At 39.2% G+C, this 270,948-nt stretch overlaps 1 long non-coding RNA gene across 2 annotated transcripts; it reads left to right on the plus strand.

The window, feature by feature from the left end:
* Positions 1 to 2,021: 2,021 nt before the first annotated feature.
* On the plus strand, positions 2,022 to 166,446 carry LOC149122531 (uncharacterized). Of its 2 annotated transcripts, XR_016219618.1 has the most exons (4): positions 2,022 to 2,282; positions 64,637 to 64,737; positions 165,020 to 165,101; positions 165,509 to 166,446. It is a non-coding gene; the product is annotated as an uncharacterized LOC149122531 (long non-coding RNA). The 2 variants fall into 2 exon arrangements; XR_016219619.1 differs by lacking the exons at positions 165,020 to 165,101; positions 165,509 to 166,446 and adding an exon at positions 148,729 to 149,073.
* Positions 166,447 to 270,948: the final 104,502 nt, after the last annotated feature.

Below are 270,948 nucleotides of genomic sequence, written 5' to 3' on the forward strand. Positions count from 1 at the left end.
TGCGGGTGCAGGGCCCAAGCACTCGGGCCATCCTCCACTGCACTCCCTGGCCACAGCAGAGAGCTGGCCTGGAAGAGGGGCAACCAGGACAGAATCCGGCGCCCCAACCAGGACTAGAACCCGGTGTGCCGGCGCCGCAAGGTGGAGGATTAGCCTAGTGAGCCGCGGCGCAGGCCAGGAGTTCCATTTCTTAGGACTTCTCTGAGGTTTAAATGAACGAATTCCTGTGAAGTGCCTTGTGTAATTCTTGGAACTTTCCAAGGGCTCAATAGGCATTTACTAATCATGATACTAGTTCTACAACTAATGATGGTAAATAATAGAAAAATCGGAAGACAGAAGACTAGAAGTCTTGATGGGGCTGGATGGTGAAGGCTGCCAGCTGCTGGGCCTTGAGGTCAATGAGGACAAAGAGGCAAACAAAGTAGCCATCAAGCCTTTCCTGGCTTCCTGGGAGAACAAATGAGCAGGCAGTGTCCCCTGTGTTCTACATGGTCCTGTGAAATGGCACTGGGGGAGAGGCAGGGGATACAGCACAAATCGGGGGGGGGGGGGGGGAGGATTTTCTCTGTACTCAGAAGCCCAAACCCCGTGCCTTTTCATGGACCCTGGAGGCTGGGGCAGGAAGGGCCAGAAGTGGAAAGTTATGGAGTTGAGCAGAGAAAAGAGCCCAATAAGGCTCTTCGCAAATAGAGGCTCTTGAGCCTGGATCCTGACTGGAGTCCCCACAGGAAACGGTGACACAGGCTGCGCACCACCTATGTGTACAAAGGGCAGCTTCCCCATGCCTCCCCACTGGGTCCGGTCAGGCAGAGCCTTGCAATTTGCCTATGGCTGGGCGCCGAGGAAACCGGCCTGAGCCAGACTGCTCAGAGGACCCTGATGCTTTTCTGGGGCGTTTGGAGTAGGCTGTGGAGAGCTGTTTCACACCTGAAAGAAGGGAGTGAGAATAGACCTGCCTCTTTGGAACAGGGCCCCGGCAATGGTGTGCTGATGGGACACGGGGGGGATGTGGGGCGGGGCAACAGAGGAATCCTGCAGTACGCCCTGAGAGAGGGCTCTGGGCCTGAACAATGCCAGGGCCCCTGGGTGGGTCCTCATGCCTCCAACTAGGACTGGGAACGTGGCACTACAAGAGGAGGTTTGAGGAGAACACAGATGTTTTGATGGGAGCTGCTTGTGGGATCTCCAAGGTGAAAATTTTCAGGTGAATCCTGGGCAGGGATTTCAAGAGAGAAATGTGAGAATCAGTGGTATTAGATGTGCTTCACACTAATGACAAGTTGGAGTCAGCCTAGTCCACACTGTTAAATAAACAAGCCCATTCGACCGGGACTAGGAACTCATTTCTGGTCTCCCATGTGGGTAGCAGGTATTCAACCACTTGAGCCATCATCACCTGCTGCCGTCAAGGGTGTACAGTGCCCGGGAGCTGGGTTCAAGGGCAGAGCTGGGATTCTGACCTAGGTACTCAGATGTGGGATGTGGCTATCTTAACTGCTAGATTTTTGCTGCTAAATGGCAACCCCACTCCTAAATATTAACCCAGCCTTCAATGATATATGAACGCTATTTATATTTCATTCTAAGTAAAAACAAAAACAAAGCAAACCTCTCATGTGAATTAAATAAGAAAGCCTTAGCACATTTTCAGCCTAACTGCTAATCAGGCTTTATTGTAGGCTGGCACTGTTGTAATTACTCTGTACATTTTCTTTACAGTAAACAGTTTTCAGTAGCAAAACAGATTGTGTGTGTGTGTATGTATATATCCCTGTCTCCATTACTTACTTTGGTTCTGTTAAGTTTAACATATATTCGCAAGACATGATCTTTCCTTGAAAAAATAATAATGAATTCATGCATTAAATTAGAAAAACATAAATGAAAACACACTTAACAACTCGAGTGGACTCTGGCTGACTGAGCCAGATTGCTTTTGCTGGGCTGGGGCTCTGTAGAGAGACAGCTGCTCTGAGTGTTGGGTGCTAACACTTTGCAGCTGAGCCCCTCTTGGTGGATAATAAGCCCACTCGGGGAGGTTACCCGGTGGGCAACTCACAAGAGAATAAAAGGCAACTGCACCCGCAAGCCCTCGGTGGGCCCAGGCTGAGGCTAGGCCCCAGAAGACAGCACTTCCTTCCTTAACCTTGCTTTGTCCTCTCATTGTCCTCCCCCTGTTGCTCTTCACCCCCAAATATCACACACACCTGAACTCCTGCTCGCGTTCTATTCTGAAGACAACTAGAAGTTGTGTGTGGGAACAGAAGGTCGTATACAAGGTAAGAAATAAAACACTTAAAAAAAAACCACAGAGCTGATAACCCTGTGGCTCTTCATTTCTGGGTAGCCAAAGTGAAACGTGGAATATGTGTCCGTGACTTGGTTTGCCTTGGCCATGATGAGAAAGTACATGATGAGAAAGTACAAGGTTTTTCATGGCAGAGTTCTAAGAATGGGGGTTTTATACAGGGTTTCATAGAGGTAATGGGATGCTGTAGGGGAAAACCATCCACCATGTACCCACCAAGAAAATGTTATAGGAATTTCCATGACTGTTCCTATGTTCTACATATATGACGGTGGCAGAATATCAATTCCAGCTTTGTGAAAGTATATATTCTGCATGAGTCAGTGTGATTCAAATGCACATCTTTCTGGTATCAGCTCTTGTGAAGTTCTGAACGTCTTAGAGCATTCTTGTACAAAGTTCAAAGTTTCTCACCAGAAAGTTGGTTTAAAATGCAATTTTCAGAGTCTCATTATTAAAGAAGCACACTGCATTTGCAAATTGTTAAGATATCACTTTGAGAAGGAAATCTTGAAGATTAGGTAGAAATAGCTCCCCAAATTTTCACTTATATCAGCTGGTTTTTTAGTAATAGTTGGATAGCAGAAATTTCAGTGTTAATCTCTAGTTTTTGATCAAATTACAGATGTGCCATTATAAATTGAGTATGCAGATACAAGATAAGCCATTTCTCATAACCATTGAAGTAGGTCAAGCTAGGTATGGCTGACAGGGAGGCTGGTCATGAGTTACTCCTATGTGAATCATGATTAAAAACAAGAAATGAATGTGGAGGCAGCCCTCTAGCCACAGGTTCCACATCCATGGATTCAATCAGCTGAAGATTGAAAATATTGTAAAATAATCTGTTTATACTTAACATGATCAGATTTTTTTTCTTGTCATTATTCCCTAAGTAGTAGTGTGATGACTTTTACATAGAATTTGTATTGTATTAGGTATTACAAGTAATCTAGAAAGGACAAAGTATATGGAAGGATGTACGTACATTATACATAAATGCTACACTATTTTACTTAAAGGACTTTAGCATCAGTGGGTTTTGCTATCCGTGGAGTTCCTGGAACCAGTTCCCCACAGATACTGAGGGATGACTTTATTTATAATTCATGTAGATATTTATAGAATCTTCTTTCCTGAGAGTTTATAATTAAAAAAACTTTTCCTTCAAGTCAGTTCAAGCTTCCATGCTCACTTTTCTGCATTCTACTTGGGATTTTTTTCCTCCAATATCCTAAAAAGAATGAGAATAACACAGTGAAGCTTTGGATACAATACAATGAAATAGCTGTGGTGTTGGCTGGAGGGATGTAAAGTTTTTCCCTTAGCTTATACACTTCACAGAGGTTACAAAGTGAGGCTGGGTACGCCAATCACAAGATCACTAAGTTAGTAAAGTCTAACCACATATTAACTATGATTAGGTGATCACCAGCTAAGAACAACACACAACTTGATAAAATATAAATGGGATTCCAACTAAATCAGTCTTTGAATGTCTGCTATTGACCTATTGGACTGGATAATTCACTGTTAGGAGAGCTGTCCTGGAAATTGTGGGATGTTTGGCAGCATTAGTAGTGTCTACTTACTAGATGGTAATAGTATCCCCCCCCTCCACAATTTATATCAACAAAAATGTCTCCAGACATTGCTGAATGTCCCTGGGAAGCAAAATTACCCTCCCCCTTCCCCCCATTGAGAACTATTGGGCTGAACAATTGTAGATGTAGCAAATTTAGAATGTTATCCAATGGGAAATTATAGGGTCCAGGAAACAAAATGAGAGAAAACCTTATTAAACAACTATACAGACTAGGGACCCCTGCTAGGGAATTGGTTCAGACCCCAAATTTGTTCAAATTAAAGGAATGAAACTAACAAACAAAGTTAAGTTCCACGCAGTTCCTTCTCAATTGATTTGACTCAATTGAAGTGCTAAACAGAGCTCCAGTGTTCAGATTTAGATTGCAGTTTTGATATTGTAGTGCAGAATTCTTGCGTTGTCTCATCCATGGATGCCCATGATAACCTAGGAAAGTGGTCAGATAGTAACCAGATCCATCTGCTATTTGTTCCATGTCTTCATTTGCTAGATATGCATTTTGGAGGAAAGTAGGACAGGAATAAATCTTTTACCCCGAGAATCATGTGAATCCTTTTTTGGATTCTTTCCTCTACAAATTCTCTGAAGAAACCTACTGCAGTGGTGTAGTCTCCCTGAAAAGGTCTTAATCTCATGTAAATTCAAGTAGCAATTTCCTTCAGCAAAATGAGGCTCTTTGAGTTTCAGTAGAAGAAAAAAAAATACATTTCCTATTAATTTGTGAATGCTCTCCCCATGACAAGACTGAATTAGAAAGGCTTAACATTTGCAGCATGAAAATTTCTTACAATCAGCTTGGAACATGACCAACATAACAATGCAGGACTATACATTTTGTGAGTTATTATGGCAATGGCCCTTAGCAGACAACTATTTAATCAGATTCTGCTAATTTTAGGAGAATTAAGTGCAATAATTTCCTACATCAGGAAATGCACTGAACATCAAAGATTGGGAATGCATTTGTTTTTTTTTGCCTGCCTTAAGTTCTTTTGGGATTTTCCAAATTTCACTAAATTGACTGCTTTGAAATGATTACTTAGCTAGGTGGACTTGATCTCTTATTGATATGATTGAAGTATCAAAGCTCTGTCAGCCTTGCCCCAAAATATTTAATGAAACACTATCCTTAAAGATTCTTTGAGAGGAGGGGAAGGAATGATTATAGAACAAAATTGGAATACATTATAAAATATAGCTTAGACCATAAGGATTCAGAACACCAGTAAGTTAAACGTTTTAGAAGTCCTACAGTTAAGAATCTATATTAGTTAAATGTCCCAAAATGTAGCACTTAACATTTGTTATCTCACAAAGAACTAAGGATCCAGAATCAGAGTAATTCAGACGGCTGACTGGCCCAGGGTCTAATGTGAGGTTGCAGTCACCACGTTGGCCAGTACTGCAATCGTGGGAAGGCACGACTGGGGTGGGGGTGTCTGTTTCCAGGCTGGATCACTCGCATGGCTGTTGACAGAAGGCCTTGGAGCTTTACTGCACGCACTTCTCCCCAGCACTACCCGAGTGTCCTCAGGAAGCAGCAGCTGACTTCGCACAAAGTGAGTGACCTGAGAGCAAGCAGGAAGCCTCAATGCTGTTTATGATCTAGTTTTGGCAGTCACTCATGGTCTCTTCCACTTTATTCCACTCATTAGGAGTGAATCACCAAGTGAAGCTAATATTAAAAAAGAGGGGAGGTAGAAGGTATACGCATACAGATTGGTTAGATACTGATACTCTTAATAAAACTAAGCTTCATTCTGCATTTAGGAAAATTATATTTTATTTCAGATCAAGGTTTTTGATAACATGAACCAACAGAATGATTTTTTGGTAGATCATTACTTCCCAGATATTTCATAACTCATCTTGAATAATTAAAAAATATAATTCTTGCAAAATGGAAAGTGCTACTAGAGATAAAGGTTATATTTTTCTCCACAAATGAAATGCATCTTACTGATATGTAAGTATGCCTTTAACATGCCATACATACGCATTATCAGAATATATTTTTCATATTAATGCTACATTTAAATTTTTATGTGTTTTATTTGGGAGATAGACAATCCCTATTCACCAGTTCAATTCCCACATACCCACAACACCTGGTGTAAGGATGGGCCAAAGCCAAGAGTGGGAAACTCAGTCCAAGTCTCCCATATAGGGACGCAATCACCTGCTGCCTCCCAGGATCTGCACTGGGAGGAAGGAGGAATTGGAAACAGGGCCAGGACTTGAACCCAGTCACTCTGATATAGGATTCCAGCATCCCAACCACCTTTTTAACCACCAGGACAAGCACTTACCCCTGAATACTATTTTTTTAACAAGATCTATAGTATTTTTTTTTTTTTTGACAGGCAGAGTGGACAGTGAGAGAGAGAGACAGAGAGAAAGGTCTTCCTTTGCCGTTGGTTCACCCTCCAATGGCCGCCGCGGCCGGTGTGCTGCAGCCGGCGCACCGCGCTGATTCGAAGGCAGGAGCCAGGTGCTTCTCTTGGTCTCCCAAGGGGTGCAGGGCCCAAGCACTTGGGCCATCCTCCACTGCCTTCCCGGGCCACAGCAGAGAGCTGGCCTGGAAGAGGGGCAACCAGGACAGAATCCGGCGCCCCGACTGGGACTAGAACCCGGTGTGCTGGCGCTGCTAGGTGGAGGATTAGCCTATTGAGCCGTGGTGCCGGCAATCTATAGTATTTTTTTTATTACATGTGAATAACAGATGCTACTTTGATTGCCCCATGAGAGCTGAAATAGATTACTATGCTTCTTAAGTATAAACTTTGACTCTATTGTAGATCCAAACATTCTATTTAGCTCCTTTCCAGCTCCCAGGTAAATTTGTGACTCTTGGCAGAGAAGATCAAGAATGATTAGCTTGGTTTTTGTTTGGATGATTTTGTTCACTTGAACAAAGCATAGTGGTGATGAGCATGCCATGCCCATTTGCTAAAGAGTTGCCCTCTGTTCCATGTGCAAAGTCTAGCCATTTCAAATGTCTGCTTGAGATAATTAAGAAATGATGTGTGAAAATATGGAGATGGCAATAAAAACCACATGTTGAAATAAGTCATAACTGGATTGGGTTAGACAAAGAATTAATTTTGTAGGTTACACTTCAAGGAGGCTATAAATTCATCACCCCATATTCTAACGCTTTGAATGTACCACATTGTACCAGAGGTTTAAAGAGATTATTTCCCCTAAGTTCTGAGAACTTGTCACTATAGAATTGAAGATTCTTATTTATTTGAAAATGAAATAAAATTGCTTGTTGCTGGATGAGTGACACAATTTAAGCTCTAAGAAAAATACTTGAAGTCTTCAAGTTCACAAGTAAATACTACGAAAAACTATGCATGGCTTTCAATTTCTTTTGTACCAAAATAAACTTAGCTTCTTATTCCCATTTCCATAAACTTTTTGCAGTACCACGATATGTTAAATAATCAGATCAATCTACTCTAGAATCATCTTTATAATGCCAATTTTAACTGGAATTTTATTGATATACAAAAGATTAACATGGGATATCAATGGTGTATATCACCAAAGCTATGAAGAAATTACTGGATTTGAAGGCAGTCCTAGCTCATTCATCTGAAAATTTACAGAAGACTTTATGACAGAGCCTCCCCTTTTTTTCTCCCCCAACATCCAAAGACCATCATGTCAAGTTGAGACTTGTGCTAACTAGTGGCTAAGTGTCAAAGTTTGCATTCTCTGATAATCAGATACAAAAACAGAATTCTATATACAAAAGATTTATTTCAGAAAGTACTTCTTTTCATTTTCCAGGGCTCCCAGAACAAAGTGTTACAAATTCAGTGGCTTAAAACAATGGATATGTATTCTCACAATTATGCAGTCTAGTTGTCTGAAGTCAAGGTTCTGGCAGGGTTGTTCTTTCTCCAAGGAGTCTTGGTAAGAGATCTCATTTGTCCCTTCCAGCTTCTTGTAGCCCTGGATGTTCCTCTGCTTGTGGTGTCACTACTTTACTTCCTGCCTCTTCTCATAGGACCTTCATCCCTCAGTGTTTTCCAAATTTTCCTCCTCTTGTGAAGATAGAAATACTGTTGATTTAAGGACCCATCCTAATGATCACATCTTAACTTGATTACCTTTATGAAGACCAAATTTCTAAATGAGTTCACATACATATATACTGTTTAACACATCTTTTTGAGGAACACAATTCAACTTAGGAAAAATGACTTCTCTCGGGGAGGAGTGGCAAGATGACGGAATAGGAAGGGAGCACACTGATAGTCCGGGGAGAGACAGTTTAATAAAAGTGGAGATACTGCACGTTCAAGGAAGAGTAGGGGAAGAAACAGCAGAGGAAACTCTTCCAGAACTAGTGATTCACAGTGGACCTGCGTGGAGAGCATGGGAGCCCACAGTTCGGGACACCAGCGGCAGAATCAACACACCAGCGCTGGAACACGAGGTGAGCCGATCCTCAATAGCCTGAGACACCGGCAGGCAAGCAGAAAGAGGAGACTAGATGGAACGAGGCTTAACCCTGTGGGGAAATGTTCACCAGGCTAACTAGAAGAGAGGGAAAAAAAGTGACTGATACGGACACAAGTTTCTCTCTCTCCGCTCACCTCTCAAAGGCGAGCAAGACAAAGAGCAGGTGCCATTTTGGACATACGTCATAAGCAGGGTGACCTCAGGTCTGCACCGGCCCTCAGCCTAGCAGAAAAACCTGACTCGGTGTGTGTGTGTGTGTGTGTGCGGGGGTGAAATAACAGGAGATTAGGACCTAGTGAATGTGTGGTGCTAATGAACTGAGACTGTGAAAAAAGAAACGGTGGGGGAGAGAACTCATGGAATTCACATGAGTGCTCTCCAGAGATGCTACAATTCGGTAACCTTGGCAACCCAGTGGGAGACTGCAGGAGAATTTGAGCCCATGCTGAGGGCAGCACAGATTCCCTGTGTGGTACTTGGGAAAGAGCTTCTGATGATCTCTGGCTCCTGTGGGTATATCATTTGCCTGCTAACTACCTCCAATTCCATTCAGCTGTGTGGAATTACTTCCCTTTTGAATCAAAAAAAGATTTACCACGCCTAACCTGGGAGTGTCACCTTTGGCACACCCTTAACCCTGAGGAACCAAACAGAGCTCTCAGGCCACACCTATCTCAAGCCTCTAAGGCTCCATCAAAAGCAGACAGTCCACTTAATACACTCATAGTATAACAAGAAAAAACACCACAGCGAGGGAAGAAGAATCCAAAGATATCTCCACGATGCCAAGCAACAAATGCAAAAACCGAGGAAACAAGAACAAGGAAGACATTATGACACCCCCAAATGAACAAGACACCCCAATTCAAGATTATGAAAATGATGAGATGGAAGAAATGCAAGATATGGATTTCAGAAAATTTGTGATAAGAACAATTAGAAGTTTTCAAAAACAAATGTTTGAGGTACGGAATTCCTTACTGGACGGGATAGAAAATCACCTTCAAGAAAATGAAATCTTAAGGAGGAATCAAAATGAAACGCAGAAACTAGTAGAACAGGAAAGTGTGATAGTGAAGAGAAATCAAAATGAAATGAAGAACTCAATAGATCAAATGACAAACACATTAGAGAGCCTTACAAACAGAATGGGTGAAACAGAAGAGAAAATATCAGACATAGAAGACAGAGAACAGGAAAGGATACAGTCAAACCAAAGAAAAGAAGAGGAAATTAGAAATCTAAAAAATATTGTTGGGAATCTACAGGATACTATTTAAAAAACCAACATTCGGGTTCTAGGAGTTCCTGAAGGCATGGAGAGAGAGAAAGGATTAGAAGGTCTTTTTAGTGAGATACTTGCAGAGAACTTCCTGGGTTTGGAGAAGGACAGAGACATCGTAGTACAGGAAGCTCATAGAACCCCTAGTAAACATGACCAAAAGCGATCCTCACCATGACACGTTGTAATAAAACCACAGTGAAACATAAAGAAAAGATCCTCAAATGTGCAAGGGAGAAATGTCAGATTACTCTCAGAGGATCTCCAATTAGACTCACAGCAGACTTCTCCTCAGAAACCCTACAAGCTAGAAGGGAATGGCAAGACATAGCCCAGGTACTAAGAGAAAAACTGCCAGCCCAGAATATTATATCCTGCAAAGCTATCATTTGTGAATGAAGGTGAAATAAAGACCTTACACAGCAAACAGAAATTGAAAGAATTTGTCGCCACTCGTCCAGCCCTGCAAAAGATGCTTAAAGATGTGTTACACACAGAAACACAGAAGCACGGTCATCAATATGAAAGAAGGTAAAGGAAGGAAATCTCACAGCAAAAGATCACAGGGAATTCAAAGCATATATTAGAAAATATTTTTGGCAAATGACAGGCAAATTTACTACTTAACAATAGTCACATTGAACATTAATGGCATGAACTGTCCAGTTAAAAGACACAGATTGCCTGATTGGGTTAAGGAACAAAACCCATCTATTTGCTGCTTACAAGAAACACATCTTTCCAATAAAGATCCATACAGACTGAAAGTGAAAGGCTGGAAAAAGATATACCATGCCAACAGAAATGAAAAAAGAGCGGGCATAGCCATCTTAATATCAGACAACATAATCTTTAACACAAAAATTGTTAAGAGACAAAGAGGGGCACTGTATAATGATCAACGGATCAATTCAACAGGAAGATATAATGATTATCAATGTATATGCACCTAATTACAGGGCACCGGTTTATTTAAAAGATTTGTTAAGAGACTTAAAGGGAGACTTAGACCCCAATACAATAGTACTGGGGGACTTCAATACCCCACTCTCAGAAACAGACAGATCAACAGGACAGAAGATCAACAAGGAGACAGTAGCTTTAAATGACACTATAGCCCAAATGGATCTAACATATATATACAGAACTTTTCATCCTACACAGAATTTACAATCTTCTCAGCAGTACATGGAACCTTCTCTAGGATTGACCACATACTAGGCCATAAAGCAAGTCTCAGCAAATTCAAAAGAATTAGAATCATACCATGCAGCTTCTCAGACCATAAAGGAATGAAGTTGGAAATTAGCAACTCAGGAATCCCTAGAGCATATGCAAACACATGGAGATTGAACAACATGCTCCTGAATGAACACTGGGTCATAGAATAAATCAAAAGAGAAATCAAAAAATTTCTGGAAGTAAATGAGGATAACAGCACAACATACCAAAACTTATGGGACACAGCAAAAGCAGTGTTAAGGGGAAAGTTTATATCAATAGGTGCCTACATCAAGAAATTGGAAAGGCACCAAATAGATGAGTTTTCAATGCATTTCAAGGATCTAGAAAATCTACAGCAAATCAGACCCAAATCTAGTAGGAGAAGAGAAATAATTAAAATCAGAAGAAATCAACAGGATTGAATCCCCCCAAAAAAAATTTACAAAAAATCAGCCAAACGAGGAGCTGGTTTTTTGAAAAAAAAATAAACAAAATTGACACCCCATTGGCCCAAGTAACTAAAAAAAAGTGGAGAAAAGACCCAAATCAATAAAATCAGAGATGAAAAGGGAAATGTAACAACAGACACTACAGAAATAAGAAGAATTATCAGAAATTACTACAGGGACTTGTATGCCAGCAAACTAGGAAATCTATCAGAAATGGATAGATCCTTGGACACATGCAACCTACCTAAATTGAACCAGGAAGATGTAGAAAACCTAAATAGACCCATAACTGAGGCAGAAATTAATACAGTAAAAAAGGCCCTCCCAACAAAGAAAAGCCCAGGACCAGATGGATTCACTGTTGAATTCTACCAGACATTTAAAGAACTAACTCCAATTTTCTCAAACTATTCAGAACAATCAAAAAAGAGGGAATCCTCCCAAATTCTTTCTAGGAAGCCAGCATCACCTTAATTCCTAAGCCAGAAAAAGATGCAGCCTTGAAAGAGAATTACAGACCAATATCCCTGATGAACATAGATGCAAAAATCCTCAATAAAATTCTCGCCAATAGAATGTAACAACACATCAGAAAGATCATCCACCCAGACCAAGTGGGATTTATCCCTGGTATGCAGGGATGGTTCAATGATCGCAAAACAATCAACGTGGTACACCACGTTAACAGACTATAGAAGAAAAGTCATATGATTATCTCAATAGATGCAGAGAAAGCATTTCATAAAATACAACACCCTTTCATGATGAAAACTCTAAGCAAACTGGGTATGGAAGGAACATTCCTCAATACAATCAAAGCAATCTATGAAAAACCCACAGCCAGCATCCTATTGAATGGGGAAAAGTTGGAAGCATTTCCACTGAGATCTGGTACCAGACAGGGATGCCCACTCTCACCACTGCTATTCAATATAGTTCTGGAAGTTTTAGCCAGAGCTATTAGGCAAGAAAAAGAAATTAAAGGGATACAAATTGGGAAGGAAGAACTCAAACTATCCCTCTTTGCAGATGATATGATTCTTTATTTAGGGGATCCAAAGAACTCTACTAAGAGACTATTGGAACTCATAGAAGACTTTGGCAAAGTGGCAGGATATAAAATCAATGCACAAAGATCAATAGCCTTTGTATACACAGGCAATGCCATGGCTAAGGAAGAACTTCTAAGATCAATCCCATTCACAATAGCTACAAAAACAATCAAATACCTTGGAATAAACTTAACCAAGGATGTTCAAGATCTCTACGATGAAAATTACAAAACCTTAAAGAAAGAAATAGAAGAGGATACCAAAAAATGGAAAAATCTTCCATGCTCATGGATTGGAAGAATCAATATCATCAAAATGTCCATTCTCCCAAAAGCAATTTACAGATTCAATGTAATACCAATCAAAATACTGAAGATATTCTTCTCAGATCTGGAAAAAATGATGCTGAAATTCATTTGGAGACACAGGAGACCTCGAATAGCTAAAGCAATCTTGTACAACACAAACAAAGCCAGAGGCATCACAATACCAGATTTCAGGACATACTACAGGGCAGTTGTTAACAGCATGGTACTGGTACAGAAACAGATGGATAGACCAATGGAACACAATTGAAACACCAGAAATCAATCCGAACATCTACAGCCAACTTATATTTGATCAAGGATCTAAAACCAATTCCTGGAACAAAGACAGTCTATTCAATACATGGTGCTGGGAAAATCAGATTTCCACGTGCAGAATCATGAAGCAAGACCCCTACCTTACACCTTACACAAAAATTCACTCAACATGGATTAAAGACTTAAATCTATGACCTGAAACCATCAAATTATTAACATTGGAGAAACCCTGCATGATATAGGTACCAGCAAAGACTTCCTAGAAAAGACCCTGGAGGCGCAGGCAGTCAAACCAAAATTAACATTTGGGATTGCACCAAATTGAGAAGTTTCTGTACTGCAAAGGAAACAGGCAGGAAAGTGAAGAGGCAACTGACAGAATGAGAAAAAATATTTGCAAACTACACAGTAGATAAAGGGTTGATAACCAGAATCTACAAAGAAATCAAGAAACTCCACAAGATCAAAACAAACAACCCACTTAAGAGATGGGCCAAGGACCTCAATAGACATTTTTCAAAAGAGGAAATCAAATTGGCCAACAGGCACATGAAAAAATGTTCAAGATCACTAGCAATCAGGGAAATGCAAATCAAAACCACAATGAGGTTTCACCTCACCCCAGTTAGAATGGCTCACATACAGAAAACTACCAACAATAGATGCTGGAGAGGATGTGGGGAAAAAGGGACACTAACCCACTGTTGGTGGGAATGCAAACTGGTTAAGCCACTATGGAAGGCAGTCTGGAGATTCCTCAGAAACCTGGAGATAACCCTACCATATAACCCAGCCATACCAGTCCTTGGAATTTACCCAAAGGAAATTAAATTGGCAAACATAAAAGCTGTCTGCACCTCAATGTTTATTGCAGCTCAATTCACAATAGCTAATACCTGGAACCAACCCAAATGCCCATCAATGGTAGACTGGATAAAGAAATTATGGGACATGTACTCTATAGAATACAGCAGTCAAAAACAACGAAATCCGGTCATTTGCAACAAGATGGAGGAACCTGGAAAACATTATGCTCAGTGAATTAAGCCAGTCCCAGAGGGACAAATATCATATGTTCTCCCTGTTCAGCGACAACTAACTGAGCACCAAAGGGGAAACCTGTTGAAGTGAAATGGACACTATGAGAAACAGTGACTTGATCAGCTCTTGTCCTGACGGTTGACGTACAATGTAATACTTTATCCATTTCAGTATTTTCTCTTTGTTTTGTTCTAGTACTATTGGTTGAACTCTGTGATTAACACAGAATTATTCTTAGGTGTTTAAATTTTAACTGAAAAGTGATCCCTGTTAAATATAAGAGTGGGAATAAGAGAGGGAGGAGATGTACAATTTGGGACATGCTCAATCGGACTTGCCCCAAATGGTGGAGTTAGAAACATGCCAGGAAATTCCAATACAATCGCATCAAAGTGGCATGTACCAATGCCATCTCACTAGTCCAAGTGATCAATTTCTGTTCACAATTGATCACACTGATAGGTCTAAGAGTCAAAGGGATCACACAAACAAGACTAGTGTCTACTAATACTAACTGATAAAATCAAAAGGGAGAGAACAATCCATCATGGGAAGCAGGATACACAGCAGACTCATAGAATGGCAGATGTCCTAAATAGCACTCTGGCCTCAGAATCAGCCCTTAAGGCATTCAGATATGGCTGAAGAGCCCATGAGAGTATTTCAGGCATGGAAAGCCAAGGCACTCTGGCGAAAAAGAAGACCTAAATGAAAGATCTCTGAGAGTGAGATCCCAGTGGAAAGAACGGGGCCATCAAAGGAGGAGGTACCTTTCTCTAAAGGGAGGAGAGAACTTCCACTTTGACTATGACCCTGTTGGAATAAGATCGAAATCAGCGAACTCAAAAGGCTTCCATAGCCTTGGTAACTTGTGACTAGAGCCCAGGGAGATTACTGACACCATAAACAAGAGTGTCAAATTGTTAAGTCAACAACAGGAGTCACTGTGTACTTACTCCTCATGTGGAATCTGTCCTTAATGTGTTGTCCAATGTGAAGTAATGCTATAACAAAGTACTGAAACAGTATTTTACACTTTATGTTTCTGTGTGTGTGCAAACTGATGAACCCTTTACTTAATATATACTGAATCAATCTTCTGTATATAAAGATAATTGAAAATGAATCTTGATGTGAATGGAATGGGAAAGGGAGCGGGAGATGGGAGGGGTGCGAGTGGGAGGGAAATTATGGGGGGGGCAAAGCCAATGTAATCCATAAATTGTACTTTGGAAATTTATATTTACTAAATAAAAAAAAAGAAAAAAAATGACTTCTGTTGTATAAATGGGAAGGAGTAGTTGTATTCAAGAGATATCTTTCATGTGCAGTATAAATTTGATACTGTGAACCAAAAGAAGAAAGTACGGATTGAATAGGAAAAACCTAAGGCACAGTAAAATTCTGTGAACATTCGGGCTTGGCTGATCAGGAATTCCCATGAACACTTACCAGTAAAGGAATGCCTTATCAGGAATAAATGACCTACTTCTAGTACTAGTATGAGATATTAGCTTGGAACATCCTGGTGGAAGCATGATCTGACATGAATATTAGAAACCAAGATGTAGAAGCCAGAGGTTGTCAATCAGCTAGCTTCCCACAACAGTTCCTTTAAAATGAAAATCTAAGCAGGGCAATGTCATGGTCACTCCAGTACTGTTTTCCATACATGTTCCTGTCTTCTTCCACAGAAACTTAGAAAAGGTAGAATGGTTGTGGTCAACCTGCATTCTTCATTGCTGTGACTTGTCTTTGGTTGCCTTGGCATTCTCCATCTTTTAATACACTATTCATGTTCAATTCCCTGTAACCTCATGAGATCTTGGTTCCTTACCTGAAGGTGTGACCCAAACTTCTATTCCTAAAGACTTAGGTTTTGAAAATCATATCTACCTCAAACTAGGTTGTTGCTCATGTCTATTCAAAATCACAATTGGGTGAATGAAACACCAGAGATATGGAAGTGAATCACTTGGGATTCACACATATGCCTCTATGTCTCCATTGTAATGACAGCTTCCTTATATTCTTCTGCTGATCAGGTTCAGTGGTCTTTGCCAAAATGATACGTCTAGTTTTCACTGGCTGAACCACAGATACAAGTTCAAAGTGCCCTGGCACCAATAAGAGTTTGTAGTTTAATGGGACCCTTGTTGTATACTTTGCAAGGGTGTGCCCCCTAGGATGATGGAGCTATGCAATCCTATAGAGCTCAGATGTAGGAAGAAGAATTGCTCCATGAGTCATTGAGAATTGTAGAAAACGTGATCACATCTCCCATTCCTTGGTTTCCAGATTCACGTATCCCTCCTTGAATCAGTGGATATACTAAATCCTGAAGGATAGGATCTCATTCTTGAAACCTACTTTCCCCAAAGCTGGCATGTTAGCTGTGTTTCCAGTACATATGAGAACAGCCATTTCTGAATGGTACAATATGTTCTACAAAGGGACTTTGTCATGGGCACACTCCCAGTCTTCCTTCACTATGAAGTGAGCCCCTTAGTTAGCAAGATGTTGTATAGTATACCATACCCATGGATCTAGCGTTTTGTAAATCCCTGGGTGGTAGTGCTTGCTGAGGTTTTTGTGAGAATAAGCATCCCACAATCAGCATAGTTATCTTTTATCCCTTGAATACAGACTGTTGACCCTATAGGAATAGGCTGGGGCGGGGGGGGACTGGTCGTCTTGAGCAGTGCCACCATGGGGGCTTCAATGTTGGTCTCTATTGCTGGCAGGTAGATATTCAGAAGTAGCAGTGGTTAGGTTGGCTTTTGAAAGTTGGAGGTCCTGAACAAAACTCCGATTGGAGGAATCCTGCATTGGGCAAGAATAGTGTGGTTTCACTAGACCTACCATGCTCAGTTGTTGGCTTGGCACAGCCCTACAGGAGTGTGGCCAGCCAAGAACAATGTGGTAGATCAAATGTGCTGAAGCGGTCATTTAGCTACATGCCATGTAGCAGGTGTTCTTGAAGGGAAATTGAATGGGGCACCTCATGACTGCCACAGAAAATCTTCTCCAGATGGCCTATGGGGAAAGTAGATAAGTGGACAAGACATAAGATGGTTCCTTGCCACTTGGTTTTGCTGGTGGACACCAGTGCATACCTCAGTACTAACAACCTCTTCTTGCCCTGCTCTGATAAAGTACACAAGACAAGAAGTTGACCATTTCAACAGCCTCTGGTGGCCTAAACTTTCCAGAATTTAGTTTCCTAGATCATCACTGACTGATTGCACTCGATGTGGTTAGTGTGCTACACACGCTTCCACTCTTAGGCAAATCAAGGACTCTCTTTTCATTTTGACCTGACTTTAGTCCTAATTACATTTAGACTTGTGTCTTACCATCCATGACTAAAAATACATTTTTGACAAAGGTATGCCTTAAGGGGAAAACATGAGTGATAAAAATCTAAAGGTAGGGTTCAACTAGATAATGGATGCCCTGAGGCTGGGGTTCTTCGACTTTCATCCTATTTTCAAGTTGTCATGGACTATTAACCATATTTTTAGTGAAAAAGAATCATCCTACCACAGGCAAGAACTAGTCACTGCATTTCAATGTAGCAATGAAACTAGAAACAATTTCTCCTATTCTTTCATACAACATTAAGTAGGACAGAAAATATTCACCTTTTCATCTCTCTCTTTTTTTTTTAAGAGCATCTGGGTGAACATTTTTGTGCCTTTCTTTGTAGGGTTTGCTCCTGCTTCCAGAAACCATTTCTGCAGGTAAACATGTCCTACTTGATTTTGTTGCCCAATTTCAAGAAGGAAATTGTTTTCCTTTCAGATCCCAAGGAACTAAATTATTGAATAAGAAAAAACAAATTGAACACATCAGGGCTGACCCACAGATAAGGGAGATTCTGGAATAGCCTAGGGATGATGCTGAACAAAAACCAAATAGACCAGGGAATCTCTTGCTACCTTTTAAAAGAAAAAGTCTACCTGACTATGTCAAATGTCTTTGAAGCTCGATTAAATGCTATGTTGAAAAGACCAAGCGTCTGTTTCCTTGGCTTTCACACCTCAGCAATCCATATAGATTTCTGTGACCTTAGAAGGCATTGGAATTTCTCTCCATGAGGCATGCAGTCAGTTCCGTTGCAATAGGCTCCAATTGGGAGTTCTCCAAGTCAATTGGTTCTGACACTGTCTACTTGGAGAAAACTTCAGATTCCACAGATCAACGGCTGAGTCCCCAAGACTTGCCCCACCCCCAAACTTGAGATGCTAGTCTCAAGCCCAGGATGATACCTGCACTTCTGCCTGGCTGCAAATCAGCTTCCATGATCCACCCCTGTTTCAGCTTATTTCAATGGCTCACAGAACGCAGGGAGGCACTCTGTTTACTGGTTTATTATAAAGGATAGTTTAAGAACATCAAGCAGCATACTGATGCATAGATAAGCAGGGCGATGCCTGGAAGGGTCTGAGTGCATGAGCTGCCATCCCTACGGAGATACAGGTGCACCCTCTTCCTGGGCCTGTGGGTGAATGCCTGTTTTACTTTCATGCCAGCTGCATCATGGTTCAGCTGTCCAGAGAGTCTTCAGACCCTGTCCTTTTTCTTTATGGAGACTTTTGCATAGGCAGGATTGAGGGACCAATAACTACATCAAAATGTGATTGGACAAAAAAGGCCTGATCTAATAAAGGGATTCATGTGAATATGTGAAAACAGCCTGTCCAGATATCTTCTTGGGCTCTCTGCAATGTTCCTTCCTCCCTGGTGAGTGGCAAGACCCCTTCTGAAATGAGAGTCTTATGATTACACAAGGTAAGTTGGAGAAGTTCCTTATGGTCAGCTCCAAACAGAATGCCATGGAGAGATTAGAGAAATTCTTGTTTTTATGATTTGCCTTTTGGGAGGGAGTTATAAGCCAGGAACTGTGGGTTATGTATATATCATAATACCACGGATGCAATCACCTTAAAGAAATTGGTGTAATTGTAGCATATCTGATTACGCCTATTCAGAAGCCATAGTTCTTTGATCAATTAAAGTTAGTTAAGGGGAGGCATTCATTAGTGCCTGCTCTCTGAGAATGAAGGATACAAAGATTGATATAAGCTAGAATGCCAGTGTTTTCAGCAGTCTCATTTCTCCAAATGTTTTTCCTGCTATTCTTCTAAAGCAGCTGCCTCTTGAAAATGCTACTAGAAGTGAGATGCATTTTCAAGAGACATGGATACCACCCTCATTCTGGCATGTTATCTCAAAGAAATCATTTTAAAGAATACAGCAAAAAACAAACCTCAAGTGCAAAAATACTTGGAAGCGTTGGTTTTTGTAACCAGATTGTCCAAGCATCAATAGGTATTAGAAACTAGTGAGGTCACATAATCGGTAAGGATTTGAAGTTCTTGGGGTCTTTTTCTCACCCAAGGCGAATGATCTTGGCTGGGTATTTGTAGGAGTCTGCAGAGGTCTCCTGCATGTGGCCACAAACACATGTCCTAGCAGGCATCCCTCTGCACTCACCAGACCCTGCCATCCCTTGTCTCCCACCAGTGTCACTGCTTTTAGGAAATATACTGCCCCTGGGGTTGGTCACCCTTCTGTTGCTTCAATTATGACCTTGTTAGTGGCAAACTAATATTGACTATCACAAGGCAATTTTGCTTCTTGATCTTCATACTTAAGAAATTGAGTTAAAAGGAAATCATATTTGTTTTTATTAGTAGTTCTTTGTCTCCTAGATTTAGAAATGAGTCTATTTGGTTGGACTAGAGACGTATGGATGTGAAATGGCAGCCACCATGCTGGTCTGAATGTCAGTGTTCCTGTCTGGTCCTGGCCTACTGTTGTTCGTTAGCATCACCACGCTGTGCACCCTTTCCAGACAGGCCTCTGTTGGGCACAAAATTTCAGTTATGAAGATGTGCTTGCATCTGTCTAAATTTCAGGAGAGGCTTGAAGTTGGATCTCAGCTATATTATTTTCTTTTAAAAAATTATTTGAGAAGTAGAGAGAAAGTTCTTTCATCTGCTGGTTCACTCTCCGAATGGCCATAATGGCCAGACCTGATCTGATCTGAATCCAGGAGCCAGGAGCTTCTTCTGGGTCTTCACAAGAACTCGGGCCATCCTCTACAGCTTTCCCAGGCCATAGCAGAGAGCTGGATACCAAGAGGAGCAGCTGGGACATGAACCGGCACCCATATAGGATGCCAGTTCTACAGGCAGAGGCTTAGCCTGCTATGCCACAGTGCCAGCCCCTATATTTTTATTTTTGAAAGCCAGAAGAAAACTGAGTTCTCAATAAATGATAAGAGAAAATGAAATCAAATGTGATTTGAATATTTAAAATGTTAAACCTTAACACATTGCAAATATGAAAGGTACATTGAAGTATAGAGTCTAATGTTAAATATAAAAAATACAAGGCCCTGTATGTTTTCCTATGGCTAACGATTAGTGTACCATGTTAAACTGAAGGGTCGTAGCCTATTATATCTGTATGGTATTTATAAAATCATTGTTTAGCAATCCCCTCTCATATGCAGAGATTATAGTAAAACGCATATACAAAAAAATGTGGAATCATATACTTTTTTAAGATTATATGTTCCTCTCTGTTCCATAGTATATTGTAACCCACTGACACTAAACTCAGTAAGTTCTGTAATACCCCAAGGGAAAGTGAGAACAGAAACCATTTCAGAGACTGAGAATGAGCCAAGTCCAGAGAACAGGTGCTGGCTATGGTGGAGAACCACAATGGAACATGGCTGTGGGGCAGCAGGAGTCTTGATTTACAGGGGAGGTGATTTGAAAATGCAAGGAAGGTATCCAGCTGAGGGTGCATTAGCTCCTTTTTTATTTTGCTTGGGTCTGGCCTGGACTACACTGTTTATTTTCACCTACAGTGTTAAAGTGCAATGGCTAGGTATCTCATTCAGAAGCAAAAGCAAGCTTCTAAAATTACACTGAATTTTTCTCTTGGCTCTGAACTCATTAAACTGAGTTTCTCAATGCTTTGATTCTTCTCCCTTTAAATACCTGTGTGTTCACTACACCCATACAGCACGTGGTGATTATGTAATCATATTTAATAAACGGCCTAAGAGTAACCGCAAAAGTCTGTCTAAAGTCACAGTCTCCAATAAAGTGTTCCAATAAGAGAAGCAAATCCCCAGTAGTTCATGTGGTTAACTGCAACAACTCATCTCTGTTTGTTGAGTTTTAAAGTCGCAAGGCTGTCTTAAATGTTTCTGAAACTTGGGAGTGAAATTTAAGGTTAGTCCAAGACTATTGAATGGAGATGTTAGCAGCTCAAAATGAGTACAACAATTAAATGGTGGTGATTTAATATCAGGTGTGCCTAAAGAATGCTCTGAAGTAAGCATGAAGAGTTGAATACTGAGACATGAGCCCTCAAACCTCATCCAAAGGACAGAACAGGGTTTCCTGTGCCTAGGTTATTGGTCCCTGGCGGTAAGAGAGGTTTATCCTTGGGATTTACAGAGAGGAAAGGAAAATAACCTTAGAGAATATTGATCTATTGATCTATGTCTTTTTCATAGCCTGAGATGGGAACATCTTCTAATTTACTTACAGAAAACATATTTTTCTCTTATGAATTCTTATATAATTTATGTAATGGAGTTTTGAATTAAAATTCATTGAAGATAGGGTCTTTAAGTTTTTAAAATTCCTCATTCACGGTACCTTGAACTTTATAGATGTGGAGTATATGTTTGTGTGTATGTAGAATTGGGGTGGGAAAGAGGCACTTAGGGGAAAGAAGGGGTGGGGGTGATCCAGCAATGTGACTGAGGAAAGTTAAAACACAGTTCAGACTTCTTGTTAGATCTGTGATTTTTGGAAAGGATCTGCCCTCAGGTACTTTGTCATCAAATGCTCGATGGGTTAAATATTTTCTCAAAAAGTCCAGTTTACTTATGGACTTCCTCGATTTCAAATTCATTAGAAGGCAGAATCATTAGATCCATGGCTTTGTATAAAAATGAATGGGCTATTCTCTCAAAAGGCCACTGATACATGTAATATGTAATAGTTAAATGATCCAACTGTTTATTCCCTGCTGCATTTGCTTTACATTTTTATTTCTTTTATTTATTTGAGAGACACATACCCACACTCAGAGTGAGAGAGACAGAGATGAAGGCAAAGATGGAAACAGTCAACGACAGTTCCACTTTCAAGTTCACTCACCACGTGTCCACAACAGCTACGCCTGGGCCAAATTGAGGCCAGGAGCTAGGAACTCAATCCTGGTCTCCCATATGAATGGCAGGGACCCAACTACTTGAGCTGTGCCTTGCTGACTCCCAGAGGGTTCACATCAGTGGGAAGCTGGAATTGAGAGAAGAGTGGAGACTCAAAACTGCAATAACACACATAGGCATCCCAAGCAGCATCCTAACTGCCACACCAAACACCCACCTGTCTTTGTGATGTTTTTATTTCAACTGTTTACTTCATGTACAGGGCATATCCATGCTGGACCAGCAAGCTAACGTGTAATATTTTGACTGATGAATGTTTCTGCACACAAATGGATTAGAAGAGCCTTTTGACTTAAAGTATTTAGACTGTTTGAGAGAATCAAGCGTAACAACACTTTAACAAAAAAGTTTTAGGATACCAAATGAAAGTTATAACAAATCTAGGCAACAAATAAACTAACTCCCAGGCCTTTCATTAGGCAAGAGATAATGAGCTCTATTGGATAGACCTAGGTGAAAGGTTTAACAAGACACTTGATTCCTGAACCAGAATATAGATAGTCTACACAAAATACTGATGTTTCAACAATGTTCATTAAATTAAATTGAATCAAGGGACATTTGGAAAACTATCTTTTGGTCTAGGGAATTTGTCACATTGCATACTGGTATAGAAAAATGGGACTCAGATTGAACTTGACAGCTATTCATGTTGGGTAGGGGAATGCTCTAATCCTGGTTTTGGTGCTAATCCTGCCACTGGCTGTGATGACAGGTAAGGTGATCCTCCGTGTCTCCATCTTTCAAATAGGGGACTGGGACTGAATGATCTCTTTCAGGTCAAAATTTCTGATACTAGTGTTCCTTGAAGGTCAGGGCCCTCCCTTTATAATCTTCTTGTGCCATTTGAATTCACGCATCATGATGAAACATAGAAATGATGGAGAAGGACCAAGAGCAGGCTAGGGAAGCCATTCAGACTCACATGTCCAGTGTGGGTGGGTGCTCCGATTATCCTGACACCAGAGAAGAAAGCTGTGACTTCCATTTTCAGTCTCGTGTCATGCCAACAGTGTCCTTCCACTCAAGGCTGTGAAAGGAGAGCCTAGGACACTCTGGTCATTAATATTTGGGTCAAAAATGTCCTGCCATTTTTTCTATTTTGAGAGAACGTTCATTCGGTGGAGATTGTAAACATGTTTGTCATATCTTAATTGTTACTTTCCTACAGAGGATCTTGAGAAAGCAGGCTGGCATGCTGCCAAGTGGAATATTTGCTCCTTTAATTTCCCATACAGAAGCATTTATCCGTCTCCACGGCGATTCTAACTGTAATGTGTCAGGAGCAGATTAGAAGCACGGAGTGAGGAAAGACTGAAAGCCCTGTAGGGCCTAGTGATCAACTGGCTGTCAGGACATAAATGTGGGCAAGAACAAAACCGATGAGGCTATTTTAACATCCCATGGATTGAGGCAGAATGGCTAGTTAGTTCCTGATTATTAAAATATAATTCTTTTTCAGAGTACATTTATTATAACCAAATGTTATTTTATTTCTACAGTGAGGTATTTTCTTTGCTTTTAGTAGTCATTATGTGAAAGTGTGTTTGAATTTTTAAAACTTGCATTTTCAGCAGAGACCAGCCTATGCAATTACACTAAGGAAGGTTAACAACTTTGCAGGAATTCTTTTTTTAAAAAAAGATGTTTATTTATTCAAAAGACAGAGTGAGAGAAAGCCTGTCACTTTTCACCCATTGGTTCCTTCCCCAAGTGGCTACAACAGCTGTGGTTAGGCCATGGTGAAGCCGGGAGCCAGAAACTCTGTCCAGGTTTCCCATGTCGGTGGCAGAAACTCCAGTACTGGAGCCATCATCCAAGGCTTTCCAGGTACATTAGCAGGGAACTGGTTCAGAAGCAAAGTAGACTCAAACCAGCACCCAGATATGGGATGCAGGTGTCCGAAGCGGCAGCTTAACTTGCTGTGTCACAAATGCCTGCCTTCAAATGCTTTGATTATAATTTTCCTGGTGTTTTAATTTATAATACAAATTTAAATTATATCCCCCAAATCCCAAATGCTCACAGGAAGAAATACATGCAATGAAAAAATATGATTAATGCCAAGATTCAGATTCAGTTTTCTTAATTTTTTTAACTTTTATTTAATAAATATAAATTTCCAAAGTACAGCTTTTGGATTATAGCAGCTTTCCCCCCCATAATCTCCCTCCCACCCACAACCATCCCATCTCCCACTCCTTCTCCCATCCCATTCACATAAAGATTCATTTTCAATTATCTTTATATACAGAAGATCAATTTAGTATATACAAGTAAAGATTTCAACAGTTTGCACCCACACAGAAACACAAAGTATAAAGTACTGTTTGAGTACTTGTTATACCGTTAATTCGCATAGTACAACACATTAAGGACAGAGATCCTACATGGGGAGTAAGTGCACAGTGACTTCTCTTGTTGCTTTAACAATTGACACTCTTATTTATGGTGCCAGTAATCTCCCTAAGCTCTTGTTATGAGCTGCCAAGGCTATGGAAGCCTCTTGAATTCACCAACTCCAATCTTATTTAGACAAGGCCATAGTCAAAGTGGAAGTTCTCTCCTCCCTTCAGAGAAAGGTACCTCCTCCTTTGATAGCCCGTTCTTTCCACTGGGATCTCACTCGCAGAGATCTTTCATTTAGGTCATTTTTTTTTTCCCCACAGTGTCTTGGCTTTGCATGCCTGAAATACTGTCATGGGCTCTTCAGCCATATCCGAATGCCTTAAGGGCTGATTCTGAGGCCAGAGTGCTGCCATTCTATGAGTCTGCTGTGTATCCTGCTTTCCATGTTGGATTGTTCTCTCCCTTTTTGATTCTATCAGTTAGTATTAGCAGACACTAGTCTTGTTTATGTGATCCCTTTGACTCTTAAAACTATCATTATGATCCATTATGAACTGAAACTGATCACTTTGACTAGAGAGATGGCTTTGGCACGTGTCACCTTGATGGTGAATTGGAATCTCCCTGCACATTTCTAACTCTACCACTGGGGTAAGGGTAAGTCCAAGTGAGCATGTACTGAACTGTACATCTCCTCCCTCTCTAATTCCCACTCTTATATTTAACAGGGATCACTTTTCAGTTAAATTTGAACACCTAAGAATAATTGTGTTAATTAAAGAGTTCATGAAGTTTCAGACTTATGCACTCTTGCTGCTTTGACTAATTTAAAAAATTTGTGAAGTAAATTCCTGGGGTTATTAGTATGTGTTTGCTTCCCTCTGTATACAGACTGAGGCAGTAGATTTTATTGGGCATTTATATATTAGGTACCACCAGAAACTTCAGAAATATTGATACTTAAATATACAGGAATCCAAAAAGATAGATTTTATTACTCTCATTTACATACTCGCGATCTATGTCTCAGTTCAACAAATCATTTACATATGATGAGACACGTCATAAATGAAAGCACTGAGACTCTATCTCAACAATCTTGGACCAAAAACATCCATGTTCCTTTCACTACTGCCTGGGTTCCAAATCAAAGAAAAGCTTTGAGCACTGATTAAGAATAAACTTAATGCAGGCTGATTACATTAAGGCTAATAAGAATTTTATTTTCAAGTTTTTATTACTCATAATTCATGTGGATACATATTATACTTTATATTTAGATGGTCTAGAAGAAGGAGATGTAAGGTGAAGCACTAATGGGATGAGTTCCAGGTCTTTCTCAGATTCTGTTATGATAGCAATTTGCTGGGTTTCTGTCATCAATACATCACAGATTGTTCTCAAGTTCCCATTTTTTTTTTTTTTTTTGACAGGCAGAGTGGACAGTGAGAGAGAGAGACAGAGAGAAAGGTCTTCCTTTTGTCATTGGTTCACCCTCCAATGGCTGCCGTGGCCGGCGCGCTGCGGCCGGCGCACCGCACTGATCCGATGGCAGGAGCCAGGTGCTTCTCCTGGTCTCCCATGGGGTGCAGGGCCCAAGCACTTGGGCCATCCTCCACTGCACTCCCGGGCCACAGCAGAGAGCTGGCCTGGAAGAGGGGCAACCAGGACAGAATCCGGAGCCCTGACCGGGACAAGAACTCGGTGTGCCAGCGCCGCAGGCGGAGGATTAGCCTAGTGAGCCCCGGTGCCAGCCTCAATTTCCCTTTTTTACACTAATATGTGCTACTTCGAAGTCATCATTGAAGTCACCTCGGTGCCAGCCTGTTTTTAATAGCCAAGTATTTAAATTAAACCAGAGACTAACATATACTGAGAACCAACCTATGTGTGACTTTCTGGGAGACAAGTTGGCAGACACTTCTGAGTGATCCACATCCAGGTTTGCTGTGTACCATGATGGCCAGCCCATGGAGTTCCTTGAGGGATACCAGCCAATTTCTATAAAGGATTCTCATGATTTTTAACTATAAGGTAGATTCTTTATCTATGAGAGGATCATGACTTTTGTTTCCTGAGTTTGTACTTAATGACTGCTGCAGGTGGTAACTACAGACCTAAATACAAGTTTTAGGACAAGTTTGTAGTGTGTTTTCGGAAGGGGAATATGTACATATGACAGAAACTCCCTTGTCTCCTGAGTTTTTTTACTTTTTACAAAAAAGATATCCAGTAAAGGAAAAACACATTGGAAACTATTGGTAAGCAGAATTAAGGATAAATAGTAATTGTGGAGTTTTTCCACAAAAGGATAATTTCTGAAGAACTGGAAGACCTAGTTATAAGAGGGTTTCCCCATGAGGAGGACCCCAGTGTAGACTCCCTGGACAATGTTAGAAATTTAGGATTGTTATAACTATTGTTGCTTTCTTAAAATATCACTTCAGGAAGAAAGGAAATTAATTGTATATGCACCATATATTTGAATGTATGATTATCACTTAATCTAACATCATTCAAAGTTCCACATTAAACAGAGACTCAAAATGAACTATTATTCTTTTATAACAGTAATACATTTTTGTCTTAATTTAATGTATTCACAAATAATCGCTCATTTGCAGCATTTTGGAGGACCTCAGCAGTCTTATTGTTAGTATATGCTCAGACACTCTGATTTCCAGACAAACTCTAATTTCCTAACTATGTTTAGCCTGAGATCTAAGTCTGGAAATGAGTTAGATAAGGCCCCCTTCTTTCCTCTATAATTTGTCTATATTTATTCTCTCCAAAGGTATCTGCATCCCTAAGGACTGTCACTGCTAGTGGTTCTCTGCCCTGCCAGGTGTCCTGAAATGCATGTCCTCAATTATAAAGCAATTCAAAGCTTTAGCCTTTTGTAAAAGGCCAAAGGGAAGGAATTCATGCCATGTCATGCAGCAAAACTACATGCAATCTGCTCATCAACCTACTTCCTCAAAGGTCTCTATCATGATCTGACAGCTCCTCCCTCCCTAGTGCTTTTTCCTCTTCCGGCTCTCCACATTTCTACCAATGTGGTTCATTCTTTTCCCTCATCTATTTTATTTCCACAATAGTTCCCTGTTCTTCCTAGTAAAAAAACAAGTATAGGCTTCTGAGTGTTTTATAGTAAGAGACACAATAAGAATAGAGAATTTAATGTAAACTATTATATAGGAATGAAGTTGATGACCAGGAAGATGAAAAGATAAGAGAACTTCAGAATGTCAGAGATAACAACCATAAAAAAAGATATTGAAATGATTAAAACCTGGTAACTTAGAGGGGCCCCAGTGGCTAAAACTTGACCTCCAAGAATGAGATATAGCTTGCCAGTGGCTAGAGTCCCTGAAGGACAGAGTACTTAAGCTGGTTCTGCAGGTCTTGCAACAAAGTATGTACTGCGTTCCAGCTCTGTTCCAGGAAGGAACTCCTTCACTGGGATGAAGAAGTCTAGATGAGATGATTCTCTTAGGAATGGCCAACAACTAGTAGTCCACAGAAAGTAGACAAGAATGAGCAAATCCATTGCTTCTCTTCCTCCAATTTTACCATATACCTCTAGAGACTGCTCTAAACAGAGCCAGGTAGCAACACGGAAATGTGGGTCATGGAGACCCACACCCAGCATCACAAAGCTGATCATACAAGCCTATATTGGGAGTCGAGATCCAGCAACAAAGTAACTGGCACTGTCTACCCCTTTGACTACTTAACATTCACAGAATCCTCTACATGTATTGATGCTTTTATACAACAGCCACAGCTATAAAACATTCTGTTTCTGCCAAAGAGAATGCAGCTGCCCTTCTTACAAGTAGACATCATCCACCTCCAAGTGAAGAGTCACAGAAGTTCATAGCTGGTACATTCATTTGAGGGCTATGTATGTAACTCCTTAAATTTAGTCAATCCTATCCAACTATTCTATCTAAAAACTAAACAGGTTAACCCCAAGCAAAACTTGCATAAAATAATAATGAAGAGAGAATAAAATGTTTACTCTATATAAAAAAGTATTGACAGATATAGACACAAAGTTGCACACAAGAAAGTACTGAAGACAATGAATGCATCTTATTACCCCTGATTTCATAATCTAGGCAGAGGCCACAGCAGATATATAGGAACTTCATTCTGCCTACACCTGTTCCACATTTCCTTTCTTTTCAGCTCAGCTGGTCCATGATCTTTCCTTTGTAAGGAACATGAATTCTATCATTCTATCCGGAAGGGCCTGAATCCATTGTGAGTTTGTCTTTGGGTACAATTAATGGGTACACTTTCCCACTGACTTTAAAGTGGACATGTAAGAACTAAGATGTTGAAAATTGCCAAATCCACAGAGATAGTTCTTCATGCCTTCTTTGGGTAGCAGCCATCAAATCATTGGTTATCAATAACTTCAGTCAGAGTACCCCCCCTTTTGCCTGTTGGCTCAGTAGCACTGAGGTTAAACTGGTGACATGGCAGTCCCATTTTCCAATTCAAGGAGCTGTTTTTCTTCTAGTGGTAAGATATCTTGCTTAGGAGCCAAACATCCAAATCAGCAAGATTCAAAGTTGTTGGATAGAGTAAAAGTACGTAAGTGGGTTGCTAAAGTCAGGGTGACTTCCACCCCTTAGTTCCTGGACCTATGCTTTTTTTTTTTTTTTTTTTTTTTTGACAGGCAGAGTGGACAATGAGAGAGAGAGAGAGAGACAGAGAGAAAGATCTTCCTTTTGCACCCTCCAATGGCCGCCGCGGCCGGCGTGCTGTGGCCGGCGCACCGCGTTAATCCGAAGGCAGGAGCCAGGTGCTTCTCCTGGTCTCCCATGGGGTGCAGGGCTCACTGCACTCCCGGGCCACAGCAGAGAGCTGGCCTGGAAGAGGGGCAACCGGGACAGAATCTGGTTCCCCGACCGGGACTAGAACCTGGTGTGCCGACGCCGCTAAGCAGAGGATTAGCCTGTTGAGCCTCGGCGCCGGCCAGACCTATGCTTTCTGACTGTGGGAGAAAAGGCACCAGAAAATGCCTCTGATACTAATTGTGTACTATATCTTGCAAGATAGAACCCCATCCCTTTCAAGGAGGTGGTTTCCGATTGGTGCCATTGGTGAGTTTTCAGTATTTAATTCTGGCACATCAGAATAAGAGAATGTGGTAAAATCAATTAATCCCATGGGTGTGAATCCTCTGCTACTTTCTTTTACAGTGAAATTAGTTTCTGTTTATGAAGAACTGTTATGTGGAATAAAATGACAACTACACACAATCCTTCTGTAAACTACAAATGGTTCTGAGGGAAGCATGACATGCATCCAAGGACATGCATGTCTAGAATAGATGTCTCTTCCATTGAGGACAAATATGCAGCCCCTTTCAGTGGGGGAGGGGCAGTGTAATCAGTTGGCTACTTTGTGTGTAGAAAGTTCCACCAGATGGTGATGCTATAATGGTACTGAATATTGGTTTCTGCTGTAATAGGCATCTAGCCTTGGTGAGGGTAAGTCCATGTGGCCGAAGCCATGCGTTGCCTCCATCCCCACCGCCATTACCAGTTTGTGCATTGGCCCATTTAGCATTCACAGTGTTAGTGAAGAGGCTGATTGCCATCCATAGAATGTATCCTTATAGCCACATTTGCCATGAGTGTCTTTTGGTGAACAATTACATATAGCATGAATATTTTTTAATACTCTGCCTATTCTGAGAGTTCACCTACAGACCTCTTTGGCAGACCTCTCTGTCACCCATTTCCATATTCCGTAGAATGTCTACCCCACCCTGCCCCGCCCTGGCCACCGAAGCTATGCCCACCCAACTCAACCATTAACAACTGTCTGTACATGCTCATCTTTCTGATTTTGTATGTGTAAGCCCAGAGAAAGTGTACCACTTTACACATGAAGCAATAATGTGTATTTGTGTACCTTCAAAGGGGTCAACAAACTGTGCAGAATCATCAATACCCAAAATGGGAGTGTTTTCCTCAGTGCCCTGCCCATAAAATCATTGATTGTAGGGAAGGAGGAAAAGCCACAGAAGTTGGTATCAAAGAAGCCTGTGGGGCCTGCTCCTGCACATTCCTGCTTTGGGTGTATAAAGCTAATGGATGATCGCAGCAGAACTAGAAGCTGCCTCTGCTAGTTACTCAGTTTGTGGCCCTAAATCCAAACTCGCCTTTCTCAACTCTGCTTTGTAATGCTGGACTGAGCTCTGCAAACTTACGGCTTAGCTAGCTGCTTCCTGTTAGGCTCTTTTTTTTTTTTTTTTTTTTTTTTGACAGAGTGGGCAGTGAGAGAGAGAGAGAGAGAGAGAGAAAGGTCTTCTTTTTCCATTGGTTCATACCCCAGTGGCTGCTGCGCACCACACTGATCCAAAGCCAGGAGCCAGGTGCTTCTCTTGGTCTCCCATGGGGTGCAGGGCCCAAGCACTTGGGCCATCCTCCACTGCACTCCCAGGCCACAGCAGAGAGCTGGACTGGAAGAGGAGCAACCAGGACAGAATTCAGCACCCTGACCAGGACTAGAACCTGGGGTGCCAGTGCCGCAGGCAGAGGATTAGCCTAGTGAGCCGCGGCGCCAGCCCCCTGTTAGGCTCTTAAAACAAGGACTGCTGGAGGAAGAACTAGCAATATTCCTAAGCTATATTCTCCTGAGTACAGGAGCCATGAGTGACACTCCAAAATTGTTTCTTTCATCCTGCAAACCAGTTTGTTGGTTTGTTTGCCCAGAGTAGCAGTTGAAATCACATTGTAGCCTTTCCTACAGTGACAGATATACCAGCACCAGCTTTCATGGGTCCCCTCTCCAGAGACATGGGTTCAAAGTCCAAGGAAGCTTTCTCCAAGCTCAAAAACACCAAGCACCTCCTCCTCAATGACTGACTTTGTGCAACATATAGAGAGCCTCTAAGTTTTAATAATTCCAACCTCTTCCCTTTGAGTGGTTTTTAGCTTTTAGAGTCAACATCTTGCAAGCCTAAGAGTTCCTTGTGATTCTTTCTACTATCTATTTAAGAACTTTATAATTAGTTTACAATGCTTTGTATTAAACTTGCTTGGTTCAAATAGCTAGTCTTGCATCTGTCTCCTGAATGAGCTCTTACTGATGTGAAAATTGATTCCAGGGGTCGGTTTAGGAAACAAAGCCTCATTGTTATTTTGGGATTAGTTTTGTCATGTCCTTGAGCTTGAGCACAGCATTGAGCTCCTTGCCAATGGAAAAGGGGACACTAATAAACTCAAGGCATGTGGTCGGATTACAATGAATCACTTCACCACTTGTGATTGATTGGGATGAAATGTCTGCTGAAGCCAAAGCCTTGGGGACCCAAGTGACTACTTCATTTGGCTGTTATGGGAGTCAGAATGCCCTATAAGGACTGGTATGGGATGGATTTTCATTAGTGTTTGTTTATCCAGTCCTCACAACAATCTGAAGAGAAAGCGCTGTCACAGCCCAGAAAGGATCACAACCTGACTCTTCACAGCATCATTAGCTCCTTACTGCTGAGTGCACTGGAGAGCTTACAGCATGGAAATGACAAACACTGGTCTTTAAACTCTTAGTTCAAACCATAGTCAAAGATCCATGAATCTTTCATAGCAACCTTAAATGAATCTTTTTGGTTTTGTAGCCATAGATCAAAATTTCAAAAAGTCATCCTCAAAATATTGTGTTCAGTTTTGCAGATTTACAAAACATGTATTATTCACAGCCTCAGCAACTGTCATAAGAAAGTTAAGGCATTGATTAAGAAGAAATGGGACTCAGAAACTTGACATGATGCATTTTGACTTAGATGAAATGGAGAATCTTAGATGGAAGCCAATCTGAGCCAATCCAAGCCCCTCCTCTAAATAGAAGCTGATTGCCTACCTTTATCTTAGAAGACAAGCCTGCCTATATTTGAAAACTATGAGCATCTGATTCTGGCTGGGCTATTGCCTTGTGAATGGATGCCCATATTACTCAAGGTTAACCTGAAGCACCTTGTTGCCAATATAACACTTACAACTGGGGTTACATCTTGGTGTGCTCCATGAGTCAAGTACAAAATCTGACCCAGAGGAAAATAGTTCACACACCAAAATAATTTCAAGATTTAGCAAGCTATTGATAGAAACCCAGGGAATAGGTGTGGGGGGTCAATTCTAATGGAATTAGAGCAAGGATACTGAAATACAAAACTGCAGCAGGTCGAATTTATTGCAATAAATACAATTTTGAAGGCTTCTGGATTTGATGGGTTAGGAGAAGAGATGGCATTTCTAATTGTGATAAAAATTTTGAGACCCTGAAGTAAACAAATATAAGGGATAATGTTGAAGCATCAAGACAATATAGACATATTTACCATAAATATTAGACATGATATACTAATAGAATGTTTTCTTTAAAGTTTTTCAGCTTTGTTGAGCTATAAGGGACAAATAAAGAGTGTATTTTATGGTACACAATTCAAGGTTTTGAAATATGTTTGTTGTGAATTTATTACCACAATCAAGCTAATTAATATATCCAGTCAGCTTTGTGTATGCAATGAGAATACTTAAGATCTACTCTCTTAGCTAAGGCACGTTTTGCTAACATTAGTCACCATGCTGTTCATTGGATCTACAGAACTGACTCATCTTAGAACTGAAAGTTTCTATGCTTCACATTTCTTCATGCTTAGATCTCTGTAAACCATTCTTCCACCTCTGTTCTTATGATTTCAATTTTGTTAGATTTCACGAGTATGAGATCATGTTGTACTTATCTTTCTGTGTCTGGTTTATTTCTCTTAGCACAATGTTCATGATGAGGTGCTCTCTGACTCACTAAGACTGGGTGTGCACATGCACCTATTGGATAGAAATGATAACTGTGAGATTGATTGTTCTTGGGTAGGTCCAGAGCTAGAAATGGAAGAGACACCACCCTTCTTATCCAGTAGTTTATCCAAATGCATAACAAAACCTGTGTCTTCTTCTTAATCAACTCTTACTTATCTTCTCTCCTTCTTTCCATTGTGTCTTTTTATTTAGGCCCTCATCATTATGGATGAGCCTCCCAACTGACCTCCCAGACCCTGTCCTGGGCACTTCTAATCCATCTATCATATTACTTTGGTTCCTTTTACTTCTATCCAGTGATTTTCATCCTTTCTTGTGCTAGAATCATCAGAGAAACTTTTACGAAATGCAAATGCCTGAACTCTACACCAGAGATGACATTTTTTCTGGTCTATACAGGTGCTCCATATTTCATATTGGGAAACATTCTCCAGTTGATTCTATTATTTAGCTAAGGTGGGGAAGCCCCGTGAGAGTCTAATTATCTAGTGTTTTCTACAGGCTGTCTCATTTCTGTTTTGCTAACCACTTTGCCAGTGTCTTTCTCCTAATACACCATGTGTACTTGTCTAATGAACCACTCACTTTCTTATGTCAAATATCCTCCCCACTTCCTCTAAGCCTTATAAATTAGTAATCATCCTTTAAAATGTAACATATACACCAATCTTGGAAATGACTTTCCATCTCTGAGAGTTGTGTAATGAACAGCTAAGAAAATGGATTTTGGAGTCTGAAAGTTTTAATCCCAAATCTGCCAATTAAAATAGTTACACAAGTTTGGGCAAGTTCCTTGGCTTATGTAAGCTCTAAGGCCTCCTCGGTAAAAGGGAGTTAATACTTTCCTCAGAGGGTAAGTTCACTGAATAAGTAATACATGTGTATTGCTTAGCATATTGTCTGGAAGTAGATGTCATCTAATAATCATTGGCATCATAACCTCATATCTGTAAGCACAGAATCTGCAGAGCCCATATGTACAATTTTGCAAATAATATTAATAAAGCAGCTAACACATCATAGATACTAGATAAAGAAGCTATTGAATGATAAAGAGATGTGGTTTCTGGTCTAGACATTTCAGAGCCTGTTAAGATAGTCAGAAAATTAATCCTATCCTGTGAATTTTAGTTCATTCATGAATCTCAAGGGGTAGCTCATACAGATACTCCAAGTTTTTATTGCCTTTCAAGAAGTAAATGAAATAAAGTTTTTCCGTGGTCTGAAAATTAGAATTGCTCACTTATCTGAGCTCCCATGCGTACATACAATATCCACTTTTTCAATAACATTTACTGAGAAATGCTTGCAGCAGCCACCACTCTAAGCATGGTGGAGAGATTCTTCAATCTCTTTCCCACAGCCTGTTACATATTCAATAATTGTCATGTAAGATGATGGAGTGGAGAGAGGGTGAGAGGACATCCTCTAGCACCTCCACTTGTATGAATTTCTTCTTTATTCTTTTTTGAAAGAAAAGTCCACACAGTCTCTCAAGATCTATTTCAAATGTCATCCTTGGGGCCAGTGTTACAGTGTAGTGATGTAGGTTATGCTGATATCTGCAATCTAGGCATCCCATATGGGTGCCAGTTCATGTCCTGGCTGCTCCACTTCTAATCCAACTCCCTGCTAATGGCCTGGGAAAGACAGTGGAAGATGACCCAAGTGTTTGGGCTACTGCACCCATGTGGGAGACCCAGAAGAAGATCTTGGCTTCAGCCTGGCCCAGCCCTGGCTGTTGCAACCATTTGGGGAGTGAACCAGCAGATGGAAGATATGTCTGTCTCACTCTCTCCCTCCTTCTCTATCTATGACTTACAAATAAATAATATTTTATTTTAAAAAATGTCATCTTCCCATAAATGTTCCAGTGATCTCCCATTTAAAGTTAATCATTTCTCAGGGAAAGTGTGGCCATTTCCCTTTGTGACTGTTTCACACCTACTACTTCCACCACCTGCTGGAGACATTTGCTCTACCACTGGCTCTTCAGAAGACCATGCATTCTTTGAGAAAAAAGTGATGCCATGTATCCTCATATCCTTCCTAGTAGGTAGCAAAGGCCAATACCTATGATGGTTAGGCAACAACTGTTTTTTCCCTGTAATTCTATTCATGGATATTTTTGATTATTTTTCACTCTTGTTTTTACTCACTTAGTTGAGTGTGTGAACCACAGTCAACAAAATCATCCACATTGCCATCACTGTCACATGGATATAAACATTGTGATTACAGAGGCTGGAAAAAGAAAGTTGAGAAAGTAAGCTTCTTTCTTTAGACTTAATGAGAAAAAACACACTCACAAAGTCACTTATCTTTAAAACTTCTACATTGAAGGTAGAGAAATGCCATAAAAAACACAACATATTTCTGAAACCTCAATTTCCTGTGAGTCATCCTTAGGGAAATACAATATGAAAAGAATCATCACAGATTCCAGATGGGAAGTTTCCTTGAAATATCCTTGGAGTTGCATGAGGATCCTCTGAATTCAATTGTGATTTATTAATCTCTACTTAATCTGGATACAAAATATGTGATCCAGGCTGTTCTGTCTGCCTCTCTTCTTCTCTTTCTTTCTCTTTCAGTCTTTTTATCTCACGTTCACCCTAATGTTGCCTACATAAAGAATATTTTAGTAACAGATACTGGGAACCTTCTCTGAGTCACTTCATAAAGTCATTTTCTTGAACAGAAACAGGGGTCCCATCTTAGTTTTTTATTCAATGATTCAATTACATGGTAGTAACAAGAAACAATGCATCATGGAGGTTAACAGCAGGGGACAGGGAGTTAAATTTCCTCTTTTTAAATATTAAGTCCACTATTTACAATCTGTGTGACCATGAACTGATTACTTAACTTTTTCTGCCTCAGTTTCCCTATTTTTTTTTGACAGGCAGAGTGGACAGTGAGAGAGAGAGATAGAGAGAAAGGCCTTCCTTTTGCCATTGGTTCACCCTCCAATGGCTGCCGCGGCAGGCGCACTGCGCTGATCCGATGGCAGGAGCCAGGTGCTTCTCCTGGTCTCCCATGCGGTGCAGGGCCCAAGTACTTGGGCCATCCTCCACTGCCCTCCCTGGCCACAGCAGAGAGCTGGCCTGGAAGAGGGGCAACTGGGACAGAATCCGGTGCCCTGACCAGGGCGGACTAGAACCCTGTGTGCTGGCGCCACAAGGCAGAGGATTAGCCTAGTGAGCCGCTGTACCAGCCTATCTCTTAATATATATCTGCAACCTTACCTATCTCAATACATACCTGCACCATTAGAGTAACTAACATATATACCCATTTCTTAGACTAGTACATGAATGATCACTCAATAAGTCTTAGATATCATCAAAATTCTTATATTTGCAACCTTACCCCAAGCACACTCATCTCTTCCCCCCTTATCTCCCCCCTCCCTTATTAATCAACAAATACTATTGAGCAATTACTAGACATTAAGCAGTCCCCTGTGTGCTAGGGAAGAAGAGATATCAAAACAGAAAACTTTCCTTTCATGTATGGGAGCCTTTGTTCATGAAGGGGACTTTACAAGAAACAAATCAATCTACAATCCATGCCAGAAAGCCATGACTAATAAATGCTATGAAGGAAAACAGAGCAAAGTTAAAACAAAGATGCAATTGTTGCCAGTACAAAGAGCAAAAATCATACAGTATATGGAAACTTGAACTGGACCAAAGTAGATAATGATTTTTAGATTTCACATTATATAATGGGTGCTTGGTGTTTTAGATTTTTGCCAACAAAGTGCTCATCTAAACCTCTCTGCTTTCCTTTGTCAAGTTGGGTTTGTCCTGGGGTATTTGGAAGCCCTCATTGTCAAAGTAGAACTGGTAGATCTGGCTTGGAAGAAAGGAGTTTGGGAGCCTTGACACATGTTCTAGGATGTAGAGGGAATTCACAAAACCTGGAAAGCAGTGAGTGGTGGCTGTTCAGTCTCGCGTCAATATTAGAGAGATCTGGTTAAGTTGGCTAAGTAAGTAATCATGGCAGCATTTTATAAATTATGAAACTGAGATGTCAGAAAGGTAAGTGATTTATCTTTGCTTTATAATTTATAAAATGGGAATTGATGCCTGCTTTGTGGGTTTGTATTAGATGTTACAGTCAGTAGACAAAAGTGATGGGTGAGTGATTCAAACCCTTCAGGGTCAGACTCCAAATTTTGTAGTGTCTATACCAGATAGCCCTCCTCGGTAGAGCAAATACATGAACATTGGCATCAACGAAATCTCGCTGCAAGGGGCCAGTGCCTGGGCATGGGCAATGAATGCTGTTTGGAGATACAGGATCTGATAGGACAAGAATAGCTCCTCAAATTAGCCGACTTTGTGTCTGGCATTGAAGGTAGAAACTGAGGCAAGAGAGAAGTGATTATGGAACATAGCTTAGGAGAATAGCTTTTTAAGAAGATTGGGGCAGAAACCCAGTTATTAGAAATGATTAACAGGTTGATATGAGATTAACAGCGACTTTTGCTTACTGACTCACCAGAAAATCTACAGGCCTTCATGTTTCCCAGATGGTCCTTGAACTTTAGTTATAGTCAAGACACTTTGAGGTTGAAAGACAAACAATTCCTCTCTTATTCCCACTCTTATATTTAACAGCGATCACTTTTCAGTTAAGTTTCAACACTTGAGAATAACTGTGTATTGATTACAGTATTCAACCAAAAGTATTAAGTAGAACAAACAAAAAAATACTAAGAGGGATAACGTATTAAGTTGTTCATCAACAGTCAGGGTGAGGGCTGATCAAGTCACCGTTTCTCATAGTGTTCATTTCACTTTAACAAGTTTCCTTTTTCAAACGGTAGAGTTAGAAACATACCAGGGGATTCCAATTCAATCCCATCAAAGTGGCATGTACCAATGCCATCTCACTAGTCCCAGTGATCAATTTCTGTTCACAATTGATCATAATGATAGGACTAAGAACCAAAGGGAGCACATAAACTAGACTACTATCTGCTAACACTAGCTGATAGAATAAAAAAGGGAGAGAACGATCCAACATGGGAAGCGAGATACACAGCAGACCCATAGAATGTCAGATGTCCTAACCAGCACTCTGGCCTCAGAATCAGCCCTTAAGGCATGTGGATCTGGCTGAAAAGCCCATGAGAGTATTTCAGGCATGGAAAGCCAAGACACTCTGGGGGTGGGGGACCTAAATGAAAGATCTCAGTGAGTGAGATCCCAGTGAAAAGAACAGGTCATCAAAGAAGGAGGTACTTTTCTCTGAAGGGAGGAGAGAACTTCCACTTTGACCATGGCCTTGTCTAAATATGATCAGAGTCAGTGAACTCAGGGGGCTTCCATAGCCTTGGCAGCTCATGACAAGAGCCTAGGGTGATTACTGATGCCATAAACAAGAGTGTCAATTTGTTAAGTCAACAACAGGAGTCACTGAGCACTTACTCCTCATGTAGGATCTCTGTCCTTAGTGTGCTGCACATTGTGATTTAATGCTATAACTAGTACTCAAACAGTAGTTTTCACTTTATGTTTCTGTGTGGGAGCAAACTGTTGAAATCTTTACTTAATGTATGCTAAACTGATCTTCTGTATATAAAGATAATCGAAAATGAATCTTGATGTGAATGGAAGGGGAGAGGGAGTGGGAAAGGGGAGGGTGGCGGGTGGGAGGACGTTATGGGGGGGAACCATTGTAATCCATAAGCTGTACTTTGGAAATTTATATTCATTAAATAAAAGTTAAAAAGAAAAAAAAAGAAAGACAAACAGTTATGATGACAAAAAACATATAGGCCATAGATGGACCATTATTGTTTGAGTTCATATTAGTCATCCTTAATACTTGTGATTTCTGTTCCCTGATATTTAAATTGCAATAGATAATGTGTTAATCCATCTGAATAATTTTATTAGGAGCAAAAATATTCAGAGGTAGATCCTGTATATCAGAAAGCACAGCAGATTTTGAAATTTAAATCTGTTTTTACTTTAAAGTCATACTGATTGGGAATTAGACTTGCTATTTAGTTTTTTCCAATATCGACTTCATTCTTAAAATGTTTATAAAATTACTATTAACATAAGAATCAATACACTTGAAGAGCATGGAATAGTGACAAAAGGTTATGCTTCTGTATTACAGGTAAAGTTTACTAAATAAGTTGTATTTATGTTATATTATTTATACTAGGAGTTATTTGGATTATTTGTGGTGATTCTTTGGCTAAGTATTCAATTCATAAAAATGAATAGTTTCTCTAATTCATCTAAAAATCTAGTATTATCAGCCCAGGATATTAGAACAGTTAGCCCAACTACATGTAAGTAGAAGGCAGGCCACTTTTGTGAGAATGGTGATGAAAGCTGCTAGGTCAGAAATTCTGGAGAGAAACTGATGGCTGAGTGTTGAAGGCTCCTCAGACTCTTTGTCTGCTGGTAATCTGAACTGAGTAGACTTCAGAGGTGGTCCCAACTGCAGATGGAAGCTATCAAAGTCCACTGCAACAAACAGCAGAGGCAGCTGTATTATGCCGTTGACCATAGCTGACTGACTCAGGGGAGAAGAGGGAAAGATGAAAAACATGGTGGAAAGAATCTGACTTTTATATGGGTTCAGTTATGCAATATCATGAATGTGATGTACTTTCTGCAGTCTCTATACTTCACGAACATTCTGCAATACATCTTGTAATTACAAATAGGCTTATTTTTCCACTTAAAAAAAGGACCTGGATGAGATGTTTAGTTCCTTGATATCATTGTCCAGAGACATTGGATTTCAATGGGGCTCAGTAATATTGGGACAAGGAGAAGGATCAGAATAGATAGGTCAGGCCGGCGCCTTGGCTCACTAGGCTAATCCTCGGCCTGTGGCGCTGGCACCCCGGGTTCTAGTCCCGGTAGGGGCGCCGGATTCTGTCCTGGTTGCTCCTCTTCCAGTCCAGCTCTCTGCTGTGGCCTGGGAGTGCAGTGGAGGATGGCCCAGCTCCTTGGGCCCTGCACCTGCATGGGAGACCAGGAGGAAGCACCTGGCTCCTGGCTTCGGATCAGCACACTGGCCGCAACGCGCAGGCCATAGTGGCCACTTGGGGGTGTGAATCAACGGAAAAAGGAAGACCTTTCTCTCTGTCTGTCTCCCTCTCACTGTCTAACTCTGCCTGTCCAAAAAAAAAAAAAAAAAAAAAAAAAAAAAAATAGGTTAAACACTTGAAGCGGAGGCACGCAAGCAGCTTGACTGCTTTGATAATGACGGCTCCTCCATCATAAAAGTGAAAAAACTACCATCCTTTGAGGCAGGAGAAACTGCTCAATGTTTCTAATGGATGAGGTAGCATCATCCACTTGGCAGCACTCACCTAAATTTTAGTAAACATAAATATACAAAAAGAAAATTATTTCTACAACATGAATTTTGAAACCTCAAGCCTATATTGCAATAGTGAATGTTCCTGACTACTTTCTGATCTGTGGAAATAAACATTCCACAAGATAAAAACTTCAGATTTTCCTAAACTGCCTTTGAGGTGTTAATTTTATTTATCAGAATTTTCTCTGTTTGGCAGCCCATAAATTATTGTGTGTATCCACAGAAACATTAGAAATGCTCACAGTATGAATCTTCCTCTGATCAAAATTTTCCCCAAATTAAAAGCAGGGATGCAGTTTTCTTCCAACCAAAATTAACTTTGCAACTGTGTTGTCCAGATGTATAACATCTTTGACAGTTTGTTTATGGACTGTACACAAGTGCTGCTTTGGAGAATACAGAAACTGTTATTTTGGCCGTTGACCGGCAATGTACATGGGGTAGTTGTTTGTGGGACCTTTACTGGAACTCTGAAAATCTGACTGACTCAGAGGATGAAGTTGTTTGCTTCTCTGCCAGTTGGTATCCAACGAGGCCCTCAGAATCTTTGATCCCACTTAGCTTGCTGTCATATTCTATTCAGACACAACTGCAGTTCAGGGGAATACTGTGGCATGCAAATTATATACTCTAAGAATGGATTGGACAATTTAGTTAATTATGATTCTAGGCATTGTTCTGAATGTCAATAATTTTCTTGAAGAAAGGAAAAGGGATGTGTTTTCTCACTATCTTCTCGCTGTGATTGTGTTTATACACTGCACTGAAAGTTATCTAGAGCATTTTATTATTTAATAGGCTATATCTGCAGTGGTAATTGAACATAAATTAGCAATCTGGTCTGACTTTCCAGTAAAGGTATTTTTAAAGATGAAGTCTGTCATTTGCAGAAAAATCCTGAAAGTCTTTTTTATGGAGAAAGATGTTTGGTTGTATCTTAGATCAGAGTGCCAAAACAAAATTTCATAGATTTGGTGGCTTAAACAGCAGAAATTTATTTTCTCATAGTTCTGAAATATAGATGCCTGAGCTCCTGATGTCAGCAGTTGGACTGTGGTAAGGGCTTTCTTCCTGGCTTGTAGATGCTGTTGCATGGGGAGGATGGGGTTAGGACTGGGAATGGGGAAGGAGAAAAGGTGAGAGCTCACTTCCCTGGTGCCTCTTCCTGGAAGGGCACTAATCTCATCATAAAAACCCAACCTTAAATCTAATCATCTCTCAGAAGGGCTTCTCCAACTTCCCATCACAATGAGGATTACCACTTCAATACATGAATGAGGGGTGGGGCTCAATTCAACTCACAGCAACCTGTGTTGTCCACATGTATATAAATCACTACTCCCCCTCTGAATATGTAGACTATCTAGACTCTTTCAGAAGTTTTTCATTTAGTGGTATAAGATTCTCAGCTAAAATTGATTTCATATCACCTTAATGTAATATGAATATGTAGACCCTATCCTTGGTGGAACTTACTAATAAGGTAACTAAACACCTATAAAATAATAGAATTGTCAGTAGTATCAAAATAAGTAAGGAATAAAACAAAAATATGATATTTCTACTTCTTATAGTTTGGAATTATTAATATAAAGAAAGTTAAACCATTTGGATATTTAAGAACTAAACCATTCATCTGATGAGCTAATAAATGGTAGAGATTTTGACAGTGGGCTGGCAGATTTTTAGCTCAGCAGTGTGATTTACAGTTTATTAGGCTTATCCTCAGAATAGCATAGGAGTGGTGCAAACATTGCAGTGGGTCGATGGTGGAATTGCCACTCTGGAAGTAGAGTGCTTGTTTATAGTTTATAGGAAGAGTTCTAAGTTTCAGTCTTTAAAAATCATCCACTGGCCTCTTCAATGCCCTCTTGCAGCTGGGCAGTTCACGTGGACAGAGCATATTGCATCAGGCAGAAAATGGTTCATCTGTGTTGACCAGGCCTTGAATATTCCCTAAAGCAGGTTTGCCCGATCACAACTGTTGACAGTACCATTTGTACAATTCTTTGGCTTTCTTCCAAGAAATAGTCAAGGATTCAACATTACTGGATAGTTCCAAAAACACTCAGATGCATCATTGTTCATATTTCACAGGGTTCTTAAGCCTGATTGTACTTGTGAAAATAAATGCTCAAACTTTTGGTAACTCTTATATTTATCTAAGCATAAATAATAACTTAGGAATAAGCTTTTTCTTTTCATAATGTACTATTGATCCTGTTTCCCTGTGAAGATTTGAGTTCAAGTCAAGATTATACCACTTTTCTGTGGGTCACTTCTCTGAAAAGTCACTTAATTTTCTGATTATCATTTGTTCATTTAATCATTCACAGTTTATATTAATTACAGGTTAGAGATTTACAAGTTTCTGGACAAACTACATGAGAAAATTTATTCATTATTGAACATGTTATTTCACTTGAATCAACTAATTCATCCAACAGGTGTTTGACTTTCTATTATACCTTCCATAATTCCTCAATATACTTGGAGATTTTACAGCATGTGAAATGAAGTCTTAGAATATTCTATAGGCAAGAATCTGTCACTATTTCTGTGGACAGATTCACTAATAGTAAAGTCTTTGGTCTGTAAAGGTACATCTCTCCTTAGAATAGCAGTTCTTACAGCATTATCCATGAGCTAGTAATAGCAACATCATCATGGACTGTTTGAAATACAAAATCTCACCCCTCCCCCATCAGTTCTGTATCAGAAGCTTTGGGGGTTGAGTCATTATAATAATATGTATTTTAACAATCCTTGTTGGTTATTCTGATGAATATTAATGTTGGAAAACCACTGCACTGAAATATAAGCTTTATAAGTGCTAAGACAATAATCTCTTTTCCTTACCAATGAGTCTCCCAGCATCTAAAATAAATGTTTACATTTATTAGATACCCAATAATAGTCACTAAATAATAAATAAGTATATACATTTATTGGTATGGTGGAGAAAGAATTATGAAGACTCACAGTTGGCAAAGAACAAAGTAGGAGGGATAACAAATACAATGGATAATAGTACCAGAATCCCAGATGATGTTAAGCTATGGCTTGATAGATTCAGCAAGAATGAATAAATTTTCCATGGATGAACATTGATTCTTGTATTCAAAACAAAAGAGAAATGCTTCTGTACTAATATGAGGGGGTCTTTAAAAAGTGCATAGAGAAGCATCACTATGCTCCTAAATCTGTATATATGAAATACATGAAATTTGTTCACCTTATATAAAGTATATGCCAAAAAATTACATATGAATTTCAAAATATTTACACCAAAATAAATCTTTTAATTCCATTTCCAGGAGCTTTTTGATATCCCTTTGAGGATCCCCACGTTTGTGGCAGTCCCCAGGCTCTCAGGGCAGCCGCTAGACCCCATCCCCCCCACATGTTTGCTGCAAATGTAGGAGTGGACACAAAATTCAGGCCCTGGATTCCAATGCCTGTAAAAAGGCTTCTGCTAACCAAGGGTCTTTCCAGAGAATGCAGGACAGCCCATTTGGGTACCAGGCAGAAACATCAAGCCTGCAACTGACTGCCAACCAGAAGCAGCTGAACAAGACTGAGAGCCTGCCTTGTTAGCAGACACACCTGCCCTATCATCCTACCCTGAGAAACTGCCCACAGCCACATCTGCTACTGTTTTATACCCACCAGCTCTGGTCAGCCACTCAAACGGCCCACAGCCTGTGTGCGGTCATGCCATTCCTGATTACCATTGTTCCTCATTCCTACCCCTACCTAAACAAGCACTCCTGTAGTCTACTGTTTTGAGCGCTGGTTAGTCAATGACGGGTAAGATCCCCTGGGGCACAACCTAAGATAGGCACAGCCATGTACAGAGACCACATAGAAACAGGTTCAACAATGGTATGGCCAAGAATCATGCCTCCCGTAATTCAAAAATAAACGAAAAGGGGGAAATGTGGTGGAATGAGAAGGCCGTGCCAAGATGGCCGCTGGCAACAGAAACTGCCTGGCAACAGGCTGTGATTGGATGGCTTCGGAAACCACATGGCAACAGAGCCTCCCTGGCAACAGGGTGTGATTGGTTAGGGCATAGAGTGCCCCTTGACTGGACTGGCTACCTTGGCTATATAAGCTGCTGTAGCAACTGAAATAAATGAGTCTGCAGGCTGCTCGCCTCTGGCCTGCTTTCACCCGGCTCCCAGAGTCTGTGCCTCTTGCCCCCACCATGCTCCTCTCAGAATGAATCCACTGCAACATACTGGGAAAATTATTTATATATTATATCTGTAAAGAACTAGGTTTTAACTTGAAATTCATTTGAGTTGAGAAAGGGTTTAGTTGGAAAAAAGATGCTAATGTGTCCACAAGCGGCATTCTAGGGCTTGGTGATACTCTATGTTAAACAATAAAGACTCCAGTCCTTTCTATATGGTCAGATTTCACTCACTTGACCTATTGAATTTATTTCTAGGAGGGAAGGACACAGTTAAAACTTTAAAAAGGGAATCGCTGAAATGCATGCATTTATCTATTGGTTAATAAATAAAGTGCCAGTAACTGGGATAAGGCAAGGAAGAAAAAGGCATAGCTATTGCTTCTAAGGCGTTCACATGTGACAGAATGTGTAAGCATCTAAGAATACACACAGCACTGAAGCCAGCCCAAAGTGAGTCCTCATTAGAGAGTGGGAGCACAGGCAAGAAAACTTGGGCAATGAGCTTTGGGTCATGAAGCATTAGGTCTATAAAAAATGTTCTTTCAGACACTGTTTTAAAAATTGGAAATTTCCAGCTTAGAGAAAAGTAGGCAAAGTAATAGTAGTCATAAAGTATTTGAAGTGCAATTGAGCTTTTATCTCTAAAGGCCCAGAGTCCTAGACGGGGCCAATGGACATAACTCCGAGAAGATAGAAAGTTTAATGTAAGAAAACTTCCTAAAAGTGAAAAATGCCAGATGCTGGAAAAAATTTTTGGGATAAAGAGAACATGAGCTACAGACTCTACTAAAGAACATTTTGGCTTCTGAAGCAGCTTGGAATATATGAACTTTTTGGTTCCTTTTTTTTTTTTTTTTTTTTTTGAATTACTTATTTTGAAAGACAGAGGAGTTACAGAGAGAAGTAGAGCCAGAGAGGGAGAGGTCTTCCATTCTGCTGGTTCACTCCCCAAATGACTACAATGGCCAGAGCTGAGCTGATCTGAAGCCAGGAGCCAGAAGCTTCTTCCAGGTCTCCCATGTGGGTGCAGGGGCCCAAGGACTTGGGTCATCTTCCACTGCTTTCTCAGGCCATAACAGAGAGCTGAATCAGAAGAACAGCAGCCGGAACTAGAACTGGCACCCATATGGGATGCCAGCACTGCAGGCTGGAGCTTTAACCCACTGTGCCACAGTGCCAGCCCCTTTGGTTCCGTTTTAGTCTGAGATGCTATATACTTTACTATGATTCTGGTTAGAACAGAGAGCAAATAATTTGGTTTGGAATTTTTTCCCCACTTTCTCTTAAGGGAAAATGTTTTCTAAACGCCCTTGACAGTGTTCCCTATTAGCCAAATTCGGTAGATGGAAGACAAAGGGAGGTGTACACGTAGCTTTCTAGGTAACAGAGCAGACGGGGAAAGGTTGAACAACAGAACTGGAGTACAGAGCAAAACTTCATGGTAAAGAAAGAAAGCAATAGCCTTATGTGACCTGGAATAAATTTAGGAGAATGGGAACTCAAAAGCAAAGACATATAGCTTGACTTCAAATAACAGGAAACTATTGAAAACTCTTAAGTATAAAATGATGTGATAAAATTAGCATTTTAAGAAGTCTATGCTGTCAGTGATTATGAGGATTCAGATATAAATAGAATCCAAATGTAGGGTTTGAAATGAAAAGGTGGAACGAAGGTAATGCATGATACCTTGTCAAACGAGGCTCAAAAGGACTTTGTCACTAATCGCAACTGTAGTTCAAAGAAAGGATCCAAAATTTAGCACAATTTGAAGTCTGAAGGGCTCAAACTATGATAGTATTGATAGGAAAGGGGAGCTAGAAAGAGACTTTCCAGATTGAAACATCCTAGAAAAGGTAAAAAAAAAAAAAAATCCTAGGAAAAGGTAAAAAAAATAATTGGAGACTCTTCTCATGAGAGCAAATAATTTGGTTTGGAATTTTTTCCCCACTTTCTCTTAAGGGAAAAATGTTTTCTTAATGCCCTTGACAGTGTTCCCTATTAGCCAAACTCAGTAGATGGAAGACAAAGGGAGGTGTACAAGTAGTTTTCTAGGTAACAGAGCAGACGGTAACTCATGAGAAGAGCTTCCAATTTTTTTTTTTTTTTTTTACCTTTTCCTATTATAGAGTCTTACTAGGAGAGAAAATTAAGGGATGTACAGAATTATAGTCCCAGCGAACGAAAAATTTTTCTTCCATTTCAGTTCTGTTGTCAACTCAGGGTGAGCACATAGCATAGCAGTTAAGAATCCAGGCAAGAACACTGCATCCCATGTCAGAGTACCTTGGTTCGATTCCTGACTCCAGCTTCCTGCTAATGCAGACCCTAGAAGGCAACAGTGATGGCTCAAGCGATTGGGTTCCTACTGTCTGTGTAAGAAACCTGAGTTGAGTTCCCAGATCCTGTTGCCAGTGTTTGGGGAGTAATTGACGCTCTATCTGCCTCTTAACATAAACTACAAATTTTAAAAATAAATTTATATCAACTCAATATCATTTTCTTTTGTTAACTTTATTGTTTTTTTTTAAATAAAAGATTTATTTGTTCATTTGAAAGGCAGATTAGCAGGGAGCTGGATTGGAAGTGGAGCAGTTGGTACTTGAACCAGAGCTCATATGGGATATTTGTGCCTTTACCTGCTACACTACAGCACTGATCCCTCCACTGATTCTTTAAAAAAAAACCAAACAAACAAAAAAAACCCAAAAACAAACAAACAAAAACTTCTTTATTTAATTGAAAGGCAGAGAAGGAGAGGTAGAAAGAAATCTTCTGTCTGCTTGTTCACACCCCAATTGGCTGCAATAGCCTGGACTGGGCCAGGCTGAAGCCAGGACCCAGGAACTCTTATCTAGGTTGCCCAAATGGGTGCCATGGGCCTGAGTATTTGGGCCACCTCCTGATACCTTCCCAAGCACATAAGCAGAGACTGGATCAGAGGAAGAGCAGCTGATATTTGTACTGGTACTCTGATATGAGATGCCAGCACTGCAAGCAGCTGCTTAACTGCCTAAACAATAATGCAGACCCCTCTGTTGATTCTTTTACATTAAAAATAACAAAACTGTTTTTCCCTTTTAAAAATTCATCTTGAAGGCAGAGAGATGGGGGAGGGGAGAGAGAGAGAACGAGACAGAGACAGAGACAGACATGGGCAGAGAGATCTTCATCCACTGATTCAGTCCCCAAATACTTGGGATAGCTGGGCTAAACCCAGGAGCCTGGATGTCAATCTGGTTCTCCCATGTGGGTGGCAGGAACCCAAGCACTTGAGTGATTACCTGCTGCCTTGCGGAGTATACCTTAGCAGGAAATTAGTGTAGGAAGCAGAATCGGGACTCAAACCCAGGCCCCCCTTATGGGGTGTAGGAATCCAAGATGCTGTTAACTGCTGTGCTAATTATCCACTGCTGTTTAATTGTAGTTCAATTGCAGCAAGTCAAGCACTGGTTTTCAGAGGGATTAATTCTTTCTCCAAGGTCTTTAAAATTATGCTATAATATTGTATGGATAACTTTTTTATACGAACTTAGTGTATAGTTTAAAAATATTCTACCCTAAGAAGATCATGTAGTATGTTTTTTCTTACCTGACTAGTCATTTTTTTTATGAAATCTTTAATATGGAGAACTTTTTCATATATGAAAGTAGAGAGAATAGTATATACTTGTTAATTAACATACTGTGAATTATTTTTTTTAAAGATTGATTTATTTATTGAAAGAGTTACAGAGAGAGAGAAGGAGAAACAGGGAAAATGGTCTTCCATCCGCTGGTTCGCTCCCCGGATGGCCACAGAGGCTGTAACTGAGCCAATCGAAACCAGGAGCCAAGAGCTGCTTCTGAGCCCCCCATGTGAATGCAGGGGCCCAACCACATGAGTCATTCTCTACTGCTTTTCAAGGCCATCAGCAGAGAGCTGGATTGGAAGAGGAGCAGCCAGGACATGAGCTGGCATCCATAGGATGCGTACCCTACAGGTGGAGGCTTAGTCTACTGTGCTACAGCACTGGTCCCTATACTATTAATTATTAACTTTCTGCAAATCTTTTTTTTTTTTATCTTTTGATTGTCCACTTAGTCCTTACCTCAAGTTATTTTAAGGAAAATACTAGACATCCTATTATTTAATCTCTAAATATTTAATCAGGTATCTCTGAAAGATATGGAGTCTTTTAAAAAATCTAATAACAGTGTTTACCTAACAAAATTAAAATTTTTAAATATTGTCATATTTCCAGTTATCTTTCAATTTGTAGTTTTCTTTTTTGCTTTTGCTTGTGCTTAAGCTTGTTTATTTATTTGGAAGGCAGAGATGACAGAGAGGGGGAGAGAGAGACAGAGAGCTCTCATCGACTAGTTACTCTCCAAATGCCCACAATAGACAGGGCTGGGCATACCTACAGATGACCAATGCCAGGAGCCTGGAACCCCATCTGGGTCTCCCATGCAGGAGGTATGGTGACAGTGACCCAAGTATTTGAGCCAACCCCTGTTGCTTCCCCAGCACAATAGCAGGAAGCTGGGTCAGAAGCAGAGGTGAGATGGCATCCTAGGCCCTCCAATATACCAGTGTCCAAAGTGGCCTTTTATACTGCTATGCCTCAATGCCCCCTGTCCTATGCTTTTTTTGTTCAAAGAAGGTCCATACATTGCATTTGATTGGGCTAGTTCCTTAATTTTTTTTTTCTATCTCTGTTCCTCTGTGATCTCAATCTCTCTTCCTCTCTCCCCACTGCTGCATTTCAACTTTTTGGTGAAGAGATTTATTTCATTTCTGAGTCTGGATCTTACTGATTGCATCCCAATGAGTGTCATTTTATATGTGTCTCTTTCTTCTGCTTTTCATTTAAATTGTTACATAGCTGGAGTGGTTTAATCAGTGTCAGGTTCAAGTTTCTTTTAGGAAAAATTGCTTTATTGCTGGTGTTTTGCTCCATTAGGAAGGACATAATATCTGGTTGTTTCTCTTTTTGTGATGTTGACAGCCATTAATGTTCTTTGTCATAAGTGTAAATGCTTATGGATTATTCACAAAGAAAATCATTTAATTTTCCAGCATCTATATTATTCTCAGAGCTTTAACAAAACTACCAATAAGTTCAGTACTCCCTTATATATCTCTTAGAACATATTTAAATATTATTTAACAAGTAATTTTAGAAAAAGTAGATTTCATGTAATCTAAGAGTAGCAAATATCATTTAGTCATTTGAATGATTATATACCATAAATACAGTTTCACAGTTTATTTTTTAAAATATTTTTCTATTTTTAATCATCAATTATTTTAAAATTAAAATTTTGAATTCATTTAGTAATGGGTTTATTTGAAAGAGTAGAAGCAGAGACAGGCAGAGATCTTCCATCCACTGGTTCACTCCCTAAATGCACAGAACAGCTGGGGCTCGATCAGGTTCAAGTTATGAATCTGTAACTCAATCCAGGCCTCCCATGTGGGAGTCAGTGTCCATACTATTTGAGCCAGCACCTGCTCCCTCCCAGGGAATGAATTAGCCTGAAGCTGGAATAAGAAACAGATCTGGGACCCAAACCCAAGCACTTTGATATGGGATGCAGGCATCCCAAGCAGCTTCTTAACCACCAAGCCAAACACCTGCTCCCATCAATTATTCTCTTAAATAAACTTTTGGCATTTTTTTCTAGCTCATTTCACTTACATTAGAGAATAAGTTTCTTTTTTAATTTTTATCTTTTTACAGTGAGGAAGCTACCCTGCAGGGTTTTCCAGGTCATTGTTAGGCTTGGCCTTTATTTTGGAAACAATAAGCCCTTACTTATGTTCATTATTTTGTTTTCCTTAAAACTCAAAGTATAATTTTAATAACAAAATTAATTTATATATTCATAATAATATAAGAATGTGATCTAGCGTTTTTTTCTTTACTGTTCTTTGACTACCAATATACTTGTTATATATTTGGCTCACATTGAAGAAAAATGCCACTTCCGAATTTTTTTTTTTTTTTTTTTTTTTTGATAGTCAGAGTGGACAATGAGACTCCAATGGCCGCCGCGGTGCACCGTGCTGATCCGAAGGCAGGAGCCAGGTGCTTCTCCTGGTCGGTCTCCCATGGGGTGCAGGGCCCAAGCACTTGGGCCATCCTCCACTGCACTCCCTGGCCACAGCAGAGAGCTGGCCTGGAAGAGGAGCAACCGGGACAGAATCCGGCGCCCCAACCGGGACTAGAACCAGTGTGCCGGCGCTGCAGGCGGAGGATTAGCCTAGAGAGCCACAGCTCCGGCCCCGAATTTTTTTTTTTTTTTTTTTTACTTTCTGAATACTTTCTTGTTTCTGTGTTCATGACAGAGGTCTTAAGACAAACATTCATTTCTCTTTCTTTTTTTCCATGGTTACAACATTCTAGCTAAAAGTTCTGGTGAGAAAATAATGGATTAGCATGATAAGCGCTGGAAAAATAAAGCTGTTGTTTCTTAATCTTTGGAGAAGTAGCCAAGGTTTCCAAAATTAAAGGAAAAAATAAATCAAACAAATAAATCCCAGAAAATATTTATATCTAGAAACAATTTCTTTTTAAAATATTAATGTATAATTGCTCAGATTTCAATTTGATATTTCTGTCTATTCAGGCTACATTTAACACTAAAAAGGGAAAAAAGGGTAGCCAGGACATGCAGTGACCTTCAGATGATGTCTGTTCACCTCCTGTAACCTTTCTAACTTTTCAGTTTACTTTTTTTTTCCTTTTTGTTTCCATGAGGTGAGAAACAAGGAAAAATTTTCTCTGAAGAAATCAAGGAAATTAAAGATGATAAATTATTATGTCAGGGAGAGAGCTCAAATAAGAAACACCAGCATAGACTGGCCAGATGGTCTGGATAATGACACTGTATATGCCCGAAGAAAACCACAGCTGTTTATAAATGCATCTGTTGACAAATGTTCATTTTGAATGGAAACCTATTTCAATGAACCAATGAGACTATTTAATTGAAGTTTAATATGAAAGCAGAAGAAATTTAATAATAGAACAGAACTTTAAGGAACTATCAGCCTTCTGCTCAGCACGCACCCTGGTTCTTTGAATATATTTTTATTGTATACTAGTTGGGCTAATCACAACCAAATGTGTGACTGTGTAGTCCACGTACTTGGTCTCAACATCATGTTTGTGTCTCATGTGGTAAAGTTTTCCACTTGGAACTTTAATTGCTCCTATGCATGTGCGTGAGTGGACAGGATGTATATATATGTGTGTGGAAATTAATAGGGCTCTGAGTTACATCCTGATTCCTAAGGAATCACTTATACCCACAGGAAGCTCTCAACTTTTGCCTTCCATCTAAAATAATAAAATACCCTCATCTGCCATATAGATGTTGGACCACATGTTGTTTCTTAGAATTCACAGAATTCTTCAAGACATGGGACTGTAATGATTTAAAAAACAAGAGTTCTCTTGCCATGAAGCCAAGCTTTTTCCTGTACATAGACCAGACAGATCTGCCAATCTCCATTTTAATCAGGCAATTCTAGATCTGAAAGAACATCTGAAAGTCCTTTGGTTTAGTCCCCGTGTATCTAGCCAGTTCAATGCCAAATGATAAGTAACTGATATAGATATAAATGTAATTGACACAAAGGGCACACAAGATATTTTTTAGTTAGCTTTCCTATAAGAGAAACAAATATTCCATTCATTCAAATGACACCTTAATATCCCGCATGATTTCCCACATGATCAAACAGGATAAAGCACTTATATGGTAGAAAAAAAAGTGTAATGAGTTGCCACATATCTGCTTAAATAAATCCTAATTTGGGATGATTTTTGTTATTGTTGTTATTGCTACTCAACTATAACTGGGGCTCTTGTCTTGCTAATTGTCCACATAATGTATATCACTATTTCTTATCTTATTTTCTACTCAATAAAAATATTTTACCTATGAAGAGCAGCCAACTTGTGATTGATTTTTGCAGTGGAAACATTTTCCTATTTAAATTTTGAGTAATTACATGCAGTTCATGCAGCAGCATTTTAAAATCAAGAATTCTCCAAGTTGCAAATGGGTACAACTGATGCCCTTAACAGTGAGTGTATGTATATGTCACCATGATATTAAATTTGTAACAAAGAACTATGGTATGAGAGTATTCAAATTGGTCATGGCGAATTGAATTGAAAGATAAGTTTATTTTGTCAACACAAGGTTTTGAAATCCACACACATGAGAGGTCTTCAGCAAGTTCATGGAAAATGCATATGGTGGAAAAAAAAAACTATGAATTTCAAAGTTATTATACCAAAATAAACTTATCTTTTAAATTCCATCTTCTGCAAACTTCTTGAAGTACCCTTGAATGTTTCAGGGCTTCAGTAATAGACCTGGTAAACTTAAATTTTAAATAAATTTGTTTTGAATAGATTCAGACAAATTCTGCAAGCTACCTTCATCTGTTTTGTTTGTTCTTCCTTAACTTCTCAGTGATTCTTGGGCTAAACTTTCTTTTTATAATTCTTATGCCTCTGCCTATAACAGTGTAGTTGTTGTACATCTTCTTGCTCTATTATTAATTCGATAGGTGAATTAAATCATTTCTTATTTTTCTTCAGGTCACTAAAAGTCAGTATTAGTAGTTTCACCACTGAATGCTTACATGTAGCCTTTACTGTGTTTGGAGGAGAATTTTTTTCATTGGATCAGTCGATACTTAATACTTCAGTTTGTGTCCAAAAACATTAGCTTCAGTCAAAATTAAAACAGTTAAGGTAATGTTGATTCTTCCAGGTGACTGAATTGGTTTGTATCCAAAAGATACTCTTGTCATTTCAGAACAACTTGTGCAGACTACTGCCTAATGCATGTCAGGGTATCTGTGGTAATTTCTTGATATGGTCGTCATAGCCATGGGTCATGCAGGGAGCATCAACCAATAACAAAGCAGAATGCCATGCACTGCACTTTGGTGATTGTACTGTCTTTGGAGTCCTACAAGTGCAATGCACTTCTCAATCTTTTGATGTTTTTTGTTTCACTTGGAACTCATTTTCTGAAAAAGTCACTTGGACATATTTACCCCTTTGATAAATACTGAAGACCAAAACATACTCTAACTAGAAAAGTGAAAATTTCTTTCTTGATCGTCAACATGATGCCAACATCTGGATATTTGGGATGTCTCCAGACGATTGACCAAATTTTTCATTTTCAACCAACATAGTTTCTGGATTCATGGAAACAGAGCATGAGGTTTTATTTACGCAGTGGCCCCAAGCCAATTACTAAAGAGTAAACTGGTGCCTACTCATATGAACTGTGCCTGTCTGATAAGAGGAAACATCTGTGATTAGTTGCCTTTTGTCGGTATCTAAGAGGGTTGTGAGAGTAGTGGGTTTGGCCAGTGACAGCAAGAGGTGAGATCAAAGAAGAAAAGGGAATCTAGGTCTTCATAAGCCTTCAAAACTATGTTAGAAAGTTTGGATTTAGCCGGCACCGCGGCTCACTAGGCTAATCCTCTGCCTTGCGGTGCCGGCACACCGGGTTCTAGTCCCGGTCGGGGCACCGGATTCTGTCCCGGTTGCTCCTCTTCCAGGCCAGCTCTCTGCTGTGGCCCGGGAGTGCAGTGGAGGATGGCCCAAGTGCTTGGGCCCTGCACCCCATGGGAGACCAGGATAAGTACCTGGCTCCTGCCATTGGATCAGTGCGGTGCGCCGGCCGCAGCGCGCTGGCCGCGGCGGCCATTGGAGGGTGAACCAACGGCAAAGGAAGACCTTTCTCTCTGTGTCTCTCTCTCACTGTCCACTCTGCCTGTCCAAAAAAAAAAAAAAAAAAAAGTTTGGATTTAATCTGAGCCAGTAGAGATGTACTAAAGTGTTATAAACAGAGAGCTAATGTGTTCACACTTGATTGTAGAAGCAATCATGCTGGTCATGTGTCACCAGCTTAATTGGAGTCAGGGTACCTGGAGGTGATGAATGGTCTACATAAAGCCTTTTGTACTAATTCAGGTAAGAACTTGGTTATTGCCAAGACTACTACAGTATGTATGGGTGTAGAGATGGAGAGACAGTAAGGCTTCTGCATAGTAGTGGGAGTTATCAGAAATACACTTTAGATAAATTAATATGCAGTGCTATATAGGACAGAGTGGAAAGCAGAGAAAATGGAGTTGGAAGATCAGTTTAGAGAAAATTGTGGTAGATTACATGAGAATTCGGGGCCAGGACAAGAGTAATCTTTGTGGGATTGGAAGAAGAAATGGATATGCAAGAGGTAGAAAAGTTAGAATGTCTAGAATTCAACAAAATCCCACATGAAGGATAAGGATAAAGATGCATTACAAGACTAACCAATGACTTCACAGACAATACCAATGAAAGAAATTATAAGGAAGTTAGGATTAGCATTGATGAAGAAGGAGCATCCACCTTGAGATGTTGATGACTTCTAGACCCAGCTCAGCAGAGATGCATGACAATTGGTTTTAAGATGCAGAACTACAACTTGTGAGACTGGGACCATGTGTGTAGATTTGAAGAGGAAAAAGAAAACGCAATTGTCAAGGAGAGAGGGTCACAGAGTGGGGTGATGAGAAAAATCCGGGGATAGAAAAGCTAATCCTACAGAAAGGAAGAGAAAAATGGGTGAGTCCAGTGTCACAGGCACCATGTAGCACACTCCTCGTTTATACCCCTTCACCACTTATGTTCCCCAGGCCTGGGAACTCCTCAGAACTTCCCCGCTGACCTGCGCTGCCAGTATATAACGGGAAAGGAGACTCTTGGATAGTAGGAAGGAATTATTTTTTATCAAACGCTAGGCTTGCTGTGGGTCTTGAAGACTGTTATACTGATGCTAATTGCATGATAACCACAGCACCCCAAGCTTCCAGCTAGAACTGCAGCTTACCTCGAGTTCCTCTGGAGTCAGCAGTTCCTCTGTTGACTTGCGCTGGCCCCTGGCTCTGTCACTCCACTTAGAATGCCGAATTGACATCTTTACTTAGAATATGTTCGGTGCAACCACACAGGTGAGCAAAGTTCAGAAAGAGAATGATAAAGTAAAATAGTGTGGAGAAGCTGTGAAGGATCATAATGAAGGAATCACTGGATTGATCATGAATAATGGAGATCTGAAGACACTGGAGTATGGATAGCAGGAGGAAGGTCATACGGAGATAATGGATTTCTCCATGTGTAGGACTTAACTATGGAAGCAATTGCTTATTTAAAGTGAGTTTCTTTCAGCATCTTATTAACACCCATTATTTAAAATTAGATTCTATAATGAAAATCTCAAGTCCATTTTCTCTCCCTTGCTAAAGGTGTCCTCATAGCCAGGGCTGATGGTACAATTTGTACTCTCAGCCAGAAGAGTTCCCTGCTGTTTGGTTTTTAACTTTTTCATTGCTTCTCATATCCAACTGCTTTTTAGAAAATGAGTCCTGTTGGTATCAATTCCTCCCCAGCTGGTCCTACCAGACATTTATTTGAGGCACCAGCACAGAGGAAAAGCAAATACAGCTATGAGGAAAATAAAATGAGTTTATAGCAGACTGTGTTCAATAAATAAGAAGTGAAGCTAGCATTTCCCTTCTCTTACAGTACTAACAACGTTACTACAAAATCCAAAAGGACAAGCTGGAGAACAAATTCTCCCTTCTACACTGGCCATTCCACATTCCACTGCCATCCTGGAATGTGGAAACTGGAGTTGAGGGCAAAATCGAACTCAACTGGCAATGAGAAAATCTCTGACTCAGAACACTTGGAATGTCCATAGGGTTCTCAGCAATTTCTAGTTGTCTTTGGATATGCAAAGACACAGCATTGTTTTGAGAATATCCAAGACTGGAGAAACCGCTCTTCCTTTGTAATAGTTCTGGGTGAGAAACATGAGCATACATCTGTCTAAGCTGATGGGCCTTGACGTCACAAGAACAGCATCTTAGCATGAGGTCATTTTAGAGGAGATGCAAGTAGTTTTGCAAGGTTTGGTTGGTTGTCTCGAGCAGATGCTGTGTGTTGTCAGTCAGGCATCCTTTTCTTTATCTTGAAAGCAGAATCCTCCTTCTCATAAAACTGAGTGACGAATCGTTCTACCTTAACTCCAGCAGTAAGTCCTGGTTGCTATAAGTTAGTCCAGGTGGGCCTTTTTCCTGGTTACTAAAGGGAAGGTGATTTTGTGCTCATCAAGGAGATGTAAAGGGAGATTTACTGGGTGCTTTTGAGATCCATTCCCCAGTTCCAGTGGACACTGTTGGACCTAAATGCAAACCTCTTCCAACTGCCAAAATAGCTGATCTGTAGGCAAACCTGGCGAATACTCAAGTAGAGGATAGACGTAGCCAGTTTCTTTGAATCACCTTGAGCTGGTGAACCCAGTGAAGCTGCCACGTCCTTCCCTATAGATGGCCTACTCTAGGTAATAATGTTCTTATTTATAAAATAAATCATTCAAAAATTTGAACAAATACTTGTTGAGTGTTTTGGGACCTGACATTTCTTTTTTTAAAAGATTTTATTCTATTTGTTTGAAAAGCAGAGTTACACACAGAGAGAGGATCTTCCATTTGCTGGTTCACTCCCCAGATGGCTGCAATGGCCAGGGCTGGGCCAGAAGCCAGGGGAAAGGAGCATCATCCAGTTCTTCCATGTGGGTCCAGGGACCCAAGGACTTGGGCCATCTTCTACCACTTTCCTGTGTGCATTAGCAGAGAGCTGGATCAGAGGAAGAGCAGCTGGGACTCCAACCAGTACCCATATGGGATACAGGTGCTGCAGGCAGCATCTTAACCCGCTATGCCACAGTGCTGGTCCCGGGACCTGACAATTCAACACCTGTTATTGAAAAGAGACAGTTGACCTAGAAATGGGTTGTTGAATGCAGTAGTTAATCATATGCAAAAGGCAGAAATCCTAAATCAGAACAACTTTATTGTACACAAGGGAACCATGAGAGCTGTGTCCTCAGTATCTCCCTCTTAAAAATAATCTCAAATAGCAACAATTCACTGTTACTATTACCATTGTGTATCAGGTAATATGGTAGGCATTTTACGTATCTTCTCATTTGTTTCTCCTATTAATATTGTATAGTAAGTAACATAATCCCTAATTTTCGCATGAATGTCATGGGCAGTAAGCAATTCATATAGGGACATAAGTGATTATAATAACAATGATAATGTAATAACAAATAGTTAATTTGTACTTTATATCATTCAGGTCCATCTAACCCTTTTATATTTTTTAAAAAAGATTTTATTTGTTTAAAAGGCAGAGTTACAGAGAGAAGAGGAAGGACAAAGAGAGAGGTCTTCCATTGCCTGGTTCACTCCCCAAATGGCTGTGAATGCCTGGACTGGTCCAGGAGAAAGCTAGGAGCCAGGACCCTCCTCCAAGTTTCCCATGTGGGTGCAGGGGCTCAAGCACTTGGGTCACCCTTGGTTGCTTTCCCAGGTGCATTTGCAGTGAGATGGATTGGAAGTGAAGCAGCTGGATCTTGAACCAGAGCCGTATGGCAGAGGCTTAACCTGCTACACCACCATGCAGGCCCCAAAGCGTTTTATATTCATAATATTAACTTACTCACTGTTACATCAACACTGTGAAGTAAAGTTTTACTTTCTGTGGTTGACTCTGTCACATAACTAGGAGGTGTCAGTGTGAGAGGCAGTTATAATCGCATTGCCTTTGCACTTAATGCTTCCCCATGTCTCAGAATTACAACTTACATCTGTCTAAATTCTTAGCCTGTGCTTCTCTTGCTAAGTCTTGAGAGGATATCAGAAGACATTTTGGCCAACTGTTCTATTTTAAAGATGCAGAGTGAAACTAAAACTCCAAAACTGTCTTGTCTTGATTACCTGAATGGAAGCATGATGTCTGGTTTGGGCAAAGGAACATCAGATAGCTGACTCCCTCTTTGATTTTTGATTCCTGAGATGTTTATAAATGTATCTGGTGAATTTTAAGGGTACATCGGGCCAAGGAACAAACCTGTGTCCAAACGTGCGTGCAGATAGGGTCAAGTCCTCCTGCAGTGATACATATGAAATCTTGTCCAGTGTTGTGGCAGATGGAAGAGTTTAATGTGATTATTCAGACAGTGAAAGTACAGAGCATGGAAAGATCTAAAACATATTCAAAATAGATGCAAAGAACATGGAGCAAAGAACAAAATATTATAATCCTATTTACTCTGTCCTGCAAAGGTTCTTATTGATGATTAAATTCTATCCAATGTATAGTTCAGTATTCGTCTTTTTTTTTTTTTTTCATTTGCCAGACATTTGCTATGAGCTGGCCCTGCTAGGTTCTAAGGTTGCATCTCTCAGTATCTTATCACACTTTGAACAATCCAAGTCCTCTCGCTGATCGACAGTCATGTCACTGCTACTGCTATTCTAAATTCATCACCCACCTTTGTGCTGTCTCACTCTGCTGCAGCCACGCTGCTTCCCTGGCCTTCAGGGGAACAGGTTGAACAAGCTTCTGCCTCACAGCATTTGCTCTGTGCTATCTCAGCCCTGTCCATATTTCTCCTAGCTATTCTCAAAGTTGGCTCACTCCCTTACTTGATTCAGGTCTGTGTTCCAGTGTCACCTCATCTGGCACTATCCTGTGATTTATTTTGATTCACATTATTTACTATGTATTTATCTGTTCATTTATTCCATATTGTCTATACCCTTCTCAGCTCATTTTCTGTAGAGGATTTGTTTGTAGCTATATCTTTAGCAATTCCTATAGTGACTGACACATAATTCAACCTCAATAAATATTGCAAGGGGAAAAAAACTGACACTCATGGATATAATAGGAATCCTGTGATATGGCAGGAGCTGTCTTCCAGAGACTGGCATATAATACTAGCCATTTCATATAAGCCAAAGGGTTTAATAGCATCAGGATTTAACTGAATAATATTCTATTACATGGTACAAATAAGCACTAATGAAAAAATGCCTTTTTCTTTTTTTTTTTTACATATGAACATAGTTTAGTAAGAACATTGTTGAACCCAGCTGCTGCTGCAGTTTTTAAAATCTGCAGGTATTCTTTTGATCATTGATGTGAAAATTGCTGGTTAGTCCTTATTTGGTACCGCTGTTAAATTAGATCTTTCCTTGCAACACAGAAACTCATAACACAATAATTAACATGGAGTGATAGACCAAGCAAAAATTTAGAGCAAGCAAGGAGTATTGTTCTTAAATCTGTGTCACACCTAAAATAAACTTAAATGAATTTTGCAAAAGCCTTGGCTTTTGAAAATTTGGATTGCGTGAGCAGATTTTACCCAAACAAATCTAGTACATTCCATTTTTGTGCTAAGCATGGGGCTGATCTGAAAATTGGTGCCAAAACCAGATGTTTGACTGTGGAAAAGGGCATTCCACACATTTGTCAAGAACACTTCTTGGCAAATCCAAGCCAATGGTACAAGACACATATGTGTCTTCATGGTCGATAGTGCAGAAACCACATTGGTTATATATAGGAAGCATTGTAAAGTTGGATGTATTTATAGAAATGCCTATGAAACATGCAGTTATTTTTAACAAGAAAGGAGTTGAAGTTGTTTAATGCAGATGCATAAATTGTCTTACAAATACAATGGTTGCTTGTACCACAATCTATACTTCCAGATATCATATGCTAGCTTCACAGTCAAGTGCTTATATGGCAAAGGACTGGACATTGTATGAAAACTATAATCATGAATCTTGATCCCTGAAAAACTAAATACTACTAAAGAAGAATTATATGTTCATGCATGTAGAGAAATCAAATGTGTTTGAGAAATTGACCACACCATTTTGTGGTCATTAGCACACAACAGAGAATCTACTCAATCAAGACTTTGCTGTTTATGGGTTTCATTGATTAGAGTGACTGAAATCTTTGGTGATATCCCAATGTGTCTTCTGTACAAATGACAGATTTCAATAAGGAACAAAGCAGCCTAGTTACTGCACTGTATTCACATATGAAATGTGTAAAGTTTAGAAATATATATGTTTTTAAACATTTCCCAATTCAAGATATTCTATTATTAACTTCTATACAGCTATCCCTCTACTTTGTCTCCACAGATATGTGTAAATATGCACAAAATGATAATGCAAATAACAAAAATATTATATATAGAAAATATTGCAGAATGTAGAATTTGAGTTGGACACCAAGGCTGAGTAGGATGTGAAGAATATCAGAAATGGAATGCCATGGTTGAGGGAGAGGGTATGAATAAAGATATATTCTGTGGCAATGTGGAGAGGTAGGAATTGGTAGGGGTAGGATTATGTGGAAGTTTTGGCTAAAAGGAAAAAAAAGTCGATAATCTCACCTGTTTGTACATACTGTATCTCTAGAACCCAAATTAGTATCTGATATACAGTAGACACTCAGTAGTATACCATTGTATCCTGTGAGCTAATGTACTGAATTCAAAACAAGAACACAAGCCTGAGTTGAGCCAATTATAACACTAAATTGACACCAGTGGCTGGAGATGAGCCTTCAAAGGCTCATAAATAGCTTATTGCTATTATCTGTGCTGCCCATACAACTGTAGAAAATATTTTATTATTTTGTTTTTGAAAAGAAGAGCGAATGAGAGGGAGAGAAGGAAAGGGAAAGAGAGAGAGCGAGGTCAATTTTCAATCTGCTGCTTCATTCCCTAAATGGCCACAAAGGCTGGAGCTGGATCAGGCAAAAGAGGAGTCTGGAACTGCATCTCCCGTGTGGGTGGCAGGCATCCAAGCATTTGGGCCATCTTCCATTACTTTCCCAGGTGCGTTAGCAGGTTGCTGGATGAGAAGGCAAGCAGCTGGGACTTGAAATAACGACATATAGGATACTGGGATACTGGCATTGCAGGCAGATTAACCCTCTGTGCCACAACACTTGCCCCATTAAAAAAAAAAAAAAAAAACTGAAAATATGTGCTTTTTCATGAACCCGTCAGAGGATTTAGGTCACAGGGCAAACCGCCATCCCAGAATCTGGAGTGACAGGTGAATACCAAGAATCATAGCTGAGGTGTAGTTACCTGGAGCACAAATTGAAGAAACCGAGGAAACTGGGAGAAAAATAAATGACTCAATTTGCTGAATGGATGAAAGCTGAGGATGTTGAGTTATAGTGAGAAAACTGCCAGCACTGCGTTCCTAGGGGAGTTCTCTCACTTCCACGGGTTTTACCTTAAAGAACCACATCATGTTCTCATGGTGAAGCTCTGAAAAATATTCCTCTGTGTGAAGGCCAGCACTGTGGCATAGCAGGTAAAACCACTGCCTGCAGTGCTGGCATCCCATATGGGTACCAGTTCAAGACCTAGCTGCCCCACTTCCAATCCAGATCTCTGCTGTGGCCTGGGAAAGCAGTAGAAGATGGCTCAAGTCCTTGGGCCTTCTGCACCTGTGTGGGAGTCCCAGAAGAAGCTCCTGGTTTCAGATCAGCATAGTTGCGGCTAGCTAGGGAGTGAACCAGCAGATGGAAGACCCCTCCCCCCTCTCTCCCTCTCCCTCTCCCACTCCCTCTCCCTCCCTCTCCTTCTCTCTCTGTGTAACTCTGACTTTCAAATAAATGAATGAATCTTTTTTAAAAAAATTCCCCTGTGTCTCTGGCAAGAGGGGAAAAGTAAATGTTTGGAATTATCCAGAGAATTTGCATATTCTCTCTCTCTTTAAAAAATATTATTTTATTTGAAAAGTAGAGTTACAGAGCAAGAGAGGGAGAGACAAAGATCTTCCATCCTCTGGTTCTTTCCCCAAATGGCCTCAATGGCCATGGCTGAGCAAGGTGAAATCCAGGAGCCTGGAACTCCATCCAGTTCTCCCAGGGGGGTGGCAGGAACCCAAGCGTTTGGGCCATCTGCTGCTGCTTTCCTAGGTGCATTAGCAGGGAACTGGATCAGAAGTGGAGAACCTGGACTCTTGGGATATGGCTAGCCCATATGGATGCCTGACCTGCTGTGCCACAACACTGGCTCTCAGACCATTTTCCATAGGCAAGCCTTAGTATGCATTTGAGAAAACCTTACCAGAGCCTTATCCTACCTGGAAAAAAGGCTTTCTGTTTAATATATAGTAAAAGTTGAGCTCAGAAAAGTGTCTAAAGGTCACACACAAGAACACAGCCCTCCCAGCCCCCAAAAGTATAGCATTTAAGCATAACATTATAGGACAGAACACTTCCTGTCTTCCATAGCCTGTAACTCAGCAGCAGGGTTCCACTATAACAACAGTGAATTATATTTGAAAGAGCATCCAGATGTTACCTCTATTAAGGAAGAGTCTTTAAGGAAGTCTTAAGATAACACGGAAGACAAAAACTAAAACACTGAAATAATCTGAACTATTACATACTCACCGCTACATTGAAAAATTTAACAGTCCAACTCCAGCCAGATTAACACAAAACCTTATATTAAAAGACTAATTACCTCATTTCCTTTATTTGAAAATTGTCTTTCAGCAAAAAGCTAAAACATGTGCTAAAAAAAAAAAAAAAAGAAATAAAAATATGGAATTCAAAGAGACAAAAGACACATATGGTCCAGACCCAGATATGCAAGAATTAGAGATTATCAGGAAATTTGAGATAATTGTAATTGCTACGTCAAAGTTCCAAATGGAAAGAGTAAGTCAACATGCCACACTTGGGTGGTTTCCATCCAGAGGGATGGAACTATGAGAAAGGATCAAAAGGAAACGCTTTCAAAAACATAGCAAAGAAGAATGCCTATAATTTGCTCACTTGTGGACTAGACACAGCCAGAGGAAAGAAACAGTGAGCTTGAAGATATGTCAATAGAACCTTTCCAAAAATAAGTGCAATGGGTAAAAAATAATTGAAAATATCTAGTTCATCCCAGGGAAAAGGTAAAATATGATTTAGATAGACAAATACACATGAAAGCTTCCTGGGAAAAATGAAATTAAAAGTTAATGTGTATGTTTCATGAACCCTTTGAAGATCCTTCATATATAAGTATAGGCATGTGTGTATAACATAAATGTATGTATATTAATAATTTTATGTAATCATTATAGTTAATATATAACACTTTCTAGCAAGCAACTTTGTGAGATTTTTACATATATTTATTCCTTAAACTATGAGGTAAGTGATAATGTCTTTGATTTACTGATGTGTGATTGTTCCAAGACAATTTGAGAAATGCCAAGATTAAAAAAAAATGTCCAAAGAGTGAAGATTCATAAGTCCAAATCTAAGATAAATCAGGAAATGACTAAGGAACTCAATGAATATGTTTCAAAATTCAAATAAGTAGATAGATCCTCTGACAGATTAGAAAGTCCAAGCCTGTGAACTGTCTCCACTGTGGCCCATCAAGTAGATTAGAAGATGTGTAGTGAAAACATGATGATCGAACTGAAGATGCTGGGTGGGATTAGAAAGCGGAACATCTTGGCCACCTGCATAAGCAATAGGCCAGAGAACCTGTAGAGGGACATGAATTAAGTATGTTTTGATAGGAGTTGAAAATAGAGGTCTTGCTGGATTATAAATGAACTAAACTAGTGCTAAAGACTTAAAAATAAATGCCGTTCCCTTGCAGTGTGGAGACAATGGAGCTTCACAACCTGAGCACCAGGAGGGGAGAGCACAACGGGAAGACGTGTGGGGTGTGGCACCACCACTCAGACCATAGACTCTCAGGTACAAATACAAGACATCTCTACTCCGCCTGCCATCATTCTCATATCTCATTATATACTGAAAACCCATTACATTCCTGGTCAAAATCTAGGCACCTTGAGAATTCCCATACTATAAAGAAGATGATTTAATTTTGCCTTCAAGGAAAACACATACTACTGAAAACATTTCCTTTTGATTTGGAGCCAATTGTTAAACTTGTGTGCTTGAACATATGGATGTCTTTTTTTTTTTAAACAAGTAAAGCACAAAACCAGAGACTTAGCAGCACTTTTGAAAGCACAGAAAGCTATGATTATTATCTAGCTTTCCAGAAACATCTGGAATTTGAGTTCCTGTTTTCATGACTCTGGAAAGCAATCAACTTCCTCCTGCTCTTCACCTCCAGTTGCCCTTATTGTAACCAGGCTTCAAAGAAGCCCCAGATTTGTCTGTGAAAGTAGTCTCTAAGACATTGCCTGGATCATCTCATTATCCATATTGTCTAGAATCACTTTGCTTTGGAAGTGAGATGAGAATGACTGTTCAGATAAAAATATATGTTGCTGACTTAAGTGTTTCATTTCACTGACTTTCTGCATTGGTATTTAACTTTTCTTGAAATTAATCTCTTCAAATTTTCATATAGTTTCTAAATATCCATTTTAAGGTGATTTGACACCATTGCTGTTATCAAGTAATTTAGAATAAATAAGCACAGAGCTCTTATAGTTAAGTCAACTTTTTGCTTTTTATTTTTGAATGATTTGTTAAGAATTCCAGAATGCTGACTTTAAATTTATCCTCCCAGAATGTATAAAAATCCCATTGATCTTGATCATGGGGGTAGCACAGGAGGTAGCTGAACTAAACCATTAATGCAGTAATTATGCCAAATTGCTCACTGCCCGATCAATTACTCATATTCTTATTCATGTAACATGAAATGATATGCAAGTAAAGAGAAGGTGGAGGAAGAAATCACATCTGTGGCATAACCATCTATAAAAACAGTCATTTGCCTTCCACACATGACCCTACTGTGTGTGTATGGACAAGAAGGGAGAAATTAAAAGTCATGAACATACAATTAAGGGAATCTAAAGATAATAAAAGAGTTCCATGGTGGCTTTGAAAGTGTCACCATCTTTGACCATCACAAGGCAGGTATGACTGGGGACACTGGAAGACTCAAACTTGCCAAGTCTCTGTCACATTCTAAGTGTTAGTGAGGAGGGCTGTGAGTACCGTTACATTGCATGGAAACAGTTGGGCAGATAAGAATAAGGCAGGCAAATATTTTTACATTTTAAGTTGCTGTATTGAGATATATTTACATTTTAAATTTTCATAAATTTTGATATATGTACATGCATGAAACTGTGACTGTGATCAAGATAATTAACATGGTACTATCTGTAGAAGTTTGTATTTCCTCTCATTTACAACTTTCCACCACAACCCATACCCATGCCAACCACTGATGTATCTTCTGTGACTGTGATTCATTATTTTCCATAATTTTATAAATTTGAATCATATCAGTTTTGCTTGTCTTATTTCCTACACTTAGAATAATGGATTTTGAGATTTGGTTATCTTTTTGCATGTACTATTCATTTTCATTACTGAGTAGTTTTCCATTGTGTGGCATATGATCTGTATTTATTCAAACTAATGGGAATTTGAATTGTTTTCAGCTTTTGCTTAGTACAAATAAAGTTTCAATGAGAATTTGAGTACAAGTAAATATATCAACATAGGTTATTATTTTCTTTGGATAAATACCTTGGTGTGAAACAATTGGGTTTTATAATAGTTAATGCTTAACTTTTAAAGAGATTGTCAAACCATTTTCCATAGTAGTTTTTTTTTTAAATATTTCCATCAGTATTGTAACAGTTGCTCACCAAGCCTTGGAATGATCAATCTTTGTAATTTTTGCTTTTAATATATGTGTAGTTAGAGATCATGAAAAACTCAATGAGAAGTAAAGCTAATCTATTGATATATACCCAGGAATTACACAGATTATAGAATTAGCACACAAGATATCAAGATTATTATATCTGTATTCCATATATGTATTTATATGAAACCTTACCACAAATATGACAGATACAACCAAATCAAACTTCTAGAGATGAAAACAAAATATCTGTCTTAACAATTACGTTGAATGAGACTAACAACAGACATGGCTTTACAGAAGAAAATATTAGTGAACATGAATATACTATAATAGAAATTATCCAATGGCAAGAAAGAAAAATAAGATGAAAAAGTGAACCTGCTTATAGAGTCTTCAATGGAGGAGACAGGAAAGAAAAGATTGTTAAAGAAGTAATGACTGAAAATTCCATGCAAACTATAAACCCACAGATAGAAGTAGCTCAGAAAACAACAAGTATGGGGCCAGTGTTGTGGCACAATGGGTTAAGCTGCCACTTCAACAATAGAGTACCTTGTTGGAGAACTAGCTACTCCACTTCTGATCTACTTTCTGTCGCTCCCCCTCTTCGTGGAGGAGCAACACTGAACCCTGCGCTGTTCTTTCGTCTGCTCGGCCCTCCCCGGGTTTGCTGCTGGTTCTTCCCGGGTTGGCTACTATCCCTTCCACCTCCGTGGAAGGGCAGTTCCCCCTGGCCGCATTCCCCACTTCCGCAGGGGAGCGGCACACCGCCGGCCGGCTCTCTCGGGGGCTGCACGGGTTCCCTTAGATGTTCCCCATAGATGTTCCTGGTGCATGCCGTCTCTCTCCTCCTTTATAGTCCTTCTCCGCCAATCCCAACTCGGCTACCCACACGCCGAGTACGCTGCTCTCCAATCAGGAGCAAGTCCTACAGTTAATTGGTTGAACTGGAGGCAGCTGTGCGGAAGCTGTTTACTTCTCTCCCAGCGCCATATTGTGGGAGAGCAGATGCACAGAACAAGTCCTAATTCCAGCAACAGTCTAGTCCGGTTTGCTCCCCACACTTTCCTGCTATAATGCACGTGGGAAAGCAGTGGATGACAGTGCAAGTATCTGGGCCCCTGCACCCATGAGGGAGACCAGGTGGAGCTTTTGGCTCTGGATTTAGCCTGGCCCTGACTGCTGTGCCATTTGGAAAATGAAATAGGGGATAGATAGATTTCTCCGCCTCCCCCATGTTCTGCCTTTCAAATATGCATACAAATAAAGCTTAAAAAAATCCCCAGCACAAAAAATTTACAAGAGATAGTACAATCAAATTGCTCAAGACTGATGATTAAGGAAAAAAAAAAAATTAAAGCGGCCAAAAAGATGACAAATAAAAGTGTAGGTAAAATTACCACAATGAGCTACTAGAACAAATTTGTTACCAAAGTGTTCTAATCCACTGAGGTTCAATGCTTGCATTTGCTAGTGCCTAAGAAATTTCTCCCATCAAACAGTAATATTCCCAATACATTGAAGCCTAAAAAGCTCCTGGCTATTTTGGGCTCTTCATAAAGGTAAACCAACAGACAGCAGGAGAAAATGTATATATCTCTTGCGCCGCGGCTCAATAGGCTAATCCTCCACCTAGCAGCGCCAGCACACCAGGTTCTAGTCCCGGTCAGGGCGCCGGATTCTGTCCCAGTTGTCCCTCTTCCACGCCAGCTCTTTGCTGTGGCCAGGGAATGCAGTGGAGGATGGCCCAGGTGCTTGGGCCCTGCACCCCATGGGAGACCAGGAGAAGCACCTGGCTCCTGGCTTCGGATCAGCGTGGTGCACCGGCCGCAGCATACCGGCCGCCGTGGCCATTGGAGGGTGAACCAACGGCAAAGGAAGACCTTTCTCTCTGTCTCTCTCTCTCACTGTCCACTCTGCCTGTCAAAAAAAAAAAAAAAAAAAAAAAAAAAAAAAAAAAAAAAAAAAAACCACCTTCCTTTAATTATCCCATTTCTCATTTGGTCTCTGTTTCTCCATGGAATCTGATAGGCTTTTGTTTCTCGAAATCCTCCTTTACTTGAGGCCTTAAATGCCAATCGGGGAGAGAGAGAAATGAACCTTAATGTGGAAATGGGATTGAAATGTTAAGCACAACAAAAACTGGGCTAGAATGAAAGTGAGAGGAAATCTATGGAATCAGCCTAAGAGGTCATTAACTTGGGGAAAGCAGAAATGAGTTAAAAACAATCATTGGGAAAAAAAAAAAAAGAAAGAAAAGTTATTGCCTGTTTGTTGTCTATCCACAACTACCCTGGTATACCAGCTATCCCAGTCACTTTGTGGTCATTTTCAAAGCAGTGTAACCTAATTAAGTAAAAAGGAATCCCAAATGTCCTAGCAGTTCCTAAAGGAAATGAGAAGTCCAATACATACACCACAATAACATTTTTCAGTCTTTTTGCTCCTGATTTCCCTGCCAAGTCAGTCTGTTATACTCATAGTTTCTCTGCATCCTTTCTACACAGCAGAAGACCCCCACAATCTTCCCAATTCTTTAGACTACCTGCATCTTTCCTATCATTTATCCTTCTTCCTAGCTCTCAGTGCATACAAAAACTAAATGTTTCTGGATTTTTTTAAGAACCATATTCTCTGCTTTGTCATGTTTCTACATTCTCAGAGAGAGAGGAAACATTTCAGATGTGATTCAAGAACGCAAACAAGAATACACCCTGCTGTTCATTCTCTTCTGTCCACGGTCTCAATTCTGCACTACTAAATAAAAAGCAAGGACAACGAGCAAAAACAAAAAGTCTGAGAAATTGGTAAATGAAACTCACCTAAAGAGTAATGGATATGGAAAAGGAAAATTTCAGTTCAAAAGATAATAAGCTAAATACAACCCTTGAAGGCCAAGAATAGCCCCTTAGTGCATTGAATGAAGCCAGCAGGTTGTAACAATTGTCATGCCACATGAGAAGGATAGAAATGATTTGAGTCATTCTGGTGTCTCTGAAACTGGAGCTGTTGAATGTGATATGTGCATGAGAAGAATCTTTCTATAGACATGTTAAGCATAAGATAGTTGCACAATATCCTGCATCATATTAGTCACCATTAAGACTGTTGTCTGATTGAATAATTAAAGGAATTCCCAGCGCAGTTGCCTTTTATCCAGCTAGTGTGTGCAGATGTGGCTGACAAGGCTTCTTGGCCCCCATCTATGAAGGCCTGTCCTTTTGCATGGCAGATTATATTGCAGTGTCTTCTGGTGTTTGATCTCTCCCTAGACTGTGTTTGTGGGCAACTGGAGAATGCTTGTCACGTCAGATTACCTTCTGCGCATCGTGTGAAATGTACTATGCACAGTATCCCATGTCTACAGCAGTCCTCTCGGGGTCGACTCCTTTTGATGTAATTCAAACCTCTTTAAAAGTTTTCTATTTCATTCCATGGAAATGACAAATTACTACTGTGGCTTATCCAAAGTGGTTCCTCATGAATATTATTTTCCATTTGCAATATTCCTTTTTATTGGGTGCCAGACTATTCTCCTAGCAGCTCTTTCTGTATTGTGTTGTTGGAAGGCTTGTTCCCAGGTACTAGCAATGTCAAAGAAGCAATAAAGCTCTCTTTTTGGTGTCCAGTTATCTCCATAGCTGCACACCTGGTTTCTTGAATTAAAAAAAAAAAGTGCTGGTCCTTGGGAAATGCTGCAACCAATTGTAAGCTATAATTCAACGTTTCCTCTTCTTCTCAGTAGAGGCCATCTCTGTAATCTGTAGTGGGTTCTCCTAGGGAGACTTTCCAGAGCTGTTTTGGAAAATAGGCCACACAGAGTTAGACCGCAATGGAAAGAGCCTCATGGTAAACAGCTTTCCACTAAACTTCAAAAGGGCAAGAGCACTTTAATTAGACCAACCTTGAAACTATCCCAGTCTTTTGCATTGGATGCAGTGAAGAGGTGTTCAGTGAGTTCTGCAGAAGGGTGTACAAGAGTATACCCATGCACGTGAAATGCTCCTAAATAGAAACCTGATTTCCCACTCACAGAACAGCTTCTAACCTAATGGTTTGCAATAGTAGACGAGATGCTTCATGGATTTTGGCTTCTTGTCCCCTCTCAAGATCGAATCTATTATCTTTACCTTGGTATATTAGTTAGTGTTTGCTACATAAAAAAACCACCCCAAAATTCAGTGTCTGAGCCATCTGTTTATCAGCATGCACGGTTCTGTAAGTCAGAAATTTTGGCTAGGATCAGCTCTGTAATTCTGCCAATCTAGGCCACTCACAAGTTTGTGGTTGGCTGTCTGCTTCTGCTTCTGCTGCATGCTGGTTGGTTGTTGGATGAGGCTCTTTGAACCTCCTCTAGATGGACTCAATCTGCAGGAGACTAGTCTGAGCATGCTCGGATGGTGGTAAGGGTCAATGTGAGTACTTCCTTGGACTTTCCTTGCATCATGTTTCCTATTATCCCTTTGGTCAAAACCAGTCACACGAGTCATTATGTGAGGGCACAGCCAAAGAGCAAAGTTCATGAGACAGTTAAGATGCAAGTGAAGACTCCTGTATTCTGTATTAAAGTGTTTGGATTAAGTCCTGGCTCTGTTGACAATTCCAGCTTCCTGCTAACGCATACCTTGGAGGCAGCAGATGATCCTTCAAGTAGCTATGTTCCTGTCACCCATGTGGGAGGACTGGATTGGGTTCCTGATTCTTGTCTTGGTCCTGGCCTGCTTTTGGCAGGCATCTGGGAAGTGAACCAGTGGATGGGAGCTTTGTCTGTGTTTCTCTATGTCTGCCAAATAAATAAATAAGTTACAAAGAAGAATGAAGAAATCAGGGTTGTTAACTGCAATCAGGTTGCTACACTTGGTTTTACTTTTTCTTTTCTTTTTTTTAACCATTTGTCTAATGTAGGAAAGCTTTGTATTGCTTCTTTTTTTCTACCCAAAAACCTTTTATTTAAGGTGTATAAACTTCATGCAGTTATTCTGACTCCTATAATTGCATCTCCTGGACAATGAATTGCCCTTATGTGGCACTTTTATCAATGTCACAATACAAAAATTCTGAATGGTTGGACCATAATATCCCCTGTCTTATGACACGTTAATTTATCACCCTTGAACTTACACTGTGATGAAGTGAATCAGAACTAACAACTTCTCTCAAGATTCCAGATGTTTAAGCTGAATTTTACATAGCCACTGCCAATATTAACAAAACCAAAAATCAAACATTTATTCAAATAAATAGGTTTTGGTGTCTGTATTTACCTTCAAAATAAAAGTACAAAAGCCTAGGTTGATGGTACTTCTTTCCTTTTATCCTTTCTTCCCAACTACTTATTCAGTCAACTGAAGTTACCTGCTATTTTGATCAAATCAAATCCTGGGGAATTTAGCACTAAGTGGAAATGGGAAATCAACTGCCACCCACACTCTCTAACTTGGGAGCTGCCAAGGGAAAAAATGGGCTTTTCAAATGCATTGTTTCAGAATTGAGCTGCTTTCAATGGTAGTAATATAACACCCACCCCCACCACCCTGATCTATGCAAAGTCCCAAAAGAGGCAACAGAAAAAGCTATTCCACCATTTACCTCACATAACCCCAAATTGCTATTCACACACATAAAAAGGCCATTTTAGAATATTGCTTCCATGTCTTGAATTGAACCTGATGGCCTCACTTTGTATAATTTTATGTCTTTAGAAACTAGTCAGGCCCTTCCTAGATGGAAGATGAATTAGATCTTCACAAGAACTGTTTGCTAAGTATCCTAGAATGTCTGTCTGTCTCTCAATATTATTCATCTATTGCAGAATCTTTTGTTCCATAAAAACGTTTCAGAGAAAACTTTGTTGTCCTGAGTTTATTGAAACAATTTTGTCTTAGAATAAAGCAAGTGGGGTTTCTTATTTAGGTCATTTATGATATGAGACAGTTGAAGATAATACAAGCATTATTATTTCTGTGATTTCAGGATCTTCCTCAATTATAGTATGTCTAAAAGTAACCCGGATGCTACTTAATAAACACGTGCTAGTGGCTTACTTCATGTTGGCTTGTAGATGGATCGAGTCCTTGTACTCATGCATTAGCTTATAATCAGGTGGGCAGGAGGAGATGAACCAAAAGCGAAGGGCCACATTAGAAATACTTAAAATTATGAGAGATTCTATATACAAAAAGCATTATTGACTGAGTTGGAGAATAACAAGAAAGCCCTCTTTTTTTTTTTTTTTTTTTGACAGGCAGAGTGGACAGTGAGAGAGAGAGACAGAGAGAAAGGTCTTCCTTTGCCGTTGGTTCACCCTCCAATGGCCGCTGCGGCCAGCGCATCTCGCTGATCCGAAGCCAGGAGCCAGGTGCTTTTCCTAGTCTCCCATGTGGGTGCAGGGCCCAAGCACTTGGGCCATCCTCCACTGCACTCTCGGGCCATAGCAGAGAGCTGGTGTGGAAGAGGGGCAACCGGGACAGAATCCGGCGCCCCGACCAGGACTAGAACCCGGTGTGCTGGCGCTGCAAGGCAGAGGATTGGCCTATTGAGCAGTGGCGCCGGCCGAATGTGTCAGTTTAAGATATGTCTAAGGCATCCAAAATTACCTCAAGTTAGCAGCTCAAAATATACAGTGCCAAGAGGAAAATCAGATATGAGAATATTTTATGTGTAAACATGTATATAAATACATAGGAAATTATGTATAAATAGGTAAATCATCCTCACATAGATTGCAATTAAGACGTAACAGTGAATAATCTAGAGAGGGATGTTACAGGAAATTACTCATTTTTGAGCCCTGGAAAACATCAAGATTCAGCCACCACTTTCTTTCTTAAGAAATTCTCTGTCTCTCAATTTACTACTTTTAACACAAGATTTCAACCCTCCCTCCTCTGCCTCTGCAATAATTTCCTCATCTCCTATAAGGATCAAATGCTCATCCCTCTCTCATTCTTCTTATAGCTATTGGACCTACAGTGATCAATTCCTTCTCACTTATAATTATGGCAATTCTGTTACTGCTATTTTATAGAAACTTTGCTGATTTTTTTCAAGCATTGGTTTTTACTGTCTTGTATTTGATTAATTTCTACTTTCATTTTTTTTCTCATGTTTTGAATGAAATTTCACCTTTTCTCCTATCATTCTAGTGTTGAACCTTAGGTCAACAATTTACAGAATTTCTCTTTTTTCTAATATAGGTTTTTTTTTTTTTTTTTCCCCATCCATCTTATTTGAAAGGCAGAGCAGGGGAAGGAAAAGAGAGAGTGAGAGCAAAACAGAGATCCTTCAGCTGGATCACTCCCCCAGTTCCTACAACAGCCTGGGATGGTCCAGGTCAAAGCCAGGAGCCAAGGACTCATTTAGGTTGCTCCTGTGCGTGCAAGTACTTCAACCGTCACCTGCTTTATGCAACCCCAGGGTGTTCATTCGGAGGAAGTTGGATCCAAAGTAGAACCAGGACTCAAGGCAGGTACTTCAATATGGAATGCAAGCATAAGTGGCATCTTAACCAGTGTGTCAAATGCTTGACCCTAGTTTTAGCTTTTAATGCTATACATTTCTTATATTCAGAGCTTTAGCTGGTTCCACAAATTTTGTTATATTGTAACTTTACTATCATTCTGTTTGTAATACCTTGTGAATTAATTTCTTTTAAAATTATTTACTATTTGGAATGGTAGTATTTGATTTCTAATCACTTGCTGCTAAAAAACACAGATTTCTACCTCAGATAGAGAATTTTTTCTTTTTGATTTTAATTGAAGCATGAGATCTATTTTAGTAAATGTACTTCCTGTACTTGAAAAATGTATACTATGAGTTATATAGTATTCTATAAATATCAATTAAATTGAGGTTGTTAATAGTGCTGTTGCCATTGTCTGTGTCTTTATTAAAGTTTTTTTTAGTTGTTTCATCTATCAGTGTTCAATAACAATGAACTCCACAAATATAATAGAAGAACTATTTACTTCTCCAATTGATTTTTGCTTTATTCATTTTGAAATTCTTTTATTTCGTGTGGTACATGTTTAAGCTTGTCATGTCTCTGTAATGAATTGATATCACTTTCATTATGAAACATTCTTATTGATCTTTGATAACATTCTGGTTAGAAACCTATTTCCCCTAATTTTATTATAACTATTTTAGCTTCCCTATGAATATTTTCATGTCTATCTATTTACTCTCATTCTGTGTATATTTTTACATTAATGTGCATCTATTATAGATAGCAGAAAGAAGCCTTTAAATATTTATTCTCTCTGTCTCTTGACCGTTTAGCCTACTGTTTTTTTTATTTTTATTTTTTATTTTTTTGACAGGCAGAGTGGACAGTGAGAGAGAGAGACAGAGAGAAAGGTCTTCCTTTTGCTGTTGGTTCACCCTCCAATGGCCGCCACGGCTGGCGTGCTGCGGCCAGCGTACCACGCTGATCTGATGGCAGGAGCCAGGTACTTCTCCTGGTCTCCCATGCGGGTGCAGGGCCCAAGTACTTGGGCCATCCTCCACTGCACTCCCTGGCTACAGCAGAGGGCTGGCCTGGAAGAGGGGCAACCGGGACAGAATCCGGTGCCCTGACCGGGACTAGAACCCGGTGTGCCGGCGCCGCTAGGCGGAGGATTAGCCTAGTGAGCCGCGGCGCCGGCCTAGCCTACTGGTTTTTAATACTATAGTTGAGTCTATGGCCACAGCACACTGAACACGCCCCATCTTGTCTAATATGATAGTTGATACACTTGGAATATGTCTACCATTTTATTATGTATTTTGTATTTGTCCCTTTGTATTTCCCTTTCATACCTTCTTTTGGTTTAATCAATACTGTATGTTCTATTATTAATTTATTTTACTTTTTAATAGTACATACTTTTATGATTTATTTATTTATTTACTTACTTATATGAATGTCAGAGTGTCAGAGAGAGAGAGTGACAGCAAGAGAAAAAGATCTACCATTCACTGATTCACTCCCCAAATGACCATAACAACCAGGACTGAGACAGGCTGATGCTAGGAATTCCACCTTTGCCTTCCATGTGGGTGGCAGGAGCTCAAGTACTTGAAACTTCATCCACTGTTTCGCAGATGGATTAACAGGAAGCTGGATCAGAAGCAGAGTAGTCAGGATTACAACCAAAATTCCTCTTCCCCCCCCCCCAAGAAAACTTTTATTTAAGGAATATAAGCTTCATAAATTTCATAAGTACAATTTTAGGAACACAGTGATTCTTCCCAGCATACCTGCCCTTGCATCTACACTCCTACCCCTCTCCTCCTCCCTCTCCTATTCCCATTCTTATTTTTTACTATGATCTATTTTCAATTAACTTTATATACATATGATTATACTAAGAGTTCAACAAATAGTATGAAAAAGAAAACTATTCCTCAACAGTTAAGACAAAAGCTATTCAAAATCATTGCATCTCAAAGTGTCAATTTCACTTCTAGAGATTACTATTTGGGTACTCTATTAGTTACCATAGATAAGGGAGGACATATGGTATTTATCCTTTTGGGACTGACTTATTTCACCAAGTATGATGTTTTCCAGTTTCATCCATTTTGTTGCAAATGACAGGATTTCATTTTTTTTTCATACCCATGTGTAGTATACCATGGTGTACATATCCCACAATTATTTTATCCAGTCTTCAGTTGAGGCATTTGGGTTGAATGTCCATCAAACCAGCATGCTGATCCAGGATGCAAGCATCCCAAGCAGTTGTTCAACCCACTGTACCACTATGCCCTCCCCTAGCGCATGTTTTTTTTTTTTTTTTGTTAAGATTTATTTATTTATTTGAATGAATTAGAGGAGAGGCACAGAGAGAGAGAGAGAGAAGGGAGGTAGGTCTTCCATCTTATGGTTCACTCCCCAGTTGACTGCACTGGCCGGAGCTGTGCTGATCTGAGGCCAGGAGCCAGGAGCTTCTTCTGGGTCTCCCATGTGGATGCAGGGGCCCAAGGACTTGGGCCACCATATACTGCTTTCTCAGACCATAACAGAGAGCCGGATTGGAAGTGGAGCAGCCAGGCCTCAAACCAGCACCCATATGGGATGCCGGCGCCCCAGGCCAAGGCGTTAACCCGCTGCACCACAGAGTTGGCCCTGTAATTTTTTTTAAATGAGTGGTTCTAAATATCATAATAGCCTTAGGAATGTGAAACAAATATTACATTCCTCCTTATGCTGTGTGTTACGGAACACGATTTAAAGTATAGTGGCTTCTAAGTGTAAAGAATATAGACTTAAAGGGCACTGAACCCTTGAAGTTTGTCTATTTTTGGTTTTCACTGTAAAAACTTTATGTGTTTTTGCTTTAATAGCATTTGTCTACTTGTTTAATAATTTCATTCCTAAAAAGTACAAACATATACTTCACCTAAAGTTCAGGCACTATCAACAAAAAAAGCCTGTACTATACAGAAACAACAGTAGAGGTAAGCACAGAGTCTCTGCTGATTAACATGAGCAGCAGGATAAACAATGACAAAGGTGAGTGACTGTTATCTCCAGGAAGAGCGTTTCCATTCAGTTCAAGGAAAGAATTTCTTTTTTTAAAAAATTTTTTTTTTTATTTTTTGACAGGCAGAGTGGATAGTGAGAGAGAGAGACAGGGAGAACGGTCTTCCTTTGCTGTTGGTTCACCCTCCAATGGCCACCGCGGCCGGTACGCTGCGGCCGGCGCACCACACTGATCCGATGGCAGGAGCCAGGTGCTTATCCTGGTCTCCCATGGGGTGCAGGGCCCAAGCACTTGGGCCATCCTCTACTGCACTCCCTGGCCACAGCAGAGGGCTGGCCTGGAAGAGGGGCAACCGGAACAGAATCCAGCGCCCCGACCGGGACTAGAACCCAGTGTGCTGGCGCCGCAAGGCGGAGGATTAGCCTAGTGAGCTGCGGCGCCGGCAAGAATATCTTAAAAGCTGTTTACTGTAGAAGTAAAACATAAACATACGGGAAGCACTATAGACTTTTTCAAATTTAGTGCCCCCAAAACAGACACATCTGTACTGAAGTAGTAATAGAAATTAACAGAAATTTGTTTAGACTCAATGAATCTTTCTGGTTATTTAGCTGCTCTAACAACGAACTCATCTCTCTGAGGAGGATTTAGTTGCAAATAGGATAATAAATTAAATCTTTTAGACTTCTTAGTATAGTTCCAACATGATTGTTGCCCTCAGAAATAAAGATTTTTTAATTTATTTCTTTAGCCTTATTTTTTAAATTATACTATTCAGTGGCTGGTGCCGCGGCTCACTAGGCTAATCCTCCACCTTGCGGTGCCGGCACACCAGGTTCTAGTCCCAGTCAGGGCGCCGGATTCTGTCCCAGTTGTCCCCTTCCAGGCCAGCTCTCTGCTGTGGTCAGGGAGTGCAGTGGAGGATGGCCCAAGTGCTTGGGCCCTGCACCCCATGGGAGACCAGGATAAGCACGTGGCTCCTGCCTTCAGATCAGCGCGGTGCACAGACCACAGCGCGCTGGCCGCCGTGGCCATTGGAGGGTGAACCAATGGCAAAGGAAGACCTTTCTCTCTGTCTCTCTATCTCTCTCTCTCACTATCCACTCTGCCTGTCAAAAAATAAATAAAAAAAAATAAATTATACTATTCAGCAATAGAATGATAAAAACTACTGATATATGTAACAACATAAATCAACATCAAAAATATGATGCTCAATAAAAAACACAATCACAAAAGGTCCCATTAATGATTCCTTTTTATGTAAAATCCTAAAATCTGACAAAATTGTGACAGATGTTGTAGTGTAGAGTTCAGCTGTCACTTGGGATATCCACATCCCACATCAGAGCACCTGCATTCAGGTGCTGCCTGCATTTCAGATTCCAGCTTCCATTGTGGGGTCTGGTTTGAGACCCTCCCCAGAACAACTCACAAAAGGCAGGCTGCATGCAACAGCAAGAGGATTTTATTACCAGCTAACTGGGGTTCTTACATATGACATAGTGCAGTGCTGAGGCAAGAAGCCTGGTCCCTCTCCCTCCCAGCATTTTTATGCACTTGAGTAAACAAGTACATAGGTCACTACACATGTATTTGAGTTCCTTATTCCTTATAAGGCAATTACCTAAATTTATGCATTTTATTGGTGCAGTTGAGCAATTTAGGGCCTAGGCGTCACACAGGAAGGCAGAAGAATCTAAATTCCAGGAATAGTTTCATTCCCTTACCCTTAGGCCTGTCTTTTCTGGCTTAAAATAAAGCCCGTCATGGAGGAATGGCGGTTCTTGAAACAGGTCCTAAAAGCTCCTAGGACCAAGATTTTAATATGTTGCCCCATATTTTATATCATTTAATCTTAACATCCTACACACTATTAAGACTTAACTTCAAATGTACTAATCTAAACTAACTTATGGTTGGTTTGAATTAATTACTCATAACTGAACTCCAAACTGAACTCCACACCATGTTTTATATCATGACCATGGTGGAGGTTACACATTGTGTATATTTTTATCAAAAATTATCAAATTACATTCTGTCAGTCAGTAAATTTTATTATATGCAAATTAAATTCCCAAATAATGAATAAAAACTGCTAACGAATCAACAGAAAATCCAAGCTTTAATTGTTGTTTAAATGAATGACCTTAAAAAACTGGTAATAAAATTCTCGTTAGAATAAAGGCAAATAGTTTAAAAATCCATTTGGGTTGTCAAAGGCTACGTTGAAAGTCCCAGGTGCTCTGTATTCTTATTTGAGATTGCTGCACTGCTAGAATTTCAAAAGTGCTGTAAGCATTTTATTCACCATATGAAAAAAATGAGAACTCTATCTCATGAGAAATTGAGATTATATATTGATTGCTCATTACATTTTGCATATACATACATACATGCATACACTGTTAATCAAATTTTGTATAGATTTCAAGAGAATTTCTATGAGTCAACTTGTGCTTTTTCTGCAAATTGTAAGAGGTAGAGAAGCACACACATACAGAGAGCTCTTCCATCCACTGATTTACTCTCTAAATGCCTGCAATAACGAGTGCTGGGTGAGGTGGAGAGCTTGTGCCAGGTTCAGATTTCCTATGTGGACTGAAGGAACCCAAGTACTTGAGCCATCGCCTGCTGCCTCCCAGACTATTCATTAGCATGCAACTGGAATTGGAAGTGGAGTCCGGACTCAAACCCAGGCATCTGATATGGGATATGGACTTCCCAAGTGGCATCTTACACTGCTCCTCATTTTCATATGGATTTAGGCAGAAGGCTCAGGTTGCTAAATTTGTAATGCTCCTTTGTTTCCTTCCTTTAATGCAGTTCAATCTCATACTTTAATAGTTATTAAGATTTGTCTTTGTGTCTGACTCTCATTTAGTCAGACTTACATTTTCTTAGGCTTTCTAACACGATTCCTATCATCCCTGATTTTCCCCCTATTTTCTGAATATCTATTTTAATGTGATATTTCACTACATGTGGTAGTACTTGATTATGTGTATGTCTTTATTTTGGCAGATATATAGATAGGGAAAAGGATATTGGGAAGATAGAAGCGAGGTAGCATATATGGAATAGTAATGTTAAATTGTTTTGTAATAAAAATGTTGAGGCAAAGCATTTTAGCAGAGGGATTGGCACTGTGTTCCTTCCTGCTGCGTGGTCTCTAGAAGAGAAGGGACCAGAGCTGATGAATTCAGACCATCATATTCTGCTCTGCTGGGGTACAGAGGTAATCTTGTCCAGGTCTGATGACTCTAAGATTATCCACATAGCTATGTTCAGTTTTGTAGTTTAATAACAATAATTTAACAACCAGACCTTTTTCTACATTCTTCAGATAAGCCACTCTGTGTCTTTAAAGTCATAGATGGAGAGGTTAGAGTCAGCATTGCACTTTCACTGATTTTTTCCTATCTGCTATTCTTAACACCTTGATGGGAAAGTTCTTGGAATCTAAATTCCCCCAGAACTATTTGTACTTCCACAAAGCCTTGATTATGTAGAACTCAACCACTTCTTAATAATAAATGCTTTCCAGCCCATCACCATGAGCCTCCTGACCAACTGGGAACCAGATGAAGACCTGTAAAAGGTTTAGTACAAGCGTTTATTTTAACATAGACTCCACTCAGCAGGCAATCCTGGATCCTGTGTATTAGTTCCATTGGTGGTAAATCAGAAGTGCTGTTAGTAAAATTAATTATACTAGGTGTCAAAAGGTTGACATTTTCCCATCGACTCATCCATTCTATTTCTGTAGCTATGAGCAGTTTTCAAAAAATTCATGGAAAATGAGAAGTATGAAAAAGTTATGCTTAGATTTCAAAAATTTTCCACCCAAATAAAATTATCTTTTATTTCTATTCTTCGTAACATTTTGAAGTTCCTCTTGTGTGTCCTAGTAGAAGGGAGACAGCAATATTTAGCTGTAGAGGAAATGAAAGAAAATGATGGAAGAAGGGAGGGCACAGAAAAAAAGGGAAGAGGGAGGAGGAGGTGGAAGGTGCTGGTGCAGATATACTTACAGTTCTTCAGGTAGATTACGGTTATGATGCAGATGCCTTGGATTTTTTTCCATTCTATGCTACATTTCAACTACTTCCTTTACTATATGGAATTATGTGTTCTTCCTCTTTCCCAATTCTCATTTCACAGGGAATACTTTTAAGTCAATAAATAAATACATGAGAGAATAGATGTTTCTTTTTAGGATAAAGTACTTTGAGAGGCATCATGCTCCTGCTACAGAATATGACCTTTGGAACTGACTAGGTTTATTTACAGCCTGTCCTTCATTCCTAAGCACTAAGTTCAAGGAGTGCATACAGGGATTTGGTGGCTGAGAAAAGTGGAAAATATCATATCTGAGTGACCTCACAGAGAAAAGGCCTGGTTGTCTGGTCACAGACCACCATGCACACTGGCTAATACCCCACCAATAACCATGGGTCAAATAGGGACATGATGAAGGACTGTAGATAGTTGACTGAAGTCATATTATTTATATGTAAGCATAGTAATTGTAAGCTCTCCCACCAGGGATCTGAAGAATCATGTTTCTAAATTGTTATTGGTGAGATGAGAATTTCAACATGTTACATAAAGAAGTAGACATTCTAAATTCATCCATCACAGAGATAGCCAAGAGGGTAGCAGCTGCTCTGGATATAAAGAATATTTGGATTTAAGATCAGTTATTATGTGTTCAGGGCCTGACATCATCTCTTCTCAAAGGCTGCAACAAAATTAATTTTGTTAGTTGGATAATGAGCACAGTGGTAGACATGGAAACAATCATTGAAGCTGATGTCCTCTGCCTTTGGGGAGGAATAAGTATTACTCCTTATTCCTTATGTTTTGTTCCAAGCAGAAGTCAACTTAGAGCAGAAAATATATTCTATTTTATTCTTTTCAGAAAGCATATTTGGAATCTGTACTAAGGCTTCATTGCTTAGAGTTCTAAAGAAAAAAACATTTGGAGGGTATGTTTAGAGAAGTTAATTTTTTAACCTGTGTTGCTGTTAACTTAGGAAAGTAATCCAAATTTTTACCTTCTTTGTAATTCATGAGAGTGTTAGTGTTTTGTCATCAGTATGTTGTCCTTAGAAATTCTCTCCTAGTATCTGTAATTAGGCCATTAACAACCTTCTGAAAGCCCAATGGGGTTCAAACCCAGCTTATTCCTAGGATCAAAATTGTCTGATATAGGTTCAGGAACTAACTGACAAAATAGAAAATAGAATTGATGAGCAGCTTCACAAAGAATCAACTTTTAAGGAAAACACAAATTGTTTCTTAGTTGTATTGATACTTAGAACTCCACTTTATTTGCTAATTTAGCCATAGTTAAAGGCTTTACTCATAAATAAGATGCTTTTATTGGCAAATTTTTTCTTTGACAAAAATGTGCTCAAACACCAACAGAATATTACAGTAACAGAATCTCTTAAAACCAGAAAGTTCTGAAGTAATATTTCTCTTCCCATAATAAATAGATAAATTAATAACCAAAGAGGACATGTGTTCCACACAAGGTCGCATAGCTAGTGAGATGCAAAACTGAAACTGGGATGCAGGTCAATTGACCCTCAATGCAAATTCTTTCTTCTTTGCCATCATTCCTTCAACAACTGTTTATTGAATGCTACTATGTTTCCATTACTGAGATAACTACAGGAGATTTAATAATAATAAAAAAATGGTGGTATTTTGTGCTCTCTTGGATATCATATTATATTGGAATAGAGTAGTACAAGGTTTAAAAATCGGCAAGTAAAGCAAATGTATAAAAATAAAAAAAATAATTTTAGAAAATTATGATTTCACCAAGGACAATAAAACAAAGTAATGGAATAACAACTGACTTGTGAGTATTATTTAGATAGTTAAGGGCAAAGAAGTTCTCTTTAAAGAGATGATATTTACATTGGATGTTAAGAAGGAGCTAACTATAAAATTTAGCAGGCGGCTGGCGCTGCGGCTCACTAGGCTAATCCTCCACCTAGCGGCGCCGGCACACCGGGTGCTAGTCTTGGTCGGGGCGCTGGATTCTGTACCCGTTGCCCCTCTTCCAGTCCAGCTCTCTGCTGTGGCCGGGAATGCAGTGGAGGACGACCCAAGTGCTTGGACCCTGCACCCGCATGGGAAACCAGGAGAAGCACCTGGCTCATGGCTTCAGATCAGCGTGGTGCTTCAGCGGCAGCGGCCATTGGAGGATGAACCAATGGTAAAGGAAGACCTTTCTCTCTGTCTCTCTCTCTCTCTCACTGTCCACTCTGCCTGTCAAAAAATAATAATAAAAATAAAAGGATGACAGCTCCTCAAAAAAAAAAATTCGGCAGGCAAGATAGTCTAGGAGAAGGAAAGGGGAAATACAAAGGCCTTGAAGAAATGATTGAGGGTGTATGTTGGGAAGGTTGAGGTGGCCATGTTGGAGTATTATATAATCCTACAGGATAATCACGGATTGAATCCTGCTCCAAAATTCATGTCTATCCAGAGCCTCAGAATGTTACCTTACTTAGAAATATGATCTTTATAGATACAATTAATGTAAGGATCAAGGTGAAATTATATGAAATTAGAATGATCCTTAAATCACATAAGAAACACAGAGACAGACACAGGTAGACAGCAATTTGAATCATGATGCCATAAATTAAGGAATTCCTGGGGCCATGAAAACTGTTAGAGGCAACAAAAGGATTTTCCTAGAGCCTTCAGAAGGAGCATGATCTATTTATGTGGATATCCAGCCTCCAGAAATTTAAGAGAAAATCTGTTGTTTTATGCCACTGAAGTCATTTGGCTTTGCAGCCCTAGGAAACTAATGTAAATGTTGGTCAGAGAATGAAGAAGTGGCCAGATCATGTAAAGCTGTATTATTACTATGGTAAAAAGTTGGAATTTTATTCTAAATTCAGTAAAAGTGTTCAGTGCAGGACAATTTTTTTTTATTTATACAAAAAAAGCATTGTGAATATTGTGTTGAAGAATAGATTTAAGAGGGGTAGACAAAAGTGGGAGCCAGGAAACAAGGTAGGATTCCATAGGAAGCAACGATTAGTATGTACCAAGTGAGAGATGATGATTATTTGGTCAAGGGTTCCAATATAAGGTTCAGAGGGAAATGGGGGAACTTGGGATAGGCTGGTGGGTGGAAAATAGAGAGTATGTTTATTGAGTGGATGAGAGATTCATCATTGCTACCAACGTAGAAGTTAGCAATTGTTTCACATTGTGTTACATGTGTCATATGGGTTATTGTCATAAACATAATAAGTACTCCATCTATGCCCTATTTCTTCATCATTCAGAGGTTATGAATTCACTATTACAATGAAATATTTGTCATCAGTATGCCATTGATAGAATATAAACTGAGTGTCCTTGATATGACAGGAATCTTATACAACAAAAAGTTAACCAATGCTTAATAGTCTTTAACAGAAGGTATTCTTATTTCTTGATGAATAATATGAACAAGGATTTTACACAACTAGTAATTAAAAACCATACTTTGAAATCAGCTGTATCTGAGCCCCCAAAGCTGTGTACTTGACAATAAATCTCAATGACTGTCATATGACACTGACTTTTTTAACATTGTCATATTTTATTAGACTAGGCAGGGCATGTCTATGAACTTGGAGGGAGAAAAAAATCACTAGTTCCTTTTTGCAACTTTATTTCTGATAAATCTTCCTGCTGCATAGATATGAAAACTTTCAAAAAAACATTCTAGTAACTGGTTCATCAGACACGGAAGTGGATAATTAATGAGTTTTACAGAAGAAAGTCTTGTCCTGGTTGTTATGAAGCAATAAAAAATGAAAAAGCAATGAGACACTAGTTGCCTCACACTTTTTATCCAATCATATTGATCGAACAAAAGATCATTTTAATTATAAAGCAATTTTTTCTATTGTTCATTGTGATATGTGCATGAATTTGCTGTGAACTTTGGGGTATGATTTGTCCTTTTTTCTTTGTTTATATATGCTGAATTCATTGAACAATGTTTGATTCTTTGCTTTAAGACAAAAATATAGAAAAGAAAGGAACTAGGGAAGAGCCATTGGTGTTACTCTTGGAAAAACCATATCTTCTAAGGTCTTAGGGAGCCTGCATCTTTAGGTCTAAAGTCTCCTTCCAGGCAGGTGTTTGTCTCAATGGTTAATCCGTTTGTTGGGACATGTGCATTCCATATCAGAACGCCTGGGTTTGAGCCCCAGCTCTGCTTCTGTTTCCAGCTTCTCACTAAGTTGCACTGTGGGAGACAGCAGGTGATGGCTCAAGTACCCAAATCTGTGTCCCCCGTGTGGGGACAAAGATTGAATTTCTAAGCTCCTGATATCAGCCTGGCCCCAGCACTGACTATCTTGGGCATTTGGGGAGTGAGTCAGCAGATGGGAATTTTCTGTTTGTCTTTCAAATAAAATGTTTTTAAAAGTTTAAAACTCTACTTAGAAAAAAGAGCATTGGCAAAGAATAACAGTAAGATAGATGCAGTCACTGCCCCATCCAGATGGAAGCTTCTTTAGATGCTTTGATGATTCCTTCCTGCAGGGACTCAGCCAATGTGGCAGAAATGTTTTTCCCTAACTGCCAAAATTATTACATGTTTCCAAATCATTGTTATAGGATAAAAATTAACAGTTCCCCCAAGATAGGATTTTCGGTTCAGAAGTTTGAGTTGACAAAATAAATTATTTAATTTTTTAAATTTGTTTTGTTCCTGAGACAAAAATCTTTTAAAAGCAAATCAAATTTCCAATGAGCAGTGCTGAGATAATGATTTCTTTTAGCAAGCTCTAGTGCTAACTCTGATAACAAGTAAAGCAAAACAAAATAAAATTCTAGTTAAAAGTTTCAAGAGAAATCCTAAATGGGCCTGTTCTATAAGCCAAGGGGAGAAAAAAGTAAAAGTTTTGGATATCTCATATTTCAAAGCCACACTATTTTAAAACACTGATATTGGGGAATTTGGATTAATGTTCCTTAAAACTAGTCATCAAGTAGAGACATTATTTTTCTTCCAAATGAGTGACCCCCAGACTTTCATGTTTTACAGATAATTAAAATTATCTTTCCCTATTGGGAGCACTGATACAAGACTTCAAATTTTAGTTTTGCTAGCTAAGTGTATCGGAGAAAAGCTACCACTGCCTAGCATTGCCTTTATATAAAAGAAACTATATTTGAACCTCTAAAAGTAGAAGGACATAAATACAAAAAAATGGAATAGATTTTCTGAAGAACTTGGCAAAATAAACAAGTTTAAAATTCTGCCATGAGCCACTGGAGGATCCAAGGCCTGGAGATTATAAATAAATTAACAACAAGATTGCAGAGCTAGTTAGTCCAGGACAGAGCCTGACACAAATAAGGCTTAATAGATGTTAGTTGTTGAATACATTTCAGGACTCTTGGGTTATAATGCAGTGCCTAATGGCTACACTTATTTTGCATAGATATTCAGAACATGGTTTTGCTTCCTGTTCTGCCCACAAGTGTGCAGTTTCCTGGGATTTGCCTCAATTTACCCCTTCTTCCACATTTTCTTACGAGGGCAGGAGATCATCCAGTTCTGGGATTTCCCAAGTATGGGTGGCATTTTGCATTAGTACATGTTTTATGCTAGTGGTCTTCATTCTTGCTTCCACTGCAAAATCATCTGGGAAGACTTCAACAAATACAGAATCTTGTTCCTATTTCAAGGGTTTCTGATACAATTGCTCTAGGGAGAATAGTCATGGATATTTTAAAAATTATCTAGGATATTCTAGGCATAGGTAGGATGAAGATGCATTTCTTTAAGTAGTTATTTTACTTTCCCTGCTTTTCCCTCATTTCTTTGCTACTTAAAACTATTGAAGTTACAATGGCAAAGTACATGAAGCATGTTTAATACTATTCTCCATCTGAAGACTTTTAAAAATTGTTACAAAAAGAGAGTCACCTCTTTAAAGAGTCACTTTTCTAAATACAGAAAGATTCCTTGGAAATGGCTTTGAGAGAATGCTTAATTATTAAATCAGAGATGGATGCTCAGTATTATAAGTCCAGGCTTCTATGTAGTAGGGGATGAACAACAGAGACTGCACAATGTTCCAGCGAATGGGTCAAGCACAATCTCAATGCAAAAAGAAAATAGCCTGTGGACTTTACACACAGAGCAGGGGTAGGAAAATAATTAACATCTTCTACCCGCATGGCATCAGGCTAAACATGAGCTGGAGATCTCCAGAATTCCAGGCAACTCCAGAGAAGCCTGTAGTCACGTGAACTGGGAAACCATTGTGTGTTATTTTGTTCTTTTATCTTGCAGCTTTGAAAATCTTGTCTTCAATCTTTGAGAGCTTGATTATTAGATTTAGTTGTGCTGAATCTGACTTGATCTCTTACTTTTCTGTACCTGGGTAGTTAAGTCTTTCTGTAGGTGTGAAACTTTTCCATTATTATCTCTTTGAACATACTTTCTAGCCCTTTGTCTCTCTAAAGTCCCCCTTGAACACTAACAATTAGAATATTTGCATTAGTTCTCTCAAAGTTCTCATAAGATGTCTTCATTCCTCTTCATTCTTTTTTCAGCTGTCACTGCATTTTCAGATAGCTTGTCTTCAAAATAACTCTTCTCTTTGATATACTCTTCTATTGATGCCTTTTATAGGATTTTAAAATTCTATGCCATGTACTTTTCAACTGAAGGATTTCTATTTGATTTTTAGAAATTATTCCCATCTCTTTGTTAAGTTTCTTTGTTAGGACATTAAATTATTTCTCCGCATTTTCCTGAAGCTTGTTGAGTTTCCTTAGAATAGCTGTCTTGAACTCTCCATTTGAGAATTTGCATATATCAGTTGCATTATGATCAGTTTCTGATGCTTTATTTTGTTCATTTGGTGAAGTCATGATATCCTTAATGTTCTTGATGCTTGCTTGCATGTGATGCCTCACATTGAACACCAGGAGTTTTTCAAGTCTTTGTAATGTGATTTTTTTTTTTTTTTTGACAGGCAGAGTGGATAGTGAGAGAGAAAGGTCTTCCTTTGCCATTGGTTCACCCTCCAATGGCCACGGCGGCCAGCACGCTGCAGCCGGTGCACCGCGCTGATCCGATGGCAGGAGCCAGGTGCTTCTCCTGGTCTCCCATGGGATGCAGGGCCCAAGCACTTGGGCCATCCTCCACTGCACTCCCTGGCCACAGCAGAGAGCTGGCCTGGAAGAGGGGCAACCGGGACAGAATCTGGCGCCCCAACCGGGACAAGAACCTGGGGTGCTGGCGCTGCAAGGCGGAGGATTAGTCTATTGAGCCGCGGCGCCGGCCTGTAATGTGATTTTGTGCCTGCCTTTCAAACCTGCTGAGCAGTGTACTTTTTTTCTCTGAGCCTGTGGACACTTCCGCAATTTGGCACCAAGTGGCTCCCTAAGTCAAGGCCTGCCGCAAGTCTGTTTTTGGTGTGTTGTCACTGTTTCCACACTAGAAAGCACCCCATTCCAGGCTCTTCCTAAATCCACAATTGGTGAACTATTCAAAATGAACTGAGGAAGTGTTTAAAAAGGGGCACTCTGCATGAGTTTGAGTCTCAGCCCTGATTTCAGCTTTCTGCTCATGCATACCCTGGGAGTGATAGTTGATAGCTCCAGTACTTATATCCTGACACCCATGTAGGAGAGCTGGATAGAGTTCTGGACTTCTTACTTTGGCCTGGCCTATCCTTGGTTATTGTGAACATTTGGGGAATAAACCAGCATATGAAAGATTTCTGTGTCTCTTTGCCTTTCAAATAAATAAAATATATTACTTTTGATGATTTATTTAAAAGGAAAAGTAGGGCAGGGCAAGGGGGAAGGAATCCTTTTAACAACTGGCTCATTCTCCAAATGGCTGCAGAGGGCAGACCTGGGCCTGGTCAAGAAACTCCATCTGGATTGCGTTCTTGGTTGGCAGGGGTCCAAGTATTTGAGTTGTTTCCACTGCTTTCCCAGGCAATTAGCAGGGAGCTGGATTGGAAGTGGTATAGTTACAACTTGAAGCTGTGCTCATATGGGATGCTGAGCCATGATGCCAATCCACATAAAAATGTTTTTAAAATAAAATACTTTTGGTAAAGCTCCCAGGGATATATGGAAAATGGAGATATATTTACCATTGAAATTCTACCCATATTGAATAACAGCATGAAGATTCAGTGGTATTTGAGTCCAGACCTGCTCCCTCCTTCCCCTTTCCTTCCACAGTGGGATGGCAAATTCACTCCAGACAATTACAGCTAAGTACATTAGGTTCCCCTTCCTGAATGGTGCCAGTTAGTGGGATAAATTTATTAGTCAGTAAGACAACATTATCTTTCTTCCTGCTGCCAGTTACCTGTTGCCAGAATTATGTTCTAGCTGAGTTCAGCTGAGAGGCAAGGCTAAGACTCCACGTGAGTGATAGTTTTTTTGTATTGGGCTTAGATCACTTGGCTCTCACCATTGATTACATGCAATGTACATGGTAGTGAAATTTATAGAAGCAACAAATTTGTGATTGCTTAGGTGTGGAGTGATGGGGGATAGTGAGGAAATAGCTAAAAGGCATTCAGTGTTTTTTTTTTTTTTAAATTGTTTGAAAAGGAGAGAGAGGAAATCTTCCTTCTACTGTTTCACTCCTCAAATGGCCACAACAACCAGGTCTTTGCCAGGCTGAATCCAGGAGCCAGGAACTTCATTCTAGTCTTCCACATGGATGGCAGAGGCTCTAGTACTTGAGCCAGTTTCTATTGCTTTCCTAGGCACATTAGCAGGGAATTGGGTCAGAAGAGAGACAGCTGGGACTCAAGTCAGCACTCCAATATAGAATGAAGTAGATGTTTAACCCAGTGCCAGAGTGCTAGCACCAGAGTTTCTTTGTGAGGTTTTATAAATATTTTAAAATTGACATTGATGATTGTTACATCTGAATTACATGATAAGTACATAATAGTCACATCTCAATAAAGCTGTTTAAGAAGACAAGAGAACTGTGTCCCTGGAATCTCTTCCTTGGGAGAGGATAGGTTCAGATGCCTTGTCAATGACCACTGAAATGTGGTCATTCACCATAGGATTCTTCCTCGCTCTGGGTCTAATTGAGGAAGGCCCAACTCCAGGTTATTTTGCAATGTCTTTTCTTTTACTCCGCAGATTGAGCAATTATTCTCTCTGGGTTGTGCTAACATGGGTCAGGGGAAGATTTGGGTGGAAGTCCTGTGGCCATTAAAGCCACATGCTAAATCATACTTGGAGCCCACAGCCCACTGAGATCACTGCAACATGGGAATAAAGGTGCACAGTGTGGTGGGCTGACTGCAACCAGTCACAGGTGATGCTGGTTGCGATTTAAGTCCAATCAGCTGGGGTGTGGATCTCTACTTGGTGCTGAGGGTGTCCAGAAGCTCTGTCTATAGGCATTGGTTTGTGGACAGGTACCATGAAGATCTGCCCAGTGTTGGGTTTTTACTAGTGTGTCATGTTCTCTTGTGCTCACTTTGGCATCCTGCTCCCCAGTGACTGGATTCTTGTGCTTTGATGCCTACCCAAGACTGGGAGGAATATTGATGTCAGTTCCTTGCCACACAGCCTGACCCTATGCTAGGTCATGCTTGAAAATTGTTGCTGGGTCCTGTGCCATCTTTTGAGTTCTGCATCAGACCAGTGCAGGCTGGTGGAGGTACAGACCAAAACAAGACCCTCCCACCAAAGCATAGATTTCCACTTGATGTCAGTATAGATCTAGAAGCTTCATCTGTCACTGCTGGTGTGAGGTATATGACTTTGGTGCCATGAGCACCAAGGCATAGTCTTATATTGATTTCCCATCCTATATTTCAATGGCTAGAGTCTTGCTCTTTGCAGAAGGTTGAGTGAGGGCTGGTGGATGTGGTCTCTTGGCCACTTGGATAAGGAGAGTCCAAAGGCTTAATCACTAAGTATTGGCCTAGGCACAGAGACTGTGGGGCCCTGCCTGGCACTGGGTTTTACAGTGCCAGGTCTGGTACTGGATTTCAAGTATAAAGTTTAGATTCTATTCTGTCTTTCTTCCCTGAGCAGAAGACATGAAGTCTCTTTCCAAGTTCTTCTTCTTAGGGCTAGAGGAGTAATTCTTTCCTGCTGTTCTTCAAGGCATGTTTTCTAATTATTATGCCAAAACTAGGCACTGTAGCCTCTCACATGGCTTCCTTAGCTTTTGTGAAGGTGACTTGTGAGTGAATAACTCTGTGTCTCTGTGGGGAGATGATTCCTAGAGGATCTTACTCAGCACCACCCTACCCTGTCTCCCTAGCAATTGAGGAGACAAATATTTTAACAAGATCTCCAGGTAACTATGATGTCAGTAGTATTTTTTATAACTGTTGAAATTAAATTAATGTTAACTCTAAATAGAGGAGAGGGAGGATAATTTCACACATTAATTATATATTTTTAAAGATATTCATTTGAAAGGCAAAGAGAGAAAGGAATAGGGAGAGAGAGAGATTTTCCATCTGCTGACTCACTCCCCAAATGACCACAATAACAGAACTCCAGCTACCACATGGGTGGTAGGGCACAAGTATTTAGGCCATCTTCCACTGCTTTCCCATTCAGTGTTAGCAGAGAGGTAGATTGGAAGTGGAATGGCTGGCACTCAAACAAGTACTCCAATATGGGATGTTGACACGTTAATTATAGACCCCCAAAAATCACTAAAACAATAATTCAAAAAATATAGTAAAAGAAATGGCAAAGCAGAATAAACACAGGGCAGGGCAGTGGGCATTCAAATACATCAAACCCATTGCCTTGTTCTGAGAGAGAGCAGTAAAAAAAATAGGGCTTTCATTAATTTCTTAAGCTATGAAGACATTACATAAATGTTGTCAGAGTTTCTCTCAAATGGCTCCTGGGAATGAAAGTCTCCAGAATGTACTGCCGTCGTAGAAACATTATTCCTCTGGTTCATGAATTTGAACTTTTACAGTATCTTTTTACCTAAACATAAGATGGTCTCCAATTAGTGTGGATTCTTCAGAATTATTCAAGAAGCACACTCTGAAAAACAGTTTGGAGTATTCTTTACATTAAACTGATAGACTACCCTACTGCCTGCTTCAAAATAAATTCACTAGAATTATTTTTGCAAAATCTTAAATCACCTATATCATGTATGCATTATAACACACAATAAGCCTAAAGCCATGATTAGCCAAAATCTATTAGACTTTGGAAACATATCTCTATCCCTTATCAAGGCTTATATAGTTGCTAATATGTGTTTTAAAACCACAGAATGGGTTACTTCATTATATGTCTCTAATTAGAACTGAATAATGATCATCCTAATATAATTGGCTTTAGTGTCAATATTTAGTAATTTTCTGTTACCCTGTTAAGTTAGTTATTTCTAACTGTGTTATAGGAATCTGTTCCTTTCTTTAGTTATAAGAATAAGGAAACATTCTTTATTTCCAACAAGACAAGTAATTTCTATTTATTTAACACTTTCTCTCTGACACTCATCAGAAAGCAACATCTTGATGAACTGTATTAGCAAAGACTAATAAAAGGAATTGTCTAACTCTACAAGTTAGTTTATCTGAGTGAGCTAAAAACTGGGAAACTACAGGAATATTTTTGGGATTAGGTTGAGAAAGGAATTGGGCAGATGGGAAAAGAAGATTTCACTTTATATTTTTTATGTTTTTAATTTCAAAATTAAATGAACATATTAACTATTCAATCATTTAGTGAATTATTTCAAATAGTTTCTATTTAGTCAATAACCTATTTAAAAATAGAGACTTTGTTTTGAGATTTCTGAATTTTAGTCTCAAGGCTAGAGCCAGAGCAATAATACCTGGAATACATCATCCATCATTTAAGAAGCTAGAGTTTGATGCCCCATTGGAAAAGCCACCCCACTAGCCCTATGTTATTGTGAATGATTGAATTTGGTAAGCAGTGATGGCTTAAGTCAAGTAAAAACAAAGAATTTATCACTAGATGGAACTCAACCTATTTGGGAATTTGCTTTGGTTTTTATTTATGAATTTGTCATTATTTCATTCCATTAATTGTTACTAGCATATTTTGTAATTATCTTCTTGTATAAATCATATGAAGTTTGTCATTTCCATGTTCAAATAAATCACAGAAAGATGGTACAGAAATTTTAAGAGCTTTAGGCTGTACTCACAGAATAAATGGGAACATATTAGGGCTGTAGTGAATTATTAATGTTTATGTTCCCTGATACTTCATTAGTGTAGTTCAAATAACATTTTCTTAAATAAATTTAAAAATTTTTATTAGGATAGCTTTTAGAAGCCCATTTTTAAAACAAGGAGGCCTTCAATAAAGGTAGGGCTACATCATTTTTTTTTTCTTTCCCAACAGTGGTTTGTTTTGGTTTCCTGTATCACATTTTCCATACCAATTTATCCTTAATTACCACTAAACTAAAAATAAATAAATAAAGGCTGTTTTCTAAATTGCCGTTGTAAATAATGCCATTTTATAGTGAATTTGATTGCTTCTTGAGTAAACAACTATTTTACCTAAATATGTGACATAGAGTAGAAAAGCTGCAATTCTTTTTAAAAGGCTTATTTATTTATTTGAAAGGCAGAGTTACAGGGAGGGGTGTGGGGAGGGAGGAGAGAGGGATAAGAGAGAGAGAGAGAGACAGAGACAGAGACAGAGAGACAAGAACCTTCCATCTGCTGTTTCAGCTGGGGCTGGGCCAAACTGAAGCCAGGAGTCGTGAACACCATCCAGATCTTCTATATGGGTGACAGGAACCTAAGTTCTTGGGCCTTCATCCACTGCCTCCCCAGTGATTAACAGGAAGCCTGGATCAGAAGTAGAGGCAGGGCTTGATCCCAAACACTCCATTATGGGATGCTCTCTGCCACAAGACCCAGCCCTACAATGTTGCTTGGTGATAACAGAAAGTGAGGTTTTAAGTAAGCCTTATGATTCCAACAGAGCCAGTAATAAAGTAACATGACATTTTCTTTTTAATTGTACCTATTGTTTGGGCCTCCTCCTTGTAACTTTGCATCTGTGGAGAGATGGGGAGGACGTGAACTAGAACTCACTGGAGTAGGGCTTTTGTTTGAGAACCTAGGTCCCCTCTTTCCAGTTTGTCTGTCCCTTCATGAACCTGTAGGATCCTGCAGGAAATCATGAATACTGCCTTCAGGAAAGCTGTGAGTTTTCATTGAGAACACTTTCTGAGGGCTTTCTTGTTATGTAAAAACAAAGTCCTAGCTTCTTAGAGTTGGGGCAACTGTTTAGAATTGTGTAGTCCAAATTTCGTATTTTACAGAGGTCATGCGATCTAGATCTAGATCTGTGGATGGGCTTGCTCGGCAGCTGGTGGAGAGTATTGTAAAAAATTGATTGCAATGACCCAGTTTCAGTTTAGTGTTCTTCCCACAGCTTTCTGCCCCAACTCTGGTTCCCTGTTTTCTGCCTACTGTTTCCCATCCACCCCCAACAAAATAGCATAGTGAGGTATGGCTGCCACACAGAATCCTCTGTAGAAGAGTGTGCCTCTGACTCCTAGCAGTGCTGGAACATAGAGTGTAAACTTCAGTGCACAAATCCTCAACTCTGGTACCTTGCAGGGGTCACACATCTGAGGAACTATGCCTCCTGCCTATTTGTATGGGAACAAACAGGCCTAGACCAGGTCTGTAATTTTAGAAATTAAAACAGGTGAATTTTTAGTAAAGTAGTATTCAGTAAACAGGGAGGAGAGAGAGGAAAGGAGAGGCAGGTTCTGATGATAGACAAGGTCTAAACAATATTCAACATCATTTCCTCCTAAATAAGAGGAGTGCACTCCACAGAAGCAGGTGCAAATGCAATTGTGGAGCAGCTGATTATGGCCGTGTCTCTGACATGCGTCTATTTCAAAAGGACTGGCTGTCTGCTGGCTTTTTTGGCAGACAGTGTGACTGCAGTGAGGGGATGCAGGGCTGGCCTGATATTGGTAGGTACACAGTCTCTCCCGCAGTTGGCTACAAGGGAAAGACCATTATGATACTTTGAAAAGGGCATGGAAATCTAAACTAGGTGAGCTTGAGGTTACTGTGACTGCTTCATAAAAGAAAGGAATGATGGAAGGGTGCCATGCACGAGGAAAGAGGCAGTTCTTTCCGGCTTAGAAAGTTTCCTGTATTTTTCCAAAAGATTAAGCAATACCTAAAGTTTACCTCAAGGTTTGCATCCATCACTAATATAATTTATGAGAAACATTAGTGCAGCTAACAATATCTATCCAACCTGATCTTTCATGGTTCTATATCATATCCCATTCCAGTGATACCTTTTATTGAATATCTCTATATGTAATTTGCGTCTGTATCTTCACACATGAAACATCTCTACTTAGCAAAAGAATATCCCTCTTTTTCCCTAATTTATACCCTTGACCTCTTCAAAATAAGACCCAGAAGATATCTCTACCAGTGATTCTTTTCCTCAATAAACCTTTGCTATTCCAAATAGCTTATTTACCATGATGTCTCTTGATATATAAGTACATGTGCTTGGTTTTTACTTCCTTGTTTCTGGTTTATAAAAATTTGTTTTCTAAAATTCTTAAACTTATATATTTTAGGTATATTGCTCCAGAAAAGCCAAACACTCTTGGTGTTTTTTTTTTTTTTTTTTTTTTGCCTGATTTTTACTTTTGGTAAAAAGTGAGCACATTGCCTTGCATGCAATGGATGCCCAGGGCTGGACTTCCTTGACTGCTCCCAAAGGCGATCATTGCAATTCTTCAGCTTCACTCTTTTTGATTTTTAATCATTCTAACACTAGGCAGTTTGACAAGCCACACTGAGAAAGAAGACAAACTAAGGAGAAAATAGCCAATATCCTTTATCTGAATAATCTTTCAAACATAAAATCCCAACTCTTTATAAACATAACATAGAGAAAATTAAATGTCACCTGCTTCCACTTGGGAAATTTATGTTATTATAGATGAGAAAAACTTACTGTACCATACCATGTATGTACCATGGTGGAGACCATCCAACCACCCTCTTGGTGCATCTAACATGCTTGCTTTTCCTAGGCTTTGAGCACCAGATAAAGTAGGAGCCATGTGATATAAGAAAGTGTCTTTAAACTGTACAGTCACCCCCAGCTTGACAACATGTTTCATTCAGAGATGCCGAAAGAGATCTGAAGAGAGATCATGTAGGGGCTCAGCAAGGTCTCAGGCTTGTGTTAGGGCTTGTGCTCTTTGAACTTATAGAGAACTAAAATTTCCAAACTACTCATTTTTTAAAACTGGATGTGTGTGGTTGAATTCTCAATAATTATATGTCATAGATTGTAACTCCACTATCCTTTGGATTCTTTTTTTACCCATGTTTATCCTCTAACCATATCCCATGTCAATCTTTTCTTTTCCTTAACCTTCTCTACCTCCTCCTCCCTCTCCCTGCACCTGCTCCTCTTCCTCTCTTGTTGCTGAGCCTTGTCATTAACGCTGATGTCCAAATAGCAAGCTGCAGGTGCTGTGTCATCCAGAGTCCAGACTGTTTCAGCTTCTGCCTCTTTGCAGCTATAGCTGTTGCTTTTTAGCCTAGCTTTTTTTTTTTTTTTTTTTTTTTTTTGACAGGCAGAGTGGACAGTGAGAGAGAGAGACAGAGAGAAAGGTCTTCCTTTTGCCATTGGTTCACCCTCCAATGGCCGCCGCAGCCAGCGCTCTGCGGCCAGTGCACCACGCTGATCTGATGGCAGGAGCCAGGTACTTATCCTGGTCTCCCATGGGGTGCAGGGTCCAAGCACTTGGGCCATCCTCCACTGCACTCCCTGGCCACAGCAGAGAGCTGGCCTGGAAGAGGGGCAACCGGGACAGAATCCGGAGCCCCTGACCGGGACTAGAACCCGGTCTGCCGGCGCCGCAAGTGGAGGATTAGCCTAGTGAGCCGCGGCGCCGGCCCAGCCTAGCTTTAATTCTGCAAATATTATCTGAGCATCTGTGTTTCATACACTAGGCTGAGAACACAAAAATGAATAAAACAAGACCCCACGTTCAAATGCTTCTAACCTGGAGGTATTATCTTCACAGTAATGGTTTCTTCTTGCTCTCTCTTTTTGTATCTTCAAAATTTCCATAGTATACACCCCACAATATTACTCTGAGCCCAGCTCCCTCTCATTCCACAGAGCTAGCAAGTCCAGTGCACTGAATTGAATGTTTTCAAGTTTACACTTGCTTTCAGGCCACCCAGACATAAAGAGCCAACCAATGGCAGCAGGCGTGTTCTCTTTGAGTGGTGTCACTATCCTTGCTACCTTGTCCACTGCTCTCAGGTTGCTCAGTTCTACATGCTTTTCCCACGAGGTTACCCCAACTGCCTGGTTTGCTTTCTGTGTAGTGAATAGTTATCTATTCCCAGGACATTGTGTGAAACAAGAGTAGCTCTCCTATCCTTATTGGAGATTGAATATTTATTTATTTATTGTATTTGAAGGTCAGAGAGATAGAGCTCCCATCTACTGATTCCCTGCCTAATGCTCACAACAGCTAGAACTAAGACAGGACAAAGCCAGGAGCTTGGAACTCAATCCAGGTCTCTCACGTAGGTGGCAGGGACCACCTTGAGCTGTCACTGCTGCCTCCCAGGGTCTATATTAGCAGGAAGTTTAAACTCATCTCAGACTCTCCATTTTTTTCCACTTCTGCTTCAAAGCTTTCCACTTCCCATAGCTAAAATACAAGAAGACTGTCCCTCAAAAGGTTCCGGTTCATTTTTAGCTACAATAATTTCAGAAATTTAAAAACAGAAATGATCTTTTAGCTATTTTAGATTTTTTTTGCCTGCTATAGTCAGTAAAGTTCCAGTATAATGGAGAACAATTTCATTTCTTGGAAAATCCCTTTCTGGAAATCCATTTACCCTAAAAGATCTCTCTTGGTACTTGAAGTGTACAAATCATTGTGAACAAAACTATCTGACCTATAGACCATGAGTGAATAAGAGAAAACCTGAGAATGACTCTTGCCCAGATATCATTAAAGGAACTCTTTCTTTATAAACAAAATATATTAAAGGTTTTCAGACTTCAAACCAAAACAAAACAAAAGGCCCAACGTCAACTATATAGAAGAAACTAGGCTGTGGGGAGCAACTCGGACTAGACTAAGTTACTGGAATGAAGACTTATTCTATGCATCTGCTCTCCCACAATATGGCGCTGGGAGAGGAGTAAACAGCTTCTGCGCAGCTGCCTCCAGTTCGACCAATAAACTGCAGGAGCTGCTCCTGATTGGAGGAGAGCAGCGTGCTCGGCATGTGGGTAGCCGAGTTGGGATTGGTGGAAGAGGACTATAAAAGAGGAGAGAGACGGCAGGTGGTGTGGTTGGTTAGAGAGTGCGTTGGAGAGTTTGCGGGGAAGTTCATTGCTTCGTTCTTTCTCATTTCTCTCTACTCATTCTTGCTTTGGGAGTTCGCTGTTTGCTTATTCTTACTTTACTATAGAAAAGACTTGTAAAAGGGAAACAACAAGTGTCCGGTCCGGTGCGGCTCCTCCGCGTGCGGAGGAGCAGCACTAGGCAGGCGTTTTTTTTTTTTTTTTTCAAGATAGCTACAAAATGTCTAAACCTATCTGAAAGCTTTGCATATGTCACTCAAATAACTAAAAGCATAATAGAATACAAGTACTACAAGACAAAAATTTTTGCCTATTTTCTTCACTGTTACATCCCTAGCATCTAGAATTATGCCTGGCAAATAGTAAGCACTTGTTCAATGTTGGATGAATGAAGAAGTGTACCTTTCTTTGGGTGAAAGTAAAGGTGAAATCTGCTTGCATAAAGCAAAGATGATTTGTGAATGAGGTTCTAGTCTCAGTATCAAGGAAATGCAATGGTTGCTTCTTGTGTAAAAATCCAATATCTGTGCTGAAAGTGCCCTAGGGGGACAATGCCAGGAAAGTGCAAAGAACCATCATCCTCTAAGCGAAAGACAAAGAGGCTTTGGGATGTACTCCTCCTGGAAATGATAGGGATTCGATAATCGAGGTAGCCCCCCAGAGCCTGTCTAGATGCTGGAGACCTGGATTCACTGATGGGTTAAAACAACAGCAAGAACAACAGATCCTACAAAATCAAGAAAGGAACTTCTTCCTTTTTGTGAGGTGGATAGGCCCACTGTTTTCCTTCCATCTGAAAAATGAGTTGTTACTCCTTGGTTCTGAGCTCTCATATTTTTATGTTTCTTGTATTGCCCTCCTCTGGTAGCTCTCAGCTCTTGCAGCATATCTGAATCATAGTGGAACTTTAAAAAATATCAATGTCCAAGGCCCATGTCCTATCAATGCTTTGATTTATTTGGGCTGGGGTAAAGTTCAGGCATTGGTATTTTGGAAAAGTTCCCTAGATGATTCTAATATTCATCTGCAGATGAAAAGTTTTGCTCTGTTCCATATTCAACTAGAATATATTTTCTACTTTGCCATATAAAATATGTAGCAATTTTTCTTCAACAGTTGTGTGTGTCTATCCTCTTGCCTTTCCCCTACCCTGATCTCTGCATTCTTTAGTGGTCGCCATGAATACACCATCTGATTACTGACTTTCTTCATGGCCATCCTGATTCTTTCCAAAACTTTTAAAGATAATCTTTTTCAAAAGGAATCCAAAATGTTACTTCCATAGATAACTATATGCAATGTAGATGTCCAATTTTAATCTATTTTGGTTCAGAAAATGACTATTTCAACAAAGAAAAATGTCAACAACAAGTGGTCCTTTCAAGAATAAACAGTGCTGAGATCACCCTGTTGGAATGTTAGCAAATCTGGAAGAGGAGAAAAATTGGAGCTTTATCCTCAAATATATTTTTAAAAGATTCCCTTTTTTGAATACGATCTCTGTAGACTCAGAAAAAGTTACTACAGTCAAAACAGGATAGGTTCCTAATTCTTCAACTCTTAGGATGAGATTTGTTTCTATTAAAAATTATTCTCTGCTATACAAATAATTTGACTTTTCTAAAGCTTGCCATTCCACCTATGAAATGAGATATTGTAGCCCAAATATTTAATATAATATAATTGGTAATCTGTATCCTGACAGAATTCTTCATTTGCCAAAGCAGACCAAGAACAAAATAGAAATTTTCACAGCCAAAACTTGCTTCTAGGCCAGCAACTCTGACTAAAATAAATCTACCTCCTGCAGTTCTCTTGGAACTGGCTGGCTCCAGGGTGACATTTATCTTTGGAAGGATCCTCTGATCTTAAGCTTCTCAGCTGTCAATTGTCATTCAAGCTATCTGTTTAACAGGTGCATGTTCTGAGATATACACTGTATCTTCTTCAGTATTTCAGAGACATATATGCTCTGAAATAAATGGGTATGGCAAATTTTTGTATATATTAGCACAGAGTGTTCAAGAAAATAGTTTGCTGAAAGAGTTTTCTGTCACTTAATTTGTTAAAGTATAACAAAACGAAAGGAACAAGGGGAGCAGCTGGCAAAATTTCTGAAACTTGAAATGGAATTGCTAACAGGTATTATCAAGAGACATCCAAAAGAACCTTACAAATTCAACAGTATAAAAACCCAAAGTCTGGCAGCAGTACTTGTGCCATTTTCAAGTGGCAATAAATGCTTTTATGACAGGTGTTAGATCCACCATTCAGGACTAAAAATTGAAAGTGTTCTTTACTTGTTTTTGTTTATAAGTATTATGCATATGTATACAGGGAAGACATGAACACCAGAACCTGAAGGGCCAAGTCCTCTGGAAGTGGGGGTGGGTGGGTGGAATGCTGAATACCATGTGAGAATGAGCTGGCTAATTGATTCTCACACTGGTGAAATGAACGTAGTGTTTCCCACTAAGACACTGGGCTAGTATATGGTAGCCGTAAGAGTGTTCCATAATGAACAAATACTGTGTGTGAATTTGCTTGTACTTAAAAAGCCTTCTACCAATAGTAATTTATGTTTTGAATGTATTTCCCTGGAAATTGGGGGAGAATAAAGGAAGTAGAATAAAAGGGTTAGAGATCTAAAATGAATGTGTGTTGTTAGAATACTTTGGTATTGATCACTCACAAACTCCAGTTTGATAGATTCAACTCCACTCAACTCTTCACTTGGATGCCTAAAAGGCATCTCAAAGTTGACATGTCCTAAAGTTCAACCTCTGATCACCCCACATATACTTCTATTCCAATCTGTTAATTTCAGTCAATGGCAATTATCTCTACAGTGGCTCAGGAAATGACTCTTTCTCACTCTAGATCCAATCAGACTAAATTCTTTGCAGTTACCCTTAAATATCAGTATCCTCCCATGTCTACCACCTCCACTGTTAACATCAGCCTCGAGCTACCCTAATATCTCACTGTATTATCGCAATGGTCTTCCAATTCTTCCTGCTGCTTCCCAGTCCTTTCCTTCATTGTAACATATTCTCAGCAGACAGCCAAAGTGATCCTATTGAACTATGGGTCAGATAGTGTCTCTCCGGTATTCAATGCCTTTAAATGACTTTCCATTGCACTTAGAATTATAACCGAAGCACTGTTATCCCACAAGGCCCCATAAAATCTAGTTTCTAGCTGCTTTCTCATTTTATCTCTGATATTTCTGTCTCTTTTCCTCTCCTCTCTAGACTCATTGTGCCCTGGTGTTCCTCAACAATGTTAAGCAGATTTCTACTGCAGAGACATTTCTCTTGCTTCTGCAATGTTTTAGACACCTTAAGTGAATTTTTATAGTATACAACATATTTTGGAATAGTTTTATTTAGGTCTTTGGCCCATATTTTGAATATTAGTAAAGGCATGGATGTGATAGTTTCAACATCAGGACTTTCTTTGGTCTTTTTAAAAAATTTACTTAAGGCATATACATTTCATTTATTTCCTATATACCAATTCAGGAACATAGGGATACTTCCATGCTACCATCCTTCCTGCCACACTCCCACCCTTCTTCCTCTTCCTACTCCTCTTCCCACTCGTATTTTAAAAAAGATTTCTTTTGATCAATTATGAACTTAAACTGATCACTTTAACAAGTAAGATGGCATTGGTACATGCCACTTTGATGGAGTTGAATTGGAATCCCCTGACATGTTTCTAGCTCTACCATTAGGGGTAAGTCTGATTGAGCATGTGCCAAACTGTACATCTCCTCCCTCTCTTATTCCCACTCATATTTAACAGGGATCACTTTTCAGTTAATTTTAAACGCCTAAGAATAATTGTGTGTAAAGAGTTCAAGCAATGGTATTAAGTAGAACAAAAAAATACTAAAGGAATAAAATAGTAAGTTGTTCCTCAGGACAAGGGTTGATCAAGTCATTGTTTCACATAGTGTCCATTTCACTTCAAAAGATTTCCTTTTAAGTGCTCAGGTAGTTGTCACCGATCAGGGAGAACATATGATATTTGTCCCATTTGGACTGGCTTATTTCACTCAGCATGATGTTTTCCAGATTCCTCCATTTTGTTGCAAATACTGAAATCTTTACTTAGTATATATTAAGTAGATCTTCTGTATACAAAGATAATTGAAAATGAATCTTGATGAAGAATGGGATGGGGGAGGAAGTGGGAGATGGGATGATTGCAGATGGGAGGGAGGTTATGAAGGGAAAAGCTGCTATAATTCAAAAGTTTTACTTTGGAAATTTATATTTATTAAATAAAAGTTGAAAAAAAAGCCACAGTAATCAAAAAAGTATGGTACTCACATAAAGATAGACAAAGACACCAATCAATAAAAATGGGAGTTCAGAAATAAAAAAAAGATCTATTTTCAGTTTGTTTGTACTCATAAGATTAACCCCACACTAAGTAAAGAGTTCAAAAAATACTATGAAGAAAAAAATCATTGTTCCTGAACAGTCAATACAAGGCTGTAAAGAATCATCAAGTCTCAAAAATGTCAATTTCACCCCTATAGATTACCTTTTTGGTATAGATCAAGGAAAACGTATGGTATTTGTCTTTTCGGGACTTGATTATTTCACTAAGTATAATGGTTTCCAATTGCATCCATTTTGTTGCAAAAGACAAGATTTTTTTTTTTCTGCTGGGTAGTATTCTATAATGTATATATACCATAATTTCTTTATCCAGTCTTCAGTTGATGGACATCTGGGTTGATTCCATATCTTAGCTATTGTGAATTGGGGTAGAGGTAATTATTTCATTTGCTGAGCTCATTTCCCTTGGATAAATTCCCAGGAATGGGATGGCTGATTTCAGATTTCTGAGATATCTCTATATTGTCTTCCACAGTGGCTATACTAGTTTACATTCCAACCAACAGTGGATTGGATACCTTTTCCCCCACATCCTTGCCAGCATTTGTTGTTTGTTGATTTCTGTATGAGAGCCATGATAACTGTGGTGAGGTGAAACCTCATTGTGGTCTTAATTTGCATTTCCCTGATGGCAAGTGATCCTGAACATTTTTTTCATGTGTCTGTTGGCCCTTTGAATCTCCTGTTTTGAAAAATGCCAGTTCAAGTCCTTTGCCCGTTTCTTAACTAGATTGTTTGTTTTGTTGCTGTTAAGTTTCTTGAGCTCTTTAGAGATTCTGGATATTAATCCTGTATCAGTTGCATAGTTTGCAAATATTTTCTCCATTCTGTTGGCTGACTCTTCACTTTGTTGAGTGTTTCTTTTGCAGTGCTTAAGCTTCTCAACTTGATGTAATCCCATTTGTCAATTTTGGCTTCGATTGCCTCTGCTTCTGGAGTCTTTTTCAAGAAGTCTTTGCCTATGTCAATTTCTTGCAGAGTTTCCCCAATGTTCTCTAGTAATTTGATGGTAATGGTATAAGGTTGTAGATTTAAGTCTTTGATCCATTTTGAGTGCACTTTTGTGTAAGATGTAAGTTAGGGTTTTTGCTTCATGGTTCTGCATGGGAGATCCAGTTTTCCCAGCACCATTTGTTGAAGAGACTGTCCCTACACCAGGGATTGATTTTAGCTTAGACAAAGGAGCTAAAATCAATCCCTGGTTATAGATGCTTGGATTGATCTGGAGTTTCCATTCTGTTCCATTGGACTACACATCTATTTTTTGTCGGGCTTTTTTGATTGTAACTGCCCTATATATGACTTTAAATTTGGTATTGTGATGCATCCAGCTTTGTTTTTGTTGTATATGATTGCTTTAGCTATTCAGGGTCTCTTGTATTTCCAAATGAATTTTGGCATCATTTTTTCTAGATCTGAGAAGAATGTTATTGATATTTTGGTTGAATTGCATTGAATATGTAAATTGCTTTCTATAATATGAACATTTTGATATTTATTTTTTCAACACATGAACATGGAAGATTTTTCCATTTTTTCTGTCTTCTCTCTCTTTCTTTAATGTTTTATAGTTTCCATCAGAGATCTTTCACTTCCTTTCACTCAAAATATTTAAATTTTTTGTAGCTATTGTGAACAAGATTGATCTTAGAAGTGCTTTCTCAGTCATGACATTGACTGTATATACAAAGTCTATTGATTTTTGCGTGTTAATTTTGTGTCCTCACCAGGACATTTAAACAGACCATTCTCACTCATAAAATTGGAATACTTTGTGCCTATGAATTATTAAGTCCCATTGGTCTTTTCCCATGGCTGTATCTATAGTTTCATGTCCTGGAGTCTCTGTAACACGTAGGAATGAGACAAATATAATTTAGCATTTTCTCTAACTTGAGCAATAAATAAATAATAAATTAACTTTAGTGAATAGATGACTAGAGCTTTTCCTCTTGCTAGTAGCTTCCAATTATGCATATGGTAGCTTAGGGATAACAGCAAAATGCCGTTTGTCGTTTCATTCACTGAGTGTACTTACTAAGAATAAGGCACAATGGAATGTGGCAAGTGCAGAAGTTGATAAAGCAGGATTTCTGCTGTCTAGCAGCTTCTATCTAGTAGAAAAGATAAACATGAGTATATGTCCCAAGAATAGGAAGTTGTGCTTAGTCAAGTAGAAAAGGAGGAAATAGTTAACTCTCAGAGGCTTCACTTTAGAGCACTCATTTTCCTGTGACCATTCATAGTTTGAATATAACTTTCCATTTTGTAGGTTAAGAAGTTAAGCACATTATAAGGATGACTGCATCTCTGCTCAGAAGTGGATGAATAGAAGGCTAGTTTGCAAGCCTAGTGTGTAACAGTACAGTTTGAAATTTACTGATTTAAATATGTCGTTATATTATTAGTTTATTATAATGTAAACTTATTAATATATAATTATTTGTGGGCAGTTGATTGCCTATGCTCAGAGACAATACTTTGGGGAGCCACATGTTCATCAGTGAGTTTCTTTGTGAAGAATAGTAAGATCAACAGTTATAGGACTCAAGATTAAATCAAATCTAGCTAAGAGAATGGTGTATCTAGCACAAGTGTAGGTAGTGCCTTCCAATGTGCCTATAATTCCAATGGGTCAAGTTTTCTTCTACCTCCAGACCTTCCTGCTATTGACCTTACCAATATTTCACTTCAGCATATCTATTTTGTATGTGGATAAATTCACCTCCTGATTGACTATTTGGATGTATGGATCAGGTAGCAACATAATCTTACAGGTATGAGCTTTTCTATATTTTTAACTTGACTCTATGCCCATGCTATGATAAATTTGGGATGATAATACTTTGTAAGTGGCAGTGTGCAAGACTTATTTTGGAGGAGAATATGTTGAAATGAATAATTTGCATTGTTTATGTATGCTCCAAATAGTGGACAGTAATGAAGTGATTTAGTGAAACAAATTAGTGTAAATCCTTAATAGACCAGAAACTTATTTTAATATCTATGAACAATGTCTTGAAATATTGCATTTAAATTTGAGTTTCTTTACTGCTTTAGAGTGTCATAAAAATCAAATGAATAAGGATAATGTAAGTAAACTCAATACAATGTAAAAAGTTAGAAGAAATGAACTCTATGCTCATCCTTTCAGTTAGGTAAGTCAAGAGAAAAGAAAATCACAAAGACGTTGAAATGACCCTGTGGGGAAAGGTAATTGGAATAATATTCCACAGATTCTTAATCTACCAACCTGAAGGCCAGTTAGTGACTGCTATAAGGCATTCTGTCAGATCTGACTGGATATAGTTTCCCATTGACCTACTACTGAGTTGGGAACAACACAGCAGAAACTAATTTGACTTTATCCCCACTTGAGAGTCCTTTTTTCTCAGGGGATCTGATATCATCATCTGCAGCCTAACCTAGAAGCAAGGAGGAGTTCTGCATAGCAAAACAGACATCATTTTTTCCTTACCTCTACTCTTTTTCTCCCTCCTTCAGTCTTCCTTTGACTGCTTTCCATCTCTGTCTCTATTTAATGATTACCCTAATTTGCCTCATTAATATCTGAGTATAAGGGTTAAAGTCACCCAGAACCATCATCTCCCAGGACATAGAAGCAGCACAGATTCCCTCTTCATCCTTCAGTATAATTTTCTATTTGTTGAGTGTGATCACAAGTATAGATTGCTTCCCCCTCTCAGGAATAAGTCCAATGACCTCACTCTAAATTCCCTCCAACTATTATTTCATACAAAATGCATTTATAATTTATAATTATAACTTCTAATTTATAGATTTATAATTTAATGACAGACTTAGTCAAGGAAACATGACACCCATACTCATCAAGTTGAATCGTTGAAGATTAATAGCACAGCATATTTAGCTACATTTAAAATTAACTGAAAGGATAAATAAGATAAAATGATTTATAATAGGAAGAATGAATTATTTTTATTGAAAGAATTCTTTCTATTGAAAGATTCTATTGAAAGAATCATATGAATTGTGATTTTTATCATGATGATTTTATCTTGGTATTTACATCATTGTGACAACAACCTAACAATGTTCTGGCTGAGAAAGAATGTACAATATCAGTCCCATTCATAATAGCTACAAAATATTGTAAACATCTTGGGATAAATTAGCCAGTGATATGAAAGATCTCTACAATGAAAATCACTCTCTAACTGTATCTCTGTAGAATCATAGCATTAACTTTTTTATATTTTTTATTTTTATTTATTTATTTATTTATTTTTTTGACAGGCAGAGTGGACAGTGAGAGAGAGAGACAGAGAGAAAGGTCTTCCTTTGCCGTTGGTTCACCCTCCAATGGCCGCCGTGGCTGGCACGCTGGGGCCGGCGCACCGTGCTGATCCGAAGGCAGGAGCCAGGTGCTTATCCTGGTCTCCCATGCGGGTGCAGGGTCCAAGTACTTGGGCCATCCTCCACTGCACTCCCTGGCCACAGCAGAGAGCTGGACTGGAAGAGGGGCAACCTGGACAGAATCCGGCACCCCAATCGGGACTAGAACCCGGTGTGCCAGCGCTGCAAGGCGGAGGATTAGCCTAGTGAGCCATGGCGCCGGCCCAGCATTAACTTTTATATTATTATGAATGATTTGCCTTGTGAAGCTGTTATTTATAAACATATAGTTCCATCTATATGCTTTTCATAGTAAATAAAAATAATATATTACATAGTATTTACATAGTCATTACACAGTATTTATTATGTAATACTTAATATTACATAATATTTATAAGATTAAAAGCGAATTCAAGAAGTGGGTATTGGGCATATTGTTTAAGATGACTCTTGGGATATATAGATCTCCCATGAGCGTACCTGGGTTTTAGTCCTGGCTCTACTCTTGATTCTAGCTTCCCACAAATGCAGACCCTTGGAGGTAGCAAGTTGATGGTCAAGTAATTGGATTCCTGCCATTCACATGGAAACCTGAATTGTGCTGCCAGCTGCCAGCTTTGGCCCTGCCCATTGTGAGGCATTTGGGGAGGGAACCAGTGTTTGGAATCTCTGTCTCTTTTCATCTCAAGAGATTTTTTTTCGAAAGCCAATACATTTAATTCAAGTTTTTATGTATAAGGGTACTTCAAACAGTTTGGGAAAGTGGAATTGATAGGTAAGATTACATTCGTACTAAAAATTTCAAAATCCATGTATATAAAAATCGATTTCAAAATATTTTTCACCAGAATAACATTCTTTTATTCCATTTCTATGAAATTTTTGAAGTTCCCCTATACCAACATCACTGTTTTTCTTAAACAATGTCTTTTATCTTTTTATTATAGTTAACCAATGTTACAAAATGGCTATATTTCTCTCATATCAGTTAAAAACACGGTAAATAATTTAAGAAAATCTACCAGATTAGTTACTTCTCATGACATATACAATCAGAGAATAGATTGAATGTAGGTTTCACTTTCCTTTTACGTATTATATATCCTTTCTTTTTCCTTTTTATCTTTAATGTCTGCTTTGAAATGTCAGAATACTGCCAATTCTCATTCATCATCTTCTCATATTCTCGGTTTTAAACATTTTATTTCCAATGCACACAACTTTTAGCAGGCATACCCTGTTGAATTATAACTTTTCTGTGTTTATGTCATTCTCACCCCTCAGATCACCAACCCTTTGAAGGCAGGAAGAGTGTCTTCCCCACACGTGTATCTCCAATGTGCATCACAACATCTAGAATTTAACAGAGCCTCATAATGTTTTCTCAGCACAGACTTTGTTTTTATGTAAATATTGCATTAATATGGTAAAAAATAGTCTCTGTTTCATAATTATTCTTGTCTTACCTGGTGCATTGAATACTCAATGTCTGAAAAAGAGATCTTCTGACTACTCACATTTTGGTTTATTTTGAACCACAAAAGCCCTTTCACGTAACAAATGAGTTTAGTAGCATATTTATTATAATTCAAGCCTAGACCTTTCTTTTTTTTTAAAAAATATTTATTTGAAAGGCAGAATTATAAAGAGGCAGAGGCAGAGAGAGAGATCTTCCATCTGCTGGTTCACTCTCCAAATGGCGGCAACACGAGAGATGTGCTGATCTAAAGCCAGGAGCTTCTTCCGATCTCCCACGTGGGTGCAGGGGCCCAAGGACTTGGGCCATCTTCTACTGCTTTCCCAGGTCATAGCAGAGCTGGCTCGAAGTGGAGCAGCTGGGACTCAAACCATGGCCCATATGGGATGCCAGCACTGCAGGTGGCAGCTTTGCCTGCTATGCCACAGCGCTGGCTCCGGAAGTCTAGACTTTTCTAATATAAAATTTTCCAAGCACGTGAAATAGTAATAAATAAATAAATAAGAAAGATTGTGAACACAATAATGAATATTAGCCCAAGAAATCAGCAAAGACAGCTGTGAAAGTAGCTGGTTTAATCATAGCAATACTGTTCTACAAAGTTTATTAGTCTTTTACCAATGAAAGTCTCTTATGGAGAAATGATATTAGCCTCAATTCTAATGCTGGCAGTAACATATGTATAGCAAGCAATTTTCCTCTAAGAACGTTACGCCAGCTGTCTTCAAGAAATTATATTAAATGTGAATGTAATGATGATTCATATAATAAATCCCAATCACATTTCAACATATTAATATTAAGCATACCATGTTGTACTAGACATGACAATTTAATTTATATGTCTCATTCTTACTCATATTTATAATCAGTATAAACTTTTACTTATTTGAAGTCATATATTCTCATTTATCATTTCATATATCATTAATGAGCTAATTTTTATTGATTTCCCTTTAGTTTGATAAATTAGCATATGATGAGATTTTTAATCACTTTATAGTGGGAGTGTATTTTATAGAGTAATCAAGAAAAGTAATTTTATTGATTATATTAAGTCGATATTCAAGGTAAAGCATATGCCATTTTTCATCTTTTCAAACTATTTCTCAAAAATAACATTAACTTAAAATATCAAGGCAGTGTAATTTCTAAAGCATATTCAATTAGACTCATATTTGAACATCTAGTTTCAGATCATTTGAATAATGAATTTATATAAATATGTTCTTTTAGTGGGCATTAAATTTATGCTTAGAACTACCATGTTATAGAACTCTAGAAGCCTATTGGGTCCTTGTCTAATTAGAAATAGAGGAGTTTGCCTACAGTGAGATATTACTCCTGTTCCTGCGAGCTTCATGACTTTGTCTGGAAGGGGACCTTTTCGTATAGGCTAGCCCTGTTTATAGGAGAGTGTTTCCCAGATACCCCTCTGTTTAGAACTTGTCGAGCTGTCTTAAAAAGGTAGAGCCCCACATATTAGAATTTCATTCTTTTTATGACCTAGTTATAGTCCATTTTGTATAGATATTCTGTATCCATTCATCCTTGGATGAGCATCTAGTTTAATTCCATATCTTTGCTATTGTGAATGATGCTGCAATAGACAGAGTTCAGGGACTTCTTTTATATGCTTATTTCATTTCATTTGAATATTTTCCCTGATGTGGAATAGCTGAGTCATATGTTAAATGTAACTGTAGTTTCTTGAGGAACCTCCATTATGATCTCCATAATGGCTATACTAACTTTAATTCCCTCCAACTGCATATTAAGGTTCTTTTTTTCTATAACCTTGCCAGCATCTGCTATTTTTTGTCTTTTTGATAATAGTCAATCTAACTAGAGTGAGATAACACCTCATTGTGGTTTTTGTTCACATTTCCCTGATGGCTAGCAGTACTGAGCATATTTTCATGTTTTTTTTTTTTTTTTTTTTTTTTTTTTTTTTTTTTTTTTTTGCCACTTGTATTGCTTCTTTTGAAAAAATGTCTGTTTAGATCTTTGGCTCATTTCTTAACTAGCTCATTTGCTTTATTGCTAAGTTTTTTGAGTTCAATGTATTCTGGAGATCAATCCTCTGTCATATGCAAGGATTGCAAATATTTTCTCTCATTCTCTTGCTTTCTCTTCACTCTGTTGGTCATTTCCTCTGCTTTGCAGAAGTTTCTTTGATTAAATTCCATTTGTCTATTTTTGCTTCTGTTATTTGTGCTTTTGGGATCTTATAGAAAAAAAGCATTGCCTGTGTCCATGTCTGAAAGTGGTTCCCATAAGTTCTCTTCTAATAGTTTCATATTTTCAGGTCTTACATTTGGATCTTTGATGTATTTTGAGTGATTTGTATATGGAATGAAAAGCACAGATCTTATTTCTAATTTCTGCATGTGGAAATCCACTATCATTTATTAGAGACTATCCTTTTTTCTAGGAGTGTTTTCAGAGGCTGTCAAAGATAAGTTGGTTATGGATGTGTGGATTTAATTCTGGGGTTTCTATTTTGTTAGATTGGTCTTGGCTCTGTCTATCTTTATAGCAGTACCATGTTGTTTTGGTTACAATAATCCTGTAGTATGTCTTGAAATATGTTATTTGAAGTCTCTAGATTTATTCTTATTGTTGAAGATTATTTTGGCTATCTGAAGTATTTTGTATTTCCATATGAATTTTAACATTGCTTTTGCTAATTCTGTGAAGAATGACATTGGTATTTTGAAGGCAAATGTATAGAATCTATAAATCACTTTGGGTAGTATGGAGATTATTGTGTTAAGTGAAATAAGCCAGACACAGAAAGATAAATACTGCAGGTTTGCTCTGTTATGAGGAAGTCAATACTTATTAAATAGTGATTACTTATTAGTGATTGATAGAGATTGTGGGGAAGTTGGTAAGATAGGGTAATATTGGCTAACAAGAACCAAAATACAGTGAGGTAAAAAGATATGGATTCTGGTATTCCACAGATTAGTAGGTTAGCCATAGTCTGCGATAAAGGAAATTGAAGGGCTAATTGCCAAATGTGATTAGATTATACTATATTTATATTTTGCTCTGTAAAATATATATTCATTTCATCAGAATATTCCATCTCAGTTATCTGGTTGCCTTCTGGGACCAAAATTTAAGAAAATAAATTTTAAGTATTTCTACTTATTTCTTTTGAAGTTACCTCCAGGTTTTAAATGGCATGCATCAATTGCTATGATTTGTTTATTCAATTTTAAATTAAATTCCAACTTGCTACTTTAAAAGATAATATGTAGAACACATAAACACCTTACTGCAGGAGTATGTTAAGAATTATAATTTTTGTCTTTTAAATATCTCTTGTTCCAAACACATCACATACAGAACCAGAATTTACTGTAGGAAATTATTTTAGCTACATACAAATCCTTTATTTAGTAGACTGAGACTCATAGAGTAGGAAAATTTCATTGAGAATTATACAAGGGAAGAAGATTGAAACTTAGGGCTTTATGTCAAGACCCATATAATTAAGTTAGAGATGTCAGGAGTTAGTCTCCATGGCTAATGCTAACAGCGTGGCCTAGTCTATCAGCACCTGTTACCTAGACAAACACTCACAGTTACTGATGTTAGATACCTTGAAATACAAATACAGTTATCATTTTCTTAATGAAATCCTCTTATTAAAATGTAGTTTGGCTCCCAAGCCTTTATATTTTCATAAATGAGGAATGTATTTTCATAAATTCAGACATGAATTATATAAATGAGGAACCCGAAAACGTGAGGATAAAAAGTTTTCCTAAGAACAAATGGCTAAATAAGACCAGGAGGTAGGATTCAAACCAGGCTCTATTAGCGTTGACATGTTGAGGGTTAGTGAACCAATATGAAACAGCTGACGAAAGGAACTGACACTTTCAAGTTTTGATTTAGCAACTTCCACATGGCTTGAGCTTTGTTAATTTCTTTTGTTATTAAAATAAGCAAAATATGAGTTCCATTACAATATAAGGAAGGAGTAGAGAAAAATACCAGTCTTTTGCCATCTCATTTTTTCCCTGTTAATCCAGAGACCGTACTATGAATAATTTAAGAACTTTCCCATGATATGATTCTGGATTCTTACTTCTTGCAACACAGAAGCAGAGAAGCAAAGTGATTATGAACATGGGATCCAGATTCTAAATACCTGGAGTCTAGCTCAGCTCCCTATAGTTTGATTATAAAAAGTAGTAATTCATGCAAAATGTTTAGTCCTATCAAATAAAAGGTTGCAGTCCAAAGTAGATATTGTTAACTAGATTTTTTTTATCTGTCTTACTATTAACTTTGCAGTTTAAAGGAAAAGGGCATTGTTATATTTCATATCGAGATCCTTAATATGAGGCAAATGCCTGGTCCATGTAGTATCAACCCAATAAATATTACTTGGATGAATGGCATGAATTGTGAGTCTCTTGGGCATATTCAAGGGCAAAGACTCAGAGGGATAAGAAACAATTTTGAGTAGTGCAGCATAAATGGAAGCAGAGAAGAATCCGGACAATAAAGGTAGGTAGATACTATATTTTCAATAGTTTTATAAGCCATGAAGAAAGTAGAACTTCAGGCTGAAATAGCACAATCAACTTTGCAATTATGAAGCACCAACACTGAATGCAATATGAGGCAATATTTAAAAGGAGCCTGTTGGGAGGCAGAGGAGAACAGTTGAGATAGCATTGATGTACTATAGGTCAGACAGTAAGGGGGACCTTAGGCACAACAATGACAATCCACACACAAATGACAGCTAGTTAGGAGAAAAATACTCTGAACTCTTGCTAAAAGAGAAGATTTCTACATAGTAATGCCTGAATACCAGTGTTGAGACTCACAAAATCACAATTTCCTTGAAGAACTCTTTTGAAATAGAGGTTCTGATCTCATCCTCAGGAGGTCTAGTTCTAATCCAATAAGATAAAGATAGGCCCAGGATGTTATATTTTTCATTCACTGATTGGACTGTATATACTCATTTATGATTAAAAAGCACAATGTTTTAGTGTTTAGGGTTGTTTTTTAGTTTTTTTTTTTTTGTGTGTGTGTGTGTGGATTGTTTATTTGTTTTTGCTATAATCGATGAATGGCCAATGATAGACCAAATATCTCCTTCTTGCAACCACTCTGACTCGCTCTGTTCTAGGTGCAGTGATGCATAAGAGAAAAAAACTAAGAATTCCCAAGTTCAAGCATGTTAAAATTTGGTTGAGAGGATCAAGTTGACACATATCCAACAACTGGAGAACAAATAACTGCCAAGTCATATGGTAGGGATGATAGATGGTGTAAATGCTCTAGAAGTATGAGATCACCATGGAAATTGGGCCATAATCTAAATGGGCTAGTGAGAGAGTAATTTCTTTCTTTAGAAGTAGATATGGGGGGGAGGGGTCTTCCATCCACTGGTTCACTCCCCAAATGGCTGCAATGGTTGCATATGGTTGGAGCTTAGTTGACCTGAAAACATAAGCCAGGAGCTTCTTCTGGGTCTCCCATATGGGTGCAGATGCCCAAGGACTTGGGGACCATCCTCTGCTGCTTTTTCAGGAGCATTAGGAGAGAGCTGGGTTGGAAATGGAACAGCAAGGACTCAAACCAGCACCCATTTGGGATGCTGGCATTGCAGGCCGGGGCTTTAACCCTCTGTACCACAATGCTGGCCTGGAGAGTACTTTCATTTGAGGAAACATCAACTATGATCTGAACAGCACAGAATGAGCTGGTCGTGTGGAGAAGAATAAGAACACCACAAAAACAGTCAGACCGTAGTTGGAGGGCAATGTGGCTGTCAGTCTGACAAGATAATGAAGAATGTTAAGGTCAAAAAAAAAAAAAAGATTAGGAATATGGCAATAGCATGAAAAAGATATGGGAGGATAGTGAGACTTAAAGGCCCGCGTTGAGGAGTAAGTAAGGGTGGAGGTTATGTTTAATCATTTCAAGTGTGAGGGATGGCAGCACAGCTCTCAGGTAGGGATATGGAAATAGGAATGGTAATGTGATGGAAAATTTTATGAATCAACTTAGAACTAGGCTAGGGTGCTCAAGGGTTTTAAAATACCAGCTTAAATGTTGCTGTAACAGTTTTTCTTAGATATGATTACTATTTAAACCCATAGGCTTTAAGCCAATCTGATTACCCTCCAAAATGTGGGTGAACCCCATCTTACTAGTCAAAGGCCTTCACAGCAAAAAGTGAGGTTTCTCAAAGCAGAAAGAATTCTCCTCAAGAATGAAGCTTACAAACCCTACCTTGGTCTTCCAGCCTGCTGCCTCGTGGGATTTGTACTCCTGAATTTTCATCCTGTGATTCTTTCTCTCTGTTAGTCTCTCCCTACCTCCCTTCCCCTGTCTCCCTGTCTCCCTCTCCTCTCTTCCTCCCCACCCTCCCTCTTTCCCAGCTCCCTGCCTCTGGTTCTTTTTTCCTGGAGAATCCTGACTAATACAGAAAGGATGAATACCAGAGATATTATGAAGGGGAAAAATAAAAAGTTTTTTTTAATCAAAGTAACTTCAAAGTTTATAGAAGACTGAAAGCAGCTGTGGCTTCAGGAGCTGCTGTGATCTGTTTTCGTTCACTTTCCTCAAAGGAGGTGCGCACCCCGAATGTGAATGGTGCCGGTGGATGAGCTGTATTATGTCATTGTGCTGTCAATGATGCCATTGGCCGTCTAATGATCTGGCTTCTTTCCCTGTCAATACCATACACTTTAGATTTTCCTTCTAATTGTTTAATGTTTCCTAATTTTAGTACATTTAAAATATCCTATTCAACTTAAATTTATGCTTAATACCCTTGTAATTTAAGATCCAGGATCACTTTTTTTTAACTTTAGAAGATCTAGCAGAAGCTATTCCATACCTTTGCATGGTAGAACAGGACAGTAGACCAGAGGGCAATGCAGTTTTTCTGTTTTGATATTAATGAGAGGGTGAACACAAGTACCACCTTGGAGTAATCAATTATTTTCCTTAATTGGAATTGTGATTCAATTCCTTTATAGCACCATTCTAGTTGAGATCCATGGAAAATATTTTTCAGTACTCTTCTGCTTGTACTGACCTCTCATTGTTTCCTATGATGGGAAGTCGAGGCAACATCATCTGAGCAGGCTCACGTGGTGCTGAAATTGTCATTACGTCTGGGACTCTTGGCCCACAAAGTGCTCTGTAGATTGCTTGTTTCATCTAATTCACTATCTTGCCAATTTCAGTGCATTTCAGCCAATCACCTAGACTCATCAAGCACCTTATTCCCAGTTCTGTTTACAGAAGTCAGCAAAATGCCTTAAGTTAATTAACTACAGGTAATTTCTGCAATAATAACACCAACAAAATTATAACTCGAGAACTTGTAATAAATGTATAACTGAGATCTTCTATACCTTAAGAGATGACACAGCAGAGTAGTCTCTGGTCTAATTTTGAAAAGTTGAGCTTGCTCATTTCTAAAAACCAAGCACGTTCTACATTGGATACGTTAAGGAAGTGTTTGTGTACATACATAGCGAGACATAAAAAATAATATTATTAGCAGTCTTGTCCACAATTGTGAGAATTTAGAGACAATCATGTCAATCATGAGAGAATGAAAAATGATACTTTGTGAAATGCTACATATTAGTGAAAACTAATAACCACCAAATTTATCAACATAAATAAACCCTAGAATTATAATTTTGTCTAGTGAAACATAGTTGCAGATGACTTAATATATGGTAGCATTTTTATAAAATCAAAAATGATACACATAAATGATACATACATAGAAAAACTAAAGAGTATTGAGAAACATTTTTATTAAAGATAGCAAGGCTGGAAATGTATTGGCTGTGATTTGGGTGAAGAACACACACAGGTGCAGCAAGACTGGGAGCATTCTGTTCCAGTTGCTATTATGCACTGTATAGTTCATATGTGTTACATACATTAATTACTTGATATACAGAAAATATGTCCTACTTAAAAAGGAAAACATGCAAGAGGCACCTATTTTACTGAATTAAAAGTCAGTAAGAAAATAAATGGGATTGTATGATATATGGCCTAAAATTTCCAAGTTTCATCAAGATTTGTGAGAGATGTAGATAGATAGGAAAGGGAGACAAATTCTCAGGGAGAAAGCAGTGAAGAAAAATTGATTCCTTAAGAGAAGGAGGTGATGTACAGTTTGGCAAATGCATTTGAGAGCCTTAAAAACATAATCAGTGAAGCAGAAGAGAGAATATTGGACTTAGAAGACAGAGAACAGGAAAGTATACAGTCAAACCAAAGAAAAGAAGAGGAAATTAGAAATCTAAAAAATATTTTTGGGATTCTACAGGATATTATTAAAAAAACCAACATTTGGGTTCTAGGAGTTCTTGAAGACATAGAGAGAGAGAAAGCATTAGAAGGCCTTTTTAGTGAGATATAGCAGAAAACTTCCCGGGTTTGGAGAAGGACAGAGACATCCAAGTATAGGAAGCTCATAGAACCCCTAATAAACATGACCAAAAGAGATCCTCGCCATGACACGCTGTAATCAAACTCACCACAGTGAAACATAAAGAAAAGATTCTAAAATGTGCAAGAGAGAAACGTCAGATTACTCTCAGAGGATCTCCAATTAGACTCACAGCAGACTTCTCATCAGAAACCCTACAGGCTAGGAGGAAATGGCGAGACATATCCCAGGTACTAAGATAGAAAAACTGCCAGCCCAGAATATTATATCCTGCCAAGCTCTCATTTGTGAATGAAGGTGAAATAAAGACCTTCCATAGCAAACAGAAATTGAAAGAATTTGTCGCCACTCATCCAGCCCTGCAAAAGATGCTTAAAGATGTGTTACACATAGAAACACAGAAACACGGCCATCAATATGAAAGAAGGTAAAGGAAGAAAACCTCCCCGTAAAAGATCACACAAAGTTCAATGCATATATTGGAAATATCTTTGGGAAAATGGCAGGGCAAAGTTACTACCTATCAATAGTCACATTGAATGTTAATGGCCTCAACTCTACAGTTAAAAGACAGACTTGCTGAATGGAATAAGGAACAAAACCCATCTATTTGTTGCTAACAAGAAACACATCTTTCCAACAAAGATGCACGCAGACAGAAAGTGAAAGGTTGGAAAAAGATATTCCATGCCAACAGAAATGAAAAAAGAGCAGGTGTAGCCATCTTAATATCAGACAAAATAAACTTTAACACAAAAACTGTTAAGAGAGACAGAGGGGCACTATATAATGATTAAGGGTTCAATTCAACAGGAAGATGTAACTATTATAAATGTATATGCACCTAATTACAGGGCACCAATTTATTTAAAAGATATGTTAAGGGACTTAAAGGGAGCTCAGTGCTGTCTTAACCGAATTGTGTGTTTTGTTGCTTTTTAATTTCTTGAGCTCTGTATTTATCCTGGATGTTAATACTTTGTCAGATGTATATTTGTAAACATTTTATCCCATTCTATTTGTTGTTATGCTTCTTTATGTATCCTCTGTCCCTACAATGATGGTGCCCATCTGGTGTATTAGTCCCTTCTATTTATGTGGTGGGTTTTATTGTAAAAGAGTTTATGGTTTAGCTGGAATGCTGAGCATCACTTGGTGTGTTGCTTTGGCATTGATTCTAGATGAGCCCAGGAGTGTAGTCTCTGGGAGATTTCTTTTGTCTGAATCAGTGTCAGCTGTGTCTATAAATGACCTAGTGGACTAATATTCTCCAGTTCATGGGGATAGAAGTATGGCTTTGAGATGAATAATGGGTTTTTTGGGTGAATATCTTTGGTCCTCCGAGAGTCCAGTGTCAATCTCCCTGGTGAATGATAGTCAGGCCCTTGCTCTTTGTGCTGAGGGAGGTGAGGGTAGCTGTGCCCCTGTCCTACTGCCAACCTGAGTGACAATGGGGCTCATGGTACCAATTGCCGTGGCTCTAGGGCTGTGTGATACAGATGCACCATTCCTCAGATCCTTCTAGAAGAGTCCAACTGGTACTGTGGCTATAGTACCAACAGCCCTAGCCCTAGGACTAAGGGATGTGAAATGGACCCTGTTCCAGTCCTGCAGGGTGACTACATGTATTACAGATTTTATTCTGGAGGTTATGAGTCCAGAGAGGTGGAATGCAGGTAAGTTCTTCCCTATGTCCACCAGGTAGATTCCAGTGGCACTGAGAAATTTAGAGTGAATTGTTACAGTCCTGGTGTTGCAGGTATAGTGGAATCATTACCCAGATCTCCCAAGGTTGGAGTGTTTTGTTTTTTTTTTTACAGGCTGTTTCTGGTGTTAACTCCCAGAAGCTAAGCTGAATCCCTTGCTCACATAGAGAGCATGAGCATAGCTCTAGGTCTAATGCCCTCAAACTCCCACAGATGCAGGAGGCAGGGGGTCTGTCCTTCGCCCCATACGTTGCTCTGACTCTGAATGATGCTGGTAGGAGAACAGGTGCACTGTGCAACCTTTGGATACCTAGTATGGTACTCTGAAGGAGTGGCAGAGAGGCAGGAAGCAAGCAGGCTTCCCTGCTCCAAGCCCAGCAGTTGCTCAGACCTGGTCAGCTCTCCAGGCTGAAGTAAAGTTGGTGGGTAACTGTGGAACTCCCTCTCAGCTAAAACCACGCACTGCAGGGCACATGGTGATTTCTTCCTGCACCATGCTGCTGGCTGCAGCAGCGTCTTTTCTCTCCTCTTTTCCCATGGAAGCTTCAAGGCTTTCTTTCACATCTTTGCTGAAAATTTCCGTCAGTCAGACCCCTGGAAACGTAGTCCTTCCTTTTTTCTTTTCACATCCCAGAGCAGCTTAAGTTAGTGTGGCTGCACCCCATTTAGCCATCCTGGATCTCCCCCCAAAGCAGAAGCTTAACTCCAGAATTATTATTTTGAAGTTTATGATTAGTTAAAATGAATGCTGTAATCCCCAAAGCAATTTGTAAGCCAATCAGTCAAAATAATTTCGCAAAAAACATCAACAGAGAAATTAAACTAGTACCTAAAATTTTGCTTAACTCAGAAGAGGTACAGGGGAAAGCATTCGGTACGGTAGTTTAGGTGCTAACTGAGATGCTCACATAATGTGGTGAAGTGCTTGGGTCAGCTTTTAATTCCAGCTTCCTGCTGATGCGTACCCTGAGAGGCAGCAGGTAATGGCTGTTAGGTCGCTGCCACCCACATGGGGATGGAGTTCCCAGCTCCTGTCTTTGGCCTGACCTAGCCCTGGCTTTTCCAGGCATTGTGGTGAACTGGTGCATGGGAGATATCTGTCTTTCCCTCTCTCTCTTTGCTTTTCAAAATAAATCAATATTTTTATTTATAAAAAAGTAACAGAACAATAACAACAAATGATGGACAAATACCATGCAAATAAGAAAATGGTAGCCTTAAATCCAACCTTATCAATAGATGCATTACACTGAGGTAGATTACACATTATAATTAAAAGGTAGAGATTGTTAAGTGGGATAAAGAACAAGACCCAACTAAATGCTGTCTTTAAAAACTTACATTCAATTCAAAATCATGAATAGATGCATTGCAAAAGATATCATACAAACAGTAACCATGATAGAGTTGGAGTGGCTCTCAGAGATCAGGAAATATAGACTTTAAGATTAAAAATATTCCCAAAAGCAGAGAGGAATATTCCATGATGATAAAAGAATTGACACAGCAAAAATATATATCTCATCTTTATATAACAAGCTAGATGAATATATAAATGACACATCAGTAAGATATATGTAGATATATAGATATACATGTGTGTGCTTAATAGAATTTCTAAATGAAGCAAGTACTATCAGAATTCAAAGAAGAAATAAGATGTCAAAAGTAATAGTTGTACAATTTGGGACATGCTCAATCGGACTTGCCCCAAATGGTGGAGTTAGAAATGTGCCAGGGGATTCCAATACAATCCCATCAAGGTTGCATGTACCAATGCTATCTCACTAGTCCAAGTGATCAATTTCAGTTCATAATTGATCACACTGATAGGTCTAAGAGTCAAAGGGATCACACAAACAAGACTAGTGTCTGCTAATACTAACTGAGAGAATCAAAAAGGGAGAGAACGATACAGCATGGGAAGTGGGATACACAGTAGACTCATAGAATGGCAGATGTCCTAAACAGCACTCTGGCCTCAGAATCAGCCCTTAAGGTATTCAGATATGGCTGAAGAGCCCATGACAGTGCTTTAAGCATGGAAAGTCAAGACACTGTGGCAAAAAAAAAAAAAAAAAAAAAAAAAAAAAAAAAAAAAAAAAACAACAACAACCCTAAATGAAAGATCTCTGTGAGTGAGATCCCAGTGGAAAGAACGGGGCCATCAAAGAAGGAGGTACCTTTCTCTGAAGGTAGGAGAGAACTTCCACTTTGAATATGACCCTGTCGGGATAAGATTGAAATCGGTGAACTCAAAAGGCTTCCATAGCCTTGGCAACTCATAACTAGAGCCTAGGGAGATTACTGACGCCATAAACAAGAGTGTCAAATTGTTAAGTCAACAACAGGAGTCACTGTGTACTTACTTCTCATGTGGGATCTGTCATTAATGTGTTGTCCAATGTGAAGTAATGCTATAAATAGTACTGAAACAGTATTTTACACTTTGTGTTTCTGTGTGGGTGCAAACTGATGATATCTTTACTTAATATATACTGAGTCGGTCTTCTGTATATAAAGATAATTGAAAATGAATCTTGATGTGAATGGAATGGGAAAGGGAGCGGGAGATGGGAGGGGTGCAAGTGGGAGGGAAATTATGGGGGGGGGGGAAGCCATTGTAATCCATAAACTGTACTTTGCAAATTTATATTTACTAAATAAATGTTTAAAAAAAAACTTCTGTATGTGAGAAAGAAAAAAAGTAATAGTTGTAGATGTCAATATCTCACTCAATAATTAATAGAACAAGTAGAAAATAATTCAGCAATGGTATAGAAGATGTGAGCAATACTTTCAAGCCATTCAGTGTATCTGACATATTAAGGACATTATATTCACACACTGCAAAATAGAGAATCTTTTGAAATGCATAAGGGATATTCTTCAGGATAGACAACACACTAGGGGACAAAACAAGTTTCAACAAATCTTTTTTTTTTTTAAAGATGACCATACAATGTTTTCCGTACAAAATGGAATTAGTTAAAAAACAAAAATGAAAGAAACCTAGAAAGCCCCAGGCACATGGAAATTAAATAGGACACTTCCAAACAAGCCAAAGTAGAAATTAAAAGGAAATTTACAAGTGATTTTCAACTGAATGGAAATAAAAACACAACATATCAAAATGTGTGGAACATAGCAATATATTTTGTGTTTTAAGTGTCAAATCATGTGCATTTTTGTTAAAGAGATTCTATCATTATGGCTACCATTAATAACATAGACAGTACTAAATATGTGTACGGATAGAAATGCCTGCAATTCTCTTACACTGTTGGTAGGGGTATAAAATGATGGAGTTCACTTAGAGAACAGTTTGGTGGCTTCTGAAAATATTAAAACATAAGTTACTAAGTGATACAGATATTATACTCCATAGCACTCTAACCCCCTCCCAAAAAGACAAAATATACAATGAGTATTTCAAAATGTTCCTGGACAATTCAGTTCAAAGATAAGTTTATTTTGGTGCAAAAATACTTTGAAATTCATTTACATAAGGACTCTTTAAAAAGTTCATGAAAATACACATTATAAAAATGCCATGCGTATATTTTAATGGTTTTTAATGCAACAAACAGCACTTATCTTTTAATTTCATTTTTCCACAGACTTTTTGAAGTAGTCTCATATGTATACACAAAGACATATGTGTTTGCTCATACTTTCATGATTCATATTAACTAATAAAATGCTGAATAGATTTACAATATGTGATAGATTTATATAATAAAGCACTATTCAACAATAAAATGAATGAATTACTAATGTAGACTATAATGTGTTAAGTGAAACAAGCCAGATATAAATGGCTCCATGTTTTGCAGTTCCATTTATATGAGATTTTCAAAACAGATAAGTTTACAGATGCAACCAAACAGATCAGTGATTGCTTGGTGTTAGGGATGGGAACAAGGCTTAACAAAAACACAGGCTCAAAGTATCTTTGTAGGATAGAAATTTTATTAAATTGGATTGTGATAATGATTTAACATCTTTATGAATTTACTAAATATTGTTGAATTATAGAACTATGGTTTGTAAATTCTACCCCAATAAAGCTACTAAAGCACAAGTGCAAAAACATTTTTATAAATTTAGTAATTCTACCATTTGAGCTTTAATCATAAATTCCTAATCATCTGAAATTCAGCATATTGTTAAGGGAGTTCAACCATAAAAAATAAATAGGCTGCCTGGAAAGCAAAAGGCTAATTAACTGATTATTCGCTTTGATTCATGTTTTATATTTACAAAAACATTCTTTGAAAGATCCATCAGCACTGACAAATTGATTTAACATGAAATTACCTAATTAAGATTCATCTGTCACATACATATATGGTATGTAGTTATCCTAGGTATGCATTCAAATTATGTGGGAATGAAACCATATTACAACTTATAAAATAAATATCAGGAAAACTCCCAGATATTACCTACCTATCCTTATAAATGGCTTTAATTAACTCTTGTACCTATAGTTTGTTTCTGGTATGTGCAGGAAATTTAACCTTACATGCTTTATACAAAATGGACTCTCTACATTAATAAATTCAAATTTATTAAGTGTCCCAACATCAAGTTATTTCTGAATTCAAAAGACAATAAAATTTATATATAATGAGAAGCTTACTGCTCAAGTACCTTAGTCCTGTCTAGAATTTAGATCTGGCAAAGAGTTTATTAGGTTATCCAGGGTACAGTGCTTTGCTATGCTGGTAAATACTTAGCAACTAGATCTTTATAAAATAGTTCTGATTTGTAGTAGTTGCCAACGCTCACTGCATAAATAGTACTACCATGGCTAATGTCCAGCTAGTGGTATCAACTATCTTGCAAAATTCCTAAACATTTATTAATTGACTCTCATAAATTGGTATAAACTAACTCCAGTACACCACTGCTAAAAAATCCTTCTGTACTGAAGCATATATTGTTGCTATGTATACTTGTTTTGGGGATCTTTGATTCATGAGGCTATCTTCTATGTTCCCCTTTAGGTGGTAGGTTCACTGAGGGCAGGATTTCACACACAATCCTCACAACACATTGTTTCTTTGACCATATTCATGGATTTAGAGATGATTCATGTGGATCATCAAAGCTTTGCTTGAGTTTCTACTGTTGGGATTCTTGTCCCAGCTCCCAGGCAAGATTGGATCCTGGAGTTGGAAGGTTTCAATGAAGGAAAACCCAAAGACCCTGGTATATTTCTAGAGGAAATGTGAGCTAGTTAGTAAGATCATTTAAGGAAATATTAAGAGTGGCACCTCCACTTACCTATGCCTTGGAACTTTTTCCCAAAATCATCTTTCTTGAACGATTCTTGAGTAGAGTTTTTGATGGTAGAAATTTATGTCAGATTTACAATTCAGAACAGTAGTGGATGTCATTAAAATTCTTTCAAGAGTATGGTCCCTACCATGTTAACTTCAGACAGAACAGCCTAAAGTAATGAAGCAGCTAATGGACCTCTCATTGCCCACATTTTTAACTTCCATTTCTTGGTTCTACTTTTGTGGCCAGATGCTCATATTTCCTTAGAACTCCCCATGTATTCTAACTTTTGTACCTGCCACAGTGCTTCAAGCTGCAGTAACTGATGACTTCATCTGATCTTCAGACCTCCTCATCCAAACTTTAATTCCATTCTTCCTCCCATGTTGAAGTCCTAATTCTTAAACTACTTATTCTGAAAATACCTGTACTATTACTGTTTCCTTTTCAAAGCTAGAATACTCTTGTTAGTGCCAGTAGCTGTCCTAGGATGGCAAAATCTGAAAGATGGGAACATAGACTTTGTTCTCTCCTATGATTATATTTAAAGGCATTAATGGCCATGCTGGTATTAACAAAGCCAAAGCCAGAGGCAGGGAACTCAATCTGGGTCTCCCACAAAAGTGATAGGGATTCAGGTACTTGAGCCATCACCGATTGGCTCCCAGGGTGCACTCTATAGGAAACTGGATCAGAAGTTGAGCCCAGGAATTCTGACATGGTAAATGGATGTCTCAAATGGCATCAACCACTGAGCCAAATGCTTGCCCCACTAATTTATTGCTCTTTCATCCATCTGTGGCTTGACTGAGCTCAACTCGATAGCTCTCAATTATCTCTCTTGTGGAACCAGGCCTAGAAAAGCAAGACACAGTTCTAATGTTTCTTATTACCTGTCCTCAAAAGTCTCAAAATGTCACTTCACCAGTCAACAAAGTCACTAACACTAGCCCAAATTCAATAGGAATGAAAACATACTCACATTTGTTATGCAAATAGCAGCATGTCATACCAGGAAATAGAAAGAATTGATGGTGGCTGTCCTTAAAAATAATACTAGAAAATTAGATAATATTAATTTGTTATTTACGAGAGACAGACAGACATATAGAGAGTCCCCATTTGCTGTTTCGGTCCCCAAACATCTCCATCCGCTTAGCTCAGCCAGGTCAGAAACCTGGAGCCAGGAACTCAATACAATTCTCACATTGGTGTTAGGGACCCAAACATTTGAACCATCATTCATTGCCTCCAAGGGTCTGCGTTGGTGGGAAGCTGGAATCAGGAGCCAAATCTGTGAATCAACCCCAAGTGCTCTGAGGTGATATGCAGACAGTATAACTGATATTAGACCACCAGGCCAAAAGGCCGCCCCTAATTATGTTATTTTAAATTGTATCACAATCATGGAATACAATGAAATGTATGATATAAATATACACTGGAATAAGTAAATATATCTATAATGTCCCTTGATATTTTCAGTGGTGATACCTGTGAAATTTATTCTTCTAGTTAATTTAAATGTATAATACATGACTTGATTATAACCATGCTGTGCAATAGATCTCAAAACTATTCCTTATATCTAGCCGCAACTTTTCACCCTTAAACCAGTAACTACCCATTCTCTTGCTCCCCACCCATGTCCTCTTTTAGACATAATCCCACTCTCTACTTTGCAAATTGAACTTTACCTAAGATTCCACATGTGGGGCAGGAATTGCGGCACACTGGGTAAAGCCACTGCCTACTATGCCAGTATCCCCATGGGTGCCAGTTCGAGTCCTAGCTGCTCTACTTCTGATTCAACTCTCTGCCAATGTCCTGAAAAAAACAGCAGAAGATAGCTAAATTGTTTGGAACCCTGCCTCCGATGTGGGAGACCCAGAAAAACTTCTGGCTCTTTGTTTCGGTATGGCCCAGCCCTGGTCATTGTGGCCGTCTGGGGAGTGAACCAGCAGATGGAAGATAGATCTCTCTTTCTGTCTCTCCTTGTCTCTCTCTTTTTGCAACTCTAACTTCCACTTGTGAGAGATCATTTGTCCTTCTAAGCCTGGCTTACATCTTGTTTATGAGACTTTGCATACTGTCCTCTATATTGTCCATCTATATTGTCAGATTCTTTTAAAGGCCTACATGACATTCTGTCATGCATATATATCTCGTTTTATTTCTCCATCATCCACTAATGGACACTTAAGTTGCTCTCATATCTCAGCTATCATAAATCATACCACAAGTAACACAGGAATGGTTATATCATTTCCACAAAATGATATGCTGAACCATACAATCTTTTTTTTAGTTTGGGGGATGGAATATCACTACTGTTTTCCATATGGCTGTATTAATGTGCATTCCAATAACAGAATACAAGTGTTTCCTGTTTCTCCACATCCTCACCAATACTTGTGTCTCTTTCATCTTCTGGTAAAATTCATTCTAACAGATGTGAGTTGATATTTCATTGTGGTTTTATTTGCATTTCCCTATTGATTACTGATGTTAAAAGCAATTTTTCAACAACTTTTTGTCCATTTACATATATATATATTAAATAGCAGATTAAAATATCACCAAGAAACACCTATTTAATTGAAGTACTACACAAGTATTGGAAGTGATTCTGTCATCTGTGACTTTCTCTCACTTATTTGGAATAAAAAATTGCCTTGAGATTTGAAGTTTTTCAAAACCTGTGAAGTGAAGCCAAAATGTACAGTTTGGGCTTTGCAAAATTTATTTAGACAAGAAAATATTACCTTTTGGGAACTCTTTATCACAGAACCAATTAATGTAGCATAATAAATAGGACAGTAAAAGCCCATCAAATGATTTGAATAATAAATATTGCAAAATCACATTTTTGAAGTCTCACTATCTCACTCAAAACAACTTTTCAAAGCTGTTAGCTTTAATCTTCTTAGCTGCATGGTGACAATGTGGATTGGTTTGGCCACAGGACAAAACTGGGATGGCTAACATGGGAGCTAGGAACCTGGAAACATTACTCAAACTTTAAACGTCATGATAAAACATACCTTTTGGCATCCTCCCCTGTTATATGACACCTAGCTCATAAAAATGAAACTATTTTGAAACATATAAATTATATAAAGTCAACATAAATGAACTTATATATTTATAAAATATAACACAAAGCTGTTTTATATGTGCTATCAGTAAAATAAATTTGTTATCAAGAATTCTTTCACCATTATGCATGTTTTTTATTTTCTATAGCCCTATTTAGGACATCATTTTCATCTGAAAATTTCCTTGAAGTTTGTGTCACTTGTCTATATAATCCTCAATTCTTCACTTTTGTATCATCTATCAGTTCATTTAAAAAAAAAAACAAAAAAACTTTTTTTTTTCAATTGACACATAGCAGTCCAGTTCTCTGCTATGGCCCGGGAGGGCAGTGGAGGACGGCCCAGGTGTTTGGGCCCCTGCACCCACGTGGGAGACCAGGAAGAAACACCTGGCTCCTGGCTTCGGACTGGCGCAGCTCCAGCTGTTGCGGCCATTGTGGGAGTGAATCAACAGAAGGAAGACCTTTCTCTCTGTCTGTCTCTCTCTCACTGTCTATAACTCTACCTGTGAAATAAATAAATAAAATCTTTAAAAAAAATCACTGAAGATTTTGGAAATACTGATGGGGAAAATGTGCCAAAATAAAAGAAGTTTTCAGATAGATAACTCATTTTAAGAAAGAATAAGGGCCGGCGCCACGGCTCACTAGGCTAATCCTTCGCCTTGTGGTGCCGGCACACCGGGTTCTAGTCCCGGTTGGGGCGCCGGATTCTGTCCCGGTTGCCCCTCTTCCAGGCCAGCTCTCTGCTGTGGCCAGGGAGTGCAGTGGAGGATGGCCCAAGTGCTTGGGCCCTGTACCCCATGGGAGACCAGGAGAAGCACCTGGCTCCTGCCATCGGATCAGCGCAGTGCTCTGCCCGCAGCGCGCCTGCCGCGGCGGCCATTGGAGGGTGAACCAATGGCAAAAGGAAGACCTTTCTCTCTGTCTCTCTCTCTCACTGTCCACTCTGCCTGTCAAAAAAACAAACAAACAAAAATAAAAAAAAAATAAAAAAAAGAAAGAATAAGGTCCTGTTAAAAATGAAGCAACAGAAAATTCACATCAATTCCACCAAGAAAATTAAGATTGTTTGTGCCTTATCTGAAAATGAGTGATGATTAAGAACAGGAGCATAATCCACACCATGGAAGATCTTGATAGGTTCATTTTACACAATTCTGACTGAGAACTTAAAGTAGTGCACACTTTATGTTGAAAGGGAGCAAGACTTCTGTACTGAGATCAGAGCAAAGCTTTCAATGAAAATTTTAAATGAATAGGATCAAGATTCTGAAAGATTTCTTTAAAGAATTGTAACAGGAGATGAAACCTGGCTCAACCAATATGATCCCAAAGACTAAGCACAATCCAAACAATGGCTACCAAGAGGTGGAAATGATCCTGTCAAAACAAAAGTGGACTTATCAAGAGCAAAGGTCACAATAACAGTTCTTTTTGGGGTACTCAGCATTTTGCTGAATTCTTTGGGGGCCAAAGAACAATAGCATCTGCTTTTTAAGATTATTTTTACAGAAAGATAGCCAAAGCGTAGCAGACGAACTTCCCCAAAGTATCTTCATCACAATATTCATACTCATACCTCTCACCAAACAAGGGCAATTCTGTGAGAGTGAAAAATGAGGGATCCCATTACAGTAAATAGTCATGCATCTGATTTGCATTTTGATTTGGCACCTTCTAATTCTTTTTGTTTTCAATCTTAGAAAATTTTTAAAGGGAGCCCATTTTTGCCTTAGTTAATATGTAAAAAAAAAACTTAATTGATGTAGTTAAGTTTTAAGGATTCTCATCTCTTTAAGGATGAATTAAACAGCTGGTATCATTGTTGGCAAAAGTGTTTTAAACTTAATAGAATTTAAGGAATAGGTCTATATTGTATTTTTACCTTTTAATTCCATTTTCCCATAAGTACTTCTACATTCCTTCATGTATTTATGTGGTTCAGTGTGATATTTTAGTATACAATTTACAGCAATCAAATTAGGGCAGTTACTATTTCCATCACCTCAAATATTTGTCATTTTGCAGTATTGGGAGCATGAAAAATTCTATTAGATATACTTAAATATACAATTAATTATTATCAACCACATTCAACCTATTGTGCTCTAGTACAATACAATTATACCTCCTCTCCAACTTCATCTCTATACCCATTTGTCACCCTGTGTCCATCTCCAGCCCCTCACCCTTCCCACTCTCTAATGCTCATAGTTCTTTTTACTTCAGTGTGATTCAGTTGCATAATTTTGGTATATAATTGAGGGTATGTAGTATTTGTCTTTTTGATATTACTTATTTCACTCAGTATAATGTCCTACAGTTCCATCCATGACTGAATAATACTCCACTGTATGTGGGCATGTATATTTTTATCCATTTTTCCTCAATGGACACTTTGGCTGATTTCATACACTGGTTTTTGTGAATAGTGCTGCAATATACATAGGAGTGTAGGTATATCATGAAATGCTAAGTTTATTTACTTTGGATATAATCTTAGTAGTGGGGTGGTTGGATCATATGGTAGATCTATTTTTACTTTTTTGAGGAATCTCCATACCTTTCCATAGTGGCTTTACTAATTTGTACCCTCACCAACAGTGTATAAGAATCCTTCTGTCTTGCATTCTCAATAGCATTTTTAACTTTTTTTTATAGTCATACTAATTGAGGTGAAATGATACATTTTAAAGTGTTTTTATTTAAGGTGAACAAATTTCATGTATACACATTTAAAAGTGTAGTAATACTTTCCACTGTACCCTCCCACCCATGCTCGTTACCCCCCTCCTCCTTTCTTTCCCATTCCTTCCTTTAATTTTTTTTTTTTTCTTTTTTTTTTTTTTTTTTTTTTTTTTTTTTTTTTGACAGGCAGAGTGGACAGTGAGAGAGAGAGACAGAGAGAAAGGTCTTCCTTTTGCCGTTGGTTCACCCTCCAATGGCCGCCGTCGCCGGCGCGCTGCGGCCGGTGCCCCGCGCTGATCCGATGGCAGGAGCCAGGAGCCAGGTGCTTTTCCTGGTCTCCCATGGGGTGCAGGGCCCAAGCACCTGGGTCATCCTCCACTGCACTCCCTGGCCACAGCAGAGAGCTGGCCTGGAAGAGGGGCAACCGGGACAGAATCCGGTGCCCCGACCGGGACTAGAACCCGGTGTGCCGGCGCCGCTAGGCGGAGGATTAGCCTAGTGAGCCGCGGTGCCGGCCCCTTCCTTTAATTTTTATAATAATTACTCCCCATCTATCTTATACTCACAAGATTATCACTACACTAAGTAAAGAATTCAACAAATTGTAAGAAGAAAAAAAGGATTGTTCCTCAATAGTAGAGACAAGGACTATAAATAAATCAAATCTCAAAATGTCAATTTCACTCATATATATTACACTTTTTGGTACTCTAATAGTTATCACAGATCAGGGAAACATGGTAGTTGTCTTTTGGGTCTGGCTTATTTCATAAGCAAGATGGCTTCCTGTTACATCCATTTTGTTGCAAAAGACAGGACTTCATTCTTTTTTATGGCTAAGTAGTATTGCATTTTCCTTCCTTCCTTCCTTCCTTCCTTCCTTCCTTCCTTCCTTCCTTCCTTCCTTCCTTCCTTCCTTCCTTCCTTCCTTCCTTTTCATCCATCCATCCATCCCACAATTTCTCTATCTAGTCATCAGTTGATGAATATCTTGGTTGGGTTGATTCTATATCTCAGCTGTTATTAATTAAGCTGCAATAAACATGAGGTGCAGATAAATCTTTCACATGTGGATTTCACTTCATTTGGGTATATTCCCGGGAATGGGATGGCTGGATCATATGGTAGATCTATTTTCATCTTTCTGAGGTGTCTCCATACTGTCATCCAGAGTGGCTGTACTAGTTTACAATCCCACAAACACTGGTTTAGGGTATCTTGCAAATCCTAACTGTCATTTATTGTTTGTCAATTTCTGTATGCAAGCCATTCCAATAGGGTTGAGGTGAAACCTCATTGTGGTTTTTATTTTTTTTATTTGCATTTCCCTGATGGCTAATGATCCTGATGAGCATTTTAAGATGTGCCTGTTGGCCATTTGAATTTCCTCTTTTGAAAAATGACTTTTAAGTTCTTTGCCCATTTCTTAACTGGATTGTTTTGTTGAGGTTGAGTTTCTTGAGCTCTGTATAGATTCTGGATATTAATCCTTTAGCAGTTGAATAGTTTGCAAATATTTATCCCATTCTATTGGTTGCCCCTTCACTTTGGGAATATTTCATTTGCAGTGCAGAGCCTTCTTAGCTTGATGTAATCCCATTTGTCTATTAATATCATCAAAACGTCCATACTACCAAAAGCAATTTATAGATTCAATGTGATCCTAATCAAAATACCAATAATGGGGCTGGTGCTGTGTCATAAAGCCACCACTTGCAGTGCCAGAAGCCCATATGGGCATTGGTTCAAGACCCAGCTGCTCCACTTCCCAACCAGCTCTCTGCTATGGCCTGGGAAAGCGGTAGAAAATGTCCCAAGGCCTTGGGCCCTTGCACCCACATAGGAGACCTAGAAGAAGCTCCTGGATTTGGATCGGTGCATCTCCTGCCATTGCAGCCAATTTGGGAGTGAACCAGCGGATGGAAAACCTCTCTTTTTGCCTCTCCTTCTGTATGTGTAACTCTGACTTTTAAATACATAAATAAATCGTTTAAAAATGCCAATGACATTCTTCTCAGGTCTAAAAAAAAAACTACTAAAATTCTTATGGAAATACAAGAGGTCTCAGATAGCTGAAGAAATCTTAACAAAAACATGGGTGGGACATCATATTACCAGATTTCAAGACATACTACATTAGAGTTATAATCTAAACAGTCTGGAATTGGTACAAAAGTAGACATGTAAACAAAACTCCAGAAATCAATCCACGCATTTATAACCAACTAATCTTTGACCAAGGTGCTAAAATCAATCCCTGGAGACACAACAATTTCTTCAACAAATGGTGCTTGGGAAATTGGATCTCTGTGTGCAGAAGTATGAAACAAGACCCCTATTTTACACCTTATACAAAAACAACTGAAAATGTATCAAGGATCTACATGCATGACATGATACCATGAAGTTATTAGAGGTAAACATTGGGGAAACTGTGCAAGACATTGGCATAGGCAAAGAAAGACTTCTTGGAAAAGATCCCAGAAGTACAGGCAGTCAAAGAAAAAATGATGTATCTTGATGATTACTGATGTTGAATGTTTCTTCATATTTTTGAATGGCAATTTGTTTATCTTCTGTTGCAAAATGTCCTTCATATCATTTGTCCACTTTTAAAAATCAGATTATTTTAATTTCTTTTTCTGCTGTTTTTTGTTCCTTTTATATTATAGATAGTAACTCCTTGTCAGATGAATAATTTGCTAATATTTTCTCCCATTTTATCAGTTGTCATCTCACTTTATTGGTTGTGAGAAGCTTCTAGGTTTTCTTTGATTTTTTGTTGATTTTTGTCTCCTTCAACTGTACTGAATTTTCATAATCAACTCTAACAATTTTTATTAGAAATTTTATGAGTTATTAGTCTGCAATCGCTTTCTGATTTTTACTGCTCTGATTTCAGTACCAAGATAATGTTAACCTGGTAGAAAGATCTTGGAATAAGCTTCTGTTGCCTCCCCTCTGCCATTTTAACTTTTTGGAATAGTTGGAGAAGAATTGGTGTTAGTTTATCCTTAAAAGTTTCATAAATTAAGCTGTGAAGCCATACTCTCTGGGACAGTTCTTTATTGGGAGACCTTTAGTTAATGATTCAATCTTGTTGCATAGGGTTGATCTGTTCAGGTTTTCTATCTTCATGGTTCAGCATTGGTAAATTGTATGTCTCTATATAATTGTTCATGTCTTCTAAGTTTTCCAACTTGTAAGAGTGCAGTAGGTCATGGTAGTCCCTAAAGACCTTTCATATTTTGCAGTATCATTTGTAATGGCTGCTTTTTCATCTTGGTTTTATTTAGATGAGTCCTATATCTTTTTTTCCTTGGTTAATTTAGGGAAAGATTTGTTAATTTTGTTTATCTTTCAAAAGACAAACTGTTCATTTAATTAACCTTTTATGCAGTTTCTTTTAGTCTGTATTATAATTTTTATTCACCATTCTTTTAAAAGGCAGCATAGATGTTTATGCAAATAATTAATTGAATGGATGAACAAATGCATAAATAATTTTAAGAATTTTACCACCCCATTGTAGATTATTAGGGTATCATTGGGTAATTGTTATACCTATGCTGGCATTGCTTTATATTTTTTTTTGATAGGCAGAGCTAGACAGTGAGAGAGAAAGACAGAGAGAAAGGTCTTCCTTTTCCGTTGGTTCACCCCTCAATGGCCGCTGCGGCCGGTGCGCTGTGCCGATCTGAAGCCAGGAGCCAGGTGCTTCTCCTGGTCTCCCATGTGGGTGCAGGGCCCAAGGACTTGGGCCATCCTCCACTGCACTCCCGGGCCACAGCAGAGAGCTGGACTGGAAGAGGAGCAACTGGGACAGAATCCCACGCCCCGACTGGGATTACAACCTGAGGTGCTGGTGCGGCAGGCAGAGGTTTAGCCTATTGAGCTGCGGTGCCGGCCCGGCATTGCTTTATTTTAAAGGAAGTTTTTAATTTTTTTTTTTTTTTTTTTTGACAGGCAGAGTGGACAGTGAGAGAGAGAGACAGAGAGAAAGGTCTTCCTTTTGCCGCTGGTTCACCCTCCAATGGCCGCCGCTGCAGCCGGCGCACCGCGCTGATCCTGGCAGGAGCCAGGAGCCAGGTGCTTTTCCTGGTCTCCCATGGGGTGCAGGGCCCAAGCACCTGGGCCATCCTCCACTGCACTCCCTGGCCATAGCAGAGAGCTGGCCTGGAAGAGGGGCAACCGGGACAGAATCCGGCGCCCCAACCGGGACTAGAACCCGGTGTGCCGGCGCCGCAAGGTGGAGGATTAGCCTATTGAGCCACGGCGCCGGCTCGGAAGTTTTTAATATATTAGATTCCAGGATCACAGCAAATGCATGATAATTACCATAACAGAATTCTCAACAATTCTCACGTTAATGTGATATTAATACAACAAGAACATATTCAATTCAGTTCATAAATATAATTCTAAGAAAATAGTGATACTCCTCTTCCTCCCTGTTTTCCTCCCCCCCTCCTTCCTTTTTTCTTTCTTTCATTTTTGAGAAAACATATTTATAATTTATATTGTAGTCAAGGACATAATGCTCTACTAAACAAACAGTTGAACAAGTAAAAAGACTATAGTTCAAGAGGAATATGGGCAAAGGCTGTAAACAATAATTAAATGAAAAGATGTCTCTTATATACAGTAAATTTTAAGTTAGATCATCAAAGTGTTAGTAGTGTATATGTATTAACTACCACAGATAAGAGAAAATTTGATGTTTCTCTTTCTGGTTATGGCTTATTTCACTTAGCATAATGATCTCCAGTTGCATCAATTTTGTTGCAAATGACAATTTTTCATTCTTGTTATGGAAGAGCAATATTCCTTTGAGTACATATATATGGTTTTTTTTAAATCTATTTATTTATCCAAGAGGTACTGTTAGAGAGAGAGGTCTTTCTTCTACTGATTCACTCCCCAAATGGCCTGAGCTGAGCCAATCCAGAGCCAGGAGCCAGGATCTCCCACACAGGTTCAAGGGCCCAAGCACTTGGGGTGTCTTCTGTTGCTTTCTTAGGCCATAGCAGAGAGCTGGATTGGAAGAGGAGCAGCTGGGACATGAACTGCTGCCCACATGGGATGCCACTGCCACAGGTGGAGGCTTAGATTATTATGCTACCACACTGGCCCCATTTTTATTTCTTTGAAAGGGTTGGGGACAGAAGGAGATGTCTTCCATCCAGTTGTTCATTCCCCAAATGCATAAAACAGTTGGGGATGGGCCAGTCCAAAACTAGGAGCCAGAGACTCAATCTAAGTCTCCCACATCAGTGGCTGGGACCTCACTACTTGAGCCATTAGCTGCGGCCCTCCAGGACCTCCATTAGCAGGAAACTTGAATCAGGAGCAGAGCCAGAACTCAAACCCAGGCATTGGCATATGGGATAAGGATATCCCAACTGGGTCTTAACCACTAAGCCAAACACATGCCCCTAGAATTCTTTTATGATATGGTAGTTATAAACATAAATACCAGTAATAAGTGGATAGGAAGCATAAATTATATGTAACAAAATGAGTGAAAAAAGAGTGAGCAGAGTGGCTCCTGGAAGAAAGTGTCAGTTATTTCTTAACCACAATTGATTTCTAGGTAAAAGTTAGATCTCAGTGTTTATAAACTGAATTTTTGCCAAATGAGTCAAGAAATCAGATTTGTATGAAAAATCCTAATTTTTATGACAATAATTGAAAACTGTATTGGCCAAATAAAATATATTTTCAGCACCTGTGGGACTCAGTTTATGAATATCCTAAAATAGTGTCATAGAAAGAGAACATTGATGAAAAAATATCTTCTATAGGCCCTCTTTTTTTTGCCAGTAAATCTGAGTTTTAAGGATGATTAGATTGATTAGAAGCAAATGAAATTTTGGTATTTTATTTTGTCCTAAATTTCTCACAACAAGATAAAGAATATCATTCATGTGTATGTCTAAAACTCATTTGTACATTAACATATGATAGGAAAAGTTATTTATGAAAATTACTATACATTAACGGATTTTTATTTTTGAAGACATTATCTTTTTGATTCTCTTTTTAGTGTGTTCTCTTTTTTTCACTGTCACAGATTACAGTTGATTATCAATGATTTTACTATCATGTTCCATTTCAAATATTTAGACCTTTCTAACTTCTTTATCAGTTAATTTTGTTTACTATGCATGAAAGTAGATAAGAATTTGATGGGGGGGGCACGTAGGGAGGGGGACATTGTGGCACAGTAGACTTCTTGGGATACCTGTATCCCAAATCAGAGTGCCTGTGGAAAAAAATCCCACTTCTTCTTGCAACCCTGTTTCCTGCTAATGTACGCCCTGGGAGGCAGCAGATAACGATTCAACTACTTGTGACCCTGCCACCAATGTGGGAGAACTGGATGGAGTTCTGGGCTCCTGAGTTTAGCCTGTTCCAGGCCTAACTGTTATAAGGAATTTAGGGAGTAAACCAGCATATATGGGAGTTTTCTATCTCTGGCTGTCATTCTCACTCTTACTATCAGTGTCTCTCTTATTCTGCTTTCCAAATAAATGGAAATAAACAAATATACTTTTAAAAATATTTTTAAGTTTTATATGTGATAGTATAGATTTGTACAAGGAGTCTTGAAAAAATTCATGGAACTGTGTATTATAAAAAACTAGATTTCAAAAATGTTTGCACCAATGTAAACTTATCTTCTATTTCCATTTCCATGATCTCTTTGAAGTTACTTTGTATATGCGCACACACATGTATGAGTATTGACATAAAAGCCTGGAACCCTATAGTAGCGGTCAGAAGGGTCATGACAGTCTTCCAATATTCAGAAGTACTCTCTTCATATTGAATATGTTGAATGTCAAGCTTTTTAAGTAATCTCATTTTATGTTTCTGACTTCCCTTCAAATAAAGTTCCAGAGTAACATTTGGTCTGATTATTTTTGATATGTCCAGAGTTGCTTTACTGTAGGGCACGAAATAACATAATTTAAGCAAGGTATTTTATGTCATTTTAAAAGGTCATGTAGAATATATTTGAAGAAGGAAAAGGAATCCAATATCCATAAAAATTAACATTAAATTAAATTTGAGAAAGTTGGGAAAATACTAAGTGATGGATTGTTATACTTAGCTTTTATCCCATGAGCCATTAAAATTGGTTATTTAGTTATATAGATAGGTGGGGGGATGCGTAGGGAGATTCATTATTTTGTTTTTATTATCTCTGAACTGACTATAGAGGAAGAATATTTAAGAAGAATCTCTACTTTCTATATAATAAACCCTAACACAATGTCATTGTCATTGTAATTATCAGGGTCTCCATTGGGCATATATATTTTTTAAATTTACTTGAAAGGCAGAGTTATAGAGAGAATACAAGAGAAGGGAAGGGAAGGAGGGAGGGAGGAAGGAAGGGAGGAGAGAGAGAGAGAGAGAGAGAGAGAATGAATGAGAATGAAAATGAATATCTTCCATTCACTCCCCAAATGCCCACAATGGCCGCGGCTGAGCCAGGCCAAAGATAGGAGCCTGGCACTTCCTCTAGGTCTCCCCAGTGGGTGCAGGGGCCCAAGCACTTGGACCATCTTCCCCTGCTTTCCTAGATCCATCAGCAGGGAGCTGGATCAGAAGTGAACCAACCAGGTCTTGAACTGGCGGCCATATGGGATGCTGGTTTTGAAGGTGGGGAGGAAGCTTAACCTACTCCGCCACAATACCAGCCCATACATCAGGCATATTTTAAAGTAAGATTTACCTTTGGCAAATGTTGTGGCCCAGTGGGTAAAGCCTGCTGCTTGGGACACCTTCATCCCATATTAGTGTGACTGGGATTCAGTAATGCATCTGCCTCTGCTTCCAATCCAGTTTCCTGATAATGTACACAGGAAGCAACAGATCATGGTTCAAGTATTGAGTCTCTGCCATCCATGTGGTAGACTCAGATCTAGTTTCTGGCTCCTGGCTTTAATCTGGCCCATCCCTGTCTGTTGTGGGGATTTGGAGAATAAACAAATGGATGAAAGTTTTTTTTTCTAGCTCTCTTTCTCCCTCTCCTGTCTCTTATCACTCTGCTTTTCAAGTAAATAAAAAATAATATTTCATAAGTATTTACCTTGTTGTCTTTTCCAGCTAATACTGGATAACACCTATTAAATTCTTACTACTTTTCAGGTGCAGTGCTAAGTCGTTTACACATGTTATTTAATTTTTATGCTAGCCCTATATGATTGATACTACTATTGATTTTTTTCCCTTTTCTTTCTTTCTTCATAGAGAAAGCTATAGAGAAACTAAAATAATTGTCCCCAGATTGCAGAATAGTATGTAGCAGTCAAATTTCAAACTTGGACAATTGTGTTGGTTTCCCATGGCTTCCATAACAAAGCACCACAAACTGGAAAGCTTGCACAACAGGGTTTGTTCTCTCATAGTTCTGCTGTAAGTTCAAAATCAAGGTGCCAGCAGAGTCATGTTTTCTCAGAGGGTATTTTCTTGCCTTGCCCTAACTTTTCTTTTTCTTATTGGTACATGACATATAGAGGCATTATTTGAATCTCTTCTTATGGCCCTCTCCCCTATGTATCTTCTTTGTCTACTCTTCCTACAATGGCATCAGAGGGATTGAAATAAGGGCCCACTCTATTCTAGTATGAACTCATCTAACAAATCACACCTGCGAATACCCTCTTTCCAAATGTTTGTATTGAGTTAGTCACAAGAGTTTTGGACTCCAAATAGCTTCCTGGGAAGGGAGCAAAAGACCACACACAATGACAGTAAAACTTTGGTGTCTTCTCTTTAAGTTCCTCCCCTGATATTTTAAAAAGTAATTTATTTATTCAAAAGGCAGAGTTATAGAGAGGCAGAGAGAGAGAGAGAGAGAGAGGTCTTCCATCTACTGGTTCACTCCCCAGATGGCCACAATGGCCAGAGCTGTGCTGATCTGATGCCAGTAGCCCAGGTCTCCCATGCAGGTGCCAGGGCCCAATGACTTGATCCAGAGAGCTGGATCAGAAGTGGAGCAGCCAGGACTCGAACTGGTACCCACATGGGATGCCAGCAGTGCAGGGGGTAACTTTACCCACCATGCCACAGTGACGGCCCTCCTCCTCTGATATTTAAAAGTCTTTCCCTCTCTGCCAATTCACCATTGCCTGCCTCTTCCTAACTTTGTGCTATGTCCTATTTGCTCAGTATCATACTATGCATTCAAACTCTTTTCTGGGAAAACTAATTATAAATGCAGATTACAGAACTCTTTGCAGCAAGTTCCAATTAAAGTAGGTTATTCAGTGTTTTAACTCCAAAATTTTGGTTAATATAATATTTTATATTAATATTCTGTAGGAATGATCTTCATAGTTTATAAATAAATATTATTTATCAATGATGGGAATTTTCAAAATACACATAGGCTGTTTTGGGAGTTCTCACACAATACTGATTCTCTTTGATTCAATTAGTGTGAAAGGTAAGCTCAGAACCAACTAGACTCTTATTATAGTAATAGATTCAGGGGTGGTAACATCTTTTTTTTTTTTTTAAGATTTACAAGAGCTTTGGGTGATTACTGATGTCATAAATAAGAGTGTCAATTGTTAAATCAACAACAGGAGTCACTGTGCACTTACTCCCCATGTAGGATCTCTGTCCTTAATGTGTTGTGCTATGTGAATTAACTGTATAACTAGTACTCAAACAGTACTTTATACTTTGTGTTTCTGTGTGAGTATAAACTGTTGAAATCTTTACTTAGTATATACTAAATCAATCTTCTGTATATAAAGATAATTGAAAATGAATCTTGATGTGAATGGGATGGGAGAGGGAGTGGGAGATGGGATGGTTGCAGGTGGGAGGGAGGTTATGGGGGGAAAAGCCACTGTAATCCAAAATCTGTACTTTGGAAATTTATATTTATTAAATAAAAGTTAAAAAGATATTTATTTCTTTATTTGAAAGGCAGAGTTACAGAGAGGCAGAGAGAGAAAGGTCTTCCATCCTCTAGTTCACTCCCCAAAAGGTCGCAATGGCTGGAGCTGCTCTGATCTGTAGCCAGGAGCCAGGAGCTTCTTCTGGGTCTCCCATGCAGGTGCAGGGGCCCATGGACTTGAGCCATCTTCAGTTGCTTTCCCAGCCCACAGCAGAGAGCTGGATCAGAAGTGAAGCATCCTGGAGTCAAACTGGCGCCCACCACTGGCCCCTCACTTTTTTTTTTTTTTTTTTTCAGATTTGGGAATACCCCACTCTCCCAGATATTGCAGGTGGAAAGTATAATTTAAAAAAAATTTTTTTTGACAGGCAGAGTGGACAGTGAGAGAGAGAGAGAGAGAAAGGTCTTCGTTTTCCATTGGTTCACCCTCCGATGGCCACTGCAGCCGGCACGCTGCATCCTCCACTGCACTCCCGGGCCACAGCAGAGAGCTGGACTGAAAGAGGGGCAACTGGGACTAGAACCCCCTGTGCCAGCGCTGCAGGCGGAGGATTAGCCTATTGAGCCATGGCGCCAGCCAGTAAGTCTAATTTCTTAATCTGTATTCAAGACTATTGTTTATAAAGCAAAGAATAAATTGATCCATCTAATAACGTTTGAATAGCAATCCCCATGTCAAACTGAGGTATTCTTATTCAGAGTGTTAACAAAAAGACAAACATACAGAAATAAGATAAATCTCTAAGCTAGCACTATTTAGAAACTGACCAAACCGATTTCTGGCTAGCACACTTTTGTTCTTTTTAAAATGCTATTATTATTTCAATGTTGGCTGTCTGAGCTAGTAGATACTAGATTTATCCTCCCTGCTTGAACTAATTAACTAGTCAAAATAAATAACTCAAAATTTTACACATTAAACAACAGACAGCAAAGGGTTGTTATTCATAAGGAAAGGAAGAAAAATAGGCCCTATGATTGGCACAGCTTAACCCCTGAGGGGGAGGGGAGGGAGGGAGGGAGGGAAAAAAAGAGAGAGGCAGGCCAAGCAGAGTGTGGAAGTCCTGTGGAATTAAGGAGATACCGGAATTCACAGACCCCACGTATAATAACATTTGTAGGACAGATTACTAGAGAGAAGGGAGTCGCAGAGAGAAGGTTTCAAAGATCTGCAGCAGGATTGCTTGAAGTCTGGTTGAGTAGTGACCTGAGTATGTATGAGAAGAAGTTTTCTGAAGCCAGGTAAGCAGCCAGTGAAGAAACAACAATATGCTAAATAATTCCTGGGCTCACAGTGCGTGTTCTCACCAACCCAGAGAGGGAAAATGGGGTCATCAGTATACTTCTCAGGAAATATCTCTTTAAAAGCAGGGATTAAATCAGTCCTAAACTAAATGATGCTTTAGATTCATCCTAACAAACCTTAAGAGTTTCAACAAAATAAGACTAGAGGTGAATTTTGTCAACCTAACCCAGAGATTCTATGGACAACCTAACATTGTCATTTTAATAAATGGTGAAACACTAAGCGCTATCCTATGAAGGATTCCTTCTGGCTGGCGCTGTAGCTCACTTGGTTAATCCTCCGCCTGTGGGGCTGGCACCCCAGGTTCTAGTCCCGGTTGCTCCTCTTCCAGTCCAGCTCTCTACTGTGGCCCGGGAGTGCAGTGGAGGATGGCCCAAGTCCTTGGGTCCTGTACCCGCATGGGAGATCAGGAGAAGCACCTGGCTCCTGGCTTCCGACTGGCACAGCGTGCCGGCTGTGGCGGCCATTAGGGGAGTGAACTAATGGAAAAGGAAGATCTCTTTCTCTGTCTCTCACTGTTTCACTGTTTACAACTCTCTCTCTGTCTCTCTCTCTCACTGTATAACTTTGCCTGGCAAAAAAAAAAAAAAAAAAAAAAAAAAAAAAAAAAATTCCTTCTGCCACCATTGTATTCAACATTGTGTTATCCAATGCTATAATACATAAAAAAGTATAATATGTAAGATAATTAAGAATGGAAATTTAAAATTTTCTTTATTCAAAAATGACATGATCATGTGTACAAGAGACCATAAGAAATCCACACAAAAAATGCTAGTAAAAACAACAAAAAGTAGCAAATTCACAAAATGCAGTGTCAATAGATTAAAATCTAATATATTTCTATATTTAATGATGAAGAGTTGATAATTAGACTGCATTTAAATAGAATAAAATATGAAACATTTAAGAATAAATTTAGCAACATAAAACTATTACTAAACATTGCCATTATAAATGTATGTATGTGAACTACAAGAACAGACATACACTGTTTATGGCTTGGAAGATTCAAAACTGTCAAAAAGTTAGTTCTCCCTAAACTGATATGTTGATTTAACTCCTCTCACTCAAAATCCCAGAGATAATTTTAAATATTAAATATTCAAATTTTTATTTCTATTGAAATGTGAAGACTTTAGTAGAAATTATTGCTGTTTTCTTTTCTACTTATGACATCATTGAATAGAAACAGCGGAAGGTGAAGCAAGAACGTGTGCTCTATTTTTGACTAATCATTTCACCTGAGATAATTTAATAATTTAATTTCTTTATCCACTGAACAACTTCCCTGCATACCTCACTTGTTTCTGTAGTGATAAATCAGAATGCATTCTGATTATTAAAAAAACAAAGATTTTTTATTGAAATTCTTGCAAATTGTGGACAAGTTTCATGGATGAATGAATGAAGCAGGCAGAAGGCAAACTCTGAGATCTACCTAGAGTGGGAGAAAGATGGCAGTTACTACACAGCTTTGAGCACCTGTCATGAAATAATACCCATCCTCACAATGAGAATCCATTTTACTTCATCATGCAGCTTCTCCAAATACTTGAAATCTGGAGGTTTATATAAAATACTCCATTTAAAAATTTTGGAAATCAATTCCAAGTTGTTAAATGTTGTATGAACTGACAGAACATATCTATAGGCCATATTTCATGAATAAGACACAATTTCTTGTTTGTTGCTATGAACCCTTGCACAAATATTGGGTATTACTAATATTCATAGTGACACTAATAGCTGTGCTAAACATATTAAATGTCCTAAACAATAGCAACATATAATTCAGAAACCAGTATGGTTGTTTAGAGAGGGTTAGCTTTAATTACTGTCTATCCAAAATTAACATTTGAGCCTGAGCATGAACCATCAGTGGTATTTTAAAGAAAATTAGGACAATTTCTGATTGCTGGAATGTTTCCTGATTGTACCTACAAATACTTGACTCCAACTTTCAGTTGGCTAAGTGGGTTATAAAGAAAACAACTGCATGATATAAAAGGTGGGGGTGGCTCACCATCAGTAGAGCAAATTACTCTGCTGAAACAGTCAGAGGTACAACCCCTAATTTGAACTGGCAACCTTATTTTGTCAAAGGTTAGGAAAATCATTGCCATTGGTCATTTAAAAAAAATATTTGTTTGAAGAGCAGAGTGACAGAGGGGTGGGGGAGATATGAAAGAGTGAGAGAGACAGGTCTTCCATCAGCTGGTTCACTCCCAAGTGTCCGAAACAGCCAGACCAGGTTAATCCAGGTGCCTAGAAGTCCATCATGATTTCCCACAAGGGGTCCACCCAGAAGCATTAGAAGGAAACTGGATTGGAGGCAAAGCAGCCGGGAGTCAAACTGGCCCTTTGATATGGTATGCTGCCATTGCAAGTAGTGGCTTTTCCCGCTGGGTCAACATCAATTATTTTCAGTTCTCTTTGTTCAAGAAGAGATAGCTCAGTATATAGAGTTTCAATTAATATGTTCTAATGCCTCCTTTTCTACTAAATTTCAGATGGCTAAATACAATAGCGTCTTTTTTGCTGATTGTGTGTTTTCTTCACTTTCCTATAGTTACTTAGTGGAATGATTTTCTACTCAAATTCTACCATTAGAATAAATTGTCTAATTCTTTTTACTACTACAACATAAATATTGAATAAATTGTCAACCTAAAATCTATCATCTGGTTAAGGAAAACTAGTTAAATAGGCAAAATCTAATGATGCATTCTTTCAAATAATTATTTAATAAATAACAAATAATTTATACTTGCTACATGAAAAACAATTGATTGCAGAACTCTTCCTACAGTTTCCTCCTAAAACTATAAAAAGAATGAAGTGAGAGAAAGAGGGATGGAAATACAGAGGGAGAGTTTTCTCCAGTTTTATGTTAAAAAAAAAAGAAACTGAAAAATGTCTATTTAGTGAGTTATATTTTATAGTAAGCCAGAGGAAGATTGAAGATTTGATGTAACCTAGCATATAAATTCAGAATGGAAGCTATAATTTTTCCCATATTTATCAGACTTATTGCCCCATTAAAATGAAAATAAAATCAGCTTCTTGAACATAGTAAGAAATAGGAGCTATCCACTTATCTACCTGCAGGAAGGAGTGTTAGATTAAATTTGAATAGCTTCAAGGACTGAATTTCAACTCAAGAGCAGTGAATAATCAGATAGCCATTGTTTCCTAAAAAATAAAAGAAAAATATTTATCAGGAGATTATTTTTACTATAGTTGAGTGAGACTGACCAAATTTCACCCATAGGAGCCAGCACTGAATACAGTGGGTTAGGCTGCTACTTGCAACTACAACCCCCATCAGAGTGCCAGTTCAAGTCCTTGCTACTCTGCTTCTGAGCCAGCTCCCTGTTAATTCACCTGGAAAGGCAGAAGAGGATGGCCCACATGCTTAGGGTTCTGTCATATGTGTAGGAAACTCAAGAAGAAATTCTTGGCTCCTGGCTTCAGCCTGACCCAGATCTGGCTGTTGCACTATTTGGGAAGTGAGCCAGCAGATGGAAGATCTGTCTCTGTATGTATCTCTCCTCCCTTCTCTAACTCTGCTTTGCAAATAAACAAATCTTTTTAAAAAATAAATTCTCTCCATAAAGGAGTATAGTACTAACACTCCTTACTATCCCAGGAGACTGAATTGTGAAACTCAAGAGTTACAAGCAGAGAGACTATTCTACTTGGCATTTCTGCATACAGTTTTTACTCAAGCTGCCTCTTTGAAGATGGGTATTCAGCTGAAATTCTTTTTCTCTGCTGTGTTTCCCCCTTCCCTGTGTGGTACAGGGAGTTTTTAAGGGCTAAGGTAAGGTGAATATAAATGAGAAAGAATAAGAAGATGCTAAGAAATCTTGCTACCATAGTTAAAGGGAAAAACCTTCACAGATTATAGAAGTGAAAAGAAAAAAGAGACTAGGGGGAAAAAAAAAAAGCAAAGAGCCTTCCAAAGATGCCCTGGACACTTAATCCTGAGTCAATAAAAAGAGAAGCTATATTAGGTCTTGTTCATTATAGGACCCAATGCATGAAAGAAGTGTCTCATACCTCAAACCCTTAAAGATGTTTAGAAATCAGAGCAGATGCAAAGTAAGGAAACGTTATAGTTGGCCTAGAAATGCTAGCATCTGGGAAGAATCATTTGAAGTCCACTTCTCTGAACTTCCTATTTTTCAGTTGTGAAAACAGATTCCTCAATATACAGTGAATGTCCCAGGGTGACACTGATAGCAGCAGGGCCAGGGCTAGAAGCCTCGTCTTGGAATACTCGGGCTTCTCCTTGGCTCCAGTGCTGGGGTGAATGCAATGGGGAGCCAGCCTTTAGTAGCTGTGAAATGACAGCATCACTACAAATATTTTAAGTCAGAGCAAATAAAAATTAATCCCGAAAAGAATGTTGTTACTGTGGAATTAAAAAGGCACTAAGATTCTTGGCTCTTTTTAATTTTTATTTATTTTTTACTTATTTGAAAGAGTTACAGAGAGATGTAGAGAGAGCAAGAGAGACGTCCTCCATCCACTGGTTTACTCCCCAAATGGCCACAACAGCTGGAGTTGAGCCAATCCAAAGCCAGGAGCCAAGAACCTCCTCCTGATCTCCAAGTGGGTGCAGGGGCCCAAGGACTTGGGCCGTATTCTGCTGTCCTCCCAGGCACATTAGCAGGGAGCTGGATGGGAAGTGGAGCAGCCAGGATTTGAACTGGTGCGCATATGGGATGCCAGCACTGCAGTCCGGGGCTTTAACCTGCTGTGCCACAGCGCCAGTCCCTTCTCGGTTCTTTAGAAATATTTTGTTTTGAAATCCAATAGAATCATATGATTAGCCAAGTACGTACCACAATCCTGAATCAATGAAAGTCTTGCATTTCAGAGAAACATATTTTCCTCTTTGCTTTGCACTGTATAAACGCTGCCTAGTCATTGTTTATATCTCCAGAGATAAAAAAAAGGAACCCAGTAGACTGAGGTTGCTGCCTTTATTCTCCCTGTAGCCTTCCTTTATTAACTTTTCCTTACACTGATCAGTGGCCCTTGAGTAATGAACTCTCAGAAGTGTATCTCCTGCAAGCAACTTACTCAAGACAATGAGGGTCATAAATACTGTATGGGGACTCTGCTCCGACTAGCCTGTGTTGTGGGCCCAATATACATGCCAGGCACTGTGTTAGGTGCTTCTATATGCCCTAGCTCACTTTACTAAGTCTCAATGCATTCTGCACAGATATTTTGTTGACATATACAGCTATAATTGTGAGTTCTGCCTCTTAATAAACTTTCTTTATTGGTCTCTGGATCTTTTCAATTTCAGGTTCCCGAATCTAGTCAACTTGTAGCTAGCTCCCTTGATTCTTCATTTTGTTTGATGATAGTTCATTTGAAAAAGCTGGTATAAGCAGAAAAAGACCAGTATTTGAGACTCAGTCCTATGTCTTACAGATGATGGGACCCTCAGAAAATTTCATCCTTCTTTAAGTCTTAATTTTCTCATCTATTTGAGTGACTTAATTTCACTTTCTGTCTCATGGAAGATTATGAAGCATCAATGGAATGATCACAATAATCCACTATTCAAAAGAAAGGGATAAGATACTCCAACTAGGAAGAATAAATAAATTTAATGATCATCAAGCCTTTTTCTATAATTCTGGAAATTCTGTGCATGTTTTTAACAGAGGTCATAATTTGAACTGTTTTTAATTCTAACAGTTAAGGTTGGCTCTTATAAAAAATTTCTTTATTACTGATGATCTTCAAAACAAGTCAGTTATGTAGAAAATCTTTGAAGTGACCTAATTTTTAAAAGTAAATGCTGTCAAAATCACCATATAAGCATGCTGGCCTGCAAAACATGTCATGCGACAAGGAATTGTATTGAGAGCTGCACCATCACTCTTGGCATTTTTCCATGACATTAAAATAATACCCCTGAGAACTAATAATCACATTCTTCTTGCTCATAGTAAGTGTCTAGCCAACTACAAGCTCTGGCATGCTGAACTGGGTCCATTAAGAACATATTACACATTCTTTTATTTTCCTATGGCAACTTTAATTTTTACTTTTTTTAAACTTTTATTTAATAAATATAAATTTCCAAAGTACAGATTTTGGATTACAGTGGCTTTTTCCCCCCATAACCTCCCCTCCCACCTGCAACCATCCCATCTCCTACTCCCTCTCCCATCCCATTCACATCAAGATTCATTTTCAATTATCTTTATATACAGAAGATCAATTTAGTATATACTAAGCAAAGATTTCAACAGTTTACACTCACACAGAAACACAAAGTATAAAGTACTGTTTAAGTACTAGTTATACAGTTAATTCACATAGTACAACACATTAAGGACAGAGATCCTACATGGGGAATAAGTGCACAGTGACTTCTGTTGATTCAACAACTGACATTCTTGTTTATGGTGTTAGTAATCACCCGAGGCTCTTGTCATGAGTTGCCTAGGCTATGGAAGCCTCTTGAGTTCACCAACTCTGATCTTATTTAGACAAGGTCATGGTCAAAGTGGAAGTTCTCTCCTCCCTTCAGAGAAAGGTACCTCCTTTTTTGATGGCCTGTTCTTTAGGCTGGGATCTCACAGAGATCTTTCATTTAGTTGTTTTGTTTTGCTTTTTGCTGCAGGGTCTTGGCTTTCCATGCCTGAAGTACTCTCATACTCTCATGGGCTTTTTTTTTTTTTCCATTACAGGCAGAGTTAGAGAGAGAGAGAGAGACAGAGAGAAAGGTCTTCCTTTTCCATTAGTTCACCCCCCAAGTGGCCGCTACAGCCAGCACGTTGTGGCTGGCACACGGCGCCTATCCGAAGCCCAGAGCCAGGTGCTTCCTCCTGGTCTCACATGAGAATGCAGGGCCCAAGGACCTGGGCCATCCTCCACTGCACTTCTGGGCCACAGCAGAGAGCTGGACTGGAAGAGGAGCAACCAGGACAGAATCTGGCGCCCCAACTGGACTAGAACCCGGTGTGCCGGCACCGCAGGTGGAGGATTAGCCTAGTGAGCCGCGCCGCCGGCCTCATGGGCTTTTTAGCAGGATCCAGATGCCTTAAGTGCTGATTCTGAGGCCAGAAACATATTACACATTCTTATACCTAAGTGTACAGCCTGCATTTTGTGCATATAGTTTACTATCATTTTACCATCATTGATTTTAATGTAACAAGAGCCCCAGAGGACTCATAAAACCTGGAGAGAGATATCATAGGAAATCAATAGATTTTATTTATTTTCCACATTGCAATGATTTTTTTTTCTCTGTAGAACCGGCCATAATTCTTACCGGAATTAGTTTATTATGTGGAATATACTCTGCTAGACCATATTTATTAGAGTAACCTAGTTGCTATAAAGAATAGACCCCAAAATGCATAATGGCTCAAACACAACAAAATTATTTTTGTCTTTTAAATTTATGCTCACATGAAGATACTGGACTCATAAACACATCTATGGAGTTGTTCAGAGATCCAGATTCAAAGAAGCTCTTCTGTCTTCTACACTTGGCTTCCAAGGACATCCAGAGGTCATCTGCATTCTCGCTAACTGCAAAGAGGAAATAATATGATATGTGCATGGGAAAGGTTTGTATGACTCAAGCCTAGGAGTCAGACTTATCACTTGTACTCAGATTTCTATGAACTAGAACCCAATACTATGGCTACAAATAACTTAAAGGATGCTGGGAAATGCAGGTGAGCTGTGTGCCCAAGAACAATAGGGAAATATGGATTTTTTTTAATGAGCAGCTAGCAGTGGATGCCACATCAACATCTGAATATTGTCATCGAGGTTATCCAGATTTGCAATAAGTAGACTAAAGCTGCTTTGCATTTCCTGGGAGTCATTCAATAAATATTCATTAAGCAACTACTAAATATCTTTTCAATGCAGGCAATGATTTTGCAGGTAGATATATGCTCCAGATTCAATGCATAGAGGTCAGTCTAATAAGTCAAATATACAGTTTGGAAACACAAAGACAAAAACTGATATTTTGACTCAAATTTTATGGTTTTCTGAAGAAAATTGCTTCTCAAAACTCCAGACTTTCAAAAGGAAAAAGTGTCCCTGGGGAGTTATTTTTCTATCAAAAATTACACGATCCCTTTTAATGAAATATTTGTATTCTTGATCATGGGCTAGTCCAGAGCATTTTAAAGGAGGAAAATGTTTTGGATGAAGAAGGATTGAAGATGTCATCATGCTTGCTTGATGCATGAATCCTTTTTTCAGTATGGAATAAAGCAGTATATTTCAGAAGTACATAGCAAGTATATATATATATATATATATATGTATGTATATATATGTATCAGTGAAGTTAAAGTTTTAATAAATGTCCTAATTATTTGTCAGTCACTGATGTTTTCTATTCATAACACTAAAAATGCCACATTTTTTTAACCTGCTGATAGGTAACAGCTAAAGATTGAAATATTCATAGTGTAAGGAATAGAGCAAGGTCTTTGGATTTATAAGGACTTAAATTATTACCCCAGGGAAAGTTAACATCATTATTAGCTTCAGATATTTTAATCTATAAAGTGATATTATTCTTTATTGAGTGATAGTCTGAATTCAAATGAGATCTAATTTGTAATGAGGCTGATAATACTCAAAGTATTTGTCTACTACAGGCTTGTCTTATCCTTTCCTCTTTTCAATTTTCCCCTTTGTTTCTACATTTATATACTACATTAATGATATGGAGAAATAGGGTTGGAGATAAGGGCCGTCACTGAGATCTAAAAAGAAGGTATTATGATTGGGGTTATCATCAAGATAATTGTGACAATTTTTATGTCAATCATTTTGGCAAATTTTTGCCTTGCACTTCATTTTTTTTTTAATTTGAGTACTGAAAATCCTAAACAAAATAGAGAAGATGTTAAGTATGAGAGTACTTTGAAAAGTTTGTGGGAACTGGAATTAAAAGAAAGTGTTTATTTTGATGCAAAAAAATGTGAAATACATGGATAGGTTTTTCATTTTACACATGGACTACAGGCTTTTAGAAGACCTCTCATAGCATGGTAGACATTGATACCATTCTCCCTCATTTCCATTGTCTCTGAATGAAAACAATGAGGAGCAGAGCCTACAAACTGAAATAGGAGTGTAGCATGGACTAGAAATACTTTTTTCTAAGACACATAGAATTATGGGTTATGACCAAAGCACAGTGTAGCATATTTTAAGTGATAAAGACATAATTTTCCTTTATTCATATAAACAATTATTTGCTAAGACTGTCATAGTAAAGTAGCAAAGACTAGGGTCTGAAACTACAGAATTTATTTCCTTCCAACTCTGGATGCTGTAATTATGATGTCAATGTGTTGGCTGGGTTGGTTTCTTCTAAGGCCTCTTTCCTTGGCTCATAGATAGCTGTCTCTTTCCTGTTGTCTTCACATGGTCTTCCTTCTGCCTGTGTATGTCCTAATTCTCTTTTCTGGTAAGGACACCACTCACATGGTATTAGGCCCACCCTAATGACCGTATTTTAACTTTGAATACCCTACTCCAAATACAGTCATGTTTTGAGATACTGGGATTAGGACATCAATGGAATAATTTGAGAGATAGGGATAATTCAGCCAATAACAGTAATGTTTGTTCACTTGACCTAAAGTGTGTTTATATTGCTTATCTTAATGCCAAGAAGAAATGTGACCCTCTATTGCCTCTATTGCAAACACAGTGTTGACCAGAAGCTAGTGATTTGAATCAATAATCTATGAATACATAACCTAATTAATTCACTTGTCAATCTTGAATCATAAAGATATAATCATCTATTTTTAGTTTGCATAGATCACCAAAATCCAACAGTTGTATCCATATGGATTTCAAACATAGGAGTGTTAATAATTTAGCAAATAAATTTTTCACTTCATTTAACAGATTATAAAATCTACAAAAACACAGACACTATTTTTCAATTGAATGAAGACCATGGTGCTGAGATGAATAAATAGATGAATTCATAAATGAGAACTAAAAATGCCACTAAATTAAATTTTATAGGCTAAGGATATTAAGTATAACTCCTCAAAATAAGTATTTTTTGTTTGCTTATCCAGTGAAAATATGGAAGATATGTTTCAGAGAGAAATGCACTTCTTGGATACTAATACAAATGTTCTCATGAATTCTTATGGACTTGCCCAGTCTCCTTTAAATAATGGATTGAATAACCAAGACCATTAAAAGAATTGAAAGAAAAATAAATTTAAAAAAAAGCAAAACTCCCATTGACCCAAAATTGGCCAGAATTTGAAACATAGAATGTCAAAGATAAGAAAATAAGGCAATTGTCACCAGTAGAATGATACTATATGATAATAACAGCAACAATAGCTGTTACAACATCCTTGGCCCAATACAGACATCTACATAGTGAGGAATCATGGTTATTTCTCTGACCTGCTGGGTAAACTTGCAACTTCCCCGTGCTTTGCAAGTTTTAAATTATGGATGTCTGGGAAATGGAGAACAGGAAATAGTATAGTTTAGAGAAAGAGTTGAACTATACATCAGGAGTCTAGCTTGCTGGCTTATCTTTGTAATCAATTCGCTATGTGATCTTGGATGAGTCACATAATCTTTCTGGGCCCCAGTTTCTTCATAAATGAAACCAGAACCTCCAACAAAAGCGTTACTGCAATTCTTCTCTGCTTGAAGTCACAGGCTGAGGGAGGCACAATCTGGCTGAAGTTTTTGAACTACGTGCCTGCAGATTTTGCTCAGCAATGCTGTGCCCAAAGGTCGCTTCTTGGGACCCACTGATCATAATTAATCAAGAAAATGTTCATGGTTCTCTCACCTAAACTCTGTAATCCATGCGAGTTTTCCTCCTGTTATTAAGTTCTTAAATATAAACTGAACGCTATTGTATAGCTTGTCTGGAGAAATAAACTTCCAAATTTTAGAATGAACATTAGGTAATGTGTTTCCAAACACTTGGACATCTACTATTTCTCTCCCTGAACTTTATTCTATTCCCTCTCATTCTCCCTCCCTACAACCCACTCAACATTTCTACTGGGAAAATTCCTTCCAAACCTTAAAACCCCTGTTCAGGATCGCCTATCTCCTTTAGTAAGCATTCCCTGCTACAGTCTAACCTTTGGCCAGCTCTCAAACCATCCCTCCATTCTGTTACCTTTTACCGGGTCCAAGCCCCTGTGATTAATTATGTCATCACTTGTCTTCTTCTGGCACCAGCTCCTTACAGGGAGAAACTGTCATACTCTTCCTTATATCTTCATCCTCCACGTCTAATATGGGACTAAGTGATTATTCCAAATAGTATGTACTCAGAGGACATGCATTAGACTGGGAGATCTTTGTATCTAAAGTAACTCTGTACCATTCATATACAGAAGCCAGTTAGGAGGAGAAAACTGACTTCACATGAGCCTCCACTGAGCTGTTTGCTCATCCATCCAACAACAACCAGATCTGACTTCTCCCTGAGTAGATTCACCATGGTGCAGCGGAGTAAGAATGGAGATGGGCAAGGAGGGATTTTGACATTGCTACCTCACAGCTTTGGAAAGAACATCTCCCCCTTGTAAAACTGTCACTTTATTTTTTCCTCATTAGTCATTTTTTTTCTGGCAAACAGAGCTCTTATTTGAAGATCAATTATTTTTTTAACCAGGACTACCCACCATGGGCTTGACCATGGTGTCCTAGAACAAAATATTCCCAGGAGAGATTTGAGTGAGAAGACCGAAACAAAGTCTCTTCCAAAACTGCTTCACAAGTTAGTCTCTCTCCAAAATCTTGCCTAAAGCAGGACCCAAAGCAGACAAATCAATGATCTAGGTTAAACCACCGAGTCCACTGACTCCTGGGATACAGTTGCACCTCCTATCTACTCATTTCTCACTATTAAAATGTAGAACACATTGACTTTTCTTTGGGGTGAGGTGGAATATGACTATAAAAGCCTGTTATTACTGCTAATTATACACTGTGCCTTTTACCTCATTAGCAGTGCAAAGCTAACATTTAAGATCCTTGACAGGTAGGCAGTTTGGGCAGTCTTCATTTTAGTAGTCTATGATTTTTCTGTTTTCTTGGCAGAGGAGTGAATCAATGTGTTGAGAACAAAAAATCAAAAATGAAAATGCTGTGGATGTTGCACTCTGCAGCAGGACGAATAACCGATTAGGCCAGAATCTGAACGGCAATGATAGGCTGATAGTGGAATTCAGAACACTTAGCAAGAAGGTCTTGGTTTATGCTGAAAGTCAGACTGGGTGAGTATGATGAAAGTAGCAACTTCACCTAAACAGGAAACAATGAATTGGGGAGAGTAACCGAGTCCTCTTTGAAACTGGGAATGCAGAGTGACAAATAAATTGACAACAGTACTTTGATCTTATTCCTCCATCACTGCAGAGAAAGTTCTAGTTAACAAGTCAGAAGTAGATGACTTCATAACTTCTGCCTCCCTGTGGTTAGGGGGAATGAGCTCATCACAATGGAGTGCAATAATATAGCATCAGAATATATATTTGGCAGTTTAGCTTCACTAAATTTTTAATCTTTCTCTTTAAGAGAGAACATTTTAATCTTTGAAAATGAGTTCAACCTTTTTTTATGTCTGTGCTCCCTATATTTGTGGTAAAGAATGGCAAGTCCTTTGTAGGGGTGGGCATTGTGGCAAAGCAGATTAAGCTGCCACTCGGGATGCCTCCAATCCCATATCAGAGTGCCTGTTCACCTCTAAGGACCTCTGCTCCCAATCCAGTTCCTGCTAATGTGTCTTGTGATGCAGAAGATGATGGCTAAAGTTCCTGGGGCCCTGCTACCCACATGGTAGAACTGGGTGAAGTTACAGTCTCCTGGATTTGTCTTGGAACAGTCTCCTGGATTTGTCCTGGCTGTTGCAGGCACTGAGGAGTAACCCAACAAATGAAAGCACTTTCTCTCTCTCTGCCCCTCACCCCATATGTCTGTGTGTATGCATGTGCACCTGTAAGTGTTTCTCTGCCCTTTATGTAGGTGAAAATAAACATTAACAAAAATTGATGGCAAGCCCTTTGTTAGGGTTGAATATGGATTCACTCATTCAATCCTCACATCTCTATCATATGGGAACTATCAGCCCGTTGTACAGATAAAGCACAGAGGGGTTAGCTATTTTTCTTTTATTTTTTAAGATTTATTTATTTATTTGAAAGGCAGAGTTACAGAGAGAGGGAGAGGGAAGGAGGCTGGGAGAGAGAGAGAGAGAGAGAGGTCTTCCATCTGCTGGTTCACTCCCCAGATGGCCACAATGGCTGGAGCTACTCCAATCCAAAGCCAGGAGCCAGGCACTTCTTCTAGGTCTCCCACGTGGGTGCATGGGCTCAAGGACTTGGACCATTTCCACTGCTTTCCCAGGCCATAGTAGAAATGCAGATTGGAAGTGGAGCAGCCAGGACTCGAACCAGCACCCCCATGGGATGCCGATGCTTCAGGTGGCGTTTTACCTGCTACATCACAGCGCCAGCCCTTAGGTTACTTTTCAATATTGAAGCAGTGAAACTCCAAAGGTGAAATTTTACTGCTTCTACAGTAAAAATTGTAAAGATAGAGGCTTTTATAAGAATTTCTAAGAATCATGTGAAATGAATATTAGGGCTAATACATCTGAGGATCGTCAAAGAGGCTGTAACCATCAAGGCCTCTGGAGCTTACCAGCATCATTCAAATGTGCTGAGGAGGCCCAGTCCCTGAACGGGATGGCATTCCTCTCTGAACATCATGAAATTGCGGTGTAGACAAGGATGTGTTTCAGAAAATGTGCTTGAAATCTGAACATCTAAATAGCACCGGGAGTCCATGGAATATCTGGAGAATTAGTCATTGCCCTTGTGGGTTTTCTTTTTTTTGGACAGGCAGAGTGGACAGGCAGAGTGGAAAGTGAGAGAGAGAGGGACAGAGAGAAAGGTCTTCCTTTTTGCCGTTGGTTCACCCTCCAATGGCCGCCGTGGCTGGCGCACCGCGCTGATCCGATGACAGGAGCCAGGTGCTTATCCTGGTCTCCCATGGGGTGCAGGGCCCAAGCACTTGGGCCATCCTCCACTGCACTCCCTGGCCACAGCAGAGAGCTGGCCTGGAAAAGGGGCAACTGGGACAGAATCCGGCGCCCCGACTGGGACTAGAACCTGGTGTGCTGGTGCTGCTAGGTGGAGGATTAGCCTAGTGAGCCGCAGCACCGGCCTGCCCTTGTGTTCTATCAGTGGACAAAGAGGGAGAGCAGGTCTTAAAGATTTATGTAAATTCAAAGATGAAGCAAATAATGCCTTCTATTAAATAATTTTTCTATAATTTGGGGAAAGAGTGTGGGGAGCAACTCGGACTAGACTAAGTTACTGGAATTAAGACTTATTCTATGCATCTGCTCTCCCACAATATGGTGCTGGGAGAGGAGGAAACAGCTTCTACACAGCTGCCTCCAGTTCAACCAATAAACTGTAGGACCTGCTCCTGATTGGAGGAGAGCAGCGTACTCGGCGCGTGGGTAGCAGAGTTGGGATTGGTGGAAGAGGACTATAAAGGAGGAGAGAGACAACATGCACCAGGAACATCTAAGGGGAACATCTATCTGAAGGAACACCTGTGCAGCCCCCGAGAGAGCCGGCTGGCGGTGTGCCGCTCCCCTGCGGAAGTGGGGAATGTGGCAGGGGGAACCGCCCTTCCACGGAGGTGGAAGGGACGCCAGCCAACCCGGGAAGAACCAGGAGCAAACCCGGGGAGGGCCGAGCAGACGAAAGAACAGCGCAGGGTCCTGTGTCGTTCCTCCACGAAGAGGGGGAGCGACATAATGGTGCCGTGACTCGGATATGAAGCCTAGGCAGGGTTTAGTGTCGTTCCTCCACGAAGAGGGGGAGCGACAAAGAGCAACACATTTTAATGAGTATTTCAAGTCAATAAGCTCGCTTACCTTATGGAACATTCCTGTCTCCCAATGGTCAGGAACCACTGCGTGGTGTTTTCATAAGACACATTTTCCATGAACTTCTGAAGACCTCTACATTTATGAGAATGGGGTAAAAAGGAAAAATAAGATATCTGGCCTCCAATATGATCCATTGTTCCTTATACATTCTCCTATACATACTTTTTTTTTTTTTTTTTGACAGAGTGGACAGTGAGAGAGAGAGAGAGACAGAGAGAAAGGTCTTCCTTTTTGCTGTTGGTTCACCCTCCAGTGGCCGCTGCGGCCAGCGCACTGCGGCCGGCACACTGTGCTGATCCAAAGGCAGGAGCCAGATGCTTATCCTGGTCTCCCATGGGGTGCAGGGCCCAAGCACCTGGGCCATCCTCCACTGCACTCCCTGGCCACAGCAGAGAGCTGGCCTGGAAGAGGGGCAACCGGGACAGAATCCGGCACCCTGACCGGGACTAGAACCCAGTGTGCCGGCGCCGCAAGGCAGAGGATTAGCCTATTGAGCCGCGGTGCCGGCCTATACATACTCTTTTTAAATACGGTTATTATATTTATTCAAAAGACAGAGTTACAAAGAGAAAGGAGGAGGAGAGACAAGTCTTTCACTTGGTAGTTAATTCCCCAATTGGCCCCAATGGCCGGAGCTGGGCCAATCTGAAACCAGGAGCCAGGAGCTTCTTCTAGGTTTCCTACATGGGTTCAGGGGCCCAAGCACTTGGGCCATCTTCCACTGCTTTCCCAGACATATTAGCAGAGATCTGGATTGGAAGTTTAGCAACATGAACACAAGCTTTCGTCCAAATGGGACACCAGCACTGCATGTAACAGCTTAACCTGCTGCACCACAAAGCTAGTTCGCCCATAGATACTCCTCATCCTGTATCTTGGGAGTTGGAAGTCAGCTCTCATTTTTCTCACCCCTCAGATTTTTGGAACCCCACACACAAGAAAATAAAGTGTGAGTTGGAAGGAGGCTGCTCTTCCCTCTAAACCAAAACTTAGAAGAGTCTAGAGCAAGTTCAAGGGCATAAGTCTTCAGATTTATTCATGGCATTATTAAATACCTGGATGTTTCTTAGCAAGGCTACTTTCTTAAGGTATTTTAAAAAGTTTAGTAACAAAAGCCCTAAGGCCAGCCTGTATAAACATTCTTTGGCAGAAAACTGTTAGAATATCACCAGCAGCTCCTTTCCAATTCCCTAGCTACTACAGGCCACAAACAACATACTACATTGTGGTTTCAAACTCCATATAAACCTAGAAGAGATCCAGCATTAGCTCAATGTTTCCAAGAGGATTCCCCCCAGGATCTATACTTTTGTACAAGTTACTTAACATGTCTAAGTCTCTGCTTTCCCAAGAGGTTTATCAGTCAACTTCTCAGGAAAACAGAGACCACTCCATATATTTCCGAGATTTTGGAGCAGGAATTAGTTTTACAAGTATTCAAGATGATGTGGAAGAGGAATGGGCAGAGGGAACCACTGTGCCACATAAGGAAGATGCCCCACAACTGCTGCTACCTGCTGCCATCACGATAGTGGAACAGAAGCTCAGAAGCCCACACTCCCATGGAGGAGCCCACAGACATTCTCAGTGATGCTGCAAAAGGCACCACCACTCCCACTGTTGGAGCTGCTCTGTCACCGAATAACAAGAGCCCAGGCATTTGCAACCCCAGGGAGGAGCTGGCTGTTACTGCTGCAATGCCTCAGGTGTCTCCAAAAGCAGGGAATTAGAAGTGGCCTCCTCCTCCTTTCTCTCAATCTCCTGCAAACATGTCAACAGAACCACATGTAAACAGGATTCCAGTTTTTCTTCTACCAATTACTGACCAGAGGAAGAAAGCCAGGAGCTGCTTCTCAAAGGGCCAACAGTTGTTAGTAGAAAAGGGTATGACCTTGCTCCAAATTCCCCACAAGCCTCCAGCTGTGGCCTGAGGGATGGCTACAATAAGCAGGCATAGTAGTCCTGTAAGTGTGAGCCACTGGCGCATGCAGCTTACTTGACTTTTCAGGATCTGATGAGATCTAATCCCATATGCCTGCTTCTACCAAATTAAAATAATGCTGCTCATGACCAGTTAGGGTGTGGTAGACCAGCACTTGGTTTATAATGGGCAGCTCAGGTGTCCACTGACCAAGCAACAGTTTGTTTTTTTTTTTTTTTTAATCAGGACCACAAAGCAAATCAAAAACTATTTCTTAAGAGGTGGTTGTTGAGAGAAGAGGGGATGGCCTTCCTGGAGATCCCTCAAGCTCTGTTCTGGAATCTTCCTGCTGAAGCATGTCACAAGATCCACAGAGCATCCCAACCTATGATAGATACATAGGCCACCAAGAGGCAGAGCACTGAGCTTCACTCCATTTTGGTAGCCCTGCAAATTATTCCATATATAAGGGAAAGCAACACACTGACATGTGGTATTATTTGCTTCAAAACTCCACAGAGGAGCCCAGCACTATACTGCTGTCATAGCAGGGGTAACGTAGGGTGAAGCAACTTATCTTCTATTCTAGAAGTGATGCCAAGAAGACTAGACTCCTCCAACCCCACCAGGGTACTGTACACCTGAATTTTTATGAGGTTTACATCCTACCGTCTCACACAAATTTGATTTCCTAAGAGAGAATTGCAAACTTTAATGTTCATCAAGCTACGCTAAGGACATATTAAACACAGATTGATCTCCACCTCAAGTTTCTGATTCAGTAGGCTCTGGATGGGGCTAAGACTGGAGAATTTTTGACATCTTCCCAGATGTCAATGCTGTTCATTCAGGGGCCACACTTTGTCAACCACTGTTCTAGGTCATCTAGAAGTTGCTTATACCAGGATAAATCAGCTACCTGTGACCTATTAGTGATCCTCATTATGTTCCATAGAGTGTTGAGATAATCATGGTCCTTGCAAACTAGATTGTAATCAAGAGAACATGTGAATTAGTAATGCTCCAAATGAAGGTATACTTGTGTGCTGGCCAGATACAAGCACATTTTCTATATCAGGTGGTATGGAAAAGGAAAAAAGAGTGAAGGAAACAGGTTATAAAGGTGATTTATGGGCTGAAAAAGCAGGAGTTTCTTAGAGATCATCATGCTACTATTGCCTCTATCCAGAAACTGGCATAATTCAGAGGTACTGAGGTTCTGATGCTGACAGATCAATAACTACATACCACATCCTAAAGGCTCTATTGATTTGCTCCAGTAAAGAAATTACATCTTGTATAGCATTTGTAATGGGAATTATTGCCTTATTACATTTCTAAAACCAACATTTTCTAAGATTCATCTGTCTTCTTCTCAAAAGACAGTATTAATTAGGTTGTGACAGAATTGATACTTCTGCATTTTTCAAATTTTGGTAGTGAATTAATCCCTAATAACTACCTATAGATGAGATACTGCTTTTAGTTTCTATTTCAATAGAGATAGAATGTTGCAAGGGCTTTTACTTGGTCTTATCTATAGTAATGATCCTCAATCAACCAAATCCGCAGTGACAATTCTACCTATTGTCAAGAATGTCATTTCCACTATGCACCAGAAAACTGCAACAATGACATGATTCCATGTTCATTAGACCCACTCAAAGATGTCATCAGACCAAAACTCCATAAATATTTACTGGGTCCACAATGGCACTTGAAATGAACAGGTATTTAGCAATTCAGAGCCATGGATTTATAATCATAAAAGTCTAGGTTTGTCCCTTTACCCAGTATATACAGACGTCCAGGAAGATGGGTTCAGATTCCTTTTGGGAAGATATATAGTAGGTTCTTATTAGGATGTCCAGGGACCTCCTTCAGGAACACTCAACTTCCCCTTCATTCAGTTGGGCCTAGGTCTTTGAAGCATCTACCACATGTCTGGAGATTGGGTAAGAAAATATGACTCCCTTCCATGCAGTCTCCAATCTCCCCCACCCCCAGCCCTAGAGTTTTAAATCAATTATATGTTAGGCCACCAATATATTTTAAAAATTAGCTGTTGCCAAAAATCTCTGCAAGCTGAAACTCATGTCACTGTAGCCCCCCAATGCACAAACAGTAGGGTTCTTCAAAAGGCTCATGCAAAATGGAACTAAGAGATGTTTATTTGGGGATGAGAAGTTTTTGAAATTATAGTTTTTATATAATATACATTTTTATGAATTTTTATTTATTTCTGGCACCAAAGTGAACTCATCTCTTAATTCCATGAACGTTTTAATGTCTTTATCTAGCAAATACACATTGCTATTTGGCTCCTGCCTCAGCCATTTGAGATCCCATCATCCGTACTAAACAAGAGTCCATTATATACAGCCCCCTGGGCTACCCACTTAAAAACCATACCCATACATATTCTCTAACTGTTTTCAAATATAATCTGACAAAATATAATCATTATTTTCATATTAATTCATTGGAGCATGCTGGGATCTATTTCTGGTTATGAATCTAGAGGCAAAGATGGGTGGGTCAGGAAAAGGAAGAGCATTCTTTGCAAAAAGTCAACAGAATTCTGTAAGGGAACTGCACACTTTTCCAGAAGGGAAGAATAGAGTCATCAGGCCTGGAGGAAGAGCTTTTGAAAGTGAAGGGCACTTGATGTTTTTACAGATTCAAGTTCCTGAGACTCATTGGAATACATTCAATTGTCCTCATTCCCATTCCAGATTTGAAGGCTCCATCCTTTACCCATTAATTCCCCAACGTCTATACAAGATACCTGGTAAAGGAGTAAGCTTTAGTTATAACGCAATTCTACCACCCACAGAGAAAACATTGGTGTCTGATTCTATGCTGCATCAGTCCCGAGTGTATAGGTTATGGGAGATAAAAGATTCTTGCCTGGCTATCAGTTTGGACTTCAGGGTCTCTGACTAAACATAGAACCAAGACTATAAAATCCTGAACTTTTTATTTTCTGTCTAAAACTGAAGTGAAGTTAGAAGCATCCAACAAACCTCAGGATCCTTGCAATCATCACTTTTAAACTAGTTAAAGCTGACAGTTATTCTCCTGAAGTCTTGCCATTAAGATACAATTTATCCCAGGCCACTATGAGCCTTAGCTTCTGAGTACTTTATTTTCCTTTGTCATTGAGGCTGCTTGATGTTCAAGCACAAACTGGTCAATAGCAAATCCCAGATTCCCAACAGTTGAGGTTTGTTTTCTAGGATAACTGTTGGCACCAGGGTTATATATAGACTCGAAAGAAAGATGGAATTCACTATAGAATTGTCAGGCAGCAAAGACTGAGTGAAATATGTTGTTTATAAAGGTGCTTTAGGGACAGAATGAGCAAAAGGGAAAAGGAGTAACTTAAAGATCAGGATGCTATAATTGCTTCTGAACCAGATTCCAGAGGTGCTGATGTACCTTGGCTGCAGTTCATGCTGCCTAACGGCAGCCAAGTCAAAATCCAGGAGCCAGCCCCTCTGCACACAGCCACCCTCAGGGCCCCTGAAGCCCTGCCTGAGCAGCAGAGTGAGCAGAAAAACCTCAAAGGCAAGGCAATCCCTTTTGCCCTTCCTCCCGTGGTCAACCAATGACTCCCATAGCAGGATCCAACTCGAAGCCAACATGCACAGGAACCTTGGAAATATGTGGTGTGCAGCCTTCACTTCTTCGCTCTTACCCATGGACAATACGGCTGGAAATGGAAGTGTTCCATAAGGGAGGAATGACCCACTGAGCGGGAACTCTATTCTAAAGTATGTTAGCTTCCTTTGCTGAGCCATCCATGGTGGACATGCTGCAATGTTCATCTTAGACTGACAGCCCTCTCTGTCTAGGGCAAAGTAGGACAGAAAAAGAGAAGTGCAAAATTGGCTAAGTTGTATGGAAGCATAAGATTCTTCTCAGGAATTTTCTGGGTAATGAAATCTCAATTTAAATTATACCTATAAATAGCCATGACACTCTTTATCAAGACATTGCTGTAATGCACTAGATATGCATCTTAGATGATGAATATTGCTTGGGTATCCACTGAAGCATATTCTCCCATTGAGTGCTATTTCGTGACAGAGAAATGAAGCAAAATGAGTGTTATAGATTCGTTTCTATAAAGCATAATCTTCTGCTTCAAATTCTGGCCATTAAATATTTCAGTCAGGTTTCCCATCTCTTAATTGATTCAGCCACTTATAATGTATGAGAAATTTCATGTCATATTTTATGCCCAAAGATGAATAATGACTTCATCAATCACACTATATAAATTTTCATTTCTTTGGGACATAAAATATGATTTGTATGCTGTGATTCACAGAGCGAATGATTTTACAGTTTGACTGGAAATCATTGGTCTCTGACTCAGAGTTGCCAGAATTTGCGATTAGTTGGACTCCAGAGACATAAAAATGTGTCTGGTGTACTATATTAAAAGCATGTTCTGTTCTAATCAGATGAGATCGAATGGGCACAAAATCTTCACTCAGATATATGAAGTTGAATTTTCAAAAAAATACATGTAGAATTTGAAAAACAAGTTTTAATATAAAAATATATTATCAAAAATTTTTAAAACCCTGTTTACAAAGATTCTTTGTCCTTCTCTCACATTCTGTGTCAAATTTTTTATAAAATCTCTTATTTGTATTACAAATGTGATAAGTGACCACTGTTATCTGATGTAGTTCTAAATATTTGTACATCATTAAAAAAAAAAAAAAAAGCTGACAAAGATCCCTGAATTTTGTCCTATTAGAAATTTTTAAAGATTTACTTATTTATTTGAAAGGCAGAATAACAGAGAAGGAGATACAGAGAGAGAAAGAGAGAGACATCTTCCATCTGCTGGTTCACTCACCTAATGGCCTGAACAGTCGCAACTGGGCCAATCCAAAGCCAGGGGCCAGAAACCAGCGGCTTCATCTGAGTTTCCCACTTGGGTGCAGGGTCCTAAACACTTGGGCCATCTTCCACTGCTTTTCCAGACCATTAGCAGGGAGCTGGATTGGAAGTGGAGTAGCCAGGACTCAAACCATCCATATGGGATACTGGGGCTGCAGACAGCGGCTCAACTTACTACACACACAACACTGGCCCTCCTAGTAGAATTTAAATCTTAGCAAGAGAGAGAGAAAAAATCATGCATAATAATGAAATTCTGTGGTATATTGGAATGTTACAAGTAATGGGGGAAGCATAAAGCAAGGAAAGAGTAGGAGGATTGAATGTTAGATTATAAAATTTTAACTAGAGTGGATTAGAAAAGTTTCAAGAGTAATTTTAATATTTTAACCAAACAACAATAAAAAACAATTTGTCAAAATTTGGGGAGTGGTGAAGTAAAAGCAATGCTTAGAGTAATGTTGTTAATATTATATGCATATATTAGGAAAGAAGAAATATCTAAGATCAATCATCAATTTCTACCTTAGGAAACTAGAGAAAGAAGAACAATTTTTTTTTTTTTTGACAGGCAGAGTGGACAGTGAGAGAGAGAGACAGAGAGAAAGGTCTTCCTTTTGTCGTTGGTTCACCCTCCAATGGCTGCCGCGGCTGGCACGCTGCAGCCAGCGCACCACGCTGATCCGAAGGCAGGAGCCAGGTGCTTCTCCTAGTCTCCCATGGGGTGCAGGGCCCAAGCACTTGGGCCATCCTCCACTGCACTCCATGGCCACAGCAGAGAGCTGGCCTGGAAGAGGGGCAACCAGGACAGAATCCAGTGCCCTGACCGGGATTAGAACCCGGTGTGTCGGCGCTGCAAGGCGGAGGATTAGCCTAGTGAGCCGCGTAGCCAGCAGAAGAACAATTTAATCTTAAAGTGGCAGAAAAGAAATAAAAACCAGAGTAGGAACTAATGAAGTTTCAAACAGAAAAACAACAAAGGAAAATCAATGACACACAGAAAAACTGGTTCTTTGTGGGTTTTTTGTGTCTCGTCTGCTCCACTTCTGATCCATACTTTTAAAAAAAATTTATGTATTTGTTTATTTGAAAGGCAGAGTTACAGTGAGAGGGGCAGAGAGATTGACTTTTCTACCCACTGGTTTACTCCCTAAAGGGCCACAATGTCTAGGGCTAGGCCAAACTGAAGCCAGGAGCCAAAGAGCTTCATCTGGGTCTCCCCAGTGGGGGCAGGCGCCCAAGCACTTTGGCCATCTTCTTCTGCTGGCTTCCCAGGTACATTAGCAGGAGGAGCTGGATAGGAAGTGGAGCAGCCAGGACATGGATTGGTGCTCTTACAAGATGCTAGTGGCACAGGCAGTAGCTTAACTTGATGTGATACGACAACTCCAAAAAACTGGTTCTTTGAAAAACAAAATCGTTAAAAATGATAAACCTGCAAGCATCCTTAAAAAAGGAAGACAAACATGCCAACATCAGAAGTGAAAGAGGGGTCATCGCTACTAATCCCACGTATTTTAAAAAGATAGTAAAGTAATAGTCTAGATAATGCCTTCACCACAAATTTGATAACTTAGATGAAATGGATCAGTTTCTTGAAAGAGAAATTTCCAAAACTCACACAAAGAACACGAGATCATAGCTATTGATTAAAAATGAATATCCTTCCCCACAAAAGGGCAAGCATCTAGTGTAGATGTTTTTTGCAGCTGTATTCTACCACACATTCAAGGAAGAAATGATGCACAATCTCTCCCATGAAACAGAAGCAGAGAGAGGACTTCCTGACTCATTCTCTTAGACCAGCATTATTGCCCTAATAACAAACCAAAAACACTTGCTGACTTACCACTCCTCCAAAGAGACTTTTAATTCGACAATAAACTTTGGTATCTGACGCTTTTTGTCCGTTTCAGAGGTGACCCTGGGCAAAAGACTGATTTTTGAGCTGAAAGTCAGAACAATGTGAAACATCTTCAGAAATGTGGGACAGAGCTGGTAAAATTAGTTTCTTGACCCTTTATTTGTTGAAAGCGTTTGAAAATCTCTGGTACATTTTTGAAAGATAGAAGTATCTAGCCTTCAGGTTAGCAAAATTCAAACCTAACATAAGCCTGAATAGATTTCCCTTGCTTTGACTATCAATCCTTTTAGAAGCCCCAACTCTCTCCTTGTCCTGGATATTCTGGGAACTTCCTGTGTGTGGTCTGCCCAGCACCCCCTCCCCCCCACTCCTTCCCTGGCTTCCTTTTGGTTCTCTTCACCCTGATTCTTCTTTTTCCCTGTTTCTGCCACCCACAGTCCTGGCACAGACAGCATCATCCAGATGTGTTGGTCTCCCCCATATCAAGCAGCCAGGTATCTGGATACCACATAATGGACTGAATTTTTCATTTTCTTTCCAGGAGTTTTCCTGTGATTCAGACAGAGTCTGTATTGTTTGGTTCAGCTCTGGGAGTCGTCAAATCATCTGTGAAAAAGAACAAACCAGATATGAGGGTGATGGAATCCAGCGGGTTTAAGGAGATCACCCTAAACTTGACCTTTGCAGTCAGTTTTACCAAGATAAGAAACATGTGCAAGATCTGTGTCTGTGCACTAAAAGGCCTTTTGTTTAGAAACACAAGCTGTGTGAGGGGGTGAGTTCTGGGAGCAGTTGGGAAATTGCCTCTCCTGTGCAATACGCTAAGAACGCTAGGAACGCCTATCGCAGACAGGGGTAGGAGGATAAGCTTCCTCTTTAAAAATCATTACCCATATCCCTGGAAAAAGCAGACACTGGGACTGACTGAGGACAAGGAAATTGAATTCCATCCTTTTCAGTGACCAGGGAAAATAGCGTTTCTAAATAGGTACAATGGATCATATTGTTTCCGTTTGACTTTTCCGACCTTATTGGGGAATTGGAAGTTATCCTTTAGAAAACCTGCAAGGAACTTAAAAATAAAATATCCCCCACAAAGTCAAAACAAATAATCCTAAGAATTTAATGTAGGCTTCATGACACAGGACTCTTGAACCCCAGATTAATTTAATTCCTTGAAATCTATAAAATTTCTCAATAATAAAAGGATCCAACATTCTTATCCCTGTTCTCTCCACAAAAACCAGCTGACTCGCCAGCCTAAAGAAAAACAATACGTGAAACACGAAAACAATTTTTTATATGAAGCTTATAAGAATTTTTTGTTTCACTGGAGTTGACTGGAGATTAAAGGCATTATATGTATTTCAAATCTACAGAGAAATTTTAATTTTACATTTTAGGTGCTTGGCCTTTTTACACATAAAGTAAGTTCCTTCATTCAATAATCAAACGTGTGCCTCTTGCTATATCCATATGTACATGTTTGTAAAGCACAAAGGACTTGAATGAACAAATTTCACAATAAATTTGCTGTCTTGCAAGTGGCTTGAATGTTTCATGCTATATCTGCTCTATTCAATAATGAATTTGGAAGTATCATCTCAGATCTCTAAAGTTTTGTAGAATCTTTACAACTAAAGTAAAATACCAGCATCAGGATTTTTTTCCAATTAGAGCTATTAGGAAGGGGTGTCTATTTAACTTGATGGCAATTGCTTGTTTCTTTAAAAATAATGAAATAAAAAAATTTGCCTTTTGCAGGTAGATTTTGCTTTGAGGTGATTTTAAGCCTATCATAATAAAAAAAAAAAAAAAAACCAGCCACAAACCAAGTCCAAAACACTTGACATTTAGGTCTAAAGAGAAAACAACTGAAAAGCACAATTTCAATTCATTGTAAATAATGATCACTATGCTCAGAATCCAGGGGCAACCACAAATCCCTGAACCACGTGGGCCCTTTTCTTGCTTTTACTATTTTTGAAGTGTGGTTAAAAAAACATAATTACACTCTCTTAATTTTGAAGTGTATACTACAGTATTATTAACTGTATGCACACTGTCATATAATATCTTTCTAGAACTTTCTCTTCTAGAATGAGTGAAACTATAGTATTCATTGTAAAATAGCTCCCTATTATCTCCTTTCCAGAGCTCCTGGCAATCACCAATCTATATTCTGTTTCTTTGAGTTTGATTACTCTAGATACCTTGTATAAGTGGACACAGGTCTCTTTGGGTAATCTTTTATGATATTATAGCAATCAGTTTTAATATTGTACTTGTTATACTATAATTTGGTCTCCCAGCCATGGTGAACATGGTGCAACCATATGTCTCACTAGCTTAACCTTATTTACTATAGACACTAACATCTCAAAGAAGTATGTGCTTCCCACACAACTGAGTTCTGAATGTGATTTTAATTCGGCCACTTGGATCCATTCATGTAAGATTTGGAAGCAGGAATGAGTAGAGGCTGTGCCCCTGCTATGTTTGTCAGTTGCTTGCGGCAAGCAGAGATATGGACAGGGGCTATTGCTGCATTGGCTGCAATGTTCCGTTATTAGCTTTGCAGGTATAGAAAGGCAGTTTTGGTAGTTTTGGTGAACTGGAATCAGCCTTCTAGCATACTGTTGCCATCTTTGCTGGTGTCAAGAGGCAGTTAGTTGGAGCAATAAAGATAGGAGTTTTCTGATTCTGAATTGCAAATACCCAGATTACTCCTAACTCATCAGCTTAAACACTGCTCCCACTAAGTCCCCTAAATTTCTCATTGTGGTAGAGTAGCTGCTTCCCTTGCTGGTTGATTTAGCCATTTTATTCTAGAAGCCTTTTACAGAGACCTAGTCTACTGCACATTCTTCTCAACCTTTGTAGTGATTTTTCAAGCATCTATCTAGTAAAAAATTTTTCACTTAGAATTACCAGTGTGGTTCTTTTTCCTCCAACTGGCCCTGGCTAATATACCAACTGAAAGGATTATAGCCTGTTTTAACTAGATTTCAGTTTCAATACCCCTCCCTCTGTCCTCAGTTTATTAGATGCCTTTGGCTTTAATTAATGACAAGCAGAGATGGAAACTTACGATCAGTCATTTTAATGCTAGTCTGTCCAATTGCTTGGATTGAATTACTGCAGAAAAATACCAAACTAACATTTCAGTTTTTACTCACTATAATTTTGAAATATCATACTAATAACAATATTTCATTTTTAAAAGTATATATGGAAAATGTATAATATTTTTAAAAACTAATAAAAATTAAAACATTGTAGATTTTTAAAAGAAAAAATCCAATAAAGGTATAAATGAATGTGTACATAGTATTAAACACATTATAATTCTATTAGATAATAAAATTAAAACTGTAAATTGGCCTTGAAATTAGGAAGGTAAATATATAAAATAATGATGATGTAAAAATAGTAAACATTCTAAGATGAAATATTGTTATATTTGTTTTGTAAATGCAACCTGAAAAGAAAATGTATAACAGCATTCATGCATTAAGATATCTGCTATTTCATGCAAAATACAAGCTTCATCTAAAAATTCTGATTCTTTGCTTATAAGTAGAATGTTGATGAGATAGTGTTACACCAATCCTAACATCTCCCAACTCTTTCATCTTCACATAATACTCGCTGGTCTTATAATACGAAAGAGATATTTTTGGAGACTTTTGCTTACAGGAAGGAGAGACTGAAATCTTCACAGTGAGCATGAGATGCTCTTGTTTGAAGAGAGCCTTTCCAGCTTGCCTTCCTCTCCTTTAGTTTCATTGTGTATAACTACACTTTCTGATTTTAAATTACCTGTACTGTTTTTTTAATTTTTAGGTTCTTTTTAGTTTTTAACAGATCCAATGTAGTTCATAAATACAATTCTAAGAATATAATGTTATTCCATTCCTCCCTCCCTGCCCCTCTCTCCCTCCCAGGCTTCCTCTTTCCCTCCCTCCCTCCTTTCCTGCCTTCTTTCCTTGTTTAAGTTTTTGAGATAGCATTACAGTCAAGGGCTTAGTGCTGTTCCAAATAAAAAGTATAACAAGTCAAATGCAAAAGCTTTAGTTTAGCAGGCATAAAGGCAAGGGCTATAAATAACGATTGAGGGGAAAGATAACCATTTCCCCCATATACAGTAAATTTTAAAGTAATCACAGTTCATTAAAACAATAGTAGTATAACATTCTTAACCATTGGTTTGATGGAGGTATAAAATAAAGATAGACAAAACCATATTTTTTTCTGCTTTTTTTATTTTATATTTATTTATGTATGTATTTATTTATTAACTTTTATTTAATGAATATAAATTTCCAAAGTACAGCTTATGGATTACAATGGCTTCCCCCCTATAACGCCCCTCCCACCTGCAACCCTCCCCTTTCCCACTCCCTCTCCCCTTCCATTCACATCAAGATTCATTTTCGATTCTCTTTATATACAGGAGATCAGTTTAGCATACATTAAATAAAGATTTCAACAGTTTGCTCCCACACAGAAACATAAAGTGAAAAATACTGTTTGAGTACTAGTTATAGCATTAAATCTCAATGTACAGCACACTAAGGACAAAGATCCTACATGAGGAGTAAGTGCACAGTGACTCCTGTTGTTGACTTAACAAATTGACACTCTTGTTTATGGCATCAGTACAGAAACAGATGGATAGACCAATGGAACACAATTGAAACACCAGAAATCAATCCAAACATCTACAGCTAACTCATATTTGATCAAGGATCCAAAACCAATCCCTGGAGTAAGGACAGTCTATTCAATAAAAAGTGCTGGGAAAATTGGATTTCCATGTGCAGAACCATGAAGCAAGACCCCTACCTTTCACCTTACACAAAAATTCACTCAACATGGATTGAAGACTTAAATCTATGACCTGACACCATCAAATTATTAGAGAGCATTGGAAAAACCCTGCAAGATATAGGTACCGGCAATGACTTCTTGGAAAACACCCCAGAAGCACAGGCAGTCAAAGCCAAAATTAACATTTGGGATTGCATCAAAGTGAGAAGTTTCTGTACTGCAAAAGAAACAGTCAGGAAAGTGAAGAGGCAACCAACAGAATGGGAAAATATATTTGCAAACTATGCAACTGATAAAGGGTTGATAACCATAATCTACAAAGAAATCAAGAAACTCCACAACATCAGAACAAACAACCCACTTAAGAGATGGGCCAAGGACCTCAATAGATATTTTTCAAAAGAGGAAATCCAAATGGCCAACAGACACATGAAAAAATGTTCAAGATCACTAGCTATCAGGGAAATGCAAATCAAAACCACAATGAGGTTTCACCTCACCCCAGTTAGAATGGCTCACATTCAGAAATCTACCAACAATAGATGCTGACGAGGATGTGGGGAAAAAGGGACACTAACCCTCTGTTGGTGGGAATGCAAACTGGTTAAGCCACTATGGAAGGCAGTCTGGAGATTCCTCAGAAACCTGACTATAACCCTACCATTCAACCCAGCCATCCCACTCCTTGGAATTTACCCAAAGGAAATGAAATTGGCAAACAAAAGAGCTGTCTGCACCTTAATGTTTATTGCAGCTCAATTCACAATAGCTAAGACCTGGAACCAACCCAAATGCCCATCAACAGTAGACTGGATAAAGAAATTATGGGACATGTACTCTATAGAATACAGCAGTCAAAAACAACGAAACCCGGTCATTTGCAACAAGATGGAGGAATTTGGAAAACATCATGCTGAGTGAATTAAGCCAGTCCCAAAGGGACAAATATCATATGTTCTCCCTGATCAGTGACAGCTAACTGAGCACCAAAGGGGAAACTTGTTGAAGTGAAATGGACACTATGAGAAACAGTGACTTGATCAGCTCTTGTCCTGATGGTTGATGTACAATGTAATACTTTATCCATTTTAGTATTTTTTTGTTTTGTTTTGTTCTAGTACCATTGGTTGAACTCTGTAATTAACACACAATTATTCTTAGGTATTTAAATTTTAACTGAAAAGTGATCCCTGTTAGGAATTTGGAAAACATTATGCTGAGTGAAATAAGCCAATCCCAAAGGGACAAATACCACTTGTTCTCCTTGATAGGTAACAACTAACTGAGCACCAAAAAGGAAACCTGTTAAAGTGAAATGAACACTATGAGAAACGGTGACTTGATCAGCCCTCACCCTGACTGTTGATAAGCAACTTAATATGTTATCCCTCTTAGTATTTTTTTTTCTTTGTTCTACTTAATACTTTTGGTTGAATACTGTAATCAATACACAATTCTTCTTAAGTGCTGAAACTTAACTGAAAAGTGATTGCTGTTAAATATAAGAGTGGGAATAAGAGAGGGAAGAGATGTGCAATTCGGGACATGCTCAAGCTGACTTACCTCAAACAGTAGAGTTAGAAACATACCAGGTGATTCCAATTCAATCCCATCAAGGTGGCATGTACCAATGCCATCTCACTAGTCTAGTGATCAATTTCTGTTCACAATTGATCATAATGATAGGACTAAGAACCAAAGGGATCACATAAACAAGAATAGTGTCTGCAAATACTAGCTGATAGAATCAAAAAGGGAGAGAATGATCCAACATGGGAAGTGAGATACACAGCAGACCCATAGAATGGCAGATGTCCTAAACAGCACTCTGGCCTCAGAATCAGCCCTTAAGGCATGCGGATCCGGCTTAAATGTCCATGAGAGTATTTCAGGCATGGAAAGCCAAGACACTCTGGGGGAAAAAAAAAGAAGACCTAAATGAAAGATCCCCGCGAGTGAGATCCCAGTGGAAAACCATATTTTCAATAATACTGATACACACGGGTATTTCTCTTTTTTTATTTTTTAAAATTTTATCTCCCACAAATAAGGGAGAATAATATCCAGCTATTGCACACAACCTGATATTCTCCAGTTGCAATCATTTTGTTGTAAATGGTAGAATTTCATTTTTATAGCTGAATAATATTCCACTGTGTGTGTGTGTGTGTATGCCACATTTTCTTTAACCATATATCTGATGATGGACACCTCGGTTGATTCCACAATTTGGCTATTGTGAACAGTGCTGCTATAAACATGGTTGTGCCAGTATCTCTTTGATACAATGTGTTCATGTCTTTTGGGTATATATCCAGTCATGGGCTTGCTGGATCATATGGCAAGTCTATTTCTAGTTTTTTAAGAAATCTCCATAGTGTTTTCCTCAGTGGCTGCACTAATTTACATTCCCACCAACACTGTTTAAGTGTTCCCCTCTCTCCACATCCTTACCAGCATTTGTTTCTCTCTGTCTTTTGGATTTTAGCTATTCTAACAGGAGTGAGGTGATACCTCCTTGTGGTTTTGATTTGCATTTCCCTGATGGCTAGTGATGTTGAGCATTTTTCATATATTTGTTAACCATTTGTATTTCTTCTTTAGAAAACTGTCTCTGAATGCCATTTGCCCATTTCTTAACTGTATTGGTTGTTTTTTTGTTGTTGAGTTTTTAAGGTTACTGATATGTTCTAGATTATTTATCATTTTCTGATAAGTAGCCTGCAAATACTTTTTCACCATTCTGTTGAATGTCTCTTCACTCTATTGATTATTGCCTTTGATGTTCAGAAGCTTTTGAGTTTAATATAATCCCATCTGTTTAGTTTTGCATTTGTTGCCTGTGCTTTGGGGGTCTTCTCTAAGAAGTCATCCCCTATACCAATGTCTACTGTTTTGATACTGTCATATTATCCTTCTGATTTTTTCTGAAAAATTTCTAATTAACATTTATTCCTTTAATAGAAGACTTGTGGTACCCTAATAATGGCTTCTGATTTAGACACATACAGACTTAGGATTTGTGTGGACTAGAAATTATTTCTGCTTTTCACATGCATTTAATAACTCAATCATTTAGTTTAATCTCAATATGTAAATTAGGTTTTAGACTTTTAAAATACCAAAATAATATTTCATACCCACTAAGGTGCAGCTCTCCAAACACATCTGACACACAGACCTCCCTGCTGATACCGACACCCACATTCCTCTGGTCTACATCTCTCACCCTCAGTCCCACTCCTTGTCCTTCCAGATGCTCAAAGCATTGCATCCTCCTTCCTTCCTGTAAAATGAGAAGCCTTCTAAGAAAAGCCCGTTTGTCAACTTTTCTCATCACCTCAAGCACTTTTATCTACACACATGTTTTTCTTTCTTTGCCTGTCCCTGGGGAAAAGGAGACTTTGCTTCTCACCTGCTTCTAATTCTTTCCCCTCCTGCATAGAAATATTATTCCATTAATTCTCAGTCCCCTCCTTCTCAAATTTCTATCCTCTTTGACTTTTTTCTATTTCTAAATATAGCCCCTTTGGTAACCATGGGGAACTGGTTCTGAGACTCCCTGCAGATACCAAAATCTACAGATGTTCAAATCCCTTACAGAAAATAGTATAGTATTTGCAAAGAACCTATGCGTATTTCCTAGTATACTTTAAATCATCCCTAGATTACTTACAACACCTAAAACTATATAAATGCTGTGTAAAGATTTGTAACATTTTATTGTTTAGAAAATAATTATGAAGGGGAAAATTTTGTACATGCTCAATACAGGCACAATTTTTTGTGTCAATGTTTTTGAGCCACAGTTGATTGAATCCCTGAATGTGAAAACCACACCCATTTCAGTTCTCATATTTTTAAAATTTCCCTTGACCGTATTGTTCCCTTCCCCTCTTCTTTTGTTCTGATGAAGCAGCACAGTGTGGGGCTCCTGGGTATTTATTCTGATACCTTTATTCCTGGGTTTGCAGCCTTGTTCACCCCCTCTTAGATGTGTGACCTTCAACAAAATTCTTATCTCTGGAGTGTAAAATGGTGATGATAATCCTGCTAGCTGTAATCTACTATTTAAAAAAATATTGGCCTTCCATCCCCCTTCTTTTCTTCAGTGTTCTCTCTCCCTTACCGAGTACAGAAGGTTTGAATGGAAAGTCAAGACAGAATAGGAAAAGTTCCACCTTCATTTTCCCAGAAGCGAATGTAACTTGCTCATGATCAATGACCATCTCAGTTCCATCATCAGTAGCATTGAAACTAGCCCTTGGAAAAAAGGAAGAGGCACTGGTGTTAAAGGTTGCCTCTGATGCCTCAAGACTTTATTTAAATCTGCATTTTGTGTACTCCATGATACGTAAGAATAAAGAAGGAAGGCGAACTCAGCTAAATGCTATGGACAGCCTTCTTGGTGAAAAAGAGTATGTGAAAGATTTAGTCCTTGAACCCCAGAGAGGACTCTCTATCCAACAGTTCAATTTCAGTTTTACTGACACAAGTGATAAAGCACAGCCTGTGAGGGAGTTGTATTTGACCAGAGCATTGTATTTGAGAGAAAACTTCCCTGTGCAACTGTGGTGTGGATCTTCCTGAGGACTGGATAAGAGCAAGAAATTGCTCTGTACAGTCCTCAAGCTTCTTTATTTTCAACTTATACATTGGATTACTACTCTAAAATATTTTCCATTGCATGATAGGTACTTTATAGATATTGAATATATATATATGTGTATGTGTATATATATATATATATATAAAATTCACTAAAACAGAGACTCAGAATTTCTAATAAAAATTACTTTAGGGCATTCTAGATTGTAGTGTAAGGAAGCCTTGGTGTCAAGTGCATGCTCCACAGTAGCTGCTAAATTGAAGCATACCAAATAAGCAGCAAAACATAGTCTTGGAGAGTTAGCCTCTTACTACGTACCCAGCCTTTGGTTACAATGATGTGTGAAAGCATTGAAGATTGCATCACTATGCTCCTAAATCTGTGTATATGAAATACATGAAATTTATTCACCTTATATAAATAAAAAATAAGGTTACATTCCTCTGATCTTGCTTTTTCTGAGGCACCATGTCTTCTCTCTGGGAATACTGGAGCTAAATTGCCTGATACCAGTCAGGTCAAAACAAAGAGATTGCTCTCGATGAGACTCCTAAGAAAATCCATCATGTTGAATGAGATTGGTGGTCTAAAATGCAAGTCAGCGGCAGGTAGTTAGGCAGATTGTGGGTGAAAGGTTATTTCTGATCAGAGAAAAATGTGCTTTGGGCATTCATTTCCTCTTAAACTCAGCCAAATATAGATCCTCTCTATTCAGTGCTTATTACTTTCTATAGAAAACAGTATTTGCAAATGCCAATTTCATAATTAATTATTTGGAGGGCCAACATTTCTATTCAGAATAGCAGGTGCTCAGCCAGAAAGTGCAGCTTGTGCAACGTGAATACATCTGGTCCTTGGGGTCACCATGACACTGAGTTAAGATGTGGGGCTGGGTGCAGGCCCGGACACCAGGGCAAATTGATGGCCAGCCCCTAAACTGCAGCTGACAGAAAACATCATAGAGATGAGTTGTGATTATTGCATTTTCCTGCAGGCATTTGAAAAGAATGTGAAATAATCTACTCATCATAAAAACATGGGAAATAAATGAACAATTTGTGTTCTATAAAAGCAAATTGTTCCCTTTATTATGGGGAAAAGATGTGCATTGTACTAAATATTGGTGTTTATTTCCCTGATGACTACTCTGATGAAATAGATTTAGCAGTAGCTTAATATGGAATGCAAATTTCCAAACAATCATTCAACCAGGATTTTTTGTTTATATATAAAAATGCTAAAAACATTTTCCATTATAAATAGTAGTTTAGGACCATACCTGCAAACATGGATAATACAAGATATCAGAAAGGAGAAACTGCTTATCTTTCTAAATTTATTTATTTTTATAGATACAATTCTAAGAACATACTATTCCCTCTCTCCTCTGTCTTCACCCTTCTCCCCCTGTTTGTTTGTTTGTTTCTTGGCTTTTGACATAACATATTTTATTATAGTCAAAGGCAAAATGATCATTTTACTTAGTTGAGCTCTTTTATTTAGTGGAACATCAAGTTTTGTTTTATTAAGTATGGCAGACATCCAGAAAAGTATACACATCCTAAGAAGACAGCTCACAGAATGTTAACAGAGAAATATACTCTCTTACCACATGGATCAAAATATGTATATTAGCAGGATCCCAGGAATCTCCTCTGTGCTATAGCCCAGTAAATAGTCCTTCAAAGATAACTGTGAATCAAATTTCTATCACCAAAAATTAGTTTTGAAGGTTGTTGAACTTTAAATAAGTGGAGTTATACAAAGTACACATGCATTTGCTCTTATGTGTGCAGTTATTTTGAGTTAATCATATGTTTGTGAAATTTATCCATGGTATCATATCCACTTGCACCCTTGCTCAGTTCCTTTGTAGAATGTGTCAAAACCAGCTCACTCATTCCACTGACGGGCATTTGAGTTCCTTGGGGCTGCTGCAAGTAAGTGTTGATCTGATTTTCTAGTGTACGATTAAAAAAAAAAAAGTTTACTTATTTGAGAGAAAGAGAAGAGAGAGAATGAATGAATGAATTAATGAAAGATCTTCCATCTGCTTGTTCACTCCCCAAATACCTACAACAATAAGAGCTTACCAAGTCAAAGCCAGGAGCCAGGAACTCCATTTTAGTATACCACATGGGTGGCAGGGACTAAAGTATTTGAGCCATTATCTACTGCTTTCCAGGGTGTACATTATACCAGGAAGCATGGAGGAGACTCAAATTCAAGTAGTCCAATATGAGATGCAAACATCTTTTTTGTGTGTGTGTCAGACAGAGTGGACAGTGAGAGAGAGAGAGACCGAGAGAAAGGTCTTCCTTTGCCGTTGGTTCACCCTCCAATGGCTGCCACAGCTGGCGTGCTGCGGCTGGCGCACCGCGCTGATCCAATGGCAGGAGCCAGGTACTTACTTATCCTGGTCTCCCATGGGGTGCAGGGCCCAAGCACTTGGGCCATCCTCCACTGCACTCGCTGGCCACAGCAGAGAGCTGACCTGGAAGAGGGGCAACCGGGTCTAGAACCCTGTGTGCCTGTGTGCCGGCTCAGCAAGGCGGAGGATTAGCCTAGTGAGCCGCGGCGCCGGCCGAGATGCAAACATCTTAACCTTCAAACCAAACACCCACCCCTCTGGTACATATTTGCTGATGCACATATGTAAACACTTTGGTAAAGCTATAGACTACATCCTCTTCAAGGTTACTTTGTCTATTCTCACTTCTTTCCTTTTTGATAGCAACTTTAACATCAGCTTTATATTTCCTCTTAAAAGCTACTACTAGAAGTTTGGCTAGGATTGCATTAAATCTAGTAGATCATTACTAGAACCAATGATTTCATTACAGTATTTTAAAATTTCACCAATGATCACAATATGTCATTACACATATTTAGGTCTTTTTAATTTATCTCAGAATCATTTTCAGGTTTTCTATGCTCTTGTATTTCTTTCACTACATTTTTTTCCCTAAGTATTTGGTAATTAATTTTTGGAATTAAAAAACATTTTTAAAAATCTTAAGTAGTATAGGATACAAATATATAGAAATATGTATATAGATTTTATACATCAATGATTACAATTTGATTATTCTGAGTTTATAGGCGTGTTGGATTATCTACGTAATTATGACAGCTGAAAATGACTGTTTTATTTCTCTTTAGCTTTACTTTTCATTTCCTTTTCTTACTCAACTGGCTAGGACTCCAGACTCCTGTTGCAATATTGAACAGAAATTGTGTTAGGGCTTCAATCTTATCACAAGTTTTTATTTTATCATTAAATATGAAGTTCATGTAGGTAGTCAATAGATATGCAAGATTAAGGAAAATGTTTTCTGTTTAAATTTTCTGAGATTTTATTGATTTTCACATGTTAAACCAACCTTGCATGTATGGAATAGATAAACCTAATGTATTGTCTTTGTAATATATTAATAGATAACATTTGCTAATATTTGATAAGGTAGCTTTGCATTTATATTCCCAAGATTGAACTGTATTTTGATTTTCTATAATTTTATCTTCAGAAACTTGTATCAGGGTTGTGCTAGCAGTATAAAACAAACTGAAAAGTGTTTCTTCTTTTTTTAATGTTCTCTGGAGGTATTTTTATATTAATGTTATTTCAGTCTTGAATTCCCTGAGGGATTATTAACAAAGGTTTCTGGGCTGTGAATTTTCTTTGTGAGAGGATTTAAATTATGAATTCAATTTCTTTCATAGAATCAGAATTATTCAGGCTGCAATTTCTTCTTGACTACTAGTATGTAGTGTACAGCAAATAATTTATGTTTTATCTAAATTGTCAAATACATTGGCAAGATGTTCAAAATATTCTTTTTTTTAATTTTTTTTTTGACAGGCAGAGTGGACAGTGAGAGAGAGAGAAACAGAGAGAAAGGTCTTCCTTTGCCGTTGGTTCACCCTCCAATGGCTGCCGTGGCCAGCACGCTGTGGCTGGCGGACCATGCTGATCTGATGGCAGGAGCCAGGTACTTACCCTGGTCTCCCATGGGGTGCAAGGCCCAAGCACTTGGGCCATCCTCCACTGCACTCCCTGGCCACAGCAGAGAGCTGGCCTGGAAGAGGGGCAACCGGGACAGAATCTGGCGCCCCGACCAGGACTAGAACCCTGTATGCCGGTGCCGCAAGGCGGAGGATTAGCCTAGTGAGCCGTGGCGCCGGCCTTCTTATTTTTAAAATCTTGTATTGAATGTGTAGAAATTTCTTCATTTTCACTCCTGATATGGCTAATTTATACTTTTTATGTTTTATTTCTAGACAATTTCTCTAGAATTTCAACACTTTGGGCTTTGTTGAGACCTGTTTTATGAGCACTTAAAATGATATATATTCTGCAGTTTTATATGCAATGCTTCATATGTTTTTCTTGGGGCATATTTATTTGGTCTATATTTTATTTGGTCTACAAATTTGTTACTCAGAGAAGTCTCTTAAATCTCTAACTCTGATAGTGGATTTACATATTTCCATTTTTCCTCTTAATTCATCGTATCTAAACTGAATTCAATATATTCAACTCACCATTTACATAGAGAAATGGAGGGAGTGAAATGGAAGCAGTATTGCCTGCATATAAATATAAGTCTATTATATCTTTCAGATGAATTAATGCTTTATCATTATCAAGTGCTTTTTTTCTCCTGATAAATACTCATTTCCCTTCAATGTCTGCTTCATCTGACATCTAGAATAACCAAAACAAGTACATTTTTTTCTAATGTTTGTGCAGTATGCATTTCTACCATTTTGTGTTTTCAACAGTTTTGCACACTTATTTTACATTGTGTTTCTTATAAACAGTTAAGAGTCAACTTTTGACTTTTAATCAGTCTGAGATTTTGCCATTGAATTATGTTCTTCTCTCAACTTACATTTAATGTTGCAAGTGCTACATTTGAGTTTAAGTCACATTTTACTATTTGTCTTCTATTTGACCCACCAGTTTTATATTACTTATTTTTAAAAGATTTATTTTATTTTATTTGAAAGGCAGAATGACAGAGAGAGAAGGAGAGATGGAGAAAGAAAGAAATCTTTCACTCACTGGTTCACTGCCCAAATGGCTACAATGGCAGGGTTGGGCCAGGCCAAAGCCAGGAGTAAGGAACTCCATCTAGACGTCCCACATAGGTGGCAGAAGCCAAGTACTTGGGCCATCAGCCTCTGGCTGGATAGGAAACAGAGCAGCTCAGACTTGAACTAGCACCATGATATGTGATGCCAACTTCACAAGTGTTGGCTTAACACACTGTGTCACAATGCCAGCCCATATCTTTCCTATCGTAAAAAAATTCTTGCCTTTTTTGGATTAATAAAATACGTTTTTCATTTTCAATTGTTATTAAATTGGTAGTTGTACATGCTCATATTACTCTTTGGTATTTACTTTGGAGAATACAATAGGCCTCCTCTGCCTAACTAGAGTCCATCTAACATTTACACTTTCACAATTCTGTTTTCCCTACTCTTAAATTCAAGTTACACTTTCCATATGTTCACATTCTATATATTTTTGAAATGCCATAGGACTCTTTCAATTGTTTCAAAAAGTCAATGTTGCCATATCTTTACCCAAATTTTTATACTTTCTGATGTTCTTTGTTCTTTTTGCATTGTCATGTTTCCATCCAGGATTATTGTTCGTCAGATCAGCATGTGTTATATCTGCTGATGATGTCCCCTCTTAGAGTATTTTTGTGGTTGTGGTTTCCTTTACTTTCATTTTTGAAGAATATATTCATGGTCACTTTAGGACATTGAAAATTATAATTTTTGTGTTCAAGCTGAAAAAATTCTTTGATCTTAATAAAATTATTTAACAATATATCTTTATTTTATTTGGATGGGATGTTTTTAATAATTTCTTTTTAAAAAAAGCTGCGCTTTGGTGTGCTTTTCTTCAGTTTTATTCTATGTGAGATTTATAGAGCTTCTTGAATCAGTATTTACATTTTTAATCAGGCTTAGAAAGTTCTTAGTCAATTATTTACTCAAATTTGTCTTCGTGTCATTTACCTTTTTAAAAAATCAATTTTTTCTTTTTAAAAATTAACATGGCCTCAGTGACCTAGCAAGTCCTAACAAAATCCTATCATAACTCCAAGATGCTGTCAATGTATTGTATTTACTGGAATGTTTCTGCATTATTAAATGAACCATTGTCTTATGTGGGGAATCTTTGCTACTCTGAGAATTTTTCAGGAATGGCATTAACCATGTTTTGTATTCTGTTGCCTGTATGAAAGACTTGAGATTTTAGTTTTTTTCAAGCATTTTTATAGATGAGATAGGGTTAAATGCATTCCTTTGTTCTAGCAAGAAAATGCTATGAGAATAAAAATTAAAGCATTTGCTTTTAAAAAAATTAACATGACATTATACACACATTTATGGGGCATAGTGAAATATTTCAACTCATGCATATAATGAAAATTGATTAAATCAGATTGCTTGCACTTTTGAACCACTTTACCACATCTCATTTGTCTCTGCTTTTTTCTGAATGTTTTAATGTAGATATTTCCTATAAACCTATACTCCAGTTCACTAATTATTTCTTCTACTCTACATAACTGCTCGTTAGTCTACCTATTAAAATGTTAATTCCAGTTATTATCATTTTAAGGTTTAAAATTTGTTATGCTTTTTTCCTCAATTCTCTGGTCATTGTTCCAGAATTTTTCCTATTTCATGATATTGGTTATAGTTATTTTAAGGACTATCTGGTACTTTCAGTGTCTGGGTCACTCATGAATACGTTTCACTACCTTACTTTTATTCATTGATCCTGTTTTCTGACATGCATATTAATTTTGGATGATGACATTAGAAAGTGTGGATTATATTACTTTCTCCAAAGAGGATTTAACTTTGTTTGGGCAATCAGATCATGGGTGAATTATATTGACTCAATCATAGATTGAGATGATTCAAAGTGATATTTCAGGTATTGTGATGCTATTATGTATACTGGCTCCTCTTATTTTCAGGGTTTAGCTCTTCATTCATCTCCTCTGAGCATCTGGAGAGTTTTCTAGGTTTCTCCCTATTGGGTAGACTTAAACTTCAAGCTGTGACCCAGGATCATATTTTAAAACAAACACACAATCTTGGCTTATTAGAGTTTTAGTCCCTTGGCAATACATTTGCTTGTTTTTTGATCTCTCACTTCACATACACCACGAATAGTGTCGAAATTCCTAAAAGAGAAACTTTGTGCACAACGTTAAGCCTATTTCTCTACAGTTTCCTTCCTTTCATTCCTGGATACCCTGGTAGTCCTAAACTCCACTTTGTCTCTTCCCAATCCAACCAGTTTGCCTCAGCCCCTAGGCCACCATTGTCTGCTCAGCCTCTGCATCTCTCAGTGTGAACTGGCATGCAGTCAGACTGGAGGAAGCAGCAAGTCTGAACCACCTACTTCATAATGTCTTCCTTCTCTCCAAAACCTTGACTCCTAGTCTCTCTGTTTACTTATTCTATGATATTCTTAAATCTCTGGGGCTTTGTTTATGACTTTGTTTTCTTTTCTGAATTTTATCTAGCTTTCATAATTAATCATGGTGGGAAGTTTGATCTGATCCAACCTATTCTCCATAGCCAAAACCTATAATTAATCCAATGTGCTTTCTATTTCAAAACACCTTAATAGTAATAAATATATGTTAAGAAATCCATATTTACTGTAAAAGAATACATTTTATTATAATTCATAGAAATTCTAATATCACCAAAAATTCCACATAGTTTTTTTTTTTTCTTTTTTTTTTGACAGGCAGAGTGCACAGTGAGAGAGACAGAGAGAAAGGTCTTCCTTTGCCATTGGTTCACCCTCCAATGGCTGCTGCGGCCAGCGCACCGCGCTGATCCGATGGCAGGAGCCAGGTGTTTCTCCTGGTCTCCCATGGGGTGCAGGGCCCAAGCACTTGGGCCATCCTCCATTGCACTCCCTGGCCACAGCAGAGAGCTGGCCTGGAAGAGGGGCAACCGGGTCAGAATCCGGAGTGCCGGCGCCGCAAGGCGGAGGATTAGCCTAGTGAGCCACGGCACCGGCCTTATAGTTTTGTTTTGTTTTGTTTTGTTTTTTATATCACTTGGCAGAAATGAAATCAATGGATCTGGAATGAGAAGTTTTAATTTTTATGCAAATGGAAGCTATGATTTTGTTTGCTTGGGGTATTAACTATGCTAAGAAAAATTGTTAGAATGAAAATACAATTTGGTTGAGTATTTGCTTGATGTGGAAATCATAAAAGCAAACCAATTGATAGGTCACAAAACTCTGTACCCTAATTATCACTTTCTTGGGGTAACAGAAAGTGGAGAGCTGTTAAAAAATAAAGAAAAACAATAAGGATTGGCAATGTGGCGTAGCAGGTAGAGCCACTGACTGCAATACTGCCATCCCAAATGGGTGCCAGTTCAAGTCCTGGCTGCTCCACTTCTGATCCAGCTCCCTGCTGATCTGAGAAAAGCAACAAGGAATGGCCCAAGTACTTGGGCTCCTGCCACCCAAGTGGGAGACCTGGATGTAACTCCTGGCCCTTGGCCAAGGCCTGTCCACTCTGGCCAATTGGCGAGTGAGTCAGCAGTTGGAAGTATCTCCTCACCCTCTCCCCTCTCCATAACTCTGACTTTCAAATAAATAAATAAACCTTTAAAAACAGTAAGTGAACTCCTCTGTGGCTTATAATTTCAATGATTCAGAAGTAACATTTGAGAATGAAGAAATCTTAAGCAAGTCACAAAAGCAACATATTCTACACTAGAAATCAATTACATTTCATCTGAGCCTAGCAAAAACTTTCAGAGCAAGGTGTTCTCTTCAACACTAGTATTAAAACCAGTATTGGAAGAATCAACAGGACTTGTTCAAAGGCAAGTCCTCACAGACATTTACACAATCTCCAAAATTTAATAATTACTTACCAAGAATTGAAAATTTCTTTGACGGGAAATATTTTTGCAGAATGTTGAGCTTACTTCTCTACCGTTAACTTTCTTCAAGTCCTGGTTTCCTTGGAGAGGTATTAGCTGAGAGGGTAGGGATAATCCAAAGAATGAAACTGAAGGGCTCACTGTGGTCAGGGAGCTTGTGAATCATGAAGGAGGCAGAGGAGGAATAACCACAGTGTACAGCAATAGTGTAGGCTTTTTAGGGCCACAGAGCAAATGATGAGGAGCAAAATCAGATTTGGAAGTGAGATAATTGGGGAAGTCTTTCTACAGGAAAAAACCTCTAGGATGAATGAAATATAACCAATAGATGCAACACTACAGTTTATTTGAGGTACTGAAAGGTTGTCATCATGGATGCAATGTAGAATGTAGGGGCCTAGTAGCAATAGATATGGCTGGATACTTCAAAGTCTACATTTGTTACCCTATGCTACTATAAAAGAATATTGCCTATATATTAAGTGTTCAAGAGCTTTATACTAATGCTATTAATTGATTACATTGCACCAATAGACTGTTCTCAAAGCAGATTTGACTAATTTGCAATCGCAGGAGGGTGTTTCAAATTGTTTGTGGGAAGATGAAATTAACAGTTTATTTTGGAGTAGAAAATTTTGAAATTCGTGGATAGTTTTTCCATAATATGCATTTTTCCATGGAAGTTTTCAAGACAGTGGGCATGGACATTCCATTTTTCATGAATGTTTTGAAATACCCTCCTAAGCTTATTTATGAAAGTTTTAAAGAACTGTTTTAGGAGCCAGCATTGTGGTGTTATGAGTAAAGCTGCCGCTGTAACACTGACATCGAGCTGCTCCACTTACAATCCAGCTCCCTGCTAAAGACCTGGGCCCCTACATTCTACATTGCCTCCATGATGACAACCTTTCAGTTCCTCAAGTGTTTGGACTAGAGGAAGCTCCTGGTTCCTGGCTTCAACCTGCCCAGCAGTGGCTATCGTAGCTATTTGGGAAGTGAACCAGCAGATGGAAGACCTCTCTCTCTCTGTCTCTCCCCCTCTCTCTGTAACTCTGACTTCCAAATAAGTTAATTAATTAATTAATTGAAAAAAAAAACTGTGTTAGTGAGGTGTTTTGGATGCCTTACCAAGACTAGCAGAGCTCTAGTGGTTTCTTGAAACATGTTTGGGGAGTTGAACTATCAGAGGTTTTAAGTGAGTGCCGGAAGTAGGAGATGGGACACAAGACACACCCTGAGAGTGCCAGGAAAAGTCCAGAATTAGAACCGTAGGCAAGGCTGGAGCATGTAGCACATTTCCAGAGCACGGTCCAAAGTAGTCAACAGGAAGTTAAGCAAGCAAAAATCAGAGCTTAAATTCCAGGAAGCAAGACTGAAGTTGGAAAGATTAAGAACAGATCATTACATTTGGACCACACAGGAAGGCAGATGTTGAAACAAGGGAAGCTCTCAGGCTCTCTGCCTCTGTAACATGAAGACATAGAATCCCCACAGTGCCTGGATAAGGCCATTACAGAGACTGTTTAGAGTTCACAGAGGACTCTGGCTCCTTCAAGTCAAGGCTTGTACTTGGCATGCGACTCCTCTTTCTAAGAGGATGGAGAAAGGCTTCTTTGGTCATCTCGCAGTCATGTCGTCAACTCTAGAACTCCCCGTGGAATCAAGACCTTCCCTTCACTTGGCAGCTGTGGGAAAGCATAATGCTGGGCTAGATGGGCCACTTTACTCTGAGTCTCGTGAAGGTTGAGACCTTGGAGAAAGCAGTGTCTTGTGGAAGAAAAATACACTGCTCCTGGAGCAGAGTCGGCACAGCATCTACCAAGCCCACCTTACAAATCCTGTTCATTGTTTCCCCATAGTCTACTACCCCTTTCCATTTCTGGGTAGTGCTCCCTGACGATTTCCAGGTACCTCCCAGAACATCAGTACCAAACTTCTCCTGTCAGAATTCTCCCAGGTCCCCAGCATAAGTACAACTGTAATTATCAATTTTTATCTCATTGCATTCTCAAGGTTTAATTTGTATCTGACTTCTAGAATGCATGGTGAACTAACTAAAGGTGACTTTTTTGAACAAATGAAATTTTGGATCTCTAATTTCAGACATTGATCGTTGTCTTAATAAATCAAGATAATAAATATTCTGTAGTCTCACACCCATGACTTGATAGATCCCTCCACTCATAAAATGTGTGCTTATGTTTTTAATGGAATTGGAATATTTATGAGAATGTTAAGGCTGTGTAACTATTGAGATATGAAAGGTTCGGCATTTCCTTTTAATGCCATCAGCATTAGTTTTCACATGAAGGCTCTTGTAACTAAGAGATGCTTGAAATACCGTTCAAGTCACTTAGCATCATGGACCTAAATTAGTAACAACCAGTGTGCTGGCCTCTGTATAATAGCCAGTTGATTGGCTAATTTTTCCATTTTATACCTGGTTAAAATCCATTCGATGCCTAAGTGGTGTGTGGAGCACACATCCATTGGCAGATGCCTCTTTGCCCAGCTCCCTGCCACAGGTGGTTTGGCAGGAAACCTGCTGATGAGCAACCTGAGTATAACTCCCCGATATCACTGATATAAATAGTTCACTCTGCCTCCCTCTCAGGTTCCTCTAATGCAGAAGCAACGTGACTCTAACACTTGGTAGCTGTCTAACCTTAGTAAACTACTTCATCTCTGTGAATCTCAGTTAATCATCTACAAAAATAATAGTGATGTTGATAGCTGCCTAACAGAATGCCAAGTAGATAAATGAGATATTAAATATATTTGGTATTTAAAAGAGGATGAAAAACTCTTTTTTTCTGTTAATGCCTGGAATCTATACTTCAAACTCTTCTCTCTGTACTTTCTCTACTTCCCTTGCCTTATGTAAAAACAAACCTGCCATTCAAAGTTTTGTTCTTCCTTGTTCCCATATGCTCAAGTGAGAAGATGCTGATGTTTTATGTGCCCATTAGTCTTTCGATGTGGTTCTTCCACCCTTTCTTTAAGACCCTTTTTTCTATGGCTATCTTTTCCCTTCTCCATGATGTATTTCTTTCATCTGTGAACATATTTAAGCATTTTTCATCTTTAAAAAAAGTTAAAGTAAAGAAACAAAATAAGCTTTTCTCTTGACTCAATGCTTCCAATGACTAGAACAATCTCCTTCATGACTTGAAAGACAGGCATATTCCCTCCTCCTGGACCTGAGCTAAGAACTGTAAATGAAATGAAGTTGTAATTTTTGCCCCAAGGTTGTTCATGGTAGTGAGAAAATAAAATCTCTATTCTATGTAGTACATTTTGTTGTGATTCTGTTTGCTCACTTTTAAACAAGAGGAGGCTTGTTTCTTGCTCATGCAAATCTGATGTGGATTTTATTGCCTTCTGTGTATCACGTGGCAAAGGTAGACTGAGCTTCACGGTCCATGGGAGAATTTGGAGGACCTGACCTGTTGCTTCAGGTCCATTTATGTCCAGATCCAGTGAACCAGAACTAACTCAGTATTTTCAATGTAATGACAAGTACAACAAAGGCTATATGTGTGATCTTTATGTGTTCTCAGGAAGAGAAAACAATGGTAAACATGCAGTACAATTTCTCCTGGCTATTACTAACATCATCTTTTCAATTACTATTTGTTTCTCTTATATGTAACCTCTTAAAGGATATATACTCAATTTTATCCATCTTATTTTTTTAAGATTTATCTATTTGATTGAAAGGCAGAGATACAGAGAGGTAGAGAGAGCTCTTCCATATGCTATTTCAACCCCAAAACTGCCACAACCACTGGGGCTGGACCAGGCCAAAGCCAGGAGCCAGGAGTCTCTACCATGTCTCCCACATGGATGCAGTGGCCCAAGCACTTGTGGCATCCTCCACTGCCCTCCCAGGTGCACCAGCAGGGAGCCAGATTGGAACTGGAGCAGCCAGGACTTGAACTGGAGCTCATATGGGATGCCAGCCAGCAGACGAAGGCTGAATCTTCTATGCCACAACACTGGCCCCCGAGTTTCTTACATAATATCTAGCACATGGCAAGCTCTCTGTAAATGTTCATTAAGTGACTGGCTCACTGAATGAATGAATGACTCATTGAATGAATGAATAAATAAATACAGCTTGTATCTGAGGTCAAGTGGTAATGGGTAAGATTTGACTCTGATATCACCACTCCCAAATAAATACCTTTATGGGGAAACAACCCTACATCATCTTCTCATATTTCTGTGTATCTTACAAGTAAATCACTTCCTGTCTTTTATTTTAGACTCTTTCAAGTACATTCACATCACAAACAGCCTGGGGTGACAGAGGCCATATCTCCCTGCAGGGCTATCAGAAGATTTTCTTGTAGTCTTTTTTGGTAGAAACAATGCTCAGAAGTAAAGGAAATACATGCTACTAAACAGTATAATTGAAATAAGAGCAAGAGGAAAGCATATTTACTTTCCTTATAAAAGATTCAGACACTCAAAGCTCGGAATTCCTCTCCCATAATGTAACCCTCTGTATGTGCAGGTGTTGTCCGACTGTTTGCATCACCCTGTGGGAGTAGAAACTCAGGGAGTCAGAGCAAAGTGCAGAGACTCTGGCTACTATTACTGGTCTAAGAAATTGGCCTTCATACCTGACCCAAGAGGCTCATGTCCTCTGCCAGCATCCATGAACCCATGTCAGGTTAACTTGAAAGCTTGTAAATGGAGTAAAATCTGAGACCCTTCACAGTCCTTGACAATGCTTTCCTCCAGAAATTTTTAGTTTGTATTCATTTTGCTTTTAGTTTGGATTGTTTAGTAGGATCTTTGCCCATAAAGCTGAACATCCTCTAAAAATGTTTTGTACATCTCTGCATGTGTTGATCCTGTTTTTCAGATAAATGTAAAAGCAGCTTCCTGTATTTATTTACCAAAAATATAACTTGTTATTGATGTAAAAAATTGTCATGCTGATGACAGATCTAGCAAAAGCTGTTGATGTCATTACTTTCCCTTCCTTAAGTTACAAAGGTTCCTGTTCACAAAAGGCATTAGCAGACATTGTAATGAGAATGATCTAACATACAAGAGGGTCTGTTAATACATGGCGCATTGCAAGCAGTTTGGAATGTTACAGAATGTCCTTCCGCCTCCCCTTTGTTCCGGCGCACAGAATCTATGCTGGAGTGCAGGTGTGTTCCTGAGATGGCCATTCTTGAAAAAGGCAAGTGCTGTGCCAGAAACCAGCAGATGCATTTTTCCAATTTCCCACAGGACAGATCTAATGGAATGGTAGATCGTTTGTGATGCAAGATCAAAGCAATGCGTTAATGCATGGATTTCTACCATTCCTTCTTCTCTCGGACACCCACTAGTTTGTCTTTTGCTACAAACCGCCCACTGGGGCAAAAGAGACCAAAGAGAAAAAGTACATATTCCTGCAGGGTCATATGAGTTTTCCATTGACTGACAGTGAGGAATCTCTAGATTAGAGAATCTTCTAATTGAGATGTGGTCATACTAAAGAAGGAGAAAACAAGCTCTTAACTGAGAGTGACATGAATGGAAGAACAATAATGAGGTCTTCCTTATATCACTGGTGACAAAGACTAAAAACACAGTGATTTTGCTACAGCAGTTTCTTTCTTTCTTTTTTTTAAGATTCATTTATTTATTTGAAAGGCAGGATTATGGAGAGGCAGAGCCAGAGAGAGAGGGAAAGAGGTCTTCTACCTGCTGGTTCACTCCCCAAATGGCTGCAGCGGCTGGAGCTGGGCCTATCCAAAACCAGGAGCCAGGAGCCAGGAGCTTCTTCCAGGTCTTCTATGTGGGTTCAGGGGCTCAGGCACTTGGATCATCTTTCACTGCTTTCCCAGGCCGTAGCAGAGAGCTCAATCAGAAATAGAGCAGCTGGGACTCAAACCAGCATCCATATGGGATGCTGGCACTGCAGGCAGTGGCTTCACCTGCTACCCCACAGCACCAGCCCCTATAGCTATTTTGTTGTAATAGAAAAACAATTTGCCTCACTTAATGAATGATTTTAATGAGTTCATCTGTTTATTTCCAGCAATGGCAATGTCGTTTTAGTAAAATATATTTTAAGAGCACCTATAAAACTGTAGTATTTTGGATGTTTTAGAAAACTTATTTCTCATCTTTAAAATAACAATTATGTATCTATGAAATCCAAAAAAGATGCTCAGGAAGAGATAGTTCAGTTTTCCCCGGATTAGGTTTTTATACAATATATGATATTTTTATTCAACATTTTTTGTTGGTTCAAGACAGCACACACTGAAAATGTGTTTCTAATATACAATTAATGAAAATAAACAATTCAGCTAGCCAAACTTAGGACATAAAGGGAAATACGTAAAAGTAACAAAAATGACCTCAATTTTTTAACAATTAAGAATATATCGGCCAGCTCCACGGCTCACTAGGCTAATCCTCCACCTTGCGGCGCCGGCTCACAGGGTTATAGTCCCGGTCAGGGCGCCGGATTCTGCCCCGGTTGCCCCTCTTCCAGGCCAGCTCTCTGCTGTGGCCCGGGAGTGCAGTAGAGGTTGGCCCAAGTGCTTGCCCTGCACCCCATGGGAGACCAGGATAAGTACCTGGCTCCTGCCATTGCATCAGCGCAGTGCACCGGCCGCAGCGTGCTGGCCGCGGCGGCCATTGGAGGGTGAACCAACGGCAAAAGGAAGACCTTTCTCTCTGTCTCTCTCTCTCACTGTCCACTCTATCAAAAAAAAAAAAAAAAAAAAAAAGAATATATCTAGGGGTGCCGGCCCTGTGGCAAAGTAGGTTAATCCTCCGCCTGGGGCGCCGGCATCCCATATAGGTACTGGTTCTAGCCCCGGTGCTCTCCTTCCAATCCAGCTGTCTGCTATAGCCTGGGAAAGCAGTAGAGGATGGCCCAAGTCCTTGGGCTCCTGCACCCGCATGGGAGACCCAGAAAATCTTCTGGCTCCTGGCTTCAGATCAGCGCAGCTCTGGCTGCTGTGGCCAGTTGGGATGGAAGACCTCTCTCTCTGCCTCTCCTTCTCTCTGTGTGTAACTCTGACTTTCAAATAAAATAAACAAATCTTAAAAAAAAAAAAAAAGAGTATATCTATGGACCAATGCTGTGGCTCAGCAGGCTAAGCCTTTGCCTGTGGCACCGGCATTCTTTATGGGTGCCGGTTTGTGTCCTCGCTGTTCTTCTTCTGATCCATCTCTCTGCTATGGCCGGGAAAAGGAGTAGAAGATGACCCAAGTGCTTGGGCCCCGGCATCCGTATAGAAGACCCAGAAGAAGCTGCTAGCTCCTGGCTTCAGTTCAGTTCAGCAGTGGTGTTGTGGCCATTTGGGGAGTGAACCAGCAGATGAAAGACCTTTCTCTCTTTTTCTCCCTCCCTCTGTAATTCTACCTCTTAAATAAATAAATAAATAAAAATCTTTAAAAAATACATGTTTTAGAAACTAAATGTTCATCGATGAATTAAATTGGTGAGCTAGCTAAATCTTTATGCTACCATGTGAATTTTAGGACTTCAGAATGTGTTAATTTTTTAAAAATTTTAATTAGTTTTTGACAGATTCTATATAGTTTACAGATACAATTCTAAGAATATAATGATATTCCCTTCTTCCCTACATCCCTCCTTTCCCCCTCTCCCTTGCTCTCCATTCTTTCTTTCTCATTTGGGTTTTTGAGATAACATACTTTGAATTCATAGTAAAAGGTATAAAGCTTCACTGAACCAGTTTAACAAGTAAAAAGCAAAAAGACCCTTGTCTAGTGAAGCATGATCTTACATTTTGAGCAAATGAAAGTTTCTCTTTCCCCAATCCCTCTCCATTCTTTAAATAAAATAACATTAATCTTAAAAAATAAGTTTATTTTGTCACAGAATAATTTTGAAATCCATACATATGATGGGTCTTCAAAAAGTTTGTGTAGAATACATATTATGAAAAAATGCATGGATTTCAAACTTTTGTGACAAAAAGACTCATCTCTCAAATCCATTTTCTGCAAATGTTTGAAGCACCCTCGTATAAACAGAAAGCAGAGTGACCTTCAACAGCAGAAACCATGTCTGTCATCTTGCTGTGGTTTGGGCCAGGCACCCAGGGAATGTGCCTTGCTCCTTGCCCAGTCATGGAAGACAATCATGTTTGATGTTACTCATGGATGCAACTTAGTAAGCTATTGCAAAAATGTGTGAAGAGATTGAAGCAAAAATCCTCATTTAAGATGAATGAGTCCCTTTCTGCAGCAATGAGGTCACCACTTGGGATTCTCGCATGCCGTATCAGAGTGCTGGGTTCAGGTCCTGATTCTGCTCTTCATTCCACCTTCCTGCTACTGAGAAGCCTGGGGAGTAACAGGTGACACCTCAGGTACAGGGAGGCTCTGCCACCCACAGGGGAAACATAGACTGATTTCTAGGCCCTTGGCTTCAGCCTGGCCCAGTCCTGACTATTGTGGGCATTCAAGAATGAACCAACAGATAAGAGGTCCCTCACTGTCTGTCTGTCTGTCTTCCTTTCAAATAACTATAATAATTAATTTTCATGGATAATTAAAATTAAGTCAAAAGGAGTTCATTGAACTGTCCCTTTTCCACTTTCATCTGTGTAAGTATGAAACATGTACCTTGGGAGCTGGTGGGGAACAACATATATGTGCACAGTGGCTGGACGGGGGGAAGGATGAGGAGGAAAGGATAAGGGAGGAGAGTGAGATCTTAGATCTTCTTCTAAGGCCTAGGAAATATAAGCAACTTCTCCCCAATTGTATGTTTTTCTTTGTAGCTACTGCTCAGTACAAGTTATTTTGGAGCCCTTCATTTGTATATATAACTGCTACATATTTATTGTAGAAAGAATACAATACATATAAAAGTAAAAATACATATCCCACCCCAATCATTTGATTATCCAAACACCACAGATAGCCATAGTCCTATGTTGGCACAAGAAGAGGAATCAAATCTTCAGATAGTTACAGAATGACTGCAGCTACATGCTCTAGAAAATTCCAGGTCCCACCTACTATCAACCCCGACACTGACACGCTGCTCTCATTTTCCTTTTCCCTTCCCTTGTCTCAGCCTTTCTCTGCTTCTCTTCTGACGCCAGGGAAATGTCCTCTGAGTACATAGGAAGAGCCATTCCCATTGTGCCTCCCCGGGCCCCAAGTCTGCCATTCAACACGAACCTAGCCTGCAGATGAGAGAACCAGGCCTTTCCTGTGTGGTTAAGTGAATGGACATTCCTCTGTCATTTTTATAACTTTAAGATTTCCCTCTGTCGAGAGACTTGGTAAAACAGAAGCCTGCTTACATGGGTAACTGACATTCAAGAATTTGCTGTCTGCTTCAAATTTCCTCTTAGTCACCATGGACAGACAGGTGATACACCAACCACCAGGTCCCATAGTGAGTTTGGCTCAAAGCAGATGGTGGTGCCAGACAGGAGAGATCAAATTCCATCTTTTGGGTGCTATTCAAGTGATGCATGTCTTCTCCTCATGTTCTCATTGTTTGCCTGTCAAATGCTAAAATACCTGCTTTGTGAGCTGGATTGTTTTCCCTCTTCACTGAACCATTATTCTCACATCCTCTTCCAACAGAGGACATTTTTCAATTTGCACAACTGAGCAGGACTACCTCATTAGCAGGAAAAGTTGAACCAGGGTCAGCCTCATCCTCCATGACTATGCTGTGGCTGCCTAGTTTCCATCAAAGCACACTTGACCATAGATTTGCCTGCATACAGAATGTTTCCTGGCTAGCTATCCCACCTTGCAGCATGATGGACCTCTAACCAAAGACATGCCCCATCCTTCCTTTTCACTTCTGTCCCTTGGACTTCCTTGTCAGTCATTCAGAATGATTTTTCCTGGTAAAGTTGACTTCTCTTATTTTATCCTTTCAGATCAACAGTAGTAAAGGTCACACCTTGCACTGTCTCACCTTTTAGTAAACTCTTCTTTGGAGAGATTCCTGTTGCATTGGCAAAGTCACTGAGCCAGTACAGCAGCAGACAGGAGGAAGCCGGTCAGAGCCCTAGGCTGTGCCATCTGTCACTCTGATGTCAGAATCACAGTGCTGGCAACAGGCTGCTCTCTATTCCCAGTCTTTGAAAACAAGATGATCACACCTTATGCTTAAGTAGCAGACTACGAACAATGCATTCCAACCTGAAGTTCCATCTACAGCACATAGTCTTTAGAAAATCTGTGATCTGTTTTTGTTGATGCTTCTAATAACGAACGTAACACCAACACTTCCACCAACTACCACAGAGACACCAATTAGGCATCTTTGCACATCATTGCTCTAAAAACAGTAATCAAAAGGGTAGAATACTCAGGTAGATTATTTGGAACTCCAGTGTGTCACTGTTCCACATGAATATTGAAAGAGACAAGCTCATCTGTGAGTACCATTAGTTCTCAGACATTGGGCAAGATTCAGATTCAACGTTCAGATCTGTAAAGTGGCGGTGGTAATGACAACCAGTTCACAAACAGTAAGTCCTTTCCATGTCCCCAAAATGGTGCTAAGTGTCTCATCGCCATGATGTCTTTCAATCCTTGTAGCAAGCTCATGAGTTAGACACAGTTTAAACACTCATTTCACAAGGGAAGATAGCGACTCAGAGAGGTCATGTCTTTGCAAAATCAATATGAGGGTTAAATAAGAGAAGCCATGTGAAATGCTTTGTTGGGCGCTATCGTGGTCATCCTCGGTATTGATCACTCTCTCAAACTCAGCCTAGTAATACTTTCATCCAGTTGGCTACTCATGTCTTGAAATACAACCTTGCTTCTTGTCAAAGTCTTTTCCATCTCCTCTCCCAACGACTACTCTAAAGTTTTTCATTTCCCTTTCATTGTGAAATCATTCCTATGATCAATCAATACCTGTGAAGCAGAAAATATAACTTATTTCTTTCAGCCTCACACTCTGAACATAAAAGGTCACCTTCTCTCTTAATTCAATATACAGTAAACACTTAAACTTTTAAAATAATGTGCCTTAAATTTCTTGATTTGTGCATCAACTAGACAAGCTTTCACTTAGGCAATGCTGGCAATCCCTTGAGTTTCAGTATTTATGTTTTTTTGGTTACCCAAATTATACAAAATTCAAACATTATAGAGAAAATTAACTGTGAAAGGAAAATCCTCCTTCCCCCAAAATCCACCTTTTAGAGATGGGTATTGTTAATAGAATGACACATATCCCTCCATCTCCCTCCATCTTTTTACTATACAAATACTACCACTATTGCTATTATTTACTGTTTTTTTAAAGATTTATTTAATTGAAAGTCAGAGTTACACAGAGAGAAGAGAGGCAGAGAGAGGGAGGTCTTCCATCCAATGGTTCACTCCCCAATTGGCCACAACGGCCATCCTCTATTGCTTTCCCAGGCCATAGCAGAGAGCTAGATCAGAAGTGGAACAGCCGGGCCTCGAACTGGTGCCCACATGGAATTCTGGCACTTCAGGCCACAGTGATGGCCCCTATTTACTGTTACATAGACAAATATACTCTGTTGTGTGGACATATATTTAAAATCCTGCATGTAATTCTTGTGATTTATAAATATATAATATATATATATAATTTCCAAGAACTTTTGAATAGCCCTCACATGTATGGATTTTAAAACATTTTTGCACCATAAATAAGTCATTAAATGACTAATATGTATAGCTTAATGCCTGGATGAGTTGGAGAAAAGATAGAAAATGAAAAAGCACATGAGAGTATTACAGGCATGGAAAGCCAAAACACTCTGGCAAAAAAAAAAAAAAAAAAAAAAAAAAACTAAATGAAAAACCTTTGCGAGTGAGATCCCAGTGGAAAGAACAGGTCATGGTCATCAAAGAATCAAAGAAGGAGGTACCTTTCTCTGAAGGGAGGAGAGAACTTCCACTTTGACTATGACCCTGTCGGAATAAGATCAGAATTGGTGAACTCAAAAGGCTTCCATAGCCTTGGCAACTCATGACAAGAGCCTAGGGTGATTACTGAGGCCATAAACAAGAGCGTCAAATTGTTAAGTCAACAACAGGAGTCACTGTGCACTTACTCCTCATGTAGAATCTCTGTCCTTAATGTGCTGTACATTGTGATTTAATGCTATAACTAGTACTCAAACAGTATTTTTCACTTTGTGTTACTATGTGGGTGCAAACTGTTGAAATCTTTACTTAATATATGCTAAACTGATCTTCTGTATATAAAGAGAATTGAAAATGAATCTTGATGTGAATGGAAGGGGGGAGGGAGCGGGAGATGGGAGGGTTGTGGGTGGGAGGGAAGTTATGGGGGGGGGGGAAGCCATTGTAATCCATAATCTGTACTTTGGAAATTTATATTCATTAAATAAAAGTTTAAAAAAAATGAAAATGGGTACCAGACAGAAACCTTGCCCATTCTCATTGTTTCCTGGGTAGTTATTTTCACTAGCATTATATTAGCCCTTTCCCATCATCATCTCTACAACAGCAGGAGCACTTTCTACAACCATCATAGTACATCACTGAGCTATTGACAAAACCTCACAGGTTGTTTTGAGGAATGGTTCTCAGGGGTCACAGTGCGCTGGGAACACTGGTGAACGTGTGCCATCTTTTGTGAATGAAAAGGATGCCATCTGTGTATCAATGACACAGCCTGGGTTTGCATGGCTCAGGGAGCAGCTATAACTGGAATTCAAGGAATAAACCCACTGTCTTGATCTTAAGAATGCTGTTCTCTATGTATACGAGCTGCTTTGACTGACCTTTAAAAGAAGTCTAGCTGTGTTTCCCTATACTCCTTGTTCCAGTAGGGTGTGATGCAGTGGAAATGTTAATACAGAGGAGACAAATGGTCTATAAAACACATGTAACTTACCAATACCATTAGTCTCCAGGGAAACTCACATCAAAACCATAATTGGTTACCACGACAGACCTATCAGAATGGCCCAAAATAAAATGACTGACACTGTGATGTTGGCAAAGAGACAGATAATAAAATAGTCTCAAACGCTTTGAAAAACTCTTGGCAGTCTCTTTTTTTAAAACATGCCATCTCACTAGTCCAAGTGATCAATTTCAGTTCACAATTGATTACACTGATAGGTCTAAGAGTCAAAGGGATCACACAAACAAGACTAGTGTCTACGAATACTAACTCATAGAATAAAACAGGGAGAGAACAGTCCAACATGGGAAGTGGGATACACAGCAGACTCATAGAATGGCAGGTGTCCTAAACAGCACTCTGGCCTCATAATCAGCCCTTAAGGCATTCAGATATGGCTGAAGAGCCCATGAGAGTATTTTAGGCATGGAAAGCCAAGACACTCTGGCAAAAAAAAAAAAAAAAAAAAAAAAGAAAGAAAGATCTCTGCGAGTGAGATCCCAGTGGAAAGAACGGGTCATCAGAGAAGGAGGTACCTTTCTCTGAAGGGAGGAGAGAACTTCCACTTTGACTATGACCTTGTCTAAATAAGATCAAAGTCAGTGAACTCAAGAGGCTTCCATAGCCTTGGAAACTCATGACTAGAGCCTAGGGAGATTACTGACGCCATAAACAAGAGTGTCAAATTGTTAAGTCAACAACAGGAGTCACTGTGTACTTACTCCTCATGTGGGATATCTGTCCTTAATGTGTTGTCCAATGTGAAGTAATGCTATAACTAGTACTGAAACAGTATTTTACACTTTGTGTTTCTGTGTGGGTGCAAACTGATGAAATCTTTACTTAATATATACTAAATCAATCTTCTGTATATAAAGATAATTGAAAATGAATCTTAATGTGAATGGAATGGGAGAGGGAGCGGAAGATGGGAGGGGTGTGGGTGGGAGGGAAGTTATAGGGGGGAAAGCCATTGTAATCCATAAACTGTACTTTGGAAATTATATTTACTAAAAAAAATTTTAAAATAAAATAAATTTTATTTTGTTTTCTTAAAAAATGTTTATTTTATTTATTTGAAAGGCAGATTACAGATAGAGATGGAGAGACAGAGCAATTTTCCATCCACTGGCTTACTGCACAAATGTCCGCTACAGCCATGGGTTGGTCCAAGCCAACGTCAGGAGCCTAGATCTCCATCCTGGTCTCCCACATAGGTATAAGGATCCAAGCACTTGAACCATTATCAGCTGCTTTCCCAGGCACATTAGCAGGGAGCTGGATTGGAAGTGTAGCAGCCAGGGCTTGAGTCGTTTCTCATATGGGATGCCAGTGTTGCAGATGGTATCTTGACCCACTGAGCCACAATGCCAGCCTCTGGCAGTTTATTTTAAAGTTAAATATGTGCTTACTAAGATCTAAGATTCCCACTCATATGTATTTATCCAAGAGATATAAAAGTATATATCCAATCAAATATTTGTATACAGATGTTCCTATCAGTTTTTTTTTTTTTTTTTTTTTTGACAGAGTGGACAGTGAGAGAGAGAGACAGAGAGGAAGGTCTTCCTTTGCTGTTGGTTCACCCTCCAATGGCCGCCGCGGCCAGCGCTCTGTGGCCGGCGTACCGTGCTGATCTGATGGCAGGAGCCAGGTACTTATCCTGGTCTCCCATGGGGTGCAGGGCCCAATACTTGGGCCATCCTCCACTGCACTCCCTGGCCACAGCAGAGAGCTGGCCTGGAAGAGGGGCAACCGGGACAGAATCTGGTGCCCCGACCGGGACTAGAACCCAGTGTGCCGGCTCCGCAGGCAGAGGATTAGCCTAGTGAGCCGCGGCACCGGCCATCAGTTTTTAATATACAAAAATTGCAAACAACCAAATGTTCATCAGCTTGTGAGTAAATGAACATTAGCAATAATAAATATATTAAATATATTAGTAGAATACTAGTCAACAATTAAAAGAATGTACTAATACTGAAAAAAACATGAATAACTTTGAAATCATATGCTATAGAAAAATCTCACGTAAAAGAAATATGCAATTTCATTAGCTAGTCTTTTAAATTCTAGAAGATAAAAAACTGGTCTATAGTCATAGAAAAGATAGCAGTAGTTTCATGGAGTCAGGATGCGAGAGAGCTGATTGTAAAGAGACAAAAGGGAACATTTTTCGTGTTGAACATGCAATATATTTTTATTGGGAAGGTGGCTGTATATTTGTCAGAAGTTAGCTAATGGTTTGCTTAAAATGGATGTGTAACCTCTACCTGAGCATGTTTTTGTTTTTTGAAATACTATGTGTTGAGCAATACCTTCTCATTGTCCTTGGCTCATTTTGTCTTTGTCAACTAGCTAAAGCAGGGGTTGTTTTACAATTTTGTTTACAAAAATAAACACAGATTTTTTTGTGTGGCAGTAACAATTAAAATGCTTATTGATAATGACTTTTCTCCTAACTCTGAAGAACACTTCATGTTGCTATCTACCTGCTCATGATCAAATCTACGTGCAGCCCATATCTCTAACTTGTCCCCTTAAAACTCATAGTTCTTACCCTGAGTGTGTATTCTTAGGGTGGAGTCTGTCTCCTACTCATGTCGTAGGCATCAGTCCTTGTTATGCTTGCCAGTTAGGCAACCTGTCATATTCAAAACAAGTGCATGTTTGTTTGTTAGTGAAGCTGAACATGTCTTTTTCTAAGACTTTCTAATTATTTAGTTTGTGTATGTCAATAGTTATGTGACTTTAGTTAACATTGCCTTAAATTTATCAGTTTATGCTGAATCAGTTGTCAGCTTTAAGCTCTCAATCTGGGAATATGAAATGTCTCACCATTCAAGCTTCCTTTTATGTGAATTGGGAAATTTTCTTTACTAACTTTCTTAAGCATGTTCTTAAGTATTTCTAAATACATTTCTGATTGCTATTATAATTGGATCTTCTTTATTATACTTTTTAATCGGTTCTTTCTGGTATGGAGAAAACTATTATTTTTGCAACAGTGTATTTTACAGTTTATAATGGTTTTTTTGCATGTCTCAGTTTTAAGCTATATTCTGCAAATAATTTTAATTTCTCTCACCAATATTTTACCTCTTTATTATTTTACTTGCTTTATAACATTAGCTAGTTTCCAAAAATAATATTTTTTAAAGATTTATTTATTTATTTATTTGAGAGGTAGAGTTACAGACAGTGAGAGGGAGAGACAGAGAAAGGTCTTCTGTCTGCTGGTTCACTCCCCAAATGGCCACAATGGCTGGATCTGTGCTGATCCAAAGCCAGGAGCCAGGAGCTTTCTCTGAGTTTCCCATGTGGGTGCAGGGGCCCAAGGACTTGGGCCATCTTCCACTGCTTTCCCAGGCTATAGCAGAGAGCCGGATTGAAAATGGAGCAGCCGGACCTCAAACCGGAGCCCATATGGGATGCCAGCGCCCCAGGCGGAGGATTAACCTACTGCACCACAGCGCAGGCCCCCCAAAATAATATTAAATAAATGTAATATCCTTGCCTTTCCCCTGTCTATGGTGGCAACCACTGTTTACTGTGTTTTCCAGTAAGTAAATGTCAGCCATTTACCTGGAGTATATTTTCCTTACCAAAACAACTTCATGACTCACAAAGGCAATTTATTGGGAATTGATATTTTAGAACTATTTTTGGTAATCATTGCGACAAACTGCTCCAAATATTAAATCACTCCAATGTATTCCCTATGTATTAGGGATCTTCAAAAAGTTCATGGAACATGCATATTATAAACAAAACTATAAATGGATTTAAAATATGTTTGCACTAATATAAACTTATCTTTTAATTCCATTTCCAATAACTTTTTGAAGTACCCTGATACTGAGAAGAAAAGTCCAAATTCCTTTACCATACACTCTAAGACCTGAAAGTTTTCTAGTTCCTGACAAGCCTTCTAATGTCATCTCTCCCTCTAACTCTGATTCATTAAACTCTAACATTAGTGTCTTCTTTATGTGTATAGAATATGCCAAGCTTGTTCTTATCTCAGGGCCTTTGTACCTATGATTCTCCCTAGCGTAAACTACTTATAGGTTATTCATATCTGATTCTTCTTTTCACTTAAGTCTTATCACTAATATCCTCTTTTTGGAGACATCCAATACAAAGGAACTATCCTAACCCTGTTCACTCGCTAACATATCACTTGATTTTGTACTATTCAAGTCACTTGATGTGATCTTATTTCCTTGTGTTTCTCATCCACGCTACCTCCCAACTCACTCCAAGCCCAGAGCATGGCAAAATGTCTTTATGAAGAGCTAGATAGTAAATATTTTAGATATCTCAGGCCATATGGTCTCTGTCACAACTCATTAACTTTGCTCTTATAGCATCAGAAGATACAGAACCATGGTCAGAAATGAATGGCCATGGAAGTACTCCAACAAAAATGTATTCAAAAAGCAATTAGTGGGGCAGATTCATGCCATGGGTCATCATTTGCTGACTCCCATCTTGTTAGCCTTGCCCTTTGCTTCCTTCACAATGGCACAGAGAGCCTGGCTCACTCTAGGAGCTCAATTATGTTATTAGAAACATGAATGCTTCTAAATCTATATTTTATATGGTTACTTAGTCTTGGAGAATGTGATGTTTATTTTTAATTCATTTAAAATAAATAAAAATAAATTTTATACTTGAAAGTCTTATTTTATAAAAAAATTTTTTAAAGATTTATTTTTTTGTTTGAAAGGCAGAGTACAGAGAAGCAGAGAGAGAGAGAGAGAGAGAGGTCTTCCATCCACTGGTTTACTCCCCAGATGGCTGCAATGGCCAGAGTTGGGCCGATCTGAAGCCAGGAGCCAGGGTTTTCCCTGACTCCAGGTCTCCCACATGGATGCAGGGGCCCAAGGACTTGGTCCATCTTCTACTGCTTTCCTAGGCCATAGCAGAGAGCCGGATGGGAAGTGGAGCAGCCGGGACTTGAATTAGCACCCATATGGAATGCTGTCACAGCAGGCAGCAGCTTTACCCACTACACCACAGTGCCAGCCCCAAAGTGTGATTTAAAAAAATAGACATAATTAGATGAAAAAGCAAGACTTAGTTCATTTTATAATTATTATTTATAATTATGATTGTTTTATTATAATAGCAGGAGTTGTCACTTATTTAATCTCTGCTTTTGACTAATAAATTCCTAGGATTTCTAGACTTTCAGTAACAAGTATTTTCTGTATGTACACTCCCGTTATAAAACTCTGAATAAGGTTTACTTAGCTGAGTACTAAGGACTGAAATGACAGAGTACATTATCTGTAAATTACAGTAAGTGCATGTTACTGGTCTGAGTCTCCAGCTAAAGCTGAAAGTGGATTCTTTCCTTCATGTGGTGGGAAGGCCTGCCCTCAGCGGGGCGTGAGTCCATCAGTTCTTCCTGGCCTATGTGCAGTTGACAAGAATTCTTTTCTATATGGATCTTCCAAAAGTCAGAATTAGTGGAATGGAGAGCAGGTGGAAATTCTTTGGTGCTGCAGGTTACTTGTGCTTTCCCAATGCCAAAGGTTTGAGTCAATGCTTCTAGGCACAACTGTGTAACTTGACAAAGAATTCAAATTGCCAACCAGTTCGATTTATAGCTTGATTTCTTCTTCTGATTTAAGGAATTTATTAATACAGTAGATTGTCAGGGTCACAGCAAATGTGTGACAATTACTATAGCACAATTCTCACATACGATGTGATATTAATACAAAGAGAAGAGATCCAATATAGTTTGTGTCGCTCCCCCTCTTCGTGGTGGAACGACACAGAACCCTGCGCTGTTCTTTCATCTGCTCGGCCCTCCCCGGGTTTGCTGCTGGTTCTTCCCGGGTTGGCTACTATCCCTTCCACCTCCGTGGAAGGGCGGTTCCCCCTGGCCGCTTTCCCCACTTCCGCAGGGGAGCAGCACACCGCCGGCCGGCTCTTCTCGGGGGCTGCACAGGTGTTCCTTCAGCTAGATGTTCCCCTTAGATGTTCCTGGTGCATGTTGTCTCTCTCCTCCTTTATAGTCCTCCTCCGCCAATCCCAACTCGGCTGCCCACACACCGAGTACGCTGCTCTCCTTCAATCAGGAGCAGGTCCTGCAGCTTGTCAAGTTGGTGAGAGGCAGCTGGGTAGAAGCTGTTGCCTCCTCTCCCAGCGCCATATTGTGGGAGAGCAGATGCATAGAATAAGTCTTAATTCCAGTAACTCAGTCCAGTCCGGGTTGCTCCCCACAGTTTGATTTTCTAATCCCAATTACCAAAAAGGAAGAAAATAGTTAAATTTAGTAATATTGTGGAATTTATCTAAGTCACAGGAACCCGATATAACACCTACTTAAGGCTGACTTACAATTTCACATGACTGAATGATTTTGTGTCTATTGAGAAGCATTGGTACCTCCATACTATTTCTTTACAGTCTTTGCATTTTTACTGGATAGCCTAATTTCCATTGTACTGAGAAAAGATAAAGTGCCTGGACATTTCATGTGGTATGTTTGAGGTCAGCACATATTTCCTGAATTGGAAATTTTTTCCAACATTGCTAGGGAATATAATTTTTGAGTTAGATAGTGTGTGTATTAAAAAATTACACAAAGCTCTGGTTTTGAAAATATTTTCAGCTCATTAGTTAAATTTGTCCTGACTGTCACATTTATGTTGTGATGGATGAGCAAGTATCAGGTGTTTTTCTGATATTAGATCACACTAATGGACAAGAAGAAGCAGTAAAATAAACTATGCCTTTAATATATAACAACAAAGCCAGCTTCATAAATGAAGTAATTGTCACTTAAATTTTGAACAGTACTTACAGGCTGATGGGACATATGGTAGAAGGAACGTGCCACCTGGGTCACAGTAAGCACCGAGAGGATGAATGAGTCCGTTTGCTCAGGTAAGAACTAGGGCAGTAGCCACTGGTTACTAATAGTGGGCACTAATATTCATAAATATTGATGGCTTGGATAGAAAAAATATATAATGAGTATCTTGAATGGTGTCTAAAAACATAAAATATTGACCCTAAATCATGTTGAACAAGAGAGAGTTTATTATTAATAGCTTGAGATCTTTTTAGTGCTCAGTTTTGCAGCAGAGGTTATAGCTCTGCATATAGATTGGCCTGGACACCTAAAATCCCAGAATTTTGCTCTCCTGAACAGCTCTTGCAAACTGTAAGGATTTGAAATGAAGTTACCCATAAGTGCCTACATTCATGATCTCAGTTAACATGTAGCTCTTAATCTTATTGTTATAATCTTATTGTTCTCCCAGTCTCGTGCTGTGTATGGTAATAATATATATCAATTATTGTTCTCTGTTTTAACTTACTGAATAAGAATGTCTTTGTGATGGCAATGGAGGAATGAAAACAAAATGTGCAGATCTTATGGACATTTCCACAGACCTAATGTTTTAGAAATGGTCACTCAGTGAAAAACTCTAGAAGAGATTCGACATGCTTATTATAATGCCAAAAAATTAAAATGACCAAAGAAACTACAAATCATCAGTAGGTTGACTGAAAAGGCAGTCCAGACTTTTTAAAGAGTAAGTACCTAGTTTGGTGACATATTCATTAACAAATATCAGTAATTCAGAGTATATGGATTGAGTGCCCCCCTACTTTTTTCTATTCAGCTGCCTCTTGAAAATAGCTGCTGATGATATATTTCTCAATAAATAAAGAGAGATCCAGCAAGGACCACCATAGACTTCACCTAAAAGGCAGTAAAGCATTCGAATGGTGATCTGTGTCAGAGCTAGCAAGGTTTACAGTCTGGCAAAGTTAAAATACATAGTTTTGGGGAACTCGATTGAAGATCAGCTTTTCAGCATTATCCTGTCATACGCTAGGACTTCTCAGCAAGACCTAGCAGTTTATTCAAAATATAACACAGATGCATGAAGAGTGACTGGAAACCTGCCAACCATGGAAAGACCAGAATAAAAGCCATGGCCACATCTTGGTGAGGGAGGCATATGGTCTTGGCAACCTCCAGTCACAATTCAGGCAAAGAATGACCCCTTAGGAGTCCACTTGGAAGCAGCTGAATTCCCCTTTAGCAGAAGATAGCAATGGGGGGCCTGAAATGAAGGCCAAAGGAGGACTTCTTGTGCACTTGGCTTAGGACAAGCATCCAGCTCAGGTCTTGGATGCAAGAACATAGAAAACAGAATAAGCTGGGGATTCGGGCATTTGCAAGGGAGATTGACGTTTCTCTGCAAGATGAAGAGGAATAGGCGCCAGTAATAAGCTCTGGGCCAGTCTTGCCATGGCAGTAACTCACTAGAAAGATTCAGTAGATGGCATTAATTCTCAGTCTTCACCAATTTCTCATTTTCTAGTTAGAAAATAATAAAAAGAATTATGGTATAACAAAAAGAACACAGACCTTGTAGGCAAGTGATTCAGGTTCACATTCTGGGTTTGAAGCCTACTGCCTGAAGCAAAAACTGCTGGCTCTTCCCCAAAAACCTATGTCCTGTTATATATTAATGTTAGCCGTCGCAAAACACACCAGACACCGGAGTAAGGGAAAAGGTTTATTGGGGAACACCCAACAGACCGGAGTGAAGGGACGGTGAAGGAAAAAGAGAAAGAGAGTATAAGAAAGAAACAGAGAGGAGAGGAGCTACCAAGGAGAGAAGAGAGCAGAGAGGAGCCGAGAGAGAGAGCCAAGAGACCAGAGGAGGCTAGAGAGAGGAACCGAGAGAGAAGAGTCAAGAGCCAAGAGAGCACGTGTTTTAAAAGGGAACAGGCCCTTTTAAAACTTTGCCTGAGGGCGGGCAGGGAAGCAGGAGCAGGGAATCCCATTAGGATGGGGGTGGAGCCTGGCTCAGGTAGCTGGGCCATGCGGCCACCTGGCTACAACTGAGCCAGTTTCCTAATGTGTCCCAGCTGTATTCCACTGCCCAGCTTGCGATGCTAGGTCCTTGCTAAAAGAATGACAGCAAAAGTGAAGTCAATGGGACTTTGACAAAACAAACAAACTGAAGGATTGACTCCGAGTGCAGTTAGGCATCGGCCATGTGGGCAAGTTGTTGTAGGGCAAGTGCTCTGCATACATTAGAAGCATTAAAAATCAAGTTTATTTTGGTACAAAAAATTGAAATATATGCATAGTTTTTTTTCATAATATGCATCTTCCATGAAATTATTGATTTACCTTCGTATTCGTAGATATCAATGGCTATTAGTAGATGATACTGAGGCAATGAGGCCCTGAGCTCTCCTGAACTCAATCTACATCCTAACTCAAGAACAAACTGAGGGCCGGTACCACGGCTCACTAGGCTAATCCTCCACCTGCGGTGCCAGTACCCTGGGTTCTAGTCCCAGTTGGGGCACCAGATTCTGTCCTGGTTGCTCCTCTTCCAGTCCAGCTGTCTGCTGTGGCCCGGGAAGGCAGTGCAGGATGGCCCAAATGCTTGGGCCCTGCACCCGCATGGGAGACCAGGAGGAAGCACCTGGCTCCTGGCTTTGGATCAGCGCAGCCGTTAAGAGAGTGAACCAATGGAAGGAAGACCTTTCTCTCTGTCTCTCTCTCTCACTGTCTATAACTCTGCCTGTTAAAAAAAAAAAAAAAAAAAAAAAAAAAAAAAAAAAAACCACACACAACAACAACAAAAACAAAACCTAGTCCTTGGAGTCCTTGTTGCTGCTTCTTTTTCCCACCATTAATTACTGGAAAGGACAAATAATGTGTTTCTTTCATGTATTACATTTGTAATCCATAATACTCAGGAGAAAGTGGTGGGGGATTTTCACTCTTTTTTTATTCATTGTCTGCGCTCCTTGTTTGACACATGAGATAGAATTAAAGAAGACAACAGTATCAAGCCCTCCTCAGAAAAGAGGGCATAATTTAAAGGTCCACAAAAATGAGGTAAGAATTTTTAAGTAGATAATTCCAGAAGAGGGAACCAAGACAGCCAGCAAATATGAGAAGGCACAGCCCTTCACTTGTCAGGAAGGAAATGGATATTAAAATGGAAATGAGATGATTTCATTTTTTAGAACAAATCAGTTGGGGGGTGTTATAATAGCAAATGCTGCTGAGACTGAGCGAGAACAGATGCCCCCCCACGTTGCTGGTTGTAAATGGGGTAGCCACTTTGGAGACCAAATAGCTCTGCATTTGTAAGGTATTGCAGAAAGGATTAAAATTGCCTATTTTTGAAAAGAAATAAGAACATGTAACAATAGAAGAAAGGAAATAAAACCAACAGAGTATATCCATTCTATGAATTGTCAGTATATTGTGGGAAAAAAGATAGTTGAACATAAAGCCATATAATAAATTGTGTTTACACTTCAAAAATATCAGTACCATGTGCCATTTTTAAGAAGAACTATTTATTCAGGCAAATATAGAGGAAGACCTCGTAGTGGACAGGTTGCTCATTGATAACAATGATTATCAAGGAAAGAGCCTGGAAGGTAAGTGTAATCATGAAATAAGACTTGGTTTTATCATAATATTTGTAATTTTACAATAAGAATGTATTCAATTATTAATTATTACCTGTGTAACAAAAGCCAAACTTTTAGATACTTTGACATGTTTAGATTTGACTTGAATGGGATTAAGGAGGTATCTACATTTAGCAGTTTAGCTAATATGGCAGACAAAATAATGGGTATCCAAAGATGTCCACGTCCTAGTCCTTGGAAGATGAGGATATCTTGCCTTACATGGCAAAGGGGATTTTTGCAGCTGTGTAAATGTAAGAGTTTTGAGATGAGGGAATTATTCTAAATTATCTGAGTAGATCAGTGTAATCATCAGGGTCCTAATAAGAGGGAAGCAGCTGTGTTGGTCAGAAAAACAGAGATAGGAAGATGTTATAATACTGACTTGGGAGATGGAGGAAGGAGACATAAGACAAGGAATACAGGCAACCTCTACCAGCTGGGAAAGTCTAGCATCCAGCTTCTCTCCCATGTCCCCAGGAAGAGTGCAGTCCTAGTAATCCATTTTGAACTTCTAAGCTCCATAATTGTAATATAATAAATGTGTGTTTGCTTTAGGCCTCTATATATGTGGTATATGTAACAATAGTAATATTTGTAGAAATTGATAGAAGTAAAGTAATTTGAGTGAGTTAGTAATGAAAGCACACATCAACCAGAGACAAGATACTTTAATTATTAAATAGATTCTAACTCATATACATGGTATTAATGTAGGATATATTTAATAAAATTTCTAGACAGAGACAGTACATCCAATGGAGTAGAAGAGTACATCCAAATTATCACATGAATCATTTTCATTAAAAATGACTGCACATCACTCTTTTCTTCCTGTCCTAGAGATATCTCATGTCGTAATCTTGTTTCTGGTCAAGTTGTAGAAATGTTTTTTAGTACTGTTATTGAATAAGCTCTCAAATTTTATCAGATATTGGCCTCAACTGAAATTAGAACAATTTTACAACTTTGTTCCCCAAATTCTTCCGTGGGACAGAACTTCAGCTTCCAGCCACAGGCATACAGTTTAGAGATTGCATCTGTATGTCAGGGGAAAAATCACCCTCAACATGCAGTACGTGCCACTCTTCACGGTTTTGTTTTCTTAAATAACAACAGAGAAAAGTAAAGTAGGTAGTTCTAAAATATTAATGAAGAAAAACCTTTAATTTCTTCTTGATCTTAGCTTCTATTAAAATCAGATTAACTTATTCAAGTCACTACTTGCATTTTCACTGACAACATTTTTCCCTATTAATGTCTCAATTTATTTTCTATCGTCATTAAAATGCCAGTGACATATCCTGGAGCAAGTTCCTGGATGAAAGGCCCTCATTGGTTACTAGTTCAAAGCTTATCTTTCTTTTATTTATTTATTTAGCACTACCTCTAAGAGTTTCAAAAAGACTACTTTTTATAGACTACTTTGGAAACTCTGGAGTAAGGTATGCTATTCTGGTAGAAGTTGGGATGGGGAGGGGAGAGGTTCAATATCAACTTTTCCATCGACAGGAACATCCTATTATCATGAAATTGTACCCTTAGACAAATTGCCCTCATTTCTACTTCGATTAATGTCATCTTTTCAGCTGATAGTATCTTAGGGTTCTTGAGAAAATGACTTTTCTGACAATGTCTCAGGAAGAAATTGTACAAAATACACAGAGAAGGAGGCAGGTTATGAGAACAATAGAACGGAGAGTGTCTCTATAGGCCCAGTCTAGAGAAAGCAGAATGATTTTTTAAAAATCAAAACAAGTCATTTTCCTTTCCATTCTCAGGCTAATTCAATATAATCACTTTCTTGAGTTCCCTCTGAACATAGACAGGGTTTTGTTCTCTTTCAGTAATCTAAGCATGAAAAGAAACATAGAGAGATCAGGAAGACAGAAGGTGGAGTCAAGAGTGTTGTGCTGTATTTTAGATTCCAACTCTGCCAGGTCCTGGCTGATGACTGTGGACCAGTTCCATAGCATTCTCTAAACCCTGGTTTCCCTTTTGTAAACATAAATGGGAATTCGCATTCAAATTCCTTCATCTGCCATCATAAATACCATGTGAGCAGTAAGCCTTTTCCCACCATGTCTGCCACATACTAAGGACTCATTAGATGACAACTGTTACTATGCAGTTTACATTTTTAAAATCATCTTGATAATCAGGAAACTTTGCTGCCCCTGATAAAATCCATTCATTTGGTTTAAGCCAAGTTCTTCTTGCTTAAATCTCTGTGGTCCCACTTTGTATATACTCCATGATGATATGGCACAGTCACTTAATCCATAAGGCTAGTCAGATCTATGCATTGTTCAAATTTACTGAAACAAAGAGCTATTTGGGATTAGATGACAAATCCAAAGATCTCTCTCTGTCTCTCTCTTCTCTTGCCCTCTCAGCACATAATTTAGGATTTGACTTTGGACATGATAATTTCTTAAGTAATAGAACACCCAAACTGGATTTTTTGTCTTGTCTAGAGATTAAGAGGCAAATATTAACTTATCACTTAAGCTACCCTCAATCCACTGAGGTGTTTATCCTCAAAATGTATGAACCAAAAGAGATAGTATGATGATTAGCTCCAGGCCAAAGTAGGGTCTGTAAATAATTAGCCTCTTTTATCATCATTCATTTAAAAATAAGTATATTTTGAATATCCATTATTTGCCAAGCACAGTTCTAGGAACTGGAAATAGAGCAATTGCCCTGAAGAGTGCCAAGAAATCAGCTATATGACAATGTCCAAGAAGCTGTTTAACTGGATTGAATGGAAGTGATTCCAAACTGGAAAATAGGAAAATGCTTTCCAATGGCATGTGAATAGATAGTAAAATGCAGTTGTGAACAGGCATATAGTGGTAGCTTAAAATAATAGCATTGTTTGAAGTCTTCAGTTGAACCAAAAATCAAGAATCATCAATAGTCTCAGCAGCTTTCGCTGTCATGAGTCAACAAATGGACATGACATACATTCAATAGCTACACAGCAGCCCTATCTTTTTTTTTGGGGGGGGGGGGCAGGCAGAGTTTGACAGTGAGAGAGAGAGAGACAGAGAGAAAGGTCTTCCTTCCATTGGTTCACTTCCCTAATGGTCACTATGGCCGGCACGCTGCGCCGATCCAAAGCCAGGAGCCAGGTGCTTCCTCCTGGTCTCCCATGTGGGTGCAGGGCCCAAGCATTTGGGCCATCCTGCACTGCCTTCCCGGGCCACAGCAGAGAGCTGGACTTGAAGAGGAGCAACTGGGACTAGTACCCGGTGCCCCAACTGGGACTAGAACCCGGGGTAGCAGCGCCACAGGCAGAGGATTAGCCAAGTGAGCCATGGCGACAGCCAGCAGCGCTATCTTTCTAAAAAGATAGTAATTGTACTACAAAAGAAACAATACACAGAGTAAAAAGGTAACCTACAGCATAGCAAAAAATATTTGCAAACCATTTTTGTGATAAGTGATTAATATCCAAAATACGTGAAGAACTCCTACAACTTAACAACAGCCCCCAAAATACTGATAAAAAAATGGACAAAAAACTTGAGTAATATTTCTCCAAAGAAGATAAGCAAATGGCTAACAAGCGTATAAAAATATGCTCAACATCATTAGTGATCTGGGACATTCAAATCAAAACTATAATGAAATAACAGCTCATACTTGTTAAGATGGCCACTCTAAAAACTAGATATATGTTGAAACATTGAAAATAGTGCATATTGGTAAGAATATAAAGAACCTGGAACCTTTATGTAGTACTGGCAATGTAAGATATGCCACCTGTATTGAAAACAACGTGGAGGTTTCTCAAAAAAATAATGATAACATTACCATAAGATCCAGAAATCCTGTTTTGGGGTACATATCCAAAAGAATTGAAAATAAGATCTCAAAGAGACATTTAGCCATCCATGATCATTGCAGCATTATTCACAATAGGAAGGGGGACATCACGCTAAGTGAAATAAACTAGTTGAAAGGAACTAAATTGCAAGATTACCATTTATATGAGTTATCTAGAGTAGTCAAACTCTACAAAGCAGAAAGTAAAATGATGATTGCCAGGGGTTGGGGAGAGGAAGAGGGAAAGTTTCTGCTTAACATACATAGAGCATTATTTTGCAAGATGAGAAAGTTCTAGAAATGTATTGCACAACAAGATGCAACTATTGTTAATATTATTAACAATAATACATTAAATTAACAATACATTAAAAAAATAATACATTTAAAAAGTACATTTAAAAGTGGTTAAGATGTAACTTTTGGCCGGTGCCGCTGCTCACCAGGCTAATCCTCTGCCTGTGGTGCCAGTTCCGGTTCCCTGGGTTCTAGTCCTGGTTGCTCCTCTTCCAGTCCAGCTCTCTGCTATGGCCCAGGAAGGCAGTGCAGGATGGCCCAAGTGCTTGGGCCCTGCACCCGCATGGGAGACCAGGAGGAAGCACCTGGCTCCTGGCATTGGATCAGCACAGCACACTGGCTGTGGCGGCCATTTGGGGGGGTGAACCAATGGAAGACCTTTCTCTCTGTCTCTCTCTCTCTCTCACTGTCTAACTCTGCCTGTCAAAAAAAAAAAATGTACATTTTATGTTGTGCTCTTTACCAATATAAGAAAATGCACTTTCAAAATGCTCAATAAAATTCACAAGCTTATTCTATTACATATGTTTGCACTGGACACATGAGAAATACTTCAATTCTCAATGCTATAAGATGCTACATTATATAAAAATTCAATTTAAGGTAGAAGAAATAATTTAGCACTAATACCCATATAGTTTTGCGATGGGAAGTCTTATTTCAAATTATAAAGCCCTTTTATCAAGTACTCAAACATAATTTGGTTTGAGAAGACCTCTGTGTCGGTTTACCCTTGGACTTAGATCTAGTATTTTCATAAGTTATGTTTGCTTTCTTTTTTTAAGATCTTTTTATTTATTTGAAAGTCAGAGTTACACAGAGAGAGGAGAGGCAGAGAGAGAGAGAGAGAGAGAGAGAGAGAGAGGCCTTCCCTCCACTGGTCCACTACCCAGGTAGCTGCAATGGCCGGAGCTGTGCCAATCTGAAGCCATGAGCCAGGAGCCTTGAGCCTCTTCTGGGTCTCTCACATGGGTGCAGGGGCCCAAGGACTTGGGCCGTCCTCTACTGCTTTCCCAGGCCATAGCAGAGAGCCAGACTGGAAGTGGAACAGCCGGGTCTTGAACCGGTGCCCATATGGGATGCCAGTACTGCAGGTCAGGGCATCAACCCACTGTGCCACAATGCCAGCCCCCATAAGTTGTGTTTTCAAAGGAATTCTGCTGGTTGCCAGCTTACCTGACACCTGCTGACCAGGTAACTATGCCTTGAACAAGCTGCCCATGTAAAACTTAGTAGTATGATTATGCAAATGTCCATGCTAGAGAAGTTTTAAAAGTCTGATTCTGTATTTTCTTCCCTGAACTAATATTTTCTCTCCCTCTCACTTAAATTTCTTCCTATTTTGTACCAAAGAATCATGGACTTCTTGCAAAGGTGATCTGGGCTCACTCAAAACAGAGACGAAATTTTAAGTGCTTCATATTTGTGTGGATTACCAGCTCATCTAAGTGGTGCCACATTACATAATGCAGAAGCACGAAGCAATTTATACATGACAGATGGTATATTAAATTTTAAAAGCAGTGTCCAACGAACCATGCCCTATGCTAGATTAAAAAACAAAGCAAAGATGGGGGAGGAATTCCTAATCTTAGATCATTTAATTTAAATAGCTTAATGTATTCTAGCACATCAGCAATATGTTAAACCTAAGTCTATAAACCATATTACAAAATCTGGGGCATATTATAGGTTGGAATAGAACAAAGTTTCAAAATTGAAGGTGAAGGAAAAGATCAACAGAATAAGGGTCTTAGCTCATGTATTATGTAAATGTGAGACGATTACCAAATCCAGATTGTATTCCCTGATCAAATTTCACAGCCATATTCTTTTAAATAGGAAGAAAAGTTATCACCAAGGCAATTTTCAACAAGCTCAATTTACGTAAATATTGTGGTTGTGATTTCTGAGTTCTTACAAATTGTTTTAGTTTGCAAAGCCCTTGAAGGGAGGGAGGCATGGTAGAAAGATGGAGATAGAACATTTTGCCAACTAAATCATCAACTCAAAGAGCCTGAGAGAGCCAGATACATTCATGTTCTTAAAATAATAAGACTTCTCATGGCTAGGCGCTGTGGCTCACTTGGCTAATAGTCTGCCTGCAGCGCCAGCACCCCGGGGTTCTAGTCCCAATCGGGGCGCCGGATTCTGTCCCAGTTGCTCCCCTTCCAGTCCAGCTGTCTGCTGTGGCCCAGGAAGGCAGTGCAGGATGGCCCGAGTGCTTGGGTCCTGCACCCGCATGGGAGACCAGGAGGAAGCACCTGGCTCCTGGCTTTGGATCAGCGCAGTGCGCCGGCCATAGCAGCCGTTAGGAGAGTGAACCAATGGAAGGAAGACCTTTCTCTCTGTCTCTCTCTCTCACTGTCTAACTCTGCCTGTCAAAAAAATAAATAAATAAATAAAAATAATAAGATTTCTCTTCAGACTTAGAGAATCTGAACTCCAGCAACAAACAGGATGGGACATGTTTGAGTGATCAATTGTGGAACACCTTAGATTATTAAAGTCAAGGTACTGCAGCTGAGGAATTGACTTTTAAGACATGTCAGGACAATTGATTGCAGTTATTTATTGGGGCCGGCACTGTGGTGTAGTGGGTAGAGTCACTGCCTGCAGTGCTGATATCCCGTATGGGCTCTGGTTCGAGTCCTGGCTGCTCCACTTCCCATCCAACTCTCTGCTATAGGCTAGAAAAGCAGTGGAAGATGGCCCATGTCCTTGGGCCCCTGCTCTCTCATGGGAGACCTGGAGGAGGCTCCTGGCTCCTGCCTTTGGATCAGTGCAGCTCCTGCCATTGCAGCCATTTAGGGAGTGAACCAAAGGATGGAAGACCTCTCTCTCTTTCTGCCTCTGCCTCTCTGTAACTCTGCCTTTCAAATAAGTAAATAAATCTTTAAAAAATATATTTTATTTTACTCATTGAGGTTCTTGGTATTATAAAAATCATGAAGTAAAACCTAGTGTGGTGCCAGCACTGTGGCTCACTAGGCTAATCCTCCGCCTTGCGGCGCCGGCACACCGGGTACTAGTCCCGGTCGGGGCACCAGATTCTGTCCCGGTTGCCCCTCTTCCAGGCCAGCTCTCTGCTGTGGCCAGGGAGTGCAGGGGAGGATGGCCCAAGTGCTTGGGCCCTGCACCCGCATGGGAGACCAGGATAAGAACCTGGCTCCTGCCATCGGATCAGCGCAGTGCGCTGGCTGCGGCAGCCATTGGAGGGTGAACCAACGGCAAAAGGAAGACCTTTCTCTCTGTCTCTCTCTCTCACTGTCCACTCTGCCTGTCCAAAAAAAAAAAAAAAAAAAAAGCTAGTGTGGGTATGTTCTGCAGGATAGGATCGTAATTCAATGTGAAACTTGAAAATACATACTTTTATACTAACTTGTTTTTCTAGCAAAGGAGGAAAAGTGAATTTTGAAATGTAAATCCACATATACCCACACATCCTACACTATCCTCATTTTTCATTTAGGAATAAAGTTACTTTTGAAACATGAATGCACACACAAACACATCTTATATCATCTCTTTTAAAAATGTATTCAATCCATTAGGTTGAATTTACTTTTAAATTCCCAATGTGCTATCCATATTTCAAAGAATCTTAAACTGTCAAGATTAGAGTGATACTAGATTAGAATGCTGAATGTTTTATTTGGGGTATTTCATCTAATTCCCAAAATAGCCCTCTAAGACATCACCCACCAATCCTGGAAAAGAGGTTATTTTGTGGAAATATACTGGATTTCAACAGCCTGGTTATGAACGAGGGTGACAATGCATGTTGGACTGAGCAGATGGCTTCTCGTACCCAGCAAAGAGCCCCTACTAGACGATGGCATAGCTCTCCATTTGGCAGTTCTCAGCTTGGCAAGGATGGCATATTTTGACAGTTAATTATTTTCAAAACATTAAATTTATACCAGGGAAAATCAGCAATATGAATATAAATTCAATGAATACAGGGATTCACTAATATCTTCCAAACATCTAGAAGAGTACCTGGCACACAAATAGTAGGTGCTCCATACATAACTGCTTAATGAGTGATTCGTGTCAAATCCTGTATACTGTTTCAAAGGAAAGTTTCATATTGTGTGTTCTTATGGTGGTGGCAAGTGTCCATAGTCTTCATCAGTTCTCAAAAGGGTCATTGAAATGAGTTAGGATCTGCAGCTGGAAGGAATGCAGGATTCCTATTATGCAGCAAGTGGGACTACATGGCTTCAAATGGCCTTTTAACTCTTACATCTAATCTCAAAAAACTCACATCTTTCACAATGTCAGAATGGTGGATCAGGCCTTAAACCCTGACTTCATAACCATGAGAAGAAGGATAACATAGATTATATTATTAATTGTAAGTACCGGTGGGGGAACTGATGGAATTCTAGAAACCTGTCATAGAGGTTCCTCTATAACAGGAACTTCTACCCTCCTGTTTTTCTTATCAAGGCCATGCCACCAGAACAGCCTCCTTAACCACCCATGTGTTGTGAATTTCCATAGTAGAGGTAGATTTTATGCACGGCGACCAAACTTTCTAGTCTATTGTCTCCTGTGACCAACTATACTGTCACACATATTTTCTAAATAACTAATGCCCAGTCTAAAAATCATTTTTGAGTTGTATTTATATAAGAAGTCTCATGCTGATATAAAAATAAAGCTAAACTAATTCTATACTGAACAAATCGTCTTTACCTAAGGATTGATTTGTGCTGATGATTTTCTTTGTGTACTTGATCCTGATTCAAATCTTCAGTAAAAGCTAAGAAAAGAGGGAATGATATCAACATGGAGATTTCTGTGAAGTTTGGATTGAAAAAAGCAAGAACAGGAGCAGACAGGGGGAGAGCATGGGGTATGGTGGATGGTTTCGCTGTAGGAAGAACTTCTCTCATTCCTCAGGCTCTGTTGAAGTTCAGTTTCTCCTTCCTGACTTGCCCCGACTCCACTGTTTCCTGTTGATTTCTTTCCCTCTTCATCTTCTCCTCTTCTTACTTTAGGAAATGCTGCTGGCCTTGTTTCTGTTCATACTGCAAGCCCGTTACATGCTGTTCAACTAAACAAATTTGATGCTGTTTTAATCCTATTTGGTAGTGCCAGGCTAAAGTTATTCAAAGCTTGTATTGTTCCCACAGCATGTGAGGAGTGTTATCCCTGAACTTGGGGCTGTAAAAAAAAAAAAAAATCAGGTGAAACTATTATATCTCTGTGCGTGCCTCATTATCTGTGCCAAGGAAATGAATGTTTTTCAGTTATTCTCTACTGATCCCCAGCATGGGTTTCATATTGACACTCTTATCGTTGACCTTCAAGCTGGTTGACAGATTTCAACAGTGATGTTTAACAATGAGAAATAAATCACTATTCCTTCCAATGCTGGGCTGTTGATGGTTCCTGCTCCTTACTTTCTTAGCTCTATTATTTATTATCTCTATTAATATAAAGAACTAAACATGGATTAATATGACATTGGCTTGTGAACTACATGAGAAATCCAGCTCATTCAATATTATTGGGAAAATAGAGCAAGGCACTGAGGATAGAAAAGTTTTCTTTGAAGTAATATTTAAAGCAAGTATTTACAATTCTACATTTTATATTTATAGATCCTGGCAGATATGAACCAATGTTTATCAATAAAAGTTCTCTGGATACAGATTTTGACATTATAAGGAAGTATAAATATATAAAATAGACTATCTCATTTTGTTCTTATAATATCTAAATTCTATTTCATATTTTCTGCAAATATACACTAAATATACAAATACATGTACAATTCTAAACTGCATGTGTGTATCCAATGTTTATATATATTTTATATTTAAAAAAATTATCAATTTAATAAGGCCGAGTTACAGAAAGAGAAGGAGAGAGAAAGTGAGCTCTTCCATCTGCTGATTTACTCCCCAAATGGCCACAATAGCCAAAACTGGGACAGGCCAAAGCCAGAAGCCTGGGACTCCATCCAGGTCTTCCATGTGGATGGACGGGGCCCAAGTACTTGAACCATCTTCTACTTCTTTCTCAGGTGCATTAGATCAAAAGTGGAGCACCAGACTCGAACCAGCATTCATATAGGATGCCAGCATTGCAGGTGGCAGTTTAAGCTGCTACACCACAACAACACCAGTAGAAATTTTATATACAAGACTTTAGGATATTTGTTATCTTAGAAAACTTATAGAAACATGAGTACTTTGAACAATTTAAAACAATAATGGGGAGCTAGCGCAGTGGCATAGCAGGTAAAGCTGCCGCCTTCAGTGTGGGCATTGCATATGGATGCTGGTTCAAGTCCAGGCTGCTCCACTTCTGATCCAGCTCTCTGCTATGGCCTAGGAAATCAGAAGAAGATGGCCCAAGTCCTTGGGCCCCTGCACCCATGTTGGAGACCCAGAAGAAGCTCCTGGCTCTTGGCTTCAGATTGGCACAGCTCCAGCTGTGCGGCCAATTGCAGAGTGAACCAGCGGATGGAAGAATCTCTTTCTCTCTCTCTCTCTCTCTCTCTCTCTCTCTCTCTGCCTCTCCTTCTCTCTGTGTAACTCTGACTTTCAAATAAGTAAATAAATCTTTTAGAAAATAATAATGGAAACTATTATAATGTCACTTAAATATTTGACCTGAAGGAGACAACTTTGAAAGCAGCAAAAAAAGCTGAGGAAATCTCAGTGGACATTGTTTCCTGTGCATATACATGAATTTAAACCCTTCACTGTAACTCCAACAACCTATTGATTAAATCATATGAAAGATAAAATAAAGCTGTACTTACATACATATTAGAATGGGAAATTATATTAAAGTAATGAACTTAAACACTTCATAAAAGCATAGACAAGAGCTTCTCTGTATTTTGCCAGAAGGAATCAGAAAAGTGAAGAAGGTGTCTGACTTGAAAATCTATGTGGAATGAACTAAATGTGAAAAAGGAAGAGGCATGGGAGTGAGAGACTTGAATTTAATGAAAGAAAGAGGGAGAGACAGAGAGAGAGGTCTTCTATCCACTGATTCACTCCCCAAATGGCTGCAATGGCCAGATCTAGGCTGATCTGAAGCCAGCAGCCAGGAATTTTCTCCAGTCTCTCACGTGGGTGCAGGGACCCAAGGACTTGGACCATCTTCTACTGCTTTCGCAGGCCATAGCAGAGAGCTGGATTGGAAGAGGAGCAACCAGGACACAAACTGTCACCCATAAAGGATGCCAGCACCACAGGCGGAGGCTTAGCCTACTATGCCACAGCACCAGCCCCTAAGAGAAATGTTGAAATAACTGGAGATATATGTTTGAACTATATAGTTTGAGGGAAAAAGATCTGTTTGGTCTACTCAATGACAACATGACATACATGTATGTGAAAATTCTTTGAAAGGGGGTGTGTGTATGTATGTGTGTGTGTCCCCAAACAAAAGTTTTCTGATGGTAAAAACTCTTAGGCCTTAGAAGAGATTAGCAAAATGCAAACTAGAATTGCTTTCCCTGGACACTTTTTTAAGCAAAATAAAGAGTAGTCTAGAATCCCTTCCTGAACAAATATTTTTTCTATACAACTTTCATGGTTCCTTTTCATTTTGCTGTTGTATAACATTGACTAAAGGCAACGAGTTAATATTGGCATTCTGTAAGCTCCCTTTGATTCCAGACTTTTGTTTTCATTATCCTTAACAAGACAGAATTCATTCTAGGTAAGTGATGGCTTCAGGGCTTAGTAATTCAAGATTTTTCTCCTTATTTCTTTGATGTCTGTCAGCATACGTAGCAAGGCCTCACAGCAGCACACTGAGTTCTACGTGGTGTTTTGGGAACAAATGCACACTGACTAAGGTACTCTCATGTTAATGCTCACATTGCAAGTGATGCTTCATTAAAGCTTAATATCACAGTGGGTAAAGAACCTTCTTATATTCAGATGACTGTGGTGAACAGCCATGTAACCCTGATGTTTGTGGGTCCCCTGAGCAGGATGTGAAGCCTGGCCACTGTGCTTTCCACAGAGGCATGATTGTGGACATGATCTCACTTGACTAATCAACTTTTCACATACCTACCATCATTTCAATTGGGATGAGATAAATTCAGAGAATAATGAGTTATGTAATTTACTGTCCAAACTAGGACTCTTTTAGAGTAAAAGATGACCCAGATGTAGATAGGTGTAGTCCCAGGAAATCCAGGAATTGTTGCTGTCCTACTTTGAACTCAAACCCTGGTGTGCTAATAGACACAAGTGGCTGTGGATAGAGCCATGTTGGAAGGGGTATGTTGATCACTCCTAGTTTATTTCTTCAGGAAAGAAGATAAGTGGGAGGCATAGAATGTATTTTCTTATGATGTCTATCCTCTGTCTATTTTGCTGTGGTATACAGTATTTTTACATTTTAATTTCAATAATGCATTCCTTTTCTACAATGAGGACAGCTGCTTTTATTAAAGAGGTTTTGCCTGGGTGAATCCAATTTTAGCATCTTGTACAATAAACCATCCTAAATGTAGAAGCACAAGGCAATAGCATTATTTCTTCCCTCTCCCAGTTCTGGGGGCTGATAGGGCATAGCTAGCCAATTCTCACCCCATGGACTTCCACAGAGTTACAGTGGGGTGATGTCTGGCATGAGTGTTGTTCCAAAGCTCCCTTTCTCACATGACTTGTGCTTAACTCTGCTGTCAGTATAATCTCAACTGATCAGAAGTTTGTGTACAAGACCTTCCATATGTGGCCTGGGCTTCCTCACAGCATAAAGTCTGGGTTCCAACAGCAAAGGTTACAAGAAACAGGGCTGGGAGGAAGCTATCTCTCCTTTGATGATCTAGACTTGAAAGTCATGTGGCATTGCATCACATCATTGGATGATGATAGGCACAAGGATCGACCCAGTTTTGAGAAGAAGGATCAGTCTTTTTTTTGGTTACTGTAGCACAAAGCACCATGAGCAGCAAATTCTCTCATGACGCCTTGTATAGGCAGGATAGGAGGTCCTGCAGCAGAACCAGCCTAAGGAGAGGAAACTTGGAAAATGTGGAGCTGTGCATCACCTTGAAGAATTGTGATCTCCAGAAAGACCAACATTTCCTGAGTACCATCAGGTTGAAGTCTGCTTCTCATCCCCGGTTCTCTGTGCATGTCTTGAAGGAGAGAAGCACTGTAACAAGGCCATAGCTAAGGATATTTCCCATCTGGACATCAAAGTGCTGACAAACTCAACAAGAGCAAGAAGCTGCTCAAGAAGCTGACCAAGAAGTATGACACCTTCTTGGCCTCAGAATCTCTGAGTAAGCATATTGCATGAATCCTGAGCCCAGGCAATGTAAGGCTGGCAAGTTCCCTTCCCTGCTGACATACAACAAAAACAGAAGATAATTAATTGGTCATCTTTAAAGATGGGTCTCCCATGTAGGTTTAGAGGCCCAAGCATTTGGGCTATCTTCTACTGTTTTCCCAGGAGCACTAGCAGGGAGGGGTGGAAATGGAGCAGTCAGGACTAGAACTGGCACCCATATGGGATGCTGGCACTGGAAGTAGAGGCTTAAACTTCTAAATCACAGTGCAAGTGCCTCAAGATACAGTAAACCAAAACAGAAGTTAAACTTCAGTCAACTGGTTTTCTCAATAGCCTATAACAATTTTTTATTCACACCTAACTTTATCAACAAAAGATCCATTGAAGTTTTACCATGCATCCAAAAGCAGGAGCTGAGGAAGATACATAAAGAGGTACATGAATTGCCATGTCCTTGGGCTTTAACGAAGATCTACTTATTCCTGAAGGTAGACCTGGCTTGAGAAAGATTACAGAAATAATTCTGATAATATATTTGAATCAGAACTCATTTTTTTTATTGCTTTGGGGTGAACCTTGATTCTGACAGCTAATTATAGGCCTTGCCAGAACTTATGTAACTATTAATTTAGATGTAAAAAAATAACATCTTTTAAATTATTAGAAGCAATCCATTTCTCAGTAATTGATGTTACTTGAACTGTATTTAATTTTTAAAGAATAATCACCTATAACTGTCCTCCAAAAGCACTTTGTACAGACCTGTTATCCCAAATTCTTCATTCAAAGTCAAGTTCAAAGCTCAGAGTGACAGCTGGCTGGGAAGGAGGAGCAATTGATTGAGGTCAGGACAATGGTGACAAAACTCTAGGAAATGTCTTGGGATATCACCTTGAAGTAACTGATTTGAATCCTCTGGTTTCAGAAGGCTCTAGAAAAAAAGGGTAGGTCAGAAAAGTCCTCTCTCCAGGGAGTCAAGAGTCTAAATGAAAAAAGACACTGGTCCTTAAACCCAGGGTAATTCTGCCCCAAGCCATGAGGACATAAATATGAAAACAGTTTGAAAATGTTTGTCTTAAAGCCAGATGTTCCTCTTCCTCAATGCTGTCTCATTCAATTCAAAATCTTCAGTAATATCATTGATTTTCCAATGTATTATTCTCAGTAACAGCTTGGAAAGAAAATATTAGGAAATTAAGCCATCATATATTTTCCCTGAATTATTCCATAATAATGGGAAGATGGTCATTGAAAGGTAAACATTGGGTCAAAAATCTTTCCAGTCTATTCATTTAATTAAGTATCTGCAAAACTCATTCATTCTTCCTATTACTGTTTTTAGTATACCAATATGTGTAGTTTTGCTTCTGAAATAAATCATTAATATTTTATTTATAGGCAATACAATGCTGAGAAAAAGTATGGTTCAGAAATGTTAGATTGGATAAGTTATTTAACCTTCTGAGTTTCTTTTTTAAAATTTTATGTAAGGTATTCATATTTTGTTTATTTCCTATATACAGATTTATGAATACAGTGATACTCCCCTCTCCACCTCCCTCCTTCCCATGCTCTCACTTTTCCTCTTTTATTCCCTTAGTCTTCTCATGTGCAAAGTCAGGATGGTACAGCTTGTGATGGTGCTCCGATTTGTAGCAGGACAGTACAGCTATGCTGGGTAGTTCTCAAAATGAGTAACACTTGATATTAAATGTTACTATGCCATCCAATATATCTCTAAAATCTGAAGAGCTTTGTTCCTGCAGGACAAGCACTAATCACTAGAGTTTGTTGTTGCAGTTGTTTTTATTTTATAAATCCAAAAACACAAAGTTCTTGTTACATTGCCCTATCTGTGAACATACAAACATTCAGATGTTTCTGATATAAAACATATAGTTCCTGAAGTACAATTACTCAACAGGTTATTGTAAAATGACTGGTTCTTTGCTGTAATGATAATCCACCTGCTGTGGGGAGGAAGGAAGAAGACAAAATATTAAATATGACAGGAAGCAGCTTCATCTGAAGTTCTGTTTAATACATGACCACTGTGATTCTTGGGTCTTCCACAGAGGAACAAAACATATATTTTCAATAGTCCTTTGCTATGGAAGAGGGGCCGGCGATCATGAACAAGAAGACTTGTCCTACTTTCCTGGAAGTAGTTTTGGTTATTTTCATCCTGTTGAGAATGTCCTCTTTCTGTGTGCATGATGACAGGAGTCTTTGAGGTTCTACATGAGCAGGGAGTCAGTCAGCTCAGAGTAATCAGAGATGCTCTTTAGTAATGGATAGATCAATTTTCCAAAATATTGTAAGATTAAACGTTTGCAATGCGTTTATCACGTGGCAACAAGTAGTCATCATAATCTGAACTAGAGCCATTAAAGGTCTGAGATAGGATATGAAAAGGTAGCAGAGTGCTCTCATCCTTCTTTTCAAACAAGCCATTTGGATCAGTGTAAAGGTAGGAGAGGAACCAAAAAGAAGGAGGGGAAAGGGGAATGGTGACAGGGAAAATGATGGTCACACAGTGGTTAAGGGGGCTGGAAATTATGAATTTGTGGTAGAGTAAATTTCCATGTGATTTTCGCTTCTCCAGAGGACAAGGCTCTTTATTCAATTCTCCACTGAAACTGAATCTTTTGAGGGTATTGCTTTTTCTGCCAGCCTCTCACTGTGAGGCTTTTACTCGTGATTGTCTTTACCCTGGGGTCCACGTAGGGGATGAGCTCTCTGCTGGCTGCTCCACTCCCATTACTACTTCTGCCTCATTGCATGCCATGCCCACCCTTTGCCACCTTCCTTCCCTCTTTGATGTTCATGACATTTGATTAAGCTACAGACTAGATTTATTTGGGCTGCTCTTGTTCCACCTGACCACGGGGATACAAGGAAAAGGCCATATCCCCCTGGCTCCTCCTAGTGGTTTCCAAGCTCCTCCTTGGAACTTCATGCCTCTGACAGATAACAGCTCAGCCTCATTTTCTACTTTGTGAGGCTATTTCCCTGTGTTTATTTTTTAAAAAAGATTTATTAATTTATTTATTTTAAATACATAGTTATAGAGAAGCAGAGAGAGGGAGGGCAGAGAAGCAGAGGGAGGAAGAGAGGGAGGGGGAGAGAGAGAGAGAGAGTGAGTTAGGTCTTCTATCCACTGGTTCACTCCGCAAATAGCTGTAATGGCTGGAGGTATGCTGATCTGAAGCCAAGAGCCAGGAGATTCTTCTGGATCTCCCACATGGGTGCAGAGACCCAAGGACTTGAGCCATCTTTTGCTGCTTTCCCAGGCCATTGTAGAGAGCTGGATCAGAAATGGAGCAGCTGGTACTTGAACCGGTGCTCATGTGGGGTGCCAGCAGTGCAGGCAGCAGATTTACCTGCTACACCATAGCATCAGCCCTATTGTGTTTATTGAAGAAGTTAACACCTGTCTCACAACTTTCTCATCTAACGTGACTTCTTCTAGGAGACTCCACTGTAACTCAAAGTCTCTAATCTCATAGTTCTTCAATCCACTCTATTATAATAATAACAATGCTAAATAGTAAATCAATTTTAGCTATAACCCAATACAAAGCCTAACCTGAACCTTCTCAATGATGCTAGCTCCCATGTATTGATGAGAATCCTGAGACAGATTTTTTTTTTCAATTTTAAGTTTTCACAAGTGTTAAGTAAGGGAGCTAAAATACACAGATATAAATAAAGCAAGTCTTTCTAATTTCAAATGCTGAGTTTTTGAAAGCAGACATTTGGCATAATTGTTAAGCCTCATCACATATCAAAGTACCTGGGTTCAAGTCATGGTTCCCCTTCCAGTTCCGCTTCCCATTAATGTGTATTTTAAAAGGCAGCAGGTAATGACTCAAGTGTCTGGATCCCTGCTACACACAGAGAGACCCAGATAGAGCTCTAGGCTCCCAGCTTCAACCTGGTTTAGCCCTGGCTGTTGTAGACATTTGGGGAGTGAATCGGAAAACAGAAGATGTTTCTGTGTTTCTCTCTGTCTTCTTCTCAGCCAAATAAGGAAAAATATTTTTAAATGGCTAAGATTTTCACAACTAGGATACACTGCCTCCTACTAAGCTTTAACTTGATTTGAATTTGTTTCTTAATTTCCAGGTCATTATACCATAAAACCCATTATTTTCTAGTCTGACTAACTTTTAAAATACTGAATTGTGAAATTTCTAGTTCTATCTACCAACTTTCTTTTCATCTATCACTCTGACAAAACCTCCCTTCCAACTCACCACAACTTTTAATCAATTACTTCACAACTCCTTGTTTTACCCTCAATTCCCTTATTTCTCCTGTTGAATCTTGGTAATAAAATGATACAACGACATTTTTGGTTTTTTTCTCCTGGACTTACCGCTGTCAGTTTGTCAACTATTCTCTTTCTCCTGTAGTTTTATGGAAAGAGCTTTAAGATAGTATACTTTCACAAATGTGTATTTAATTACATATTAACACAATGATTAATAGGATGAAGAAATATACACACAACTTCAAGGGACATATGATGTGATGGAGAAATAAATTATAAATAATTAAGTACAATAAATGTCATTTAAATAGTTTACATTTAGTGAAGGTACATAAAGGTTCATTTAAGTCCAGAGGTCAATAAAACAGAAAGTCATACCATTGAATGGTCATCTACGTAAATAATAAAATTTGCTAGAAGGCTGGCAGAAATTTGGGTGGAGGAAGAAAAAACAGCAGGTCTTCCGTCAAAGCCCTACATTATTATATCAGTGAGTGAAAACAGGGCAGTTAGAAGGCACAAGCAAACCTAAGAGTGACAACTGAAATGTTGGTGCAAATTATGGTGGGGACAGTCATTTTTTCTTCTTCTGGCAACAACACTCATTTTCCTATGAGAAGTCTCCCACTTCTCTGGCCAAAGTTGATCTAAATATAAGAGACCTTTGACAAAAGCTGCCTAAAAGAGATTCTCTTTCCTCCTGGACTTGAGTTTGATGCATGGCATCCATCTGATCACGTGAAGACCAAACATAAAGCAATACAACAAAGGCAGTATAATGTCGTAGAGACAGTTAGTAAGCCAAGGTGCTGGTGCAACTGTTTGAACCTCAAATTAAGTTTCACTTGTACCAGCCCTACCCCTGGTCATTTTCAGGTACAAAACTGTTACGTTTCTTTTTTTGATTCTTAGGCTAAATTGCATTTTTCTGTTACCTGCAACTGAAAGAGAACTAACTGATGTACCAAGTATATTAAGAGGATAGATGGAACCTGACATTATGAACAGTACAAAGATATTTCAAAAACTTTCTAAGAAACTAAATTAAAAGATGTTTATTTGGGTGCAAATATTTTTTGAAATTGTATCTATGTGAGGTATTCAAAAAGTTTTTGGAGATATGTATTGTGAAAAATTATGCATGGGTTTCAAATTTTTTTCATATAAATAAACATCTTTTATGCTATTTTCCATGAACTTTTTGAAGAACAATCAAGTGGTTCTTGCACACAAATCAGGAAAGGGGTCAATAGTCTTTACTGCTTCGGGCAGAAGACTGCCTGGACTTAAATTCCAAATGTACCACTTACCAGTGGTATAACTTTGAGTAAGTTGCTTAACTTCTCTGTACCTTAGATTCTTGGGTGGCAAAATGAAAATAATAATAGCTTCTACTTCATAAATTTGTAATGGGAATTACATGAATTAAACTCTTAAGACCACCTCATTCTTATTTGTCAGATCAGGATAATCTGAAAAGGATGAAGATGAAGATTTGCATAGAAAAGGTGCAAATCTATTCTAAGCAAAATGCAACAGTGGTATCTGGAAAGCAAAGGAAGAGAAAAAATAAAGTTCCAGGCAGGCAGAAATCCAGGAGGAGTTGGGAGGTGGGGGTAGGGGTAGGAGATTGGAAAGAAACTTCAAGTCCTGAGAGTTATTAAAGAAACAGAGAGAAAAAGATTTTAAAAGGGAGTAAAAGTTTTTTTTTCCCATGAATAATTTCTTTATTTGTTTTCTTTTTAACTTTTATTTAGCAAATATAAATTTCCAAAGTACAGATTATGGATTACAATGGCTTTTCTCCCCCATAATTTCCCTCCCGCCAGCAACCCCCCCAACTCCCGCTCCCTCTCTCATTCCATTCACATCAAGATTCACTTCCAATTATCTTTATATACAGAAGATCAATTTAGTATATATTAAGTAATGATTTCAACAGTTTGCATCCACACAGAACATAAAGTATAAAATACTATCTGAATAGTAGTTATAGCATTAATTCACATTGAACAGGGAGCAAAAGTTTTTAAGGAGTGTTAATGTGGTTTGTAAATTGGTCTTTTCCATAAAAGAAAGAGAGCAGTAAAGGTTACACTTATTAATACAGCCCTGTTCTCCACCTGGGCCTTGCAAAGCCACAGGAAATAGTTGGGTTCTATAATCTTTGGCAGCTTCACAGGTATGTAAGAAAGAAGGATCAAGAACAGGGAAGTGGAAGTGAAAGTCAAGAGCAGAGAACAGGTAGGATTTTCCATGTTTCTCATCTCAGTATTAGAGGAATCAACTAGTTTTCACAGTAAGAGTGTTTTCACAATGGGTACTGAACCCCATCCTGTGTAACCTATAGCAAGGTCTTCCAGTCAGTCTGTGTTGGGGAAGAGAAGGTGTTATGCCTTTATGTGTGTCTGTGTGTATACTATGCACTGAAGCAGTCTTCTCTCAATAACATATATAAACCTCATTCATTACTAATTACTAATCTCATTTTTTGTTGTATCATGAAGGAGGGATAGAAAAGTATGTCCACCATACCTGCTGCTGATGCTTAGACACTATCAAGATTTCAAAGTAATTAAAATATTTGAGAAATGCCTTTGTATAATACATTTAGGGTGTGTTTCAACCATATTTGAACATTGACACTAACCCCTCAATATTTTTAAATCAATAAACAACTTTCACAGGTATTCTGACATATGCATACAAAGATACTACTTTGTGGAAATGTTTTGTAGTGGTAAAAACCTGGAAGCAACGTAAGTGTCCAATAATAACAGGATGGCTAAGTTAATTATGTCCTAACAAGTACATTTTAATGTTGTTTAGAAATGTTACCAGTATGAAGTAATTTCATAACTAACAATTTTTAAATGTAAAATTACATAAATATCGTAATACCATGCAGCTGTTAGAAAGAGTAATGTGGGTATGCCTACACTTACACAAGAATACATTTATGATGGGGCTAGTGCTGTGGCATAGAAGGTAAAGCCACTGTGGTGCCAGCATCCCAAATGGGTGCTGCTTCAAGTCCTGGCTACTCTTTTTCTGCTTTTATGTATTTTAGTATACCCATAGGGATGATTCTACAAGAACACATACCAAACTGTTGTCAGTGATGACCTATTGTGATTGAGATTGAAGGATAAGTGGAAAACTATCACTTTCTTTTCCTTTTTTTTTTTTTTTTTTTTTGACAGGCAGAGTGGACAGTGAGAGAGAGAGACAGAGAGAAAGGTCTTCCTTTGCCGTTGGTTCACCCTCTAATGGCCGCCAGGGCCAGCGCGCTGCGGCCGGCGCACCACGCTGATCCGATGGCAGGAGCCAGGTACTTATCCTGGTCTCCTATGGGGTGCAGGGCCCAAGCACCTGGGCCATCCTCCACTGCACTTCCCTGGCCACAGCAGAGAGCTGGCCTGGAAGAGGGGCAACCGGGACAGAATCTGGCGCCCCGACCGGGACTAGAACCCGGTGTGCCGGCGCCGCAAGGTGGAGGATTAGCCTAGTGAGCCGCGGCGCCAGCCAGAACTATCACTTTCTTAATATAAATTTCATGTGTTGTGTGGATTTTAAGAATTACATACAGGGGCCGGCGCTGTGGCTCACTTGGTTAATCCTCCACCTGTGGCGCTGGCATCCCATCTGGGCGCCGTATTCTGTCCCGGTTGCTCTTCTTCCAGTCTAGCTCTCTGCTGTGACCCAGGAGGGCAGTGGAGGATGGCTCAAGTGCCTGGGCTCCTGTACCCACATGGGAGACCAGGAGGAAGCACCTGGCTACTGGCTTTAGATAGGCGCAGTGCTGGCTGTAGCGGCCATTTGGGGGGTGAACCAACAGAAGGAAGACCTTTCTCTCTGTCTCTCTCACTGTCTATAACTCTACCTGTCAAAAAAAAAATTAAAAAAAAAGAATTACATACAAAGAGATTTTCAAAAGTTCACAGAGATACATATCATCTTTGAATTCCATTTTTCCAAGAATTTATTGAAGACCTTAATATTTCTCTTTCTCAGTGTAAAGCAAAACAATGAATTGGAAGTGATCAAATACTTAAAAGGATATGTGACAAGCCAATTTTTCAGATACTGTGACATTAAGTGTCATTATCTCTATGCTTTATTCTGTAAGTAAAATTAAAATGAAACTGAAATACAGAGGGCACAGGTTGCATGTAAGATACAGAGTAATGTGATAGCCTGAACCTTAGGAGAATCAGGAATTCATGCTTATGGTATCACGGGCACTTTCTGGATCCAACCTAGAGCTGCTTGGGAAAGGACCAGAGTCATCATCTGTTGCCCTGATCTATGGCAGCCCAACACTTTTCTATTCCCTGGTGAGAGTAGAGAAATTAACCTACTTTCTTTCTTTGGGAGAAGAAATAAGAGCAAAAAGTGTTAAATGGTGTCTATATCCAAAAAGTTAAAGCAAGGTTCGCATATACACTAAATGACTATTTTTAGTTAAAATTAAAAAAAAAAAAAACTTTTGAGAGACCACTTTATTGTGCCAAAAGCCAAATGATGTGTCTTTGTGATACTTTTCAGGAATGGGAGCAGTGATTAGTATTCTTCCAGCAATCATCGTGGAGTGAATTGATATTGCTAAAATCTATATTTACATATCAAATCAGCACAGACCCCAGCTCTAGCTGGAGATCTGCCTAGCCATTAGGATACTGGGGTTTATCCAACTCTAACTCTTAAAGTGCTTAAAATTAAATAGACATGACACACAAGCTGAAAACATATAAGAATTTTATAAACAAGGTGGAAATTTTGCTAATTACTTTGTTCTCCTTGACTTCAGTAAATTTGTCAGAAATACTTAAAGAACCATGAGGTAAGTGTTGTTCAAACCACTAATATTTCATACATTTAAAATAACCTTTTTCTATAGAGGGCCAAAAATACATCATAAATATCCTGTGAGAATGTAAAACAGAGACACCAAAGTACAGAGCAGTGAATGTCACATATTGAGCTCCCTATAACATATCTATCTTAATTTATTAATATGCCATGTTACAAGTTTTCTGAATGTGCTTATATATTTGATTGATTATAGCTTGCTGAAGTTGCAACAGTGAAACTTCTTCTTTAGAATTAGGAAGGACAGTATCATTTATTGTTGGAAAATGAGGCTTATATTAGAAATAAAGATGGGATCTATATGAGAAATAAAAGCAGAGTATTTGAAATACCACCCCAAACAGCAAGACAATTAAACTGATTGTGACACAGGTTTAGTGGAGGAAAAGGGAAATCTTATGAAAGGACTGAGTGTTGGTTTGAATCCAGAGACTACTCTCTCGACCACACCACTGTTTGCTATGAGTTCATGGAAAAATATTGGAAGGCAGTATGGTGGCTGTGTTTCCCTGCTCGATGGAGAGCTCCTTATGTTTTGAGAAGTTTCCATCATATGAATCTTTGTTGTCCCCCTGAATATAGATATTAAGGAGGCAATAGAATTGTCAGATATAACAAACAAAAACACAGGGTGCCTGGTTAAATTTAAATTTCATAGGAACAGTGAATAACTTTTTACTGTAAATGTGACAAAAATAAGTAGATCTTAAATGAGTATTTCCAAGTGTTTGCAAATGTGGGGCTTCTTATATTTTGTTCTGCAGCCCTTGAAGGCAAGATGTGGGCTTTCCAGCTTCCTCTGAAGACAGAGGATGTGAGGTGGGAGGGGCATGTGACCTAGGATGACCAATCAGATGCACTGGTCCTGGTGTGGATCAGAAGCAGCAGTAGTGGAGAATCCGTGTAGGCAGTGGAAGTAGCAGCAGCAGCAGCAGGTTTCCTTGGCAACAATGGTGGCTGTGTCATAGCTTTGACGTCTCACGTTTGGTGGTGCAGTGGCAGCAGCAGTGTCTTCACCAGCCTAATTAACTGGTGTGACTTTTACTGCCTTGCCTCTTTTTCTCCCTGCCCCATTTCCAAGTTCAATGCTTTAGAATTATTGATGGTTCTTTGAGCTAGCCAACATCCTTTCAACACATTTCCTTTCTATTCATATTGCCCACAATTGCTTTTTTCCTTCTATTAAAACTCTATTTAATACCAGAAGAAAATTACTTGAAGAAGGAGAAAAAAGAATCTAAAGCTTCAATCACAATAAATTTCCAGGCATCCTCCTAAGGAGAATAAAATCTTTGCTTCTTTCTAGAATCAGCAAAGCCCAATGTGAAGAGTGTGAATGCAGGAGTGATGTGCCTTGGTTTCACAGCCCAGTTATACTATAGACTAATTACATGACCTTGAACAACTTAATGTTTCTGTGCATCAAAAAGTTTCAATTTGCACATCTGTAAAATGAGCACAACAATTATTTTTATCTCATAGGATTTGAATTTCAAATGCATTAATATTTAGAGACTGGCACAAAAGCAGCAGCATAACCTGCTTTTTAAAAAAATCATCATTCACAATTTTTCAGAGGCAAAATCAGTCAGTTGTAATTAAAGGGTATTGATGCTTCCCCTAGGTCCTAGAAAAGGGCTTCAGAAGAGCCTTTGATTTTAGCCATTGCATGACTAACACAGGTTAGAACAAGCCAAATAGTCTTAATATTAGTACTCAGACCCATAGCATTGCAACAGTTTTCCTCCAGAACTCTATTAAGCAACTGACTTCGGTTGTCATTATTTGAAAGTGAAATATTTGGAAGTGACTATAGATACCTTTACATCACAAAACATCAGCCCACCAGTCTGTTATGGTCTAAGGGACTGGGAAGAAAATGTGCACATGAAGTGATCAGATAGCTAAAATACCATTAGCAGGTGAGTAAAGGGAGGTATATTTGACTAACTGGCATTATACGTCCTGCAGTAACGTCATACAGGACTGGAAGCAAACTGATAACAAACCTAGGTGAAAGAGAGAGAAATGTGACACATGAGGTCTAGAGCAGTCACAAGAGTAGAACAGGGTGTCAGGAGCTTATATGAGAATAAGAAAGAATGAGAATATAGCACCCCCATCTGACAAATTGTTCTTTATTGATTCATTTAACAAATGCTTATTAACTGTCTTCTCTATACTAGACATAATTTTGTCTACAACTTGTTCTGGACAAACATATAACGTAGATTTACAAACCATACTATACATGTGATCAGTGTAAATGCACAGCTAGGGCTAATCCTGCTTCTATTTCCTTAATCAATGTGCTCCCACAGCAGGAAACCAAAAAGCATCGACATAAACTGGAATTGGAAGGCATCACAGATAAACATAGCACTAACACCAAAGCCAAACATCTAAGAAGCAAATAACTTTCTTTACTTAGCTTTTAGTTCTGAAAATTCTTTGAAGAAAGTTCTGAATGCACGTTAAGGAAATATGTTGATAAGCAGCTTTGAATGATAGTGATGCTCCAAGAAAAATAAATGAGTACAGCAACAAGGATATTAAATTCTTTGTATGTCTCCATTAAGCTTAGTATAGTGCCCAGTACCAAAAGATGCAAATTATTCTTCTCTTTATTTGCTTACTGATTTTGTGCAAAGCTCTCCATTTTGACAGGGATTGAATATCAATGGGAAGTCAATATAACTTATTTGTAGATTTCAAAGTATTCCCTTTAGGGGAAAAGGGATGCATAATTGTGTTGATTTATGCCATCTTGTATATTTTTCATTCACGTTTACCATTTATCTTCCTATTTTTGGCTTAGTAGGTGCCTCTTATATGAGACCTCTACCCAAAAGAAAAATAAAGCAATCTATTCACATAAGATTAATAATGGCTCAAAATACCCCTGTTAAGGTAGAAATGGAGAAGTACCATGTCATCAAGAAAAGCAATGAAGAAGAGCCCTCTTAACAACCTCCACATTTTTAGAAAACCTTTCCTGACTGAGAACAAAAGCTGGATGATGAACTTGGATTTCAGAAATGAAGAAACCATTGTGTCAGATCAAACTTGACAATGATTGTGTTGCATGGTTTTAGAGTCATTAGAGTGTGTCACCCTAATTGTCACAAAACCACTGTGGGTTTTGCTCTTATTTTCCATAAGCAGCAGCAGGCTATAAGACATATTCCTTCTGTGAACAAAAGTATCATGAAGCCAGAGCCATTTTTTTTTAATTTCAGATATGTGGATACAAAAATAGAATTTAATTTTTTTTAGTTAAACTTTCACATCAAATTCAAAATGCACAGTTGTTCTCTACTCTGTTTCTATTCACATTTTACCACACAAATACAATTCCAAGCCAAAACTTACCTATGATTCTAGTGTATGACCTCCAAAAGGAAATTTTCTCCTTAGTTTATAACATTGTCATAATAATTTAGATGTAGAGGTAACTAAACTGAAGGCAAGAAAGTTAAGGTAACAAATATGCTATATTCATGAGGTGATAACTTTGTTCTTATCAATGAGTAAACAAGCATATTTCTTTTTTTTTTGAATATTGATTCATTTATTTGAAAAGCAGAATTGCAGAGAGAAACAGAGTAGGAGAGAGAAAAAGAGGTCTTCCATCCACTGGTTCACTCCCCAAATGGCCACAACAGCCAGAGCTGTGCTGATCTGAAGCCAGGAGCTACTTCTGGGTCTCTCACGTAGGTGCAGGGGTCCGAGGACTTGAGCCATCTTTAGTTGCTTTCCTAGGCCATAGCAGGGAACTGGATCAGAAGTGGAGGAGCGGGGACTAGAGTCAGCACTGCAGGCAGTGGCTTTACCTGCTACGCCACAGCGCCGCCTAACAAGCATATTTCAATGTGGATTTTTTATCATCGGATTCCAAGGTGGAATGGCAGGACACATTATCAAGTCAATTGGTTTTATAACTAATCTAGTCTCAATTTCAACCTCTATCTCCTCTCTCACAAATAGATGCATAATAATGCTCATAAATTCATATGTATATACATATTGTACACAAAATGCTATACATATGTGTATATATGAATGTATCCATATGTGTGTATAAATATGTGTGTACATACATGCATGCACACATATAACATACAAAAATATAAACCCTAGGGAACGCTGCCAAGTTATAGTTTTTTACTGAATTACATTTATTTCTTTCATTCGTAATAGACATTAAAGCACATGCAGTAAGCCTCTCCTTCATGCAAACCACCGGGCTATATAGTTTGCACACAACTTTCTTATTTATAGTGTGCAGAAATTCCACCTGGTACACATTATCTTACAAGTTTTGAAATCAGCAAGCCTAAGTGCTTTGCTCATGAGCACAGGATCATAAAGTAAAAAGTGGATGCTTCTTAGTACAAAGCCTTTGTGCTTTCTCTCATATGGTAAGTATGACAAAATGTGTTTAGCATATTTTGATATTTGCTATTTTATTTATAATTTGTATTTTAACATATTTAAAGTATTTTATCTTGCTTTATTTTTATGTATTTGAAAGGCAGAGAAACAGAGAGAAAGAGACAGACAGAGCTCCCATTGACTGCTTCACTCTCCAAATGACCCAACCTCAGAGGTGGCCCAAGCCAAAGCCAGGAGAGAGAGAGTCAGTCTTGTCTCCCATGTGGCTGGCAGGGACCTACGTGCCTGAGCCATTGCTTGCTGCCTCTCAGGGTGCACATTGGCAGGAAGTTGGAATCAGGAGCAGAAACAGAACTCAAACACAGGCTCTCTGATGTGGGATGTGGTTGCCCAGACAGCATTTAACTGCTATGCCAAATGCCAACACTGATATTTTCCATGTTTGGACATGCCTGCGGTTTATTTGCCAGCCGTTTGTTCCATAAAGCTAAACTACATGTTCACAGCCACCGCAAGTATTCAGGAGGGCCTATGAGGTACAGGTTTCTGGTACAGGGGCTGGTGATAGAGTACTGGACAGGAAACACAAACCCCTATTGTGTTCCTACATTCCAGTCTAGTGGGAAAAGACAGAAAATGAACAGGCAGAAACCAAAACTAAGGTAATACAGGAGGTGGTAATAGGTTCTACAAAATAAAGCAAAGCTAAGTCCAGGATGGAGAATGCCTGGGAAGGGGTTGCACAGGCCTCTCTGCTAAAGTCCAAAGAGTGCACAGGGCCGGCGCCGCGGCTCACTAGGCTAATCCTCCGCCTAGCGGCGCCGGCACACCGGGTTCTAGTCCCGGTTGGGGCGCCGGATTCTGTCCCGGTTGCCCCTCTTCCAGGCCAGCTCTCTGCTGTGGCCAGCGAAGTACAGTGGAGGATGGCCCAGGTGCTTGGGCCCTGCACCCCATGGGAGACCAGGAGAAGCACCTGGCTCCTGGCTCCTGCCATCGGATCAGCGCGGTGCGCCGGCCGCAGCGCGCTGGCCGCGGCGGCCATTGGAGGGTGAACCAACGGCAAAGGAAGACCTTTCTCTCTGTCTCTCTCACTGCCCACTCTGCCTGTCAAAAAAAAAAAAATAATAAAATAAAAAAAAAAAACAACAACAAAGAGTGCACAAAGTTGGGGGACGTAAGAGGGAAGAATTCTATGTGAAAGACACAACATCCATTCTCTAGGACTGCCCATAACTAAGTCACATAAACAGAGAGGCCTAAAACCATAGAATCTTCTCTCTTTGTTTTAAAGGCAAGAAATTCAAAATCCACGTGTCATCAGAGCCATGCTCTCTCCCAAGGCTCTGGGAGAGATTCTGTCCTAGCTTTTGGCAGCTTCTGGTGGGTCCTGCCCTTCCTTGATTGTGGCAACATCACTTCAATCTCTGTCTGTCTTCATGGTTTCCTTCTCTTCTCTGTTTTGTTCTTCTTGTAAGGATACATTCATGGCACTTAGGGTCCACGCTAAACCCATGATGACTTTATCTCAAGATTCTTAACCAATTATGTTTGCAAAGACTCCATTTCCAAATATGCTAGGGTTCTGGGTAGCTGGGATGCTGTACTGCAAAATATAAAATCCTCACAGAGGAACAAAGTAGAGGAACAGCCAGGAGCCTACATGGCCAGACAGGAATTGGGGAGTGATAGAGAGAGGCAGCACACAGGTTAGACAGGTCTGATGGAGGTCTTGCAGGCAAGGGAGTGGACTTGGACTTTATTCTAAGTGAGATGAATAGTCGTTGGAGTTTTAGGGCACAGGAGTAACATGAGTGATGGATCTGTAAAAGAATCCTAATTCTGACCACTTATAAAGAATGACAGGGGAAGGAGGAAGAAGAGGACCAAATAAGAGGCTATCGAGTCAGGGGAAAGATTACAGTAAAATGGCCAACATAGTGGTAGTGGTCACATTATGAGTATATTTAGGAAACATGGCTGACAAGATTTGCCCTTGGCTTGGATGTAGGGTATAAGACAAGAGGGAGGCAAAGGTGAAACCAAGGTTTTTGACTGGAGGAGCACCACTCTTGGACATTGGGGACAAGAGGCTAGAGGGAGTTTGGGAACTATTAACTCTGAGATGCTGATCATCCATTCAAATATGGTGCAGGGAGAGTAGGAGAGAAAACTGAGGGCTAGATTTCTGCACCAGTAATTCCATTGGAAAAATTTTTAACTATTATAAAAACTGACGCTCTTAAAAACCTTAGGAGCACTGAGAAGCTAACAAGAGGAAGATCAATTAAAGGTCAGATATGTAAATGAACGTGGAAATCAGAAAGGGACTCTGATAAACTGCTTTTGCTCTCCGAGTTTTTGCCAAACCAGAGGAATTTAAGTTTTCCCTGTTGTATCTAGTTTTTGACAGATTCATAAGGATCAGCATTCACAATGTCAAAGAACTGATCAAGGCAGGAAATTTGATAGAAGGTCTGCCTCTATGAAGCTACTGGCCTAAGGAACCAACGTATGTGTCCATCCATGGAAGAATGAATAAAGAAAATGTTGTATAAATACAGAATGGAATGGTATTGACCTTTATAAAGAAGGCAGGGTGGCTGTTAACCAGTACAGCCAGCTAAACCATTGCTTAGGAAGCCTGTACCCCATATTGTAATGCCAGGGACTGATCCCTGCCTCTACTGGCAATCCAGCTTCCTACTAATTCACCTAGAGACAACGTATGATGCCCAAGAACTTGGTTTCCTAGCACCCACATGGGAAACTCAGATGGAGTTCCAGGTTCCTGGCCTGGTCCAACCATGGTTGTTATAGGCATTTCAGAAGTGAACCAACAAATGGAAAATCAATCAATCAATCAAACTATATATATATATATATATATATATATACACATCCCTGTCACTCTGACTTTCAAATAAATAAATAAACATGGAAATCCTGTCATTTGTGACAAAGTACATGGGCTTGAATAAAATTAAGTGAAATAAGCCAGGCACAGAGAGACAACTAATATGTCATCTATTTACATGGAAATCTAAAAAAATAATGCTCATAGAAACAAACAGCAAAATAGCAGTTACCAGAGGCTGGAGGGTGGGAAGATTGAAGAGGTGTCAGTCAAAGATCATACAATTCCACTTATGCAGGAGGAATATATTTAAGAGATCTATTGTACATTTTGACTACAGGCAATAACTATGTTTCATTACTTGAAAATTACTGAGCATATATTTTGTGTGATTACCACAAAAATGGTATGTGAAGTATTGCATATTTAATTTATTGGTTTAGCCATTCCACAGCACATGCATCTATCAAAATATGTTGACATAAGACAGAAGAAATAAATCCAAATACATCAGTAACCATAAGCATTTTGAATACAACAGCATCTCCAGAGAAAAGACTATTGTGAAACTAAACTTTTAAAACATCAAGGCATGGTCCCTTTACAGAGAAATCCTTGAAACATAAGAATGCAGAAACATTTTCAGTAAAAGGAAGACAAGATCCACACTGACAAGTGCACACCGAAGAAAGCTGATGGACTATATTACTACAAGACAATCAATATCATGAAGCAAAAAGCATTGTTAGATGCTTATTTTATAAATAAACATCTATTGAGAAAATGTTCATTTCCTTAGTTATTGATAAGGAAACTAGATTTAAATATACCTAATAGTGCTTTAGTAGAAAGTCTAGGAGAAAGAGGAGCCTTAATTTAGTCAGGCTAATGAGATGATATGTGGAATAGTAAATAACTAAGCATTATATATGAAATTCTGTCCATTTCCACCTCATTTAAAGTCAAAGATACTGGTTTTTAGGCATAGCAACTTTTTAAAAATATTTATTTATTTGAAAGTCAGAGTTACCCAGAGAGAGAAGGAAAGGCAGAGAGAGAGAGAGAGAGAGAGAGAGAGAGAAAGTCAGTCTTCCATCTGCTGGTTCTCTCCCCAATCGGCCACAACAGCTAGAGCTGTGCCGACCCAAGCCAGGAGCCAGGCGCTCCTTCCAGGTCTCCCACACAGGTGCGGCGGCCCAAGGACTTGGGCCATCTTCTACTGCTTTCCCAGGCCATAGCAGAGAGCTGGATTGAAAGTGGAGCAGCTGAGACTCAAACCGGTGCCCATATGGGATGTGGACACTGCAGGTGGTGGCTTTACCCACTACGCCACAGCGCCAGCCCCTTGGCATGGCAACTTTTAATGTTTTGTGTGTGTGTGTGTGCATTATTTATGCCAGAAATTACTCTAAGCATTTACATGATTATATTATTTAATTCTCACAAAGGCACTATGGTGATAGGTTGTTAGTATCATCTTGATTTCACAAATATAGGATAGTTAAGTAATTTAACCAAAGCCACTTACCTGTTAAGAAGTGAACTCAGAATTTGACCATAAACTGTGTCTTTAGCAAGTTCAGTTCTTACTCGCGAACATGGAGAGACAGCTTCCCATTAGAACAATTCATGGGGCCAAAGCTTGGAGCTGGGAACATGCTCCATATCTCCCACCTGGGTAGCAGGAACCCAGACATTTGAGCCATCACCTGCTGCCTCCTGCAGTGTGCACTAATGGGAAGCTGGAACTTGGAACAGAACCAGGTCTCTAACCCAGACACTCAAATATGGGATGTGGGAGTCCCAGCTGGTAACTCATTCACCAGATCAAGCATCTGCCTCATGGAATGAAAGATTTAAAAGGAAACACACTATAAAAGTTCTCACATATAATACTTTGACTTGGCAGTATTTTGTCAATAAGTTTACCACCCTATGTTCTCTCCATGAATCTAGCTTAAAGATAATAATGTATCCATTTGCCTTTATTTAATTCTCTTATTCTAATGCATTTAGAGCTCCTTAAAGGGACACTTAACTAAATTACCAAGAATTATTGTCTTATTCCACTGACAAGAATGTTCAACTTTGATGTTTATTTTCCTTCTGTCATACTAGCCTACTTAGCAATGAAACTTTCATGAAATCCTTTTCTGAACTCCAATATTAATGAAAAATTCATGTATTCAAATTCTGCACACAAGGACAGTAGGAAAATGTTAGCAATGCCTCTAATTTTTTCCTCCATCCACCAGCATGAATCACAACTCACCTCCTCCCCTTTCTTCCCTGGTGAAATCTACCCGAACAAGATATACCCAGATTAATCACATAAATCCTTCTCATCTGCCTGGCTATTGCAGAGTTAGAGTTCTGTGCACTATGTGCTATGTATAAGACATCCTTCAACAATTAACTGAGCCATGAATACTTGGTTGTATGCACTGTATCTCCAAACTAGGGGTGCCCAAACAGGATCAATTTTACCTTAAAGGGTGGTTAGCAATGTCTTAAGACAGTTCAGTGATCACCACTGTGGAGTGCTACTGGCATCTAGTGGGTGGAAGCCAAAGATGCTGCTAAACCTCCTAAAATGCATAGAACTGGAAAACAACCCAGAACATCAATAGTGCTGAAGCTGAAAACTCTGCACCTAGTTCCCACAACCGATTCATAGAAAATCGAAGCACAGTCATGGAATACATCAGGTTAAGCTGCTGCCTGTGACATCCTCATCCCTTATGAGCAACAGTCAGAGTCCTGGCTGCTTCACTTCCAGCTCCCTGCTAATGTGATTGGGAAAGCAGTGGTGGGTGGCCCATATATTTGGGCTCCTGCCACTTGGGAGACTTGGCAGGAGGTCCAGCATCCTGCCTGTGGCCCCGCCCAGTCCTGGGCATTTCGACCATTTGGAGAGTGAATCACTGGATGGAAGATCTCTCTGTCTTTCCCTCTACCTCTCTGTAAATTAGCCTTTCAAATAAATTAATAAGTCTTTTTTTAAAAAAATTGAAATGCCAGGCTGGCACTGTGGTATAGTAGGCTAAGCCTCTGCTCTTGTGCCAGCATCCCATATGGGCACCAATTCATGTCCCGGCTGCTCCTCTTCCTATCCAACTCTCTGCTCATGACCTGGGAAAGCAGTGGAAGATGACCCAAGTGCTTGGGCCCCTGCACCTGCATGGGAGACCAAGAAGAAGCTCCTGGCTCTGGCTTCAGCCTGGCCTAGCTCCAGCCATTGTGGTCAGTTAGGGGATGAACCAGGAGATGAAGGACCTTTCTCTCTGTCTCTCTCTCTCTGTCTGTAACTCTGCCTCTCAAATAAATAAATAAATAGAAGGTGCCAAGAGTCCTTTCTAAAAAAAAAAAAAAATTGAAACACAAACCCAATGACAGAGTAGGAGACAGAAGAAAGGTCACACCCTAAAAGCTAGATTTAAAACTGAAAGCCAGGTAGATGTTGTGGCATAATCCAATGCTGCTCATGAACAGATTTGTGAAAGCTAATTTCTTTTGCATTTATGACATAGTTCTACAACAGTTCAGACTTAGGAATTGACTCCCTTAATCAGAATCCATGTTCTGCCACTTACTACCTTTGTAACACTGAGAAACTTCTTTTAGCAGATGTAAAATGAGAATCATAAAAAGAAGTATGAAGAACCTGTTAGCTAATAGCATTTCATATGATGTATATTTCTGATGACTATAAAATCAAAGTCTACAAGATAGGGCTGCCACCCTGTTATTAAAGTTTAGAGAAGAAAATCAGATCCCTTGGTAAATAGAATAAATGAAATATTTGATCTGGAATATCCTGGTAATTTGTCCTTTTAGTTTTCATATTTCATCATTTTTGAAGCACATTTTTTTTTCAAATTTGAGCACTCCTGAAATTGGCATCTTGTAATCAATGATGTCACTCATATCACTGCTAGGCAAGTTGCAAAGATAATAGAATTGTTAATGACTATGTACCCGCAATCTGCAACCCCTGGGCCACTTAAAGACCATTTTTAGAAGGCATCTAAGTCCTGACTGACATCACTAAACTTTTGACACTTTCTTGTAGGATCAAGAAAGCTTCAGTATCAAAATTGCAGGAACTGCTTGGAAGGAAAGTGACAATAGTGATTGAAGCATAGCAATAGTGAATAAGAACTATGCATATCACCCCAAATCTCAGTGGAGAATATTATGTCAGAGATACAGTTCTCAATTACTTTGAGAAGAAAAATAAGTTTTAGGAATGCCTTAAGCAATTATTTCATTTACACTTATCATGTACAGGTACCTCAAAAAATTTGTGGTAATGAGGGCCATTGAGTGGGTAAAGTCATCACCTGTGATGCTGGCATCCCATATAGGTGCCCATTCCTGTCCCATATGCTCCTCTTCTTATCCAGCATTCTGCTAATGCACCTGGGAAAGCAGCACAGGATGGCCCAAGTTCATGGGCCCCTGCACCCACATGACAGACCCAGATGCAGCTCCTGGTTCCTGGCTTCGGCCTAGCCCAGGGGCTGGCCATTGCAACCATCTGAGGTGTGAAACAGTGGATGGAAGATCTCTCTCTCTCTCTCTCTCTCTGTTTCTGTCTCTTTGTAACTCTGAATTTCAAATAAATAAATAAATCTTTAAACAAGAAATTCATGCAAATGGAATTAAAGTTTATTTTGTTGCAAAAAAAAGTAGGTCCATGTATATGCAGGGGTCTTCAAATAGTTCATGGCAAATAAGTTTTATGAAAAAATTATGCATGGATTTCAAGATATTTTGCACCAAAATAAACTTATCTTTTAATTCCATTTTTCACAAACTTTCCTTGTGCATGCAGTGGTATAGGTAATAGCAATCTATGTTAAAATAAATTTGAAAGATCTCTTTCATAAATAGAAAATAAAATTTCTATTTAAAAAGTATTCATTTTTTCCTTAATGCCACCTAAAATATTGGTGCATCTTACAGATGCCGGCCTTTAGAGTTGACAGAACTGTTGTTAGAACCACAGTCTTCCCCAGTCACTAAAACGCGTCCCCAAGTTCAATAGTGTCCTCAGTGGTCACTGCCAGACAGTCAAAGGGAAATTTTGCTCCTAAAACGTATTTAAAGTAAGTTACCAAAAATATCAATTACCACAGTTAATAGAAAATGACACAATAATTCAGAATATTCTACTTTTCACAAGATTTGGGTTGACAACACTTGGCTTTATATGTGTTTGCAGCTTTCTTCTCTCTTCTCTTTGCTTGGTTAACTTCTCTCTGTCCTTCAATGCTACCTCTTCTATAAAAACAAAACAAAACAAAAGGGTTTATTTTATTTGAAAAGCAGAGTTACAGAGAGAAGGATAGACAGAAACAGAGAAAATGAGATCTCCCATATTCTGGTTCACTCCCCAGATAGTCCCAATGGCCAGAGTTTCACCAGGCCAAAGCTGGCAGCTTCATGCAGTTCTCCCACATGGATGGCAGGGGCTCAGGCACCTGGGCCATTGTCGTCTGCTTTCCCAGGTACATTAACAGGGAGTTGGATTGGAAGTGGAGCAGATGGAACTCAAACTAGTGTTCATATGGGACGCTGGCATTGCAGGGACTTTGTCTTAATCACTGCTGTTATGTCAGTACCTATTACTGGGTCTAGCATATATAGTAAATGCTCAAAATTTATTTGCCTAACTGAATACACCCCTGGCCTTTGCATAGAGACTTTAAAAACAGCATTTCACACTGTTGTTAAAATAATCACATTCATTCCCTCAACATTAGATATTATTCTGGGCACTTTGGTTACAAAAGTAGACCAGATAGGCAAACTCCCTCCTGTCTCAGAACTTACAGACAGCAAGCAAGTTCACAAACACGGTTCATTATGTTAGACGGTAATAAATGCAATGGAGAAAAATAAAATGCGCTTAGGGGACAAGTAGTATTATGTGGTGGATACACAGGGTGTTCATGCTTATTGATGAATGACAGTGGAAGAGACCTGAAAGGAGTGGAGCAGAGAGAAGTGCAAGGGTCAACTCAAGACTAGTTTCTAGATTTTCAGACAGTACGGCTGAATCAGAACCTGCAAGGAACCAAATGGTTGGGATGAGGTTCAAGCAGCCTGGCTGTGTAAGAAACATCAGAGGGGCCTCTCTTGGGGTGAATCATTTCTGCTGAAGTTTGTCTCACTCATACAATATTGGCATCTTGCCTTACTAAATGTCCAGTGCTTTTGTTATTTCCCAGGATCATGCTGTGCAGAGCTCGTTGCAACTAGAGGAAAGCCTGATAAGGTGCACTGTCCATCATGCTGTTGCTCCCACTGTCCCTTCATCTGTGCTCCTCTTTTGTGTCCCTTTCTCCTATTGCTTGCATCAGAAGTAATCCATGTTACTCAGTGATCTTTCTAGCCCTGCATGGTGAAAAGGACACTGGAATTGCAGGCAAACTGCCTAGGGCTGTAGTTTTTAAATCCTGAATTTTGAAACCAGAGAAAACTCAATTATTTGTAACTGGCCAGCCAAAGTTACTTTTCTAATTGGTAAAACAGAAATGAAAGTATCTACTTTTCATAAAGCTTGTAAAAAAATCTAAGATTACTTATATAAATAATTTAACCTGATACCTAGTACAAGAAATACAAGCAAATGCTAAATAATATGATTTTTAAATTTTATGAGCTTACATTTGCAACATATGCTCAAGCACTTGATGAAATAGCATCACAATCGACATGCTTTCAGGGAACTTTCCAGACAGGTGTGCATCATTGGTGTTTGTGCTATGTTCTCACAGTAGAGTGTGTTCTCCTTCAGATTAGACAGTGTCTGATGCTCTGCAACTCAAAAGGTGGGCGCTCAATAGATGTCTTGAGAGCATGAGCAACTGAGTCTTGGAGATTTCTGCAGGTTGCTCCAGAGCCAGATAAATGCATGTGGTCCTTCACCATCCATTCCTCACCCGGTGACGCAAAGTGGGACGTGGTGGGCTGTTTCACATTCCCCACCCCACCAGGGGATCTGTAGTTTGATTTTCCAAGAAAGTCCGTTTCCATGATGCTATTCTCTCTAACAAGCTTGTGTGTCTCCATGTCCAGAATGTTTTAGACATACCCAATGTGATTGTCCATTCTTTTCCCATACAATTCACTGAGAGTGTCTAATGAGGAAAAAATGAGCTACTTCTAGGCAAGATCTCAGTGACACTGACTTTGGAGTCACATCTGAATTTAATGGATTCCAGCAATTTGTATGCAGTGGGTCCTCAATAAATAGTATGTGTTGCTTGGATCCATCTCTTCTCCATTGAGGCTGTCATTGTGTTCTTCTTTCTGAGAAGCCATGCAACTGCCATCTCAGGTTACAGCTTATTATTAGAGCAGTGGGCCGCTGGGACCCAAGTCAGCTGATAAACTAGGTTTTGTGGGAATATTATTTACGCAGACTGCTTGAGTCTTGTTGTTGTAGCACTTTTATTACTAAGTTCCTTTGGGCAACTGTGTGCACATACTATACTCTCACACAATCAAATAAGAAGATATAGTATATTTTAATTTGAAGGAGAAAACAGAAAGAGAGAGCTCCCATCTGCTGGTTCACTCCCCAAATAGCCAGGGCTGGATTGAGGCCAAACCCAGGAACCAAAACACAATCCAGGTCTCCCTTGTGGGTAGCAAACAACCACTTGTGCTATCACCTGCAGCTTCCTAGGATCTGCACTGACAGGAAACTGGAATTGGGAGCTAGAGCCAAGACTGGAACCCAAGCACTCCAATAAGGGATGCAGGCATCTTCACCATGGTCTTAATAGGAAGGCCAAATGCCCAGCCCTACTTACTGAATTTGATAGTACCGTATCAAAGTGATAATTTTCTACTTTAATTATTTGGGATTACTATTAAACCTTATAAGAAATTATTATGATATTTACAAATATGTAGGAAAACACAATGAATTCCCAAAGTATGATATAGCATTGCATTTTATAAAGCATGGGAAATGAAGAATCTTAAGTGAGTGAAGAGTGCCACAGTGTGGTGATAGTAGCTAATTTCATACAAATTTTGTTCAAAGGTTTTTTCCAAAACTAAAATAGGATTAATTGGTTGCTAATAAAATTTCTCCTGTACACTTCAAATTAAAATAATTGTCAATTGTTCAACTTAAAGGTTCCCTGAAAATAGACATACATACGAGTGAATGTTGTGTTATTAATAATAAGGAATATGGCAATCTCAATTTTAGAGATGAGAAAACTGAAGCTTTGAGCATAGAAAAAAATGGCCAAATGTCACACCACCAGGAAATGGCTGAGCAGTATTAAAATCCTTTCTGTCTGATTTCAGGTCCCATGGCTTTAAAAATCTATAATGGGGGCCTGCGCCACGGCTCACTAGGCTAACCCTCCGCCTGCGGTGCCGGCACACCAGGTTCTAGTCCCGGTCAGGGCGCCAGATTCTGTCCTAGTTGCTCCTTTTCCAGTCCAGCTCTCTGCTGTGGCCCGGGAAGGCAGTGGAGGATGGCAAAGTGCTTTGGCCCTGCATCCCATGGGAGACCAGGAGGAAGCACCTGGCTCCTGGCTTCGGATCGGCGCAGCATGCTGGCCACAACGCTAGCGGCCACTTGGGGGGATGAACCAACGGAAAAAGGAAGACCTTTCTCTCTGCCTCTCTTTCTCTCTCACTGTCTAACTCTGCCTGTCAAAAAAAAAAATCTATAATGGGAACTAAGCTTTCTATAACCTGTAAGACTCTCTTCTCCCCATAATCAATGATCTTGGCTTTCCAGGTCTGCAGGGACAACTCTATTGAGTTGCACATATATATTTTCAAGAGATCACATTGATGCTTTTAATAAGACTTAGCAGGTTTTCAAAGTTTCTTGTGGCAATCCTTTCTAATAGAAGAGACAGATATTGATGTACTCATTTTTCTAAAATGTGAAATGAAACTCAAAATATGTATATGCTAATGTTTATGTGACACTTAAATGACAGAAATGAGACTAAACTCCTCAGCTTCTGGCTCCTGGGAGGTACATCTTGGCAAACATATGAGCCTATGCATCAGGAGTCAGGACACCAGGGCTCTGAGCCAAGCTCTGTCACGTGGCCAATTGGATGCTCTTAGGCAAGTCACTGGAATCCAGGAGTATCTGGTTCCTTTTTATATGGAGAAAGAAATTATATTCACCTTTCCTGTCCTTGGAGAGTGTTTTGTGAATCGAATGAAATATAGTACACAGCAGGCTTGTTACAAAGTGTGAGGTACTATAAGTGGTGGGCCATTTTATTGTTTCCTGGCTATCACCACAATATGAAAATGCTTCAGTAATACAGTAAGGTTTGCTCGTAGTAAAAATAAAGCTGAATAAACACTGCAAGTGCAATGAAAGCTGAAATTCCTAAATTATTCATTCAGTATCGGGATTTTCATGTCAGTCTGAAACACTTGTAATCATCAGATTCCTATTAACATGCTCTCACACGAGGTTGCAACTTACACGGTTGGCCTAGTGAATGCTCTTCACTCTGCATAATGTACATAGTACGTGCACATGATAGGTCACGCTAAATATAATTTTATAGCAATGTCTAATAATGGATAAGCCTTCCCCAAAAGCCAATCATGTGCACAAATGAAATCAGAATAGTCTACCTAGAACCTAACATTATAATAAACTTAGTTCAGTTTGCTTTTGTGAAATTTGGTAGAGAAGAGGGCAGGTGTTTGGCACAGCCATTTAGATTCCCACGTCCCCTCTTTGAATCCCAGAGTTTGAGCCCTAGCTCCATTTCCAATCCAGCTTCCTGCTAATGTGCACCTTGGGAGACAGCAGGTGGTGGCTCAAATCCTGAATCCTTGCTACCCAAAGAGACCCAGAATGAGTTCCAAGGGCTTCAGTGTTACCCAGTCCCAGCTGCTATGGGCATTTGGGAAATGAAACAGCAGATGAAAGATCTCTATCTCTGTCTCTCTGCTAGATTAATAATTTTTTAAAAATTAAATGTATAGAAGAGAAGGGACCTACCTCCTTTAGAAACAGATAGCATTAATTCCATAAACAATTCTTAAAAATATCACCAACAGGTAAACAATAGTACTTCAAAATGTTCACAGAAAAATTGAATTAAAAGAAAAGTTTATTTGGGTGCAAAAATGTGAAATCCATGTGTAGTTTTTTCATAATACATATTTGTCATGAACTTTTTGGAAATCCCCTCATATGCATGAATTACAAAATTTTTGCAACAAAAAGCTGATCTTTTAATCCCATTTTCCATTACCTTCATGTTTCCAGACATGTTCAGACCTCTCCAAATTATACAACTTAGAGAATTTGGTTTTATTTATATCATTATTTATAAAGCATAAAATGAATTCTAGAAAGTTATGAAATAAAATTAGTTTACATCTTTTATATTATTGTCATAAAAATACAGTGACATTAAGCTAGAGATTTTCCACATTTGCCAAAATTCTAGTTAACTCAGGCAGTTTAAAAGTCTGTCTTTCAGCCGGCACTACGGCTCACTAGGCTAATCCTCTGCCTGCGGCACCAGCACCCCGTGCTCTAGACCCGGTCGGGGCGCCGGATTCTGTCCCGGTTGCTCCTCTTCCAGTCCAGCTCTCTGCTGTGGTCCGGGAGGGCAATGGAGGATGGCCCAAGTGCTTGTGCCCTGCACTCACATGGGAGACCAGGAGAAGCACCTGGCTCCTGGCTTCAGATCTGCCCATTGCGCCGGCCACAGCGGCCATTGGGGGGTGAACCAACGGAAAAGGAAGACCTTTCTCTCTGTCTCTCTCTCACTGTCCACTCTGCCTGTCAAAAAAAAAATTTTTTTAAAAAGTCTGTCTTTCAGATTTGCTTTGGGTCTTGTGTGGCTGTGGGTGCCACTAGAGAAGTGTGGACACAAAGAAGAAGACGTCGTATTTGGTGAAGTTATGGATAAACAATGCCTTGGTCCAATGGGTGGCAACATTTACAAATGTAGGTAAGTTGAAGGTTTACTCGGCAAGCAATCATTGCTTGCCTGTATGGTACAGGCTCTGTTGCCAGGGTAAAGACCCAGTCCCTGTGTTGAGAAGTTCCCAACAGGGTGGGAGACAAATACATAATCTGTCTGACACCAGGACGGTGCTACATGGAGATATGCACAGGAAATGTGCAGATGCAGGAACTATCACAGAAGAAAGTGGATGTCCTTGGGATAAGAGGGAATGAGAGTGACAAGAGTGACAGTGCTAGCCATTAGGAAACTAGGATTTGCCACTCCTGGAAATTAACCCAAAGGAAATGCAATCAATATATGAAAGAGTTATCTATACCCATACCTGTATGGCAGCTGAATTCACAATATCTAAGATATGTCCATCACCTGAAGACAGGATAAAAGAATTTTGGTATATTTATACTATGTATACTACTCAGTTATTAAAAAAATGATGAAATCCTGTCTTTTGCAATAAAATGAATGCAATTGGAGACCATTATGCTTAGTGAAATAACCCAGTTCCAAAAACACAAATGTCACATTCCCCCTGATTCATGGTAATTAATTTATAGACAAAATGAAAATCTAATGTATATGAATGAAACAGACATTCTGAGAATTGATTATTGTTTATAGCTCATGTGCGTACTCCTGAGGAAGAGTGGTTTTCCTACTTACTACACGTTGAATTCTTTATTTAGTGGAGGATTAACCTCATGGTTATTAAGCAAATTGCAAGTATGTCCTTGTAAAAATTAAAAGAAAAATAAGAAAGGAAGAAGGAGAGTACAAGTGAGAGGAGGAAGAAAGGAAAGAAGGATAAGAAGCATCGTCATGTGCTTAAAACTGTATACATGGAATACGTGAAATCTGTTCCCATTATATATACAAACAAAAAATGGAAAAAGAAGAAAACTATAATTTTGAAGAAATTCCAGGCCCAAGGATAGGAAAAGACATGGTTAAACAAAATGTTGGAAATTTGGAGATGAGTCTCTGCGGTCTTGAGTAGGTTATTTATCCACAGGTTTTTTTCATGCCTTTCCCATTACTACAATATATGTCTGTGTATCTTTAAAATGTTTTACAGCAAAAATAAAACAAAGAATGGGTGAATTACTTTTGCAAAACTATGATTATGTCCTTGCAATGCAATTATATATATTATTTATTTATTCCTTAGTGTGAGATGTGTCTTGAGCTTAGCCCATTGGAAAAATACCACTTTTACTTGCATTAAGAGACAGGCTCAGGAGCTATGACTGTACAACCATTTTTGGAAGAATGCTGCCATCTAGTGGTTAAGTTGAGAAATTCACTTACATATGTATTAATTTGAGCTTCATACAGTGAATAAATATTTTTGTGTTCACCAAGAGTTAATCATTTCTTATTTGCCTCCAACTGTATGGGCTCTAACAATTTAGCCTTGTGTCTGGGCTCTTGATTCTCAAGGAGGTAATTCCTCCAAACAACTCTTCAGTCTCAGTGATTTCTCACCTTGGCTCAGCGATAACTCACATTATTCAATTGCATTTTATCGGTCTAGTTGGAGGCAAATAGGAAATAAATGATTATAAATGAAATGTTTGAGGTGGGTAGGACTTTTGGCCCCACTGTTAGGAAACCAGCAAAGACCCCCACATCCCATATCAGAATGTCTTGACTCCTCTCTTGGTTTCCGCTTCCTGCTAATGTGAACCCAGGGAGTCAGCAAGTGATGGTTCAAGTATGTGGGTCCCTGCCACCTGTGTAGGAGACCTGCTTGTGTCCCCAGCTCCAGGCTTCAGCCTGGCCCTGCCCTGGATGGTGTGGGCATATTGGCATGAGCCAATAGACAGGTGCACTTGCTGTCTCTCTCTACCCCTCAAATAATTAAAAAGTAATAATAAATTAGCTTTTTTAAAAAGTTTATGGAGAATTACTCCCTGCCACAAAAGGCAACAGCTTTATTTCTTGTATACTAATATATTAATTAATAATTATGATCTTGTATAATATTAATAGGGTAAGGCTTTTAGATCATATGGATTTGCAAATCATTAATGTACTTCTGTATTTATTTGTGTTTTTTCTGCAAGGATATCAAGATCACAGAATTGGATTAATCTTAATGCTTGATCCATGGCACACTGGGTGCATGGCACTCTTCTATGTGTATGTGGTGGTTTCTGTGTGTATTGTAAATTTTTATTTGTTTTTCATTTTATTTGAAAGATAGAGAAACAGATATGTGGGCAGATCTTCCATCTACCCTTTTGTTTCCCAAAGGCCTGTAACATCCAGGGCTGCACCAGGCAGAGCCCAAAACTCAACCTGGATCTCCCATATAGGTTGCAGGGACCCAAATCCTTGAGTCATCACCTGCTGCCTCCCAGGGTGCACATTAGCCTTCCTCACCCATTTTCTTCTGTCTGTATGCTTCTGCACCTCTTTCTGCACACCTAATTCTACCCATTATCCAAGGCCAAAGTGAAGTTTCAACTTGCTGAAATTTTCCATTACCACTATGATTTATAGGATTCTTAATTACTTCTGAATGTTTAAAATGTATTTTATCCTAGGCAGGGTTTTAGTAAATATTATAGCTATCATCCATTAACCGCTTACAATGTGCCAGGCATGGATCCAAGCACTGTATACAGATTATTTCATTGCATCCTCAATATAACAATATTATTTAAAGATGGTTATCATTATTATTTGAAGTGCTTTAATCACACGTTAATCAATCATCTTAAGCATTTGATCACTGGAAGGACTCACAAGATGCAATTTGCCCCAGGCAAAGGATACATAATAGCTACTATTTTAAAAGCTACTATTAAGAAAGTAGAAAATAGCAAATGTTGGGGAGGATGTGGAGAAGCAGGAATCCTTGCACACTGTTGTTCCGAATGTAAATGTTGCAGCTGTGGTGGAACAGAATAGCATTTCCTCAAAATGTTAGAAATAAAATTACCAGGTAATCTAGCAATGATACTTCTAGGTATGTATTTTAAAAAGTAAGGTCTCCGAAATGTATTTGCATGCTCATGTTCATAGCATCATTGTTCAAAATCACCAAAAATTGAAGCAACTTAAAGGTCTACTGACAGGTACATAAAATGTGTCTGTACATACAATGGAATATTATCTACCTTAAAAGGGAAGAAAATCCTGTAAGATGATACAACATGGATAAAATTTGAAGACTTTATGCTAAGTGAAATAAGCCAGTCACAAAAGAACAAATACTGTAGGATTCCTCTTAGATGAGGTACCCAGTGTGGTCAAATTCATAGAGATAGGAAGTGGAAGGAAGAGGGGTTTTGTTAGTAGTGGTTTATTGGGTATGGGGTTTCCGAGTTGCAAGATGAAAAGAGTTCTGTGTTCGATGGTACAACGTAAATAAACTTAACACTACTGAAATTGCACACATACAAATGGCTAAGATGACAAGTTTTGTATTATGCATATTTTACTGTAATTCATAAAAATTTAAATGCACCCTTAATTTTCCTTTTGCCAATGACACCATGAGAAAGAAATCCAATGGATGGGCTATAGCTATAGGGCCAGAGGATTTAAGTTTCTATCTACAGGTATTTCCAAGGTCTGATTCCTTGAATCTCAGATTGTCACAAGATGCAAATGTGGCTTAACTGGATATGTGCACCTGAAAATAGAGAAATCCTAAGTCTTCTTCCCCTAGGGTTCTCTAAGCACCCACACTGCACAGGTGCTGACAAATTCCAGCTTTCCTGCAATGTCATAATTCTTTCTTACCCATCTTTTCATCATGGTAATTCAGACAAATGTATGAGTGGATGACTGAACATTCCAAAGCTTTCCACACTCATTTAAACATCTAGCAGCTGCTGGTTGGGTATAAGTATTAAGATCTTCAGGGCCAGACTGGGAATGCATGAGTATAGTGCTCTTGTTATTGGCCCAGAATGTCCATTTCCCTTCCCCCTGGAAGAGAAACCATTAGGGAAATCTCATAGTTACCTTCATCAAAGATCTTGCTCAAAGGCAACACTGTGGCCAAGCAACACTACTGAAATAGAAGTGGAATCATAGGTTCAAATCCATGTATGCATCTGAAATGCATCTCAGACCAGGGGAGGAAATGGTAGTAAGTTACTGAGGATAATGAATTAGTAATATGGGTCTGCCAATATTCTGACAATGGGAGGGAAGTGCCCACAGGGAAGCCCGTGTGAAATCCAATTCAAATTTTCACACTCATTGAAGAGCTATAAAATAGTTTTAAACTAAACAAAGTGAAGAAAGATATTTGCTCTCTATGCTCCTTGATATTGAGCTAAAATTCCCTTTTATTCCAGATGATCTGTGATTTTCAGAGATGAATTATTCATTTAGTTATTTGATATTTCATTCAGAAACATTATACTGAGTTCATTCCATGTGTCCAGCATCATACTGGGAATAAAAGAAAAATCAGTGAACAAGATAAGATCCCCACCCCTCAGGAAGCAAACCAGATTGTTATAACAAATGAAGGAAAGGAAAGGAGGTTTCAGTTGTAGGAGCTCTTGTAGATTGAGGAATGCCTCCTTTAGGAGGTAATGTGTGCAGGCAAACTTGAGATCCGTGTCTTTGTAAAGGGTGCCATCACTCATTCAGTTCACACTATTTGTTAGGGATTTGCTGTGTGCAAGGGGCTGGAAAGCTTAGATCCAAGAGGGATGTAGATAACTCAGCACATATAAAGTTTAGTGTGTTTTTTGATAGTAAGTAAAAAGTGGAGTTAAGATTTAGATCAGGGAGTTTAAGGGGAAGGTTAAAATGTTACTCCAGAACAGTTCAAGCTGGTTATCAGAAGAATGAAGAAGAGAGGAAATGAGAGAACTCCAGACAACTACATCCATGTGAATGAAGATTTTTTTTAACTTTTATTTAATGAATATAAATTTCCAAAGTACGGCTTATGGATTACAATGGCTTCCCCCCGTAACGTCCCTCCCACCCGCATCCCTCCCCTTTCCCACTCCCTCTCCCCTTCCATTCACATGAGGATTCATTTTCGATTCTCTTTATATACAGAAGATCAGTTTAGCATACATTAAGTAAAGATTTCAACAGTTTGCTCCCACACAAACATAAAGTGAAAAACAATAGATGATTTTTTAAATGATGATGAAATCAGATCAGACCTATTGTCATGTTTAATCCCAGTGAGAGTCAAGTTGGGAATTGATAATTTCTTTCTTTCTTTTTTTTTTTTTTTTACAGAAGATCAGTTTAGTATACATTAAGTAAAGATTTCAACAGTTTGCACCCCCATAGAAACACAAAGTGAAATATACTGTTTGAGTACTCGTTATAGCATTAAGTCTCAATGTACAGCACATTAAGGACAGAGATCCTACATGAGGAGTAAGTGCACAGTGACTCCTGTTGTTGACTTTACAAATTGACACTCCTGTTTATGGCATCAGTAATCTCCCTATGCACCTGTCATGAGTTTCCAATGAAGATTTTAACACTGAAAATGTGAATCCTTTTGAGGATCTGAGAAGTAGCTGGTGTGGTCAGAGGGTGAGAGGGGGAGAAAGAGAAAATAAATTGAAACATGCTGGAGCAGGGTCAGGGTCATGCAAAGTCCTATAAAGGAATGTTAGGTATATTCTTCTATTTAAAAAATACATTTATTTGAAAGAGTAACAGAGATGGAGAGAGAGAGAGAGATCTTCCATCAGATTGGTTCACTCCCCAATGCCTGCAATAACCAAGTCTGGGTCAAGCCAAAGCCAGGAGCCAGGAACTCCATCAGGGTCTCCCAAGTGGTTGACAGGGACTCAAAAACTTAAGCTGTCATCTGCTGCATCAGGAGATGCACGTTAGCAGAAAGCCGGGTCAGAAGTGGAAGCAGGACTCCATCCACGGCATTTTGGTATGGGATATAGGTATCCCAAGTGGTAGCTGAATCTACTGCATCATAGCCCCTGCCCTGGTATCTTCTTCTAAATGCAATGAAATACTACTGTCATGTTTCTGGTAATCAGTATTAACTAAAAAGACAGTGTTGCCGGCGCCGCGGCTCACTAGGCTAATCCTCTACATTGCGGCATTGGCACACCGGGTTCTAGTCTCGGTCGGGACGCCAGATTCTGTCCCGGTTGCCCCTCTTCCAGGCCAGATCTCTGCTGTGGCCAGGGAGTGCGGTGAAGGATGGCCCGAGTACTTGGGCCCTGCACCCCATGGGAGACCAGGAGAAGTACCTGGCTCCTGCTATCGGATCAGCGCGGTGCACCGGCCACAGCACGCCAACCGCAGCGGCCATTGGAGGGTGAACCAACGGCAAAAGGAAGACCTTTCTCTCTGTCTCTCTCTCTCACTGACCACTCTGCCTGTCAAAAAAAAAAAAGTGTCTAGAGAAGTAGGAGAATCATCTTGACCTGAACACTAAAGAAGAGTGTCTTGAAAACAAACAAAAAGGAATAATAAGGAAATGTTTAGCTATAGCAATTAAGACTTTTTAAATTCATCCTTATAACTTTATATTTTTCTGATATTTACCCCATTTTTCTGATTACCTAAGTAGCACTCACACATACACAGAGAAATGTAATTTTAGTAAATCACCTTATGACCATATCTTTTTCTCCCCAAATATCACTAAGAGAACCTTGCTAACACTGTACAGTGTTTTATAGATATTTTCCGGAAGACATATAGGTATACACATGTTTATAAGCATAAATGTTTTTAAATAAATTGGATCTTTCATAGCTATTGTCCTAATACCTACTTTTTTTCTTAATAATGCATCCCACTGGAATCCTATTTTAAAATACATGTTTCTTTTTCTCTTTAAGGATCATAGAGTCCATCCAAGGGTCTTCATCTTGGTGTCCTTAAGTTTGGAATATTCTGAATGATTTTGTCACCAATAGAATTCACAGATATTTTCATATCACAACTAAATTGTTGTGCATATGTGGAAATAATTTTTACATTCATCACTACATCAAAATTGCCATTGTTATTAATGTGCCGGTAAGGATGATATTTGCTTTCCAATTTTGCTTTCTTCCTAATTTGATGACTTGTTTCAGTATTATTGGTTTCTTTGTAATCTGGAGTATTTCCTTCGTCATTTAAAGGCATTATTCTGAAAGGAGTCCATGAGCCTCACCACACTGCTGAACAGGTTGGAAGTGTCTGGGCAGAGCTAATATACATGGAGATTCACAGCAAGTAGGATGCAACATCCGGCATCCAAGCAGCTTAGCCGAAAGGTGCTCATTTAGTGGATGGGATAACAAACCAGGACCCGTTGGGTAAAGATTAAACTGCTGACCAGGCCTAGCTAAATGGGCTGAAATTTAGTGAAGGGCCTCGGCAGCACGTAAAGGTGGAATTCAGGTCATTAAACAACCAGACGTCTAACAGCATAAACTGAGCAGTCACGACAGAAGTTAGATGAAGCTGACGGTTTAAACACACAGGTCGCTCAGGACTGACTGGGCTAGAAGTTCCAGAAACCACCTTGTTTTGATAGTGAGTCTCCTAAGGATTCCCTGTTTAACAAGGTTTTCTGATGGGCTGAAAGATAAAGACACAAGGAAGTTGAAACTCTTACGCTTTCAGCCTATTGAGGAAGACTGGTAGGAAAATCAAAGATTGTTTTATATTCGAGGCACTTCAAGGATGTTTTGGGAAAACTGAAGAGGTTCAATCAGGGAGGTGAAAAATTTTCTGCAAGAGATGAAATTTCTCCATACGCAGAGCACTCTCTTCTCTTGGCTTTTATGATGACACACTTTCCAGTTCCTTTCTTCCCCTCTGGCCATTCCCTTGTTGATTTTTTCTTCTTAATCTCTAAATGATGACGTTGATCAGGATGTTATTACGTGTTTTTCTTATTCAGTCCTTTTTTTTGTTTTCTCTTCCTCCTTCTTCTCCCTCTCACTCTTTTCTTCTCTTCCTTTCTCCCTCTCTGCCTTTCCCTTTCTCTCTTCTCCCATCCTTTCCTCTCACCCTCTCTCTAACCTTATCCATTGCATAGTTTTATTTACCATCAATATATTGAAGAGGTAAGTAAATTTTTATTTCTTATTTGGATCTCTTTTTTGAAATCCATTCATATATTCAAAACCTAATTAATATTTTTATCTTAAATTTAAATTGCCCCAGCTTTGCTTTTGCACATGATGGAGTAACATGTACAAGTCTCCAATATCCCAATAACAACAAATAGAAAGCATAAAAAAAGAGAGACAGTGTTTATCAGACATTAGACAATAGATAGTGAGGGCAGAAGTGAAATAAATAAGAATGTGGTTTTCACTGTAGGACAGAGTTTTTACATTTCAGTGCAATGAAAGGAGACCAGAGACCAGTGGTCTTCCTAGTTTTAGGGAGACTAAATTTAGAATTTGGAGAAGCCAATGGAGCAGAGTTTACAGGGGACAAAAACCAGAGAGACGGGAGATGTAAAAAAAGAGCCCCAAGGCTCTGCAGAGGAGTCCTCCATTTGAGTTTCTGGGTGAGTACTCACTTTCCCACACATTTTAGGAAACAACCCAGAACAGTCCCTGAAATCCATAGAAGGCTACACATGGCTTACAGTTCCCGCAGCTACAGAGAGACAACTTCATAACACAAGGGGCATTAGGTAGAGACCTTATAAAGACACTGTTTTTAGCACTCTGGCCTCAGAATCAGCCCTTAAGGCATTCGGATATGGCTGAAGAGCCCATGAGAGTATTTTAGGCATGGAAAGCAAAAAACACTCTGGCGAAAAAACAACAACAACAACAACAACAACTAAATGAAAGATCTCTGCGAGAGTGAGATCCCAGTAGAAAGAAGGGGGTACCTTTCTCTGAAGGGAAGAGAGAACTTCCACTTTGGCTATGACCCTGTCTGAATAAGATCGAAGTTGGTGAACTCAAAAGGCTTCCATAGCCTTGGCAACTCATCACTAGAGCCTAGGGAGATTTCTGACGCCATAAACAAGAGTGTTAGATTGTTAGGTCAACAACAGGAGTCACTGTGTACTTACTCCTCATGTGGGATCTGTCCTTAATGTGTTGTCCAATGTGAAGTAATGCTATAACTAGTACTGAAAGAGTATTTTACACTTTGTGTTTCTGTGTGGGTGCAAACTGATGAAATCTTTACTTAATATATACTAAATCGATCTTCTGTATATAAAGATATTGAAAATGAATCTTGATGTGAATGGAATGGGAGAGGGAGCAGGAGATGGGAGGGGTGCAAGTGGGAGGGAAGTTATGGGGGGGGAAGCCATTGTAATCCATTAACTATACTTTGGAAATTTATATTTAGTAAATAAAAATTAAAAAAGACACTGTTTTTATAGTGAAGCCAGATTAAACCTAAACCAAAGACTGCTCTAGAACCATTCTAACAAGGCTTAAAAGTAAACATGAAAAGATCAAACTAACTCTGAGTTTAAAAAACTACAACCTACAAAAAGAAAAAAAACCAATACAATTTAAGTAATACAACAAGATCTGGGGCCCAAGAATATAAAATTTACAATGTCTGGCATTTAAATAAAACTTATTAGGCAAGCAAAAAAAAAAAAGGAAAATAGGACCCTCATAACCAGCAGGAAAGGCAATCAATAGAAACCAAGTCAGAAATGACACAGATGTTGGAATTGGCAGAAAAATACAATAAAACATTATTTTAATGTATTGTTATAATAAAAATGTTAAAAAAAGTTAGAGAAGCATGGGAACATGATGAGGAAACAGTTGAGGATCCTGTCAAAAACAATTTCTGAAATACAAAGGACATTACAGACCAGAAAAAGGGATATGGTAACCCCCAAAGAAATTGTCACACATTATAGAAATATGAATACACAAAACAAATTTAAAGGACCATGGAAATTCAATTGAAAATGGACAACTTCTGTGATTTGTAGAAAATGATGAATTGGAAAGAAGGAAAGTCTTTCAAAAGAGCTGGAATTTGGAGGAAGAGTTGAGCTTTCTAAGTAGATATATGAAGATGTGAGGCCCAATAAACAAAAGCATGGGGAAATGCAAACCAAGGGCATTTTCATAGAAAGAATTTCCACAGATTAATGGAGGAAATGGTTGATGAAATATCAACTGCAAGAAACATCTGAAACAAACTTTCTGGAAGGAATTTGGACCTAATTTATACATTTACTTTTAAAGATGTATTTATCTGAAGGGCAGACTGACAAGGAGAGAGGGAAGGATACACACGCACACACACACACACACACACAGGATGGCCCAGACCAAAGCTAGGAGCCAGGAACTCTATCTGGATCTTTCATATGGGTGGCAGGAATTCAAGTACTTGGGCCACCATCTGCTGCCTCCCAGGTACACTATCAGGAACCTGGATCACAAGTGCAGAATCACCAATACTGAACCAAGTACTCCAGTAGGAGATATGAGAGTGTGGCACAACACCAGTCCTCTCATTTACTAGTGACTTTACTGCAGAGTGTGATCAGCAGCCCTTCTATGTATGCTTTTTACAGCATTGTGAGGGTTTCATTGAAAGGGAAAGAAGGCAGTGTGAAGATCTTTATTAAGCCATTATAATCATTACATAGGACACTAAGGAGGCCTGATTTTGGATGACAGTTGGGGAACATAAATAACATAGCTGTGATAGACATGGCACAATTTGTAGAACAAAAATTTAATAAAATGAATGGATTATTTTGCAAATGGCTTAAAGCAGGCAATGATGCTGGACTCTTCCTTTACCAGCACTCCTCTTGCACAAGTGGCTGCTGTGAGTTATTTTATTTCTTCCATGCCCATTCAGAATGATCATGAGCAACAGAACCCTGGTGGGAGCCATGGTTCAGTAAAGAAGAGAAAAATAACCTGAATCAAAGTCCTATATGAGTGTCCTTGCCTATTTTTACATTAAATTAACATTTAACAGACCCTCAAATGTGCTCTCATCCTTGGCACATATTCCACCATCTGCCTTGTGTATCCTGTATCCTCAGTGCCTTCTTTTGGATGAAGCCTATTCTTCACTCAATCTTCTCAGATCACACCTCTTCCAGAAAGCAGCAGCTGACCCTCTCATACTGAGATGTCCCTTGGAAGGATCACCTGCATTTCAGCAGTATTCTTACTCCTTTTCATGACACCTCATGAAATGCCCACTCCTGCAAAATATCGGTAAATAATACCAAATTTATTGGGAGTTTCATAAGGGAGATAGAAGAGATGAGATTTGGGACATAAACCATTCCCAAACAATTTGTGCCTACTAATCGTGGAAGCTTATGAACTTTAAAAAGAATAAAATATGGCCTACCTCCTATTGTTGGAGACCTACGCAAGATGACGAATGTAAAATACCTAATGTCATCCTTGGCATTAAAAAAAAAGGCTCAGCTGAAGAACTCCCTCTATGCATTTGGCTGCTTCTCTTCCTCAGTGTCTCCCCCTGCTTCCTCCACTGTTAGGTCCTTCTCCAACCTCTTCTCTCAGCTGCCATTGTCTCCTTTGACACCTTTCTTGTAATGCTCTGGGCAGTCCCACTCTTCTTCAAGATGGCTGTTGCATTAGCTCCAAAGTGCTGCAAAGTGGAACCCCTGGGTTTGCAGCCTCACCTGATAAAGTCTTTCTGGCAATCATTTACTGCTAATTGGGTGTCTTTTGAGCTTCCCCTTCCAGCCCAAGTGGTTTACCACATACTCCTTTCAAGCATATACTGTAAACTACCCAGAGGAATTTTCATAGCAGCTCCTAAAAGCACAAAAACATTTCTGTTTTGATGTTCATGAATTCACATGGTGACATGGTGTGTTATGCCTGCAGGGTTGCCTGTTTACTTGTCTGTTTTCCCAACTGGCCTGTAAATCTCTTGAGAGTAGGGACTATCCATGTTTTTGTTAGCTTTGCTGCTCTACCCAGAGCAGATGACTTACAAATAGTTTAAAATGATTGAATTTTTTCCCACAATCACATTGACATGCAGGTTGATGTAATTTTAGCATCCTTTTATTTTGAAGAAAGTTGACAAAACTTAGATTACAGAGCTAGTAAATAAATTGTCATAAATTGTCAGAATTTGAATCCAGAATCAGTCCCAGTAATGTTTTGTGTGTGTGTGTGTGTGTGTGTGTGTGTTTTCTTTTGGTAAATGTTATTCCTTTATCCTAGGTAGGACAATGAGAATTCTTTTCCTATAGTGGTCAGTTTCAGATTTAATTAAGTGGTATCAATAAAGCAGTACACAAAGATTCCTTGAAAAGTTCATAGAAAAATGTATATTACCCAAGACTATGCATAAATTTCCAAATTTTTTGTACCAAAATATACTTTAATTCCTTTTGGTACATGCTTTCACAAATATTTGTTTTATTTGAAAGAGAGAGAGAGAGAGAGAGAGAGAGAGAGAGAGAGAGAGAGATCTCCTATCCACTGGATCACTTCCCGAATACCTGCAGTAGCCAGGTGGCCCAGACCAAAACCAGGAACTGGTAACTCATTCTGGGTCTCCTACATCGATGGAAGGAATCCGATTTCTTGAGCTATTATCACTGATTTTCAGGGTGCCCAAAAAAGCTGGATGCTGAAAATGGAAGCAGAGCTAGAACTCAAATCCAGGCACTCTGATATGGAATGTGGTATCCCCAGTGTCTTAAGTGCTAGGCCACATTCCTAGCCTTTTTGAAGTCTTCTTGTACTTCTTTAAAGGTAGATATTGGGGTGAACCTTTGGAAGAGCTGTTAAGATACTGCTTGGGATGCCCACATCCCATATTAGAGTGCCTAGGTTTAAGTCCCAGCTCAGCTTCCAATTCTAACTTCCTGTTAATATGTACTCTGGGAGGTTGCAGGTGATGGCTGGAGTACTTGGGACCTGCCACCCATGTTGGAGACTAAGACTGAGTTCTGAGATATTAGCTTTGACTTGCCCAGCCTTGCCTGTTGCAGGCATCTCGGGAGGAACCAGTCCATAGTTCTTTCTCTCTCTCTCTTTCAAATAAAATACAAGTAAATAAATAAATAATTTTAAAAAGAAAGATGTTTGGACACATATGAAAGCATAAACAGAGAAATTATTTTGACACATTTAGTCCCTATATATTGCTGATGCAGCTAATATGATCAAATATATAACTCTAGAATTGGAAACTGATATGTTGGCATAGTTTTTGAAGTCATACACTACTCATTGAAGAATAACTTAGATTCATAAAAATCTAATATTCTATTTTTAACATGTCTTAAAATGTTGAATTTACTTATTATCAAGGTACTGATTAAATATGGTGACATAACCATAGTGTCAGAGGGGATTTCTTACAAATAAGGTTTGGCTGAAGATAGTGATGTTACAATGTCTTTGTGTTACAGGGTCAAGAGACTTTTCTATGTAAAGATGTGTACATACTGTGTGTGAGATACATTCCTGAGGAAGGTAGTTTTTCCTGTGTTGCTTAATGTGATGAGTTGCTTATTATGTTTACTTAAGAAGTCAATAAACAGTTTCCAGATGTATAATAAATTGTGCTATTGTGGTTCTTATGTGCATTTCAAGGAAAATTTAAGACATATGTTTCTTGTTTGCTTAGTCTTAATTCATTAAAACATTGTTTCATAAAAGCTATTCCAACTCCCGAGCTGCTTTTAAGATCCATTTGGGGCTTTTATTCTGTCAGCTCAGAAATCATGTATTTCAAAAAGTTTATTCTGAAATATGGTAGCCATGAAGCTCTTGGCAGTACTTAATTTGGAACAAATTCCTTTTATTCTGCATTATATTTCAGTCTTTTTAAAGGTAGTCCATTTAATTTGGAAAGCTTGTTTTTCCTTACTTGGGGAGATGTCTGCTCAGCCATCCCAATAGTTTGCTTGGATGATTATGTTGCAATGTAGAAAGGAATACTGAAGGCTGCACTCCACCTAAAAGAGAAGCCCCGAATGGAAAAAGGAGGGGACAAATCCAGCTGAACACATCCTGTCCACACTCCTTTATGCAAATGAGTATGGGCTAAGGACAGTGAGTGTTTGCAAATATATGTAGACTTAAAGAATAAGGAGAAGCTACATGTTAAGGCTCATAAATGGAACTCGGTAATCATTGAACTCCATTGACTTTGTCTCAGAGTGTCAGTTAGAATTCCTATAGATGTCTGCAGTCTCTACAGGAGGAATAAGGTTAAAATCCAGTGTGTTTTCTCGTGGTTTACCAATGAGCATTGCCCTGGGTCTTGCCTTCATCATCTGTTATAATCTGACTGCCTCCTTACAAGACCTCCACTAATCTCTCTCCCAACCAGTCTTGCTCAGACTCTGCTGTCACACCGATCTTTCTAGCATACAAGCTTCCTAGTACTATTCCTGCATTTAAAAACTCTAATGGTTGCCAGTCTGTGCCACATGAAGCCCAAACCCTCCATGTTGTCATAAAAGAAACTATTGTATGCTTCATTCCTATTTCCTTTGTATTTTTCCTTTGTATACCCTTCCACTTGTCACTCCTCTCCCCAGATTCACTCCTAACAATCACCATGGTGTCTCAGTTCCCCAAGGACACCATGGACTTTTGTAGGCCTTTAATTCTATACCTTGAGGAACCTTATCTGCATAAATGACTCACCTTCATTTATCCTTATAGCCCCTTCATAACTGTCCCAGACTGTATCACTGGATCTTCAGTATTTCCACAGCACTCTGTCCATTCATCATAATTCAACCTACTATACTCCACTGTAATTTCCATACTTTGAAAGTGTGAAACCTTTGAGAAGGTTGTATCTTCTTTTCCCTAAAGAAGTACCTCTGAATTCTCGATGAATAACATGAAACTTTCAGTAATGTACAGTTATATCCTAGATTGCCTGTGACCTGGAACTGGCTTCTAACAGAAACTCAACAACAACAAAAGATGTCTAGCTAATTATTGACCTCAAAATCAAGTTCACCTTAGGTAGAGCCTCAAATCCATTGTCCTTCTCCCCTGGCCTTGATCTTTTTGTTTGTATGACACTCATTGCTTCTAAACTTTGCCTCTTTTGTCTGACTTTTACTTTATACAGATGATCTTATATACAGTTTATTGGCTCTGACCTCCAAGTTCTATGGGTATCTCCATGGAGGATTCAGACAAACTTGCCTCAGGAGACCAGTTGCCCCTTGGCATTTTTTCCAGGACACAAGATCTCATTCATCTGCAGCACATCATAGGTTGATAGAGTGGAATAGTATGGGCCATTCCATCCTCACAGGACAACCTCAAAATGTTCCAAGAAGTAGGGAAATGAAAGGAAGAGGTGTCTCAGTCACATCATTCTTGTACCTTTCACCTTGTCTTGTAAACTTCAGCATGCTTGCTGACCTGTGAAAGAGAAGAGAGGAAGCTGACCTCTCAGTGCCGGGTGGATAAGAAACACCCCCGGTGGAGTCATTCACTGCAATTATTTTACATATTAGAGAGAGGCAGTTTTCCTTGAAAGGAAGAGTGACCAGGATGTACCCACAGAAGGGGACCATGAATGACCTCTTTCTGGTCCAACGGAGGAGTCAGACTTGCTTTCCAGTTCTGCCCTATTAAACAGAAAGCAACTCATCAACAGAAAGGATAAGAACGATGCTGCTGTTGCAAGGTCATTCATTGCTAATATTATGTTGAATGAGAGAATTTGTGGAGTTTTATGTCTTTCTCCTAGAATTCAGAAATTTTATCCATTGTCCTCTAAAAATAACAAATCAAATTGATCACTGGTGGGGAGAATTCATCTCGTCTCTGGCCAGAGAATCCCTTGAACAGTGACACCTCCTCCACTGTAAAAGCAAATTTCTTAACTTGTTTCTAACTCAGAGCAGTCCCAGATCACCTGACTTGGACACATTACTGAGCATGGACCAACACTGACTTCGCTCTCAAAACGCTGTTTAATGAATAACGAAGTCAAGGAACAGAAAGATGCCTAAAAGATGTAAAATATAAAATTTAAAAAGAAGATTTCAAATAACATTTAAGTTCCATTTCCACAAAGGATATACAAATCCACAAGATAATGTTGTTCCCACCATAATAATGAGAAACATCTGAATAATTTTTCTCCAGTCTTACAGAGAGCTGAAGCCACAAAGCAACAAAGCAGTCTGAGTTCAGAAGAGTGAAAACCCATGCTGCAGAGAGAATTTGACCCATGAAGAGTTTCACCTTTGGCAGAGCACGAGAGGATGAGGTATGAGGTAGTGGCTCCAAAAGAGATGAGAAGAAAGCAGTTGAAATTTTATTCACTTCTTAAAAGCTGAGTGTTAAGGGGTGAGTAGGATTCATCTCCACAAAACTCATGCAGCTGTTTAAACTCCGATGTCTTAATGGTCGATTAATGGTGGAGATGATCTAATGATGGTGTCAGAGGTGAAGCCAGCTGGAGGTGATTGGGTCACTAGGGGTGTGCTACTTGAATTATTGGGTGTGTCACTTATTACTGAAATCTCTGCACAGCTACCTGGTGAACAAAGGACTTCACTGATAGAATCAAATTAATATCACACTCATGCAAACGATGGCCCTTGTGAAAATAAAATGTGCAGATGGAAATTTACCACTTACTGAAAGTTCTAATAAATTTGGAGTGAAGTTTCATTTTAATTGATTTGAGGAATATATCTTCAAAGTCTTTTAGAAACCTCAAAAAGTCATTTTAGCTATCATATTACAATACATGGTTATGAAGTGATATAAGTCTGAAGAATTTAGTCAACCAAGAAATAATAATTAGGATATGATGGGCAGAGAAAGTAACACTCTTCCCTTTTCCAAATGGTTCTGGAAATAACGATTCTGATTAAACAGCATGAAGAGTCCATGGAAACACTGATATTCACTTTTTATTTAGCATTGAAATATTTATTCTTCCAAGTAGGCTAACACTGGTTGATATATTAACAAAAACCATATTGCCTTTATATTACTTGACAATCTGAGTCAGGTGATGTCCCGAAGTCTCCCTTGACACGCAGGAGAGAGGAAAAGGCAGAGAATAAATTGGGAGTGCAAGAGCAACTCAAGACGACTTTCTTTTTTTTTTTTTTTTTTTTTTTTTTTTGACAGGCAGAGTGGACAGTGAGAGAGAGAGACAGAGAGAGAAAGGTCTTCCTTTGCCGCTGGTTCACCCTCCAATGGCCGCCGCTGCAGCCGGCGCACCGCGCTGATCCTGGCAGGAGCCAGGAGCCAGGTGCTTTTCCTGGTCTCCCATGGGGTGCAGGGCCCAAGCACCTGGGCCATCCTCCACTGCACTCCCTGGCCATAGCAGAGAGCTGGCCTGGAAGAGGGGCAACCGGGACAGAATCCGGCGCCCCAACCGGGACTAGAACCCGGTGTGCCGGCGCCGCAAGGTGGAGGATTAGCCTATTGAGCCACGGCGCCGGCTTCAAGACGACTTTCAAGAATTACCACTGATGACAAGGGAATGGCAGGATGAATGAGGAAGAATATTCTTAACAGTCCATTGAAGTATAAGTAAAGTACAAAAGTTGAACTTAGGTAAAGTGCACAGTTTGATAAGTTTGGTCACACATAAACATCCATAAACCTTTCAACACAATCAAGATAATGAACAAATCTGTCACCCAAAAGTTGCTGTGTGCCTCTTTTGTAATACTCACTATCCATCTTTTACCTTAGCAAAACCACTGATATATCTGCTTTCTATGACTAAAGGCTAGTTTACATTTTTTCTAGAATTTATATGAATGGACTCACACAATGTATACTCTTTTTGTTCAGGCTTCTTATTGGGCATAATTATTTTTAAATTATTCAGGTTCTTGTGTGTAAAGGTGGTGTGTTCTTCCTTTCTTTTTGAAACACACACACACAGGCAGAAAGAGAGAGGGAGAGGGAGAGGGAGAGGGAGAGGGAGAGGGAGAGAGAATCTTCCATCTGCTGATTCACTTCCCAAATGCCTGGAACTCAATCCGGGTTTCCTCTGTAGGTGGTAGAGACCCAACTGCTTCAGCCACTATTGCTTATTCCCATGGTGCACATTAGCAGTAAGCTGGAATCAGAAGCAAAGCCTATACCTGAATCCAGGAACTCCAATATGGGATGCAATTTCCCAAGCAATGTCATAAGTGCTGTGCCAAACATCTGCCCTGGTGTATGTCTTCTTATTGCTGAGAATTCCACTGTAAAGAAGAATGGTATTGTTTTTAAACCATTCAATAGTGAACAGCTGGATTATTTCTGGGTTTTGGCTATTGCATATGAAGTTGCTGTGAAGATTTATGTGAATCTTCTTATAGAGATATAATGTTGTTTGGTGGCTCTAAAAAAATACATATAAATCCTACCCCCTGACCCCCATGAATGTGACCTTATTTGGAAATAGTATTTTTGCAGTTGTAATTAAGTTGGGGATCTTGAGAAGTGAACATCCTGGGACAAAAATTCAGCGACTGGCATCCTAATAAGAGAAAAGAGAGGAAGATTTGACCTACAATAATGCAGAACTGAAGCCCACTTGAAGAAACAGAGATTGGAAAGATGCAGCTGCAAGCCAAGGATTGCCAAACATTGTTGTGGCCAGGGGTGGGCATTCGGCACAGCAGTTAAGATGCTGTTTGGGACCCCACATCCCATATTGGAGTGCCTGAGTTTGAGTCCTACCTCTGCTTCCATTCCAGCTTGCTAGTGTACACTGTAAGAGGAAGCAGGTGAAGGCTCAAGTACTTGGGTTCCTCCCACCCACTTGGGAGATCCGGATTGGGTTTTTGGCTTTTGGCGTCCGCCTAGTCCAGACCTGGCTGTTGTTGGCTTTGGGGAAGTAAACCAACACAAAGAAGGTATTTCTCTCTCTCTGTTTCTCTTTCAAATAAAGGGGCCAGGTGGTTGGGCCATCTTATGCTGTTTCCCAGCTAAGTTAGAAGGGAGCTGGATTGGAAGCAGGGAAGCTGAGACTCTAATAGTATCAGTATCGTGGGCAGTGGCTTAACCCCTGTGCAACAACGCAAGCCCCGATTTGCATTTTTTAAAGAAACTAATTTTTGAGCATCTTTCATGTGTTTACTTTGCCGGCTGTGCATTTTCTTCCTAGAAGTGTCTGTTTAAATCCTTTGCCTGTGTTTTATTAACTGCTTTGTTTTCTTATGACTTTACGGAGTTTTTGATAGATTCGGAATACAGATCTTATATCAGTTATGTGAGTTGTAATGTGTCCCCCCAATCTGTGGCTGTCTTTTCAATCTCCTAAAGTATATTTCAGATTTTACAAGTTTTAAATTTTGAGGAAGTCCAATTTATTACCTTGTTCCTTTATGGTATTATATTTCAGAAATCTTTGCCTAAATGAAGCTCACAAAAAATTTTTCTCCTATAAATTTTGTACTTTTAGGTTAGATTAAGTCTATGATCAGTTGAGTAACTTTGTATATGGTACAAATAGTGGGTCACAGTTATTTTTTTTGCATATAGGTATTGGACTGTTTTAGCTTAATTTTTTGAAAAACTACTCTTTTCGTATTACACCTGTGCACCTTTGTTGAAATCTGTGGGTCAATTTTTTGACTATTCTATTCCATGGATTGAATTGTCTGTGTTTGCATCAAAGCTACACATCTTGATTTCCATACTTCTTAAAAAAAAAAAAAGATTGTTTATTTGAAGGGCAAAGTGACAGAGGGGACAGGGTCAGGCTGGGGAGAGATGGATCTTCCATCTTCTGCTAAACTCCCCAAAGGGTCACAATGGGTAGGCCTGGACAGGCCAGAGCAAGGAGCGTAGAACTCCATCCAGGTCTCCCACGTGGGTGACAGGGACCTAAGTGCTTGGGCTATCCTTGCTGCATTCCCAGGCCCATTAGTAGGGAGCTGGATCAGAAGCAGAGCAGCTAGGACTTGAACAGGTGCTCAGATGAGATGCTGGTACCACAGGTTTAACTCACTCTACCACAATGCTGGCCCCTTGATTTCTATACTTTTTAAAATCAGTCTTGAAATTTGGTAATACTAATTCTCTAACTTTGAACTATCTTTTCAAAGTATTTTTGGCTATTTAGGAGTGTTGCATATCTGTATGAGCTTTAGCTTATTAATTTGAAAAAATGCTAAAATTTTTATTGAGATTATGTTGAATCTATAGATTAATTTGAGGAGAATTAGTATGTTGAGAGAGATTGGTATATCAGTTCATTTATTTAGGGCTTCTCACTGATTCTAATGACCTTTTTAGCAAACTTTCTTCATTGTTCACTAGGCATAATTTTATATAGAAATATTAGCAGATATAAACATTTTAGTTTTGCCTTTTGAAAAAACAAATATATTCATAATGTATTATTGTGTAACCTAATTTTTTTATCCTCTAAATCATCTAGTTGGACATCTTGTCATTTCACATAGATTTGGCCCTCAGATAGTCATTTCCCCCATCTTTCAGCATTCTCACTGATTCTAAGTTTTTGTTATTATGACACTGATATAATTAACATGCACTTCTGATAGACTCTTCGCCTGCTTGGACACAGCATCTGTAGGCTGTATTCCTAGAAGTGCTGGGTCGAGGGGATGCACATTCAGCTGGAGAGAGTTGCCCTCCAAAAACTCTGAACCTATTCAAGCTTCAATCACCAATGCATTGAGTATGACCATTTTGTACTCATGGCAACCTTGGATTTTACCAAACTGCTCAATTTTTGCCAATTGCATGAGTGACTGCTACATTTTCTTCTACTTCAATAAGCTTATTAGTGTTTTTGTTAATTTTATTTTGTTACTTGTCTGTTGATATTCTTTCCACATTTTTCACTGTTCTCTCAATTGGTTTGTAGAACAATATAACACGATCAGATACTGCTTCTTGAATTCACTTAATGTAAAAAGCCACTAGTAAGTCTTCTTTGACATGCTTCTAGGTATGGCCTCAGGGAAAGTTACATAGCATTTAAACCATCTACTTCTAGCCTGCAAATTTGAAAGCAAAGCTTCGGATCCTGACAGGAACAGATATTATGGATTAGGGCCAAGACAGCTAACGTTTTAAAACAAGAATTTGAGGCTGGCACTGTAGCATGTCTGCTAAAGCCACTGCCTACAGTGCCGGCATCCCATACGGGCGCCTGTTTGAGTCCTGGCTGCTCCACTTCTGATCCAGCTCTCTGCTATGGCCTGGGAAAGCAGTAGAAGATGGCCCAAGTCCTTGGGCCCCTGCATCCAGATGGGAGACCTGGAAGAAGCTCTTGGATCCTGGCTTCGGATCAGTGCAGTTCTGGACATTGCCACCATTTGGGGAGTGAACCAGTGGATGGGAGACCTCTCTCTCTGCCTCTGCCTAACTCTGCCTTTCAAATAAATAAATCTTAAAAAAAATATGAAGAATTCTTAATCTGAACTGTTACTCATCCTCCCAGAATAAAATCAAGATAGGAGGTACAATGCATTGTCCAAGGGTGGGCCCCAATGGCCCTGAATTCAAACTGCCTGCCTTCAAAATTCCTGCTATGCCACTTGCCACCTAAGTAATTTTGAGCAAGTTTTCTTGTCATTTTAAGCCCCCCTTAAATAGTGATAGTGTGGAACAAACAAAATAGCTAAACCACCTGGCTAATGATTAGCCCTCAGTAACTACAAATTAGCCATTATTATTGTTAATTATCATCATCAGCTGCGGTAAATAATATTTATCTTACATCCATGAGTACTGCTGTCTTTTTTAGGTCAAATTGTGATAAAGTATATCATGTCAGTGGTATATTAGCCAGCAAATATTTTTTAAAAAATAAATGATTATGACAAGGGAAATAAGAACATCATAAAGGTCATCAGTTTTAATTATTATGGTAAAAAAATAACAAAGGTGTCAGAATTTTAGTTCAACTGCTCATGCTAACAAGCTAGTATTACAGATGACCTCTGGCAGCCAATTCATTGCCTTGTTAGCCTTCCCTAGCTAGTGAGGCATCAAACACTGTAGTATTCTGGTTTAAAAAGTGTTTTAGTAGCCACTAAGGTTACCTCTTCGACCGTGTACTATGTAAGATACACATAAATTTTTTTAATCTTTTTTAACTTTTATTTAATGAATATAGATTGCCAAAGTACAGCTTATGGACTACATTGGCTTCCCCCCACCCCTGATGACTTCCCTCCCACCCGCAACCCTCCCCTTTCCCGCTCTCTCTCCCCTTCCATTCATATCACGATTCATTTTCAATTTTCTATATATACAGAAGATCAGTTTAGTATACATTAAGTAAAGATTTCAACAGTTTGCACCCACATAGAAACACAAAGTGAAAAATACTGTTTGAGTACTCATTATAGCATTAAATCTCAATGTACAGCACATTAAGGACAGAGATCCTACATGAGGAGTAAGTGCACAGTGACTCCTGTTGTTGACTTTACAAATTGACACTCCTATTTATGGCATCAGTAATCTCCCTATGCTCCAGTCATGAGTTTCCACGGCTATGGAAGCTTTTTGAGTTCTCCGACTCTTATCTTATTTAGACAAGGTCATAGTCAAAGTGGAAGTTCTCTCCTCCCTTCAGAGAAAGGTACCTCCTTCTTTGAAGACCTGTTCTTTCCACTGGGACCTCACTCATGGAGATCTTTCATTTAGATTTTTTTTTTTTTTTTTTTTTTTTGCCAGAGTGTCTTGGCTTTCCATGCCTGAAATACTCTCATGGGCTTTTCAGCCAGATCCGAATGCCTTTAGGGCTGATTCTGAGGCCAGAGTGCTGTTTAGGACATCTGCTATTCTATGGGTCTGCTGTGTATCTCGCTTCCCATGTTGGATTGCTCTCCCCTTTATTTATTCTATCGGTTAGTATTAGCAAGCACTAGACTTGTTTATGTGATCCCTTTGACTCTTAGTCCTTTCATTATGATCAATTGTGAACTGAAATTGATCACTTGGACTAGTGAGATGGCATTGGTACATGCCACCTTGATGGGATTGAATTGGAGTCCCCTGGTATGTTTCTAACTCTACCATTTGGGGCAAGTCAGCTTGAGCATGTCCCAAATTGTACATCTCTTCCCTCTCTTATTCCCACTCTTATATTTAACAGGGATCACATTTCAGTTTAATTTTAACACTTAAGAATAACTTTGTATTAATTACAGAATGAAACCAGTCATATTAAGTAGAACAGACAAAAAAACTACTAAGAGGGATAATGTATTAAGTTGTTCATTAACAGGGCTATGCTGATCAAGTCACCGTTTCTCATAGGATACACATAAACATAAGTATGTGTACTTGTGTGTGGCTAACATTCGATGGGTGCTTACTCTATTCCAGAAATACGTTGCTGGACACTCCAGGGCTGGGGGTTTTCGTGTTTGTCTTAAGGACATCAAACAGCTGGGGACAACAGAGGACAGCCAGGTGGCTAAGGTAATGGGGTTTCCGAGGGAGGGACCCTAAGGTTTTAAAA

Source organism: Oryctolagus cuniculus, chromosome 13 (genome assembly GCF_051225735.1).
Source record: "Oryctolagus cuniculus isolate XC-2025 breed Fujian yellow rabbit chromosome 13, ASM5122573v1, whole genome shotgun sequence".
In the NCBI taxonomy this organism is placed as follows: Eukaryota; Metazoa; Chordata; class Mammalia; order Lagomorpha; family Leporidae; genus Oryctolagus; species Oryctolagus cuniculus.